Raw genomic sequence first — 288,358 nt, forward strand, 5'->3', positions numbered from 1 at the left:
AACTGTTCAGAGGAGACTGCGTGAATCAGGTCTTCATGGGCGATTTGCTGCAAAGAAAACACTACTGAAGGACACCAATAAGAACAAGAGACTTTCTTGGGTCAAGAAACATGAGCAATGGACATTACACTGGTGGAAATCTGTCCTTTCGTCTGATGAGTCCAAATTTGAGGTTTTTGGTTCCAACCGCCTTGTTTTTGTGAGACGCGGAGTAGGTGAGCGGATGATCTCTGCATGTGTGGTTCCCAACGTGAAGCATGGAGGAAGAGGTGTGAAGGTGTGTCTGTGCTTTGCTGGTGACACTGTCGTTGATTTATTTAGAATTCAAGGCACACTTAGCCAGCATGGCTACCACAGCATTCTGCAGCGATACGTCATCCCATCTGGTTTGCGCTTAGTGGGACTATTTTTTTGTTTTTCAACAGGACAATGACCTAACACACCCCCAGGCTGTGTAAGGGCAACAGTATTTGACCAAGAAGGAGAGTGATGGAGTGGTGCATCAGATGACCTGGCCTCCACAATCACCTGACCTCAACCCAATTGAGATGGTTTGGGATGAGTTGGACCGCAGAGTGAAGCAAAAGCAGCCGACAAGTGCTATGTGGGAACTCCTTCAAGACTGCTGGAAAAGAATTCCAGGTGAAGCTGGTTGAGAGAATACCAAGAGTCTGCAAAGCTTCCATCAAGGCACAGGGTGGCTACTTTGAAGAATTTATTTGTTTAACACTTTTTCGGTTACTACATAATTCCACATGTGTTAGTTCATAGTTTTGATGTCTTCACTATTATTCTACAATGTAGAAAATACTCCAAATAAAGAAAAACATTTGTAAGTCGCTCTGGATAAGAGCGTCTGCTAAATGACTTAAATGTAAATGAATGAGTAGGTGTGTCCAAACTTTTGACTGGTACTGTAAATAGAATAGAGAGACTATTATTACAGCTCAGTATTACAAATAGTGTTATTAATTCCACTGTAGGACTCCAATAAGGACAACAGGTAAGAATATTTTGTATAGGATAAAATATCAAATTTACTGTAATGGAACACTTTTGTTGTATGGAAAGTCTAACAAAATCGTAGTTGTTTTTTTTACATTGTATGTTTTTGTCCATCGACTATGGACAAAACCCCATGATAAAGATCGACCAGTATTCGTCAAAACACTATTCCATTTAGATTTCAAACCGCAGGGCCTCAAACCTGTACAAGCAGACAAAATAACTGTATTCATTTGACCCTGAGACCACAAAGAACATGTTCAAGTCGGTTTGCTATTCCTCTGTAATTGGTGTATTGACATCAAAAGCTATAGGTATTGGAACACATTAAACAGCATGTGAAAATAAATCTCCAAAGCACATCAAAACCGAATGACTTCTTGCGATAAGTGTGCTCAGGGTCATTCTGGTCAAGATGCGCACACCTCTCCAAAAGCGCACGCGTCTCCAAAGGCGCACATACTACTTTCTAAAGGAGAGACATTGTTAGAATATACACAAAAAGGTGTACATATGACCTCCGGGTTGTAATGAAATGTTTTTTTAAAGTTGTTTTTCTTTCTTAGGGATGTTTCTCTTTTTTCTCTATATGCAGCCCCTTTTCGTGTCTGAACAAGAGGGGACAAATTCAATTGGTTCGCCGCGAGTTTGTACCAAATGGATGGCAACAATCTGGTCAGCGAGTTTTTAGACTTTGATTGCCCTCTCCAAAGGTCCTTCAAACAAAAGCTTAAGACGAAAATAAAGCCCCACCTGGTACTTCTGTTTGCTAAAATAATAATAAATAGATTTCGTTGAATAAATAATTACAACAGATGTAAAGTGAAGTAGTCGAAGTGTTTAATCACGAGACTGGAGCAGGTATCACCTGCTCTCGAGCTAGCTTAGTTTATTGTTAAATATTGTTAAATCACTTTCGTACCAACTCTTTCCCGATATCTCCCATTTCCACAGCAACTGGGCTGTCTATGTTTGCCTATACTTTGCATAACAAGCAAGACACTACACAACACTGATAAAAAATCAAGGGGGAAGACTGACAGCTCACACCTGTCCATTGTATCCGAATATAGATTTGGCATCAATGATTATTTGTAAAGCGGTAATATTTAGTTTACTTTGGACTTTTTGTGCCTTTTATAACAGCAAGGCAACATCTCCTATCTACTTGGCATATTTGTCCATTTTATTGAAAGCATATGGTTATCAGAGTGCTCCCAAAATACATATTTAGATAGAAAGTTAAGGTTTGCTTTTGTGTTCACTTGTAGGCAATCTAAAATGATAGCCTATACTGTTTGTCTTACAGGGCTACCAAACGCTTTCTCTATATCATTCACAGAATGGGGAACATATATCTTGACAATGAAGATACAATTGAAGTATGTTTTAATTTTTAAATTAATTTTTATTTTATAAAAATAGAATGCGCTCTTGATTTTCAGGTGATACAGTTTTTTTGGCGATGTCAAAGCGCACAGAATCACTACCACGTTAAAGCATACACAAAGCTTTTATGGACAAGACAAAAGAGATAGAACCTTTGTCTTGTCACCACAGACCAAACGTTTCACTCCTTCAATAATTGTTTGTGACGTGAGCCTCCGCGTAATGTCGCGCAGCACAACACCTGTCCAAGCGCAATCTCCTTCAAAATGTAAATATTCGAAAGCACATTTGTAGATTAATTATTTGTGGGCACACATGTCGTATCATATAGATTATTGTGAATGTGCATTTTTTGTCATTTTTGTAAGCGCCAAATTGTTCGAAAAATAAACAATAACTGCTAGAGGAAAGCTGTTGTTTGTCACGGTTCAACTAAAGTGCCAAATTGTTTGGCGCACGGCCCCTACAGTGTCTCCAAGCAAACCCACTGATCAAATGTGAAGTTTTAATGATGTTCGAGATTTTTGGGGAATTATACAAGAAATTACAGTGAAAATTTGAGAACGGTTGTGCTGTATAGTAATCAAACAAATCATTATGAATAAAATCACCATATATAGGCCTATGTAGGCTACCCATCTGTGTCCAATTTATCCAAACTGAATAGCAATTCTGTTCTACACTCACAGATAAAATCACGAAAATGTGCTGAAACTCGAAATTAACGATGGCATAGCAGAGGGAATACTCTTATTTTGCTTTGGTCGTGTGCGTATTGGGAGGAATAACACACACCATCAGTTTGTATCCAAGTGGAGCAATTAAATATATCACTTTATTAGAACATAAATAATTTCAAATCAATCAAATTGTATTGGTCACATACACATATTTAGCAGATGTTATTGTGGGTGTAGCGAAATGCTCGTGTTCCTAGCTCCAACAGTGCAGTACTATCTAACAGTATTTACTGGTTTTAGATTAAGAACCACCCGAAAACGTTGCTAAATGGCTGCTTAAACTCATTTTTTAGATGTATCATTAGGGAAATGCTGTATACATCTCCAAGCAATGCAAATTAGTCTACTTGGCAAACTTGGCAATTTAGGGTACTTGGCAAATTATGCACTTGGCAGCTGCTGTTGATCCAGGCGCACTCTATAGAGACAGATAAGATAAAGGGGACATAAAATGGCAGAGTTGCGCATCAACTCTCCATTGTCCGCAGCACTTATATAGCCTACAGAAGGTACAGAAGAACCCTGAGATGAGAGAACGGACGCCTGTCACAAATTAATACAGCCAGGCAGTGCATCAACAAAGTGAAGCCAAAAGACACGCGACTCCTTCCCACTCAACCCAAGCTGTATCTGTCATAGGTAAGTGATGTTGTACATCAGGGCACATATACATTTTTCCTCCATGTATGTTTGTAAAGGGTATTTGGGATTTGGGATTTTGTTGATAAACACTTCAATTTATTTTAGTAATAATTTAATGTAGGCCTAATCTCATTATTTTCATGATCTCGTTTCAATGCCATATCATGATTTTATTTTGCAGAATGTCACCCAAATTGCTGTACGACTCTGTTAAGCGGTGCCTAACTAAAGAAGCAGTGACGGCTGACGTAAGTTCTCCAGAGGGCAAGCCAGAGGAAGAATTCACTGTGGTCAACATCAGTAATTACAGAAAAAAATTGACACATCATGGGGAAAAATACAAAAATCGAATGAAATCAAAAACGGGGTTAAAACTTCCCAGACAGAGGGTAAATCGTAGGACGAAAGCAAACAACAGGGAAAGGCATCGCATGCACCGTCTTAACTCCGCATTGGATGTTCTGAGAAGCATCCTTCCTGCTCTGCCGGACGATGCTCAACTGACCAAGATTGAAACGTTGCGTCTTGCGCATAACTACATTTGGGCACTGACTGAGACTTTGCGCATGGCTGATCACTTCGGTGAAATTCCTGACTACCTTCGCCACCACCATGAGGCGTACTTACCCGTATCACAGGTTTGCATGGAACATATGGGGAGTCCAACATGTGTGAGCTCACCTGAGTGCGATTCAACATCCACATCGTCCACTTGGCATGGGAATTCAGCGGACACGTGGGTGGATTTCAACCATCGAGAACATAATAAACAATATTGGGATGAGTCAAACGGTTTCTACAAGGAGGAATCCAGCGCTTTTCCTTTGGCATTTTAGCTCACAATTTTAGCTCACAATCAATGATCGATGAAAGGCAATGGCATCTAATCAAACCAAAGCTTGATTTCACCTTTAATTGATTAATTTAACATTTAAAGCTTCATTTAATTGTAATGATATATATTTGATTAGCACTTAAATTACCAATATTTTTGTACTTGTTATTGTTAGTCTCTCTTGCACTTAGCAGAGGTAAATTGGTTGTAGCCAAGAAATGAATCTGGACAGAAATACCTTATACTGCATGTAAGCCCCCCCTCCCCTCCCCTAACTGCACTTCCCAATTTACAGTAGCCATTACAGGGAAAGAATACCATGCTATTGTTTGAGGAGAGTGCACAATTATGAACTTGCAAATGTATTAATAAACCAATTAGGCACATTTGGGCAGTCTTGATACAGCATTTTGAACAGAAATGCAATGGTTCATTGGATCAGTCTAAAACTTTGTACATACACTGCTGCTATTTAGTGGCCAAAATCTAAATCGTGCCTGGGCTGGAATAATACATTATGGCCTTTCTCTTGCATTTCAAAGATTATGGTATAAAAAACAATACAAAGAAACACACATTCTTTTCTTTGTATTATCTTTTACCATAACTAATGTGTTATATTCTCCTAAATTAATTTCACATTTCCACAAACGAAAAAGTGTTTCCTTTCAAATGGTATCAAGAATATGCATATCCTTGCTTCTGGTCCTGAGCTACAGGCAGTTATATTTGGGTATGTTATTTTAGGCGAAAATGGTGGAAAAAAAGGACCGATTAAGGAACTTGTCTGTTGGCCCTGCATTAAAAAACAAAATTGGTTAAATAAAATTGTGATAAATAAAAAAAGTATACCAGTTTCATTTAAGGATGAAACATTTTACAGCTGTGCCATATAGAGTGCAAAATAGTTGGGAAGAGATTTTCGATGTACCGATTATATGGCACATGGTTTATGAACTGATACACAAAACAACACTGGATTGATAACTTAGAAATTTCAATTGAAATCATTACACAAAATTCTTGCAACCAATAGAATGTTATATACAGTATGGGGGGGGGGGTACAACCATTCCAGCTCTGCAGATTTTGCTGTGAAGAGCCGGAACCAGTAGGTCATTTGTTTTGGTACTGTCCATATGTAGCTTGTTTTTGGTCGCAGGTCCAGGAATGGTTTAAGAAGTGCAACATTTACCTGGAGCTAACTCTGCAGATAGCACTCCTGGGTGTTTTGAAAAGTCAATTGATCAATAATATAATAACACTTTTAGCAACAAAAAAATCTTTAATTTACAATCTGTAGAAACTATGAGAATAGAAAGAATCAGAACTTTTGTGAACATCACAGCACACAGTTGAACAAATAAATGGCAAATAGAAGATGGATGGTGTTACGAGATAGATGGGAGTGGTTGAGTTAGCTGAAGGATGGGATTAAAACCAACAAGATAATTCATGTAAAATATACTGTGACAGTAAAATGTATATAGGTTCAGAACATTTGTGAAAAGGCATAGTTAAAAATATTTGGAAAAATAGAAACTGGATGATCTTCAGAGATAGAAGGGAGGGGTTGATGGTAGCTGAAGGGTGCGATTAAAAACAAACCAAATATAACTATTGTAAAATACATTGTGTCCGTAAAATGTATATAGTATGTATAAGCTGGAAGTAGAAGCTTAAGTGTTGTTGTTTATTAGTTTACTCCAATTGGGGGAGGGGTGGTAGGGATAGGGGGAAATAATAAAGGAAATGTATTTAATAAAGATATGTATATATATTTAAATGTTGTACTTTTCTTAAATGTAGTTTTGTAACAAGATAATTGTGTTTTAAAAAGGTAAAGTTTTTGCTGTGAGCCAATGAGGTAACCTAAGTAACCACAGGTTGTTTTCCGCACAGGCAGGCATAATGTTCCATCTAATACTAATGTTCTATCTAATACGGACTGGAACTTGGGGCGAAGCATAAACAAAAGGCTCATCCTATTTTAAAGATTGGGTGGTGGAAATGTAGAATTTATATTTGATAAGACACATTTTATTTGACATTGTTTCAATGTTGAAAGTAAACTGGTATGTTTATATCAACATCATGCCATCTACCTAAATAAAAAGGTACATTTAAATCAAATGTGAAGCCACCACGTCCTACTGACATATGAGGGGTAATACACTTCAGTGCAAACAAGTTTACCATCCAGATGCCTACCTCTATGTACCCTGCTAAGCTTTGGAAACAAGCTATGTTTGTTTCAGATGAGCTGTCTTGTCAACACATGTAGATGGTGATTAGCTTCCATACTCATTTGTGTAGACAACCTAAATAACGTTAAACGGTTGAACGTAACTAACTTTTCTTACATAAGCTGTATGTAACAGTAAATTCAGAGTGAAGTTGGATTTATGTAGAGTACATTGACATCTGATTTGCCCAAAGGACACCATAATTTCAATGTGAAGCTAGGTATACTATCATTCATCCATGTTTGATTGGTTCCTTTGGAAGTAGTTACCATTAGACCGATAAATAGGATTCCTAATTCATGATATTGATAATAAACGTTTATCTTTGGATATTGTCTTGTATATATGTTTTTCATAATATACTACATATACACAGTGCATTTAGAAACTATTCAGACCACTTGACTTTTTCTACATTTTGTTACGTTACAGCCTTATTCTAAAATGGATTAAATCATGTTTCTTTCCTCAATCTACACACAACACCCCATAATGACAAAGCAAAAACAGGTTTTTAAAAATAAAAAACAGAAATAGCTTATTTACATAAGTATTCAGACCCTTTCCTATGAGACTCGAAATTGAGATCAGGTGCATCCTGTTTCCATTGTTAATCCTTGAGATGTTTCTACAACTTGATTGGAGTCCACCTGGGGTATATTCAATTGATTGGACATAACTTGGAAAGACACAAACCTGCCTATATAAGGTCCCACAGTCGACAGTGCATGTCAGAGCCATGAGGTCAAAGAGTTGTCGTAGAGCTCCGAGACAGGATTGTGTCAAGGCTCAGATCTGGGGAAAGGTACCAACACATTTCTGCAGCATTGAAGGTCCCCAAGAACACAGTGGCCTCCATCATTCTTATATGGAAGAAGTTTGGAACCACCAAGACTCTTCCTAGAGCTGGCCGCAGTCCAAACTGAGCAATCTTGGGAGAAGGGTCTTTTGGTCAGGGAGGTGACCACGAACCTGATGGTCACTTTGGAAAAGCTGGAGATGGTGGAACCTTCCCGAAGGACAACTATCCCTGCAGCACCCCACCAATCAGGACTTCATGGTAGAGTGGCCAGATGGAAGCCACTTCTCAGTAAAAGGCACAGCCCACTTGGAGTTTGCCAAAGGGCTCGCTCAGTTGGCGAAAAATTATTACCTCAGAATTTCTCAACAAGGACGGTGTTTCTGATGGTGACAACCTGCTGACTACATGCTGCTTCAGAGGACCAAAAAGACTGGAAAGAGAACAATTTATTTACCATGTATTTGTCTTTATATGAGTACATATTGTTAAATAGGAATAAATAATTGAAGCTGTTGTTACATTGATGTTGCTAGCTACTGTACTTAGTTATATAACACAGCCTGCCTAGTCAGCTAGCCAGCACAGTAGTTAGCCAGAGTTTTATTTAGCTAATGTTAGCTAGCAAGCAAGCTACAGTGACTGTTATTGCAGCTTCCTGTTTGTATGTAGCTTGCACTTCAATGGCATCCCTCTGAGATTTTCTTTTCAACCAGGCAAAGTACTATGAAGATGTAATGGAATTGTAATGTTTGTGCGTTTCTTTTAACTAATTTCTGTATTCTATTCATGTGCTGTTCTAATAACCAATGTATTTGTTCAAGTGGCTGACTGTACTGACTCACTTATCAGTAGCAGTACGCCCAGACCTTGTTTTGAGAACAAACTAAATATATCTCCGTTTCAAGGTCTCAGCTTAGAGAGAAAGAAGCCCTGTGAGGATTGTGAGGTATTGGTCTGTCACATGGATGAAACAAAATGATAATGATTAATTAATTATGCCAAATCATGCAAATATAACTTGTATGTGTATCTTCGTATATAAGACAACTGCTGGGACTGCCCAAAGAGAGCTCCTGATTGACATGTGTACTATGGTGCATTGAGTTGGTTAGAAACACTCCAGCGAGCTGACAATAAACATTGATTCATTTAAGATTGACTTCGAGTGTCCCTGTGTAAGAATTTCCACGACAAAGACATAACTGATCTCGACAAGAGGCGCAACATTCAGAGAAATTCACAATTCAGGGTAACATTAAGCAGTTAACTTCAATTAGGTAACTGGACAACCATTTTTCAACAATCATTTTCCAGCTAACGCTAGCTAGTTGCAAGCTGTCATATTGAGGTGTCTAGCTATAAGTTAAACCTGATTAATCAAATGGATAGGTGTAAGCAATTATGGAATTCAAAATGCCCTTAACGAGGTGTCTTCGCCAGACAGACACGGGGGAGGAGGAGGGGTATTGATGAAGAGGAGAAGGAGGCCGTGCTGACCGAGATGCATGCTGGCCATTTCGAAGCGCATGATTGCCAAAATCAACCTATGCTTATTCTGACGGGGAGATGTCAAGGAGGTGGACAGCTGGGCAAGTGAATTAACCTTTTGTTTATCAATCACATTCTATTATATCTGAAATGATTATGATTTCAATGAATGTCATATCAGAGAGCACACAATGTTTCAATTTGTCAGTTTTTGCTTAAAGGTCAGTACCCTGTCTAGCCTGCCAGAAGTTTGAGATGGCGAAGACTGTGAAGTCGGAGTTGAAGCCCATCAAAGTTGTTTCACTATGGAACATGATCAGTAAGTAAATTCAAATTATGCCCTGATAAGTTGTTTTGTAATGGTTTCTTTATTTGACCACAGCAGGGTTCAATATTATAGAATGTGTGTGTCAGTATCCTTACAATTATGAAAACCTGCATACTGTATGACACAGATACGGGTAAGAATAACACTAACACTTTAAAAGTTAGGGGTAGACCTCCTCGGACCCGTCACGAAATCCAGGAACGGCAACAGCTGGTGTCTGACGGCGACCGATCACTACCAAGTGGGTGGAAGCAATACCCATTAAGGTCAGTAAAGGAAGAGTACGTGCTTAACTTTCAATTCCCTTCTGAAACCCATTAAAAAGGGGGCTTGGAACCAAAAATAGATTTTAGTTTTGTATGATACCCATCAAGGACGAGACTAGAGGCCACCGCCAAGGCGATGGTAGACATCTTCAACACCCACAGTTCTCCTTGAGTGACCGACGTCATGAACACTGGAACAAGGTATGGATGTTATAGGTTATATTCTTCCACCAATGGTTTGTTTCATTTATTTTTTGTATATACAATTATTGCATATACTGTAGTCTTTTACATTTTTGATTGACTTAGTGTTGTTGTTTGTCTATTGCTATTTTTGTACAACGTACTTTCAGATCACTGAAACCCCACCTGATGTGGTGGAAGTTGTCGAACCAGATCAGAACGTCTTGGAGTACTACCTTCAGGCACGGACTGATAAGGATGTGGAGGTTTTTAAAAATGATTTTCTGCTGTTAATTTATTTTCTGGCCCGCCAATAGATATGTAAAAATGTGTTTGCAATATGAAATATAATTGCATGTATTCCTGTTATCAATCAAGGTGAGACTCAACATGGATAGGGAGCAGGAGACACAGAAGGAGAGCCACCAGAGCAGAATCAAGAAGGGGATCAAGTGCTACGGCATCTGGGAAATTTACTTGGTTTGGAAGAAGGACGAAAGGAAGGCGAGACCTGGGAAACCTCGCTGCTCTTTCGCTCTTAGCTGGGGTCACCATCTGTTAAAGTGAATTTCAAAAATCTCAGATAATAACTATTTGCATACAAAATAACTTGAAGCTAGTTTTAGTTTCCCTAACACTGATATCTTTCTCTTTGTCTTCCTAGGGTTACTTCGGTGGAAGCCAACAATCTTCTACAGTTGGAGCAGTCGGACAGTCGACCACTGGAAGCTCTGAGGCCCTACACATCAGTGAAGCCCAGTAGACAAAGTAAGTTAAGCTTTGGTTGACATTTGAGGAAGCAAGAAATGGGAGTTACGCTAAGGTTATAAAAATGTACCTCTTCAATTTTCCTCTCCAAATGACTTTTGGACCATCGACTGTCCGAGTCCCCCCAGGAGGTAACCCGTCCACCAGAACCAGTGAGTTCGGATCAGTCTGATTCTCTGTGCTTAGAGTCTGAGGGAGACCAGCTTGAGGTAGGCTATACCTTCCAAAAGGGTTGAAAAGTACATATCTCCCATTTATAACACTGCACTAATCCATCAAACTTTCTCACAGTAATGTGTGTTTACTTGTTTGCGTCTCTGTCTCCTACCCTGTTCCCTTTAACTCTGCTCCTGTTCTTCAGGACCTAGGGGTTCTGCCCAACATCCAGACGTGGATCCACCTGATGTCCTCCATCACCAATCACCCTCCAACTTTTCATGACATCATCTACAGCTACTGTTGTTGTCATTATCTGTTCAGAATGTTTTCTTGCTATATCATACCGGGCACATAATATGTGAGACACACAGATGAGCTAAAAAAAACTAGCACTGCAAACACTCAGAACAAAGAGAGCAGCAGTAACTGGACTTTGCAGTTTCCTCTTCAAGTCCCCCTTCTGAGACTGGCTGTCTGTCGAAAACAAGTGTCAGCCAGAACCTCCCACTCACACAGCAACCACCTCCTCTATATTCCACACACCATAATTCAGTATTTTAGTCTGATTGCCATGTGAGTGCACAAACAAATCTGTGAAAATAAATGAATGACACAACTGTACCAAAACCTATCAAAGTTTATGTATTAAAATCTTAAATATTGCCAGGTTGGTTTTCACAGCTGTTTCACAAGGTGTTCATTATTGTAAGTTGTAAGGTATCCCTTGATGCTATTTATTTGGTCTACATTATTCATTGTTGTATCCTACGACCTAGAATAGATCCATATATATTCACCCACAAGGGTGTACCAATGAGCTCTGCGAGATATAATAGTTTTTTTTATAATAGAGTACCACTGAAATTTCATTATTTCAGTGAGGAAAGGGCAGGTTAAAATTAAACATGACAGCCAGACAAGCCAGTGTATGAATCAAACGGATTTGCATATAAATGGAGTGGAAATTAGCTGACTTCCTGATTTGTAAGGTAAGTAGCTTTAATGTGTCAAGAAGATTACACATTTTCATTACCATTTCCCGAAACGTAGCTATGTTTAAGACATGGATTTCATGTTGTAATGTTAAAACTTCTTATGGCTGGGGGCAGTATTGAGTAGCTTGGATGAATAAGATGCCCAGAGGTGCCCAGAGTAAACTGCCTGTGCCTCAGTCCCAGTTGCTAATATATGCATATTATTAGTATATTTGGATAGAAAATACTCTGACGTTTTTAAAATTCTTTGAATGATGTCTGTGAGTATAACAGAACTCATATGGCAGACAAAAACCTGAGAAAAAAATCCAAACAGGAAGTGGGAAATCTGAGGCTTGTAGTTTTTCAACTCAGCCCCTATTGAAGATACAGTGCAATATTCGTCATGTTGCACTTCCTAAAGCTTCCACTAGATGTCAACAGTCTCTAGAACCTTGTTTGATGATTCTACTGTGAAGTGGGCCTAAATGAGAGGGGAATGAGTCAGAGGTCTGCCTGAGTCCCATGAGCTGAACATGCTACGTCACGTGAAAGTTAGTTTGCTTTCCATTGTATTTCTACAGACAATGGAATTCTCCGGTTGCAACATTATTAAAGATTTATGTTAAAAACATCCTAAAGATTGATTCTATACATCGTTTGACATGTTTTTACAGACTGTAACAGAACTTTTCGACTTTTCGTCTGCTTGCGCGTCATGAATTTGGATTACTGGACTGAACGCGCTAACAACAAGGAGGAATTTGGACATAAATGATGGACATTATCGAACAAAACAAACATTCATGAAGATCATCAAAGGTAAGTTCATATTTACAATGCTATTTCTGACTAATGTTGACTACCCAGCATGGAGGATATTTCTTTGGCTGTTTGGTCTCTGAGCGCCATACTCAGAGATTATTGAATGGTATGCTTTTTCCGTATAGTTTTTTGAAATCCTACACAGTGGTTGTATTAAGGAGAAGTTTATCTAAAGTTCCATGTATAATAGTTGTATCTTTCATCAATGTTTATTATGGGGGCTCTGGGTGTCTCCTCCACCACCCTGCCCTCATCCCTACAGGGCCAAACCGCTGGTACCCCTAGACACTTCTGACAATAGGTCTCTCACTTGGTCTCGATGGGCCCACAACTTCTCCTCAGTCAGCCTCTTCCTCCCATCCTTTTTGGCCGTCCAATCATCTTCTTGTCTCTATCTTGCATGGTCTTTATCTTTATGCTCTTTGGGCGCCTGAAGAGGGCACAGCAAGACATGTTTCTCCCTTGCTTTTAGAAACAACGGTGAGCACAATATCAAAACGGGGGTGTATTTGGGTTGTGCCACAGAGCATCATGTGTTGAGATGAACATGTTTCGATAAATGGTTGAACTAATTCCCATCTCATCATTATTGAAGTCTTATAAAGACGTGGTTATGAAACTCACAAGATATAACATAAGATTGGTGACTACTAAGTCTGAACCTACAGGAACTATTCTGTCTGGAGGAAGTCGGTTTTGACATGTTTAAAACTGTTATTTTCTGTGGTTTTAGTCTAGGCTAATGTTAGCACAGTGTATTGCTAGCAGAAGCAAGTGCATAGTCGAGCTAGCTAAGAGAGAGGGTTAGCCTCAGCAGAAAAGGTTTAGAGATGAACGCTGGAGCGGGAAAACAAAATGTTTGAAAAGGGAGGAATATACAGTGAGTAAAGGAAAGGACGTAATCAACTGTGAAGATGAACTGTGGAAATAAAAACTACTAAATGAGTGAACTTGAAGATAAAACATCAGTGAATTAAGTTCACATGACTGAGGAAAATATTGCCGTGGTTGAGGACTATATTAAAGTGAATGACAATCAGGAGCCTCTTGAGAAACAAAAAAAATTGCTGAAATATTTTGGAAACATTGAACAGTTGACAGTATTGAACAGTATTGAGCAGTGGAGCACATATACAGAATGGCTTGATTATTTTTGTTCTTGCAAATGACATTGATGAGGACAAAATTGTGCTTAAATGTTTTTGTGTTATGGGTCCAAAGACATATGATTTACTACACAATTTACTGGGGATATTGTGGAAATACTGAAAGGAACACAACCATTTCACCACAACCATTAGTTATTGCTAAAAGGTTCCACAGAAGAAATCAGGAAGAGGGAGAATCAGTGACAATGTTTGCTCCTGCGTTAAAGAAACTATCAGAGCACTGAGTTTAATAATGTTCTAAAGGACACCATTAGAGACACACTAGTACAGTTGAAGCCGGAAGTTTACATCCACCTTAGCCAAATACATTAAAATCAGTTTTTCACAATTCCTGACATTTAATCCTAATAAAAATTCCCTGTCTTAGGTCAGTTAGGATCACCACTTTATTTTAAGAATTTTAAATGTCAGAATAATAGTAGAGAGAATGATTTATTTAGCTTTTATTTCTTTCATTACATTCCCAGTGGGTCAGAAGTTCACATACACTCAATTGGTCTTTGGTAGCATTGCCTTTAAATTGTTTAACATGGTTCAAACGTTTTGGGTAGCCTTCCACAAGCTTCCCACAATAAGTTGGGTGAATTTTGTCCCATTCCTCCTGACAGAGCTGGTGTAACTGAGTCAGGTTTGTAAGGCCTCCTTGCTCGCACATGCTTTTTCAGTTCCGCCCACAAATTTTCTATGGGATAGAGGTCAGGGCTTTGTGATGGCCACTCCAATACCTTGACTTTGATGTCCTTAAGCCATTTTTCCACAACTTTGGAAGTATGCTTGGGATCATTGTCCATTTGGAAGACCCATTTGCGACCAAGCTTTAACTTCCTGACTGATGTCTTGAGATGTTGCTTCAATATATCTACATAATTTTCATTCCTCATGGTGCCATCTATTTTGTGAAGTGCACCAGTCCCTCCTGCAGCAAAGCACCCCCACAAAATTATGCTGCCACCCTGTGCTTCACGGTTGGGATGGTGTTCTTCGGCTTGCAAAACCCCCCTTTTCCCTCCAAACATAATGATGGTCATTATGGCCAAAGAGTTCTATTTTTGTTTCATCAGATCAGAGGACATTTCTCCAAAAAGTACGATCTTTGTCCCCATGTGCAGTGGCAAACCGTAGTCTGGCTTTTTTTATGACGGTTTTGGAGCAGTGGCTTCTTCCTTGCTGAGCGGCCTTTCAGGTTATGTTGATATAGGACTCGTTTTACTGTGGATATAGATACTTTTGTACCGGTTTCATCCAGCATCTTCACAAAGTCCTTTGCTGTTGTTCTGGGATTGATTTGAATTTTTCGCACCAAAGTACGATCATCTCTAGGAGACAGAAGGTGTCTCCTTCCTGAGTGGTATCATCGTGTTTATACTTGCATACTATTGTTTGTACAAATGAGCGTGGTACCTTCAGGCGTTTGGAAATTGCTCCCAAGGATGAACCAGACTTGTGGAGGTCTACAATTCTTTTTCTGAGGTCTTGGCTGATTTCATTTGATTTTCCCATGACGTCAAGCAAAGAGGCACTGAGATTGAAGATAGGCCTTGAAATACATCCACAGGTACACCTCCAATGGACTCAAATTATGTCAATTAGCCTATCAGAAGTTTCTAAAGCCATTACATCATTTTCTGCAATATTCCAAGCTGTTTAAAGGCACAGTTAACTTAGTGTATATATATTTCTGACCCACCGGAATTGTGATACAGGGAATTACAAGTTAAATAATCTGTCTGTAAACAATTGTTTGGAAAATTACTTGTGTCATGCACAAAGTAGATGTCCTAACCGACTTGCCAAAACTACAGTTTGTTAACAAGAAATTTTTGGAGTGGTTAAAAAACTAGTTTTAATGACTCCAACCTAAGTGTATGTAAACTTCCGACTTCAACTGTATGTGTGCTACGGAGTGAAGCTACACAAAAGAGACTATTGACAAAGTAATCTGACTTTGGCAAAAGCCATTGAAGTCAGTGTGTCCATGGCACTAGCTACTAAAGAGGCTCAGCAGTTGAGTTCATCAGGAAAACTGCACAGATTTGCAACTGAAAATCAGAGACAGGGAAATCAAGGCATATGCTTCTGCTATGGCAAAGCGGGACATCAGGGTAAGCTGGTGTAAGGACATAGCTTTCACTTTGAGGAAATTGAACAAAGCAGAAAGCAAATACGTACGAATAGAACGAGAAGCTCCAGGCATACTTTTTGGAGTATGTAAGTTTCACAAGTATCTGTATGGGAGTTCACCCTTCTTACATATCACCTTCTGCTCACTTTCTGCAAACAGAATGCAAAGGTCTGCCCTGTACCGACAGAATCAACCGTGAGTGGTCCAGAACTGTTGATGGGTGACACCCTGACCCAGCAGTCATCACCTAGGGGCTCACAGTCCCCTTCTCAGGACTGTTGTTCATAACGGGGACAATTTAAAGGAAGCCCCCCGAGGAAGTTGCCGCCACTATTTCTACGTAATTTCCTGTCCTAGAGATGAAATGTACGTTTAGGTTCCACCTCAGAAAAATATTGAAGGCTACATATACATATTCACAAATTGGGTGTAGACAAATAGGGCACTGACAGCTGTCAGTGTAGCTAGCTAGCTAGCATGCTAACCTTATCTAACTAGCTATCTTGCTAACCTTATCTAGCTAGCTAATGTTATCTGTTGTTGCCAGGTTATTTTTTTTTAACTACACCGTATTCAAAAGATTAGCCAGCTGGCTCTATGGCTGGTTCTGGAGATACATAGAGGACTCATCTTTGTAACTGTACCATGGGCAGCGCCATTAAGGCTATCTCCATTTTAAAGTAGTCCATTTTCTTTTTCATTTTTGGCTGATTGCTCCCAACTCATAGGAACCCCCACCCAGTTGGCTAGTTTAAAATGGTGGAAGCCCTTAATGGCAACTTCCATGCTAAAACAGGTTATATCCATGATGAGTCCTCTATCTATCTCTATGACAACTGGCACAACTCCAATATAAAGTTGCTTTTTTAAAGTTTCCAAAATGCCACGTGAGATCGCTTACAGTGAGCTCCAAAAGTATTGGGGCAATTACATTTTTTGTTGTTGTTTTGGCTTTGTACTCCAGCACTTTGGATTTTAAATTATACAATGACTATGAGGTTAAAGTTCAGACGGTCAGCTTTCATTTGAGGGTGTTTTCCATCCATTTCGGGTGAACTATCGGGTAAACTGTTTAGAAATTATAGAAATGTTTGTACATAGATCCATCTCCCCCATTTTATTGGACCAAATTTGCTTATGTGTATTAGAATAAGAAAAAGTTAAGTATTTGGTCCCATATTCATAGCACACAATGACTATATCAAGCTTTTGACACTACAAATTTGTTGGTTGCATTTGCTGTTTGTTTTGGTTGTGTTTCAGATTATTTTGTGCCCAAAGGAATGAATGGTAAATAATGTATTGTGTCATTCTGGAGTCACTTTTATTGTAAATAAGAATAAAATGTTTATAAACACTTCTACATTAATGTGGATACCTCCATGATTACAGATAATCCTGAATGAATCGTGAATAATGAGTGAGAAAATTAGAAATATCACACACCCCAAAAAATGCTAACCTCTACTGTTATTGTAGTGGTGAGAGGTTACCATGTCTTGGGGGTATAATATTTGTGCATTAATAAACAACAGCATGCTGAGGGGTGATAACATTCAAATAAAATCCAGCCCTGAAATGAAATCTGGGTTGAAAATGTATACATTCTTTAAAAATTACATGTCATATCATAGGAAAAGACACCACATTCACACGGATTTGCATGAAGTGGGCAGTTCAGATGGAACTTCAAGTCCAAATATAACATACTTCAACTAAAACAATGACTCGACTTAAAATCGTTGTGCAACATCATGGGTAACCTCTGGCCATAGTCTTTCAGCTCTAAAAAGTGGATATCTAATGGTGTGGGTGTTGAAGTAGGATGGGATATGTGGTGTATTGAGGTTATGCCGCAGAGCATCATGGGGGTTGTAGGTGTTGAGATGAGTGCGTTCAGATAAATGGTTGAACTAATTCCTGTATCCCATCCATCATTATTGTTTGTTATAAAACCCACAAGACAAAGGCACAAACCTGTTGTGACTATCACCATGCTTACATGATAGAATGAATGTCCTGTAACCTGATGTTATAAGTGACTTAACCAAATGGCCAATCTGTTACTGTTATCAATGCAATGTGTGTTTTCATAATTAAAGTCATCAAGTTTTAGTAAATGTAATAAAAACAGAAACAAGTAGTTCTAAATGTAGCTTTTTTGGGGGGGCTTTATAAATAAATTGTCCCCAAAATATTGTTGAAATTAAGATGAGCAGTGTACATATCAAATAAGCTAATATTTGACCTATAATGAAAAGTTAGCTCTAAAAACCCAACATTTAAGCACACTTGATGAACTAAACAAATGGTCATGTATTGAGAAAAAATATTTATTCAGTCATAATAACATTACATTGATAGGTGCAAAGTAATTTGGAAGACCAATGCAGCATTTCCGCTATGAAAAGATGGCGCTCAAAACATTAACAGTTTTGTTTATGATTCAGAAAATCCACCCAGAAGAACAGCTACCAGAAGCCTGGATCAAACCACTATGAATGAATCAAATCCAAGAACAGTCTGTAGCTACTGTATGTTCCTTGAAATATCCTTGGTCACAACCTGTTTGAGAAAATCTACTGTATTAACCCACTGATTAAATTGCAAATGTTTTGGATTCCTTGAATTCATACTAAACAACGTATGCCACACCAATTCATATTTTTGGTTACTAAATGTATAACATGTGCAAATTATTATTTGACAAATAGCAAACGTCATTAACATTGCATGGCTGGAAGTAAGTGTCCAGGCATAATAAAAAAACAGCATTTTACAATATAGCATTTTACAGTCTACGTGGTTTGAGCCATGAATGCTGATTGGCTGACAGCCGTGGTATATCAGACCGTATACCACGGATATGACAAAGATGTATTTTTACTGCTCTAATTACATTGGTAACCCGTTTATAATAGCAATAAGGCACGAAGGTATGTGGTATATGTCCAATATGGCCGTGTTGCGTCGTGCCCAAGACCAGCTCTTAGCCATGGTATATTGGCCATATACCACACCCCCTCGTGCCTTAATGCTTAAATGCGCCATCTTTAAAATGCTGGAATGTCTTGGGATGGTTTTCATGGCATCTTGGAGACACTAATAGGTCATGTGCAGTTTGAGGCAGTGTTCAATGAGCAGCTCTACTTGGGAAAGACAGTGACCACATCATAGCCTTCGGGTGGAGTCACTCGCTCACGTGCGTGTTTCTCACAGTAGATCTGGTCCTCCACGAAAAAATGTCCCTTCTGTTTCAGGTTGAGGTCGCAATCTGAGCAGGCGTAGCACTCGGGGTGACGGAACTTGTCCTGTAACTTGACTACCACCCCCCTGTGTATGGGAAAGAAGAGATCACATACTAAATGGTTAGGTTAAAAAAAAATCCAGAAAACTTATGAAAATCCTCTTCATAATGCATTATTTACACAGTTATAATGCTTCATGTGCATGTACTATAAAAGTATGACGTAGACGCTCCTAAATATCTAACTTTCATAAAGCATTATGAGAAGGCAGCATAATACCCCATGTAACAAAGTCTTATAATTCAGCAATAAGGCACGAGAGGGTGTGGTATATGGCCAATATACCACAGCTAAGGACAGTTCTCAGGCAAGACGCAACACGGAGTGCCTGGATACAGCCCTTAGTTGTGGTATATTGGCCATATAGCACGACCCCTGAGGTGCCTTATTGCTATTATAAACTGGTTACCAAGGTAATTAGAGCAGTAAAAAGCAATGTCATACCCGTGGTATATGGTCTGACATGTAAGATACCTGTAGCTCAGTTGGTAGAGCATGGCGCTTGTAACGCCAGGGTAGTGGGTTCGATCCCCGGGACCACCCATACGTAGAATGTATGCACACATGACTAAGTCGCTTTGGATAAAAGCGTCTGCTAAATGGCATATATATCATATATATAAAATGTAGCTGCTAACCTTGTGCAACAGCAAGCCTTTTCCTTTTTAGACAAAAATGAGTTATAAAAACGTTGTTTGGCAAATGTTGAACTTATAATATGGCTACTAATACTGAAAAGTCCAAGTATACAGATTTGACGATATTCTTGCAGAAAAACGTAATATGGATGCAAATGTCTCCTTCATGATTTGCCCAAATATACCTGGGTGACTTCACACTAAATGTCATGTAGTTCGCTCATACTTCAAGTTATCCGTCTGAAACTTTGCACATACACTGCTGCCATCTTGGGGACGAAAGCAGAACTACAACCAGAGAGATGGCTGGAAGTGGGACAGTTCTGTTGCATTTCAAAGATGGTGGTAGGAAAAAATGTTGTTTTTTTTCCTTTGTATTTTCTTCTAACAGATCTACTGTGTTATATTATCCTACATTCTACTTCCGGCGCCGACAGAGATGGCCTCCTCGCTTCGCGTTCCGAGGAAACTATGCGAAGCGGATCCTGTGTTCTGCCTTCCACCCAGGCCAAAGGAATGGATCCCAGCCTGCGACCAAAAACAACAACGTCGTAAAAGAGGCAAATGAAGCGGTCTTCTGGTCAGGCTCCGGAGACGGGCACATCGCGCACCACTCCCTAGCATACTACTCGCCAATGTCCAGTCTCTTGACAACAAGGTTGTTGAAATCCGAGCAAGGGTAGCATTCCAGAGGGACATCAGAGACTGTAACGTTCTTTGCTTCACGGAAACATGGCTCACTCAAGAGACTATAACGGAATCGGTGCAGCCAGCTGGTTTCTTCACGCATCACGATGACAGAAACAAACATCTTTCTGGTAAGAAGAGGGGCAGGGGCGTATGCCTTATGATTAACGAGGCGTGGTGTGATCACAACAACAAACAGGAACTCAAGTCCTTCTGTTCACCTAACTTAGAATTCCTCACAATCTCGACCACATTATCTACCAAGGGAATACTCTTCGATTATAATCACAGCCGTATATATTCCCCCCCAAGCAGACACATCGATGGCCCTGAACTAACTTTATTTGACTCTTTGCAAACTGGAAACCACATATCCTGATGCTGCATTCATTGCAGCTGGGGATTTTAACAAGGCTAATCTGAAAACAAGACTCCCTAAATTGTATCAGCATATCGATTGAGCAACCAGGGCTGGTAAAACCTTGGATCATTGCTATTCTAACTTTCCTAACCTCCTTTCGGAAAAGCTGACCACGACTCCATTTTGTTGCTCCCTGCCTACAGACAGAAACTAAAACAAGAAGCTCCCGCGCTCAGGTATGTTCAACACTGGTCCGACCAATCTGATTCTACGCTTCCAGACTGCTTCGATCACGTGGACTGGGATATGTTCCACATTGCTTCCAACAACAACCTTGATGAAGACGCTGATTCGGTGAGCAAGTTCATTAGAAAGTGCATCGACAATGTCGTTCCCATAGCAACGATTAAAACATTCCCAAACCAGACACCGTGGATTGATGGTAGCATTCACGTGAAACTGAAAGCGCAAACCACTGCTTTTAACCAGGGCAAGGTGACCGGAAACATGACCGAATACAAACAGTGTAGCTATTCCCTCCGCAAGGCAATCAAACAAGCTAAGCGTCAGTATAGAGACAAAGCAGTCACAATTCAACGGCTCAGACACAAGAGGTACGTGGCAGGGTCTTACAATCAATCACGGATTACAAAAAGAATTCCAGCCCCGTCACAAACCAGGATGTCTTGCTCCAAGACCGACTAAATAACTTTTTTGCCCGCTTTGAGGACAATACAGTGCCACTGACATGGCCCGCAACCAAAACCTGCGGACTCTCCTTCACTGCAGCCGACGTGAGTAAAACTTTTAAACGTGTAAACCCTCGCAAGGCTACAGGCCCAGACGGCATCCCCAGCCACATCCTCAGAGCATGCGCAGACCAGCTGGCTGGTGTGTATATGGACATATTCAATCAATCCTTATCCCAGTCTGCTGTTCCCACATGCTTCAAGAGGGCCACCTGTCCCTGTTCCCAAGAAAGCTAAGGTAACTGAGCTAAACAACTACCGCCCCGTCGCACTCACTTCCGTCATCATGAAGTGCTTTGAGAGCCTAGTCATATCACCTCCACCCTACCTGACACCCTAGACCCACTCCAATTTGCTTACCGCCCAAATAGGTCCACAGACAACGCTCTCCTGTACTCCCTGTTCACCCACGATTGCGTGGCCATGCACGCCTCCAACTCAATCATCAAGTTTGCGGACGACACTATAGTGGTAGGCTTGATTACCAACAACGAGACGGCCTACAGGGAGGAGGTGAGGGCCCCCGGAGTGTGGTGTCAGGAAAATAACCTCACACTCAACGTCAACAAAACTAAGGAGATGATTGTGGACTTCAGGAAACAGCAGAGGGAGCACCCCCCTATCCACATCGATGGGACAGTAGTGGAGAGGATAGTAAATTAAGTTCCTCGGCGTACACATCACGGACAAACTGAATTGCTCCACCCACACAGCGTCGTGAAGAAGGCACAGCAGCGCCTCTTCAACCTCAGGAGGCTGAAGAAATTTGGCTTGTCACCAAAAGCACACAAACTTCTACAGATGCACAATCGAGAGCATCCTGTCGGGCTGTATCACCGCCTGGTACGGCAACTGCTCCGCCCACAACCGTGAGGCTCTCCAGTGGGTAGTGAGGTCTGCACAACGCATCACCCGGGGCAAACTACCTGCCCTCTAGCACACCTGCCACAGGCCATAAAGATCATCAAGGACAACAACCACCCGAGCCACTGCCTGTTCACCCCTCTATCATCCAAAAGGCGAGGTCAATACAGGTGCATCAAAGCAAGGACAGAGAGACTGAAAAGCAGCTTCTATCTCAAGGCCATCAGACTGTTAAACAGCCACCACTAACATTGAGTGGCTGCTGCCAACACACTGACTCAACTCAAGCCACTTTAATAATGGGAACTGATGGAAATTGATGTAAAATATATCACTAGCCAGTTTACACAATGCTACTTAATATAATGTTTACAAACCCTACATTACTCATCTCATATGTATATACTGTACTCAATACCATTTACTGCATCTTCCCTACACCGTTCTGTACCATCACTCATTCATATATCTTTATGTACATATTCTTTATCCCCTTTACACTTGTGTGTATAAGGTAGTAGTTTTGGAATTGTTAGGTTAGATTACTCGTTGGTTATTACTGCATTGTCGGAACTAGAAGCACAAGCATTTTGCTACACCCGCATTAACATTTGCTAACCATGTGTATATGACAAATACATTTGATTTGATTACATTCAATTCACATTTCCACTTCAAAGTGTTTCCTTTCAAATGTCACCAAGAATATTTTTATTTTATTTATTTTACCTTTATTTAACCAGGCAAGTCAGTTAAGAACACATTCTTATTTTCAATGACGGCAGTGGGTTAACTGCCTGTTCAGGGGCAGAACGACAGATTTGTACCTTGTCAGCTCGGGGGTTTGAACTCGCAACCTTCCGGTTACTAGTCCAACGCTCTAACCACTAGGCTACGCTGCCGATATGCATATCCTTCCTTCAGGGTTTGAGCTACAGACAGTTATATTTGGGTATGTCATTTTAGGCAAAAATGGAAAAGGGGGGTATCCCTATTAACGGCAGGTCATGTGCAAAAAAGCCACTTCAGAGCAACAACAAAAAATCAGATCTGAGCATTCAGATTTAGGTCGCATATGAAACGTTGTAATCGCATCAGGTTTAAGAACCACATATGAATGTGGAATAAATCACAACTAAAAAGATCAGATTCCATGTGGTTTTTGCTGTTTACACGTTTGGGGGAAGAAAAAAAAAATCAAATATGCCAATAAATCGGAATTTGCTGCCTGTGTAAACGCAGCCTACGCGACAGGGAGCTCTATTTTAACAAACCTAACACAATGGTCAATCTAATCACTGTCAGTCTAAGTACTGGTGGTAGCGATATAGGTTCGGGGGTGTGTCAGAAATATTTTAGCTATTTTCACAGGCGGTATTGGAAGCGCAATAGCTGGCGCTAGAGTGAAAGTGCTGGGTTTTGATGAATAAACAAGTTGTAGATGTGACAAGGGCTTGGCCACTCACTGGCCTATCAAGGCACTGCATGGCTTAATACTGCATGTGTTCATCTCAAGTTCAGTAGGTTATTGACAGTCTTTGCACGGTCATCAACTCCAATTCTGCTGGGGGCATGGAATAGTCTTGTCCTAGTCCACTGCGGATGCTACTACAGTTTAATAAATAGCATAGGCTACATTAACGAGTGATCGCAACAGTAATAAAACAATTTTAAAAATCATCCAGTGTTTGCTTGGTGTTGACAGTCAACATTGAAATTGGCTTGAACTAGCCTTCATTAAAGTAGGGTAAGTGTACCTACAGGAAAATAACAAATGTATCTAAATTCGAGAGTCACCGAAGATGTCCACTCACTGTTTTGTTGCTGCCAAACTTGAGCTTTTAATGAAGCTTTGATGATTAAGATTTATTTCAAAGGGGTCTCACAAGCCAAACCCATTATCAACCGTCTTGGCGAATGCATTGGGCAACACCCCTTCTTGAGAAGAGAGGAGGCTTTGCTTGTTTTTTAATCCAATGAAATGGGGACTAAACAAGTCATGTTTCTAAATACGAGGTTTACGGGCACTAAATCTCTCGTTCCATGTGCATTATGCATCACTGCTGGATAGGCCATGCTTCCGCTGTCAACATCCATGCAATAACTAATTGCGTTACCGCTAAGCTCAGCTTTCAGTTGGTCTGAAATATCCCACCAGTGCATACTGAAATTGGCACTTTTGGGGCACGTTTTTAAGGACACACCTCAGATATGCCCACCACAGCGCAAGCAAGTATGTAACAGGTAAATGACCAATCCTGGCGCTAGCGTTTGAAGCTAGAAGAAATTGCAAAGGAGCCTGTGTTTGACAATTATGCGGGCTTCACGCCAGCCGAAAGTAGAGCCCAGGGCCTGTGTTCAACAAGCATCTTAGAGTAGGAGTGCTGATCTTTGAACTCCTCGTCAAATCACTGTTAGCAAAATGAAAAGTTTACAACATTATCATGAGATCACGATTGTTTGACTAATCATACGTTATACTTACACAATCCCTGATCCACATTTTTCACAGATTGGTAACTTGTCTGCATGTCTCACTGTTGAAACAATTTTTGTGGCAGGCGCTTTCACACTCTTAAAACCAGAGGTCTTATCAGGATCTGCAATCAAGAGAAGACACACGTTATCATGTTTTGTTAAGCCACAACACTGCCATTAAATATTTGGAAAACCCTGTAAAATATGACAAAGGCTCTTAAGAAAAAAGATTCTCTGGTCTGATGAAACCAAGATTGAACTCTTTGGCCTGAATACCAAGCGTCACATCTGGAGGAAACCAGGCACCGCTCATCACCTGGCCAATACTATGCCTACGGTGCAGCATGGTGGTGGCAGCATCATGCTATGGGGATGAACAGAGCAAAATAATAACGGATCCTTGAAAACCTGCTCCAAAGTGCACAGGACCTCAGATTGGGGCCAGGTTCACATTCCAACAGGACAACAACCCTAAGCACAGAGCCAATACAATGCAGGAGTGGCTTCAGGACAAGTCTCTGAATGTCCTTGAGTGGCCCAGCCAGAGCCTGGACTTGAACGAGATCAAACATCTCTGGAAAGACCTGAAAATAGCTTTGTAGCGGCGCTCCCCATCCAACCTGACAGAAATTGAGAGGATCTGCAGAGAAAATGGGAGATACTCTCCAAATACAGGTGTGACAAGCTTGTAGCGTCACACCCAAGAAGACTTGAGGCTGTATTCGCTGCCAAAGGTGCTTTACTGAGTAAAGGGTCTGAATACCGGTGCGAACCGGTGCGCCTGGCACTTACTACCATACCTTGTTTAAAAGGCAATTAAATAGTTTGTTTTGCCCCTTCACCCTCTCTGAATGGCACAAACTATCCAGTGTTTCAAGGCTTAAAAATCCTTATTTAACCTGTCTTCTCCCCTTCATCTACACTGATTGGTGGATTTAAGTGACATCAATAAGGGATCATAGCTTACAACTGGATTCACCTGGCCAGTCTGTCATGGAAAGAGCAGGTGTCCTTAATGTTTTGGACACTCAGTGTAAAATATCAGCAGCATGTGTGTGTGAATAAGTACCTGACTCCAGAATATCCTGCAGCACTTTGAATGAAGCTGACTGTCGAGGAGGCTCATCAGCCTCTTGGTTTTCCTTCAGCATTTTGTAGACCTCAGAGTCTGCCACTATTGGTGGTAGAATACCGGACGGATCTGAGCTGAAAAACAAATTACCACAATCAATACAATGAGTCCAATAGTACACAAGCACAGTCAAATCAAGGACAAACAAATGATGATGATGGCGATGGGGCCTCACACATGGCTATGTTTCCTTGAGCAACAGCTGAAGTTCAGTTTGACTTACTGTAACACATACCGTAAGCATTTAACACGTGAAAATGCAGTACATTCTGCGACAGTAAGACACGTCACTTGAAAACCAATAGCTCCCTGAAATATCAGCATTGACCCTTTTCGCACTAATCTCTTTTGACTCATCACATATGTTGCCGTTACGGTTTATTATCCATCCAGTTGCCTAGTCACTTTATCCCTACCTACATATCTACCTTGTATCCCTGCACATTGACTCTGTACTGGTACCCCGGGTATATAGCCAAGTTATCTTTACTCATTGTGTATTTATTGCTGGTGTTCTCTTTTTTTTCTCTCTCTACATTGTTGGAAAGAGCCCATACGTAAGCATTTCACTGTTAGTCTACACCAATTGTTTTACGAAGCATGCGACAAATGCAAAAGACGTTATCATAACCAGCTGGGATAGATCCTTACACGGTGCTGGGCTCATTAGCAGCAGTGCCGATGGTTTTCACGCCATCCACAGTCGCGTTGAAGTCCTTGATATTCTCTGAGGAGTACAGACCGGCAGGGTTGTTGTACTGATTGGTTACCACCTTGGGGCCGAACCCAGCGAATGGCAGGGCGCTCCTGTTGTGGGCGGAACCTATGTGTTTCACCTCCTGCAAGTTGTAGCCAGGGATACAGAAAGTAACGCGTACTGGGAAAAAAAATAGTATATTCTAAATATAACTCAACTTTCAATGCCATCGCTCACACGCATGCCTTGATAAAAATAGTATGACAGTTACTTGACTAATTTGTGGATATTAGAGGTAAAGAATAGCATTGTCAAAAGGTTATTTTGGGTAACCCCTTAATATCATAATAGTGGTAAACAAGGGGCCGCCAAAGACAAAATATGGTGACATGCAAGCACACCATTACCGTACGCAGTCAGTGAAAACAAAATACCTTAAAATCTAGCTCATGCTCCATGCATATTTTCACAAAGACATAACAATAGAAAAAAACTGGCAATTTGGCACACTGGCAGTGGCGCCACACAACAAATAAATGCATCACACTGCTTATCCAATGAAATTATTTAGAGGGGCGAGTTACCCGAAGGCTTTGTAAGCACACCAGTGCCATGTTTTGCTAATTCACTCACACACCGTTACTCTCACATCTCAGGGGTGTGTGGCTGGGTTGTCAATAAAGAGAGAAATAAAGTGGGCCATTACATGGGCCATTACATTCTGGAAGCTCACCCCATTTAAAACAGCTTGAATGCATAAAACATTTTTTTTATGTATTCTGTGATCAAAATGCACTAGGTTTGTGACATCCCTGAAAGCTGTGGAGGACTGACAAAGCACATGCTTCCTACATTAATTCACACTTGTCTCAATTTTCTTGCATCAGAACTTGGCTGATAAAACTCTGGTCTCCTAGGAAATAATCTGTTGAGAAGTAAACAATGACAGGGACATACCCATAAGTCAACTTAATGCCTAATTTCCTAATGCTATCTTTGAGTGAGGTAGGATGTAAGGCAGACGTACCTGCGGCTTAGATGCAAGATTCATCTTGTAAGAGTTGGTCTTTCCTTCCTCAGAAGAGAGCGGTGACCACATTTTAGATTCAGATCTAAAAAGACAGTCAAACACAGTATTCAGACTTGCAATAAACAATATTCAGACATACAACTAACAATACTCAGACTTGCAATGAATAGAGATATCCAAAATATAATAAAAATGAGTACAGATCAGTCCTCAAATGTGTTGATGGGACAACAACCATTTCTAAATAACTATTTTGAGAAAGCAGCACTTCACAACAGAGTTATGCCATGTTATAAAACTACGTTTGGTTGATAGCCGTTAGTTATTCACTAACTCCAAAATGCCATAATTACATTAAGAATTAACTCCAACTCCCCCAGAAAAAAAAGCATCTCGACATCATTTCCCCGTGTTTCTTGCCTAGTATTTTGTTTGGTACAGGCGGGGGGGGGGGGGGGGGTTAATATAATCCTCTCGCTGTGTGCCTATCCAACATGTTTCAAGTTTTATTTGCAATCTCCATGCATACGAATGTGACGAGACTGACAGCTTCTCTGATCCTGATCTCGGGATCATTATAATGGAAATGAAGGGAAGAAAAAAAAAGGAAACGCACATACTTTGCTATCATTTCAGCTGCTTAATGCGATTGTGTTTGCTTGATAACTAGCCAACTAAAGCTAAGGAGGAGAAGTAATGTTAGTTTAGCTATCCTCCATAAATATTTTATTGACAATCAGCTGGTTGTTTACCATTTATTAAATCTTTAATTAAGTTCTTGTCTGCCATCATTGAACCGCTACATGCCAATGATTTGTTTAGCATTGCAATGTGGAATTCATAGAATGAACAACTGGTGGAAGGATCAAATAAAACATATGTACTCATTCAAATAATGCTAATGAAAACGTTTTTTTATTATGTTGCCAACCATTTTATAAAAGGAATAGATGGGTTAGCTGACAAGTCACGATAACGATGTGTGCGTTTCCATAGGGCAGATGTCAGCATGTTTTTGTGATTCTGGATGGCCAGATTGCTAGCAAAAATGCCAAGAAACTGATTTGTGGGGAATCGTCAGTGGCTCACTTCAGAACTTTTCATCTTGTTCTTTATAGCATGTCTTGTTTTGAGGTGTTTTGACTGATTTCATGTCAATGCTAATATGACCAATTTTTAAAATTTTATTTGCTAGCTAGCTAACCAACGACTAATGATGTATTTGAGAGACGATGCTCATTGTGCAAATGTATGTTTTCAATAAACATTGGGAGACGAAATAACTAACATGTTGTCAACAATCTAAGCCAACCCAGTCTGATTTTCCCCATAGTAGCGCACGCATCAGATTTGTTGCTAAACAACCAACCCAAAGGCATGAGAACCTGGGAATTATCATGTGATGACTCCCTCCAGGAAGATAGCTCTAATGAAGATGGCAGCATCGCAACTAGCATCTAGGAATCTTTGCAGTATTTTCTTTTTTTATGTACTATTTTTTACATTATTAGCTCAGGAAATGTTGTGTCATTACATACAACCGGGAAGAACTATTGGATATTAGAGAAGCGATAACTCACCAGAACTACCAGCATAACTGCAAGGAATAAGACTTCCCTGGAGCAGATACTTTGTTCACTCTTCCCAGAGCAATTTCACTTATTCCAACCCACCCCCTCCCCCCCAAAAAAAGGCAGCGGAGGAGAGGCACTCGAGGTGGCCTGCTGGTTCGACTTAGGGGGCGCGCACACCACCTACCGCTTCAGAGTACATTATTCCCTAATGTTCAGTCTTTGGATAACAAAGTTGATGAGCTTAGAGCAGGAATTTCATTCCAGAGACACATCGGGGCCTGTAAGATACTTTGTTTCATGAAAACATGGCTCTCTCGGGATACTCTGTCGGAGTCAGTAAAGCCAGCAGGATTCTCTGTACATCTCGCAGACAGGAATAAATATCTCTCCGGGAAACAGAAGGGCGTGTTTCATGATTAACGACTCATGGTGCAATTCTAGGAACTCAAGTTATATTGTTCACCCAACCTAGAACACCTCACAATCAAATGCTGACCATATTATCGCCCAAGAGAATCCTCCTCAGTCATTGCCACAGCCGTTTTACACCCCCCCTCAAGCCGATACCACGACGGCCCTAAAAAGATCTTTACTGGACTTTATGCAAACTGGAAACCACATATCAGGAGGCTGCATTTATTGTAGCTGGGGATTTTAACTAAGCAAATTTGAGGACAAGGCTGCCAAAGTTCTATCAACAGATCGACTGTACTACTCATGCTGCTAAGACTCTTGTAAGCACTTCCCGAATGCTTACAAGGCCTTCCCACGCCCTCCTTTCGGCAAAATTCATCACGACTTCATCTTGCTCATCCCTTCCCATTAGGCAGAAACTCAAACAGGAAGTACCCGTGCTAAGAACTATTCAACGCTGGTCGGACCTATCGGAATCCACACTTCAGGATTGTTTTGATCACGTGGACTGGGATATGTTCCGGGGTAGCTTGCGAAAATAATCTAGACGCATACACGGATACAGTGACTGAGTTAATAAGGAAGTGTATAGGAGATGTAGTACCCACTGTGACAATTAAAACCTACCTTAACCAGAAACCATGGATAGGTGGTAGCATTCACGCCAAAACTGAAAGAGCGAAACACCGCATTTAACCATGGCAAGGTGACTGGGAATATGGCAGAATACAAACAATGTAGTTTAGTAGGCATATTCAATCTCTCCTTATCCCAGTCTGCTGTCCCCACATGCTTCAAGACGACCACTATTGTTCCTGTCCCCAAGAAGGCAGAGGTAACTGAATTTAATGACAATCGCCCCGTAGCACTCACCACTGTCATCATGAAGTGCTTTGAGACTAGTCAAGGATCATATCACCTCTACCTTACCTGCCACCCTAGACCCACTTCAATTTGCTTACCGCCCCAATATATCCACAGACGATGCAATCGCCATCAATCTGCACACTGCCCTATCCCATCTGGACAAGAGAAATACCTATGTAAGAATGCTGTTTATTGACTATAACTCCGCATTCAACACCTTAGTACCCTCCAAGCTCATGATTAAGCTCGAGGCCCTGGGTCTGAATCCCACCCTGAATAACTGGGCCCTGGACTTCCTGACGGGCCGCCACCAGGTGGTGAACGTAGGAAACATCACCTCCACTCTACTGACCCTCAACACTGGGGCCCCAACAAGGCTGCGTGCTCAGCCTCCTCCTGTACTCCCTGTTCACCCATGACTCCGTGGCCAAGCAAGCCTCCAACTCAATCATCAAGTTTACAGATGACAACAGTAGTAGAGTTGATTACCAACGATGATGAGACAGCCTACAGGGATGAGGCGAGGGCTCTGGGAGTGTGGTGCCTGGAAAACAACCTCTCACTCATCAACAAAACAAAAGGAGATAATTGTGGACTTCAGGTAACAGAGGGTGCGCACCCCCCCCCCCCACCCCCACCCCACCCTCCAGGACACTTACAGCACCCAATGTCACAGGAAGGCCAAAAAGATTATCAAGGACATCAACCACCCGAGCCACTGCCTGTTCACCCTGCTATCATCCAAAATGTGATGTCCGTACAGCTGCATCACAGCTGGGACCGAGAGACTGAAAAACAGCTTCTATCACAAGGCCATCAGACTGTTAAACAGCCATCACTAGCACATTAGAGGCTGCTGCCTATAGGCATAGACTAGAAATCACTGGCCACTTTAAGGATTGGAACACTAGTCACTTTAATAATGCTTACATATCTGGTATTACTCATCTCATATGCATATACTGTATTCCGCTCTGACATCGCTCATCCATATCTGTATCTCGTCTTAATTCATTCCTACTTAGATTTGTGTGTATTGGCTATATGTTGTGTAATTTGTTAGATTCATTACTTGTTAGATATTACTGCTGCACTGTCGGAGCTAGAAGCCCAAGCATTTCACTACACCAGAAATAACATCTGCTAATCATGTGTATGTGACCAATAAAATGTGATTTGATTTCCCAAAGGCTGTTTCCCACTTTTGCCTTAGGTTTAAGAACAGCCCTTAGGCATTAGAGATCACACGATAATCCCCGGGTTCTCATGCCTTATTGCTTAAAACACTTACATGAAGTTGGTACATCAATAGTTAAGCTCAGACCTAAACAAATCCAAGGTGGACCCTCCCTCCCCCTTTAACAATTTGAACCACACAAATCTGTATCCCTTACATATAACTACATCAGGTGTAAAATATTCTGTACTTTTGCTGAGTTGGACCATGACTCAGTGCTTTTTAAACCCATCTGAGTCTATGGAAAACTGCAACATGTCCATGCAACTCCCTACCTGTCAATAGAAAGGACTATTTCCTCTAAGCAGCCCTTGACCTTGTTCTGTGCCTGCAGGTGAGACATGTTCTCAGTGGGCTCTCCATCTATGGCCAGGATCTGATCCCCGATACACAGATTGGCCTGTGCAGCCCTACTGCCATTAGTGACCTGAAACATACAGTACATCATAATCATCAGCATCAACATACTTATCAAAATTGGAACGGAGTATTCTGGGATTAATCTATGACATTTCAGGAGGACAAGGATCCTTTGTCCCATGGCAGGTTGTTATGTGGTAAACATGGGTGCAGTTGTCAGAAATAATTTGTAACACATGATAAGTATCATGGTGACTAAGAATTCTAAAGGATGTCTTTGAGAAATGTAAGAAATAGCAAGAATCTGTTTCACAAACACACCCATGGTTGGGTAGGTTAGGTTATTTTCTAAATGTAATCCGTTACTAGTTTCCTGTCCAAAATACTAATCATAAAAGGTTACTTTAGTATTACCCAAAAGTTTGCATTACTTTTCCTATAAGAGGCATTTGAAGACGACAAAAATAATCCATCAAACGTGTTTGGTTTTGGCGTTTTTCGTCATGAATCTTGTTCTGGAGGCAGCTCTGCAGTGGTCACTAGCTGACACAGCCACAAATTCATAAAATCTGCTTTTAAACCTAACCCCACTGCTAACCCTAATGCCTAACCTTAGAATGATACAAAAAAGCTTTTTTTTATTTAGCCAATTTTGACTTTCCAACTGACCTATCTGGTGGAAATCGCCCAGTTCTGCCACAAGAACAAGACTCATCCCAATAAAAGTCAACCTGTGAGTCATCATAGTGGACTGATTTGTGGCCAGACTTGCTTGCTCAGGTAGAATTTGTTTTTACATTTGTGCTATTTTTTCAATACTGAATTGAATGTCATTGACAAAACAGGTGTCATAATGTATTTTTCTGCAAAATTCTTTCAGAATTCAAAAGTAATCCAATAAATAATCAAAAATGTTCAAAAGTATCAATAATCTGATTACAATAGGTTTTGTTGGTAAATGAACAATTAAATCATACTTTTTTTGTAATCAGATGACATGTAATCAGTTACTCCCCAAACTTGAACAAACCTAACCATATTGTTTGTGGTCAAAGATCAGAGTTTACATAGCTGTCATTCATTTGGTTGCATCTACAACACTTCAATGGGTTCATGTCCTTTATACTTAAGCCCTCAATATATTTTGCCAGTGTTTCCTCAATATGTACTTCTGAGACAACCATATGTGCCCAGCGTTGAGAACAAATATTGACATTTTAGTCATTTATCAGACAGAGTGATTTACAGTATCAATTAGGATTAAGTGCCTTGCTCAATGGCACAGTGGCAGATGTGTCACCTAGTCTGCCCAGGGATTCGAACCAGCAACCTTAACTGCTAGACTACCTGCCACCCAAATATTATTTACTTTGGGAATATACAGAGCAGTTCAGTGCTATGAAAATCTAGGAGAAACACTGCAGTCTCAAGGGATGTGATGTCTTGCTCTTCAGTTTTTCTGTGGGTGTCAGAGTAGACAATCCATAGGTTAAGGCTGTACATTGCAATATGAATGCCAATATGCACAATAGGCTGGACAGTGAGAATTTCCCACAGTCAAAGTAAGAGCTACAACGCTAATATTTGTTTAAACTCTTTAAAGTTATGTTCTGTGGGTGTCACGGGGTTACAAGTTCAAACCCCCGAGCTGACAAGGTACAAATCTGTCGTTCTGCCCCTGAACAGGCAGTTAACAAACTGTTCCTAGGCCGTCATTGAAAATAAGAATTTGTTCTTTAATTGACTTGCCTAGTTAAATAAAGGTCAAATAAATAAATGTAGGCTATTCGTGCGCTCTAACCAGCAGACAGCACTGTTGGCTAAAACGCACTTGGCAAAACACCCACTATATGATTCAATAACAAAAACATGTGAGAAAAAAACATCAGTAGAGTTAAATGTGATGGAAACACCTTAAAATTAGATTTTTTTTTCGGTACATGAGAATTTAACCGCAACATGTATGTATATGCGCCACCGGACAAGGTCAGATGCAGTTACATTGTAACAAAAGTGACAGATTCTCTGAAACACTTACCCGCGAGATAGTCAAGGGTTGTTCAAAATCTTTCCCACCAACTAGACGGAATCCCCAAGGTCCAGGACCTTGCACGACAACTTGTAGAGGCATAGCCTACTTCCAAACTGGCCGAAACCGACTTATAAAATAACAATTCTGTTACAGCCTGTCAGATATGATATGTGTTATCAAAATGAACACACTTCGAGGAGGCTACTTTGTAGGAAAGGAAAGGAAAGGAAAGGAAAGGGGCGGTTACTGTGGCAAAGCTGAGCGAATAGTTTTGGAAGTTTACACGCTGATAAGTGCAGATCTCCTAAATTTGTTCAAGGATGCACGATAACGTCGTCACACTATATGCAACTTTACCATTTATGGGTGAGCCATATCACAGGATGTGGGATGTGCCACTCCCATAATTTTAATTCCTGCCATTCACTCCACTTAGTAGGCTACTGCCGACAAACTGAAACATGTCCCCGTGAGTGTAGGCCTCATATGGATACTGTATTCTACTCTACTGTATTTTAGTCAATGCCACTCCGATATTACTCGTCCTAATATTTATATATTAAAATAAAATAAAATGTTATTTGTCATATGTGCCAAATACAACAGGTAAATGCTTACAGGTAAATGCTTACTTACAAACCCTTAATCAACAATGAAGTTTTAAGAAAAATACAAAACAATTAGAAATAAAGTAACAAATAATTAAAGAGCAGCAGGAAAATAACAATAGTGAGGCTATATACAGGGGTTACCGGTACAGAGTAGGAAAAGGCACCGGTTAGTCGAGGTGATTGAGGTAATATATGAGAATGGGGGCTCGTTCAGTCCTCCTTTTCCTGTAGTTCACAATCATCTCCTTTGTCTTGATCACATTGAGGGAGAGGTTGTTGTCCTGGCACCACACAGCCAGCATCTTCCCTATATGCTGTCTTGTCGTTGTTGGTGATCAGGCCTACAACTGTTGTGTCATCGGCAAACTTAATGATGGCATGGGAGTCGTGCCTGGCCGTGCATTCATGAGTGAAAGATTCCTTGATGCCCTTCCAGACTCCGTCTGCCTACCCAAGGACGCCAGAGGACAAAAATCAGTTAACCACCTAACTGAGGATCTCAATTTAATCTTGCGCAATACCCTAGATGCAGTTGCACCCCTAAAAACTAAAAACATTTATCATAAGAAACTAGCTCCCTGGTACACAGAAAATACCCGAGCTCTGAAGCAAGCTAACAGCAAATTGGAACGGAAATGGTGCCACACCAAACTGGAAGTCTTCCGACTAGCTTGGAAAGACGGTACCGTGCAGTACCGAAGAGCTGCAAACTTTCTACTATTAAACTCGGACAAAACAGAGATGCTTGTTCTAGGTCCCAAGAAACAAAGAGATCTTCTGTTGAATCTGATAATTAATATTAATGGTTGTACAGTCGTCTCAAATAAAACTGTGAAGGACCTCAGCGTTACTCTGGACCCTGATCTCTCTTTTGAAGAAAATATCAAGACCATTTTGAGGACAGCTTTTTTCCATCTACGTAATATTGCAAAAATCAGAAACTTTCTGTCCAAAAACGATGCAGAAAAATTAATCCATGCTTTTGTCACTTCTAGGTTAGACTACTGCAATGCTCTACTTTCCGGCTACCCGGATAAAGCACTAAATGAACTTCAGTTAGTGCTAAATACGGCTGCTAGAATCCTGACTAGAACCAAATAATTTGATCATATTACTCCAGTGCTAGCCTCTCTACACTGGCTTCCTGTCAAAGCAAGGGCTGATTTCAAGGGTTTACTGCTAACCTACAAAGCATTACATGGGCTTGCTCCTACCTATCTCTCTGATTTGGTCCTGCCGTACATACCTACACGTACGCTACGGTCACAAGACGCAGGCCTCCTAATTGTCCCTAGAATTTCTAAGCAAACAGCTGGAGGCAGGGCTTTCTCCTATAGAGCTCAATTTTTATGGAACGGTCTGCCTACCCATGTCAGAGACGCAAACTTGGTCTCAACCTTTAAGTCTTTACTGAAGACTCATCTCTTCAGCGGGTCTTATGATTGAGTGTAGTCTGGCCCAGGAGTGGGAAGGTGAACGGAAAGGCTCTGGAGCAACGAACCGCCCTTGCTGTCTCTGCCTGGCCGGTTCCCCTCTTTCCACTGGGATTCTCTGCCTCTAACCCTATTACAGGGGCTGAGTCACTGGCTTACTGGGGCTCTCTCATGCCGTCCCGGCAGGGGGTGCGTCACCTGAGTGTGTTGATTCACTGTCGTGGTCATCCTGTCTGGGTTGGCCCCCCTCCCCTTGGGTTGTGCCGTGGCGGAGATCTTTGTGGGCTATACTCAGCCTTGTCTCAGGATGGTAAGTTGGTGGTTGAAGATATCGCTCTAGTGGTGTGGGGGCTGTGCTTTGGCAAAGTGGGTGGGGTTATATCCTTCCTGTTTGGCCCTGTCTGGGGGTGTCATCAGATGGGGCCACAGTGTCTCCTGACCCCTCCTGTCTCAGCCTCCAGTATTTATGCTGCAGTAGTTTGTGTCGGGGGCTAGGGTCAGTTTGTTATATCTGGAGTACTTCTCCTGTCCTATTCGGTGTCCTGTGTGAATCTAAGTGTGCATTCTCTAATTCTCTCCTTCTTTCTTTCTCTCTCTCGGAGGACCTGAGCCCTAGGACCATGCCCCAGGACTACCTGACATGATGACTCCTTGCTGTCCCCAGTCCACCTGGCCATGCTGCTGCTCCAGTTTCATCTGACCTGAGCCCTAGGACCATGCCCCAGGACTACCTGACATGATGACTCCTTGCTGTCCCCAGTCCACCTGGCCATGCTGCTGCTCCAGTTTCAACTGTTCTGCCTTACTATTATTCAACCATGCTGGTCATTTATGAACATTTGAACATCTTGGCCATGTTCTGTTATAATCTCCACCCGGCACAGCCAGAAGAGGACTGGCCACCCCACATATGCTCTCTCTAATTCTCTCTTTCTTTCTCTCTCTCTGAGGACCTGAGCCCAAGGACCGTGCCCCAGGACGACCTGACATGATGACTCCTTGCTGTCCCCAGTCCACCTGACTGTGCTGCTGCTCCAGTTTCAACTGTTCTGCCTTGTTATTATTCGACCATGCTGGTTATTTATGAACATTTGAACATCTTGGCCATGTTCTGTTATCTCCACCCGGCACAGCCAGAAGAGGACTGGCCACCCCACATAGCCTGGTTCCTCTCTAGGTTTCTTCCTAAGTTTTGGCCTTTCTAGGGAGTTTTTCCTAGCCACCGTGCTTCTACACCTGCATTGCTTACTGTTTGGGGTTTTAGGCTGGGTTTCTGTACAGCACTTTGAGATATCAGCTGATGTACGAAGGGATATATAAATACATTTGATTTGATTTTGATTTGAATGGGGAGTACAGGAGGGGACTGAGCACACAACCCTGAGGGACCCCCGTGTTAAGGATCAGCGTGGCGGATGTGTTATTACCTACCCTTACCACCTGGGGCGGCCTGTCAGGAAGTCCAGGATCCAGTTGCAGAGGGAGATGTTTAGTCCCAGGGTCCTTAGCATAGTGATGAGCTTTGTGGGCACTATGGTGTTGAACGCTGAGCTGCAGTCAATGATTAGCTTTCTCACAAAAGTGTTCCTTTTGTCCAGGTGTGAAAGGGCAGTTTGGAGTGCATTTGGGATTGCATCATCTGTGGATCTGTTGGGGCACTTGCCAGTTGGTCAGCGCATGCTCGGACTACACATCCTGGTAATCTGTCTGGCCCTGCAGCATTGTAAATGTTGACCTGTTTAAAGGTCTTACTCACATTGGCTGTGGAGAGCATGATCACACAGTCGTCTGGAACAGTTGTTGCTGTCATGCATGTTTCAGTTTTACTTGCTTCGAAGCGAGCAAAGAAATAATTTAGCTCATCTGGTAGGCTCGTGTCACTGGGCATCTCTCGGCTTTGCTTCCCTTTGTAGTCTGTAATAGTTTGCAAGCCCTGCCACATCCAACAAGCATGGAAGCCGGTGTAGTATGATTAGATTTTAGTCCTGTATTGACGCTTTGCCTGTTTGATGGTTCATCGGAGGGCATAGTGGGATTTCTTATAAGCTTCCAGGTTAGAGTCCCGCTCCTTGAAAGCGGCAGCTCTACCCTTTAGCTCAGTGCAGATGTTGCCTGTAATCCATGGCTTCTGGTTGGGGTATGTACGTACAGTCACTGTGGGGACGACGTCATCGATGCACTTATTGATGAAGCCAGTGACTGATGTGGTGCACTCCTCAATGCCATCGGAAGAATCCGGAAATATATTCTAGATTGTGCTAGATAAAGAGTCCTGTAGCTTAGCATCTGCTTCATCTGACCACTTTCTTATTGATCACTGGTGCTTCCTGCCTCAGTTTTAGCTTGTAAGCAGTAATCAGGAGGATAGAATTATGGTCAGATTTGCCAAATGGAGTTCGAGAGAGAGCTTTGTATGCATCTATGTGTGTGAAGTAAAGGTGCACATTTAACATGCTGATAGAAATGAGGTAAAACGGATTTAAGTTACCCTGCATTAAAGTCCTCGGCCACTAGGAGCGCCGCTTCTGGATGAGCATTTCCCTGTTTGCTTATGGCGGTATACAGCTCATTGAGTGTGGTCTTAGTGCCAGCTTCGGTCTGTGGTGGTATGTAGACAGCCATGAAAAATACAGCTGAAAACTCTCTTGGTAAATAGTGTGGTCTACTGCTTATCATGAGATATTCTACCTCAGGCAAACAAAACCTCAAGACTTCCTTGCTGTTCTATCCTGCCGATGCAGTGTATAACCCGCCAGCTGTATGTTATTCATGTCGTCTTTCAACCACGGCTCTGTGAAACATAAGATATTACAGTTTTTTATGCCCCGTTGGTGTGATATACATGCTTTTAGCTCATCCAATTTATTTCCCAGCGATTGCACGTTGGCCAGTAGTACGGATGGCAAGGGCAGATTAACCACTCGTCGGTGGATCCTTACCAGGTACCCCGATGTCTTTCCGTGATATCTTTTCCATCTCTTCGGGGATGACGGGGATGAGGGCCTGTTTTGGTGTCCGGAGTAAATCCCTCTTGTCCGACTCATTAAAGACAAATTCTTCGTACAGTCTAAGTTGAGTAATTGCTGTTCTGATTTTCAGAAGTTCTTTTCGGTCATAATAGACAGTAGCAGCAACATTATGTACAAAATAAGATAGAAAAAATGCGAAAAAACTAACAAAATAGCACAGTTGGTTAAGAGCTCATGAAACGGCAGCCATCCTCTCCGGCGACATCTTCTTAATTCCATTATTTTCCTTTATGTTATTTCTTTCTTTTATTTATTTATTCCATTATTTTACTTTTAGATTTGTTGTGAATTGCACTGTTGGAGCTAGGAACACAAGCATTTCACTACACACACAATAACATCTGCTAAATATGTGTATGTGACCAATACAGTTTGATTTGATTTTATATGCCCTCCAAAGAAGGTCGGTGGACCAAGCTTAAAAGGTCAGTTTAAGAAGGCAGAGGTGGTGTTTGCTCGATTGCATTTAGAACATTGTACATTGAACTAGTCATTACATCTGGTTGGAAAGCATGTGAATGGTTGGTGTCTGGAGTGTATGGTCGATGAAACGGTGGAACGTGTGTTATATTGTTGTAAGTATGTTGAAGAGAAGGAAAGATTGAAGTGTAGGGTCATTGAGGTTGGGGGGGTTTGGAAGGGATTTATGGGGATGGGGGAGGGTCTATTAGAAGTTAGTAGGGGTATTTTATATTTTCTTAGAAGTACTGAGTTAGGTAAGAGGATTTAGAAATGTTGTAAACCGTGATTGACCATACACTCCAGCAAAGTAGGTGGTGGCATGCACCTTTAACATTGGTTTGCGGACTGCCATTATATCATAGAAGAAGAAGTGGTTTCCATAGCCAGAATCAACAACTTCTGCATATTAAAAACAGTTGCTTTTTCAGAAGGTGTAAAGTTCACAGTTAGCAATTGTTATGTACAGTAAATGCAAGATGAAAAGTACCAGTGGCCTACCTTTGGCACCAAGTGAGAGCAGGTCCGCCGGAGCCATGGCCTAGTGACACACGATTGCGAGCCTTTTGGATAAAACAGGGGTAAATCCTGTATGGTAATGCGCCACTGTACAGTTTGGGACCCTGAACATTTTCAGATATGGCGCTATCGCAAAAAATACCTCCTTGCGGCCATGGTGGCCATTTTCCATTCCGCCATATCAAATAATGTTTGTTGCATCATATCTCATGAACCGAACATGAAAACTCAGAAAATATGCATACCCCTATTTTTTGATGGCAAAAATGACAGTGATGCCATGCACAACATCAAAAACAACTCCAGGCTTCTGTGGTGGCCATTTTGCTAATCCGCCATAACCGGGCAATGTCATTTTCGGTTATATCTGTAGAACCAACCATGATAACACAGAAAAGGTGATGTCTACACCAATGTTTTGATGGTCAGTGATTACAACAGTGCCATGTAAAACATCATAAACAGTTTAGATTTTTATATAATGGTAAACCAATGTTTCTGACAACGCACACAATATATTATTTATGTAGCATAGTGAACTATACAGTTGTCTACTGCTGTCGTCTTGCCTCTGGTTGTGAATGTGGATACTGTGTGACACTGTGTAAATTAATTTAACACAGGAAGGCCTTTGAAATTGTTTGGGGCCAGGGAATTGGAGATTTCATGGGCACATACAGTGCTTTCAAAAGTGTTCACACCTCTTGACTTTTTCCACATTTTGTTGTGTTACAAAGTGGGATTATAATTGATTTAATTGTAATTTTGTGTCAATGATCTACACAAAATGTAATGTCAAAGTGAAAGAAAAAGTATATATTTTTTAATTAATGGGATATAAAACACAAATATATCTTGATTAGATAAATATTATACATGTTAGAATTACCTTTGGCAGAAATAAATTACAGCTGAGAGTCTTTCTACACACCTGAATTGTACACTATTTGCCCATTATTCTTTAAAACATTTGTCAAGCTGTGTCAAGTTCGCTGTTGATCATTACGAGATTCAAGTCTTGCTATAGATTGTCAAGCTGATTTAAGTCAAAACTGTAACTAGGCCACTCAGGAACATTCAATGTCGTCTTGGTTAACAACTCCAGTATATATTTGGCCTTGTGTTTTAGGTTATTGTCCTGCTGAAAGGTGAATTTGTCTCCCAGTGTCTGTTGGAAAGCAGACTGAACTAGGTTTGGGGAGTCAACAGGGTTTGGGGTGTCAACAGGGTTTGGGGAGTCAATGGGAGAAGTGAAAATGTCTTCCTTAAATAAGGATTAGTCCTTTTTTCCCCCCAATTTTCGCTTAAAATGAGATACCCTAATCTAACTGCCTGTGGCTCAGGCCCTGAAACCTTGGTACCATTTGAAAGAAAACACTTTGAAGTTTATGGAAATGTGAAAGGAATGTGGTAGAATATAACACAATAGATCTGGTAAAAGATAATACAAAGAAAAAACAACCGTTCTTTTGTATTTGTTTTGCGCCATCATATTTGAAATGCAAGAGAAAGGCCATAATGTATTATTCCAGCCCAGGTGCAATTTAGATTTTGGACACTAGATGGCATCAGTGTGTGCGTAAAGTTTTAGACTGATCCAATGAACCATTCCATTTTTGTTCAAAATGTTGTATCAAGACTGCCCAAATGTGCCTAATTTGTTTATTAATAACTTTTCATGTTCAAAATTGTGCACTCTCCTCAAACAATAGCATGGTAGTCTTTCACTGTAATAGCTACTGTAAATTGGACAGTGCAGTTAGATTAACAAGAACTTAAGCTTTCTGTCAATACCAGATGTGTCTATGTCCTGGGAAATGTTCTTGTTACTTACAACCTCATGCTAATCACATTAGTCTATGTTAGCTTAACCATCCCGTGGAAGGGACACTGATCCCGAATAAGTTTTAAGTGAAAAACTCAGCAAGCAAAGCGAGGCGGGTGGAAAGGACAGGACAGGCAGAGCAGTGACTGTATGCAAGCGCGATAAGTCCATATCTCCAATCGTCTTTGCGATGTTGTGTTTCAATAAATGGATGAATTGGTCTAATTTAACCCTTAGCTACCTCTTCCAATTCAAATGAGCTAAAGAAAACGTTTTATTGTTTTGTGTGACTACAGCACCATCAATAAAATGCATAAATAGAGACATGTTTTAATCGAGCGAGGCGTCAGTGGACAATCCGCCTGCCCGGCTTCGGTTGGGTCTGGGTCATTATATTTCAAAACAATGCATTCTAAAATAAATCACACACACTCCTCGCCTTTGGTGAGTTGGCCTTTGTTGAGTTTAGGCCATTAAAGGCACAACCTAGATTCAAGCCAATGTCGCAAGCAGCTAAACATGTCATTACTACAGCCTCGTGAAATTGACAAACTGACACTTTCATTTACATCAAAAACAACTTTATATCAAAGGAGTGCCTTTTATTTGACGGCCTGCACATGCGCAGTCCGGACGAACAGGACTGTTACGCATTTTGGTACACCATAAGTACATTAATTTCCAATTGAACGCTGCATTTGCCTTGCAGCAGTTGCAGGGCGTTCTGTGTGGTGCATACGTTGGATTTATCGAACGTATGTGCCAAACTGTATACATAGAGGGCTTGAAAGAAATGGTAGCAGAAGGTGAATATTGAACTTTGTTGCACACACATTGAGATGATGTTGCGTACTATTTTGCACAATGATGCTATGGGTGTGATCAAGGCATGAGACCCGATTGTGTGTTTATCGCCTACAAGCGAGATCAGGGATTTCTATTGGAGAAGCAGTTTCTGAACCTCTTCATGTATATTCTCTTTGGTAGCACACTCTCTAAGTGTGTCCTTGTTCAGTCTGCAGTGAGACACAGGTCACTTTCCTATCTTCTTCCTTATTACCATTGAATGGATCATGACCAAAACCACAAACCCAGTGGCACAGTGGCAAGAAAAAGTATGTGCACCCTTTGGAAATACCTGGATTTCTGCATAAATTGGTCATACAATTTGATCTGATCTTCATCTAGGTCACAACAATAGACAAACACAGTCGGCTTAAACGAATAACACACAAACAATTGTATGTTTTCATGTCTTTATTGAACACACCGTGTAAACATTCACAGTGCAGGGTTGGAAAAGTATGTGAACGCTTGTATTTAATAACTGGTTGACCCTCCCTTGGCAGCAATAACCTCAACCAAACATTTTCTGTAGTTGCGGATCAGACCTGCACAACGGTCAGGAGGAATTTTGGACCATTCCTATTTACAAAACTGTTTCAGTTCAGCAATATTATTGGGATGTCTGGTGTGAACTGGTCTCTGGAGGTCATGCCACAGCATCTCAATCAGGTTGAGGTCAGGACTCTGACTGGGCCACTCCAGAAGGTGTATTTTCTTCTGTTGAAGACATTCTGTTGTTGATTTACTTCTGTGTTTTGGGTCGTTGTCCTGTTGCATCACCCAACTTCTGTTGAGATTCAATTGGTGGACAGATAGCCTTACATTCTCCTGCAAAATGTCTTGATAAACTTGGGAATTCATTTTTCTGTCAATGATCGCAAGCTTTCCAGGGCCTGAGGCAGCAAAGCAGCCACAAACCATGATGCTCCCTCACCATACTTTACAGTTGGGATGAGGTTTTTATGTTGGTGTGCTGTGCTTTTTTTTCTCCAAACATAGTGTTGTGTGTTCCTTCCAAACAACTCAACCGTAGTTTCATCTGTCCACAGAATATTTTGCCAGTAGAGATGTGGAACATCCAGGTGCACTTTTTCAAACTTCAGACGTGCAGCACTGTTGTTTTTGGACAGCAGTGGCTTCTTCCATGGTGTCCTCCCATGAACACCATTCTTGTTTAGTGCTTTATATATAGTAGACTCGTCAACAGAGATGTTAGCATGTTCCAGAGATTTCTGTAAGTCTTTCGCTGACACTAGGATTCTTCTTAACCTCATTGAGCATTCTGCCCTGTGTTCTTGCAGTCATCTTTGCAGGACAGACACTCCTAGGGAGAGTAGCAACAGTGCTGAACTTTCACAATTTATAGACAATTTGTCTGACCGTGGACTGATGAACATCAAGGCTTTTAGAGATATTTTTGTAACCCTTACCAACTTTGTGCAAGTCAACAATTCTTAATCTTAGGTCTTCTGAGATCTCTTTTGTTCGAGGCATGGTTTACATCAGGCAATGCTTCTTGTGAACAGCAAACTCAAATTTTGTGAGTTTTTTATAGGGCAAGGCAGTACTAACCAACATCTCCAATCTCGTCCCATTGATTGGACTCCAGGTTAGCTGACTCCAAACTCCAATTAACTGTTGTAGAAGTACTTTTTGGAGAAGGGCCTAGGGGTTCACATACTTTTTCCAACCTACACTGTGAATGTTTAAAAATGTATTCAGTATAGACAGGAAAAATACAATGTGTGTGTTATTAGTTTAAGCACACTATGTTTGTCTATTGTTGCGACTTAGATCAGATCAAATTTGATGACCAATTTATGCAGAAATCCAGGTAATTCCAAAGGGTTCACATACTTTTTCTTGTCACTGTATTCTCCCCAGCTGTAAGAATATGTACATAAAGATATATGAATGAGTGATGGTACAGAGCGGCATAGGCAAGATACAGTAGATGGTATTGAGTGCAGTATATACATATGAGATGAGTATGTAAAAAAAGTGGCATAGTTTAAAGTAGCTAGTGATACATGTATTACATAAAGATGCAGTAGATGATATAGAGTACAGTATATACATATACATATGAGATGAATAATGTAGGGTATGTAAACATTATATTAGGTAGCATTGTTTAAAGTGACTAGTGATACATCATTTCCCATTAATTCCCATTATTAAAGTGGCTGGAGTTGAGTCGGTATGTTGGCAGCAGCCACTCAATGTTAGTGGTGGCTGTTTAACAGTCGGATGGCCTTGAGATAGAAGCTGTTTTTCAGTCTCTCGGTCCCAGCTTTGATGCACCTGTACTGACCTCGCCTTCTGGACGATAGCGGAGTGAACAGGCAGTGGCTCGGGTGGTTGTTGTCCTTGATGATCTTTATGGCCTTCCTGTGACATCGGGTGGTGTAGGTGTCCTGGAGGGCAGGTAGTTTGCCCCCGGTGATGCGTTGTGCAGACCTCACTACCCTCCTGCCCCCGGTGATGCGTTGTGCAGACCTCACTACCCTCTGGAGAGCCTTACGGTTGTGGACGGAGCAGTTGCCGTACCAGGCGGTGATACAGCCCGACAGGATGCTCTCGATTGTGCATCTGTAGAAGCTTGTGAGTGCTTTTGGTGACAAGCCAAATTTCTTCAGCCTCCTGAGGTTGAAGAGGCGCTGCTGCGCCTTCTTCACGATGCTGTCTGTGTGGGTGGACCAATTCAGTTTGTCTGTGATGTGTACACCGAGGAACTTAAAACTTACTACCCTCTCCACTACTTTTCCATCAATGTGGATAGGGGGGTGCTCCCTCTGCTGTTTCCTGAAGTCCACAATCATCTCCTTAGTTTTGTTGACGTTGAGTGTGAGGTTATTTTCCTGACACCACACACCAAGGGCCCTCACCTCCTCCCTGTAGGCCGTCTCGTCGTTGTTGGTAATCAAGCCTACCACTGTTGTGTCGTCCTACATGGCACCGTTGTAATCATTGACCATCAAAATGTAGACATGACATTTTCTATATTATAATGTTTGGTTCAGGAGATATGATGCAAAATACATTAGTTGGTAAAAGCAATATAAATCGTTTGAACTGTATTGATCACTTTCAAATCAGAGGTTGAATTGGGATGTTGTTGGTGGTGTCGGACTCACTGTAGCCAAAATGGTTTACTTTTCCATGATCATTTATGTGAAACATACGGCCCACAGATCGGATCCGGCCCACTAAGGGGTCCAATATATTCAATATTCTTTATTAGAATGACTCAAACTAAACTGTGTAGGAATGATAATGGACCTACATTTAAACAGTTTCTTGACTGTGTCCAGCTCGCTAATAATCATCCCCAAAAAATAAATATAGACAGTCGGGGAGTATTGAAAATTCCATAAACGATGGATAGAGCACTACAGTTTCCAAATTGTGACGGCGAGGAAATATAAAAAACATTTCAGTGCGGCCCTTCGGACCTTGTGGAAGACCGAATGCGGCCCCCGAGGCAAAATGAGTTTGTGCTGTCTCCTATCTAGCACTGATTATATAATCAGCGTTATCCATGACATCTCAGGTTCTCTGGAGTATACCTGCGTCTGTGAGTCTGTTGTGTACAGTATGGGCTTTTGAGAAAATGATCAGAATAAGCTTAGTCAAACAACATTAAATACAAATAACTGTAAAAAAAAAAAATTTAAACCCTTCAGTTGTTTCAAAGTTAGACCTATTTGTCACGCCTTGGTCTTAGTATTTTGTGTTTTCTATAATTATTTGTTCAGGCCAGGGTGTGACATGGGGTTATTGTATTGTCGTGTTGGGGTTTTTGTAGGCATTGGGATTGTGGTTGATTAGGGGTGTGTCTAGTATAGGCTTGGCTGCCTGAGGCAGTTCTCAATCAGAGTCAGGTGATTCTTGTTGTCTCTGATGGGGAACCGTATTTAGGTAGCCTGGGTTTCACTTTGTATTTCGTGGGTGATTGTTCCTGTCTCTGTGTAGTTCCACCAGATAGGCTGTAATTAGGTTTCACATTCCGTTTTGTTGTTTTGTATTTGTATCAGTTATTTCATGTACCGCGATTCATTCATTAAAGACATGAGTAACCACCACGCTGCATTTCGATCCGACTCTCTTTCTACAAACGAAGAACGCCGTTACACTACTAAATGACATTAGACACATGGTACTTCAGGATGCTTTATAGAGTTTATTAAATATTGCATAATACCGAAATCACAGCAGTAAATAGTGTTGTCTTCATTTTAATATTGACACTGAAACAGCACTGCAAAAAGAAAAGAAAAAAAGCTAACAAACAAAACCTGTTGCAGGTTGTGCATCTTGGCAAACTAAAGAAAACAAAATATATATAGTATTGTCACACACCGGATAGGTGCAGTGAAATGTGTTGTTTTACAGGGTCAACCATAGTAGTACGGCACCGCTGGAGCAAATGAGGGTTAAGTGCCTTGATCATTAATAATATCTTTGAAGCAGTGTCACTCTTTAGTCAAGGTACTGGTACAGTAGTGGTACCTAGTACATCTATTCTCCCATCAAGGACCAAATCTAATGGTATAAACAATAGTAATATCCTTAAATATGACATATGGATACATTTCTGTGATCATCAATAAAAGCAAATGAAAATTAGGCACAATTTGTATTTGAAATAAGGCATTACGATCCTCACAAAATGGCAGCGTAATGTTACTTCATATGCATCAAACTGTCTGTGCTAAATAACTCTTCACTCTGTGCTTTGCCCCCCCAAAAAATCATTCAGGTAAATAAGCTGGAACAACTGATAGAGCTTTATGTGACTTTTCCCATCACTTGGATTCCATACTTCTTTATTATACATATTTACAATCCTTATTGTGCCAGGCTGTTTAATGGTTTACATGTTAATTCAAGCTGAAAGCACGGATCCTTTTTACATAATGTGTGTATACAGTACTCCACAATCATACATTCATACATCCTGCGATGTTTCATGGAGCACATTATCACATCAACATTCTACACTGACTTGTAAAGGCTATCATACGATAGCACAAGAAGAGCGATTGCTTGTTGCCAAAGTCTATCATACAGCCAGTTTGACATGGAACAGACCTTTCCTTATTAAATTGTCCCTGGATCTTATAAGCTTTGTTTTGACTTCGGATGTCTGTGTTGGAGAAGGGTAATATCTATAGTGCAAGTGCTAGCATGGGGGCACCACGTAATTAAATAGAACACATTGTGTTATACTGTATCTCTATGTGGTAAACAGCTCACAGCGGAGTCATAATACAACCACCACTCAGGTTATCCTTCAGAAACATCAGTTATGGCAGTTATGTAGAGCAGACCAAGGGGAAATGTAAGACACTACTTACAAACACATGAATGGCCATACAGTCGGACCACATTAGGCTGCTGAGGGGATGACGGCTCATAATAATGGTTGGAATGGAGTAAATGGACTGGTATTAAACACATGAGAACCATGTTTGATGTGTTCGATACGACTCCATTGATTCCGTTCCAGCCATTACTACAGCCCATCCTTCCCAATGAAGTTACCGCCTGTGAGTAGAGCACCTCATCTATGCTTCACTGTTGCCGCAAAATACTTCTTGATAGTCATATGAATGATTTAGAGACAAACTCAAGCACAATGTAACTGGTTCGGTAAGAACAACTGTCACACAAGACTATTCTCATCAATGTTGGATGTTGGCTGTAAAAAAGCTAGGGATAAACGATGTTGGATGTTTGAGTGTTGTATCGTCTCACGTCAATGACAAACATTGTAACAGCTTGACAGAATGAAGCTTTCTATTCCTTTCAAGTACAACAGACAAATGAGTAAACAGGCAGAGCTGTACTTCACTGTAGAATAAATATCTCACAAGGTAACATGATAGGGGGTAGCCACTTAATAACTCCAGACCATGTCCCAATTTGGTCAATGCTAATCATCACTGCACTACTGTCGCTAACTTCATCAAGTGTAACTACATAAAGATATGTAACATATAAATAATCTTAATCAGTATCAATCCAGGAACTAGATTAGTATTACTACTGTAAAAAAAGGTAATAATACTAGTTAGATGTTGATAGTCTTACTGATATATAATTTCAATTATACTGCCTAGTGAACCTAGACTGTCACTCATGACATTTAGGATTCCACTGAAGAACACATAGCAGTTAGTCATAAAGAGGAAGAATTTGACATGACTAAGTTAAGAGAGAAGAAAGTAGAGCTGCCACAACATAAGGCATCCTTTTTTCAATCTACCAAGTTTTCAGAATATACAGTATTCTGACATGGTGCATGCCTTTTTACCAGTTTACAAATCTGATGAAGCTTTGAAATTGGGGACCTCTGTCCTCACAGGAAGACTGCTTCGATGCTTTGATATCCGATTTCAAAGCAATCTTCCTCAAGGGAGTAGTCCAGCTCAAAGATAATTAGTCATGTTTATCTTGTTGTGCCTAGACCTCAAAATAATGATGGCACTAACCTTTTTAATGCGAAGAAAATTACATGTCGGATAAAATAAAAACAAATTTGTCGCTAAACTTTCCAATGTTCTTTTGTTGTTGTTGTCAGTCAAATGAATTATGCAAGAAATGGCGGTGGAAATACCTTTAATAAGAAAATATTGATATAATATCATATTGAAGTTAACTTGGGAGTCATGTGATATGTTGTGTGGTCGTCCCACTACAACTCGGGAAAACATGCAGTTTATTAAGCTATAGATTGAATAAGTTATCATAAACTTCACAGGGTGGTGAAAGTGCAAGGAGATGAGCTTAAATGCTCCATTCCAATAAATATTCTAGTAACATGTTAATTGATGCTTGGCTGCTGTTGGCTGCTGTTTGACAATTCAAATAATCACATAATGTTGGCTCGCTTACCCGCACTCTATCTGTGAACTGTTGGCTAAAAGCGCACGTGCCAAGATCAGAGTGGACATATTCTCTATATAACACAACATTCTTGTGACAAAACCATCAGTAGTGTTGAAAATGCGATGGAAACACATTTCACTTTTTTGGGGCATGGGAATTTGACCGCAAAAAGCTATATTTATGTGCACTACATCATCACGCAGAGCCTTTTCTCCACAACAAGTCCATTTGATTCAACCACATCCCTTGGTGGGAAAATGTGCATATTGTTTTTATGCGGATTGTCGAATATTCACATTCAAATCTATCGCCAATTGGATGGAAACCTAGCTATTGATACAGTTAAGTGCTTAAAAAAAGTGGCATACCACGCCTGTCCTGTGGTTCCACTGGAGCCAGTCTAGTTTAGGCAGCTGTCTGCCACCAGCTACCTCACAGGAATCACAGAAGATCACGCACACTCACCCATTAGCTCATACACACACACACGAGCTATCTTCATTAGGTACATACATAGCACAGCCAGTCTTCCTGATTGCATTCATTACTTCATCTGACAGAAAGCTTAGCTAATATGTTTGATCATTGGGATTTCTATCATGCAGATGAACGTGCTCGAATTATAGTACAGACCTTGAATAGAAACCAGAGGCAATACTAAAATGGCATTGGAAGCTTTTGGACTACACCGAGGTAAGAGTGTTCTGCTATTTTTTATAAAGACTACAAGCCTAACATTGTCACAAACATAGGTTTCTAACTTTTAGTGCCTTCTGAGCTAACAAAATCAAGCCATTCCACGATGATACACAATATAGCAGGCCTATAAATTTGTTGCTTTAAGTTCGCTGTCAGGTCAATGGGTTTTTGAAATTGAAACCCAAAAGGAATATGGTCTGTTGGACACGGTCCAAGTATGTGCCATCACATACAGGCTGGTACCTTCATGGAATATCCAACCAAACACTACATGGGTTTTCCTAGAAAAAAAATTGGTATTCTAGACAGCTAAGCAAGTCATGTCAACCTTCAAATATATCTGCATTCAACATTAAATAAAACAACTTTTCCCAACATAGGTCCTGGAAGGTAGCTGATGAATAACAGCTCCTATTTCTCTAGAGCAGCAACTACACATTTGAGCCCTCCTGATCTATCATGGAGGTTGTAAGAACCGCTCTCTTGATCCATAAATTGCTCCGCTACTGCCCCCTCATATAGATAGACATTCATGTGCTTCAAAAATACTTTGTATAGTAGTTAACAAATCACAAGGACACACCGCAAGTACTATACCTACTGTATAAGAATATACCGTGTACAAAACATTAGGAAAACCTGCTCTTTCCATGACAGACTGACCAGGTGAATCCAGGTAAAACCTATGATCCCTTATATCACTTGTTGAATCCACTTTAAATCAGTGTAGAAGAAGGGGATGAGACAGGTTAAAGAAAGATTTTTAAGCCTTGAGACAGTTGAGACATGGATTGTGTATGTGTGCTATTCAGGGGGTGAATGGGCAAGACAAAAGATTTAAGTGCCTTTGAACGGGGTATGGTAGCAGGTGCCAGTCGCACCGGTTTGAGTGTGTCAAGAACTGCAACAATGGTGGGTTTTTCAAGCTCAACAGTTTCCTGTGTGTATCAAGCATAGTCCACCACCCAATAGACATCCAGCCAACTTGACACACTTGTGGGAAGCATTGGAGTCAACATGGGCCAGCAATTCCTGTGGAACGCTTTTGACACTTTTGAGGCTGTTTTGAGGGTAAAGGGGGGTGCAACTCAATATTAGGAAGTTGTTCCTAATGTTTTGTACACTCAGTGTATGCTGCAGTGTGTGACATTGAATTGTTTGACTAACAATTCCATTGTTAGAATATCATATGATAAATCCAGCCATGTACTGTGCAGGACGTGGTTAGGGTATGTGTACACCACACTGACGATTGGGCAGAGTGTCAACAGCTAGCTTTCTCCTATTGTCCCCTCATGCACCTTAACATACCTCAGACCAAACTGATCACTTACATTAGACAAACGTATTCACTTGACTAAATAACTGTCCTCATTTAAACAGTCAAGAGTAATAGTAATAACTTCCCAACACTCAACAGGCAACCAAGGGTTAGAGCTAGGTTCTCCTCACACTATAAATGTTTGTTGACGGGTTATAAGTTGACCTCTTTTACGTAATTTCCTGGAAACGTGCCAAACTGTTTTGTCCTCTTCGAGGTACCTGAGAACAAAACAACAACAACATTTGTTAGTCTTTGCAATCAAATGTGCCTCTACTTATGTGACATAATAGCAACCACTACTGTTGAGTACATAAACATAAACACATACGTTTTCAACTCTACGGGCTCTATTTTTTTTAGGCCAAACGCATGCTCATTGGCAATTCCCGAGTTGTTAAAGGTGGAAGGGGTGGAAGGGGGTTGCGCTGAGGTGGAAGGGGTGGAAATATTTGATGTGTGATTAAAAACGTGCCAATTTCAAGTAGCGCTACTGGTGATATTTAAGACTCACTAAAATCTGGTTTAGCAGTAATCCAATTGGTTATGGCATCGATTTTACCAGCGGAGGCACACAGTAGCCTAATCAGTAGCCTATAACCAATGTTTTATTAAAATATCTTCCAGCAGCAAAAGAGTCAACTGCCATTACCGTATTTCTTCATATTGGACATTATTTTTGGTCCATGCAGCTTCTGTGAAAAGTTAGGACTCAATAGGGCCTATGTGAGATACCCATTGAATGAAAGGTGCCAGTGACTATATGAAGTCTGTTTAGAAACATCATGTCATTACAATAGACTGTTTATTGTTTTTCCTTTATCATTTTGTTAAAAAAATAGTATCTTACACTTTCATCTCTTGGACCTAACTGTCCAATCGCTGTGCTTGGTGCAGAATCTGCTTGTAGCCTAGGCTATTTGCCTGTTCATTTATTTACCTTCCACGTGGCAAAGCCACTAACAGGCTATATCAACGGCAATGGTAGGCTAATCTTATTATAATGGTTGGGCAATATTCATTTGTCCATGGCTCGAACATGCAGTGCATTTTTGAAATGCAAATGCAATGTGTGTAGATAAATATTTGATAAATATATACTATTTAATAAACAATATTCAATGTATAGGACAAACATCCACGCCTTAGGGGAGGATGGCTCATAATAATGGCTCATAATAATGGCTCATAATAATGGCTCATAATAATGGCTGGAACTGAGCGAATTTAATGGCATCAAACACGTGGAAACATATCGGCTGCCTTCGATACTGTGAACCATCAGATCCTCCTCTCCACCCTCTCCGAGTTGGGCATCTCCGGCGCGGCCCACGCTTGGATTGCGTCCTACCTGACAGGTCGCTCCTACCAGGTGGCGTGGCGAGAATCTGTCTCCTCACCACGCGCTCTCACCACTGGTGTCCCCCAGGGCTCTGTTCTAGGCCCTCTCCTATTCTCGCTATACACCAAGTCACTTGGCTCTGTCATAACCTCACATGGTCTCTCCTATCATTGCTATGCAGACGACACACAATTAATCTTCTCCTTTCCCCCTTCTGATGACCAGGTGGCGAATCGCATCTCTGCATGTCTGGCAGACATATCAGTGTGGATGACGGATCACCACCTCAAGCTGAACTTCGGCAAGACGGAGCTGCTCTTCCTCCCGGGAAGGACTGCCCGTTCCATGATCTCGCCATCACGGTTGACAACTCCATTGTGTCCTCCTCCCAGAGCGCTAAGAACCTTGGCGTGATCCTGGACAACAAACTGTCGTTCTCAACTAACATCAAGGCGGTGGCCCGTTCCTGTAGGTTCATGCTCTACAACATCCGCAGAGTACGACCCTGCCTCACACAGGAAGCGGCGCAGGTCCTAATCCAGGCACTTGTCATCTCCCGTCTGGATTACTGCAACTCGCTGTTGGCTGGGCTCCCTGCCTGTGCCATTAAACCCCTACAACTCATCCAGAACGCCGCAGCCCGTCTAGTGTTCAACCTTCCCAAGTTCTCTCACGTCACCCCGCTCCTCCGCTCTCTCCACTGGCTTCCAGTTGAAGCTCGCATCCGCTACAAGACCATGGTGCTTGCCTACGGAGCTGTGAGGGGAACGGCACCTCAGTACCTCCAGGCTCTGATCAGGCCCTACACCCAAATAAGGGCACTGCGTTCATCCACCTCTGGCCTGCTCGCCTCCCTACCACTGAGGAAGTACAGTTCCCGCTCAGCTCAGTCAAAACTGTTCGCTGCTCTGGCTCCCCAATGGTGGAACAAACTCCCTCACGACGCCAGGACAGCGGAGTCAATCACCACCTTCCGGAGACACCTGAAACCCCACCTCTTTAAGGAATACCTAGGATAGGATAAAGTAATCCTTCTCACCCCCTCCCCCCTTAAAATATTTAGATGCACTATTGTAAAGTGGTTGTTCCACTGGATGTCATAAGGTGAATGCACCAATTTGTAAGTCGCTCTGGATAAGAGCGTCTGCTAAATGACTTAAATGTAAATGTAAATGTAAACATGTAATTAATGAATTTGACACCGTTCCACCTTTTCCGCTCCGGCCATTACCACGAGCCCGTCCTCCCCAATTCAGGTGCCACCAACCTCCTGTGGTTGGTTGGTTTGCTTTATGTTCATGGAACAAGAGATGCGATTTATGACATCATGCTTCTAATCCGATCCTATTTAGAAATATTGTTGTTGTAGAAAAAAACCCCAAACAGATTAATTGCTTTTCATTTCATTTGATTAAAAACCAAACTTATTATAAAGATTTAGCGACAATGGGTTTATGTTGAGAATGTACATGGCTATTTCTGGAGAAGTGCAAGTATGATCAGTAAGTTGGCTCCGTGACGTTTATAAAACATTACATTTGGGAGCAGATTAACAGTGAGAGTGGACATTCCCCCTTTCTCTTTATATTCAATCTTTGTCCAGCTCCTGTGAAAAGTTTGGATGTGCCTAAAACCCCCCATTGTCTAAGTTGCCTTGTCTGTATTATAAGCCCACGGGGAGTAATTTTGGTGCCTGTAACTATTTAGACAGCCCCATTTTTATTAGAATTATACACTGTCTTTTTAGGCCTCATCAATAGCCTAGTGAATTTAATCTTGCTTATTGATTACGTTTGGCATGTCCATGTCCAATTTACAGTAGGCCTATCCCCTACAGCCCCTACAAAACAATGTATTTCCATATTGAAGCAACGCAATTAGAACAATGTGGACTGCAAACATATTCAACGTATTTAGCAAATATGGGGGAGGCTATTTAACTAACTAGGAGTTGATGACAACGCAATACATAGAAGACCGTAAATACACAACTTAAAGTGACCACATATTTAGCCATTGAGCACGTTCTGATTGGCCAGTGAGGTGTCAAGTCGCTATGCACCCACAACTTCTTTATTCATCAAGACCCAGCTACCGCTTGCTACTGCGCCACTACTTTCGGTTGTGAAAATAGCTCAAATATTTTTGACACACTCCAAAACCTATAGCGCTACTGCCAGCGCTAAGATTGACCATTGTGTTAGGTTTGAGATAATAGAGCCCGATGTGTTTGAACCTCCTCTATATGCACATTTCTGAGAAACTACCCACATGGCAGTTTTACCCTCTGCTGTCACTCTGCTGTCACTCTGCTGTAACCCTATATGGATGAATGTGACTTTGACCATATCTTTGGGAATCCATTCTGAGCCCTCAGGCACATACCAACAAACCAGCCATCATCGCACTTCTCCATGACACTGACAAGATCTCCCTCCTGCAGCTCCAGCTCATCTTCATTCTGTGGCACATAACTGTACAAAGCCTGGAAACTGTAGGATAACATTACATGAAGTTAGAACTACAACCACAAAAGGACTTGAGAGACATAGTACCAAAAACGAAATATGAGACGTATTTACAAGACCAGGGTAGTGTTCAGTAGGCACCAAATGGTTTAAAACCAACTGAAACAGGGAGCGACTACTGGGACTCATTTTAGTTTTCTATTTGCAAAGCATTTTAAAATCTTTTCTGTGGCATGCCCTAATGAACATGACTCGGTTAAACTGGGGCCTTAAGTCAGAGTACAACAGTAAAACAGAAACCAGAGTATCCAGAGCTCAGACTAGACGTAGGGACAGACGTCAGACGGCCATACTCACATTCCACAGCTGAGACGGCTTGGCTCCGGGCTGCTGCTGTGGGACTGGGGTTGCTGGGAAATGATGAGAGATTGTTTACTGGGGTGAAGGGGGGGCAGGAGTCTGTGGAGGACAGAGTCATTGGGGTGGGGGGAGAGGGTGCTGCAGTACCTCACCGAGGTCTCGGCTATATTCATGATCTCATTACACACCGCCTCCTAGTGACAGTGGTCAGGTCAGAAGTCAGTCAGAGAGAGAATTCCCAGTCAGCCCAGAAGGAGTGATGAAGGAGTTGGGTAGAGGGGCAGGGCAGGGAGTTAGAGGGTGCACAGGAAGAAGGAAGGTAGGAGGTCCAGTGAGTAGCAAGGCAGAAAGGGAGGGATCCGTTAGAAACCAGGAAAAACCAGGAAAGTCGTGAAACACCAGAAGAGATGGTAGTGGAGTCCGGCCGAGGGATAAGCATGGAAGAGCAAGACACTAGAGTGAGTGGCATATAGAATGAACACAGTCACAATTAACTATTAGTTCACGTCTGATACTATTCAAAAGATGATACGCACAATTAGTGGGGAGGAAAAGATGACAGCAAAGGTCATGCAAGAATGCGGTCATATTCATCTTATTGACTTGTTCTTCACAGAAACTCAAAGTAACAGTCTAAAGCTGAGATGGGGTTTAGGATAAACGATTAGTTAAGGGACGAAGTTCAGTTAAATTTACAGTGACGAGTTAAAGCAAGCGATCATCATAGATCATGATAAATGAATCCCCACCACATATTTCTCATCCAGAAATACCAGACATATTCATTTTCAAACATTATCGTCGCCCCAAAAAAGGCAAATCAGCACCTTACCGTGAATGAGTTAGCATTCATGTTGTTGTCCTGGATGTCAAACAACATGACAGGGCTTCTGGAGGTTCTTCCATGGTAGTCACTATCATTCTTCAGCAGCTGTAAGAGGAACACACACATTAGACTCTATGGCTCACAAATAGGAGTTCCCCACTGGGCAAAGATGTCAATTCAACATCTATTCTACGTTGGTTCCATGTAATTTCATTGAAATTTCATTGAAATTACATGGAAACAACGTTGATTCAACCAGTGTGTACCCAGTGGGTGATTTCTGGAAGATGCAATTCATTTCCAACAGCGTGCTGTAAACACAATCGTAGTGGAAGTCAATTTACACTGTTAGAAAAATCAATAGACATACAGTATCTCTCAAACAAAAGTTATTTTCTATAAAAACATTCATACATTTGTTTCAGATTGTTCACAAACCAGTCTTAATCCTCAAATAGTAATTGGCTTCTCTATGACAATATTTTCCAATATGATGGTATAATTGTGGGGGTCAAGAATCTGCAACCCCTCTGAATCATTCAACACATAAAAAATTAGAAAATCATGCACGGTCACATGGTTTTCATTCCAAACACCTGAGATAAATATTCATATGAATATGAATTTAATACTCAAACATGTGCATGTTAGTAGCGCACACACAAACAAAAAAAACATGCAGACCAAAATATGACACATGAGTCGTGTAAGCTTTGCTGACTGCATTGGAGGAAGGTCAACTTTAGGTCAATATTACAGTTAGTTGTCATTCACTATCTATTGCACAATTATCTATCTAGAGGCAGCAACAACGGAAACATCCTATTATTGTGGCTCATGGAGGGAAGAACTCCAGTTCTAACCACAGTGAGCCCGAGATGCAACACTGCACACCATGCAGTTGATCAGATACCTCTGCAGGGCTATTTCGCCAGCTGCCCAGGGCTTCGCGGCCAATGCCCCTGTCTCCCTCTGCCCCCTCCCCCTCCATCAACTCCCTCTCCAGGATGCTCAAGGGGCTGGCCCCTGTCAACCAGCTCTCCAGGCCCGCCCCTCCACAGGGGCTCAGGCTGCGGGACAGACGAGGAGAGGGAGGGGAAAGCAGGAAGTCCTCCCCCTGGGGCGGGGTGAAGGTGAGGAAAGGGGTGGCCGAGCCAGGGCGGGGCGGGTAGGGCGGGGGCAGGGGGAGGCGGAGGGGAGGCCATGGGGGAGATGCAATAGGGGCTGCCGCAGATGGGGGCACGGGGCTGGCAGACTTGGAGGGGGCAGGTACTCGCCCCAGCGATAAGACACAGAGGGGAGCGGGGGTAGAGGAGGGGTGGGGGCAGTTGGGGGGCTGGCACCCCCTATGGTCAGGGAGATCCACTCAGAGGAGATGGCATGGACCTCGGGGGACACAGAGCGGCGGGGGGAGCGGGGGAGGGGCAGGGGGGATGTGGTGAGCCGGTTGTTACGGACACGGTTCAACTTATAGACCAAAATGACCATCCAGAGAGAGGGGAGGACGAGGGACAGAAACGGAAAGATTAAACATTACACATGAGTATGAATAAACAAAACACAAATAATAAAGTTAAAATAAATAGCAATACTAGGCCACAAAAGTAAACAAAAAAAACTGAGGCAAACTTGGAGTGTTGTATTCCTGGACAGACAGCTATACCAGAGAGTGTGTGTGTGTGTGGAGCGTGTCATTACCTGAGGGGAAGCATTGAGGCTGCGGTGAGGTGATTGGCCAACGGGGGGGTCTGGGTAATCCAATCCATTCTTTACTCTGGGTCGTTTGTGCACCTCTATGTAGGTGACTGGGAATATACCCTGGCGATTGGTGCCAGAGACTTTGCCCTCGTACCAGTTCTCATCGACCCTGCGAATCAGGATGATCCTCTCACCCTGTAGACATACATTGGCATCCCGTTAGCTCATACTATATAATCGCACATTTAGATGCATGATATAACAAACCATTATATAAGATAACATAGTAAAACATTAAAGCAAGCACAAACTAAATACCATCAGCTCACACAAGATTTCTGATAAGCATACTGTATTTCCTGTATCCTGAAACTATGATGGTACTATGTTGCAATACTTGTGATTTCCATCTGTATTACGTAAAAAGATGAACAAATGTTACAGCTGCTACGAACCTCAAAACCCTTAACACCTAGTTATTTTTACCTTTCTGAATGACATCTCCACCACCGTGTCCCCTGTAAAGTTGAAGCGTGCAATGGCCTCTCCATACTCCAGCACCTGCACTGGGGCACTCTTCTTTGGCTGGGCCTTCTCCGTAGGGGGAAGTAGCTGGAGAAAACATACACGCAAAGCCCAAAATACAAATCGGTCAATGTCAATGCTAGGATCTAGTGTCAAGTTCAGGAGGCAATCAGTCAAAGTCAATGATAGGTACTGTAACAGTGTCACATTCACGAGGGCACGCTGTAGTACAACATTTTGCAACAGGAAACACATATCTGTGCTTTTCCAATGGACAAGGTGGCACCTCCCTGTTTCAAAACAGTTTCTTCCTACTGAACACGACTCCAGTGAATACCAATACTGGGCCTCTTCCACTGTTGAACTTTTCAACTGACTGGTGTCATATAACCCTGAAGAATTGACTTGTGTCATAATAACACTGCAATGACTGGTCAATTTGGCACATCAGTCTGTACCGTACTGTAGTGAGTTCCATTTTGAAACAAAAAGGTCAGAGTTCATTTTCCGTTACAATATTGTAACGGTTTGTACCTCAACATAACTCCGCGGGAAGATGCCGACTCTGCCGTGATGCTCCCCTTCAAACCAATTATTATCCACCTGTCGAATGATGTACACAATGTCTCCCTTTTGAAATGGTAACTCCCTGAAAAAGAGAGCAACAACAAACATATATGTTAGCTATTGGATTCCACAATATGCCAAATTAAAAATAGAAGCATTATGTCAAAAGGCATATGAGCAATATGACAAAGGCAGAAACATGACCACATCTCGACCACATGAAACATTTCACTATGAGACTCAGAATGAGGTCTACCCACATGGAAATTGCCATGTGAGAGTGGAGATGAATATAAACCAGCCAGCCAGCCAGTCAGTCACACTAATGCCTATATGGTACAGTAACATGATGATTACAACACACCAAGGCTTATATTTTGCTGCAGCTTAACATATTTTGTGCATGTTCTTGAAGTCACTCATGAGATGTGCGTCAATGCGTTTTACCCACTTTAGAGTCTCCGCTCTGAAGTCAAACCGAGCCAGGGCTGGAGTTCTCTGTAAAACAAACAAAGCAGGGACTGTTAGAAAATAAGGATGGATAAAGCAGCCTGGACTCCCATGGCATGTTTAATTTTTTATTTCTTTAATTTTACTTTTATTTAACCAGGCAAGTCAGTTAAGAACATATTCTTATTTTCAATGACGGCCTGGGAACAGTGGCACTGCTCAGGGGCAGAACGACAGATTAGTACCTTGTCAGCTCGGGGGTTTGAGCTCGCAACCTTCTGGTTACTAGTCCAACGCTCTAACCACTAGGCTACGCTGCCGCCCCATGTACTGAACATTGGTTATTCAGTTCAGGCTGGCCTTGCATGCCAGGTTCACACAAAACTATCTTTTAATTTATGTGCACGTGAATTACTGCTGGTGGTTACAGTATATCTTTATACCCCGTAGTAAGACATTATTTATTCATAAAAGTCGAGGCACATGAAAGAAATCTCTTGTACATGTCAGGCTGCAATAAACATTTGTGTTCTTCTCTAAAGCATACAAAGCACTACAAACTAACAATAACATAATAACATAATATGATTCCCGAATGTATAAAAACATAAACATATAATCCAGAGTCCAGTAATTTGTACTGGTCGGTAATTAGTTCAGATGCTTAAATGTTTTTGAGTGCTAAATTTAACTTCTGAGCTCATCTGGTTGTTAGTTGTGCCCTTTCAGTGTCCCTGATCCACTGAGAATATTCTAGCAATGACAGGAATGAAACGACTCATGTGACTGTTTCTGTACGGTGGTGGTAAATACTGAGCTACTGTGGACTGCAGTCAAACAGATGCCAAAAGAGCAGGCAGACCGATCAAAATGCAGTAAATGTGTGTGTCAGGGAAAACAGAGTGAAAGGCTAGGATCATGATGACATACAGTATTTTGGGCAGATTTATTTAGCTGGTCCCTGAAAATAGAGTAGAGTAGAGAGCATACTCTTTGTTGTCCGGGTTTGGCCGGAGTAGGCCATCATTGTAAATAAGAATTTGTTCTCAACTGAATAAAAGGTTAAATAAAAGGTTTAAAAAAATCATAATTGGAAGTGTATGGTATTGTAAAAAGGTATGTTGAAACGATAAATCACAAACATAATGGGTGAAAAAAACTGTAGAACCTATATTGTGCTAACCTGTACAAAGCGTTATGTTGAACCTTGGAATGTGTTTATAGCTACAACTACTATCCCAATAGCTTCATTCATCCATATTTAGGCAAGCAATGTCAAATCATGATGTAAGTACATTTCAATCGTTGTAGTCAGAGGAGTCATGCTCATAGGGGGCACAGGGGCACATGCCCCTCAGATTTGTAAGGTTTAAAAAATTCCAACTACCCCAAAATATTTGGGGTTGTTGTTATTTCTCTGTAATACAGCTAGCCACCTAGCAATTTTAGGTAGTTGGCTTTAGCTCAGCCCAGATAGGTTCCCAATCTCCCAACCTCATAATTACAGTGCCTTCAGAAAGTATTCACACCCCTTGACTTTTTCCACATTTTGTTGTTACAGTGGGATTAAAATGGATTTGTCATTTTTTTTGTCAAAAACTGTAACTTGGCCACTCAGGAACATTCACTGTATTCTTGGTAAGCAACTCCTGTGTAGATTTGGCCTTGTGTTTTAGGTTATTGTTCTGCTGAAAGGTGAATTCACCTCACAGTGTCTGGTGGAAAGCAGACTCAAATCAAATGAGTCTGCAGTGCAGTCTACAGTGAAATGCTTACTTACGGGCCCTTCCCAACAATGCAGAAAGAAAATGACAAAAACAGAAAAAGTGGAATGAACCAGGTTTTCCTGTAGGATTTTGCCTGTGCTTAGCTCCATTCCGTTCCCAGTCCTTAACGATTACAAGCATTCCCATAACATGATGCAGCCACCACTATGGTTGAAAATACAGAGAGTGGTACTCAGTAATGTGTTGTATTGGATTTAACCCAAACATACACTTTGTATTCAGGACAAAAAGTGAATTGCTTCATCCATTTGGAATAATTTTATACTGTACCTGCTTCCTCCTTTTCACTCTGTCAATTAGGTTAGTATTGTGGAGTAACTACCATGTTGATCCATCCTCAGTTTTCTCCTAGCACAGCCATTAAACTCTCTTAAAGTCACCCATTGGCCTCGTGGTGAAATCCCTGAGCGATTTCCGATTTCCCTGAGCGATTTCCTTTCCAGCAACTGAGTTAGTTTTGGAAGGACGCCTGTATCTTTGTAGTGACCGGGTGTATTGATACAGAGCTCAAATGGATATGCCAATGTCTGCTCTTTCTATTTTTACCCATCTACCTGTAGGTGCCCTTCTTTGCGAAGCATTGGAAAACCTCCCTGGTCTTTGTGGTTGAATCTGTGTTTGCAATTCACTCCTCGACTGAGGGACCTTACAGATAATTGTGTGTGTGGAGTTGAGAGATTGAGGTAGTCATTCAAAAATGTTGTTAAGTACTATTATTGCAAAGAGTGAGTCCATGCAACTTATTATGCGACTTGTTAAGCACATTTTCACTCCTGAACTTATTTAGGCATGCCATTACAAATGGGTTGAATACTTATTGACTCAAGACATTTCAGCTTTTAATTTTTTATGAATGAGTTTATTAGTTATTGTTCAATTGAATCCATTTTAAAATCAGGCAGTAACACAACAAGATGTGGAAAAAGTCAAGGGTTGTGAATACTTTCTGAAGGCACTGTAGCTACCTACCAAGAAGCCATTTCAGGCTATCAATCAAGTTAAAGAAGCTATACTGAACAGAAATATAAATGCAACATGTAAAGTGTTGGTCCCATAGTTCACGAGCTGAAATAAAAGATCCCAGAAATCTTCCATACGCACAAAAAGCTTATTTCTCTCAAATGTTGTGCAGAAATAAGTTAATACGCTAATCCAGGCACCTAACAGGTGTGGCATATGAATAAACTGATTCAACAGCATGACACAGGTGCACCTTGTGCTGGGGACAATAGAAGGCCACTCTAAAATGAGCAATTTTGTCACACAACACAATGCTACAGATGTCTCAAGTTGAGGGAGGGAGTGTGCAATTTCGCCCTTTTGTGGGGAAAAACTTATTCTGATTAGCTAGGCCTGTCTCCTCAGTGGGTGGGCTTGGGCCCATGCCCTCCCAGGCACACCTATGGCTGGCACCTGCCTAGTCATGTGAAATCCATAGATTAGGGCCTTATTTATTTATTTCAAATGACTGGTTTCCTTATATGAACTAACTCAGTAAAATCGTTGAAATTGTTGTATGTTGCGTTTATATTTTTTGTTCAGTATAGCTTGTCTAATTATCTTAGCTGGCATGCCTGCTAGCAAGGCTGGTATACTTAAAAAAATGACCACGAGTTAGGATTATATAGACAGCTCATGATGTATGCTTAGATATGCAGAAAAATACTTGTTTTTTTTACATAGAATTAAGCATAACGATTATGGCTCTAGATTGCAGGAAAAAGCTGTTTCAGGTGTTTGAAAAATATTTTTGGGGTGCATGACACCCCTGGTTGTAGTCATCATGGGTGTTGACCCATGTTGAATGTAATAAGCAGTAAAAAGGCAGAACAATGATTCAAGCCAGAGTTACTAATGCCCTAATCACCGTAACATCTGACTCAAATGTACAACGATTGCTTCAACCCTTTGAAGTCTGGTCACAGCTGACAAAACCATCTGTGAAAGCAGGAACCTGACTGTCTCTCCTCCCCTCACACACAGTACAGTACACTCACACACAGTACAGTACACTCACACACAGTACAGTACACTCACACACAGTACAGTACACACAGTACAGTACACTCACACACAGTACAGTACACTCACACACAGTACTGTACAGTACAGTACACACACTGGTGGATTTAGGTATAGGTGACATGGGCAGCCTCCCAGGGCGGTATCTTGCCGGGGGCGGCACGGGGCGCCCGCACAAAATGAAAAAATCGGAATGGTTACATTTGCGAGATTGGTTTTCTATAGCTCATTTGCACATCATTTCAATGATATCATGTCACCATGTGGGACTGTGGGTCAATTAACCATGTCGGAGTGGGTGCCCTGATTCTAGTTTGTGAGCTAGGCAGGCTGCTGCCTGGGAAGGTCTCCCACTCAGAAGTACAAGATGGGAGGGGGGCTGGGGTAGGTAGACCTCAGGTCTCTCCACTGGAAGCCCGAGGTAGCGGGAGCGGGGGAGTCTATCAAATAGCGCACCTCTAACTTGGATTTTACTAATTGCATTAGTACTGTACGAAATGCTACCAAATAAACCACAATTCATTCATAATACTGTGGATATATTGTTTCACATACATATTGTTGCATTTCTTTCTGGTTTGTGCAAAGTCATTCAGAATAATATAAAACCAGTCTGCACACCACCAAGGTGAATTGGTTTAGTCTTGACTCTTGGTTGACAGTGTTGGGGGATGGGTAATGTAGTCTTGACTCTTGGTTGACAGTGTTGGGGGATGGGTAATGTAGTCTTGACTCTTGGTTGACAGTGTTGGGGGATCGGTAATGTATTGATGCTCGAGTGCCAAATCGACACATTTGTTTCTATTTGTCTTTGTTACTTCTTTTTGATATTTGAGTCTTGTTTTTTGTAAATGTTTTTAAATGTCATGATTATTTATTTGAGTTGTTCCAAATGTCTGAATAAAACAGTTAGTGCAGAATGTTTTTTGTGTGTTTTTTTGCGGTGGGGCTGAAGGTGGGGTTCGCCATACAAGCTAGATCCGCCACTGCACACACACACACCAAAATAGCTGTCACTTTTTACAATGAGAAGGATGGCACTGTATTGTACCTCTGATCCGGATTTCCTCTTGTCTGCGTCATTGATGTTGATGTTGAGCAGGTCTCCGAAACGTTCGTTAGTGATGAACTGATGGTGGGTGGGAACAATTCCCGTGTGTCGCCTCGATGCTGTGTCAGCCTCTTCCTGCTCCCTCTTCAGCCGCCGTTGCTCTTCCAAAATTTTCTGCCAGGAAACATACCATTATCTGTCATTTATTTAGTATTTGACTTGTTTTTGAATGCCACATTAATAGTTCTAAGGACCACGGACACTCCAAGATGGAGGATGGAAATGATAGGTAAAGCTATTTGAATATGGGGGAAAATATTTCACAGTTTTAGTATACGCTGAACAGTTTTTTGTAATATTTATCAGATTTTGTTGAGAGAGGACGACAAAAGAAATGTTGCAGAAACAATAAACAAACCATAAAACAAACAATAAAGAAACATTACCTCTTTATCTCCATGGCGTCTCCTGACCACCTCATCCAGGCCGTCACCAAGGTCTCCTTGGGTCAAGGACTCTGAATCTAATACAAAATAAATCAATCAATTATGTCCTGAAATTCTCCAAAGGCATTCAACATTTTCCCATAGCAGAGTTCATCAATAGTGCTGCTTTCAATATCTATAATATTGCAATAAACAAAAGAAGAAATGGCTCTAAACCCCATTGCAATACCACTATTACAATAAGAACTGTAAAACATATTTTGACAATGCAAGGGAACACTGTAAAATATAGAACTAGACATGCTCCGGAGAAAAGGGGTCTGTTGCAGTATGACAAAGGAAAGATACACACACTGAAGGGGAAAAAAAACATATTCCCACATGCACAAAAACAATAAACACAGTATGACACAGCTTTATTTAGCCTGTTTCTATGAAACAAATACTAGAGGTGGATGGCTATAGAGAAAACAAAATACTGTACAAAACATTCAGATCAACAAAAAATAAGTGACTTATGATATGGTTGATGTACAATGTAAATGCATATCACCCATCACCAATGAGTCATCTGATCTCCACACTGACATGTTTAATTACTTCATCCCAGTTATCCCTAACTGTATCCCTAAACTCATCTTGCTTCCCAGGCAGCCATTAGCAATAGACATTTCACCATTCCTCAAACCAAACACAATAAGAAAACCCCTATAATTACCAACCTCTGAGACATAAATCCATGTATTATTACACAGAATATATACAGAAAGTACCAATACCAGCTATAAGGAAATAAGAGGGAAGCACATAGTCTCTCTACTTGAAATTCCAGTCTTGTCAGAATGATAAAATGGAGGATGACAGACGAAAACAGACCCCTGACACAGCACATTTGCTTATGCCAAAGCTGACAAAAACCGAAAGCACATAGCCTTGTAAAAGATATGGTAACGCATTACTTGAGGGTGTATACTGTATGCCATATGCATTGCCATAACAATAGCCTGCACCAACATTACATGGCATTTTACATGAAGATCAATACATTTTTATCTAAATGAATCCCTTTTAGCCAATCTATTTTAACACAATTCAGAGAAGTGTCATGTAGGCCTCGGACGTGTTTATGTAGCTATGTATAACTCCTTAAGACCTGTCACTGAATAAATACATTACCAAAAGTTGTCAGAATGCACTAAAGTTACAAGTGTTTTGCGATGGGTTTATGGAAAGGAATGTTTGTCAGGCAAGACAATTTAACCAAACACCGCATTGTTACTGTGACACACCACACAGACAAAAAAAATATGGAAGGTGGTAGCATCACGTTGTGAAAAATACAGATAGAATGCAAAGAAGAAAAGCTTGGAGAAAAAACAAAAACACAATGAGTGGCCATAGAGATCGGCACGGGTGTGTGGGAGAAGGGACACTCAGGTGAAAATATGGAGAGGAGATAGCCACCTCTGCGGTGAGCTGCTAGCGGCTGCAGAAGATTCCCATTGGCGTCCGAGACTCCCCTATTAGTCAGGTTGTTGTCACTGTCGGACGGTGCACCTTCCCCGTTGCCCAGCTTCTCCAGCAACTCCAAGGAAGAGAGGCGCGGTGGAATGAGGGGCCTGGGATCATACACATGTGTCTGTGACGTTTGACCTGCCATCACCTTAGTGGCTGAGAGAGTCTTTTTGGCCTGGTGAGACCGGAGAGGCCTCTTCACCCTGAACGGTGCAGGGCCCATGAGGAAGAGGTTCGAGGGGAGAGAGGAGGAGTTCTTTATTTTCTCCTGGGTAGACAGTTTGTCCTGCTGGGCCGTAGCCTGCTGCTGCCTCTCGTGCCGCCGGATAGTGGTGAAGCGGGTATAGGAGGCAGGGCAGGAGCCTTTGCACTTGCTGCTGGGTTTATGGTGGTGGTGGTTGTGGAGGTGGTGGTTGTGTGGGGAAGCGGACGGGGTGACTGGTGCCGGGGGACTGTTTGAGGTTCTGGAGATAGTGACCTTTGGGGGTTTTTCTGTTGGTACTGGGGCTTTCTCTGTTGGTACTGGGGCTTTCTCTGTTGGTACTGGGGCTTTCTCTGTGGGGCCGTGCTGCTCTGTCTCTGACTCAGTCCCAGAGAGGGACTCGGCTCTCAGTGTGCCACTGTACTCAGAGGATCCCACCATCTCGCTGCCTGACAGAAACGCCTTGTCTCGGGCTGCCTTGCCGTCTGTGTCCTCGAGAGGGCAGCCCTCTGTCTGTCCAGTGTGCCCTGGGACAGTGACCAGCAGCGACTCAGCCGAGACAGCGGACGCCATGAAGAGGTCGGCGGGGCTGTGGTTGTGGGTGAGGCTCTGGCCTGTGGGTAGTGCTGGCATGGAGGAGGAGCGTGTGGGAGACGGGCTGGAGCGCTGGATGATCAGCTCAAACTCTGACACCCGCGACGACACAGCGTCCCGCCCGGGAATGTTCTCCCCTGCCTCATCCCCCTCCCCATCAGTTCCATTGACCCCCACCTTCTCGAACAGGGAGGTCAAGCTACGGACACTCCCGTGGGGGCTGGAGCCCACTGAGCAGGATGGCCTCTGGATGCTGTGCATGTTCCGGTACAGGGTGGAGAACTCAGATGTGCTCCTTCTAGTCGCAGGGCTGCCATTATTTAAACCAGCCTCAGAGTCAAGGGGGAGACCATTAAAGTTTTTGTGTGTGTTTGAGTTTAGTCCGCTCTCCTGGGCCTCTGCGCCTGTGGTCCCTGTGTATATATCCTCACAGCTGTGTGCCTTTGGGTGCCTGGCAGGCGCAGTCCTCCTGTCCTGGCTGTCAACACTAGGGGGTATCAGCTTAGGTTTGAACTTAGAGGGGAGGATTTGGGGTATGCAGGCTTTGGCAGCAGATAAGGGCTTCTTATTCTTACACTGGTAACCTAGGGCATTACTGGCAAGAACTGATCGACTATTTACAGAAGAGCATGGTGAAATTATATAGCCATTCCCACCTTGATAATCCACTGGCAAGCATGCAGGACAACAGAATAAACATCATATTAGGTTAATGGTCACAAATTCACACACACTGAAAATAACACAGGGTCAACACATTTCTAAAGTAAAGACAACGTCCATCAAAAGTTGATGAGGGAGAAAAGAACGTGATGCATTTCACATCAAGTAACAAATGACTTTGTTATACTATTAGTAATGCCACTTGTTAAATGCTTCGCTTTAAGTGGAGAAGTGAACATGTTGATTCTGAATAGTGCTAGAAATGCATGTTAACTGTCTTGTCATTTTCACTGGAGCTGATATGTTAATTCAATCACAATTATTCATAATTAAATGATTAGTGATCGTAAAGCAGTAACATAAAAGAAGTGAAACAACAGAAAGGGCAAAGAGCAGGGCAGTATGTCATGCATGAAATGCTATGTGATGTAATGTTGGTAAGCTTGCTGTTCGAACATCAAATTAAATAACAGATTACATTTTCAGATGACATTTTCACAGTAGCTTTGATATCAGTTTAAACTAAAATGATGCAATAAAAGAGCTCATAAGAGTTCATAAGAAACACAAACTACTCTATAAGCCACCGTTGCCCATCTACGCACTACTTATGAACTAGGCCTCAGCATTGAGGATTTGGAATGCCCTTAACTTTTTGCAGCTAACCCAGAAAGCCCTTCCAACACCAGGGTCCATCACAGCACAGTCTCAAATAGAACTGTCAAAACAGCAAGGTCATACACGCCCCTGTGAGCGACTACAACATAATATTCTGGAAGACACACCTGCTGGGATGAGTAGTCATGGTTGACTCTCACCTCTGACTAAGAGATGTGCTAGTAATGCCACGTACTGTATGTGCTAGTCCTACCACAGTAAAGAATGACACAACCCAGTAGGGAATGATGACACACAACCGCCACCAGCTGTTGTGATAGCAACTCTACAGGGATGTTGCCTACAGCAGTAAATGCTAATTTACATTATGCTAATGCGGCTGTATTATTTGGCTCAGTCACATCTACCATCAGTATCCTGTTTAAGCAACTCCTCACTGTATAAGTTGAAAACTAATGTTATGTCCATGAATATGTCATTATAGGGTGGCTTGCGAAAGTATTCACCCCCTTGGCATTTGTCCTATTTTGTTGCCTTACAAAATGGAAATAAAATAGATTTTTGGACCGGTTGTATCATTTGATTTACCCAACCTGCCTACCAATTTGACGATGCAAAATATATTTTTTATTGTGAAACAAACAAGAAATCAGACAAAAAAACAGAAACTTCAGCCTGCATAACTATCCCCCAAACCAAAGTCAATACTTTGTAGAGTCAACTTTTGCAGCAATTTCAGATGCAAGTCTCTTGGGGTATGTCTCTATAAGCTTGGCACATCTAGCCACTGGGATTTTTGCCATTCCTCAAGGCAAAACTGCTCCAGCTCCTTCAAGTTGGATGTGTTCCGCTGGTGTACAGCAATCTTTAAGTCATATCACAGATGCTCAATTGGATTGAGGTCTGGGCTTTGACTAGACCATTCCAAGACATTTAAATGTTTCCTCTTAAAAAACTTGAGTATTGCTTTAGCAGTATGCTTAGGGTCATTGTCCTGCTGGAAGTCCCAGTCTCAAATTTCTTGAAGACTGAAACATGTTTCCCTCAGGAATTTCCCTGTATTTAGCGCCATCCATCATTCCTTCAATTCCCACCAGTTTTCCAGTCCCTGTTAATGAAAAACATACCCACAGCATGATTCTGACACCACCATGCGTCACTGTGGGGATGGTGTTCTCGGGGTGACGAGAAGTGTTGAGTTTGCACCAGACATAGAGTTTTCCTTGATGGCCAAAAAGCTCAATTTTAGTTTAATCTAACCAGAGCACCTTCTTCCATATGTTTGGAAGAAGTCTCCCACATACCTTATTTTTTTCTTTCAGCAATGTCTTTTTTTCTGGCCACTCTTCTGTAAAGCCCAGCTCTGTGGAGTGTACGGCTTAAAGTAGTCGTATGGACAGTTACTCTAATCTCCACTGTGGAGCTTTGCAGCTCCTTCAGGGTTATCTTTGGTCTCTTTGTTGCCTATGATTAATGCCCTCCTTGCCTGGGCCGTGAGTTGTGGTGGGCGGCCCTCTCTTGGCAGGTTTGTTGTGGTGCCATATTCTTTCCATTTTTTAAATAATGGATTTAATGGTGCTCCGTGGGATGTTCAAAGTTTCTGGTATTTTTTATAATCCAGCCCTGATCTGTACTTCTCCACAACTTTGTCCCTGACCTGTTTGGAGAGCTCCTTGGTCTTCATGGTGCCGCTTGCTTGGTGGTGCCCCTTGCTTAGTGGTGTTGCAGTCTGGGGCCTTTCAGAACAGGTGTATATATACTGAGATCAGGTGACAGATCATGTGACACTTAGATTGCACACAGGTGGACTTTATTATGAACTAATTATGTGACTTATGAAGGTAATTGGTTGCACCAGATCTTATTTAGGTCCTTCATCGCACCACTTTCAATTTTTTCTTTAACAAGTTATTTTTACAATTTCACTTCACCAATTTGGACTATTTTGTGTATGTCCATTACATGAAATCCAAATAAAAATACATGTTAAAATATAGGTTGTAATGCAACAAAATAGGAAAAATGCCAAGGGAGGCGAATACTTTTGCAAGGCACTGTAAGGGGACGTTACAATTATAGCCACTAGAAAGGCCTGCAGGAAACAAAGTTCTGCGACAACAAAGTGTGCCATTATTGTTTTGGAGAGCATGAAGCAGGACCACATGATGAAGCTCTCTCTGCACTTTATCTTGCTCTGTTGTAATGTACTGTAACGGAGTGTCCACAGAGCTGAGGTGGTGTGTCTCTAGTAGACCATAATGAGAGAGCGTGCTAGTCAGTTGACTTTGGCTCAAGATGACTCTGGGCAGAATTCCCTTTATAGCAGTTTCCACATTTTATGGAAAAGGGACTTCAGTCAAGACTTTTATAGGATAGGGATTTGAACTTCAGTCAATCTGGTATCTTTGTTTCACGATACGCTACTGACAATCTAAAATAATTCTGTAGAGAACAAATATTTATTACTAATTGAGGAGCGCAGACAGCTTACATGAACTAATAATACCTCTACAAACAATACATTTGTGCATCTGGCAAAAACAAAAACAAACTCTAAACGGACTGGCGCAAAGGTTAATTCTCTTACTTTTAGACTTCAGGTCTAGGCCTTGCTTGGCCAGTTGGAATTCTGGTTATGTATTGGGGCAACATTGCCACACGGTGCCCGATCTGTCCCTTCCTTTCTCCTCCCCTACCCTCCTTTCCTCTCCCCTCCCTCGCATTTCTCTCCCCTGGTCATGTGCGCAGGAATTCCATCCTCTGACCTCCCTTTGACAGCTGACTTCCCCATGCCTAGCCACCCTGCTGTGTCCCTCTTGTTTATCTCACCCCTCTCTGGCCCAGCCTAGAAAACCAGGGCCCTGTTTATCCCCCCTTTCCTCCCCATTAGTCCCCTCGCCTGGACCTTTGCTCCCTGGCTTTAGAACACTCTGGAGCCCTGCCCCTAAGCATCTCCAACGAATGCCTGGTCTGCAGAGGCAGATAACTGTAGGGTGAGGGCACAACCCAAGGTTAGCTTGATAGTCTCCATTGATTTAGCAGGAAAACCTTCAGCAGCCTAACTCTCGATGGATTTCCAAGCGGATATGGACAGTTTGGTGAAACATCCATGATATCAATGATTTAAAGAATAAACGGCTGAGAAAAGATTTATGCTGAAAGATGATTGGCCTCTGGTGTGATAACCCGAAGCAGAAAACATGTGGATGTCAACACAAAGTCAAAAGGAAACACATGTATCCCTAACAGATACTTTTATAATCCAACATCCCAAAAAGTCATTTGGTTCCATCTGAGTGGTAAAAACCCCTTTCAGAGTCCCACTGTGAAGCCAGTTCAGTACCCCCTCTTCACTGGCTGCATGTGTGGAGTGGAATCCTACCTTTGGAGGAGGTGCTGGCATGGCGCTTGTTGATGGCCCGCAGACCTTGCAGGGGAATGTCGCCGCCCTCCAGGACGCTCTTGTAAACATGGCGGTCACATTCTGGAGCCGCTGGCTCGCCGCTGGATGATCCTTCGTCCTTCTCCACCTCGCTGTGTCCGGCCTTACACCCGGAGCTAGAGCAAAACATTGGAGAAAATATTCAACCTAAAAAGCAGCTTGACTCAGAAAGCCCGATTTAGGACAAGACGATATGTTCACACAGCCAGCTAGCTAGAAGAAAGCATGCTGTAATACATGCCAGTGTTGGTAATTAAGTGCAGTTTAATTGAGTAAAACAATTAAGAGTAACATGCATTTTATGAAAAGATTTTGTGAGTTGCCGTATGGTTAGACTTATCTTACACATCCTGCGGTTGATTACTTGTTGATTCAGCCGTTTTGTTCATTTTTATTAGGGGAACATGAGGAGTGTAACGACTCGGACCTAGACGTAAAATAAAACAGCACTCCACTGCCCTTAACTTTGTACTCCACGGAGGCCAATGGGAGAGATTTCAAATATTATTGTCTGAACGTTCCTACATGTTACTCTGCTATGCATCTGTACTTTTTTTTAGGGTTACTCTACTTCAAATGCCACTGTCTCAGGAGAGGGTTTGATGCCTCCCTGTCGTTATATTTATGCTGCCGTGCATGAGTGGAGGCCATTTAAACTAACAACAATTTCCAGTAACGTAGTAAATCATGTGGAATAAAATGTAACAAAGCCTGAAAACAAAGTTTTTGAGCAGAGTAAATTCAGCACAGTGAATTACTCCACCCACCCACAGTATCTCTACAGGGTAACACAAAAGTGGTCTATTTCCCATTGCAGAATATTCCACTTTCCTGTGCTGTAAATTAACAATAAAAAAAAACATTTGCAGACACAATAGACATCTTTAAGACCAGAAGTGAAGTACAGCGAGGTGTGAGGAGAGTAGCAGGTTTTCCCCAAATGAGTTTGGCCCTCTGACATAATGCCTTGTTTAAGTGTAGTTCCTGCAGTTGAACAACCAGAAGCACCCTCTAGTGGCCTAATGGGTGAAATGTTATGTTCATAATTAATCAACATTATTTTTAAAATGACAGAATCCAGTGTTTCTATATCAAATGGTTGTTATATTGGGATGCAAACTCAAAATTGAATACATTTCAGCTCTATACTGACATGGTACAGGTGTCTTATTTAAAAAAAAAACATTTACCCATAACCATGTTAAAACGACCATGTTTTAAGGCCAATAAACACTCTGTGTGACCCTGATTTAGCCCACTGCAGTAAAACATTAAGAGGAAGAGCCATGCCTCCTTTTTTTTGTTTATTTAACCCCCCTCAACAATAACCTTTTTCATAGTTCTCAGAATAACCAGCCATTTGGGCTACTGCATTCATACTCAATAAAAACCTGTACTTTATAGGGTACATGCAGGTATTCAAATAAGGTACCCCGTATAACGCCTTGGAACCATCTCTGATGGTTCCCTGGGAAGAGTCTATGTGAGGTCATAAGACATCCCATTGCCTGAGAGGGAGCCAATGGCCCCACAAGTAGGCTATGGAGCCTAGCTTCAGTTGCATAAGTTGCATTACTTCAGTTGTTATCTGAAGATGGTCTTACCCAATTGCATCTAACCAGCAGGCATCAATGTGATACAAACGTATTGGGGAAGAGAGATTGATCATTAACGATGGATAATATTGCAAGGCTAAGAATAGTTTGATAGTAGCTTACCATGTTTGTAAATGGCAATATTGGAAATATAACCCTACTCCTGATAGACTATTCACATTTGATTGAGATGCTAACAATTGAATACTGTCTGTACACATGTCTGTTGCTAGCCTATCTTGAACTCAGCCAAAAATATATATTTTGGTCCCCTGTTTATACACGTATGTATACAGTAAGCAATGTGGTATACAACAATGAGGTAAATGTGTACTAGAAAGTTCTTGAATGTAGACTAGGCGTTTAATTTCAAAGAAACCCCAGTAAACTCTCACCCCTAAACATGTGTCTCGTAACCCTTTGAGGAAAGCCTGTGGGACTTATGGCTTCATCTCAGGAGTTTACAATTTTAAACAAATTTCTTAAACAGATTATAGGATTTGTACACAAACTGCTGTGACGCAATACTTGCATCATAAACATTAATAAACATTATCAAATCAATACCAGTTTGGGCCAATGAATGAAGCAGTCTGATTATTTTGTAGAAAAAAACATTAAAGTAATGTGCAAATATGAATGGATGTTAACCAGAAACTGTTTTAGCATATTTTAAATGTCCATAACAACTTGGTGGCAGATGATACGACAAGTTACTAAACATATTTCTTAGACTTTTTTTTACAAATAAATGTACAAAAAGAAAAGGGAAAAAAGGCTTTAGACTGATTTAATGCTTTCAGAAATCCATCTAGACTATTGAAATAAGTTAAAAGATGCAGCATTCATAAACATTATGAGATAATATAATAAGTGCACAGACAGATGTATCTGTTAATGAACTCATTCCAATACAGTGCATGGCATTATCATTAACCCGTGTTACTTAATATCCAATGAGCTGGCGACAATTGAACGACGTCAAAGATCCTTGTAGAAAATCAACTATTCAAAAGAGTTAGGGAATATCATGCTATGAAATCCAAATAGAAGTTTCGGGAGAGATGGAAAGTTCCAAACAGAAATGGTGGGAGAACTTTCTTCTATTGGGACCACAAGAAATTCGCCATGGCTAGGGCTAGAATTCCTTAAATTTAATTCCTGAAACAAAATGAGTGCAAATAAATCTCTGCTGAGAAAAAAAAAACCAAAAAGATCAAAGTCGTAACACTGCTGGTTTGCTTATTGATCGAACACCCACTTTCATACCAAAGTTATTCTTGCTATAAGATACAGGATGGCTTCACACACCCACTCTGGGGAGATAACGGATAAAATTACGTAGCTGTAGGGTGGACTAGAGTGGAGTTCCCTGTCTCTCTCCACTCACAAATGTCATCCAGGTTTGACTCTGTGGCTGTTTGCTTTCAGCTTGAAATAAATCACCATATAGTAGCCATATCCCCACCACCACTACCTCCCCAAACCTCTCCAGACAGAGGACACACTGTACTGGTAGCTTTTACACTCGTTAATAGGAACCTCTCTCTTTCGCTGTCCCCCCCTCTCAGGAAGCAGCAGTAGTCTCCCCCTTCCCTAAAATGGGGAAATCTCCACAGGGTGTTAAAATGCTTAAAATCCCCTGCTGACAACACTCCTAAAAACGTGCCCTAAACACAGACAAACACACATTTATGGAATGGATAAGCACAAGACAGAAGCATAGAGGTAAGAGAAGCATGGACTTACTACTGCTGTAGTTCGGCGGGTGTTTCCAGGGGGCTAAAAGAGGGGGCACTCTGCAACAGACCAAACAAAGAAGTCATTGATAAATCCACAGGAAGGTCTCTTCCAACTAGAATAGAAGCAGGAGCATTAGCTGTGGTGACTGGCTCTCTTTTTCTCTTTCTCTTGTGTCTGTCTGAAGTGTCTCCAAAGCCTGGGATTGTTAGCTCTGCTGAACGAAGCTTTTACATGGAGGAGCAAGCGTGTGTTTTGGCACGCTTGCAAGTTGGAGAAAACAAGCGGCAGTGAGGAGGGGGGTGGGCGTGCATCGGTCAGCGGCGCCCATGCGGGGAGGGGGCTGTCACTAGGCTCAGCCAATGAGCTGGTGTCCCTCACAGAGGGCCTCTCTTTTGTCTGGTATTGAGTCACTATCATTACCACTGGACCAGACCAGGTGACAATTAACCAGCTGGTGGTGCAAGCAGGCCAAATTACACACACACACACAAATATCATCACAGTATGATGCTGATAACAACAATCCCAAAACACAATAAAAGCCTTGAGAAACACAGTCAGAGGCATTACAATATCACACAAATTAAGTAAAACTGACACAATGCCATGTAGTATAAACACAGGCCGACATACACAAACAAACAAGGAAAGGGTGAGTGAATACGTTTGTTTATAGTACTTTGCCGTACGAGCTGACAAAACACATAGTTATCTAATTTGATGTTATTCTGGGGCGGTTCCTAAAACACAGAAGAGCCATTCGCTGGTGGGGCAGCACCCGCTAGTGCTTTGAATGGTTTAGAGCGGGCTAATTTTAGACCACTGTTTCTGTTGCTTTTCTCCAAGCGGACATCACAGAGTGTAAAAATAACAGACATGACAGGCAGGCTATGAATAAAAGCATAAGTGTTGTTTGCAAATAAGATTACACAATCCCAAGCGCCAGCCTGGCCCTTCTAAAAGCACCTCTCCCCCAACCATACATGTCCACCCCTGCCCCATCCCAAACAGATGACCATACCAGACCAGTAGCATACCGCACAAGCTCATTTCCCACAACATGCCTTCCCTCTGGTTGCCAGGGGAGGAGGATCATTAATAACCTTTCAAAATGAATGCCTATCTTTATAAGATCAGAATTCAGCCTGGCAGGTATATAGACTAATCTATTTATAAAGCCAAATGTTCCACAGGCGCCTTACCCCTTCTTCGAGAACATGCCACCGCCACTGAATTATCTGTGCCTTTTCACTCTCTTGTCTTCCTATCCCTCTCTGTCTGACAGAACTGGGTTCAAAAACTTTTGGAAATAATTTCAAATACTTTAGCTGGGCTCGATTGAGCTTGCCTGGCGTAATGGAGCCAATATAATAGTTGCAAATCTGCAAACCCCACACATCTGGCACTACAAGAAGGCTAAAGTAAACACTAAAAGTATTTGAAAGACCATAAATAATATTTGAACCCAGGTCTGCTGACGGATCTCCCGGTCCTTCTCGACAGGGGATGAAATGGATGGTGTCCCTTGGTACTTGTGAGCAATTGAGCTGCCACTACACTGCTCTGATGGAAAACAATCATGAAATAGGAGTGAGAGACTTATCTGAACTAAAGGAAGGGGGATCCCATTCTGATTATTTACAAGAGATCTACAAGCCTGAGGATTCCCAGCGATCTTCATTACATGTATGGATATGTGTTTAGTGTATGTCAGGGGAAATAACAATTACAAGCTGAAAAGATGTCATGCAAAGGTTCACTCATATCTGGGGTGGAAAATATGATTTATCTTTCAATGTTAAACATTCCATATGAAGTGGGGTACAAAATAATATTACTAACGATGGAAAGTTCATATGCATGAACAATTGTCACTAGCATGCCAAGATCCCTGAAGTCAAACAAGGACTTTAGACAGATATTGCCGACATCTGATGTCTCTTTGTGTGCAATTGTGTGGTTTCACTGGAAATGAAGGGACACATGAAGGTGCTGTGAATTCCTTTCTCTTGACCCGTCAGTGGAACACTGCGTTAACAATGTTTGCACATTTTCCAAACAGGTGTCTGTGATGACTTTGCTGCAAGGTGATATATATAGGCCAACATTGCAGGTTGGGGATCTGGGTGCTTTGTTTATTCACATTCAAAAATAGGAATCATGAGTGTAAAGGGAGCCTTTCCCTTCCAAAAGTAAATGCTTATTTGTTTAGACAAGTTCTTATAAAAATGTAAAAAAATCAGCTCCCCTAGCATGTTGTTACTGTTATAGCTATATCTTTATCCCCTCAGCACGAGTACTTAGAGATAAAGGTTAAGTCTATAACTGAGGTTAAATATGAAAACAATGAGCTGAGGGGATTATGGGTTACTTCCGGTCGAACATTAAAGTCACGGAGAGGTTCATAATGGGTGTGTCCCAAATGGCACCCTAGTCCCTATATAGTGCACTACTTTTGACCAGGGCCGCCGTTTGGGATGCCCAGCCATTCAGTGTATGAATCCGTACAGAGACTGTGGTCAGAGTCCGACACTGTATTAATGACCCCACATGCAGCTGCCCTCTCAGTGACAGCTTACGCCAGACAGACTAGTCACTGACGCAGTCACTCAGTCGGGACACAGAAGGCCAAAACTTTCTTCCTAACCATAGATATGTATGGTATTTTGTTTCCGTTTCACCTTGTATGTCCATGGAGCTGTGATTGAATGTGACTGTAATCATATGAATTTCGAGGCCTTTGACTGTGAGCTCGTGCATAAGTCGTGACCTTTGTGAAGTATTAATATGGTTGAAGTGATTAAACAAGAATGTCAATGCATCGATCTGGTTATGACCATGATTTTGGAGCGACAAGGATTGTGGTCATAAGACAATGCACTACAAGTATAACAGGTCAGAAAACCGCTTTATCTATTGTTAGATCGATACGCTGTCAAAAAACCATTAAGCTCCTGGACATAGGCAAAATAATAATAACAAAACTAATATATATATATATATACACACACACAGAACCAATCAAAAGTTTGAACACACCTACTCATTCAAGGGTTTTTCTTTATTTGTACTACTTTCTACATTGTAGAATAAGACATCAAAACTATGACATAACACATATGGAATCATGTAGTAACCAAAAAAGTGTTAAACAAGTTAAAATACAGTGCCTTGCGAAAGTATTCGGCCCCCTTGAACTTTGCGACCTTTTGCCACATTTCAGGCTTCAAAAATAAAGATATAAAACTGTATTTTTTTGTGAAGAATCAACAACAAGTGGGACACAATCATGAAGTGGAACGACATTTATTGGATATTTCAAACTTTTTTAACAAATCAAAAACTGAAAAATTGGGCGCGCAAAATTATTCCAGGAGGTGTGACGGGTCATTGTCCTGTTGAAAAACAAAAGATAGCACATTTGGACTCATCGGACCAAAGCACCGATTTCTACCAGTCTAATGTCCATTGCTCGTGTTTCTTGGCCCAAGCAAGTCTCTTCTTATTATTGGTGTACTTTAGTAGTGGTTTCTTTTTGGCAATTTACCATGAAGACATCATTCACGCAGTCTCCTCTGAACAGTTGATGTTGAGATGTGTCTGTTACTTTTGGCTGCAATTTCTGAGGCTGGTAACTCTAATGAACATATCCTCTGCAGCAGAGGTAACTCTGGGTCTTCCTTTCCTGTGACGGTCCTCATGAGAGCCAGTTTGATCAGGCTTTTGCGACAGCACTTAAAAAAACTTTCAAAGTTCTTGGCATTTTCTGTATTGACTAACCTTCATGTTTTAAAGTAATGACGGACTGTCATTTCCCTCTTTGCTTATTTGAGCTGTTCTTGCCTAAATATGGACTTGGTCTTTTACCAAAAAGGGCTGTCTGCTGTATACCACCCCTACCTTGTAACAACACAACTGATTGGCTCAAACGCATTAAGAAGGAAATAAATTACACAGATTAACTTTTAATAAGTCACACTTGTTGAGATAATGCCAAGAGTGTGCAAAGCTGTTGTCAAGGCAAAAGGTGGCTACTTTGAAGAATCTCAAATATAAAATATATTTTGATTTGTTGAACACTTTTTTGGTTCCAACATGATTCTATATGTGTTATTTCATAGTTTTGATGTCTTCACTATTATTGTACAATGTATTAAAATAGTAAAAATGAAGAAAAACCTTTGAATGAGTAGGTGTGTACAAACTGTTTTACTGGTACTGTATATACTGTGAAAGAATACTCAGGTTTCCTCCTGAGGTTGATCATCATGTGTTACATGGACATACATGGAGTCTAGAGTCACTAGAAGTTCTCAGAAGGAGTCATCATCCCATGAGCACTAAGAAGTCATAGAGGTTACAAGCAGCCTGTAGAGTCACCATAACCAAGAAGAGATAAAGATATGCCAATCAAACCCCAATGTGCCGGGATGTCTAGCCCAACCCTTGAGGGTCAAATACTACACATACCAGGTGTAGCAGGAGCTTTGAGTTAGTCAGACATCAAATTGAGCTCATCTGGAAACCATCCTACTCGGAGGCCAAGTTTTCAGTACTACCCCCTCCTATTCCTAATATAACCAACCAGGAGTTGCAGGACAGGAGTTGCTGGAGTCTGAGTCAGACAATACTTTCCATGGATAACACTGACTTAAAGACAAAGTTGGGAAGATGAGAGATTCTTAAGCCTGCCCTGTGTTCGGCTGACGTGAGAATATGATCTCATGTAAGTCAGTGGTTCCGCATCATATGATCCAGGGTGTGGTTTCCAGGCAGACTCCGCTGTGGAGGTTGGCCCTGACTGACTTACAAAGCAGAAGGCAAGGAGACAGAACATCTGTTTGTGGGCAGCCAGTGAGTCTGAATACTTGTCTGTTGCCAACTGGAGCCCAGGGCACGTAGCCTAGCGGTATTTGTCAAGCTGCCTACTGTATATCAAACTTAGTATTCAACTTTGACAACATGCCCTCACTTGGAAAAGAAACTATAGTAAATACAGTGCATTCAGAAAGTTTTGAGACCCCTTGACCTTTTCCACATTTTGTTACGTTACAGCTTTATTCTAAAATGTATTAAATTAAATGTTTTCCTCATCAATCTACACACAATACCCCATAATAACAAAGCGAAAACAGGTTTTTAGACATTTTTGCAAATGTATTAAATATAAACACAGAAATACCTTATTTACATAAGTATTCAGACGCTTTGCTATGAGACACGAAATTGAGCTCAGGTGCATCCTGTTTACATTGATCGTCCTCGAGATGTTTCTACAACTTGATTGGAGTCCACCTGTGGTAAATTCAATTGATTGGACATGATTTGGAAAGGCACACACCTGTCTATATAAGGTCTCACAGAGCAAAAACCAAGCCATGAGGTCAAAGAAATTGTCCGTAGAGCTCCGAGACAGGTGTGGTAGGGTACCAAGAAGGGTACCAAAAAATGAATCAAAGAACACAGTGGCCTCCATCATTCTTAAATGGAAGAAGTTTGTAACCACCAAGACTCTTCCTAGAGCTGACCGCCCAGCCAAACTGAGCAATCGGGGAGAAGGGCCTTGGTCAGGGAGGTGACCAAGAACCCGCTATTTACTCTGACAGAGCTCCAGAGAAGCATGATGGTGGCAGCATCATGCTGTGGGGATGTTTTTCAGCGGCAGGGACTGGGAGACCAGTTAGGATTGAGGGAAAGATGAACGGTGCAAAGTACAGAGAGATCCTTGATGAAAACCTGCTCCAGAGCGCTCAGGACCACCTTCCAACAGGATAACGACCCTAAGCACACAGCCAACACAATGCAGGAGTGGCTTTGGGACAAGTCTCTGAATGTCCTCGAATAGCCAAGCCAGAGCCCAGACATGAACCCGATCGAACATTCCTGGAGAGACCTGAAAATAGCTGTGCAGCGACGCTCCCCATCCAACCTGACAGAGCTTGAGTGGATCTGCAGAGAAGAATGGGTGTGCCAAGCTTGTAGCGTCATACCCAAGAATACTTTTTTAGAATAAGGCTGTAACGTAACAAAATGGAGGAAAGGTCAAGAGGTCTGAATACTTTCCGAATGCACTGTAAATCAGACTAGACAGCACTCCTTGATTTCTATAAGGCCTGTCATGTAATGATTGTGTGGGCACTGTAATACTCTTTTCACACTACCGGGTTGAGCCAAGCAGAGCCAAGCTGTATTGTGCTGGCCTGGTTTTATCTACTATAGTTGTCAGAGACTCTACTGGAAATGACCACATGAAAGGAAAATATCTGAGCCAGCACAATACGGTTCGTGTCAGCATGAATGTGTGAAAAGGGTATAACAGTCTTGAACTAAAGTATTACCCACAGTTGAATCACCTTGCCCAGTCCCGCTGGGGTATGCTATGTGTCCTCATTTGCAGGGTGCCCATAAATGCTACAACAAAAAGAGTTCCACATGGGTGCTGAGTTAATGACATGGCACAAGCGGCATGGTGCCAGTGTTGGCATAGCCTTGAGGATCCTGTTGCAAGGGACAAAACGCAAAGATGGCCAACTGCACCGACAACAGCTGTAGCATTCATCAATTATTCTTTATCATCATAGACAGTAGCAGTAGGACACCTAACCCAAATTGGGTATATAATTAGCCTAACATATGGTCAATGTTCAAAAATGTAAATCATCCAATGACCGGACAGGAGACACTTCTACTGTGGTTCGCCATACAATGCTCAGCTGCCAGCATAGTTGATATAGCTAAGTTACAATCCAAACACAGCAAGCCTCACAGATGAAGAGCAGTCACCAAGATACACAGCATGGAAGGGGATTGAAAAAAAATATAAGACAGCACACTTCCAGGGGTTATTGAAGTGGAGAGATGGAGTTGGTATTCAATGAATAAAACGTGCCAAATTAAAATAACTAGCAATGATAGCATAACAAAACAATGAACTGCATTTCGTTGCACCAGACCCACTCCCGACTGATAGTAGAAAGAAAAACATAACAATGGGTTGTATATACAATGATAGAGCTATATCTAGAGTTGATTGACTACCTAGTGCTGGGAAAAGTAATAGCAGGCAATAACTCAAGGTAAGGCCCCATTACGCAAATTTTAGGAGGGGATAACGTTGTTCATGTTTTGCAAAAGTTGTTAGAGTAGTCCTTACGGACAGACATAGTTTGTCTAGGCATTTAAACATGGATGTTATTACCACATGCATTGTTTAAATACACCGTCACTTTAAGACTTTGACCACTTACCGCTTCATCAAAATCCATCTCTGAAAAGAATCTATACCAAGGCTCATTCTCTAAATGTACATCTTCTGGACTTATGTCCTGAGTCTACAGGGCCATGGCAACAAGGAAAAGAGGAGAAAGACAAAGAGAAGACAGTTCAGACAGCACATCGTTTACAGGCACAGGCAATGAGGCTATGACACATTCTTGAGGTGATCCAGACAACATTCCCGACGTAATGAATTTCTAAACAAGAGTTCACAATCAGAAATAATTCCTAAAGATTTGTCTTTATGTGCCCGGTGAATTATCCAAGGTGAAAAAAAGAAGGACATTTTGGAATTAGGATCATATACTTTAGGATCTTGTTCTCTCTAATTGGAATCTTGTTCTCGAATGTATAAAGACATAGAATGCACATAACATGTGACTTCAAAAAATAATATGAAGCAGTCACCTGAATCGTACTTAACTGTAGTGTGCAGTGTGTGCATACGTGTAAGAGAAGATAAGCAGGTGTAATACTACATATTTTGATGGGTCCCATCTGCTTTTGTATTCTTATTTGTGAAATATTCTAATTTTACTTATTCTAAATGTCAATATAAATAGTCTACTAGCATGTCAATTTGATTTTGACTTGTTTACATCAATCATTGAGCCACAATGGCAATGAGAAAGACAAGAATTGACACAACTACAGCTACAGTATAATAGGCTAAATGAAAGTAAGAGTCCGTGTAGCCTGCCGCTAATGCTGCCAGGAACCTGACACAGAACCACTGACCATGGTCTGTAATTACAGAGACTGTCACGTCACATGCAGTGTCTGTCTGACAACGATGGACAGCATAAACAAGGCCCTGTTCTCTACTGTTCAGTATATGGTGCCACTGGGATTGGTGCAGAACCGCATCATAACCCTTAATAGCTTACCATAAGAGACAAAACAATGATCGCATTATGATATAATCAAATAACTATTCTACTGTAGAGGAGATGCAACTCTATTCTATTCTGTATGAGCCACACAAAGAGGCTGCTAGCTAAACCAACTCTCAGCTTAAACAATATATGCAGCATTTATTTAAAGGCCTACTCCTTAATGAATCTCACGAGGCAATTCTAAGTGATACTCTTTAAGAATCAATGGTTGCATGCCATTGAAAATGACTGTAAATATCACAGTGGGCCTTTAATTCCTCTTTGATGGAGTTGATTCTATAATTTCAATTGATACCTGGTAGTGCACACTGTACTGGGACAATGATCTACCTACCGGTATTCATATTGTCAAAGGTAATGAAAAAAGAGACCCCACAAGGACATTGCCTGATGTCACAATATCCATTGCATTATTTATTTTTTACAGGCATTTGTCCGACTCCTTTCCCAACAAATTCAAGCCAATTCAAGGTTGAAACACTGCAAGACAATGGCCATGGCTTGAAAGTGATACCTCCACACCGCCAGATCGGTCATCTGTCATTGTAATAGGATCCCCCTTTAGGAATGTTGTACACATGGAAATTCAGTCTATACATGCGTTGCCTACTAGAGCTGCCCTAGTTAGTGAAGCAGCCACCCTAAGCTCTTAGAGGGAAACAGCTTACACAACATGCGTAGTATAGAGACTGCAGAGGCAAACACAGAAACACACACGTGGCACGGCTGTCGTACCTTTCTCTCCAGTTTCAGCACCGATGATTTTCCCGGCTCGTACTCGAAGATGCTTTTGGGCTCGGCACGGTACTTCCTAGTGTCTACCTTTTTGTCAGGGGGCTCCCACTCGTTCCTGCAGGAGGGAGGGGAGAGCAAATCCCTATCAAGTCAAGCAGTCTCCATGGGAACCGGCTGGGGCTAGCTTTTGGGGTGACAGCTCTATTATCAGCAGCGTTTTCCCATACAGTAAAGCTCATGCCCCTCCCACTCTCCATCTCTTTTTCCATGTCGTTCTCTCTCGTTCTCGCTCTCTCCATCAGAGCTGTCTTATTATTTTTTATATAAATAATCAAATATACAGTCATGTCAAGGCATGAATCAAGTCATGCTCGCTAAGTAGACTGAACCAAAGACCCGAGCTGCATTTCCTGAGAGAATACATCACAAGGTGTAGTCAATTTGATCTGCTTCAGGATATAGAATTCCACAATGGTTCCTTTGGTTCCACCTTGGTTCCACTATGATTCCACTGGGAATAAGCAGACTAAAACAATTGGGCCTAGTGTTGCATTTAATATTTTAAAGTTTGAAACACATGCTTTCTATTATACCCGTTAGTTACGGATCAAACAGCCTATTGTAGTGGGAAAATCCAGGTATTTCATCAAAAGTTATACTTGTAAAAACAAGTATAAAGAGCAGAGAGTAGTTACTCTCAAAGAGCAGAGAGTAATTCACAAGCGGTCAAAAAACTCAAATGCGGCCCTCAGAAGGTTCAGACGCTAGAGGTACAGCAACTAGAGGAAACATGTACACACCAAGGAAGGCGCTAGAGCCAACCAGGCACGCCATCCTCAGCTTCCGTGCGCAAACAGTTTATCCTCTATCACCTGTCTTCCTTCATGAATTAATCACTCATTCCTCCACACGCCTAGGAGAGTGGATGTTCTTTGTCAGGGCAAGGGGAGAGGTGAGGAGGCTGTTTAGTCACACCTAGTATGACAACAAGCACCTGAGGTAGTAGAGGTCAGAGAGGACCTAACTGGAGGTTACCACAGTTACCGCGATTCAATGTCAGAGGTGAGGAACAGATGTACTGCTCTGTACTTGTCTACTTCTAATTCCTAAAACAAACAAAAACAACATCTAATATAAACACAAAATTTGAATTCTTGAATCTTTGACAAGCATGTGTTCAGAAGTGTGTCGGTTACATGGTACGTGGTGTGTGTACACTGTACCTCGTTAAATATTCACTATCACACCAAACATGAATATAATCGTATACCTCTTACTGTATCTCATTACAGTCCCTCACGTAAAAGTGCTACCAAAAATGCATCCCCTTGTGAACTGCTCTGCAGAGGCAATGAATGTATTATGAAGAGTGAGTTCAATGGGTTAAAAGGTCTTCGCAGATACACTATACTACTATCCATGTTAAAGGGAAGCAGCAATAGAAAAGTACTTACCTTTTGGAAGGTTTGAGGGAAGAGGACCGGGTTGGCACAGGCATAGACAACCTATGGTCAACTTCAGCAGCACTTTTTGACCGTGGGACCCCTTTCACTGAAAATAAACACACAAGAACAACAGACACTGCTGTGAAAGCAGCCTGTAATGTTTATCGTAAACTTAAATAAACTGAAATCTCTTGTCAGTGATGAAAGTGTCTACTGTACAATTTGATTGTACAGTAAATGTAAAAATCCAAAGATCATGCTATTGAGATCACAATATAGATATCATATGAATTTCTCAATCTATGAGAATGACAATTGAAGAAACTCACCATCTTCCACAAAACCGTAGGGGGAGGGACCATCATCTGAAAGAGAGAGAAAAAAAACGTTATTATTTATCAACTATAAACATGTACTTATTAACATACACAAGGTCAATCCACTGGCAGTTCCACTTGTATAGGGTCTAAGCTATGCAATGTTAATCAAGGGTGACCCAATCTATTGTCTGTTAAATTAGCTTGTTATAGTGGTGCTACATATGTAGACACTCAGTATAACCAGTAGAGGTCACTTTGGTAGCAGCCGTGCCACACTATATTATTATAGGACCGAGATTGGGAAACCCTGCCCTAACGCACGTTCAAAGTTATATAGAACAGAAGTCTGATTAAGAATAAAAATAGTATAAAACATTGTTTTTTTTGGGGGGGGGGATTACAGACCGAAAAGGCACGTTATAGCAATAACATGCATCCACAACAATAGCTTTCCTGGAGGGGTCATATTTTTTATTATGAACATCTAATCACGATTAAAATGAATTCTCAAATTCAAATACATTATGCTGATATATACAGTATGTATTTCAGCTGTAACGCAGGGTATAGCCAGAACCTTATATCACATTTAAGGCTATAAGACCCGGTACGGCTCTTCAAAGGGCACAGTAAGTATCTCTTCCTCTTCTGTAATTCCCCAGTACAGTGTGTCCTTTATTCTATTAGTTCAGACATTATATTTCTTCAAATACACTGTAAATAGAGTCCTTTTCATAGGTTGTGTCAGTCAAAACCCTTTGGAAGAAGCATTACTTCTCTAAAAATGGATCCAATCGATTAACATCCTTATGAATAAGTAATGCTCTTCTTGGAAATCTCAGAATAGTCTACACATTTTGTACAAACCTTCTTCGAACTGTTTGATTTATTGCCCAATTGATTGATCGATTCAGTGAATAACTAGACATATCAGCTTGCCTGGAAGCAGACATGAGCAGAAACAAAGGGAAAGGAAGTACATCTATACACAGTACATACTGAACAGAACGGCATGCAAGGGCAGTTATGATTTAAAAACAACTGTCAACTGTTAGATAGATAGTACGAACAGACAACTGTTAAATAGTACAAACAGCTAAATAACTATTATTTCAGTGTGTCAATGCAGAATAACTGAATACACATACGCACACAAATAGAGCGTTTTTACACCGACTAGACCGATTTAAACTAGTCTAGTGTAAAAAGGCTAACAATGTACTGTAGATGGAACACAGGCCGTGTGGTCTACTACTGCCTGGACAGGACATACAAAGCCTCTCTGTCGAGCTTGTTTGTTGTAATCCATGCACTTGAGCACCATCTAGTGGCTCAAAACTAGCTACAGTACTGCATCTTTTGTTTAGGAAGAACTTGGGACTTGCCAGGAAATGTCTGTACATAAATATATACATTTTAAAACATGAGCAGAGCGTCCAATCCATTGTGTATGGATTAGTTCATGCAAAATGTTATGCTTTGCATTCGTGCTAAATATCAAACAGTTAAAGTGAATTCGCAGCGTCGTTTTCTATTAGTATCACTCATAGTTTCGCTAAGCAATCAAGTGCTCAATTTACTGACCCACTTTCAATTCTATCAAGGCAACGGTAAGTAACAAAAGGAGAGTCAATGCAGTAATAAGGTCATTATGAAGGAGTTATACATGATTAGTAAAGTCAGGAAGTGGAGCCATGATTGCAATTGGGTACCTGTGGTTTTCATCTGTCTAGGATCATAGAATTCAGGGAATATGTAGGTGGGGCGGTATGGGTTTTCCTCAACAGGTTCTGAGCGAGGCGACGGAGACACAAAACACACACAGCGTGACAGCAATGAACACACTCGCAGAACTCACAAAGACAACGGCTTGACAGAAACAACTGATATCAAGTCAAACACACACGGGAACGGTGAGTTTGATTTTCATGATGATCCCCTTACCTGGAATTCGGTGTATTTGTTTAAACATGTTCTTGTACCAGTCCTTGGACTTCTCTGTGTTCTGAAATTAACATAGTCATGGTTTTTGCCATATCTCAAAAATAAACAGGGGTTATGACAAATATATGGGTAAGAGTGGATTGGCGATTGGCGGTCAGGCATATTGATTTTCAACACTGTACTCCAATAGGTGTAGGAAGTACGGGTGCTGAAAAATCAGAATTTAAAAAATATATAAAAAAATATCACAAAAGTACTATACTGGGCCTTTATTACTCCTGTATGAGCGGACCAAAATAGCCATCAGCAGCACGGGTAGAACCCCCCCAGCCCTAAACATCTTCCTGTGGCCATGTGTACTCCTCAGCATCAAATTAAAAATGCCCTGTGAAGATTATTTTAAAAAGGCACAAAGTAGATTACAATGTTTTTGGGCCTGTACATAGGTTTGTGTTCTTACCCGTACTGGCAGGTTGGGCTGGTTCAGTGGGCCCAAGACAGGGGATTGTGAGAACCTCATCCTCTTGCCGTCCATATCTGGGTATTGGCTCTGTTCTCTCTCTGCCCCAACTACAGGTCCTGGATCAGACAATTTGTCCCTCTCTGGGGTGTGGTCTGAAAAAGCCAACATTGCTGTGTCAAAGGGAAGAGAAGCTGGGTACTACAAGTCAAAATTTGTTTCCCTTGATGAGTAGATGCACTGTACTATAGGTCTACGTAAATGGTGGCCAACCAGTTTACCCCATATAATCCACAAGCATACTATGCAAATGATATACAGTAATTTCAATGGACAAACATGATTATGAACAGATTACCTACAAAAGCCACAGCAATGAAAATACTTAGTTTGAGATACCAAATTATATATAAAAGTAATTTATCAATTAGATATCATTGAGTACTCTCCATCCGTGAGGTACAAAAAAAATCCAATATCTCAGAGCAGGGGCATAAAACGTTGGCGTATTGGGCAGACATGAGGCTGATGGCAAACATTAAGCATGCTGTGTCGACTGCAAAAAGCATCCCAGACACATGGATGCACAAAAAAACAATGCAGCAATGTCTGACGACTAAACAGATATTGATAACAAAACTGCTATTGGCACACAAAGTGAAGGACACTGAAGCATTGTTGTACCTGATTGATCTGATATTCCATACTTTTGAGTTATTTAAAAAAGCTTTCAGTGTCGGAACTTTCCATTTAAACAGATCAATGGAGTCCATACTTCATAGTGTGGTCAACTGTTGGCATGGCAATTTCACCCATAACCCACATACAGTATGACCCAGAATCAGAGGTGCTTACCTCTGTTGTGTTGTAGCAGACCTATGGTTGGGTTGACCGTTTTGGTGGTGGATGGGTAGGCAGAGGGAGCCTTTGTCGATGTAATATGGTTCTGAAAGTCAAAGGCAAGAAACTGCCGTTCTTCTGTGCTCACGGGAGAACTTCCCTGGTAATAAGCGAATAAAACACGTAAGTGATGCTGTTCGGCTTTATTAATGAAATTGTAAGTGATGCTGTTCCTCTCTTACAAAAGTTTTGAATAACAACAATAAACGAAGTAAACGGCCAAGAGGTTGCATATTAATATATTCTGGTTTCGCAAAGAAATAATAACTTCAATTGACAGCAAAAAAATACACCAAATATAGCTATTTCTATCACAATTAAATCTGGTTTTAATCACATTAAACAAGCATAGAATTATCCAATTTACAGTATTATCCCATAAATAGGGGAAATTAACAAAAGCTTATTCACTGATTAGATAATACATACCTGGGGTTGAGTTCTGTTGACTGTAGGTAAATCAGCTGTGATGTTGTGGAAGCATCCCTCAGCCAATCCTGTTAGAGAGCTGTCTCCATTGATCTGGCCGATCCAACTACCTGAAATGATCCCAAAACAATCTAATTTTGGCCAGCGAATAGCAGTGCAAGACGATCCTCTCAGAAACCTAACAATACTGAAAGATACACAAACTACTGTACTCTTGGCAATATTTGTCTTTTGGCGATGAACCTGTTTCAGAGATTAACACCAAACTACAAACAGGAAACAATTAATCCTCAATTAAATAAATCACTGGATAATCCTGCAGGGACAAAAAGCTTCCCATAGTGCTTTTCCCATACATAGATGCTAATATCCCCATGGATAAATAAAATAATGATTCTCCCACAATCTGTGAACTTTGTTATCAGAACAAGGCGCCTATTCAGTGGTCTGTAAAGGCCGTTTGTTCCAATGGCCTTTATATTCAGGCTCGCAAATAAAGCATCTCCCCGAAAGCCTTGGCCAGTCTCCAGCCCAGTTCTAACATGCTGAACGCAACAAACAAGTCCACATTCAAGGCCCTGGTTCCAAAGTGCAGTGTGGGTAGGTCCGAACAAAAGAGGTCTTTGACGAAACACATGGAAATATGAGCAATCATGGTCAATGATTCTGTGTTGTGCTGGGCAACCAAATATAAATACACTAAAATGTGTCAAGTTCTCACTTTTAATATCAAAACATACTGAAATATGTGTATAAGTGTGCCCAGGGGAACTTCATGAAGTATATAAAACATTTTAAGACTTCTATGAACAGAAAAGCTTGTGAATACAGTGCATTCTTCTCCATATCCATCAAGATCACTATGGAAAACAAATGACTAAATAGTCATTAAAGTTAGTGATTCATACTATGACATAATCAATATATTACAATATGCTATTTTGTTAACGGGAACATTTCCTTCCACTTTTAAATAGTTTGTCTCATCAGCTTTTACTCCAGCTAGACATCAGCTCTCTAACCTGACCACTTTCACAGAGCGATGCTAGCGTATCACTCGACTCTATATTAGAAAGAAAATTCAACATAATATCAGAGATATGAGATATAATGCACATATGATGGAATATCTAAGACTTGAGAGCAGCTGTAGCATTCTGTTGGACTTACTTGGTGCGGTTTCGACGTTGGATTCTTTACTGACGCAGTCCTCGTCGTCTATGTGTACCAGAGTGGCCCTCAGAGTCACGACCCCCTTCCCTTTACACACCCTTGTAGGGTCCAGCTCTATAGACAGATTAGACAGGTACACGCAAGGATGTTACCACTAGAGTGACTTACATTGGATGCCCATAGTCACTCATTCTTCAATGCCAAAATGTGTGAGGCAACCTCGCAATTCTACAGTCTGTTTGAATCTATTCTCAGTAAGCTTCAAATCACACAGCTCTATTGCCTCAGGTCCTGAGGGAATCCATGCTACCTCAATCCCCAAATGATAAAAAATAGGATGTAAATGTCAAATCCAGACCAACACTAATACTCCCCACATCCACATCATTAATTATATGCTAACACCATCAGTCTGTCATTATATCCAATTAGTACAACGGTGGCGCAGCGGTCTAAGGCACTGCATCTCAGTGCTAGTGGTGTCACTACAGACACCCTGGTTCGATTCCAGGCTGTATCGCAACCGGCCGTGATTGGGAGTCCCATAGGGCAATGCACAATTGGCCCAGCGGCGTCCGGGTTTGGCCGGTGTAGGCCGTCATTGTAAATAAGAATTTGTTCTTAACTGACTTGCCTAGTTAAATAAAAGTGAAAAAGAGACACTATATAGTAGCTTACAGTTGTTTAAAGTGAATGCACATCGTTAGCAAGTGAGTATCGAAAGGATCCTCCTCGGCATATCCAGTGTGTTAGAGGTGTCCTAGAGTACAGTCTGATGAAAGATAAATGAGACGGAGGATTGGAGGGGTGGAGGAGGAGTTAATGAGTGTGTTCACCTGCAGCCGGAATTAGGTCAGGAGAGCCTTTCATGCTTGTCAGAGGGGTGATTCTGACTGCAGACAAACAGCGAGGACCTGAGGAGACCGGAGGAACTACCAAAACAACAGACAGTGTACAGGTGGGGACAAATTGTGAAAAGTGAACAGGGGGAATAGTATACAGTTGCATTGACATGGAGGGGTGTTAAGTGTATTAAATATCAAGGTAGCCCTTTCCTGCAGTCAATGACCAAAAGTGCCCTCTTTGGCCTCATGGATGGAATGTTATTAATATTTTTCATAATTTCATCATAAAAAAATATTATTTAGAAAATCCGGTGTCTCTGTCTCAAACAGTTTTGTTATATTTCACTTCAATCTTTTGTGATGTATATAAAGTGTAATATTGGGAACTCAAAATATAATACACTTCAACTCGATATCTGCCATTGTACTGTACAGGTGTCTTCTTTTTTTAAAGCCCATAACCATATATACGTGAGGTGTATACTTTGTTTCAAAGTAGATTTGTTTAAGACTACCAATAATCACTCTGTGTGACCCTGATTTAGCCCACTGCAGTAAAAGGTTAACAAGAGAGATGCACTATGTATTTTTTGTTAAGAAGAGAGATACCATCCCCTCTCACACCCCCTCCATTCGATCCCTGGGTGTAAACAAATGTATTTACCTGAACCTCACCAAGTATGGGGTAAGCCAAATAGTAAACCCCTGTCTTTCTGTATTATACAACAGATTTGAGGGAATTTGGGGCCGATGAGCACTGCAATACTTAACATTGTAGACATGTATTACATACACATCATCATTCTCATGAAAGAAAATAACACCCATAATTTGAGACAAATAACATCGAGGTGAAGTGGAGCTGGAAGACAGATTGCAGAAAGGAGCTGAATAGTGGCAGATCGCTGTAACAATGACCTTTGGAAACATAAAGGACAGTGGACCACTGTACTTTTGACTACAGAGAACAGAGCTACAAGTGTACAGTAACAGATGTTACGGACAATAGTTGTTTGACTATATAAAATGGTGTGTAGGCTACATCACATACAGAATGGTGATGAAATCTTGCATCTTACCATGTAACTTTCCCTCAGATGAGTAGACAGCATTTGTGTGCCCCCTTCCCCTAAACTGTCAATGCCATAAATGCATGCCATCTCTAACTCCGCCCACTCTAACATATGTATGTTTGCCCTCCCTCATAAAATAGCACTTTTGTTGTTGTTCATTGCTTTTGCTTGTTTCTCAATGCTTAGTTGATTGACTAGAATGTATGGTTAGTGTTGTAACATACGATAAGCATATTTCTGGTGTGATTATGCTGCTTCAATTATCAAAATGAGCTTGATCATTACACTCAACCAAATGAACAGGCATTGTGATCAAAAGGTAGGATTGAAGACCGTAAACATCAATAAAGCCTTCTGGGACCACAGAACTGAGCTATACAGTATAATGAGAGATATGGGAAAAATAAGGGGATGAAACTTACTGTAGGATTGTTCAAATCTCACACTGCCCTCTGTTGGTCAGCCCTGGAACAAAAGAAAGTCAGAGGGAGAGTTATTGTAGAGGAAAGAAGGTTTGAGCAAAATACATTCATTTACAGCATAGTAGTCCGTTTTTTTATGGGCCATCATGGGAGACCAGGAAGTTTGAGCAGCAGTTTGTTTCTAGGCAGGAATAGGCTGGGATATAGTCGAAACTGGCAGTAATCAGGGACGGGGGAAAATACTTGTTTTGAGAGGGGATGTGGGACCTCTTATTTGCGCACGCACAATTTATTTATGATCATAATAGTAAAGGCATGTCATTTAGCTGTAAATGTATTACCTTTAAATATGGTATGAACACAGCCAGGCATGATGTTTTCATCTGATTGTCAAACGAATCACTTAAAAAAATAGGCTACCTGTGCACGTTTGAGCTACTCTATGGTCATGTTACCCTGCTCAGAAGTTGCATGCATCTGACAGATCGCTATAACATACTGTATGATGTGGTTAGCTGATACGTAAAAATACCTATCCAGGTGTTGTAAGTGTCTTGGCATGCGTCAAAGGGCAGAGGAAAGCGCATTATAATTGACGATCCAAACAGCGAAACAGCGCCCCTCTGTTTAGCTAAATGTAGCCCATGTATCTGATGCTGTCTGGAAAAAAAAGAGTATGACATGCCACTCTTTTTGGCCAGACAGCATTAGATACATGGGCTACACATACAACGCATTCGTAAAGTATTCATACCACTTCACTTTTTTCCACGTTATTTTGTTACGTTATAGCCTTACTCTAAAATGTATTAAATGAAAGGTTTTCCTCATCAATCTACACATAATACCCCATAATGACAAAGCAAAAACAGTTTTTTAGAAATGTGCAATATGTGCCATGTAAGAAACTAGCTAGCCATTTCACATCGGTTACACGAGCCTAATCTCGGGAGTTGATAGGCTTGAAGTCATAAACAGCTGCTGGCAAAATGCAGGAAAAGTGCTGTTTGAATGAATGCTTACGAGCCTGCTGGTGCCTACCATCGCTCAGTCAGACTGCTCTATCAAATCATAGACTTAGTTATAAAATAATAACACACAGAAATACGAGCCGTAGGTCATTAATATAGCCGAATCAGGAAATTATCATCTCGAAAACAAGACGTTTATTCTTTCAGTGAAATACGGAACCGTTCCGAGTGGCATCAATAAGTCTAAATATTCCTGTTACATTGCACAACCTTCAATGTTATGTCATAATTACGTAAAATTCGGGCAAATTAGGTGGCCCAAACTGTTCCATATACACTGACTCTGCGTGCAATGAACGCAAGAGAAGTGACACAATTTCACCTGGCTAATATTGCCTGCTAACCTGGAATTATTTTAGCTAAATATGCAGGTTTAAAAATATATACTTCTGTGTATTGATTTTAAGAAAGGCATTGATGTTTATGGTTAGGTACACATTGGAGCAACGATACGCACCGCATCGATTATATGCAACGCAGGACACGCTAGATAAACTAGTAATATCATCAACCATGTGTAGTTAACTAGTGATTGTGATTGATTGATTGTTTTTTATAAGATAAGTTTAATGCTAGCTAGCAATTTACCTTGGATTACTGCATTCGTGTAACAGGCAGTCTCCTCGTGGAGTGCAATATAATCAGGTGGTGAGAGCGTTGGACTAGTTAACTGTAAATTTGCAAGATTGAATCCCCCGAGCTGACAAGATAAAAAATCTGTCGTTCTGCCCCTGAATGAGGCAGTTAACCCACCGTTCCTAGGCAGTCATTGAAAATAAGAATGTGTTGCACATTGCACTCCACGAGAAGCCTGCCTGTTGCGCGAATGCAGTAAGAAGGAACCACCAGCTTTCATATGTTATCATGTTCTGAGCAAGGAACTTAAATGTTAGCTTTCTTACATGGCACATATTGCACTTTTACTTTCTTCTCCAACACTTTGTTTTTGCATTATTTAAACCAAATTGAACATGTTTCATTATTTATTTGAGGCTAAATGGATTTTTATTGATGTATTATATTAATTTAAAATAAGTGTTCATTCAGTATTGTTGTAATTGTCATTATTACAAGTAAATAAATAAATATCGGATATCGGCGTTGAAAAATCATAATCGGTCGACCTCTAACGCGAACCCACACGCACTGTACACAAACACACACCGCCACACACACACAGTTGGGGTTCGATGACATCCTCCTGAAATTAGGGTATGTCTTTTAAAACACTGAATCATAAATCTCACTTGCAGACAAAAGAGAAGATGTGAGAGCTAACAGTGTACACTACGCTAGGTAAACACATCAGTGCAGAGATCGTTTTAGTCCTTATTAGGAAGAGGGATGCCTCCGAACAGAGAACGTCAGTAGTCCGACCAGAGAGAGAGAGAGAGAGATTTGAGAGGGAGACACAGCAAGAGAGAGAGAGAGATTTGAGAGAGAGACACAGCAAGAGAGAGAGAGAGAGAGAGAGAGATTTGAGAGAGACACAGCAATAGAGAGAGAGAGAGAGACACACAGTGAGAGAGAGAGAGAGAAAGAATGATTTGAGAGAGAGACACAGCAAGAGAGAGAGAGAGAGAGAGATAGAGAGAGAGAAAGATTTGAGAGAGACACAGCAAGAGAGAGAGAGAGAGAGAAAGATTTGAGAGAGAGAGACACAGCAAGAGAGAGAGAGAGAGAGAAATATTTGATAGACAGCAAGAGAGAGAAAGATTTGAGAGAGAGGCACAGCAAGAGAGAGAGAGAGGGAAAGATTTGAGAGACACAGCAAGAGAGAGAGAGAGAGAGAGAGAGAGAGAGAAAGATTTGAGAGAGAGACAGCAAGAGAGAGAGAAAGATTTGAGAGAGAGACAGAGAGAGACACAGCAAGAGAGAGAGAGAGAGAGAGGCTCTGTTCACAAACACAAACACACCCTACAGAGCCCCAGGACATCAGCACAATTAGACCCAACCAAATCATGAGAAAACAAAAAGAGAATTACTTGACACATTGGAAAGAATTTACAAAAAAACAGAGCAAACTAGAATGCTATTTGGCCCTACACAGAGAGTACACAGCGGCAAAATACCTGACCACTGTGACTGACCCAAAAATAAGGAAAGCTTTGACTATGTACAGACTCAGTGAGCATAGCCTTGCTATTGAGAAAGGCCGCCGTAGGCAGACATGGCTCTCAAGAGAAGACAGGCTATGTGCTCACTGCCCACAAAATGAAGTGGAAACTGTGCTGCACTTCCCAGCCTCCTGCCCAATGTATGACCATATTAGAGAGACATATTTCCCTCAGATTACACAGATCCACAAAGAATTCGAAAACAAATCCAATTTTGATAAACTCCCATATCTACTGGGTGAAATTCCACAGTGTGCCATCACAGCAGCAAGATTTGTGACCTGTTGCCACGAGAAAAGGGCAACCAGTGAAGAACAAACACCATTGTAAATACAACAACATATTTTCCCTTGTATACCTTAACCATTTGTACATTGTTAAAACACTGTATATATAATATGACATTTGTAATGTCTTTATTGTTTTGAAACTTCTGTATGTGTAATGTTTACTGTTAATTTTTATTGTTTATTTCACTTTATATATTCACTTTATATATTATCTACCTCACTTGCTTTGGCAATGTTAACACATGTTTCCCATGCCAATAAAGCCCTTGAATTGAATTGAGAGATACAGATTTAAGAGAGAGACAGCAGGAGAGAGAGAGATTTAAGAAAGAGACAGAGAGAGAGAGACACAGCATGAGAGAGAGAGAGAAAGATTTTAGAGAGAGACAGAAAGAGAGAGAAATGGAGAAAGATTTGAGAGAGAGACAGAGAGAGAGTGAGGGAGATAAATAATGCCCCAATAAAGCCCCTTGAATTGAATTGAGAGAGAAATACAGAGACAGGTCTAAGCACATCTGTGCAGGGACAGCCAGCAGTACTCAGGCCAAGATCAACAGGAGACTGCGATAAGCTGTATTCAAGTAAACCTCCAGTACTGAGAATCTCTACCTAAATGCACATTCTCTAGATCTGGACAATTTGAAATTATTTTAGAGCCTATTTAACTTCAACAAATACAGGTCAATTTGCCTCAGTGACATGCACACTGAAATAGATATTGTACTAAATCGAGAAATTCAAAACCCAATTTTCAATCAAATTAATTTTGGCAGTCTGTTTAGATGATAAATGATAGTACTCTGCACTCAGATATCTAATGAGAAGTCTGATATAGGTCATTAGCTTAAAGAGGCCATGAGGTGACTTCCTGACAACTGTTTCCCGCCACACTGTGACATCAGTAAGACCTCTGGACATTGGTCATTCATTAGCTAAACAGGGGGAGGGGGTTGAGTTGGGAGAAAGGCTGAAACCTGACAACAGACGAATTGACAAGAATGAATGACAGTGACAGTGCATGGATATTTCTGCTGAAGATATGATGAATCCACTGCCATTCTATAATGAGGTAACTTTCATTGCGGTATATAATTCCCTGCACCAAAGGGACTTCATTACCAATTACTAAAAAAATATTTTTTTATTTTTATCCAACTCCTACCGCCTCTTGCAGGTAGCCTAGCGGGTAGGTGCGTTGGGCCAGTAACCAAAAGTTGCGAGATCGAATTCCCAAGCTGACAAGGTTAAAATATATTGTTCTGCCCCTGAGCAAGGCAGTTAACCCACTGTTCCCCAGACTAGGTCCCTCTTTCCCTTTCCTCTTGAGAGAGAATGAACATAGAGCTCTATTTATTTTTTAAAAACTATTTAGTAAGTCACTAAATATGGGCAAATTTTTTTGAAATACAAGTACCAGTCAAAAGTTTGGACATACCTACTCATTCAAGGGTTTTTCTTAATTTTTAATAGTGAAGTCATTACAATTATGAACTAACACATATGGAATCATGTAGTAACCAAAAAAAGTGTTCCATTTGAGATTCTTCAAAGTTGCCACCCTTTGCCTGATGACAGCTTTGCACACTCTTGGCATTCTCTCAACCAGCTTCACCTGGAATGCTTTTTCAACAGCCTTGAAGGGGTTCCCACATATGCTGAGCACTTGTTGGCTGCTTTTCCTTCACTCTGCGGTCCAACTCATCCCAAACCGTCTCAACTGGGTTGAGGTCGGGTGATTGTGCAGGCCAGATTATCTGATGCAACACAAACATCTGGGGCTGTATTCATAGACTCTCAATGGCAGTGCAGTCCATAGAATCTTAGTCATTATTATTATTATTATTCATCATTATGCACTCCTTCTCTGAAACGCTTTGCTTTATAACATGCATTATGACATCACATAATTCCATGGCAGCAGATTGACTTATTGCATTGTGGGTAATGTAGTCATTATACTGTTTCCAAATTGGCCTACAAGTGCATACATCATAGGCATTGTGACAGCACTGTTAACTGTAGCAACAGGCATTCTATGGTATTTTTGCCTAAAATGAAGGAAATCGAAACAAAATTGCAGGAGCAGACCCCGTCACAAGGTTGTGGCTTATTATAATTTAGCAGTGCTGTTAAGTACTGTAAAGTAGTTTTTGGGGTATCTGTACTTTACTTTACTATTTATATTTTGGACAACTTTTACTTTTACTCCATTACATTCCTGAAGAAAATTATGTACTTTTTACTCTATACATTTTCCCTGACACCCAAAATGACTCATTACATATTGAATGCTTAGCAGGACAGGAAAATGTTCCAATTCACGCAATAAACAAGAGAACATCCCTGGTCATCCCTACGGCCTCTAATCTGGCGGACTCACTAAAATGCTTTGTTTGTAAATTATGTCTGAGTGTTTGAGTGTGCCCCTGGCTATCCGTAACTTTAAAAAACAAGAATAATTTGTTGTCTGGTTTTTTTAATATAAGGAATTAGAAATAATTTATACTTTTGATATAAAATATATTAAAGTATATTTTTGCAATTACATTTACTTTTGATATTTAAAGTGGAATTGACAACATTTGATCTACTTTGCAAATATGAAACAAACAGACAATCATAATATCAGTAAGAAAATGTCAAATTCTCAGTTTATTCTACAAACCAACTTTGAGGTTTTAAAAAATAGGATATATATGACTTAAAATTCCACGATGTACAATAAGGCATTGTTGGCAGTTCAATGCATGATTAATATAATTCACAAATAGATTTCTTGGTAGTCCAAAAAATATTGCTACCAGGTTGTAAATCATAGCTGGCCTGGTACATTGTTTGCTGCCTTCACTATTTCAGTTTCAATGACTCAATATTTTGGACAAACGGATGAATGTAACTAAGACTGGGAATGTCAATACAATCAATCTAGCAAGGACAATTTAATTTTTTAAAATTTCAATTTGACCTTTATTTAACCAGGCAAGTCAGTTAAGAACAGATTCTTATTTTCAATGACGGCCTGGGAACAGTGGGTTAACTGCCTGTTCAGGGGCAGAACGACAGATTTGTACCTTGTCAGCTCGGGGGTTTGAACTTGCAACCTTCCGGTTACTAGTCCAACGCTCTAACCACTAGGCTATGCTGCCGCCACAATGATCAGTCATAACGTGGCTAATAGGCTAGCATGTCTATTTCTGTAGCTCTTATTTAGAAAGCTAAAAACACAGAGCCTACCATTAGCTAACTAGCTGCTGGGAGGATGTTATGTCATTAGAGGAGTGGGTGAGTGACCGACTTTTTCCCCTCATATCGTTTTTTTTTGTATGGCTACAGCTAGATGCAGGTGTCATTTGGTTACTAAGCAAAACAATGGAATCGGTTTGCAAGCTAGCTGAACGACTATTATCCAATTAGCATATCTCTTGCGTTTGTAAATTGACTCTGGCTATCTACTCTGATTTCAGAGCACTCTCATCTGAGTGTGCCAGAGCGCAGAATAACTGATGAATTTACTAACGTGTGCAACACCCACTGAATATGACCGGTGTCAAAGAAAAAAAAAAGTAACAGTTAGTCACGAAAGAGAACATGTAAACAGTTGCTACTGCCTGTAAACACACATTCTAGTTCAACGTGAATGATGGCAGGCCCATGTGGCAAATGGCTTATTTGCATGAAGGCCTACAGTAGCTCTGATTGGCTATGGCGCACCGGTCTGTCTAGACTGTACGAGAAAGATGTTCTTATTAGGCTTTATTTGCTGCAGTGTCTATTAATTGTCTGTACGCACGGCCGCTTTCCCACTCTATAGTGCTATAAAATGTTTACAAATGCCTTACGATACGTCATTGACAAACATCCTAAGAATTTATGAAAACGTGAAAATTACCATATATAAGTGCTCGCATGTCAGAAAATTTACAAAAAAGTGTCATATTCTTCCTCAAGTAGTATTTTACTGGGTGACTTTCACTTTTACTTGAGAATTTTCTGTTAAGGTATCTTTACTTTTACTCAAGTAAGACAATTGGGTACTTTTTCCACCACAATCATTTAGATTACATATTTACATTACATTACTTGTGTTAAACAATTTCAGTCCCTACAGGATTTTGCTGAAATTTGTTGTGATATTTGCGGCAATTCTGTCATTTTGCATGGCAATATGCAGATGATTTTGTCCAATTTGTCCCGAAAATGCGCTGATGTTTGTTAAAGTATGTCTTGATTGTGTCATGCCCTGATCTGTTTCACCTGTCCTTGTGCTTGTCTCCATCCCCTCCAGATGTCGCTCATCATCCCCGGTGTATTTATCCCTGTGTTTTCTGTCTCTCTGTGCCAGTTCATCTTGTTTGCCAAGTCAACCAGCGTTTATCTCCCAGCTTCTATTTTTCCCAATCTCTGTTTTTCCTAGTCCTCCTGGTTTTGACCCTTGCCTGTCCTGACACCGAACCCACCTGCCTGACCATTCTTCCTGCCCTGACCTCGAGCCTGCCTAACGCCTTGTACTGTTTGGACTCGGACCTGGTTTATGAACTCTCGCCTGTACCCGACCTGCCTTTTGCCTACACCTTGTGTTATAATAAATATCGGCGCTCAACCATCTGCCTCCTGTGTCTGCATATGGGTCTCGCATATGCAATCGCAGGATCCTGGAGGGACTGCAAATTGACATTTACAATCCATATGTTTATACAGTGGGGTCTGAAGTTATTTACACCCTTGATAAATATGTGGAAAAATGACTGTATAGAATAAATAATTTATGAGTATGTGGACACCCCTTCATATTAGTGGATTCGACTTTTCAGCCACACCCATTGCTGACAGGTGTATGACATCAAGCACACAGCCATGCAATCTCCATAGACAAAAATTGCCTGTAGAATGGCCCGTACTGAAGAGCTCGGTGACTTTCAACGTGGCACAGTCATAGGATGCCACCTTTCCAACAAGTCAGTTTGTCAAATTTCTGCCCTGCTAGAGCTGCCCGGGGCAACTGTAAGTGCTGTTATTGTGAAGTGGAAACATCTAGAAGCAACAACGGCTCAGCTGTGAAGTGGAAGGCCACACAAGCTGGCATGCCAGCAACAAATGCTGACACTACACATCCAAGTATAGTAAAAGGGGCACAAGAAATAAGAAAACCCATCAAAACAAAGGAGAAAACAACATTGCTTTTTGAAAAGATTTCTAAAGATTTTTTGAAAGATAACAAAGTTTTAAAAAAAAGATAGATTGTTCTCCATAAGGTGTGATTCAGGACTAACAGAGAAAGTCTTATTCATTGTACAGTAAATATTATCCGCAGAGGTTCCACAGCACAGAGAGCTACCCTTCAGCAGAACCTTTTTCAAAACCAAGAATCATCTCAAAGCCGGAGCAAGTTGTGTAGATAGATAAGATGCTTGGAAGATGTCATGTGACAAACTCATCCCTATTATAATATTTAAGGAGCCCAACACAACTGCTTGTGGTGAATTTCCCATTTAAGAAGGGAACATTGTTTGCCAAAGGAGTACATGCCACTGTGTATATATACTTATGGTTATAGAAAAGACGTACAGGAAAAACACATCTTCTGCATCACTTCAATTTTTCCATCACTAGATATGTTCTAGAGTGTTTTCAACACTCACTTTAAGTACACACACTTCCCTTAAAACCCTCTCCTAAAAATAGGCATTTCCAAAAGACACAAAACTCTGCAAATACATCACATTAAGATCACAGCTTACCAACAAGATTCTTTGCAAACCAGATCAACCAGCCTTGAGTAGGTAGCTCTCTCAGACAGTCACAACAGCCTACAAGACTCCAGACAGTCCCTCTTTAAGATCTCTCTCTCTCCTCAGTCTTCTGAGACTAACTGGGTGAGGTGATACGGACTGGCCCCTGCACCCTCTGCTTTAGGTGCCCAGTTCTGACCTTGAACCAGACCAACAAGGGGGTCTGGTTGCTTTCAGCACAAGGCGTACCCAGATGGACCCGTCATCGCATGCCACCTGGGAATGTGGCACCCACTCAACAGCTGCAACAGATAATTTCAAAACATTTGGCCCCACATCTAAATCTAGTCCATGCAACATAGACTGGACATTACAAGATGTTTGGAATTAGATACTGGACAACCCTTGGGCTTGACTCACAAGCTCCCTTACTGATACACTGGTCAGTCATACTGTGTCATTTCACTAAGTTCATTATCAACAACTATGGTCTCATTAAACTGTAAAACTGTATGGTGATTAACAGTCGAGAGGAATGTGATACTAGTACAGTATGTACTGTGGCAAGAAGAAGTATATGAAACCTTTGGAATTAGCTGGGTTTCTGCATAAATTGGTCATACAATTTGATCTGATCTTCATCTAGGTCACAACAATAGACAAACACAGTCTGTTTAAACTAATAACACACAAACAATTATACGTTTTAATGTCTTTATTGAACACACCCTGTAAACATTCACAGTGCAGGGTGGAGAAAGTATGTGAACCCTTGTATTTAATAACTGGTTGACCCTCCCTTGGCAGCAATAACCTCAATCAAACATTTTCTGTAGTTGCAGATCAGACCTGCACAACGGTCAGGAAGAATTTTGGACCATTCCTCTTTACAAAAATGTTTCAGTTCAGCAATATTATTGGGACCGCTCTCTTGAGGTCATGCCACAGCATGTCAATTGGGTTGAGGTCAGGACTCTGACTGGGCCACTCCAGAAGGCGTATTTTCTTCTGTTGAAGCCATTCTGTTGTTGATTTACTTCTGTGTTTTGGGTCATTGTCCTGTTGCATCACCCAACTTCTGTTAAGCTTCAATTGGCAGACAGCCTTACATTCTCCGGCAAAATGTCTTGATAAACTTGGCAATTTGTTTTTCCGTCAATGACAGCAAGCTGTCTAGGTCCTGAGGCAGCAAAGCAGCCCCAAACCATGATGCTCCCTCCACCATACTTTACAGTTTGGATAGGTTTTTCATGTTGGTCTGCTGTGCCCTTTTTTCTCCACACATAGTGTCGTGTGTTCCTTGCAAACAACTCAACTGTAGTTTCATCTGTCCACAGACTATTCTGCTAGTAGCACTGTGGAAAATCTAGGTGCACTTTTGCAAAAATGTTTTTTTTTTTTGGACAGCAGTGGCTTCTTCCGTGGGGCCCTCCCATGAACACCATTCTTGTTTAGTGTTTTATGTATAGTAGACATGTCAAAAGAAACTTAACATGTTCCAGAGATTTCTGTAAGTCTTTAGCTGACACTCTAGGATTCTTCTTAACCTCATTGAGCATTCTGTGCTGTGCTTTTGCAGTCATCTTTTCCTTACGGCCACTCCTAGGGAGAGTAGCTACAGTGCTGAACTTTCCCCATTTATAGACAATATGTCTGACCGTGGACTGACGAACATCAAGGCCTTTAGAGATATTTTTGTAACACTTTCCAACTTTATTCAAGTCAACAATTCTTAATCTGAGGTCTTCTGGTATCTCTTTTGTTCGAGGCATGGTTTACATCAGGCAATGCTTCTTGTGAACAGCAAACTCAAATTTTGTGAGTGTTTTTTATAGGGCAAGGCAGCTCCAACCAACATCTCCAATCTCGTCTCATTGATTGGGGTCCAGGATAGCTGACTCCTGACTCCAATTAGCTTTTGGAGAAGTCATTAGCCTTGGGGTTCACATACTTTTTCCAAACTACTCTGTGAATGTTTAAATTATCTACTCAATATAGACAAGAAAAATAATTTGTCTGTTATTAGTTTAGGCACACTGTGTTTGTCTGTTGTTGTGACTTAGATGAAGATCAGAAATCCAGGTAATTCCAAAAGGGTTCACATACTTTTTCTTGCCACTATATATTTTTGCAGTAAAATGATGTAATGAAATAACTTCTGTAAACTCAATGTCACTGCCAGTGACTGAGAACAGCTGTTGTGTGCTGTAGCAATCTCCACATGTTTGAGAACTGCTCTGTTTGCTTTTTAAAAAATAAACAAAAGGTCAACGCTACCAAGTTGAACTATGATACACCTCACACAGCCCTGGATCCCTACTATATTTCTGAGTTTTCCTTAAATGTGATTAGTGTTCATTTCCAAAAGCTCTCACCAAGAGATCTGGTGTACTACATAGAGAAAGACAGAGAGCTGTTACATAATATAGTTGACTTTTGCTTTGTCAACAAACGGCAGAGAGGAGAGAAGCTGTCCAGCGCTCAGTGTGGATCTCACCAAACAGCTCCAAACATGGATAGAAAGGCCCGCTCCAGAGCAGCTGCTTAGCCCTCTAATTGAAAGGTCCCCCTCTCTTCCATAAACAGCATCCACACAGGCAGTGAGCCGAGGCTTCTACACATTCCACACCTCAGCCATTGGATGTTCAAGGGCTAGTTTTAAACAACTGCAACCTAAAAGGAAATGTATGCAACTTGTACATATTCTAGTGTTTCTGGGTTTAGAGTAATTGAGTAATTACAGAGTAATTGTCGAGAGGGAAAATATGTCCAATACATACCTACTGGACTGGAGTAGTCTTTTAATCCTACATAATATATTACACGAGAAAATATGGACAAAGTTAAACACAATAGCAATGAAAATAACTGAAATCCACGTAAGCACTGAAGGAGAGTAAATCTCTATTTGAAAATAATAAGCACCCACTAAAATGTGTGTGATGAATAGGGAAAAATAGGGCAGCTTTACAGTATGTTTGAGCGGTGGGGCTAGGTGTCATCCTTTTCGGAGAGGATAAACACCCACCCAGTGAGTTGGTCTGGCCAGTGAAAGGTTATGGCTTCTGAGGTAGGAGGGTAGTTGTTGCTGGTGCTGCGGCATGCTAGCATGGCCGTGAAAAGGACTGACAGGGAAGGCACTGGCATACCACATGGACACAACGTCTCACATGGACATTTTTAGAGAGGACACAACCTGACAGCTCCGTTTTTAGAGCCAGTGTAATAAGAATGTCACTAAACTGACAGTTTACCAAGGACGATACGGTTGTTTCACAAGGACTCTAGACTTTCCTCCAAGATCACTTAGTAGAGAATACACAGAGAAGCACAGAGAGAAAGAGGATAAACAATGAGACAATGTGAGCCACCTGGCAAAATGTATAAAACAATACAAATATGAAAGTGGGATTTCTTTATCTCTCAAAAATGCATTATCAATCTTAAACATAGAAAACACTACAATGAACTACATGATAATACAGATTAGATACCATTTGACTGACACATAGAGTATTTCATTTGGTAATTATGTTACTGGAAGACCTCATCTACACTATCACTGCCAGAGGACAAGACTCACCTTAAGTGTAGGAGGTGGGTTTCTATTGGCTTAAACATTGGAGAACCTTAACATGTTTGTGGGACTGTTGATGACTGTTCAGGTTATTTCTTGAGAGAGTGTTGAAAATGTCACATTATTTCAGGGGGATGTTTTGACTTGGACATGGAATACAAGCTTACTCTTCAGTGTGTTGCATATTAACTCCCTGAGTGGCTGTGTGACCAGACTACTTGATAATTTTGTCATAGGATACAGTAGCTACACATACCTAAAAACAGCAATGTCATAATCCAGTAATTTCAAGTGCTTTGACAAGGTAGGCCCATATGAAAACAATATCTCTAAAAATGTATCAATATCTGCCTATTTTAAGGGTGCCACCCCTATGTCTGTCTATCCCTTTACCCTGACACAAGCACTAAAGGGCACTAATAGCCTATTAACTGGCAGCTCCAAGAATGATCACTTTATTTATTTTGATAAGCAGGCACTCAGCTTTATCACTACAGCACACTACACATGCTTGCCTTAACATTTTTGTTGGGTATTCTATCATGCCTGGATGAAGCTGAGTGGGGCACATAGCAAAACTGGATGTTTTTGTCAAAACGACAAGCAACAATGCAGGTAGCCTAGCGGATAGAGCGTTGGGCCAGTAATTGAAAAGTTGCTGGATCAAATCCCTTAGCTGACAGGGTCAAAAACTGTCGTTCTGAGCAAAGCAGTTAACCCACTATTCCCCGGGTGCCGAAGATGTGGATGTTGATTAAGGCACCCCTCTGATTCAGAGGGGTTGGGTTAAATGTGGTAGACACATTGTTGCCTAGGTATCCCCCTTTCCCAATGGTTTGTTTTCCTTGTTTTTCCATCACCACTTGCAGAGCCAGCGAGAGGGTGACTAGAAATCAATCCCCAAACAATAAATTGTCTATTCACTTTCTTGTTTACTCGCTTGCATTGGTGGGCTTCTCTTTGTGCACACCGACCTTGAAAAGCATAAAGCTTCAAGCAGCACGATCCACTTTGGCCAATGGGAGCAGATGGAGAAAAGGGGGAGGGAGAAGGTTGCTAAGCAACAAGCAGTCACGGGATGGAAACAGAAACCTTTCTGATGTCTCTGGCAGAAATCGGCTTGCCCAAAGACCCATCAGTTATTTAGAATAAACAGAATGTTGTGAACGTTTGCTTAGACCATGGTGTTAAACCACTGGTCTAAATAGGTTAGCTGCTAGCTTTTCTCATAGGCCAACCTGGCCAAATTAGCCATGATGCTGAGGATGGCCAGCTGAGCAGGTAATTATATCCGGTAACAAAATAATGAATCCCCTGTCAGAGACCTTAAACTGTAGAGCCATCATCCAATCACATTTGGTCAGCAGGTCAATTTGGCCACCAGAAGTAGATTGCCAAACCATCCATTCGCTGAATTTTTGTGCCAATATATTTTTGCATGATGCTTCCTTGACTAGGCTACTGATGTCATACAAAATTCCAAAGGGTTGTTACAACTTCTCGTTGTTCGGGCAGCGTTCGGCGGGCGACGTCACCGGTCTTCTAGCCATTGCCGATCCACCTTTCATTTACCATTTGTTTTGTCTTGTTTTCCCACACACCTGGTTTACATTTCCCTCATTACTTGTCGTGTATGTAACCCTCTGTTCCTCCTGTCTGTGTGTGAAATTGTTTGTTGTAAGTGCTTGTGCACATTTTGACTGGTGCACGACGGGTTTTGTACCCATATTTTGTTATTCTGGATGCCGTTGGTTTTGATAATTAAACTGCTCCGGTTATTACCCAGTTCTGCTTTCCTGCGTCTGACTTCCCTGCCACCAGTTACGCACCCCTTACAAGGGTTTTCGGTACATTAAAATCTGTAATATATGATGTTACACCAAGTCGTGGCTGAACGATGACATGATTAACATACAGCTGGATGGTTTTAAGCTTTTCGGCAGGATAGAACAGCGGCCTCTGATAAGACAAGGGGAGGCGGCCTATGCATATTTGTAAACAACAGCTGGTGCACAAAATCTAAGGAAGTCTTGAGGTTTTGCTTGCCTGAGGTAGAGTATATCATGATAAGCTGTAGACTACACTATTTACCAAGAGAGTTCACATCTATATTTTTCATAGCTGTCTATATACTACTGCAGACTGATGCTGGCATTAAGAAAGCACTCAATGAGCTATATACGGCCATAAGCAAACAGGAAAACGCTCATCCAGAGGCGGCGCTCCTAGAGGCCGGGGACTTTAATGCAGAAAACTCAAATCAGTTTTACCTAATCAGCATGTTAAATGTGAAACCAGAGGGAAACAACTCTAGACCACCTTTACTCCTCACACAGAGGCGCATACAAAACTCTCCCTCTCCTTCCATTTGGCAAATCTGACCATAATTGCATCCTCCCAATTCCTGTTTAAAAGCAAAAACTAAAGCAGGAAGTAGTGACTTGGTCAATAAGAAAGTGGTCAGATGAAGCAGATGCTAAGTTACAGGACTGTTTTGCTAACACAGACTGGAATATGTTCCGGGATTCTTCTGATGGCATTGAGGAGTACACCACAACAGTCACTGGCTTCATCAATAAGTGCATCGATGATGTCGTCCCCACAGTGACTGCACGTACATACCCCAACCAGAAGCCATGGATTACAGGCAACATCCTCACTGAGCTAAAGGGTAGAGCTGCCGCTCTCAAGAAGCAGGATTCCAACCCAGAAGCCTATAAGAAATCCAGCTATCCAGCTATAGCCTCTGACAAACTATCAAACAGGCAAAGCATCAATACAGGACTAAGATTGAATCGTACTACACCGGCACCGATGCTCGTCGGATGTGGCTGGGCTTTGAAACTACTACAGACTACAAAGGGAAGCACAGCCACGAGCTGCCCAGTGACACAAACCTACCAGACGAGCTAAATTATTTATATCCTCACTTCGCGACAAGTAACACTGAAACATGCATGAGAGCACCAGCCGTTCCAGATGACTGTGTGATCACGCTCTCGGTAGCTGATGTAAACAAAACCTTTAAACAGGCCAACATTCACAAAGCCGCTGAGCCAGACGGATTATCAGGGCATGTATTCAAAGCATGCGCGGACCAACTGTCAAGTGTCTTCACTGACATTTTCAATCTCTCCTTGATCGAGTCTGCAACACCTACATGTTTCAAACAGACCACCATAGTCCCTGTGCCCAAGGAAGTGAAGGTAACCTGCCTAAATTATTACCGCCCCATGGCACTTACGTCAGTAGCCATGAAGTGCTTTGAAAGGCTGGTCATGGCTCACATCAACAGCATCCTCCCAGACACCCTAGACCCACTCCAATTCGCATACTGCCCCCAACAGATCCACAGATGATGCAATCTCAATCGCACTCCCTTTCACACCTGGACAAAAGGAACACCTATGTGAGAATGTTGTTCATTGGCTACAGCTCAGCGTTCAACACCATAGTGCCCACAAAGCTCATCACTAAGCTAAGTACTCTGGGACTAAACACCTCCCTCTGCAACTGGATCCTGGATTTCCTGACGTGCCGCCCCTAGGTGGTAAAAGTAGGCAACAACATGTCTGCCACGAAGATCCTTATCACTGGGGCCCCTCAGGGGTGTGTACTTAGTCCCCTCCTGTAATACCTGTTCACCCACGACTGTGTGGCCATTCAAGACTCCAACAGCATCATTAAGTTTGCTGACGACACAACAGTGGTCACCGACAACGATGAGACGGCCTATAGGGAGGAGGTCTGAGAACTGGCAGTGTGGTGCCAGGACAACAACCTCTCCCTCAATGTGAGCAAGACAAAGGAGCTGATCGTGGACTACGGGAAAAGGTGGTCCGAACAGGCCCTCATTCACATCGACGGGGCTGTAGTTGAGCGGGTCGAGAGTTTCAAGTAGCTTGGTATCTACAACGGACTATCATGGTCCAAACATATCAAGACAGTTGTGAAGAGGGCATGACAAAGCCTTCTCTCCCTCAGGAGACTGAAAAGATTTGGCATGGGCCCCCAGATCCTCAAAAGGTTCTACAGCTGCACCATCGACAGCATCCTGACCGGTTGCGTCACTGCCTGACTGTAAGGCGCTACAGAGGGTAGTGCGAACAGCCCAGTACATCACTGGGGCCAAGCTTCCTGCCATCCAGGACCTATGTAATAGGCAGTAAGGAAAGCCCATACAATTGTCAATAAAACTCCAGTCACCCAAGTTATAGACTGTATTCTCTGCTATCGCACGGCAAGCGGTACCGGACTGCCAAGTCTAGGACCAAAAGGCTCGTCGACAGCTTCTACCCCCAAGCAATTAGACGGCTGACCAATTCATAAAAATCACCACCGGACAATTTACACTGACCCCCCCTCTCTTGTACACTGCTGCTACTCGCTGTTTGTTTGTTACCTATGCATAGTCACTTTGCCCCTACCTACATGTACAGATTACCTCAACTAGCCTGTACCCCTGCAAACTGTCTCGGGACCGGTGCCCCGTGTATATAGCCTCGTAATTGTTATTCTTATTGTATTACTTTGTATTATTACTTTTTATTTTAGCCTACTTGGTAAATATTTTCTTCTTCTTGAACTGCACTGTTGGTTAAGGGCTTGCAAGTAAGCATTTCACGGTAGTCTACACTTGTTGTATTCGGCGCATTTGGCAAATAAAGTTTGATTTGATTTAAGTGAGTCAGGCTGTTGCTGAGTGAGTGAGTTGTGGGGAGAGCTGGAGGGGTGTGTGTGTTCAGAGAGAAGCATGCAGCTCAGTCCACTATTGGCTGAGTCATGTGAGTGAGCAGAGACAGAGCAGCATGCGCACGCTGTGACAACTTTTTACCAGTTGTAAGTAGGCTATTTAACTTGTAATTATGCAGGAGTGGAAATTTAAAATGCAAGTTGTGTGCTTCTGTTATGGGGAAAATTCCTCAATGAAACTGACATTAAATGTGGAGAATGATACATTTGCATCTGTTGGCCATCAAATGTATATGCCATTGTAGGCTACAATAAATATGTTGAAATTACTATATCACTGGAGTCATTGAAAATACATTTGTGCCACTTGTGTAACCTACCTGTAGCTGGCAAACAGATTTAATAAATAGCCTATAACTTCAGTGTATTGTTGTTTTAGCCTTGTGTTATTCTGCCATTATTAATGGCCATGTTTAGTTATTTAAATTAGATTGACGGTAACAGACAGTCAGTCAGATTAGGCTACAGGTATTTATTTATTTTTATAAACACTGGCTGTTGTTGACAAGAATATTCAGTTCATATACATATTATTAATGTTTAATTCAGTGATTGAAATTGCGACCCCATCCTCGGTAGCCTATTCCAGCGGTATTTTTGAAAACACAAGCACTTCTTACCTCAAAATTGCTAAGCTAAGCTATTCATGTTGAAATCATTTGTAAGTATATTTGAACGAAGCAAGCTGCTAAATCGTTCAGTTTACATCTTGCCTATATCTTGCCTAGGCTACTGTAGCCTATGTTAAATAAGATTTAGGCCTATCAGGGGCTATAGGCTACCTGCATCTACAGTAAAACTGTTTTCCCTTTGTCTTTATGGGGTATTGTGTGTAGATTGATGAGGATTTTTATTTATTTAATAAATTTTAGAATAAGGCTGTAATGTAACAAAATGTGGAAAATGTCAAAGGGTTCTGAATACTTTCTGAATGCACTATCTCAGCAAGACATGTAATTCAAAGTTGAATTACAATCATAAACCCAGATTTTATTTTGTAGCCTATGCCTACTGAAATGACCATTAAATCTTACAAATGTTCTTAACATCTGGCACATAATAACAGCACAATTGCCAGAAAATAGCCTAGCATTCGGTTTTTTGTCCAAGTGTTTCTTGCGCAGAAATTTCAAGATCCTCTGTCCATCTTTCATCACTCAAACTCTCCTGGTGGATTTATCTATAGTTATGCACATGTTCTAAAGGGATTTATTTACAATTATGAACCGGGTTTGAGCCCTGAACGCTGATTGGCTGAAAGCAGTGGTATATCATACCGTATACCATGGGTATGACAAAATAAACTTTTTACTGTTCTAATTATGTTGGTAACCAGTTTATAATAGCAGTAAGGCACCCCAGGGTTTGTGGTATATTGCCAATATACCACGGCGAATTGCTGGATCCAGGCACTCTGCGTTGTGTAATGCTAAAAGACAGCCCTTAGACTATATACCATACCCCCTCATGTCTTATTGCTTAATCATAGTAGTCAGACGAGTTAAATCAACATCCATTGATAGAAAATGATCTGGCGAGTTTAATAAGGGCAAATTATATTTTCTCTTGCAACATATTCAAATGTGTTTACTACATCATGTCATAGTTCGCAATAATAATAATCTTGATGAAAACCAAACTGTGCTTCTAATGTCGTTAGTTTATTATATAAATTTGGCAACTCTTCTCTTGCTGTGGAAAAAAATGTGGGCAAATTGTCAGGCCAGGTTTTCAGTGGTCAATGTTATAGAAAGTTTAGCTAGACCTGGCAACCCTGTTTATGTGGAAGTGTTTTTTTGTAGTTTTTTAAACCTTTATTTAACAAGGCAAGTTAGTTAATAACAAATTCTTATTTACAGTGATGGCCTACCAAAAGGCAAAAGGCCTCATGCGGGGACGGGGGCTGGGATTGAAAATAAAATAGAAATATTGGACAAAACATACATGACAACAAGAGAGACAACACTACATAAAGAGAGACCTAAGACAACAACACATGACAACACAGCATGGTAGCAACACAACATGACAACAACATGGTAGCAACACAACATGGCAGCAGTACAACATGGTAGCAACACAAAACATGGTACAAACATTATTGGGCACAGACAACAGCACAAAGGGCAAGAAGGTAGAGACAACAGTACACCATGCAAAGCAGCCACAACTGTCAGTAAGAGTGTCCATGATAGTCTCTGAATGGAGAGATAAAACTGTCCATTTTGAGTGTTTATTGCAGCTCGTTCCAGTTGCTAGCTGCAGCGAACTGAAAAGACGAGCGACACAGGGATGTGTTTGCTTTGGGGACCTTTAACAGAATGCGACCGGCAGGACGGGTGTTGTATGTGGAGGATGAGGGCTGTAATAGATATCTCAAATAGAGGGGTGTCAGGCCTAAGAGGGTTTTAAGAGGTAAATAAGCATCAACCAGTGGGTGCTTCCAATTTGCTGAGTAGAGTGTCGAAGGCTATTTTGTAAATGACATCACCGAAGTCAAGGATCGGTAGGATAGTCAGTTTTACGAGGGTATGTTGGCAGCATGAGTGAAGGATGCTTTGTTGCGAAATAGGAAGCCGATTCTAGATTTAACTTTAGATTGGAGATGCTTAATGTGAGTCTGGAAGGAAAGTTTACAGTCTAGCCAGATACCTAGGTATTAATAGTTGTCCACATATTCTAAGTCAGAACCGTCCAGAGTAGTGATGCTAGTCGCGCGGGTGGGTGCGGGCAGTGATTGGGGGCAGTGATTGGTTGAAGAGCATGCATTTCGTTTCACTAGCATTTAAGAGCAGTTGAAAGGCCACGGAAGGAGTATTGTATGGCGTTGAATCTTGTTTGGAGGTTTGTTAACACAGTGTCCAAAGAAGGGCCAGATGTATACAGAACGTCTGCATAGAGGAGGATCAAAGAATCACCCGCAGCAAGAGCGACATCATTGATGTATACAGAGAAAAGAGTCGGCCCGAGAATTGAACCCTGTGGCACCCCCATAGAGACTGTCAGAGGTCCGGACAACAGGCTCTCCTATTTGACACACTGAACTCTGTCTGATAAGTAGTTAGTGAACCAGGCAAGGCAGTCATTAGAGACACCAAGGTCGTCGAGTCTGCCGATAAGAATGTTGTTTGACAGAGTCGAAAGCCTTGGCCAGGTCGATGAAGACGGTTGCACAGTACTGTCTTTTATTGATGGCGGTTATGATATTGTTTAGGACCGTGAGCGTGGCTGAATTGCACCTATGACCATCTCGGAAACCCGATTGCATAGCAGAAAAGGTACAGTGGGATTCGAAATGGTCGGTGATCTGTTTGTTCACTTGGCTTTCGAAGACTTGGTGGCGGATAATTTTAGGAAGAGAGGGTCCAGATTGTTTAGCCCAGCTGATTTGTAGGGATCCACATTTTGCAGCTCTTTCAGAACATCAGCTGTCTAGATTTGGGTGGGAGAAGTGGGGGGGGGGGGGGGGCTTGGGCCAGTTACTGCGTGGGGTGCAGAGCTGTTGGCCAGGGTTGGGGTAGTCAGATGGAAAGCATGGCCAGCCGTAGAGAAATGCTTATTGAAATTCTCAATAATCGTGGATTGTTGGCAAATCTGATGGCCGAATGGTAAAGAACATCTAGCCGCTCGAGAGCACCCTTACCTGCCAATCTATAAATTACATTCAGGTCACATGCACTTAATCAGGAAGCCAGCCCTGAGGCCGATTTGTCAAACAACTGTCTGAACATGGAGGTAACCATTCAGTGTGTCATAACTATTGTACATTCAGACCCTATGGGTCATTCAGTTGCTTTCATGTCTATACGTGACATGAGTGTTTGTGCAGACAATCATTAATAGCATAATCCATAGCATTTGTCCAGAGGTTGTCGTTCTCTGACCATGGTGGGTCTATTGTTTGTTTCTTATTTAGCTCATACAGTGAGTTGGTTATGCAGTAATCATATTTGCGTCCAACTGTAGAGCACAGTATGGAAGGTTGAGACAGCAGTATCTTATTCATTGTGTCATTTTTACACATACAGACTAATTACAGAGAACCGGGTTGGAATATAGTGTACAGAGGAATGCAATGTACTCGAATGGACATTGGGCATGCAAGAGATTATAATAAGAATGGGAATTTCAGAGCTCGGACTCATTTTTTCCTTCACTCACACAGCCTATTCACACTCACATTTTGAGATGAATGCTAGTTTGTAATTAGACAACCATCCATCCACCCACATGTCATTATACTGTACGGTACCTTTTGTACAGTAGCCACAAATCAAGTTAAATGGGGTTACCTATCAGTGCCGCATAATATGCATTACATTATGCTCATACATACCACTGATGTTATTCATGTATTTACCTACATACTATGTTGCCATATGTTGTTTCTACTATAATGAAAACCGCTACAATATTCTGAACCATTTAAGAGGAAACTAAGAAAGAGTTCAAGTGATGCTGTTCAATGTGCAGTAGGCCAATAGTAGACTATTGTCTTTTTGTAACCAGATAAAACATGCAAAGAGCGTTCCATGACAATAATAAACATTACGTTATTTCGTTCCGTGATTTGGAATACTTAATTTTACAAAACTATAGACTAGTGTCTAGTCTAGTGCGACACAAGGATGAGCAGCGGTCGTGTGTATGGTTGCAGATATCAAATGGATGTGTCTTTACTGCAGTATAGCTTCAACACAACGACTGTACTGCCGTCTGAAGACAAAGTCCCAGGCGATTTTGGTCCCACTTGGAATCCAATAAAAGCCCACCAATGTAGGTAATAGGCTAATATTAGAATTACAATCACACACTCGAGACATTACCGCAAGTCCCTCGTGCCACAGAATCAAACACACATTTGTCAGGGCATTTGTTGCCAAGGGGGCGAAATTATCCAACATGGGCATGATGCAAATTGGCTTTTGTAGGCTATTTACAGTATCTGACGTGCAAATAAAGCAAGAGACAATAAAATGGCAAACGTTTACCTTTGTTGCAATCCAGTGTTGTTTATCAAATATCGCTCCCACACACGGCAAAGAGATATGTGCTACAATGTACAGTCAGGACAGTGAGCTACACAGCACCCACCAATCACCCCGACAACGCACTGTACCTCACTCCTTGCTCATAGGCTACATGCGTATTTCCCTCCTCGAGGACAGGCAAAGGGAGGGAGGTGGCTTCAGGACTCATTGTCATATAATGGCATATCTTCAAAACTCTTACATTACAGGCTTCTTACACATGTATGATCCTTAGAATGTTGATGGATCATTTAATTAAATACATTATTGTCAAATAGGAAATTAATGCATATGAGGTGGTTGTACGTTTGGTGAAGTTCAATTATATTTCTGACCACTGTGCATAGTGACTCAGCAACAGGTGCAAATATCAGAAATTAATCAACCATAAGAGTAGCCTATTGGGTCTGTCTTGGGCTTGTCAGTAAAGCTACATATGGTACTTGCTGTATGAAATACACTCAAATGTAAGCGAACAATAATGTGTTGTGCTGTGCAGGTTGACAACGACCCTAAACAAAGCAACAGACAATAAACACATGACATTTCATAGTGTATATATGATAAAATATAGAAGTAATTACATTTTTTGAAATATAGCCAAGCATGCCAAACATCACCAAACAAAACAGTGTATCTCATGAACAGAGTGCCACCAAGTGGCTGATATTGTACCATACAGTATGTACAGTGTGCAGTGTAAAATGCTTGTCTAGGAAATGAATGTTCATATCCATGGCAGTACACACCAAACATTAACGCAACCAGTAGCGACCCGTCATACTGGGTAGGTGGGGTTCTGTTTTGAGCCCCACCTTTCTAGATGAAAATAATAATGATAATAAAGCCCAAAAACAAACATGGTCTCTTTTTTGCTTTCTTGAGTAAGGAAGCTCCAAAATGCAGGTGTTACAGCCTAGCTCAGTGCTTTCTGTGGTGGTGGGGCAGCCATCGGAAAATACTGAGCATAGGGGTTGGTAATGTTCTCTAGTTCCGTCGTGATTGGCTTAGTGTTCTTTCACTCATGGGGACACTACGTCACCGCCAAATCTAAGGGTAGAGCTTGCACATTCAAGGCCCTTGGATGCTGCCATAGAGTTATATTAGAAGTGCCTATCCAAGAAGGCTCAAGGTCTTTGGCCACAGATTTTTTTAAAGGAAGTCAAATTAAGTTATATCTACAGCAACATTGATTGGACTCATCATGTCAACGTCATACTTTCAAAATCATCATGAATCACATTGACAATCTACTGGCAAATCATTTTTAATCCTTGTCATATGAAGATAAATAATAAAGAGAAATTATAGATAAAACGTACCGGTGCTCTTCGGCCATTGGACATAAACATTACGCAACAAGATGGAAATCGCAAATTCAACAATGAGTGGTTTGGAAGGAATCATTGGCTAACTGCAAGCATTGCAAAGCAATCACTAGCCTGCTATTCAGTGGAGTGGGTGTGTGTGGTCCCAAGTCTGGGTTTAATGGTCTCTTTTCCAAGCTTAACAGGGTAAACATTCAACATTGGCCATGGTGTCAATCCAGCATGACTTCTGCCGAGCTCAAAACAACTGGAAACTCAGAATTGGTAATCTGATTACAGTGAGTTCAAGACAACTGGGAACACTGAAAAAAAACGAGCTCCGACTTGGAAAATATGTTTTGAACGGTCATCCAAATAGGAATTGCAAGTTTGGAACTCGGGCCTCTTTCTAGCTCCAACCTGAAGATGCCTGAGGTCATCATGATTCAACCTTGTTTTTTTCCCCGAGTTCCCAGTTAGCTTGAAAACACCATAAATGCAGAGAATGCCAGACTTTAATGACCAAGTCTGATGACCAAATTTTCCCACGAAGGACCGCAGCACCACCTTCCTGTTCAAGTGAGCACAGGACAACAAGGTGAGTCCAAACATGTATTGTATGCTGCTGCATAAATGATGTAATATGCCAGGGAGATATGTATACTGTAGCTAAGAAAGTAATATTAAACGTATGTTGTGTAGTAAGCTGTTAGTAACCCATGTTACTAATTTTGCCTGCTGTTCTGACTTGATGGTACACATGTAGCCTATAGCCTGTTTAAGAGAAATGTAATCATTGAATATTGTTAGAACTTTCGTATGCCTATTTTATTGAACAGATAGTTACATTGACTACGTCCTTCCTACCTCGCTCATTAATGTCTTAATCAAAATGACGGATTGCCTCTTATCCAGTCGTCGTTCCCTTATGCCATAGTTTGTAAATCTCAATTGTCAGTAGAAACCACATTTGTTTAAGCAAGTCAGCCATACCAGCTATGTTTTTTTTAAAGTCAGTAAATGAGGCTGAAGGAACTGTTTCGCTGCCAGACAAGGCTCTGCAGATAGCCAGGAGTAGCAGTGGTAAGGTGTTGGGACAGCTTTATGTAGACCCTAACAGTTTGTGGGCACCGTTTGTCAGCGTTATAGTGCAAATAATGAATTGTTTAGTGTTGGGTTGTGGGTTTGCTGGCATGCATTTTACACGCTAAAATCACCACTGAACTCAACACATTTATTTTAAAACAGATTACATGAATGTTTAAAATTAGCATTTGTAAAATCAAACTTCATCGTGTGATCGGTTGTTTAATACAGTAGTACGCATGCACAAGCTTGATAAACAAACACAATCTTTATTTGATCACTTTGTTGAAAACCCTTTACAATTCTAACGCATACAGTTATTACAAGATCCATGTACAGTATCAATGGGTCTATGGTAGGGTTGGGGTCAGTTAGAATTCAAGTCAGTCAATTCGGAAAATGATTGAAATCGAAAATTCTAAACAATGAAAAACTTTTGAAATGAATAGCTTCTTTTTATTATATTAAGAAGTCATTAAAAATGTTTTCCCTTTTTAAAATTACATTTCTACAGGCCCATCTCTCAGCGGTTCATCTAAAAAGTGTGCATTGTTGATGTTTGAATCCAAGATTGGCCATTTAAATTGGAATTTCAGTTTACTTCCTTAATTGACTGACTTGATGATCATGTTCTATGTGCTTCTGTTCTACACACTCAAACGTTTATGTATGCCAACGTTCATGTAAATCAGCGACCATCAACTAGATTTATTCAGCAGGGGCCGGAACGTAGTTACACATCATTTATAGTCTGCAAATTGACCACAAGAAGCCCAAACAGATATAATAATTGACTAAAACATAATCATTTTTTAACCCTGCTGACATGTGTACACGATCACATACGGTATATCTCTCTATTATGCATGGGAATACTTTGGAACAGATTTCAGCAGAGATGTGCGTCACCGTGTTCTCCGGGGTATGGGAGGGGGAAAGGTGGTCCTCTGAGTTGGTGTTTTAGGAAGTGCTCGAGAGGGGCATGATGTGTAACGCTCCAGCAACAAACTCTCTGAGGCCCTAAAATGTACAACAGATAACATGGTTGTTACACTTGGCATGACAAATTAAACACAGAGACTAAGCAATGCAGAGTGTATTCGTGAGAGTCACACAGTATTTTCAGTCATAAATGAGTGTGTCTCTCAGGGGAATTATTAAAATAGTCAAGGTGTTGAAGAGGTGTCAGTCTGTAGAGCCCCTTATAGCTGATTGTCTGTTTCACAGTTAGTCCAGTAAGTCTCAGCTCAAAAATCATTTTTAAAAACAGTCATAATGTCAGCTGCAGTAACTGGACATGTTTTTTATTTTTTTAACATTTCAACATATAGGCTATGACACAGTTAAACTTACATCTAGGTCATTAAAGACCCACGAGAGCAGTTATTTGGCAATTATTAGGGTCGGGTTGGTTTTGTGGTTGGCAGTTTAAAATGCACATCAACTCGGATTACCCAAATAATTTAGTTTGAGATGCAAAATTCACAGAACTATCAACAGAAATATACCCAGACCAGTTTCATTACAAGTAAGGAGAATAAATGGTAACACTGCATATGAATACCCTCTTCATAATGCATATTTAACTCCTTATGAGAAATGCATTAAAATGGAGAAATTGGGCACTAATAACTGCTCATAGACATTCAAACTGCATTATGACCAAGGCCATTGTCTTACGTCAGATAGCGCGTCAATTCCGCCTGCACGGATCTGTCTCGTATCTTGCAAAGGGTAATGGGATAGCTCGAAAGTAGTTCTGCTACTCCGAGTCAATATTCAGGTGATAATAAGCAAACAAGAAAACGCTCACCCAGGGGCGGCACTCCTAGTAGGCGGGGACTTTAATACAGGGAAACTTAAATCAGTTAAAACTAATTTCTATCAGCATGTTAAATGTGCAACCAGAGGTAAAAGAACTCCCACCTATACGCCACACACAGAGATGTATACAAAGCTCTCCCTCTAATAATAATAAATGCCATTTAGCAGACGCTTTTATCCAAAGCGACTTTGTATGTGTGCATACATTCTACGTATGGGTGGTCCCGGGAATCGAACCCACTACCCTGGCGTTACAAGCGCCATGCTCTACCAACTGAGCTACCTCTCCCTCCATTTGGAAAATTTGACCATAAATCCATTCCCCTAATTCTTGTTTACAAGCAAAAACTAAAGCAGGAAGCACCAGTGTCTAGATCAATAAAAAGTGGTCAGATTAAGCAGATACTAAGATACAGGACTGTTTTGCTAGCATAGACGGGAATATGTTCCGCGATTCCTCCAATGGCATTGAGGAGTACATCACATCTGTATTGATGACTTCGTCCCCACAGTGACCATACGTACATACCCCAACCAGAAGTCATGGATTACAGGCAACATACGCACTGAGCTAAAGGGTAGAGCTGCCACTTTCAAGGAGTGGGACTCTAACCCGGAAGATTATAAAAAATCCCGCTATGCACTCCGAAAAACCATCAAACAGGCAAAGCTTCAATACAGGGCTAAGATCGAGTCATACAACACACCGGCTCTGATGCTCGTCATATGTGGCAGGGCCTGCAAACCATTACAAACTACAAAGGGAAGCACAGCCGCGAGCTGCTTAGTGACACGAGCCTACAGAATGAGCTAAACTACTTCTACACTAAAGGAACACCTATGTCAGAATGCTATTCATTGACTACAGCTCAGCATCAACACCATAGTGCCCTCAAATCTCATCAATAAGCTAAGGACCCTGGGACTAAACACCTCCCTCTGCAACTGGATCCTGGACTTCCTGACAGGCCTCCCTCAGGTGGTAAGGGTAGGTAACAACACACCCGCCACGCTGATCCTCAACACAGTGGCCACTCGGGGGTGCGTGCTCAGCCCCCTCCTGTACTCCCTGTTCACTCATGACTGCACGGCCAGGCACGACTCCAACACCATCAGTAAATTTGCAGATGACACAGCCGACAACAACTGATCACCGACAACAACGAGACAGCCTATAGGGAGGAAGTCAGAGACCGGGCTGTGTGGTGCCAGGACAACAACCTCTCCCTCAATGTGATCAAGACAAAGGAGATGATTGTGGACTAAGAGAAAAAGAGGACCAAGCATGCCCCCATTCTCATCGAAGGGACTGTAGTGGAGCAGTTTGAGAGCTTCAGGTTCCTTGGTGTCCACATCACCAACAAACTAACATGGTCCAAGCACACCAAGACAGTCGTGAAGCGGGCATGACAAAACCTATTCCCCCTCAGGAGACTGAAAAGATTTCACATGAGTCTTCAGGTCCTCAAAAAGGTTCTATAGCTGCAGCAGCTGCATGGCACAGTACATCACTGGGGCCAAGCTTCCACCCATCCAGGACCTCTATACCAGGCAGTGTCAGAGGAAGGCCCTAGTCTCCAGCCACCCTAGTCATAGACTCCAGCCACCCTAGTCATAGACAGTTCTCTCTGCTACAGAACAGCGAACAGTACCGGCGTGTCAAGTCTTATAAAGAAATAAAACAAAATGTGTCAGAAAGCTGCTGTGTCGTTCAATGTACATGTGGATCGCAATGCTCCCACGTAGGGACATAGAGCCTGTGAGAACAGCCTTGTACCTTCAAGCTATTCAACATTGGAAATGTGGGACCCAGTTGTGTCAAAGTAGGAAGGCTACACGTAGCTAGTGTCACGAATATTACCGAAGGTGACTCCCCTTCTTGTTCGGGTGGCGCTCGGCGGTCGTCGTCGCCGGTCTACTAGCTATCGCCGATCCGTTGTTCTGTGTTCGTTTAGTTTTGTCTAATTGGTAGCACCTGTTTCTAGTTTGGTTGTTAGGATAGGGTTATATATAGTCTGTTCAGCCCGCTTCTGTTTCGTGCGGGCTTGTTCGTCTGTTTTGTTGTTTGAGTGTATTTTTGTTGGCATTTGGGTTTCACGCTGTCCGTTTATATTTCTGTTCATTTGTGTTTCCACTTTTGTACATGTTATGTTTCCGGGACATTAAAGCGTGTTGTTTTTCCCACATCTTTTGCTCTCTGCGCCTGACTCCACACCTCTTCACTCATTTACCGTAACAGAAGCCCGCACCACGATATGGAGTCAGCAGGAGCAGCGACCACTCCTCTTCCCACTATGGAGGAGAGAGTCCATCATCACACATCCATCCTCCATCGCCTAGGATCAGCGATGGATCAGATGATGGAGAGGATGGATCATTGGGAGAGGAATGGTTTCCCTACTACCCCACCGACCCTCCCACCAGTAACTCTACCATCTCCCCCATCTGGATCCGGTTCCAGCGCTCTGCACATGACGCCTCCGAGGAAATACGATGGAGCAGCGACAGGGTGCCAGGGATTCCTGCTGCAATTAGACCTCTACCTGGCCACCGTTCGGTCGGCGCCCTCGGAGGAGGAGAGAGTAGGGGTCCTCATCACCTGCCTGACCGGTAGAGCCCTGGAGTGGGCTAATGCGGTCTGGAACGGGCCCGACTCGGCGAAGGACAACTGCCCGGAGTTCATCCGCCGTTTCAGGGCCGTGTTCGATCACCCTCCAGAGGGTCGAGCGGCGGGTGAGAGATTGTTCCATCTTAGACAGGGGACGAGGAGCGCGCAGGACTTCGCGCTGGAGTTCCGGACCTTGGCTGCGGGAGCAGGGTGGAACGACAGGGCCCTGATAGACCATTACAGGTGTAGCCTGAGAGAGGACGTCCGTAGGGAGCTGGCCTGTCGGGATACTACACTTGGCCTGGATGGACTGATAGACCTGTCGATCCGGTTGGACCATCTGCTAGCTGCTCGTGGACGTTCTGAAAGGGTCCTGTCAGTTCTACCTCCTGATCCTCCTGCCCCTATCCCGATGAAGCTAGGAGGTACCGCGTCAAGGGAGATCAGAGGAGGAAGCTCCTCCTGTACCAGTTGTGGCCGGAGAGGGCACACGTCTGGTCGGTGCTGGAGGAATTAATCTGGGAATCATGAGGGCAGGCAGAACACTCATCGGTCACCCCAGGTGAGTAAGCACCACACTCTCCCAGAGTTTCCTGTTGGTCACATGTTCCTATTAATTTGTTTCCTTAATTATTCTCCTTCTCTCCAGCATAAGGCTCTGGTAGATTCAGGTGCAGCTGGAAACTTTATAGATCGCGGACTCGCTCAGAGGTTGAGGATTCCGTTAGTAAAAGTAGACCCCCCTTTTACCGTGCACTCTTTAGATAGTCGACCATTAGGGTCAGGGCTGGTGAAGAGAGCCACAATTTTGTTGGAGATGATTACGCAGGGGAATCACAAGGAGCGAATTAGTTTGTTCCTTATCGATTCACCTGCGTTTCCAGTTGTTATGGGGATTCCCTGGCTAGCTATTCATAATCCTACGATTTCGTGGAAACAGGGAACTCTACAGGGGTGGTCTGATGAGTGTTCAGGCAGGTGTGTAGGGGTTTCCATCGGTGCTACAACGGTGGAGAGTCCAGACCAGGTTTCCACCGTGCGCATTCCAGCTGAGTATGACGATTTGGCTATCGTTTTTAGTAAAAAGAAAGCGACCCAATTACCACCCCATAGGCAGGGGGATTGCGTGATAAATCTCCAGGTTAACGCTGCACTCCCCAGGAGTCATGTGTATCCTTTGTCCCAGGAGGAGAAGGTGGCTATGGAAACTTATATCACCGAGGCTCTGGGACAGGGGTACATTCAGCCCTCCATGTAAAAATAAAATATAAAATAATATGCCATTTAGCAGACGCTTTTATCCAAAGCGACTTACAGTCATGTGTGCATACATTCTACATATGGGTGGTCCCGGGAATCGAACCCACTACCCTGGCGTTACAAGCGCCATGCTCTACCAGCTGAGCTACAGAACCACAACCACAACCATGTCACCTGTCTCTTCGAGTTTCTTTTTTGTGAAGAAAAAAAGATGGTGGTTTGCGTCCGTGTATTGATTATAGAGGTCTAAATTCCATCACAGTGGGTTTTAGTTACCCACTACCTCTCATTGCTACGGTAGTGGAATCATTTCACGGAGTGGAGTTCTTCACTAAACTGGATCTCAGGAGTGCTTATAATTTGGTGAGTATTCGGGAGGGAGATGAGTGGAAAACTGCATTTAGCACTAAGTCGGGCCATTATGAGTACCTCGTCATGCCATACGGTTTAAAGAATGCTCCAGCTATATTTCAATCCTTCGTGGATGAAATACTCAGAGACCTGCACGGACAGGGTGTAGTGGTGTATATTGACGATATTTTGATCTACTCCGCTACACGCACTGCGCATGTATCTCTTGTGCGCAAGGTTCTTAGAGGACTGCTGGAGCATGACCTGTATGTGAAGGCGGAGAAATGTGAGTTTTCCAAACAATCAGTTTCCTTCCTGGGTTATCGCATTTCCAGCTCTGGTTTGGTAATGGAGGGTGACCGCGTTAAGGCCGTGCGTAATTGGCCGACTCCGACCACGGTAAAGGAGGTGCAGCGGTTCTTGGGATTTGCCAATTACTACCGGAGGTTTATCCGGGGTTTTGGCCAGGTAGCTGCCCCTATTACCTCACTGCTGAAGGGGGGGCCGGTGCGTTTACAGTGGTCAGCAGAGGCGAACGGAGCTTTTCATAAGTTGAAGGCGATGTTTACTAAGGCGCCGGTGTTGGCACATCCGGACCCTTCTTTGGCGTTTATAGTAGAGGTGGACGCATCCGAGGCTGGGGTTGGAGCGGTGCGCTCACAGCGTTCGGGTGTGCCACCGAAGCTCCGCCCCTGTGCCTTTTTTTCTAAGAAACTCGGGCCAGCGGAGCGGAATTATGATGTGGGGGATAGGGAGTTGTTGGCTACGGTTAAGGCCCTGCAGGTGTGGAGACACTGGCTTGAGGGGGCTAAGCACCCTTTCCTTATCTGGACTGACCATCGTAACCTGGAGTATATCCGATCAGCTAGGAGACTGAATCCTCGTCAGGCAAGGTGGGCCATGTTTTTCACCAGATTTCGTTTCACTATCTCGTATAGACCAGGTTCCCTCAACACTAAGGCTGATGCGCTGTCAAGACTCTATGACACTGAGGACAGGTCCATCGATCCTACTCCCATCATTCCGGCAGCTAAGCTGGTGGCACAGGTAGTATGGGATGTGGACACGGACATCGAGTGGGCGCTAAGGGGGGAACCTGCGCCTCCACAGTGTCCGGAGGGTCGTAGGTACGTGCCGCTGGCTGTCCGTGATCAATTGATTCGATGGGCTCATTGTCTACCCTCGTCGGGTCACCCAGGTATTTATAGGACAGTGAGAGGTCTTGAGAGGAAGTACTGGTGGCCCACTTTGAGGAGGGATGTGTGATTCTATGTTTCCTCCTGTTCGGTGTGCGCCCAGAGTAAGGCTCCTAGACACCTGCCAAGAGGTAAATTACAACCTCTTCCCGTTCCACAACGGCCGTGGACCCATCTTTCGGTGGATTTTCTTACTGACCTCCCCCCCTCTCAGGGTAACACTACTATCCTGGTCGTTGTGGATCGGTTCTCTCAGTCCTGCCATCTTATCCCATTGCCCGGTCTCCCTACGGCCCTACAGACTGCGGAAGCTCTTTTCACCCATGTCTTCCGGCACTACGGGGTGCCCGAGGATATAGTTTCTGATCGGGGCCCCCAATTTATCTCCCGTGTTTGGAGGGCATTTATGGAACGTCTGGGGGTCTCGGTCAGCCTTACCTCAGGGTATCACCCGGAGAGTAATGGTCAGGTGGAGAGAGTTAACCAGGAGGTGGGTAGGTTTCTGCGGTCGTATTGCCAGGACCGGCCAGGGGAGTGGGCGAGATATATTCCCTGGGCAGAAATAGCCCAGAATTCACTAAGCCACTCCTCTACCAACATGTCACCATTTGAGTGCGTGTTGGGGTACCAGCCGGTCCTGGCACCGTGGCATCCGAGCTAGACTGAGGCTCCTGCGGTGGAGGAGTGGGTACAGCGCACTAAGGAGACCTGGAGGGCAGTCCAAGAGTCATTACGCCAAGCGAGTATAAGGCAGAAGAAGAGCGCTGACCGTCACCGCAGTGAGGCCCCCGTGTTTGCACCTGGGGACAGGGTCTGGCTCTCGACCCGAAACCTGCCTCTCCGCTTGCCCTGCCGGAAGCTGGGTCCGCAGTGTATAGGGCCATTTAAAGTCCTGAGGAGAATAAATTAGGTTTGTTATCGATTATTACTTCCTTCGTATTATCGTATTAACCCCTCATTTCATGTGTCTCTTCTCAGGCCGGTGGTAGCTGGTCCCATGCAGGAAAATGAGGTACCGGAGGTTCCTCCGCCCCCCTCTGGACATCGAGGGGTCCCCGGCGTACAAGATACGAGCTATTCTGGACTCGAGACGCCGGGTGAGAGGCTTGCAGTACCTCGTTGACTGGGAGGGGTACGGTCCAGAGGAGAGGTGCTGGGTTCCGGATATTCTAGACCCATCTATGTTGAGTGAATTCCATCGCCTCCGTCTGGATCGCCCAGCGCCTCGGCCTCCGGGTCGTCCCCGAGGCCGGCGTCGGCGCGCTGCGGGAGCTGCGCGTCAGGAGGGGGGTACTGTCACGAATATTACCGAAGGTGACTCCCCTTCTTGTTCGGGTGGCGCTCGGCGGTCGTCGTCGCCGGTCTACTAGCTATCGCCGATCCGTTGTTCTGTGTTCGTTTAGTTTTGTCTAATTGGTAGCACCTGTTTCTAGTTTGGTTGTTAGGATAGGGTTATATATAGTCTGTTCAGCCCGCTTCTGTTTCGTGCGGGCTTGTTCGTCTGTTTTGTTGTTTGAGTGTATTTTTGTTGGCATTTGGGTTTCACGCTGTCCGTTTATATTTCTGTTCATTTGTGTTTCCACTTTTGTACATGTTATGTTTCCGGGACATTAAAGCGTGTTGTTTTTCCCACATCTTTTGCTCTCTGCACCTGACTCCACACCTCTTCACTCATTTACCGTAACAGCTAGTTATGTGTGTGGAAAACATAGAATCACAGGTAAGACATTTCACTTGTTTTGTATAGTTTGTTTGTAACTCCACTAACTACAGTCAGAAGTTTGGACACAACTACTCATTCAAGGGGTTTTCTTAATTTGTACTATTTTCTACATTGTAGAATAATAGTGAAGACATCAAAACTATGAAATAACACATATGGAATCATGTAGTAATCAAAAAAGTGTTAAACAAATGAAAATACATTTTATATTTGAAATTCTTCAAAGTAGCCACCCTTTGCCTTGATGACATTTTTGCACACTCTTGGCATTATCTCAACAAGTCTCAACCTCCACAAGTCTGGTTCATCCTTGGGAGCAGTTTCAAAATGCCTGAAGGTACTACTTTCATCTGTACAAACAATAGTACGCAAGTATAAACACCATGGGACCATGCAGCTGTCATACTGCTCAGGAAGGAGACACGTTCTGTCTCTTAGAGGTTAAAGTACTTTGATGTGAAAAGTGCAAAACGATCCCAGAACAACAGCAAAGGACCTTGTGAAGATGCTGCAGGAAACAGGTACAAAGTATCTATATCCACAGTAAAACGCGTCCTATATCGACATAACCTGAAAGGCCGCTCAGCAAGGAAGAAGCCACTGCTCCAAAACCGCCATAAAAAAGCCAGACTATGGTTTACATCTGCACATGGGGACAAAGATCGTACTTTTTGGAGCAATGTCCTCTGGTCTGATGAAACAAAAAGAGAACTGTTTGGCCATAATGACCATCGTTAAATTTGGAGGAAAAAGGGGGAGACTTGCAGCACGGGGGTGGCAGCATCATGTTGTGGGAGTGCTTTGTTGCAGGAGGTACTGGTGCACTTCGCAAAATAGATGGCGTCATAAGGTAGGAAAATTATGTGTATATATTGAAGCAACATCTCAAGACGTCAGTCAGGAAGTTAAAAGCCTGGTCGCAAATGGGTCTTCCAAATGGAGAATGACCCCAAGCATACTTCCAAAGTTGTGGCAAAATGGCTTAAGGACAACAAGGTCAAGGTATTGGAGTGGCCGTCACAAAGCCCTGATCTCAATCCCATAGAAAATTTGTGGGCAGAACCCGAAAAAGCGTGTGCAAGGAAGGAGGCCTACAAACCTGACTGTTCACCAGCTCTGTGAGGAAGAATGGGCCAAAATTCAACCAACTTCTTGTGGGAAGCTTGTGGAATGCTACCCGAAATGTTTGACCCAAGTTAAACAATTTAAAGGCAATGCTACCAAATACTAATTGAGTGTCTGTAAACTTCTGACCCACTGGGAATGTGATGAATGAACTAAGAGCTGAATTAAATCATTCTCTCTACTATTATTCTGACATTTCACATTCTTAAAATAAAGTGGTGATCCTAACTGACCTAAGACAGGGAATTTTTATTAGGATTAAATGTCAGGAATTGTGAAAAACTGAGTTGAAATGTATTTGGTTAAGGTGTATGTAAACTTCCGACTTCAACTGTATATATTTTCCAAAGCTTGAGGAGCTATTGAGCTATTACAATGTTGGGTGCACAATGGTGGAAGTACGTGTTTGGGGATGCTCAATATTGCCATCATAAATGCATTGTGTGGTGGACCCTGCAATGGCCCCTTGCCAGAAACCGCAGGCGCTGGTCCATGAAGGCATTAAAATGGCAGCTTGGGCATTCACTTTGGGATATGGCTACAGTGGTAGGAAGAGGGGAGCCAAGAGTGTGGCACCAGGGCAAGTGGACTGAGTTGTAACTAATTTGAAAGCAGGTGAAGTTTGAAGGTCGCAAGAGAGGTTGTGTGGTGTGCATCCCAAATGGATGCAGGGCAAAGAGTGGGTATAGAAACCTCCTTCGGGTGCACTACGTGTTCTGTGCCACTTTTCAGGATGGGGCCATGCTTTCAGAAGTTCCATGACATGTTGTGGGATAAAGGCAAACACTAAAGTGACAGTGTGAAATATGAATTTAATATTTTATTACCTTCTAACAGTTGTGTTTTGTATCTTCTCTCTTTATCGGTATCTATCTAATACTTGTTGCATCCACTGAATTGTTGTCAAAGTAAGCTAACTCTTTCTACATTTTGTGTCAGACCTGCTGTGTACTAAATCTTATTGAGAGTTTACCTACATTTTGAAATAGTCTCTGAATAGTTGTTTACATTTTTACATTGTTACAGAAGTAAGAATTGTTGTCAATCAAATATTCTACTTTGTGTGGGTTTTGAAATACTTTCTGAATATTGTCCTCTGGTCACATTTTGGATAATTATTTTATTTATATGTAAATAATATTTATAAGTATAGCATATTATACTTAGTACATTTTCAGTGAGTAATTTAGTCAAATTTACTTCAATTGAAATACTCTAGTTTTTTTGTTGTTGTGTTGAGTGTTAATTGTTTTTTGATTGCGTCTTTACACAATGGAAGACAAAATTAGTGTTATTTCCATTGACATGAAGGGTATCCTGTTAAAGAAGAGGCTGTGCTCTTTAATACCAAGTTAAATTGTCATTTATCTTTGTTTTTAAGCTTTGTCTGTTTGAAATGTTTGAGAAAATTAGCTTTAGCTTGAAAATACCCAGTAATCTACAGCAGCATTCTGGAATTCTATTTGGTTCTAAAGAGGTAAACAGGCTAAGCAAGCTTTTTGTGTTCGTAAAGAAAGAGATAACAAATTAGCTAACTATGTCAGTAAGCTAGCTAGCTACAACAGTTAGCTACACAGCCAACATCCAAGCACAGAATTTGTGCAGGAGATGGCCACCGGTTTGTTTTTATTTTCTCACATTTGTAAACTACTAAATCACTGTCACAACGTTTGTAACAATTTAGCTAGCTAGTTATTATGCCTATTTCTTGGAGAGTCATTTGAGGGCGCAGTGATATTGTTACATTTTGTACTGTACTTTCATCTTTTGAATGTCGGTTTGAGTTTGAGCTCCATGTCCTACAAGACAGATCGGCTGAGGGACAAGCTTTACGGAGGAGTGTCGGAATCTGACATGAGACCATGGACCAAGGCCTTATGAAGCAAATGTTCCTATGAATACAGTGAACATAAAACTAGACAATAAAAGCTTTATATGAGTAGCCTAATATACAGTATGTTGTGGTAAAAGCATTTTGATGTTAAACTCAAACTCAACATACGAAACAACTTCTGTAGCTCAGTTGGTAGAGCATGGCGCTTGTAACGCCAGGGTAGTGGGTTTGATCCCCGGGACCACCCATACGTAGAATGTATGCACACATGACTAAGTCGCTTTGGATAAAAGCGTCTGCTAAATGGCATATATTATTATTATTATTATCTGCTCTTTCCATTATATAGACTGACCAGGTAAATACAGGTGAATGTTATGATCCCTTATTGATGTCTCTTATTAAATCCACTTCAAATCAATGTAGATGAAGTGGATGAGACAGGTTAAACAAGGATTTTTAAGCCTTGAGACGATTGAGACATGGATTGTGTACGTGTGCCATTCAGAGGGTGAATGGGCAAGCCAAAAAATATAAGTGCCTTTGAACGAGCTATGGTAGTAGGTGCCAGGCCCAGCGGTTTAGGTCAACAACTGCAATGCTGCTGGATTTTTCACGCTCAACAGTTTCCTGTGTGTATCAAGAATGGTCCACCACCCAAAGGATGTGGAACGTAATATTAGGAAGGTATTCCTCATGTTTGGTATACTCAGTGTATATCCATCTCTCTACCTTGTGACAAGTTTTCATTTGAGATAATAAAGAAAAAGTTGACATGAATATAGCCTATCTTCAAACTTCAGGTTTCCTCTCTGACAGTGCAGTCATCAATCAGTCAGCATATATTTCCTCTTTATCATTTCCGTCATCTCACTTTCACCACTGTGTATAATGCGCACTGATGTGTTTCTCAAGTTGGCTTGCCTTTTCAATATGCAATATTCTCAAATAAACCACTGGTTTTCATATTTGTTGAGCTGCTTTCTAGACTACAGCATTAATAGATCCCATTGTAATATTGTAACATTGGTTGTTATACTGCAATATTAGACCATTTGTGATTCTATACCGCCATAATACTCATATTGATGTAGTACTATGATGGTGAATTTCTGTCTACCCCAGTGTTTTATTCAGGCTCAGGCTTCTTGTTGTCTCACTGGGCCATGGCTCTGGCGGAACTGCTCTAACTTGGAGCCAAGGCTAGGCCTTGGGTACTTTTCAGCTCTCATTCACATGACAATGGCTAGCTGAACTTTAACACCTTCTCACAAAGAATAGAATGTCACACTCCAGGAAGTCACTCTGCTGTTTGTGATGACGGGGTGGCAGGTAGCCTAGTGGTTAGAGGTTTGGGCCAGTAACCGAAAGGTTGCTAGATCGAATCCCTGAGCTGACAAGGTGAAAATCTGTTGTTCTGCTCCCGAACAAAGCAGTTAACCCACTGTTCCTAGACTGTCATTGTAAATTTACAATTTTTTCTTAATTGACTTGTCTAGTTAAATAAAGGTATAATATTACTACTTCTACTTTTAACTCCTGCAATATTGCCTTTCTGTAATTCCATGTTGCATAACAATGCAATTACATTCTGTAATCAAGTTGCATGAAGTTTCTGTGATCCTGACACAGGAACGTATGAAAGGGCCTCTCTTCTCCAGAGAGTGGGCTTACCGGTCTGGGAGTCGTGGTGGGATTCTGGGGGGAGGAAGTAGAGGTGCGGACTCAACGATCCTTGAAGGTCGTGGAGGAAGAGGGATGAAGTCAACTGTGTCCTTTCCATGGATCAAATCAATATACAGCATAATTAATAATCAGGTTATCGACAAAAGAGACATTGACAGAGAACATTGTAAATACATAGACAAGAGTACATTGTCATGGCCAAAAGTTTTGAGAATGACACAAGTATTAATTTTCACAAAGTTTGCTGCTTCAGTGTCTTTATATATTTTTTGTCAGATGTTACTATGGAATACTGAAGTATAATTACAAGCATTTCATAAGTGTCAAAGGCTTTTATTGACAATCACATAAAGTTGATGCAAAGAGTCAATATTTGCAGTGTTGACCCTTCTTTTTCAAGACCTCTGCAAACCGCCCTGGCTGCTGTCAATTAACTTCTGGGCCACATCCTGACTGATGGCAGCCCATTCTTGCATAATCAATGCTTGGAGTTTGTCAGAATTTGCGGATTTTTGTTTGTCCACCCACATCTTGAGGATTGAACACAAGTTCTCAATGGGATAAAGGTCTGGGGAGTTTCCTGGCCATGGACCCAAAATATCTATGATTTCTTCCCCAAGCCACTTAGTTATCACTTTTGCCTTATGGCAAGGTGCTCCATCATGCTGGAAAAGGTATTGTTCGTCACCAAACTGTTCCTGGATTGTTGGGAGAAGTTGCTCTCAGAGGATGTGTTGGTACCATTCTTTATTCATGGCTGTGTTCTTAGGAAAAATTGTGAATGAGCCCACTCTCTTGGCTGAGAAGCAACCCCACACATGAATGGTCTCAGGATGCTTTACTGTTGGCATGACACAGGACTGATGGTAGAGCTCATTTTGTCTTCTCCGGACAAGCTTTTTTCCGGATGCCCCAAACAACCGGAAAGGGGATTCATCAGAGAAAATGACTTTACCCCAGGCCTCAGCAGTCCAATCACTGTACCTTTTGCAGAATATCAGTCTGTCCCTGAGTTTTGTCCTGGAGAGAAGTGGCTTCTTTGCTGCCCTTCTTGACACCAGGCCATCCTGCAAAAGTCTTCGCCTGTCTGTGCGTGCAGATGCACTCACACCTGCCTGCTGCCATTCCTGAGTAAGCTCTGTACTGATGGTTCCCCCGATCCCGTAGCTGAATCAACTTTAGGAGACGGTCCTGGTGCTAGCTGGACTTTCTTGGGACCCTAAAGCCTTCTTCACAACAATTGAACCACACTCCTTGAAGTTCTTGATGATCCGATAAATGGTTGATTTAGGTGCAATCTTACTGGCAGCAATATCCTTGCCTGTGAAGCCCTTTTTGTGCAAATCACAAAAAGGGCACATGTTCCCTTGCAGGTAACCATGGTTGACAGAGGAAGAACAATGATTCCAAGCACCACCCTCCTTTTGAAGCTTCCAGTCTGTTATTCGAACTCAATCAGCATGACAGAGTGCTCTCCAGCCTTGTCCTGTTATGCAGGTGAATGAGGACCCAAAAGCGACTTAGCGAAAACAGAGTCTTTATTCCAGTAACTGGCAAAAGTATACTCCTGGACAATATAAGAAGAAAACAAAACATGAAAAAACTAAAATCCACTCGTAGTGACGAGGACAGACTGGAGACTCGATCATTGACTGCAGGTTGCCTCGGGAAGGCACCGACCGTAGCAGACTTAGACACCTGCTCACACGCAGCATCTGAAGGAGACAAGACACGACAGGGCGAGACAATGACACAGCACAGCGAACATCATATAAGGATCCGACAAGGACAGAAGCGGAAAACAAGGGGAGAAATAGGGACTCTAATCAGACGACAAAATAGGGGACAGGTGTGAAAAGACTAAATGAGTGAGTTAGGAGAATGAGGAACAGCTGGGAGCAGGAACGGAACGATAGAGAGAGGAGAGAGAGGGAGGGGGAGAGAGAGGGATAGAAAAAGGGAACGAACCTAATAAGACCAGCAGGGGGAAACGAACAGAAGGGAAAGCATAATGACAAGACAATATAAGACAAAACATGACATGTCCTCGTCAACATTCACACCTGTGTTAACGAGATAATCACTGACATGATGTCAGCTGGTCCTTTTGTAGCAGGGCTGAAATGCAGTGGAAATGTTTTTTGGGGGATTCAGTTCATTTGCATGGCAAAGAGGGACTTTGCGATTAATTGCAATTCATCTGATCACTCTTCATAACATTCTGGAGTATATGCAAATTGCCATCATACAAACTGAGGTAGCAGAGTTTGTGAAAATACATTTTTTGTATCATTCTCAAAACTTTTGGCCACACTGTACATGGTGCCTTCCTAAGTATGATTTTTAAATATCAAGATGCTTTAGATCAATTACAAAGGTTTTTATAATGTAACACTTTTTGCGGTGATTTTACTCAATTGGATTTAATGTCTCTCAGCAACTACATGTAGGAATAAGGATAAGATATTTAGCTTTGTTGACTAAATATATCAGAAGCGTGTTGGGTGAACTGGGCTTTGAAGAACAATTTGGACTTACCTCAAACTCAGGCTCAGTTCCACTGCTGTAGCTCATGTTACTATGTGTGCTGAGTCTGTTACTGCCACTACCTGAGAAAGTAAAAGTCAAAACTGTACGCTCAGGAAAGAAACACGACAAGTACATGTGAAACAATTTCTTGAAGAGTTAAGAGTCTGCAGTAGGACGTGATGACCCCCCTTCAGCCAGTAGGCTTAAGCGCACATTAATAGCTACAGATGAAGGCGACTCAGAGAGAGTAGCTGAGTAAAGCAACAATAATGGGGAGAGAACTGCAGCTACCGGTCTAATCTTTTAGACATAATGACCATAGATGATATGGAAATAATCAGAGTTGATCAGCACAACAAATGACCGCGTGTTGCAGATTTCATCACCTCTGCGAAGAAAAGTAAGTTCTTATAAAATAATCTTTCTACTAAAACAGATTATTGATCAAGGCAATCCACGCTAACATCATCTTGCAATATATCCAACATCAAAACTACATCAGCTGTCATTTTTGACTGCCATCCTGACGTAAGGATCATAGTGACATGAAAATGACAGATAAGACTCACTGGATGTGCTGGAGGTACTGCCAGTCTTCCAAGTGCTTCTCTGGATTGGCCGGGCCACAGGAGGGGTTTCAGTCATGACCTGTGGGGCAGGTTCATACACAGAACACTCCACAGCCATGTTCGAGCCCCAGTTAAGGTTCCTCTGCAAAGGGGCGCTTATCTCCAGACCTCACAGGGAAGAGGACAGATCAACAATAAGCATCAATCATCAACAATAAGCTACATGTCATATACACCGTACATACAGTATATGTTCCAAAGTATTTCCATTTAAATGTTTTACTGTAACATTATCATGATTTTATACTGGACAAAAATATAAACGCAACATGTAAAGTGTTGATCCCATGTTTCATGAGCTGAAATCAAACAATCAATCAAATTTGATCTGTCACATACACATGGTCAGCAGATGTCAATGTGAGTGTAGAGAAATGCTTGTGCTTCTAGTTCCGACATTGCAGTAATAACCAACGAGTAATCTAACCTAACAATTTCACAACAACTACCTTATACACACAAGTGTAAAGGAATGAAGAATATGTAAATACAAATATATAGGAATGAGAATGGTACAGAACGGCATAGGCAAGATGCAGTAGATGGTGTCGAGTACAGTATATACATATGAGATGATTAGTGTAGGGTATGTAAATATTATATGAAGAGGAATTGTTTAAAGTGGCTAGTGATACATTTTTTTCATACAATTTTACATTATTAAAGTGACTGGAGTTGAGTCAGTATGTTGGCAGCAGCCACTCAATGTTAGTGGTGGCTGTTTAACAGTCTGATAGCCTTGAGATAGAAGCTGTTTTTCAGTCTCTCGGTCCCTGCTTTGATGTACCTGTACTGGTCTCGCCTTCTGGATGATAGCGGGGTGAACAGGCAGTGGCTCGGGTGGTTGTTGTCCTTGATCTTTATGGCCTTCCTGTGACATTGGTTGGTGTAGGTGTCCTGGAGGGAAGGTAGTTTGTCCCCGGTGATGCGTTGTGCAGACCTCACTACCCTCTGGAGAGCCTTACGGTTGTGGGCGGAGCAGTTGCTGTAACAGGCGGTGATACAGCCCGACAGGATGCTCTCAATTGTGCATCTGTAGAAGTTTGTGAGTGCTTTTGGTGACAAGTCAAATTTCTTCAGCCTCCTGAGGTTGAAGTGGCACTGCTGCGCCTTCTTCACAATGCTGTCTGTGTGGGTGGACCAATTCAGTTTGTCCGTGATGTGGAACTTGAAACTTACTACCCTCTCCACTACTGTCCTGTCGATGTGCATAGGGGGGTGCGCCCCCTGCTGTTTCCTGAAGTCCAAAATCATCTCAATTGTTTTGTTGACGTTGAGTGTGAGGTTATTTTCCTGACATCACACTCCGAGGGCCCTCACCTCCTCCCTGTGGGCCCTCTCGTCATTGTTGGTAATCAAGTCTACCATTGTAGTGTCGTCCGCAAACTTGATGATTGAGTTGGAGGCGTGCATGGCCACGCAGTCGTGGGTGAACAGGGAGTACAGGAGAAGGCTCAGAACGCACCCTTGTGGGGCCCCAGTGTTGAGGATCAGCGGGGTGGAGATGTTGTTACCTACCCTCACCACCTGGGGGCGGCCCGTCAGGAATTCCAGTACCCAGTTGCACAGGGTGGGGTCGAGACCCGGGGTCTCAAGCTTGATGATGAGTTTGGTGGGTACTATGGTGTTAAATTCTGAGCTGTAGTCGATGAACAGCATTCTCACATAGGTATTCCTCTTGTCCAGGTGGGTTAGAACAGTGTGCAGTGTGGTTGCGATTGCAGGTTTTGGTAGCGGACCGTGTCAGTGGCACTGTATTGTCCTCAAAGCGAGCAAAAAAGTTATTTCGTCTATCTGGGAGCAAGACATCTTGGTCCGCGACGGGGCTGGTTTTCTTTTTGTAATCCGTGATTGACTATAGACCCTGCCACATACCTCTTGTGTCTGAGCCGTTGAATTGCGACTCTACTTTGTCTCTATACTGATACTTGTTTGATTGTCTTGCGGAGGGAATAGCTACACTGTTTGTATTGGGTCATGTTTCCGGTCACCTTGCCCTGGTTAAAAGCAGTGGTTCGCGCTTTCAGTTTCTCGCAAATGCTGCCATCAATCAATGGTTTCGGGTTTGGGAAATAAAAGATATCATATGCATAAAATATTTCCATAGGCACGAATAGCTTATTTCTCAAAAAAATGTTGCACAAATTAGTTTACATCCCTGTTAGTGAGCAATTTGAATTTGCCAAGATAATCCATCCACCTGATGGGTGTGGAATATCAAGAAGCTGATTAAACAGCATGATCATTACACAGGAGCACATTGTGCTGGGGACAACAAAAGGCTACTTTAACTTCTTTGTATTTTTTTGTACCATCATCTTTGAAATGCAAGAGAAAGGCCATAATGTATAACTCCAGCCCAGATGCAATTTAGATTTTGGCCAATAGATGGATTCAGTGTATATGCACAGTTTTAGACTGATCCAATGAACCATTGCATTTATGTTCAATCAAGACTGCCCAAATATGCCTAATTTGTTTATTAATTACTTTTCATGTTCAAAATTGTGCACTTTTGACTGGTACTGTAATTGCTGTTGAAGTAGCCTATAAAATACAGTATGCTCTTGTCACATGTAGAGGCAAAGTATAGAAGAGTCTCCAAATATGCCTACCAATCTCCTTCCCAATCTTCTCCCTCTCTTTATGGCGTCTGGAAATGCTGTCTCGTAATCTTTTCAGATTTTCCTGTGACAAAAAAACGTTTTCTGAATTCGTGGAGGTAGTATTTCAGATAATCATTGTCCACCCAAAAGTTAGACCCGGGCCACAGAAAATATTGGTTTCTTGTGTTCTGCCAAGAGATATGAGTATTAACTATAATCTACTACTGTACCTGTTGATAGCGCAGAGACTGAGATCTCCTATCCTGGTCCAACTGCCAGGTCTTGAATTCCTGCACAGCATCATCCACACTCAGGACCCCCACCTTCACTTTCTCCTGCAAGGCTATGAGCTGCCTCTGGCCTGGGGTCTTCATTCCAACATAGGGGTCGTGGGAAGAGGAGGTGGCCCCTCCGTCACTCACAGGCCTCACTGGAGGTTTGGAGTCACATACATTGTTAACTAATTAGTGGAGAAGCTGTGATTCAGGGCAATGTGCAATGCATAGAAAATAAAATCTCAAGTGATGTTCAATTTGATATGTACCTGTGTTTGATGGGACTTCTCTGAGGTTCCTCTGTGGATTTGATTCTTCATTTCCCGAAAACACTGTGAAAAGCATAGTCATTCACCTGGACCTTAAATACACCGCTGGTTTGGCGACTTATGCACTAGCTAATAGCTTTGGAGAACACTTGTGCTGTTCAGTCATGTACCTCTTGAGATGTAGGTCTTGGACTCCTCAGGCTCTGAAAACGTTACAGGTCTCGGAATTGGAGCTGGTGGACGGTTTAAAATGTCTGGGATATAGGTCGCATTCTCGTCCACCGTGTCATAGATTTGATCTTGAGCACACATGTTGTAAGGGTCTTCCTCCTCAAACCCCTCTGGTTCTTCCACCTCTTCATTAGCTGTATGCTCCCCAACTTGGGCCACACCTGCATCAGGTTTCCCTTAAAAAAGCCACACAATTTGTTGAAAAAAAGAGTATGTCCACAAGTCCAATTACAGTAAAATGCAGTACAGTATTTTGTAGTGAAGTTTAGACAACTGTTAATTGCCCCTTGAGCCAGATGTGAATGCTCTGGGGACATCAACTTACCCAACCAGTTTAAAGACAATGAGAACCCCATCAAACATTGAGGGCCCATAAGCAGACAATTATAGTGCATTCAGATAATATTCAGACACTATCATCAATCTACACTCAATACCCGTAATGACAAACACAAACAGGTTTTAGAGATTTTTGCAAAGTTAATAAAAATCTAAAACGGATATATCACATTTACATTTAAGTATTCAGACCCTTAACACAGTACTTTGCACACAGCCAAGACAACGCAGAACTGGCTTCGGGAAAAGTCTTTGAATGTCCTTGAGTGGCCTAGCCAGAGCCCGGACTTGAACCCGATTTGATACAGGTGTGCAAAGCTTGGAGAGTCATACCCAAGAAGACTCAATGTTGTAATCTCTGTCAAACGTGCTTCAACAAGTACAGAGCAAATCTGAATAACTACGTAAATGTGATATTTCTGTTTTTATATTTGCAAAAATGTCTAAAAACCTATTTTTACTTTGTCATTATAGGGCATTGTGTATAGATTGATGAGAAGAAAAAAAACATTTCATCCATTTTAGAATAAGGCAAAATGTGGAAAAAGTCAAGGATTCTGAATACTTTTCAAATGCACTGTTTATCGATATCAAATGATATCAATATCATATTGAATAATCGATATTGGTTTCAACCATTAGTATTTTGTCAATTTACCTTGAAAGAATTTTCTAAGTATGATTTCTTCTGGGTTATGCGACTCTCCTAATGCCTTCTCCATGTCCTCATCTGAGGGAAATAAATATTCAAAGATAATAGTAATCCATCATCATCGTCATTATCATTAAAGAGAAATGGTACTTCATGTAATTAATCATACAAAGGTCTTCCATGTAGTCTGGGTTTAACCCCATCATGGACTCATAGATGTCTTCTTGGCACCCGGGGTTTAGGGAATATTTCATGATGATATCTCGAGAGGAGTTGGAAGTGGACTCGTACACATCCTCATCTTCTTCAGCCGAAATGGACTCTTTGATATGAGACTTCAGCATGTCAGCCGTCTCCTACATACAAGATATCGTGCACATAGTCTTAGTCTTCACTAAAGATATGATTTCACAAAGTTACCACAATAAGATTTACCGGTGGCTGTTATTCGAAATCATTGTTGTGCAATCCAGAGCATTTCCCAAAATTGAGATCACACTAGATACAAGATAAACACATCACTGAATGAATATACTAACAATGGACTTACCACAAAGTCGTCCATGAACTGTCTCAGGTCAGAGAAGCCGCTCCTCTCTGCCAGTGTATTTGGGTAGTCTCCATTCTTATTCATCACGCTGTAGGACTGCAAGGCACCTGGACACTGTAGCAGGACTGTGGTAAGCTTCTTCAGCCCATACTTTGCAGCAAAATGAAGCAGGGTGGGAAGCTCCTGCTTTCGCTGATCTGAGTGACAAAAACAGTCAAATGTGATCTATTCCACTTGTTATGAACGTTCTTGAAGACTCAAAACCTTCAGGATATAAGTTGAACTTGATAAAAAAGAAATGTTCCCAATTCACCTAGGACACAGAATGTATTGACCTTTTGGACCTTGGATCATATCCCTGGATGTCAACGTAACTCAATGGGGATAAGATTCTTGGACTCTTAGATAAAAAATAAATAATTTGATGGCATTTCTGAATGTCCAGATAACATTTTTGGATGTGCCAGATAGGTTACAGCAGGTGAATGGTAGTTCATCAGTCATATGAAAAAAATCACATTTTTGCAACTTATTTTTCTTGAAGTGTCCCATTTATCCAATTTCATAACCATAACTGCCTGCTTTAGGATGGATTTATATCCAGTGGGGAGAACACGGTTTTCCTACTTACAAAGCATGTAGAGGTCTGACATTTTTATCATAGGTACACTTCAACTGTGAGAGACAGAATCTAAAACAAAAATCCAGAAAATCACATTGTATGATTTTTAAGTCATTCATTTGCATTTAATTGCATGACAGACACAAGTATTTGATCACCTACCAACCAGTAAGAATTCCGGCTCTCACAGACCTGTTAGTTTTTCTTTAAGAAGCCCTCCTGTTCTCCACTCATTACCTGTATTAACTGCACCTGTTTGAACTCGTTACCTGTATAAAAGACACCTGTCCACATACTCAATCAAACAGACTCCAACCTCTCCACAATGGCCAAAATCAGAGAGCTGTGTAAGGACATCAGGGATAAAATTGTAGACCTGCACAAGGCTGGGATGGGCTACAGGACAATAGGCAAGCAGCTTGGTGAGAAGGCAAGAACTGTTGGCACAATTATTAGAAAATGGAAGAAGTTCAAGATGACGGTCAATCACCCTCGGTCTGAGGCTCCATGCAAGATCTCACCTCGTGGGGCATCAATGATCATGAGGAAGGTGAGGGATCAGCCCAGAACTACACGGCAGGACCTGGTCAATGACCTGAAGAGAGCTGGGACCACAGTCTCAAAGAAAACCATTAGTAACACACTACGCCGTCATGGATTAAAATCCTGCAGCGCACGCAGGGTCCCCCTGCTCAAGCCAGCGCATGTCCAGGCCCATCTAAAGTTTGCCAATGACCATCTGGATGATCCAGAGGAGGAATGGTAGAAGGTCATGTGGTCTGATGAGACAAAAAATAGAGCTTCTTGGTCTAAACTCCACTCGCCGTGTTTGGAGGAAGAAGAAGGATGAGTACAACCCCAAGAACACCATCCCAACCATGAACTGGAGGTGGAAACATCATTCTTTAGGGATGCTTTTCTGCAAAGGGGACACGATGACTGCACCGTATTGAGGGGAGGATGGATGGGGACCTTGTATCGCAAGATCTTGACCAACAACCTCCTTCCCTCAGTAAGAGCATTGAAGGTGGGTCGTGGCTGAGTCTTCCAGCAGACCCGAAACACACAGCCAGGGCAACTAAGGAGTGGCTCCATAAGAAGCATATCAAGGTCCTGGAGTGGCCTAGCCAGTCTCCAGACCTGAACCCAATAGAAGATCTTTGGAGGGAGCTGAAAGTCTGTATTGCCCAGCGACAGCCCCGAAACCTGAAGGATCTGGAGAAAGGCTGTATGGAGGAGTGGGCCAAAATCCCTGCTGCAGTGTGTGCAAGCCTGGTCAAGAACTATAGGAAACATATGATCTCTGTAATTGCAAACAAAGGTTTCTGTACCAAATATTAAGTTCTGCTTTTCTGATGTATCAAATACTTATGTCATGCAATAAAATGCAAATTAATTGCTTAAAAATAATACAATGTGATTTTCTCTCACAGTTGAAGTGTACCTATGATAAAACATTACAGACCTCTACATGCTTTGTAAGTAGGAAAACCTGCAAAGTCGGCAGTGTGTCAAATACTTATTCTCCCCACTGTACATCCGACTATGAACTAAGATGACTGTCAGAGTAAATTTAATGTCACAATCTGTAATTAATATAAGGCATAATCTGTAAAAGTTAATGTCATTAAATGGTAATGCCAAAGAAATAAGAAAATAACTTATACATGGCTTTTGGGCTTGCTTACTACAAATGTATTAAACTGTTATAACCCAAATTGAACGTTTGTTTTTCTTAATTCTTTATGTTTTAGTGTCTTTTGATTCCCAATATATAGGGAATTTCAATCAACCCCCTATTTTTAAATGGAATTGACACCAACTCTGCTTAGAGCCACTGTCTGCATTTTTTTCCCCATTAAAAAAAAGCAAAAACAGTTGCGCTTTTCTGAAATTATTCCCTATTTCTTCTAAAATAAATTGAAATTAAAATTATAAAATGTCTCCACTCATTGTTTTGGATTTCAACATTGCAGAGCAAATTACATTGTTGTTAACTTAAGTTATTAAAACAAATAGCATGAACAAAATGACTAGCCAAGATAACTGCCAACAAATGCTTCTTGTGAGCTTGATGCATCTTTCTACTGGAAATTTGGGCCACTCTCCAGCAGCAAACATATCTAATCATTCAATGTTTGAGGGGTGCCCTCCACCAACTGTTTTTTCAGCTCTCGCCAAAGGTCATGTATGTGATTCAGATCTAGATGTCACGCCTTGGTCATTGTATTTTGTGTTTTCGGTATATATTTGGTCAGGCCAGGGTGTGACATGGGTTTATGTTATTGTATTTTCGTATTGGGGTTTGTAGTATTTGGGATCGCGGCTGATTAGGGGTGTTGTATAGGCTTGGCTGCCTGAGGCGGTTCTCAATCAGAGTCAGGTGATTCTCGTTGTCTCTGATTGGGAACCGTATTTAGGTAGCCTGGTTTCGCTTTGTATTTCGTGGGTGATTGTTCCTGTCTCTGTGTAGTTTCACCAGATAGGCTGTAATAGGTTTCACGTTCCGTTTGTTGTTTTTCTATATGTAATAGTTATTTCATGTATCGCGATCTCTTCATTAAAGACATGAGTAACCACTACGCTGCATTTCGGTCCGACTCTCTTTCGACAAACGAAGAACGACGTTACACTAGACTCTTGCTGACCACTCCAGAACAGTCCAGCATTTCTTTTTTTAACAATTCCAACATGCTTTTGATGTGTTTTTGGGGTTGTTATCCTGCTGGAAGACCCACAATCTTCAACAGAGACAGTTTGCAGACATGGGTTGAACATTGCACTCCGAAACAACTTTTTACACTGCTGCTACTCTCTGTTTATCATATATACATAATCACTTTAACTATACATTAATGTACATACTACCTCAATTGGCCCGACCAACCAGTGCTCCCGCACATTGACCACCCGCCAACCCCTCTTACGCTACTGCTACTCTCTGTTCATCATATATGCATTGTCACTTTAACCATATCTACATGTACATACTACCTCAATCAGCCTGACTAACCGGTGTCTGTATGTAGCCTCTCTACTTTTATAGCCTCGCCACTTGTATAGCCTATCTTTATACTGTTGATTTATTTCTTTACTTACCTATTGTTCACCTTATACTTTTTTGCACTATTGGTTAGAGCCTGTAAGTAAGCATTTCATTTGCATGCAAGATCTACTACACCTGTTGTATTCAGCGCACGTGACAAGTACACTTTGATTTGATAATCTGATGATTTCATGATGTCTTGCACACATTCAAGGCTTCCAGTACCAGAGGCAGCAAAGCAACGCCACAGCATTATCGAACCTCCCCCATGTTTGATTGTAGGGTAGATGTTCTTTTCTTTGAATGCTTAATTTTGTTGTTGGTAAACAAATCATAGAAAGACTCCACTGCTGAAGGAGACAGAAGAAAGCCTGATTGAACTCAAAACCCCACCTAAAACAAGCCTAAATCCTGGGGAACATGTTCTGTGGACCAATGAAATGAAATTAGAGCTCTTTGGCAATACAGATCAGTGCTGTGTTTACTGACAGACAAATGAATCATTCAAAGAAAATAACAACCTCCTTACAGTCAAATATGGCGAGGTTTGATAATGCTGTGGGGTTGCTTTGCTGCCTCTGGTACTGGGAGCCTTGAATGCGTGCAAGACATCATGAAATCAGCAGATTATCAGGTGTTTTGGAGTCCAATGTTCAACCCCGGTGTCCAAAAACTGGGTCCCCATTGAAGGTTATGGGTTTTCCAGCAGGAAAACGACCCCAAACGCACATCAGAAAGCACCCAGGAATGATTCAGTAAGAGATGCTGGACTGTTTTGGAGTGTCCATCGAATCACATCCAAAACTTATGGCGAGATCTCAAAACAGCAGTTGGAGGGTATCCATTAATCATTGAAGAATTAGAGCAGTTTGTTGCTAAAAAAGTGGGCCAAATTGCCAGTAGAAAGCTGCAGTTAACAAGACGCATTTGTCTGTATTTATCTTGGCCAAAGGCTGTGCAACCAATTACTAGGTCCTGGGTGGCAATAATATTGCAATGCCATTTATCTTTATTTCCTCAATTAAAATAGTAAACTTAAGTTTAAAAAAATGTAATGTGGAAAATCCAATTACAAGGTCTGATGGCCAAATGTTTAAATGTCAACTTATTTTATAAGAAATAGGGGAATGTGCAATGGTGCCAATATATTTGGCCGCAACTATCACTTGACTTGAAATAATATGATTAAAACAATGCCTAACTGAGATTAGTTGAATTGTTTGCGGAACTCCCTTTACTCTCTTGTGAAAAATCTACAATAATGTAGTGTAAGTATTCACTAGAAACTAGCTAGCACATGGTTTTTCCTTACAACGAAAACCCGCAATAGCAGTTTCAATAGAACTGTTAAGTGTGTAGACAAGCAAATGTATCATTCCATTATATTTTCTGGTCAAAATGTAAAGCACTTACATGCAGCCATATTGTCTTTCTCAATCTGTCTGATTCCAAACACATGAATTCCACTTGCAGGAATCCTGCCTTTTAACGAGTCTGTCAGCATATTGTCAAGTGACTCTGTGGCATTGGATGTGATATTGAATGCCTAGAAACATAGAAATGAACAACACACTACTGAAGGAAATAGAATATGTTCTAAAGAATTGAAATATAAATGTTTTGTAGGTTTCCTTGAAGCTTTAGCCTGTGTGAAATGCAGTGCAGCCTCCAAAGAAATATTTAGACATTTGACATAACTGCAGGCAACAGGAGATGGCCTCTTAAGCCCTTTTAATTACAGCGTATTCGCCATATGTTAGCTTTCAGTCAAACTGCACAAAAACGAAACCGAAACTTAAGTTTAGGCAGTAATTCCAACTGGTTAAGGTTAAGGTTTGGGATACGGTTAAAACACAAAATGTGTGCTTATCACTGGGATGGAACCCCCGATGCTTGGGGCCGTAGCTTTCATTTTAAGCCCATCCCCAGCACCTTAGCTTGTTGCAAGCCTAGTAAATGGTAACAGGGACTCGCATTTGTGGCACAAATCCCATTCAAGTCATGGAACCGATATTAGCGTTTTTCATACATCATGTTCAAATCATGTAAAAGTGATTTTGTTGAGCTTCACAATGATTTTGAGATACTTTCGGATGATTTGGATAAAATTCTAATATCGGCACCAGGACTTGGATTTGGCACAAATGATAAAATGTTAGAATTTGGAAACAGTGCCATAGAAACTTAAACATAGCATGGATTGCTGTCAAACCTTGTCCATACACTGCTTACAGGGTTAAGAAACCAATATGTCATTTTGTATTTTGGGTGAACTATCCCTTTCAAAATCAATTATTTAGAGGTGTTGAAAACAGAGTTTGTCAGTCTTCAGTATTCTGTTTCCACTCTATACTGAGCACTCTCACCTGACACATAAAGTCCATGGGAGCAGCTGCAAGTTCAAGGTAACGACTGACTTCTCCCATGGCTGTGTAGTATGTTACAGGCCTCAAACAGACTGGTGAGTCATTGCCATGCAGAGTGAGTGACACCTCTCCTGCTGGCATATCTGGTAAAGATAACATTTATCTGGGTTAGCATTCTTTATCTACTGTACAGAATAGTGGCTGGCAAATCACTTCAAGTTATTCATATTGGTCAAAGAAGTGTCCACAATAAGAATGTAATAGTGAAATAGAATAATAAGTGAAAGTGAAACAGAAGACTGGTCGGTCTAAATTTTTCTCTATAGCTTCAAGATCGAAAGTCTCTAAAGGTTAGCCTACTTACCAGGCGCATTAACACTGATGGTGTATTCATTCTCCAAAATCCCTAAAACCCATTTTGCAGCTGAATCTTTAGAGGAAAACTCCACCTCCATTTTCAATTGGTTGTCCAGTTTATTTGAAAAGATTATGAAAATAGTTGCATGGTCCTGTAAAACATGTACAGTCATCATGGAGACATCAGATACTGGAAGCAATTGTATTCTAGGCTTAATAGGAGTTGGCCCCAAAAAAACCTGCACTTGCAAATAAAGTTGTCCTGGGCTGATTATAATTTGAGTGTAATTTAAGGGTGCGCCTCGATATGAATTAAGAAATAATCAGACAAATTCACACACCAAAAATGATAGTAACAAAGAGGCATGATTGTCCAACACCATACACTCCAACAACTGTTACACTTATGACAGTATCATGTACATTGCCTTCAGAAAGTATTCTACCCCCTTGACTTACCTTGTTGCGTTGCAGCCGGAATTAAAAATGTATAAAAAAAATAAAAAATCTCACCCATCTACACACAATACCCAATAATGACAAAGTGAAAACATGTTTTAGAAATGTTTTCAAATGTATTGAAAATGAAATACAGAAATATCATAAGTATTCACAACCTTGAGACCTTTTAGAATCACATTTGGCAGTGATTACAGCTGTGAGTCTTTCTAGGTAAGCCTCTAAGAGCTTTGCACACCTGGATTGTACAATATTCCTACACAAATTCTTCAAGCTCTGTCAAGTTGCTTGTTGATCGTTGCTAGACAGACATTTTCAAGTCTTGCCATAGATTCTTATATTTAGCCTTGTGTTTTAGGTTATTGTCCTGCGGAAAGGTGAATTTAAACTCCCAGTGTCTGTTGGAAAACAGACTGAACCAGGTTTTCCTCTAGGATTTTGCCTGTGCTTAGTTCTATTCAGTTTCTTTTTATCCTAAAAACTCCCTAGTCCTTGCCGATGACAAACATATCCATAACATGATGCAGCCACCACAATGCTTGAAAATATGAAGAGTGGTACTCAATGATGTGTTGGTTTTGCCCCAAACATAACGCTTTGTATTTAGGACATAGCCAATTTCTTTGACACATTTTTTGCAGTTTTACTTTAGTGCGTAATTGCAAACAGGATGCATGTGTTGGGGATAAAAATGTTTCTGTACAGGCTTCCTTCTTTTCACTCTGTCATTTAGGTTAGTATTGTGGACAGTGGCAAACCATCCTTCGGGGCAGGTGGGGCTGTAAGGCTCTGCCCCACCTGTTTATGAAATAAATAAATAAACAAATGTTTTATTAAATACAGTCCCAGTCAAAGGTTTTTACACACCTAGTCATTCCAGGGTTTTTCTCTATTTTTTAAAACTATTTTCTACATTGTAGAATATTAGTGAAGACATCAAAACTATGAAACAACACATATGGAATCATGTAGTAACCAAAAAAGTGTTAAACAAATCAAAATATATGTTATATTTGAGATTCTTCCGTAGCCACCCGTTGCCTTGATAACATTGAATGAGTAGGTGTGTACTTTTGGTACTGTATATATATTGTTGTTGCCTGTTTTGCATGTTATTTTGGCATCAATTTGTTTCACATATCAGTTTGCAAACAATGTAGTTAATAGTTAATAAAGCCGCAAACAAACATGGTCTCTTTCTTGAGTAAGGACACTCCAAAATGCAGGTGTTTCAGCCTAGATCAGTACTTTCTGTGGTGGAGGGGCTGCCAGCGAAAGTACAGAGCATAGGCGTTGGAAATCTTCTCTAGTTGCGCAATGATTGGCTCAGTGTTCTGCCACTCATGGGGACATTACGTCACCCCCGAATCCACAGGAAGAGCTAAGCAGTTCAGGCCCATTGGGTGGTGTCATATACACTGCTCAAAAAAATAAAGGGAACACTTAAACAACACAATGTAACTCCAAGTCAATCACACTTCTGTGAAATCAAACTGTCCACTTAGGAAGCAACACTGATTGACAATACATTTCACATACTGTTGTGCAAATGGAATAGACAAGAGGTGGAAATTATAGGCAATTAGCAAGACACCCCCAATAAATGAGTGGTTCTGCAGGTGGTGACCAGACCACTTCTCAGTTCCTATGCTTCCTGGCTGATGTTTTGGTCACTTTTTAATGCTGGTGGTGCTTTCACTCTAGTGGTAGCATGAGACGGAGTCTACAACCCACACAAGTGGCTCAGGTAGTGCAGCTCATCCAGGATGGACCATCAATGCGAGCTGTGGCAAGAAGGTTTGCTGGGTCTGTCAGCGTAGTGTCCAGAGCATAGAGGCGCTACCAGGAGACAGGCCAGTACATCAGGAGATGTGGAGGAGGCCCTAGGAGGGTAACAACCCAGCAGCAGGACCACTACCTCCGCCTTTGTGCAAGGAGGAGCAGGAGGAGCACTGCCAGAGCCCTGCAAAATGACCTCCAACAGGCCACAAATGTGCATGTGTCTGCTCAAACAGTCAGTAACAGACTCCATGAGGGTGGTATGAGGGCCCGACGTCCACAGGTGGGGGTTGTGCTTACAGCCCAACACCGTGCAGGACGTTTGGCATTTTCCAGAGAACACTAAGATTGGCAAATCCGCCACTGGTGCCCTGTGCTCTTCACTGATGAAAGCAGGTTCACACTGAGCACATGTGACAGACGTGACAGTCTGGAGATGCCATGGAGAACGTTCTGCTGCCTGCAACATCCTCCCGCATGACCGGTTTGGGGGTGGATCAGTCATGGTGTGGGGTGGCATTTCTTTGGGGGGCCGTACAGCCCTCCATGTGCTCGCCAGAGGTAGCCTGACTGCCATTAGGTTTAATAAGAATATTTAATTCATTCAGATCTAGGATGTGTTAGTTTAGTGTTCCCTTTATTTTTTTGAGCAGTGTATTTACATTAGAAGTGTCCATCCAAGAAGTCTCAAGGTCATGAGCCACAAATAAAATGACGTCAAATCAAGTTATATTTATTGTAGCTTTGATTAGACTGATGTCAAAATCATACTTTCACAATATTAGCTAGCAAGCTAGACAAGCAGTCGGGGTCTGGGTTTCAGGATTTATAAGATCACTGATGTCATGATTCAACCTAGTTTTTTTCACAGTTCCCTGTTGTCTTGAAAGCACCATAAATCCAGAGAATGTAGTAAGCTGTTTGTTGACCATCACACTAAGAATTTGGTCTCTCTCCCCCACAGAAGTTAGCCTAATGTTCTGACTTGGTGGTGCACATGTAGTCTATAGCCTGTTTTAGAGAAATGTCATAATCAAATATTGTAAGCCCTTTCATTGTCTGCTTATATGCCCCTGTTATTTATCCTACAGCTCTGACTTACATCTGAACATCACACCTGTGGGACAGGTACAGGATGGCAACAACAACTGCCCGAGTTACACCGGGAATGCACAATCGCTCCATCAGTGCTCAGACTGTCCGCAATAGGCTGAGAGAGGCTGGACTGAGGGCTTGTAGGCCTAAGGTAAGGCAGGTCCTCACCAGACATCAGACAACAACGTCACCTATGGGCACAAACCCACCGTCGCTGGACCAGACAGGACTGGCAAAAAGTGCTCTTCACTGACGAGTAGCGGTTTTGTATCACCAGAGGTGATGGTCGGATTCGCGTTTATCATCGAAGGAATGAGAGTTACACTGAGGCCTGTACCCTGGAGCGGGATTGATTTGGAGGTGGAGGGTCCGTCATGGTCTGGGGCGGTGTGTCACAGCATCGGACTGAGCTTGTTTTCATTGCAGACAATCTCAATGCTGTGCGTTACAGGGAAGACAGCCTCCTCCCTTCCTGCAGGCTCATCCTGACATGACCCTCCAGCATGACAATGCCACCAGCCATACTGCTCGTTCTGTGTGTGATTTCTTGCAAGACAGGAATGTCAGTGTTCTGCCATGACCAGCAAATAGTCCGGATCTCAATCCTATTGAGCACGTCTGGGACCTGTTGGATCGGAGGGTGAGAGCTAGGGCCATTCCCCCCAGAAATGTCTGGGAACTTGCAGGTGCCTTGGTGGAAGAGTGGGGTAACATCTCACAGCAAGAACTGGCAAATCTGGTGCAGTCCATGAGGATGAGATGCACTGCAGTACTTAACTTTATGCAGCTGGTGGCCACACCAGATACTGACTGTTACTTTTGATTTTGACCTCCCCCTTTGTTCAGGGACACTATATTCCATTTCTGTTAGTCACATGTCTGTGGAATTTCAGTTCAGTTTATGTCTCAGTTGTTGGATCTTGTTATGTTCATACAAATATTTACACATGTTAAGTTTGCTGAAAATAAATGCAGTTGACAGTGAGAGGACGTTTCTTTTTTCGCTGAGTTCGTGGTTTATGTTCAGACTGTTGTTGTACATGTTTGCTGTGTACTATGTAATAGATTATTTTCCTTTTCTTGGCACTTTGCCCAGTCATATTTAAGGTTAGAACTACCTTTCTAGGCATTCTGATGCTTCTAGCTTGGAGTAAACAATGTTGATAAGATACAGTGCAGGTGCATTTATACAGAGACTTGATTACACACAGGTGGATTGTATTTATCATCATTAGTCATTTAGGTCAACATTGGATCATTCAGAAATCCTCACTGAACTTCTGGAGAGAGTTTGCTGCACTGAATGAAAGTAAAGGGGCTGAATAATTTTGCACGCCCAATTTTTCAGTTTTTGATTTGTTAAAAAAGTTTGAAATATCCAATAAATGTCGTTCCACTTCATGATTGTGTCCCACTTGTTGTTGATTCTTCACACAATAATACAGTTTTATATATTTATGTTTGAAGCCTGAAATGTGGCAAAAGGTCGCAAAGTTCAATGGGGCCGAATACTTTCGCAAGGCATTGTATCTACAGTATTTCACTTTTTAATGTGTATAGTATTGCTTACTAGGTGTTGTCCAATCAATGTTGTAACCACACCCTCTTCTAATTAGGACTGATTGGAAAAAGCTGTTTAAAAGAGGACATTGTATTATCATTTCTTTGTACTCCCTGATGAAGGCCATAAAGCCGAAACGCGGATTTTTAAAACTTTGTTTCTATTGAACACGCCATACAAATAAAGTCATTTTAATTCTTTCTTTTTGATAACCAATTTACCCCTTTTACCAAAGAGCACCTTCTGTCTACCAAAATCTACTATTGTGTACCTTAGCAGTGCTTCCCTTCCTCCTCTTTTTCATCCATTTAAAATTCAGTCTGCACCTTCTAAAGGCACTGTACCGGTTATGTCCCATTAATCTTTCCTTATGCTGTGCTGTCCAGAAGAAATCTTTGGAACTTTGTTCAGTGCCATTACAGCCTTGTCTGTATAGTATGTTAAGCAATTCTTACCCCACATAGAACTCTGTTTGGTTGTACAGTGAGGCAGGCGGGATGTGTGGGGCTCGTTGCCTGGTTTGAGTGGACCTCTGTTCTCACATTGTCACTTTCATCCTGGACACACTCTGGTTCTGTCACTGACTCATCCTCTGTCTCCTCAGCTTTGGGGTTCCGGACCACAGGGATTTTTGCTTCTGTTGTTGCCATAGCTTCCAAATCATGTCCAGTCTCTTCTGTGTTACCTTTTGAATACAAAGTCAAAATAAAAACCTATCGGTAGGTCTCAGTTGAAAATTGTGAAATGGGTGAGTTAATGAACTGAAAGTTTAGCCTGTAAGTTCTAGATGGTATGTAATTCTCTGAGTATAATTCAATAATGTAATGGTTACATGCACTTTAAACAGAGAAACAAAAATCCAAATGTAAACCTATGTCTGAATGTTATGAGAATCTGGCTGTATCTGGCTCCTGAGTGGCGTAGCGATCTAACGCTCTGCAGCTCAGTGCTAGAGGTGTCACTGCGGACACCCTAGTTCACAACCGGCTGTGATTGGGAGTCCCATAGGGCAGTGCACAATTGGCCCAGCGTTGTCTGGGTTTGGCCGTGTAAGCCGTCATTATAAATAAGAATTTGCCCTCAACTCACTTGCCTTGTTAAATAAAGGTAATATACTTTCCCCAAACGTTATAAGGGTATTATAGTGAACATACTGTCAGCAATGGATTGTAGAATGGTGGAGATGTAGAGAGCAGGTTCATCTTCAGGATAAAGTTTTCTCCAGCTCTGCCAGTCCTCAAACCATTCAGTCAATATGTCATCCTCTGATATTCCACACAACAGCACCACCACTCTGTGTGGAGGGTGTAGGAGTCTCTGAAAAGTGCCCAGGACTTCAGGGTCATCTAGAATGTCTAGGAATGCGGCTGTCAGTAGCAGCACAATGCATTTACTATTGTGGGAAATGTTGAGGTCACATCCATGTAGCTGATCAGCACAGTCAACTGCATACAATACGATAGACCTCTTGGGAAACTTCCGTGAAGTCTTCAAGATTTTTTGCAGATACATTGCCCATTCCTGAGCCTCGCTAGAATGGACAATCAACAGCTCGCACGTGGAGTGGAATCCAGACATTGCTGGAAGACAAATTATGGGATCTATTTTATCAATTAAGTATTAAAAGATCTATAACTTTTATAAACATAACTGTACTTAATATGCCTACATTTATATCAAATTGTCTTTATAGTTATTTTGTTCTCTTGAGAAAGAGAAAAGTCAGGGTACTAAAGCTGGGGTTATGCTAAACGTTGCACTAAAACTGTACACAACGGCCAAGTGTCCAAAGCAGCCTGAGCTATGAGATTTCAAGGTTGATGTGGTTAGAAGAATCAATAGACGTGCTGTTTGAGATGTCAACACAGAGTACAGTCAATAGGGAGCTGAACAAACATTGACCAGAGTAATTTGTTGCAACTCATGACCGTACTTCATCAAGCCAAGTTCATCCCTGTAAACCTAAGAGTTAAAGAAACAGCGTAAGTATGGCTTCTTTATTGTCAGAAACCACTACATTCATACTATTAAGAAACACGTGTCATTTGTTTGAACCAACATTATTATCCGCAATCATAAATGTGCTTCAATCATAATGTACAGAAATGGTTTTGCAAAACGTTTGCTGAGATGACATGCAGAAACATGTCACCAATGCTAACTAACTACAGGAAGAGTAAAACACTAACTTCCTTATTTTCAAAGCAGATCTGTAAATGGTTTTACATTCAGTCCAACTACAAAAAAGCAATTTTAACAGATTCTTGAAACGTTTTTAGGTATATGTCATATTTAAGTTTCTCAAAGAAAGCATTCATTAAAACCAAACCCTTCTTTCTTCCCCGCTAAATTGTTGATTGACCAACAATAGGTTCTACAGTGCGCAGTGAGTGCTTATAGTATTGGTTTGTACAATTAGAAACATTTGTATGTTGTAGTCAGGCTAACATCGGACAAAAAAAGAAAGAGATTTAAGACGTCAACAAGTTCACTTCTTACCCGTTTCTGAAGACGAGACAACTCTATCCATTGTGAAGTTTGAGAACAGTTGCATCAACTCACCCCACAGCACAAAACATCTGTCCTTGTCAATGGCTGTCCTCACTTTTTGGAGTTAAGCCCTTCTTTCTTTCCTGCTGAATTTAGGCTCTTCGCATGAACAGCTTTCACGAACTAACCCACTATTAATAGAAACAGTTTCCTGATGTTGAGTGGCACGGTGTCACTTCCTAAAACAGTTACAGCAGTGAGACATTCCCCTGAGAGGAGTGTGAAAGAAATGCAGACTGTATCCTGTAGTAATTTGTGTAGATATGAACTAGTGCTTGCGACATGAGTCATCTCTTCTCACAAAGTTTGTACCAACAAAACCTAAAACAAACCTCAAGTCAAAATAATAATGATAGAGCAAACATACGAAGACCACAAAACCGTCATTATATTTGACACCACCAATAACACACACACACACACACACACACACACACACACACACACACACACACACACACACACACACACACACACACACACACACACACACACACACACACACACACACACACACACACACACACACACACACACACACACACACACACACACACACACACACACATATGCACACCTGATAGTTGTCACATGTTCCTTTTTTCACTTCCTCACAGATTAAAATTAGTGCTTTTCAAAGTTAACCTGAAAATACAACAAAAAGCATGTCAGAGACTGAGGGCTCATGCAAGTTGACGGTATAGATGTCTTGTGGTTCCCCATCACTTACATATTAGACCAAAAGATGGCCTCATCAAACAGCCTATTCAGTAAGCATTTAGAAAAAATGAAAAAAGTTTGTATTTCTATAGTTATGTGACTATATCGTCATGCATAAAGTATTCAGGGCAAAACCACATTATAACACTCATAAGCACGTCTAAGAAGAACCTCTCACTCAATGTGATCAAGACCAAGGAGATTGTGGACTAAAGGAAAAGGAAGACCGAGCACGCCCCCATTCTTATCGATGGGACTGTAGTGGAGCAGGTTGAGAGCTTCAAGTTCCTTGGCGTCCACATCACCAACAAACTATCATGGTCCAAACACACCAAGACAGTCGTGAAGAGGCCACTACAAAACCTATCCCCCCTCGGGAGACTGAAAAGATTTGGCATGGGTCTTCGGATCCTCAAGGGTTCTACAGTTGCACCATTGAGGAGCATATTGACTGGTTGCATCACTGCCTGGTATGGCAACTGCTCGGCCTCTGACCGCAAGGCACTACAGATTGTAGTACGTACTGCCCAGTACATCACTGGGTCCAAGCTTCCTGCCATCCAGGACCTTTATACCAGGCGGTGTCAGAGAAAGGCCCTACAAATTGTCAGACTCCGATCACCCTAGTCATAGACTGTTATCTCTGCTACCCCACAGCAAGCGGTATCGGAGTGCCACGTCTAGGTCCAAGAGTCTTCTAAACAGCTTTAACCCCCAAGCCATAAGACTCCTGATCATCTAACCAAATAAAATTGGATTTGATTTTGATTTGATTTCCATAACATTATAGTGTATACATTGACACATGCCCAGAATAGGGCTAGTGATGCCACCAGAGGGCAGCACATCGTTACTGAATACAAACACTAACTCCAGCTCCAACTCCACACACTTATTGATCAAAGTTATATGAGACTGATACTTCCACTAGTTTTTAAACTTATCTAAAAATGAAATCAGTTGGTGCTCCAGCCATGAAATCATACTGCACTTCTCTTTTCCATTTAATAACAGATTGTGTGTGTGTGTGTGTGTGTGTGTGTGTGTGTGTGTGTGTGTGTGTGTGTGTGTGTGTGTGTGTGTGTGTGTGTGTGTGTGTGTGTGTGTGTGTGTGTGTGTGTGTGTGTGTGTGTGTGTGTGTGTGTGTGTATGTGTGTGTGTGTGTGTGTGTGTGTGTGTGTGTGTGTGTGTACACAGTACCAGTCAAAAGTTTTGGACGCACCTACTCATTCAATGGTTTTTCTTTATTTTTACTATTTTCAACATTGCAGAATTATAGTGGAGACATCAAACCTATGAAATAACACATATGGTTAAACAAGTCAAAATATATTTTACATTTGAGATTCTTCAAAGTAGCCACCTTTGTACATTCTTGGCATTTTCAACCAGCTTCAGGAGGAATGCTTTGGCTGAATGCTGAAGGAGTTCCCACATATACTGAGCAGTTGTTGGCTGCTTTTTCTTCATTCTGCGGTCCAACTTATCCCAAGCCATCTCAATTGGGTTGAGGTCTGGTGATTGTGGAGGACAGGTGATCTGATGCAGCACTCCATCACTTCATCATAGTTGTGATCTCTTCTCTATTATTCTACAATGTAGAAAATGGTACAAATAAAGAAAAAACACTTGAAGGAGTAGGTGTGTCCAAACTTTTGACTGGGGCTGTATATATCATGTTTTTTTAATCTCCTTTCCTCGAAAAGTATGTTGACTTTTGAATAGTTCTAATAAACGCTCACTTCTGAACCTGCCTCTGAAGAGTCTGGTGATCCATGACCTGTCTCTAAGTACAATTTCCTGTGGAAAAAGTCCCCTAATTTCTTTTAACTAGCTACCATAAGCATGACCGTACCTTTACCTTTTGTTTGGATTCCCTCAAAACCACTGTCTATTAAGTGGCTCACATCAATTCCCAGCAGCCTAAGTTTAATAAGAGCATATTTTGCTCCTATATTTTAACCTTGTTATCCAATATCCTGTCTTTTATTCCTCAGTGAGTGTTCAGCACATGGGTTTGACCTTACCAGAGAGCCAGACTCCGTTCAGAGCAGGAGGCTGGGCCTACACTGCAGTATGTCAAAACAAAAGTCCATTGTTTTTTTAAATCTACACTTTTTTAAAGTATACTTCTGGACAATTGTTCTGTCAAGAAAACGGAAAAAAACGACCAAAATTCAATATCTCTACAGATGCATTTCAACAAGCTCAGAATTCGTGCATTCTCTGATTTGAACCCAATTGTCAAGTGCATGATGAATCTGTGTGAAGTGTCAGTAAATAGTATCCTTGACTTTGTACACCTCTGCATGTACTGTGTAACAGTCAATGAAACAATACCAGCCATTGTCAATACTTCCCATTTGTCTTTTCCCTTCCACACTGTTAGCTTCCACTGTAATGACCTCAACCCTGTAGTACATGCTGTCCAGTAAGTTGACCTTGCAGTGTCACATTTCTATTGAGAGAATAAATCATTTAAAGGTTGAATATTTGAGAGTTGGGAATCATGCCTAGTCTACTATAGGCAAATATGTTATTCAGCTCAGTTGAATGCTTGGATATTGGATATCATTTATAATTTGACAAAATGATAGAAAAGGTGTGACCCATATAATTATAACCCTGGCCACTGTCATTCTCAACAAAAGTTATACTTGTTCCATATGTGCATGTTCATTAACAGTGCAAATATTCAACCGCCATGAATATAGGGCAGCTTCCCTATCTGAAAATCTTAGCATAATTTCCCTGGGATATGTTTAACCTCTCATCTCAAAGATATGATTGGGATTTGAAGTGATATCTTGAAATATTCTTAAATTAATTAACTTTATCAGAAATGGAACATAATGTGTTTCAGTTAGAAAAACACTTCTTAGAGTAGAGTGAGATATCATTTCAAAAAGGTGGAGTATGATTTTGCCTATTAATTTAACTCACACCAGGACAAAAGAGAACTATATTGTTCGGAGCCACAAGAGCACAATGGGCCTGTCACGTTCTGACCTTAGTTCCTTTTTTATGTCTTTGTGTTAGGTTGTTCAGGGCGTGAGTTGGGGTGGGTAGTCTATGTTCTTTTTTCTAGGTTGTTATATTTCTATGTGTTTGGCCTAGTATGGTTCTCAATCAGAGGCAGGTGTTGTTTGTTGTCTCTGATTGAGAATCATACTTAGGTAGCCTGTTTTCCCCCATTTGGGTTGTTGGTGTTTAATTTATTTTTAGTGTCTGTTCACCTGGCAGAACTGTTTTCTTTTATCTTTGTTATTATTTTGTGTAGTGTTCAGTTTGTTCTATTAAAACATGACCGAACACTTACCACGCTGCAATTTGGTCCTCCTCTCCTTCCACCAAGGAGAAGTGTTACAGGGCCAGACCAGAACTGTACTGTGTACATCTCACATTACAGGAAGACGCTCATGTAACCTGCTCACTTACTGTACTTCCCCATCCTAGGAGACATATCTGGATCCACCCACATATCTGCATTAGTAATGGTTTCGGGAGAAACCAGAAACAAGTTGCACTTACAGCCTAAGGATGTGGAGTGAAATCTTGAAATGGAAAACTGAAATAGGGGGTGGTAGCTGAAATGTTATTTGGATGATAGCCTGCATAAAAAAGGGACTATGAGTCAGCAGCAGGGCTCATTGTGATAAGGAAATACGTCTAATGTTACCTGATCTGGTATAATGTGGACCAATTACCACTCCATTGCACTTCATTACAGGACTGTAATAGGGCCGGGTTCAGCTCTCCAGTTGGAGTGGCCGAGGCGAAATTGAGTCATCATTGATAATATGATAAAAAGTGATAGTGAGAGGCCCCTCCAACAAATTATTGAAATGTATAGTTGGTAGGGGAAACACTATAACCTCATTTGGTAAAGAGCTGGCCAGCAGTTGTGGAAAGCTGTCCCTCAGACAGAATGAGATGCTTATGGAAGGAAATCTAAAACAATCTGAGAATAGTTGTAGACCCTGCACATGGAGTCTTGTACCTAATGAAAATATATTCAGGTGATTTTATTTCCACACTCACATTAGGCCACACAAATACATCTTCGGAAATGTACTTCTGTGCTTGAGCTCTGTTTTGCCCTCAGAGGTTACTATACAAAACATGAGAACATATTTGCAATTATTTTAATTGGTACTTAAATTTGGATCATCACACTGCATGTTTTTGTGCCTATTAATAATAAACTCTTTAACAAGTTTTTTAAGTTTGAGCATCAGTACTGCACTTTTTTTTTTTACCCAATCAGTGTCAACGAGTGGGACTGAGGATTTACCAATATGGTCTCATTAGAACATTTCAAAGTAGTGACATTTTATCATTGTAACCTACATGTATATGTCACCAAAACTGACACATTAGTCATATGTCATTTGCAGCGACACATTACTTATATACTGTATTTTCTGGATTTCCAGAAATCATTCGATACAACACAGTGGCACAAATGACAAAACAAGTATAAGTACTGTATGTCATTCAGTGTTTTCATACTTTGAGGTAGAATATATCGTATGTTGTGCCTGAGTACCTGAGCAATGTTTGTTTCCCTTGATAAAACTGCTCCATTTGTAGCTCAGAAATAAATCAAATAAACCAATGTCAGACATACATTTTCCAATCCATCAAGGTAATCAGATTTCTGCTTACCTGAATTGGAACTATTCTAAAATGTTATTAACAACTTAAATGGAGTTCAGGTCGAGAAAACCCACACAAGGGAAATGATGAGCAAAGAGCAGGATAAGATTCCAATTATTATTTAAACAAGCATTGCATTGACTAGCAAGAAGGAAAATAGCATTGACATTTCTCTCAACAAGGACGTTCTATGCAGGCTTACTCAGAAGAGACAACAACAAGTCCTATTCATGGGTTTTTAGACATTAGGTCGAGGTAGTCATTGGCAGAACAATACAAAGATAAGTGTGCCATTGAAGGGTCCTATTTCAATTGGCCATTGTCAAAGTATATGGGGGTGGTTCCTAAACTGCTATTGTTTGACTGTTGTTGTAATCTTACGTTTTAGACAAGCCACTTCGCAATGTTATAATGATCTATATTTTGTGTCATAAAGGGATAGTTCACGCTTTAGCTTATCCGTGCATTACCTAGTCTGTTGAAAACCAGTTTGTATGAAATGACAACACCCCTATGAAAATAAACTAAAACCTAAAGAAAAAGTGAACCATCCCTTTAAGTAGTCCTTCTAAAAACGACCTGTTTTACTAGAAAGAATGAGTGGTGTTTGCCGTTGACAGTAAGTAATCTTGTCCGATCCAGAACAGCCCAGGAGCCTGTCTCCTGTTTCTGTAGAGTGAGACAGTTTGATATACAAGTACACCCACTGAACAGGATACTAGTTTATCACAGAGAGGCATCGGGTCCCTTTTTAGTCTTTGGTATGACTTGACTGGGGATTGAACCCCCAACCTTCAAATCTGAGGGCGGACACTAACAAGGGCACTGAGATGGTCTGTTAATGCCAGTAGCCAAACTTATGACAAATTGTTACTTCTTATATTGTATATTTTAGTTTTATAAATAGCAGGAAAATTATGAAAACCAATATGTTTACATTCTTTAAAAAAAAGTGTTGCTTTCTTTTGGAGTTTCCTCCTCTTTCTACATGCTTGAGCTGCTACAAGCTGAAGTCAGTAACATTGATAATACAATGACGTTTTAAAGAGATTATCGCTGAGGAAATATACTGAACAAAAACATAAACGCAACATGTAATCATGTCAAATATTTTACTGAGTTCCAGTTCATATAAGGAAATCAGTCAACTGAAAAAAAAATCATTAGGCCCTAATCTATGGATTTCACATGACTGGGAATAAAGATATGCATCTGTGGGTCACACTCACAGATACCTTTTAAAAAAAAGGTGGCGACGTGGATCAGAAAACCAGTCAGTATCTGGTGGGAACACCATTTTCGTAATGCAGCCCAACACATCTCTTTCGCATAGAGTTGATCAGGCTGTTGATTGTGGTCTAGGGAATGTTGTCCCACTCCTCTTCAATGGCTGTGCAAAGTTGCTGAATAGTGGCGAGAACTGGAACACGCTGTCATACACGTAGATCCAGAGCATCCCAAAACATGCTCAATAGGTGACATGTCTGGTGAGAATGCAGGACATGGAAGAACTGGGACATTTTCAGCTTCCAGGAATTGTGTACAGATCCTTGCAATATGGGGCTGTGCATTATCATGCTGAAACATGAGGTGATGGCAGTGGAAGAATGGTATGACGATGGGCCTCAGGATCTAATCATGATATCTCTATGCATTCAAATTGCCATTGATACAATGCTATTGTGTTTTTTTTCCATAGCTTATGCCTGCCCATACCATAACCCCACCGCCACCATGGGTCACTCTGTTCACAATGTCGGCATCAGCAAACTACTCGCCCACACGACACCATACACATTGTGAGGCCAGTTGGACGTACTGCCAAATTCTCTAATACGACATTGGTAGAGAAATTAACATTACATTCTCTGGAAATAAATTCCTGCAGTTAGCATGGACATTCCTTCAGTTAGCATGCCAATTGCATGCTCCCTCAAAACTTGAGATATTTGTTGCATTGTGTTGTGTGGCAAAACTGCTGGGGGCCTCCAGCACAAGGTGCACCTGTGCAATGATCATGCTGTTTAATCACCTTCTTTATATGTCATGCCTGTCAGGTGGATGGATTATCTTGCCAAAGGAGAAATGCTCACTAATAAGGATTTTTTTTAAGTTGAGAAAGATGCTTTTTTGTGCGTATGGAAAATTTCTGGGATCTTTTATTTCAGCTCGTGAAATATGGGACCAACACATATTTTTGTTCAGTGTATAATTTATGAAACATTTAAAGGACCAGTTAGCCTAATCTGGATTATCTAAATAGGCAATATTGATCACCATCGTAAAATACTATTTAAAGATAATTTTTCTGTCACCTACCATTTCTGCTCTGCTGGAATCACTTGGACATGATAAGACATTCCGTTTGGATGTCAGCTCTGGCCTACAGTAATCATGCTGTCCAGCAGATCATTCTTGCTTCATTTACTCATATTGGGCCGGGTGCATGTCTAGTTAGAGATGTCTCAATGTTTTATTTTGAATTGAACATTTGCAGAGTGGCCTCATTGTCAATGTAAGAGCTTTTATATTGTTCTTAGAGCATATCTAAATATAGAACGATGTCAGTATACTATGTACAGATCCCCAAAAGGTACTAAGTTCACGGCAACACAAATTAGTGCTATATTCCGTATACATACTGGCATTTTGTGCAATCCTTGACAATGTGGTATATCGGAGGTACAGTATATTTTTATTAATAGGGTAAATAGTGAAGAGGTTTAGCAAGGTGCCACCCGTGGCAGGAGTATGGTTCAATGTATTACTCGGCTCATTCTTAAAGAGTTTGTACTCGTGGCCATGAAGCTGAACTATACTTGGCCTTATTTTTTGCTTAATCCAGTGTCTAATTCAATGATGTCAAGGAGTAATAGATTGACAAGTGACTATGTATAAACTAGCCAACTGCACCACAGAGGTGAGATATCAAAACCGGCTACTGCATGCAGTATACTTTTCAATCATTGATTATCCCCATACAGAATATACTGTAGTCGTCTGCAACATGTAATGGTTTTTTGAATAATAGTATTGTGTGTAGTCCTACTATAGAGCTCTCGTGAAACCGAATCTCAGCTCTCAATGCTGGATTATAAGTAGAAATATGACCAAACAGCATACTGCATACTGTCCAATTGCACAGAATATTACGTCCAACAGGGACTTCAATGTTTTACATGGGTAGTGGGTTTGCATTCACAGAAACTCTATATACAGAAACTCTATATACAGAAAAATGTGCCTAGATTTAGATGATTTTGAGTGGCAAACATGATTCATAATTTGTTTTGCGTTTCTCGATTAAGTAGCACTAGTGCACTACCTGGATGGTTCACAAGAGGTCAGAGCTCCACTGCAAATACATTTGCAGTTGCTCTGAATCTCATCTATGCAAGACGTATGTGTATACCGTCTGCAGCTCCCTGCGTATCAAGGCCAATGACTATTGAAAAAGGTTAGCATAAAACGTCATTACAAATCCAAGTCATGATGTGATTAATCGAGATGAGCCGTGTGACAATACTGTAGGTTTCGTTTTTAACATTTTTTTTGAATAATATCCTTATGACTGACACAGGTTACCAGGTAACAGTCTGCCTTGATATTAAAGTGATGTCTAAATGGAGACATTTTAATTGATAACCACCTCCGAAAGCTTAATTGCAAGCCGTTAATTGCAAGTGCACAAATGATTTGAACGCCTAGGTTTGGAAATGATCAAATAATGACTAAATAAGAAAAACAGCATTATTTGTCTTTACATATTAAACTGTTATGAAAGGTATATAGTAGTAAGACTAATACTCTGGCCTGTATGGTATAACACGTGTGTGTCTGTTTGTACGTAACGTGCCCCTTTCCTGCATGGCGAAGTACAGGGACAGTAGTTCCTTTTAGTTGATATTCTATGCAGCATATGACTTTTGCAATTGGGCTCGTGTATGGTAAATAGCACACCTGAGGTGAGAAGAGAAGAACAAATAAAATATAAATGCTGCTTCCAAGCCTGGGTCATGGTTTGAATCCCCCAAGAGTCAGTGTGTCATTCAAACCAAGTAAGTGAAAAAAAAAAGTTGACTTCATTTTAAGTCGTCATTTTCTGTTGACTAATCTGTTGGATTTGATCAGTCAGCCCATTGATTCCTTCACTCCCACATCATTGACAAAATTGAGATACAGAGGATTAAGAGGTAAATCAATAAACACAAGCTCTGTAAGGGTAGGTATATCAGTCAGCTGATACCTACACTCTGGACTCTCTGATACATGCACACAGGGGCCTCTCTAAAGCTGTGTTGTGGTTGCAGCTCAATACTCTTGGTAGGACTGATAGGGGCTCTCTCTATGCAGTCTATATTCCTAGTGAAACATATGGATCATTACCAACTAGACCATGGGAGGTCGCCTCTTTGTATGATAACATCTGTTAATCTAGGACCAACCATTATGGTGTGTTGTAGCTCAGACTGTAAGTGACTGATTTAGACCAATACACTCTAACAGTAGGTTGCTAACTAAATGCAAAACAAATGGAGAATAGTGCCTGATCATGTGTCCATTGTCTTTCCTCTTTCCCCATAACTTGTCCCTGTACTCTGCGTGGCATCATTTAGATCCACATAAGACAAAAGATAATGATATTATGTTAGAAATGAATGTTTTAGATACTCAGATATTACCCCACTTACCCTTTAGTACAAATACTTTATGTTTCCGTTTTGGTCAGAAAGTAGAACTAACTTTCCGAAAAGGACAACGAACAAGAGGAGGTGAGACTGCACAGCAGACAGACGAAGAGCGTTCCAGTCTCGAGCTCTTAACAAGCATAATAATACATCAGTCAAAAGCAATAATTTTGCAATTAATGAAATTCCAATTTGCCTTCAGTGCATTTTACGTTGACATTTTCCACATGGAAACAGTGCTTTGATAAAGTTTTTAAAATGCAAAAACGCATCTAAGAGGCTAAAGACCAGCCTGGGTGTCAACGTGCCTGGCAGAGGACTATGGTACTTAATTTTTATCGCCATGTGCCCGGGGTAATGGAAGCCTGAATGTTAACATTGGCTCCATTTTCATTATCACCATATGATTATGGATTTTACTGCATTTAGCTGATAATACAACTAGAAGCTCACCTTAAAATAAGTTGCTGGAAGGTTTCATTTCTGCCCAAATGAAATTTTTATTTGACAAACAAGTCTAATTACGCTGTACTTCTTGTACAGCGTCAGTCTGTTTCCTGATTGAACTTAGACCAATTTGCTGCCACTAAATGAGTTTGAATCATTTCCATTCGGAATGTCTCGAGGACATTAGCTTAGGGAGAGCTAAGTGGCAGCATGCTTTTTGAAGTTGCCCATTATTTGATGCCATCCTCTCTCTACCTTATATGCATTTTTCTTTAGCTACTTCAAAGTTAACTAGAAAAAAAACGACATACCTGGGAGTACAATGGAAACTTAAAAGTGTTTTGGCCAATTCTGGGAGGCAGAGAGAAAATGACTTTAATATGTGTGTAATGCACTTCGTTAGCTTCAATGCTCTTTGCTTTTCCCCTTTATTTCTTCCATGCCACCAGTTTTATTGTATTGAATGAGCGGATTTGTTTCTGTTGAAACTGTACACCTAAAAACTATTAAAACAGTATCAGTTTCAATTAAGAAGTAATACCTGCTAATTACAAATGAATAAGTTGTGAACCCGTGCATCACAAGAACTGCCCGCAAATTCAGAGCCTTCTATTTAGAAAGTATTGCTTGTAAATGATAATAATTCCGCCATGGCAAATAAATAACCCAGAAAAAAATGGTAACACTTTGAACGGTAGGCTAGGCTACATAAGGGCTTCATAATACATCCATAACACATTCATAAGCAGCAGCTCATAATTGTAGCTAGTTGATAAGGGCCATTACTGTGACATAACCAATATATTAGTGGTTGAGATAAGAATGATCCACTGCTTGGGAATGTGTTATGAATGAGTTATGAAGTCTTAATGTAGGCACCCCTCATCATATTCCGGGTGCAGGGAGACAATTTCTAGAATCCAATCCTAAACTAAGGACATTTTCACAAAAATGTCTATCCCTTAATCTGCTTATTTAAAATGTCAAATATGAATAAATCCATAAATACCCCATTCTGCCCTATTGACCTCATCTGTTATTGATCTATGGTCAACCATTTTCAAGAACACATGCGATTAGGTCATAGTATCACATGCTTTCTACATTTACTCATTAGGTATCCATAATTAGCATAAGATAATAGCCTCTCCTCCCAAGAAAAAGTTGTAGCTTTGTTATAAGTTAATTAAAGCATTATAGCATGCGTTTGATGAAAAGGTCGAGACACATTATAGTGAAGTCACAAAACTAAGCCTTTTACTAGAATCCAGAATGTGAAGAATTGCATCCCAGTATGTTTCCACCATGACCCATTGCTTCCTCTTGCTTCCCCTTGCTTCCCCTCCCCTTCTGTTTGTTGTCAGTCCTGTAGGTAATCATTAAACAACACTCCAGCTCTCACTCACATAGGGTGCTTATTTTAGTCTAATACAATAATGTAAATATATTAGGGAAGAAATAGTGTTACAGATTACCTCCTAACAATGAGGGCACTAAGCTCTTGGCTCAGCTCCACATGATGAGGAACTGTTGAAAAACAGGTCACTGTGGATGGGAGAGAAAAGTGGGGTTATTTGTATGTTTTTTCTAAATGGATTTGCTGTTGACCTCAAATCATAGTTACAGCTATTTCAGTAAGAGTAATCCATTCATTCCCTCAGAATGTAAACACCAACGCGAGGGAAACCGAGAGAGTGAACAAGGGAGAGAGAGGAGGGATCACAAATACAGCAGCAGGGTGTGGGTTGGATGAAAGGCACAGAGGATTTTACAATGTGATTACTAAGTAATGGGCTCAAAATTCTACTGAAGCATACTGGTACTGTAGAATAACAGTAATTCAATGTAGTAAATGTACTCAGAAAAGGTCAACTAGACCCACTTTAAACAAACAACTTATAAGGCTTAGACTTCACATAACAATCGTGTCGTAAGTACATTTTCCCTCAACAAAGTATTTTTCAGAAAAGGTAGTGCTAGTAGTTATTTATTTAAAATGTTTGGTGGTGGGGGGTGGGGCAGAGTTATTTAAGATACTGTAACCTACCTCTTTGAACAGTTTTGGACGTTTTGAAAAATGGGCAGGGAGTGACTCCGCTCTCCAGGCTTTAGGGGGAAACTTGTTCAACCATTTGGGTGCCAGGACAGAGAAGAGCTTTGACTGGGCTGAGTGGGAGCTGCTCTCCCGTAGGGGTAGGAGGGCCAAAAGACCAGAGATGGCGGAAAGGAGCGCTCGGGTTGGGATGTCGGGTTTGAACATAGCCTGAAGCTAAGGAAGGGCAGTCCCCTTTGCTGCTCCATAGGCAAGCTTGAAGATGATGCGAGCTCCGACTGGAAGCCAGTGGACATGTGCGGAGGAGCGGGGTTCCACGGGAAACATAGGAAGGTTGCACTCCAGGACGTCTGCAGCATTCTGGATCAATTGCAGGGGTTAGATGGAACAAGCGGGGAGCCCAGCCAAAAGAGAGTTGCAGTAGTCTAGACGGGAGCTGACAAGTGCCTGGATTAGGACCTGCGCCGCTTCCTGTGTGAGGAAAAGTCGTACTCTACAGCTGTTTTAGAGCATGAACCTGCAGGATCGAGTCACTGCTTTGATGTTTGCAGAAAGACAGGGAGGTGACCAGGATCACGTCAACGTTCTTTACACTCTGGAGGGGGACACCGTGTGTAGTGATTATGATGTCTGCCAGGCACACAACGAGACATAAACACCATGTATCACATTTCATTCTAAGAAAATGAATGGCAATATTTATTTGTATTGTAGCCTACTTTTGTCATGGGTGCATTCAAGGTTATCCTTATAAAATATGCCTAGGGTACAAACTGGTAAGAAATAAACACCAATTTATTTACAAAGTTGCCTTTTCTCTGTTCAATAAAGGTATAAGCTGGGAAGCGCTAAAAAACAATAGACAATTCACAAACGCACCTGTTTGTTCCCTAGGACTTCAAGGCCACGAGGGACAAAATGAACTTTGGAAGCAATAGAAGGACCTTATGCTGGGAAATTAACAGCTCATGGGGATGGATATATAAACAAACAATTCTACCCAGCGGGACATTCAGTTGGGCTATAACAGCTCTTTTAGTCTGAGTTCAAAGCAAGAGATGTTGCAAAGTTCCAAACAGTGAAAAATATATACTAGGGCGATTTGCTGCTAGGACCATTGTTTATGACTTATGGAATGTCTGAAACGACAATGAATGAATGGCAGATCACATTTAAGTCATTTAGCAGACGCTCTTATCCAGAGCGACTTACAAATTGGTGCATTCACCTTATGACATCCAGTGGAACAGTCACTTTACAATAGTGCATCTAAATCATTTTAAGGGGGGTGAGAAGGATTACTTTATCCTATCCTAGGTATTCCTTAAAGAGGTGGGGTTTCAGGTGTCTCCGGAAGGTGGTGATTGACTCCGCTGTCCTGGCGTCGTGAGGGAGTTTGTTCCACCATTGGGGGGCCAGAGCAGCGAACAGTTTTGACTGGGCTGAGCGGGAACTGTACTTCCTCAGTGGTAGGGAGGCGAGCAGGCCAGAGGTGGATGAACGCAGTGCCCTTGTTTGGGTGTAGGGCCTGATCAGAGCCTGGAGGTACTGAGGTGCCGTTCCCCTCACAGCTCCGTAGGCAAGCACCATGGTCTTGTAGCGGATGCGAGCTTCAACTGGAAGCCAGTGGAGAGAGCGGAGGAGCGGGGTGACGTGAGAAAACTTGGGAAGGTTGAACACCAGACGGGCTGCGGCGTTCTGGATGAGTTGTAGGGGTTTAATGGCACAGGCAGGGAGCCCAGCCAACAGTGATTTGCAGTAATCCAGACGGGAGATGACAAGTGCCTGGATTAGGACCTGCGCCGCTTCCTGTGTGAGGCAGGGTCATACTCTGCGGATGTTGTAGAGCATGAACCTACAGGAACGGGCCACCGCCTTGATGTTAGTTGAGAACGACAGGGTGTTGTCCAGGATCACGCCAAGGTTCTTAGAGCTCTGGGAGGAGGACACAATGGAGTTGTCAACCGTGATGGCGAGATCATGGAACGGGCAGTCCTTCCCCGGGAGGAAGAGCAGCTCCGTGGTGATCCGTCATCCACACTGATATGTCTGCCAGACATGCAGAGATGCGATTCGCCACCTGGTCATCAGAAGGGGGAAAGGAGAAGATTAATTGTGTGTCGTCTGCATAGCAATGATAGGAGAGACCATGTGAGGTTATGACAGAGCCAAGTGACTTGGTGTATAGCGAGAATAGGAGAGGGCCTAGAACAGATCACAATTGTCAGTCCAGTCCACACAGGTTTCAAAACAAATTAATGCACGTTAGATATCCTTGGTAGGCTCCCTTGGTAGGGATATCAAAAGATAAAATATCTGCTAAGCCATTCAACAAACAAAAGCTGAGTAATAAATCCAAAATCTGATTTTGGGTATCTACAGTCCACAGTGTATGCATCCCCATCCAAAACAGAGTTGCTTTGTGCAGGCAGCGACCACACAATGCAAGGTCCCAACCCAATACAGGGTCCAACCCAATGCAGGGTCCAACCCCCTGGAGTTGATGTCCGCACCCACGTGGAATTAGCATAATCAATCACTGTTCTATTCATCCAAATCCGTCAGTTAAACCTAGAGACTTCCGATGTTTAAATTGGCTGCGTCTCAATCCACTGCATCCGCCGGTGTCGGCTATTCGGCTGTGCGGTGGAATGCGGCAGAGGGACAATGCTGTTTGGGAGACCAGGGCACATCCCGGAAACAGTTGTTCTCATATGAACATGTATGTAATGTCCAAACTGCTAGAAACGATTTGGACCCCGTTCTAAAAAGCTGAGACTCTCACGAACGCGTCGTCCGCCCTGCTCTAAGACGCCCACAATTTTCACTGGACTAGTCTGATATTGGTTCCCTCGTCGTGTGACCTTTTTTGTTGTTGCAATAAACTTCTGTACAGTCTGAATGGTTTGAGCAAGCTTCACAAAACTCCTCAGAAGTTAACCTGGTACCGGGCGGTAAAAATGTATGAAAGTTAATAGGCTTTTCTGGAACCTAGTTTACACATTTAACCTTTCTCTTTGTCCTCGATGCTTTCCTAGATCTCTTAGACGCATTTCAGACAACTCAAACCATACTCCTCAATTCCACCATTAGTAAAATTAAGTCGGCACTAAACGATCAAAAATACAATTTGACCATTTAAAGAGAGATCATAATAACCACTTTTGTTGCTGAAAGACATGGGAATGAAGCTTTATAATGATCACACCAGAAATATACCACAACTAAAATATCTATAGGTCAACCAATGATATCTTATAGTTCAACCCCTCCTTGCACCCGTGTCCGTATGCTAGTAAGTGATTGACAGGTGCCACACACCAAGGCACCTTTCTGCTTAGAGAGAGTGTTTGTTGATATCACTATGTTTTCGTTCTTTGAGCAACTTATCTGTAAGGTACACATAAAGGCCCTCCTTCAGCATCATACACAGAACACTTCTATTGGAGTACATAAAAAATGTCCCCCCTGCAACATTAAACAGCACGGAGGGGGAAGAGGGGGAATTTGGGAGAGTGGGGATGGGGGACAAGGGGGGGGGGGGGGACTCAAACAAACACTGGAGAGTGGCAAGTTTGCATCGCCCATACCAACAAGCTCCTATCTCATTAACAAACCGCTGAAATAAAAGAGTGCTTTTTTGGCTCACAGCTATAAAAAAATTATCATAGTGATGATGTTCCTCAGCCGTCAACAGAGCTGCGATAACGTTGTTTGATGATGACTTTCCCATGAATGTTAAGCAGCCGCCGCCGCGGCAGAGGAAAAGAGCTTATCAGTGCCTAATGCCCATCTCTAATTCCTGCCCTTCTTGAACCAGCCATTTTCTAACAGCGTTAACTGTCAAATTTACATCCCGTCTTAATGCCACTAAAGAGTACAGGGGGATGAAGAGTAAATGACAGCAGTGTAATGAGGAAGGAAAGGCATTCCTCTCCCTCTCTCGCTCTTAATCTAAAGGCAGGAGATTTTCCACAATCTGGGGGGGGGGGGGTTCTCTCTCCCTGAGCTATGGTGTAGCTTACCTGAGCACTTTGCTGTAGATGAGCAAAATTAACAGAGGGAACAGTTCAACAAAAATAAAATGAAAAATCCTTCAAAAGAATCAAAAGCAAACCTCAGGCTCAAGAAAAATAAACACCTAATTAGAAAATGATGATGCTGGTTCTGAGGTTCTGTCTCCATTCAAACGACAACAAGGGATCTAACTAACAGCTACTATATGAATCCCTAGTTGAGAAAGAATGAATGTTATGCTGAACAAAAGACGTTGCTAACAATGCTGGGGATCCCTGAAAGATAAAGATTTACAGTACATTGTATCCACATTATCAAAAAATGCAATGTCATGATTTTGAATCAACATGGAAACTGATTGGATTTGCAAAAGTCATCAATGTAAAGGAATTTGGGGAATTTGTTTTTTTTTCCACCCAACTTAAAACCTAAACCAATGACATTGCTGAAATGTTTGTGAATTTCACATTCAATTCATGTAAATTGACGACTCAATAACAACTGAAACCAAACTAGATGTTGACCTGACGTCTTTGGCGAGTGGGACAATACTTTTGGGCTGCAATACACTGTAGCAGGTTTTGTCATTTCAAGATGGACGCCTGAGTGACATTCCTGTTGCTACCCCGTTACAGTGATTTCCTAGTTGAATGAATGTTCAGAAACATTGTTGCCATAGGTGTTTTTTCTATCAATAACGCATTTGAATGACATCAACATTTTCAATGACCGAAATGAAAGAGATGATATCAGTCAGTTGAACATGTTTTATTTCCACTTTAAATTGACATTCCCTCAATATAGCCAATTAAAATGACTGTAGAGAGTCATTTCCTAACAGAATGTAATCTCTGACGTAAAAAATGTAATGAGAATAGAGCAAGTTGTTGCGCTAATAATTTTATTGGGAAAATAAATGAGGTTTTAATGAATAAGGTGAAGCCTTTGATGTATTATTTTGCATAAACTTTGCAGGGGTTATTTCCCTACAACACTAATGCTATTTAGTAGAACACTGTAAATGTGTTAACTGAAAACAAGGAAGTGATTAGTAATTTATTGCAGGAATACAAATTTAGTGCAGTGTGCTTTACATTGGGATTTGGTGACCTAGTATGACAATCCCTATCAAGACTGGTACCAACTTGTACTCTCTTCACACAATCAAGCCTAGCCAAATGGTTTGACTCGATTGTGTGAAAAGAGTCTAGCCATACTAGCCACATTATATTTTGTTATTATTACCTTAGAGCCCAATTTATCTTGCGTATACAGTATGTCTTGAAACACTGTCCAAACATAATAACGCAACTCTTTTTTTACACTGATATGCTTTCATGAAGTCTATTACTTTTTTAAAGGTGATTTGTTGCACATACTGTATAAACCACTTTTGAAAGGAGTATTTTCACCTGCCAAAGCTCACACAGCAAAATAGGTGACAAACAGAACAATTTATGATGATTGTTACACAATGATGCACTCCTTGTGTTACAGTATGTGGACCAGTGCCACAGCTGGGTGCTAATGAGCAGTCGCTTAATTGTTGGCAGTACATTTAAGTATGACCAAACAATAGAAAGGGATAGAGTCTGTCATGGAGGAAAAAAGATTGTGGATAATGTTTTCTGCTCACTAATTATGTGATTTATAATTTAGTCAAATGATTTCATCAATTAGCCTTCTCCGGGATTGTGCCGGCCTCTCTGAGAAGCAAGGCTACACTCAGTGCTCCTCTTATGCAAATGAGACAAGTTGAAAGTTTCCCAATGCCTGCATGTAATTTAAGATGGCATTTAAGCTACTTACCCCAGATGCTATCACGTAAATTAATTCATCAGGTAATATTTCCCATTATTCAAAGGCATTATTTTTTTGTCAGGCAAGGTAATGGAATGATTACAAGGCCATGCACACAAATTAGCAGCAAAACGCAACGTTCTCTCCGCTGTAAAATGACACATTAAGCAGCTGGAAATGAATGAATAGGACTGTTTTATGCATTAACACATCTGAGAAGAGTAAAATCACTGAAGATCAGATGCTTTGTTCATATCCAGCCCAGCATCATATTTCTCCTCCATGTGAGATGGGTTCTCCTCCCATTTGTTCTCATACTTCCAGACTCAATCAATGAGGGCCAATATCAATCTTAATTTTCACAGGAAATAGAAAAATGTATACATTTCTCCGCTGTTATAATCAACCATGTAAGTGAACCTATGAATATGTAGTCCATTTCATCAGAGGGGACTCATTCCGGTAGGGCAGGCAGCTGATGATTAAATCTCAGCTCATCTGATTGGAGCATGTAAAGATTCATACTGAGCTTAATTTCATGGTGATCTGGCAACATCCAGTGAAGCTATCCAAAAGGCAAAGGCTATAATGATTTGGAAAGAAATGAGACAACAGATAAATGGTGAAATAAAGTTAAAGGCCCCCCCTTAATGTACCTCAGAGGATAAATATTTCAATTTAAATGTATCATTTTATCAGGGTATGATATACTGGTCCAGCTGTGCAGCTTAGAGATTAAACTAATTAAAGATGAACTGTATGAAAGTTTTTACAAATCGACATGTGTTTTACTGTAAATGGCTTGCATTTTTGAGCCAGTTGAGGGTGGAGGAGGATGTAACGAACTGTAATCTGCAAGCGGCAGCAGTTTGAATCCAATTGGGTTTTCGTTTTGACGTGGTTTAACCTTGAAACCTAACCCTTACCTCTCTCTTACATACCTAAACGTAACCTTAACCTTAACCCTAACCACTTGCTAGTATGCATGCCTCACCTATCGCAATTGGATGTCAAGTGTAGGTAATGTATTTGGTACAGTGCATTCAGAAAGTATTCAGACCCCTTCTGTCATGTTTTGTCATTTATTATCTTGTCTTGTCCCTGTGCTTCCCATTCTATTCGTTTCCCTCTGCTGGTCTTATTAGGTTCTTTCCCTCTTTCTATCCCTCTCTCTCCCCCTCCCTCTCTCACTCTCTCGCTCTCTCTTCTCTCTATCGTTCCGTTCCTGCTCCCAGCTGTTCCTATTCCCCTAATCAATCATTTAGTCTTCCCACACCTGTTCCCGATCCTTTCCCCTGATTAGAGTCCCTATTTTCTCCTTTGTGTTCCGTTCCTGTCCTGTCGGTTCCTTGTCTAGAATTCACCGTGCTGTGTTTGTGTATCGCCCTGTCGTGTCGTGTTTTCCTCAGATGCTGCGTGGTGAGCAGGTGTCTGAGTCTGTCTGGTTCAAGTGCCTTCCCGAGGCAACCTGCTGTTCACCTGCTGTTCAAGATCGAGTCTCCAGTTTGTCCTCGTCATTTCGAGTGAAAGTTGTGTTTTTTGTTTGTATTTACTTTACTGGATTAAAGACTCTGTTTTCGCCAAGTCGCTTTTGGGTCCTCTTTCACCTGCATGACAGAAGGAACCGACCAAGGAATGGACCCAGCGACTTCAGACGCTCGTTACACTGCCGTCGAGATCCAAGGAGCCATGCTCGGCAGACACGAGCAGGAATTGTCTGCTGCTCGCCATGCCGTGGAGAACCTGGCCGCTCAGGTTTCCGACCTCTCTGGACAGTTCCAGAGTCTACGTCTCGTGCCACCTGTTACTTCCTGGCCTGCCGAGCCTCCAGAACCTAGGGTTAATAACCCACCTTGCTACTCCGGGCAGCCCACTGAGTGCCGCTCCTTTCTCACGCAGTGTGAGATTGTGTTCTCTCTCCAACCCAACACATACTCTAGAGAGAGAGCTCGGGTTGCTTACGTCATTTCACTCCTTACTGGCCGGGCTCGAGAATGGGGCACAGCTATCTGGGAGGCAAGGGCTGATTGCTCTAACAAGTTCCAGAACTTTAAAGAGGAGATGATTCGGGTTTTTGACCGTTCAGTTTTTGGTAGGGAGGCTTCTAGGGCCCTGGCTTCCTTATGCCAAGGTGAACGGTCCATAACGGATTATTCTATTGAGTTTCGCACTCTTGCTGCCTCTAGTGAGTGGAACGAGCCGGCGCTGCTCGCTCGTTTTCTGGAGGGACTCCACGCAGTGGTTAAGGATGAGATTCTCTCCCGGGAGGTTCCTTCAGATGTGGACTCTTTGATTGCTCTCGCCATCCGCATAGAACGACGGGTAGATCTTCGTCACCGGGCTCGTGGAAGAGAGCTCGCATCAACGGTGTTTCCCTGCTCCGCATCGCAACCATCTCCCTCCTCTGGCTCAGAGTCTGAGCCCATGCAGCTGGGAGGGATTCGCATCTCGACTAAGGAGAGGGAACGGAGGATCACCAACCGCCTGTGCCTCTATTGCGGAGTTGCTGGACATTTTGTTAATTCATGACCAGTAAAAGCCAGAGCTCATCTGTAAGCGGAGGGCTACAGGTGAGCGCAACTACTCAAGTCTCTCCATCAAAATCCTGTACTACTTTGTCGGTCCATCTACGCTGGACCGGTTCGGGTGCTACATGTAGTGCCTTGATAGACTCTGGGGCTGAGGGTTGTTTCATGGACGAAGCATGGGTTCGGAAACATGACATTCCTTTCAGAGAGTTAGAGAAGCCTACGCCCATGTTCGCCTTAGATGGTAGTCATCTTCCCAGTATCAGATTTGAGACACTACCTTTAACCCTCACAGTATCTGGTAACCACAGTGAGACTATTTCTTTTTTGATTTTTCGTTCACCGTTTACACCTGTTGTTTTGGGTCATCCCTGGCTAGTATGTCATAATCCTTCTATTAATTGGTCTAGTAATTCTATCCTATCCTGGAACGTTTCTTGTCATGTGAAGTGTTTAATGTCTGCCATCCCTCCCGTTTCTTCTGTCCCTACTTCTCAGGAGGAACCTGGCGATTTGACAGGAGTGCCGGAGGAATATCATGATCTGCGCACGGTCTTCAGTCGGTCCCGAGCCAACTCCCTTCCTCCTCACCGGTCGTATGATTGTAGTATTGATCTCCTTCCGGGGACCACTCCTCCTCGGGGTAGACTATACTCTCTGTCGGCTCCCGAACGTAAGGCTCTCGAGGATTATTTGTCTGTGTCTCTTGACGCCGGTACCATAGTGCCTTCTTCCTCTCCGGCCGGGGCGGGGTTCTTTTTGTTAAGAAGAAGGACGGTACTCTGCGCCCCTGCGTGGATTATCGAGGGCTGAATGACATAACGGTTAAGAATCGTTATCCGCTTCCCCTTATGTCATCAGCCTTCGAGATTCTGCAGGGAGCCAGGTGCTTTACTAAGTTGGACCTTCGTAACGCTTACCATCTCGTGCGCATCAGAGAGGGGGACGAGTGGAAAACGGCGTTTAACACTCCGTTAGGGCATTTTGAGTACCGGGTTCTGCCGTTTGGTCTCGCCAATGCGCCAGCTGTTTTTCAGGCATTAGTTAATGATGTTCTGAGAGACATGCTGAACATCTTTGTTTTTGTCTATCTTGACGATATCCTGATTTTTTCTCCGTCACTCGAGATTCATGTTCAGCACGTTCGACGTGTTCTACAGCGCCTTTTAGAGAATTGTCTCTACGTAAAGTCTGAGAAGTGCTCTTTTCATGTCTCCTCCGTTACTTTTCTCGGTTCCGTTATTTCCGCTGAAGGCATTCAGATGGATTCCGCTAAGGTCCAAGCTGTCAGTGATTGGCCCGTTCCAAGGTCACGTGTCGAGTTGCAGCGCTTTTTAGGTTTCGCTAATTTCTATCGGCGTTTCATTCGTAATTTCGGTCAAGTTGCTGCCCCTCTCACAGCTCTTACTTCTGTCAAGACGTGTTTTAAGTGGTCCGGTTCCGCCCAGGGAGCTTTTGATCTTCTAAAAGAACGTTTTACGTCCGCTCCTATCCTCGTTACTCCTGACGTCACTAGACAATTCATTGTCGAGGTTGACGCTTCAGAGGTAGGCGTGGGAGCCATTCTATCCCAGCGCTTCCAGTCTGACGATAAGGTTCATCCTTGCGCCTATTTTTCTCATCGCCTGTCGCCATCTGAGCGCAACTATGATGTGGGTAACCGTGAACTGCTCGCCATCCGCTTAGCCCTAGGCGAATGGCGACAGTGGTTGGAGGGGCGACCGTTCCTTTTGTCGTTTGGACAGACCATAAGAACCTTGAGTACATCCGTTCTGCCAAACGACTTAATGCCCGTCAAGCTCGTTGGGCGTTGTTTTTCGCTCGTTTCGAGTTTGTGATTTCTTACCGTCCGGGTAGCAAGAACACCAAGCCTGATGCCTTATCCCGTCTGTTTAGTTCTTCTGTGGCTTCTACTGATCCCGAGGGGATTCTTCCTTATGGGCGTGTTGTCGGGTTAACAGTCTGGGGAATTGAAAGACAGGTTAAGCAAGCACTCACGCACACTGCGTCGCCGCGCGCTTGTCCTAGTAACCTCCTTTTCGTTCCTGTTTCCACTCATCTGGCTGTTCTTCAGTGGGCTCACTCTGCCAAGTTAGCTGGTCATCCCGGTGTTCGAGGCACTCTTGCGTCTATTCGCCAGCGCTTTTGGTGGCCGACTCAGGAGCGTGACACGCGCCGTTTCGTGGCTGCTTGTTCGGACTGCGCGCAGACTAAGTCGGGTAACTCTCCTCCTGCCGGTCGTCTCAGACCGCTCCCCATTCCTTCTCGACCATGGTCTCACATCGCCCTAGACTTCATTACCGGTCTGCCTTTGTCTGCGGGGAAGACTGTGATTCTTACGGTTGTCGATAGGTTCTCTAAGGCGGCACATTTCATTCCCCTCGCTAAACTTCCTTCCGCTAAGGAGACGGCACAAATCATTATCGAGAATGTATTCAGAATTCATGGCCTCCCGTTAGACGCCGTTTCAGACAGAGGCCCGCAATTCACGTCACAGTTTTGGAGGGAGTTCTGTCGTTTGATTGGTGCGTCCGTCAGTCTCTCTTCCGGGTTTCATCCCCAGTCTAACGGTCAAGCAGAGAGGGCCAATCAGACGATTGGTCGCATACTACGCAGCCTTTCTTTCAGAAACCCTGCGTCTTGGGCAGAACAGCTCCCCTGGGCAGAATACGCTCACAATTCGCTTCCTTCGTCTGCTACCGGGTTATCTCCGTTTCAGAGTAGTCTGGGTTACCAGCCTCCTCTGTTCTCATCCCAGCTTGCCGAGTCCAGCGTTCCCTCCGCTCAAGCGTTTGTCCAACGTTGTGAGCGCACCTGGAGGAGGGTGAGGTCTGCACTTTGCCGTTACAGGGCACAGACTGTGAGAGCCGCCAATAAACGCAGGATTAAGAGTCCAAGGTATTGTTGCGGCCAGAGAGTGTGGCTTTCCACTCGCAACCTTCCTCTTACGACAGCTTCTCGTAAGTTGACTCCGCGGTTCATTGGTCCGTTCCGTGTCTCCCAGGTCGTCAATCCTGTCGCTGTGCGACTGCTTCTTCCGCGACATCTTCGTCGCGTCCATCCTGTCTTCCATGTCTCCTGTGTCAAGCCCTTTCTTCGCACCCCCGTTCGTCTTCCCTCCCCCTCCCGTCCTTGTCGAGAGCGCACCTATTTACAAGGTACATAAGATCATGGACATGCGTTCTCGGGGACGGGGTCACCAATACTTAGTGGATTGGGAGGGTTACGGTCCTGAGGAGAGGAGTTGGGTTCCGTCTCGGGACGTGCTGGACCGTTCACTCATTGATGATTTCCTCCGTTGCCGCCAGGATTCCTCCTCGAGTGCGCCAGGAGGCGCTCGGTGAGTGGGGGGGTACTGTCATGTTTTGTCATTTATTATCTTGTCTTGTCCCTGTGCTTCCCATTCTATTCGTTTCCCTCTGCTGGTCTTATTAGGTTCTTTCCCTCTTTCTATCCCTCTCTCTCCCCCTCCCTCTCTCACTCTCTCGCTCTCTCTTCTCTCTATCGTTCCGTTCCTGCTCCCAGCTGTTCCTATTCCCCTAATCAATCATTTAGTCTTCCCACACCTGTTCCCGATCCTTTCCCCTGATTAGAGTCCCTATTTTCTCCTTTGTGTTCCGTTCCTGTCCTGTCGGTTCCTTGTCTAGAATTCACCGTGCTGTGTTTGTGTATCGCCCTGTCGTGTCGTGTTTTCCTCAGATGCTGCGTGGTGAGCAGGTGTCTGAGTCTGTCTGGTTCAAGTGCCTTCCCGAGGCAACCTGCTGTTCACCTGCTGTTCAAGATCGAGTCTCCAGTTTGTCCTCGTCATTTCGAGTGAAAGTTGTGTTTTTTGTTTGTATTTACTTTACTGGATTAAAGACTCTGTTTTCGCCAAGTCGCTTTTGGGTCCTCTTTCACCTGCATGACACCTTCACCTTTTCCACATTTTGTTACGCTACAGCCTTATTCTAAAATGCATTAAATCATTTTCCCCCTCAGAAATCTACATACATACAATACCCCATAATCACAAAGCAAAAATGTATAACAAATTAAAAACTGAAATATCACATTTACATAAGTATTCAGACCCTTTATTATTCAGTACTATGTTGAAGCACCTTTGGCAATGATTACAGCCTCCAGTCTTGGGTATGACCCTACAAGCTTGGCACACTTGTATTTGGGGAGTTTCTCCCATCATTCTCTGCAAATCCTCTCAAGCTCTGTCAGGTTGGATGGGGAGCGTCACTGCAGAGCTATTTTCAGGTCTCTCCACGGATGTTCGATTGGGTTCAAGTGCGGGCTATGGCTGGGCCACTCAAAGACATTCAGAGACTTGTCCCGAAGCCACGACCGTGTTGTCTTGGCTGTGTGCTTAGGGTCGTTATCCTGTTGGAAGGTGAACCTTCACCCCTGTCTGAGGTCCTGAGCACTCTGGAACAGGTTTTCATCAACGATCTCCCTGTACTTTGCTCTGTTTATCTGTCCCTCGATCCTGTCTTCCAGTCACTGCCACTGAAAAACATCCCCACATCATGAAGCTGCCACCACCATGCTTCAATTGTAGGGATGGTGCCAGGTTTCCTCAAAGGTGACGCTTGGCATTCAGGCCAAAGAGTTCAATATTGGTTTCATCAGATCAGAGACTCTTGTTTCTCATGGTCAGAGAGTCCTTTAGGTGCCTTTTGGCAAACTCCAAGTGGGCTGTCATGTGCCTTTTACTGAGGAGTGGCTTCTGTCTGGCCACTCTACCATAAAGGCCTGATTGGTGGAGTGCTGCAGAGATGCTTTCTTTCTGGAGGTTTCTCCCATCTCCACAGAGGAACTCTGGAACTCTGTCAGAGTGACAATCGGGTTCTTGGTCACCTTCCTGACCAAAGCCCTTCTCCCCCGATTGCTCAGTTTGGCTGGGCAGCCAGCTCTAGGAAGAGTTTCCAAACTTCTTCCATTTAACCTCTTTGGGCTAGGGGGCAGTATTTTCACGTCCGGATGAAACGTGTGCCCAGAGTAAACTGCCTGAAGCTAGGATATGCATATTATTAGTAGATTTGGATAGAAAACACTCTGAAGTTCCTAAAACTGTTTGAATTATGTCTATGAGTATAACAGAACTCATATGGCAGGCGAAAACCTGAAAAAATTCCAACCAGGAAGTGGGAAATCTGAGGTTTGTAGTTTTTCAAGTGAATGCCTATCCAATATACAGTGTAAATGGGGTCTGATTGCACTTCCTAAGGCTTCCACTAGATGGAACAACAGCCTTTAGAACATTGTTTCAGGCTTCTATTGTGAAAGGGGAGAGAATAAGACCACTCTCATTAGGTGGCTCAGCTGAAAGCTATGAGTTGTTTATCGCGCGGCCGTGAGCGCGAGCTCCGTTCCCTTTCCTTTCTAATGACAACGAAATTGTCCGGTTGGAATATTATTGAAGATTTATGATAACAACATCCTAAAGATTGATTATATAAATCGTTTGACATGTGTCTATGAACTGTAATGGAACTTTTTAAAACTTTTCATCTGGACTTTGTGCTCGCGCTTTGTGCATTTGGATTACTGGACTAAACACGCAAACAAAAAGGAGGTATTTGGACATAAAGATTAACTCGAACAAAACAAACATTTATTGTCTAACATGGAGACCTGGGAGTGCCATCAGATGAAGATCGTCAAAGGTAAGTGATTAATTTTAACGCTAATTCTAACTTTTGTGACACCTCTCCTTGGTTGGAAAATGGCTGTATTGTTTTCTGTGGTTAGGCGCTGACCTAACATAATCGCATGGTGTGCTTTCGCCGTAAAGCCTTTTGAAATCGGACACAGTGGCTGGATTAACAAGAAGTGTATCTTTAATCGTATGTATAACACTTGTATCTTTCATAAATTTTTATGTTGAGTATTTCTGTAATTTGATGTGGCTCTCTGCATTTTCACCGGATGTTTTGTTTGAGACAATGCATTTCTGAACATAAAGCACCAATTTCAAATTAGGTTTTTGGACATAAAGATTAACTTTATCGAACAAAACACACATTTATTGTCTAACATGGAGTCCTGGGAGTGCCATCCAGTGAAGATCATCAAAGGTTAGTGATTAATTTTAACGCTATTTCTGACTTTTGTGATGCATTTCTTTCTTTGGAAAATGGCTGTATGGCTTTTGTGGCTAGGCGCTGACCTAACATAATCGCATGGTGTGCTTTCGCCGTAAAGCCTTTTTGAAATCGGACACTGTGTGTGGCTGGATTAACAAGACGTTTATCATTAAAATGGTGTGTAATACTTGCATGTTGTATGAGGAATTTTTATTATGAGATTTCTGTTGTTTGAATTTGGCGCCCTGCAATTTCACTGGCTGTTGGCGAGTTGGGAAGCTACCGTCCCACACATCCCAGAGAAGTTAAGAATGATGGAGGTCACTGTGTTCTTGGGGACCTTCAATGCTGCAGAAATGTTTTAGTACCCATCCCTAGATCTGTGCTTCGACACAATCCTGTCTCAGAGCTCTTCGGTCAACTCCTTCGATCTCATGGCTTGGTTTTTGCTCTGACATGCACTGTCAACTGTGGGACCGTATATAGACAGGTGTGTGCCTTTCCAAATCATGTCCAATCAATTGAATTTACCACAGGTGGACTCCAATTAAGTTGTAGAAACATCTCAAGGACGATCAATGGAAACAGGATGCACCTGAGTTCAATTTAGATTCTCATAGAAAAGGGTCTGAATACTTATGTAAATAAGATATCTGCTTTTTATTTTGAATAAATGTGCAATTCAGGAACATTTTTTATTTAAACCATTTTAGAAAACGCTGTAGCATAACAAAATGTGGAAAAAGTCAAAGGGTCTGAATACTTTCCAAATGAACTGTAAATAAAGTTACTGCATAAACATCACTATTCCTAGTTTCGTTTGAATTGGAACCAGCCCTTGTCTTAGACTAAGTATTAAGATCTGCTTTGTAATTTAACCAGACTTTAGTCTCAGCAGGTAATATTCCTGTGAAGGAATGTCTAGACTAGCTTATGATGTCTTTATTCAGAAAGGCTGTCAATTGAAGACCAAATATCTATGATTTCAGTTCCTCCACCTTGCCTTCTGCAGAATTGATGGTGACTTGCCTGTGTGTTGAGGAGAGCCCTGTATGTGCAGTTGGCTGAGATTTGCCTGTGTGCATTATGGATTTGACACTAGAGTGTTGATGAATCTCATCTGTTTAATGTGTATATGCTGGCTAAGCCCTCAAAGCTTATTGCTGTTCAATGGAGTGCTGCAAAGTTACCTCATCTCCCCGTTGTCCTCTCTCACTCCTCTCCTTCTCTTGGCAAGACAAGTTCCCTGCTTAAACAGACATTAACTGCAACCTGTGGGGAGAAAACACAGATTGATTGGTTAAGTCTGAATGACTTTTGTACATAACAGAATAAACTTTGACTGACAGACATACGGACAGACAGACACTGACAGACATACAGTACCAGTCAAAAGTTTGGACACACCTAATCAATTGAATTTTCCACAGGTGGACTCCAATCAAGTTGTAGAAGCATCTTAAGGATGATCAATGGAAACAGGATGCACCTGAGCTCAATTTCGAGATTGAATACTTAGGGTCTGAATACTTATGTAAATAAGGTATTAAAATAAATATACAGATACCAGTCAAAAGCTTGGACACACCTACTCATTCAAGGGTTTTTCATTATTTTTACTATTTCCTACATTGTAGAATAATAGTGAAGACATCACAACTATGAAATAAAACATATGGGATCATGTAGTAACCAAAAAAGTGTTAAACAAATCCAAATGTATTTATTTTATTTTAGATTCTTCAAAGTAGCCACCCTTTGCCTCGATGACAGCTTTGCACACTCTTGGCAAACGTTTGATTAGTGCTGTATTTTGCTATTTTTACACCTTAAATACAGTTCATCATTGGTTCTTTCCCATCCGCGTAATCCCCTTTTACTAGGTTTTCACACGAAGTGCTTTATTCTTATTTCCTTTGCTCCCCTCATCTCCCTCAAGTGCAAACCAAAGGCATTGCCTGCGATAGCTAACACCCAGTATTACTTAAAATGTCATGCCTCCAAATCAATATTCTAAAACAGTTCAAACGCAACTCAACTTAACTCCTGTGATAAGTGCTTTTGGGTGACAGGCGAGTTAAAAGAAAGAAGTACAGGATAATGGCATGATGGAATTATCCAGAGAGTACATGTTTTATGACCCCCTATGTGTTACTTCATCTCTCACAATTGCAAATTATTCACACTGCCATGTACTCTGCTGTGCTCAACTGACATATCCGTAACAGGCCAGGGAGCTAGGAGCAAGAAACGTTTAGCTTCACTTATTTAACTGCTGTCTGTGTGTAACATTGACTAGACACTCATTTGGAAAGGTGGCTGTCGGAGCGGAATAGATCAGAGTCCTTAAAATTGGATTTAACCATTTAGTCATGTGTGTTTATATATGTATTATTTGTGTCAGCGCAAAGGCCAGAGTAGTACACCGTCTTCTCCTGGGTTTTATAACATTAGACATTTTAACCTCTAAACCACGAGAATAATAAACACAGCACCAATAGTTCCCATGTGCCAAGGTCAACCCTCACCATGTCAGTGTTTCTCCTGTCCTTCCGCCTCTTGCTCAAGGAAATGCACCACCCTTTTGTATGAAACAGGTGGAGGTCATTGAGATAGCTAGAGGATTCAACTTTAATATAACCCGTTTTGGCATGGACATTGTCGACTGAGTAAAGTTGGCAAATGGGTAGGGATTCCTATTGGGAGCAATCAGCCGCTGACCAGAGCATTGTCTTCTTCAAATTGGGTGCTATGGTTTGTAAATGGCTTAAAGCTATATCACCGCCATCTAGTGGCCACAATAAATTAATGGCACACAAGATTTGGTTCAGGACTCCAGCACTGCAGGTGGCAGTAAATCTCTAATATTAGCTTCACGCTTTTGTAAAATACAAAATATGAAAATGGACTACATTAACATGGAGATAGCCTTAATCAATCAATCAATCAAATATATTTATAAAACCCTTTTTACAACCGAGCCTAAAACCCAAGCACGCAATGCAGATGTAGAAGCACGTGGCTAGGAAAAACACCCTAGAATAGCAGGAACCTAGGAAGAAACCTAGATAGGAACGAGGCTCTGAGGGGTGGCCAGTCCTCTTCTGACTGTGTCGGGTGGAGATTATAAGAGTACATTGCCATTAAGGCAGGGTTTTCTAGTAAATCAGGGTCAAATAGCCAGAGGTCGTCAGGCCAGGTAGAGAGAGCATACCTAAAACCACACAGGAGAATTACACAAGATTTGACAGACTGACCTTAGCTTCTCGGCACATAGACTATTGCAGCATAAATGCTGGAGACTGAGACAGGGGGTTTGGGAGACATTGTGGCCTGTCCAACTTTGCCCCCAGACAGGGCCAACCGGGCAGGATATAACCCCAACTACTTTGCCAAAGCTCAGCCCCCACACCACTAAATGGATATCAATAGACCACTAACTTACTACCCTGAGACAAGGCTCAGCCCCCACACCACTAAAGGGATATCAATAGACCACTAACTAACTTGAGACAAGGCTCAGGGTAGTGAATAGTGAAAATAAAGAAAAACCCTTGAATGAGTAGGAGTGTCTAAACTTTTGACCGGTAGTGGATGTTCGACTATATTCTTGTTAATGATAATCAGGGGAGTTTGCTAATCTGAGACCAGGCTACAGTAACAGAAAACCATAACAAAGGTATTTTCTGTGGATGACGTTAGATTGCGCTTAGATTTTATCAACAGATTTTCCAAAACGTGATCTATTTACGTGTTTATATATTTTAACAATTCCAAAGACAGAAACCTAATAAGATTAATTCACCACTTTGCAAGAGTTTTCTTGACTCATAAAAACAAAATTGTTCTAAACCTATGCTTGGGATATGGATAGAATGTGACAAATTCCGTCAGAGTAAATATGGTTTAATAAATGAATTAGCTTCATAAATAATGGCTGTAATGACATTTTAGGGGACAATAAGCCTGAGCGTTGTCAGGAAATAGTTGAGTTTCATGCCTCAGCAGTTCCTCAAAATGAATAGGCTTGGGAAGATAGCTGGGGCCTGCAACCAGCCTATTTCCTAGAATTATCTACTTGTTGTCAATTTGCACAGTGGAATTACACATGCAAATTGAACTGCCTGCACAAACACCACTTGGAGATGATAAAAACAAATTAACAAAGGCTATAGAAGGAGGATTTATTTCACTGGCTAACCCAGGTCAAGCAATACATGTATTTGACGATTGTGTGTACCCAATTTTGGTGTAATTATATCAGCAAATTATTCTTTGTCATAATATTATTTTGCCCCAACCTTCTCCTTACACATATAATTAGCTTCCTCTGTATCCTTGCGGAAAACAAATCTTCTTGCTACCCTGTCGGGTAACACTGCATAATCTGATTTGGACTTCATATTTTACCCTCCCTTGCAGTCTTTTTTTAGATGCAACCCAAAGTGGCTGACTGCTATGGATGGAGGGTCAATGGTTCGCTGATAAAGTATAACTGACTGGCTAACAGCACACACATCCATATAGTTAAAATATATATAATCGCCTGTTAACGTCATCCCTCATCTTCGGCAGGAAATGAAGAATCCCTGGACCTCCACGTTTGCTATTAGATATCTAATTTACTTTGTACACACAGTGCTAATCTGCACTAATGAATTCTGCCACCCCAAGCTAGATCGAGATGACTTAAAATTATTACCACTTCCACAGATATGCCTTTCCTCATTTGAGGCTCAATTTGGCGAGCTCGCAAAAACAGTCTGTCACACTAAGATACTAATAATTAGGGGTTTAAGATGATTAGTTTATCTCTCTGCACTTACAGTACTGCTGCCTCTTATCCACCATGGCCAAAACTTAATAAGAGGCTCCAAGTTTTAAACAGCCAACTCCAAATTACCAAGAAATTACAGAAATAATGGGCTGGAGCACATGCCAAGGAGAGAGAGAGAGAGCTCAGAGAGACAATAATTCAACTGTGAAATAGAACACAAAGTCTGGTAATCAATAAAAAAAAATATGCAAGCTTCTAATGCCAAAATACTGTTAAATACGTATTCACCCTGACATTGTGGGTCACTCATTTACCTTCAAAGTTCACCCTGCTTTTTTCCCATCAAGTTGTCACATAAGTAATTAAATTGGGAATAATTCTGAGTGATAGCAGCTAATGGTAGCATATTCCAGGGGATAAGATAGAGATTTCACATTTTTGGGAATGACATATTAATATACAAGTCTAGCATAAGCCCCGTCACCCAGGTTTAATATGCATATTACATTTCTCATTAAAGTAGAGAACATTTCCAACAAAGGGCGCAGAGAGGTCAAGAAGAGTACTGGGTCATTCACGTTTGTTTTGATTGAGAGTCACCTTTAAGGAAGATCTGGGTCATTAGTTGTGACTTTCACCTCCGTGCATATTTTGGACCTTGGTAAATAATCATATTTGCTGTCTTCCAATGAGTATAGTCCAGAGAGAACATGCACACATGTACCGTTGTCGGTCACATCCTGTCATACAGAAGTCAATAGGAATATAGCCAGTATATACCCGTATAGACATAATTCATGTAGATTATTGGTCTGGCAATCAAATGCAACTAAAAAAGACTGATTTACTGAATGAGCAATTTAAGGGGAGAGGTTCCTTTGCCAATGCCAAGGGCTATACAAGATTTGCATGCTAATTATTCTAATGATAATGTAATGCCCTCGGCTATTTGAATAAATGGTGAACCATTGGTCACAAAATAGAATGCTTATCTTCCTGAGAACACGGCATAAATAACATTGACAGATATTTTTCATCATTGACTTGCCACTTCTCTACAATTACTAACATTAGTTTTGCCTGAATTTCTAGATCGGGAAAGCCAAATAGTTATTAGGGATAGTTTGAAATGGACTTCTCAGAATCAACTCAAAATAATGTTTACGACCACATATAACAATAACTGTAGTGACCCTGTGTTTATAAACGTGGATATTGACTTTGTCACTTCAGCATGCTTTTGTGGCACCGTTGATTCCACACAGGGCAACGGGCCAGAAGGTTGAGGATTCGCTGACCACCATTGACAAGCTAACACTCTCTGCCTGTTTCATTACACTACAGCTTCAGATAATGATCAACTAGGTAGAAATAAGATTTTCATATTTATATTTATTCATTTATAAAATATATGCAACACATTTTCGATCAACAGGTTTATGTGACAATATAACACACAATCAATAAGCAAGGCATACAGACTTTGGGCGTTTCAACAACATGGTTTGGGTTTGATAGACCACAATCAAATAGACTATGTCAATCTCAACAAACAGAAAATAGGCCCACTCCACTGGGCACAGATGTCAGTTCAATGTCTGGTTTGAATTTACATTTGGAGGAGTTGTCAGCTAATGTGAAATCAACAAAAAAAATCACCATATCATTGGATTTAGGTTTAAAGTTGGATGAAAAGAAAATACAAAATGCCCTTATGTTGATGACTTTTTGCAAATTCAATCACTTTTCCACATTGATTCCACATCATAACATATTTCTTGGGTTGAAATGACGTTGAAACAACATTGATTCAACTGGATTTTGCCCAGTGGGACATCCCTCCCTACCTTGTAGGCCTACTCAGTATCGAAGGCTTGGCAATCTCCAAATATCATTACACTTTTTGTTTCTTTGTAATAGATGTCTTTTCCCATTCATTTAATGGCCTCTGCACAGTTTATATTTTGGATGAACATGCTCAGGTAGCCTACATGAGACTTTTGAAGCAACAAAATCTACTCAAACAATGTGACTGATTCTGTGAGTGCCACACATAAACACAACCAGTCAAGAGGAATAGAAGAAGGCACACCATGTCATTTATATGGAAATTTGGTTAATATTTGGTTGAGATGTTGATCAATGAGATTTCAACCTTTATTCACCCACTCAAAAAGACAGCCAGAATTTTGTTGAATTCCTAATGTGTAATCACTAAAAGCACAACCAAACTACAATGGAAAAACAATGTCTGATTATTGGTTTACTTGTCATCTAAATGTGTTAACATTGCGCTTTCAATCATTTAAAAGCACAACAAAGTTCAAATGGGAATGCAATGTCAGATATTTAGTATTTATACAACAGCTTAATGTGTTATCACAGTGCTTCATCTACACTGAACTAAAATGTAAACGCAACATGTAAAGTTTCATGAGCTGAAATAAAAGATCGCAGGCATTTTCTATACGCACAAAAAGCTTACTTCTCTCAAATGTTGTGTACAAATATGTTAACATCCCTGTTAGTGAGCATTTCTGTCTGTAATAAAGCCCTTTTGTGGGGAACAACTCATTCTGATTGGCTGGGCCTGGCTCCCCAGTGGGTGGGCCTATGCCATCCCAGGCCCACCCATGGCTGCGCCCATAGATTACGGCCTAATGAATTTATTTCAATTGGCTGATTTCCTCATAATGAACTCTAACTCAGCACATTCTTTGAAATTGTTGCATGTTGCGTTTATATTTTTGTTCAGTATAATAGCACAACCAAAAGACCTGGATTGAAGTTGTGATTACATTGAAAGTACATAGTGATTATGTGATTAGTGATTACAGATTATAATAGCAATTGTGAAGATCTTCACACTGCCCTAGCAAGCAACAGAGCAGTAACTGCTCATAGAGTGAAACTGAAAAAAGTGTTTTATTGTCCAGCCAAATGAATTGTAGGCAGATAACTGGAAATGTGGTTATCTGTTGTTGTCAGAGTTGTGTGTGTGTATAGGTGGCAGGGAAGTCAGGCACAGGAGAATCAAACTGAGTGTAATAGAGTTATTTAATAATGATAAACGAAACATATTCCAAACACTAAATGTAAACAAATAACAAAGTGGGTACAAGGACCCGTCGCGCACCAATACAAAAACCACCACAACACTGAATAACAAGCAATCTCTGACAAAGACATGAGGGAAATAGAGGGTTAAATACACAACAGGTAATGAATGGGATTGAAACCAGGTGTGTAGGAGGAAGACAAGACAAACCCAATGGAAAATAAAAAATGGATCAATGATGGCTAGAAGACCGGTGACGTCGACCGCCGAGCACTGCCCGAACAAGGAGAGGCTTCGACTTCCGAAGTCGTGACAGTCGTATTACTATGAGGTTATTTTTTATTCATATTGACCCTGATCTCTGACCTTTGACCCTAGACGGCAGTTTCTGCCTTCTTCCTTGTAACACCCACTGGAATGTTTCCATGATGATTTTATTTGAATACAATCTTGTGTTAGTATATCTATTGGCATGTGGCTGCCAGTGTCATATAGTTTGATACTTGTATCAGCAAAGAACAATAAATAATACCAAGGTTTACCGTAGACACTGCAGCCCAAAGATCAGTGAAACCAAGGCATCACGGCAGTTACTGCCTTTTTCCTTGCATTCACTTTAACTTTTTTCAGTTACTGCAAATATGATCCCCAATTTTCTCCATAATACAACACAATTGAGGTAGGATATGTGTCCACATAACAAAGCATGTATTTAATGTATAACAAATGTGAATAACATATTTTTGACCAAATATGCAGTTACTGCTCTTTTGCTTGGTAGGGCAGCACAGACCTGCGACCTGCATGCTGTCTTGAACATGCACACATTCTATGCTTACTTAACAATGGTCCTATGTGGCTCAGTTGGTAGAGCATGGTGCTTCCAATGCTAGGGTTATGAGTTTGTTTCCCACTTGGGACCAGTATGAAAATGTATGCACAGTATATCCCCCCCAAGCAGACACCACGACGGCCCTGAAAGAACTTCATTGGATTCTATGTAAACTGGAAACCACATATCCTGAGGATGCCTTTATTGTAGTTGGGGATTTTAACAAGGCTAATCTGAAAACAGGGCTCACAAAATTTTATCAGCATATCGAATGCGTGACCCGGGCTGGCAAAATTCTGGATCATTGCTTCTCTAACTTACGCGACGCATACAAAGCCCTCGCTCTCCCTCCTTTCGGCAAATGACCACGACTCTATTTTGTTGCTCCCAGCCTATAGACAGAAACTAAAACATGAAACGCCCGTGCTCAAGTCTGTTCAATGTTGGTCCGACCAATCTGATTCCACGCTTCAAGATTGCTTCGATCACGTGGACTGGGATATGTTCCGGATAGCATCGGACAACAACATTGATGTATACGCTGTGATGTTGTGATGTTGTACGCAATTCAATGGCTCAGACACAAGACGTATGTGGCAGGGTCTACAGACAATCACGGATTACAAAAAGAAAACCAGCCCCATTGCAGACATCGATGTCTTGCTCCCAGACAAACTAAACAACTTTCTCACTTCCGTCATCATGAAGTACTTTGAGAGACTAGTCAAGGATCATATCACCTCCACCCTACCTGAAACCCTAAACCCCGTCTAATTTGCTTACCGCCCCAATAGGTCCACATACGACGGATACGCAATCACACTGCACACTGCCCTAACTCATCTGGTGGACAAGAGGAATACATTTGTAAGAATGCTGTTCATCGATTACAGCTCAGCATTTAACACCATAGTACCCTACAAACTCGTCATTAAGACCCTGGGTCTCAACCCCACCCTGGGCATCTGGGTCCTGGACTTTCTGACGGGCCACCCCCAGGTGGTGAGGGTAGAAAACAACATCTCCACCCCACTGATCCTCAAAACTGGGGCCCCACAAGGGTGCGTTCTCAGCTCACTCCTGTACTCTCTGTTCACCCATGACTGCATGGCCATGCACACCTCCAACTTAATCATCAAGTTTGCAACACTACAGTGGTAGGCTTGATTACCAACAACGAAGAGATGGCCTACAGGGAGGAGGTGAGGGCCCTCGGAAAATAAGCTCACACTCAACATCAACAAAACAAAGGAGACTTCAGGAAACAGCAGAGGAAGCACCCCCTATCCAAATCGACGGGACAGTAGTGGAGAAGGTGGAAAGTTTTAAGTTCCTTGGCGTACACATAATAATAATAATAATAATAATATATGCCATTTAGCAGACGCTTTTATCCAAAGCGACTTACAATCATGTGTGCATACATTCTACATCACGGACAAACTGAAATGGTCCACCCACGCAGACAGTGTGGTGAAGAAGGCCTCAGGATGCTGAAGAAATTTGGCTTGTCACCAAAAACACTCACAAACTTTTACAGATGCACAATCGAGAGCATGCTGTCTAGCTGTATCACCGCCTGGTACGGCAACTGCTCCACCCACAACCATAAGGCTCTCCAGAGGGTAGTGAGGTCTGCACAACGCATCGCCGGGGGCAAACTACCCGCCCTCCAGGACACCTACAACACCCGATGTCACAGGAAGGCCATAAAGATCATCAAGGACAACAACCACCCAAGCCACTGCCTGTTCACCCCGCTATCATCCAGAAGGCGAGGTCAGTACAGGTGCATCAAAGCTGGGACCGAGTGACTGAAAAACAGTTTCTATCTCAAGGCCATCAAACTGTTAAACAGCTATCACTAACATTGAGTGGCTGCTGCCAACATACTGACTCAAATCTCTAGCCACATTAATCATTCAAAATTGGATGTAATACATGTATCACTAGTCACTTTAGACAATGCCACTTTATATAATGTTTACATACACTACATTACTCATCTCATATGTATATACTGTACTCTTATACCATCTACTGCATCTTGCCTATGCTGTTCGGCCATCGCTCATCCATATATTTATATGTACATATTCTTAATCATTCCTTTACACTTGTGTGTATAAGATAGTTGTTGGGAAATTGTTAGATTAGATTAGATATTACTGCACGGTCGGAACTAGAAGCACAAGCATTTCACTACACTCGCATTAACATCTGCTAACCATGTGTATGTGACCAATAAAATTTGATTTGATTTGAAATTTGATTTGACTCAAATGTAAAGACAAGAAGATATTCATACAGTTGAAGTCGGAAGTTTACATACACCTCAGCCAAATACATTTCAACTCAGTTTTCACAATTCCTGACATTTAATTATACTAAAAAATACCCTGTCTTAGGTCAGTTAGGATCACCACTTTATTTTAAGAATGTGAAATGTCAGAATAATAGTAGAGAGTGATTTATTTCAGCTTTTATTTCTTTCATCATATTCCCAGTGGGTCAGAAGTTTACCTACACTCAATTCGTATTTGGTAGCATTGCCTTTTAATTGTTTTACTTGGGTCAAACATTTCAGGTAGCCTTCCACAAGCTTCCCACAAGAAGTTGGGTGAATTTTGGCCCATTCCTGCTGAAAGAACTGGTCTAACTGAGTCAGGTTTGTAGGCCTCTTTGCTCACGCACACTTTTTCAGTTCTGCCAACAAAGTTTCTATAGGATTGAGGTCAGGGCTTTGTGATGGCCACTCCAATACCTTCACTTTGTTGTTTCTTAAGCCATTTTGTCACAATTTTGGAAGTATGCTTGGGGTCATTATCCATTTGGTAGACCCATTCGTAACCAAGCTTTAACTTCCTGACTGATGTCTTGAGATGTTGCTTTAATATATCCACATAATTTTCCTGCATCATGATTTTGGAACAGTGGCTTCTTCCTTGCTGAGTGACCTTTCAGGTTACATTGATATAAGACTAGTTTTACTGTGGATATAGATACATTTGTTCCTGTTTCCTCCAGCATCTTCATAAGTTCCTTTGCTGTTATTGTCATGTTTTGTCATTTATTATCTTGTCTTGTCCCTGTGCTTCCCATTCTATTCGTTTCCCTCTGCTGGTCTTATTAGGTTCTTTCCCTCTTTCTATCCCTCTCTCTCCCCCTCCCTCTCTCACTCTCTCGCTCTCTCTTCTCTCTATCGTTCCGTTCCTGCTCCCAGCTGTTCCTATTCCCCTAATCAATCATTTAGTCTTCCCACACCTGTTCCCGATCCTTTCCCCTGATTAGAGTCCCTATTTCTTCCTTTGTGTTCCGTTCCTGTCCTGTCGGTTCCTTGTCTAGAATTCACCGTGCTGTGTTTGTGTATCGCCCTGTCGTGTCGTGTTTTCCTCAGATGCTGCGTGGTGAGCAGGTGTCTGAGTCTGTCTGGTTCAAGTGCCTTCCCGAGGCAACCTGCTGTTCACCTGCTGTTCAAGATCGAGTCTCCAGTTTGTCCTCGTCATTTCGAGTGAAAGTTGTGTTTTTTGTTTGTATTTACTTTACTGGATTAAAGACTCTGTTTTCGCCAAGTCGCTTTTGGGTCCTCTTTCACCTGCATGACAGAAGGAACCGACCAAGGAATGGACCCAGCGACTTCAGACGCTCGTTACACTGCCGTCAAGATCCAAGGAGCCATGCTCGGCAGACACGAGCAGGAATTGTCTGCTGCTCGCCATGCCGTGGAGAACCTGGCCGCTCAGGTTTCCGACCTCTCTGGACAGTTCCAGAGTCTACGTCTCGTGCCACCTGTTACTTCCTGGCCTGCCGAGCCTCCAGAACCTAGGGTTAATAACCCACCTTGCTACTCCGGGCAGCCCACTGAGTGCCGCTCCTTTCTCACGCAGTGTGAGATTGTGTTCTCTCTCCAACCCAACACATACTCTAGAGAGAGAGCTCGGGTTGCTTACGTCATTTCACTCCTTACTGGCCGGGCTCGAGAATGGGGCACAGCTATCTGGGAGGCAAGGGCTGATTGCTCTAACAAGTTCCAGAACTTTAAAGAGGAGATGATTCGGGTTTTTGACCGTTCAGTTTTTGGTAGGAGGCTTCTAGGGCCCTGGCTTCCTTATGCCAAGGTGAACGGTCCATAACGGATTATTCTATTGAGTTTCGCACTCTTGCTGCCTCTAGTGAGTGGAACGAGCCGGCGCTGCTCGCTCGTTTTCTGGAGGGACTCCACGCAGTGGTTAAGGATGAGATTCTCTCCCGGGAGGTTCCTTCAGATGTGGACTCTTTGATTGCTCTCGCCATCCGCATAGAACGACGGGTAGATCTTCGTCACCGGGCTCGTGGAAGAGAGCTCGCATCAACGGTGTTTCCCTGCTCCGCATCGCAACCATCTCCCTCCTCTGGCTCAGAGTCTGAGCCCATGCAGCTGGGAGGGATTCGCATCTCGACTAAGGAGAGGGAACGGAGGATCACCAACCGCCTGTGCCTCTATTGCGGAGTTGCTGGACATTTTGTTAATTCATGTCCAGTAAAAGCCAGAGCTCATCTGTAAGCGGAGGGCTACAGGTGAGCGCAACTACTCAAGTCTCTCCATCAAGATCCTGTACTACTTTGTCGGTCCATCTACGCTGGACCGGTTCGGGTGCTACATGTAGTGCCTTGATAGACTCTGGGGCTGAGGGTTGTTTCATGGACGAAGCATGGGTTCGGAAACATGACATTCCTTTCAGAGAGTTAGAGAAGCCTACGCCCATGTTCGCCTTAGATGGTAGTCATCTTCCCAGTATCAGATTTGAGACACTACCTTTAACCCTCACAGTATCTGGTAACCACAGTGAGACTATTTCTTTTTTGATTTTTCGTTCACCGTTTACACCTGTTGTTTTGGGTCATCCCTGGCTAGTATGTCATAATCCTTCTATTAATTGGTCTAGTAATTCTATCCTATCCTGGAACGTTTCTTGTCATGTGAAGTGTTTAATGTCTGCCATCCCTCCCGTTTCTTCTGTCCCTACTTCTCAGGAGGAACCTGGCGATTTGACAGGAGTGCCGGAGGAATATCATGATCTGCGCACGGTCTTCAGTCGGTCCCGAGCCAACTCCCTTCCTCCTCACCGGTCGTATGATTGTAGTATTGATCTCCTTCCGGGGACCACTCCTCCTCGGGGTAGACTATACTCTCTGTCGGCTCCCGAACGTAAGGCTCTCGAGGATTATTTGTCTGTGTCTCTTGACGCCGGTACCATAGTGCCTTCTTCCTCTCCGGCCGGGGCGGGGTTCTTTTTGTTAAGAAGAAGGACGGTACTCTGCGCCCCTGCGTGGATTATCGAGGGCTGAATGACATAACGGTTAAGAATCGTTATCCGCTTCCCCTTATGTCATCAGCCTTCGAGATTCTGCAGGGAGCCAGGTGCTTTACTAAGTTGGACCTTCGTAACGCTTACCATCTCGTGCGCATCAGAGAGGGGGACGAGTGGAAGACGGCGTTTAACACTCCGTTAGGGCATTTTGAGTACCGGGTTCTGCCGTTTGGTCTCGCCAATGCGCCAGCTGTTTTTCAGGCATTAGTTAATGATGTTCTGAGAGACATGCTGAACATCTTTGTTTTTGTCTATCTTGACGATATCCTGATTTTTTCTCCGTCACTCGAGATTCATGTTCAGCACGTTCGACGTGTTCTACAGCGCCTTTTAGAGAATTGTCTCTACGTAAAGTCTGAGAAGTGCTCTTTTCATGTCTCCTCCGTTACTTTTCTCGGTTCCGTTATTTCCGCTGAAGGCATTCAGATGGATTCCGCTAAGGTCCAAGCTGTCAGTGATTGGCCCGTTCCAAGGTCACGTGTCGAGTTGCAGCGCTTTTTAGGTTTCGCTAATTTCTATCGGCGTTTCATTCGTAATTTCGGTCAAGTTGCTGCCCCTCTCACAGCTCTTACTTCTGTCAAGACGTGTTTTAAGTGGTCCGGTTCCGCCCAGGGAGCTTTTGATCTTCTAAAAGAACGTTTTACGTCCGCTCCTATCCTCGTTACTCCTGACGTCACTAGACAATTCATTGTCGAGGTTGACGCTTCAGAGGTAGGCGTGGGAGCCATTCTATCCCAGCTCTTCCAGTCTGACGATAAGGTTCATCCTTGCGCTTATTTTTCTCATCGCCTGTCGCCATCTGAGCGCAACTATGATGTGGGTAACCGTGAACTGCTCGCCATCCGCTTAGCCCTAGGCGAATGGCGACAGTGGTTGGAGGGGCGACCGTTCCTTTTGTCGTTTGGACAGACCATAAGAACCTTGAGTACATCCGTTCTGCCAAACGACTTAATGCCCGTCAAGCTCGTTGGGCGTTGTTTTTCGCTCGTTTCGAGTTTGTGATTTCTTACCGTCCGGGTAGCAAGAACACCAAGCCTGATGCCTTATCCCGTCTGTTTAGTTCTTCTGTGGCTTCTACTGATCCCGAGGGGATTCTTCCTTATGGGCGTGTTGTCGGGTTAACAGTCTGGGGAATTGAAAGACAGGTTAAGCAAGCACTCACGCACACTGCGTCGCCGCGCGCTTGTCCTAGTAACCTCCTTTTCGTTCCTGTTTCCACTCGTCTGGCTGTTCTTCAGTGGGCTCACTCTGCCAAGTTAGCTGGTCATCCCGGTGTTCGAGGCACTCTTGCGTCTATTCGCCAGCGCTTTTGGTGGCCGACTCAGGAGCGTGACACGCGCCGTTTCGTGGCTGCTTGTTCGGACTGCGCGCAGACTAAGTCGGGTAACTCTCCTCCTGCCGGTCGTCTCAGACCGCTCCCATTCCTTCTCGACCATGGTCTCACATCGCCCTAGACTTCATTACCGGTCTGCCTTTGTCTGCGGGGAAGACTGTGATTCTTACGGTTGTCGATAGGTTCTCTAAGGCGGCACATTTCATTCCCCTCGCTAAACTTCCTTCCGCTAAGGAGACGGCACAAATCATTATCGAGAATGTATTCAGAATTCATGGCCTCCCGTTAGACGCCGTTTCAGACAGAGGCCCGCAATTCACGTCACAGTTTTGGAGGGAGTTCTGTCGTTTGATTGGTGCGTCCGTCAGTCTCTCTTCCGGGTTTCATCCCCAGTCTAACGGTCAAGCAGAGAGGGCCAATCAGACGATTGGTCGCATACTACGCAGCCTTTCTTTCAGAAACCCTGCGTCTTGGGCAGAACAGCTCCCTGGGCAGAATACGCTCACAATTCGCTTCCTTCGTCTGCTACCGGGTTATCTCCGTTTCAGAGTAGTCTGGGTTACCAGCCTCCTCTGTTCTCATCCCAGCTTGCCGAGTCCAGCGTTCCCTCCGCTCAAGCGTTTGTCCAACGTTGTGAGCGCACCTGGAGGAGGGTGAGGTCTGCACTTTGCCGTTACAGGGCACAGACTGTGAGAGCCGCCAATAAACGCAGGATTAAGAGTCCAAGGTATTGTTGCGGCCAGAGAGTGTGGCTTTCCACTCGCAACCTTCCTCTTACGACAGCTTCTCGTAAGTTGACTCCGCGGTTCATTGGTCCGTTCCGTGTCTCCCAGGTCGTCAATCCTGTCGCTGTGCGACTGCTTCTTCCGCGACATCTTCGTCGCGTCCATCCTGTCTTCCATGTCTCCTGTGTCAAGCCCTTTCTTCGCACCCCCGTTCGTCTTCCCTCCCCCCTCCCGTCCTTGTCGAGAGCGCACCTATTTACAAGGTACATAAGATCATGGACATGCGTTCTCGGGGACGGGGTCACCAATACTTAGTGGATTGGGAGGGTTACGGTCCTGAGGAGAGGAGTTGGGTTCCGTCTCGGGACGTGCTGGACCGTTCACTCATTGATGATTTCCTCCGTTGCCGCCAGGATTCCTCCTCGAGTGCGCCAGGAGGCGCTCGGTGAGTGGGGGGTACTGTCATGTTTTGTCATTTATTATCTTGTCTTGTCCCTGTGCTTCCCATTCTATTCGTTTCCCTCTGCTGGTCTTATTAGGTTCTTTCCCTCTTTCTATCCCTCTCTCTCCCCCTCCCTCTCTCACTCTCTCGCTCTCTCTTCTCTCTATCGTTCCGTTCCTGCTCCCAGCTGTTCCTATTCCCCTAATCAATCATTTAGTCTTCCCACACCTGTTCCCGATCCTTTCCCCTGATTAGAGTCCCTATTTCTTCCTTTGTGTTCCGTTCCTGTCCTGTCGGTTCCTTGTCTAGAATTCACCGTGCTGTGTTTGTGTATCGCCCTGTCGTGTCGTGTTTTCCTCAGATGCTGCGTGGTGAGCAGGTGTCTGAGTCTGTCTGGTTCAAGTGCCTTCCCGAGGCAACCTGCTGTTCACCTGCTGTTCAAGATCGAGTCTCCAGTTTGTCCTCGTCATTTCGAGTGAAAGTTGTGTTTTTTGTTTGTATTTACTTTACTGGATTAAAGACTCTGTTTTCGCCAAGTCGCTTTTGGGTCCTCTTTCACCTGCATGACAGTTATTCTGGGATTTATTCGCACCTTTCGCACCAAAGTATGTTAATCTCTTGGAGAACAGAACGTGTCTCCTTCCTGAGCGGTATGACGGCTGCGTGGTCCCATGGTGTTTATACTTGCGTACTATTGTTTGTACAGATGAACATGGTACCTTCAGGCGTTTGGAAATTGATCCTAAGGATGAACCAGACTTGTGGAGTTAAACAAATATTTTTCTGAGGTCTTGGCTGATTTCTTTTGAGTTTCCAATGATGTCAAGCAAAGAGGCACTGAGTTTGAAGGTAGGCCTTGAAATACATCAAATCAAATCAAATCTGGGTCTCTGGACCCACTCACTGTCACAGTCATACGCTGGACCTAGTTTTGTCCCATGGAATAAATGTTGTGGATCTTAATGTTTTTCCTCATAATCCTGGACTATCGGACCACCATTTTATTACGTTTGCAATTGCAACAGATAATCTGCTCAGACCCCAACCAAGGAGCATCAAAAGTCGTGCTATAAATTCACAGACAACACAAAGATTCCTTTATGCCCTTCCAGACTCCCTCTGCCTACCCAAGGAGGCCAGAGGACAAAAATCAGTTAACCACCTAACTGAGGATCTCAATTTAACCTTGCGCAATACCCTAGATGCAGTTGCACCCCTAAAAACTAAAAACATTTCTCATAAGAAACTAGCTCCCTGGTACACAGAAAATACCCGAGCTCTGAAGCAAGCTTCCAGAAAATTGGAACGGAAATGGCGCCACACCAAACTGGAAGTCTTCCGACTAGCTTGGAAAGACGGTACCGTGCAGTACCGAAGAGCCCTTACTGCTGCTCGATCATCCTATTTTTCTAACTTAATTGAGGAAAATAAGAACAATCCGAAATTCCTTTTTGATACTGTCGCAAAACTAACTAAAAAGCAGCATTCCCCAAGAGAGGATGACTTTCACTTTAGCAGTGATAAATTAATGAACTTCTTTGAGGAAAAGATTATGATTATTAGAAAGCAAATTACGGACTCCCCTTTAAACCTGCGTATTCCTCCAAACCTCAGTTGTCCTGAGTCTGCACAACTCTGCCAGGACCTAGGATCAAGAGAGACGCTCAAGTGTCTTAGTACTATATCTCTTGACACAATGATGAAAATAATCATGGCCTCTAAACCTTCAAGCTGCATACTGGACCCTATTCCAACTAAACTACTGAAAGAGCTGCTTCCTGTGCTTGGCCCTCCTATGTTGAACATAATAAACGGCTCTCTATCCACTGGATATGTACCAAACTCACTAAAAATGGCAGTAATAAAGCCTCTCTTGAAAAAGCCAAACCTTGACCCAGAAAATATAAAAAACTATCGGCCTATATCGAATCTTCCATTCCTCTCAAAAATTTTAGAGAAGGCTGTTGCGCAGCAACTCACTGCCTTCCTGAAGACAAACAATGTATACGAAATGCTTCAGTCTGGTTTTAGACCCCATCATAGCAATGAGACGGCACTTGTGAAGGTGGTAAATTACATTTTAATGGCATCGGACCGAGGCTCTGCATCTGTCCTCGTGCTCCTAGACCTTAGTGCTGCTTTTGATACCATCGATCACCACATTCTTTTGGAGAGATTGGAAACCCAAATTGGTCTACACTGACATGTTCTGGCCTGGTTTAGATCTTATCTGTCGGAAAGATATCAGTTTGTCTCTGTGGGTCATATGATTGAGTGTAGTCTGGCCCAGGAGTGGGAAGGTGAACGGAAAGGCTCTGGAGCAACGAACCGCCCTTGCTGTCTCTGCCTGGCCGGTTCCCCTCTTTCCACTGGGATTCTCTGCCTCTAATCCTATCACAGGGGCTGAGTCACTGGCTTACTGGGGCTCTCTCATGCCGTCCCTGGAGGGGTGCGTCACCTGAGTGGGTTGATTCACTGCTGTGGTCATCCTGTCTGGGTTGGCGCCCCCCCCCCCCCTTGGGTTGTGCCGTGGCGGAGATCTTTGTGGGCTATACTCAGCCTTGTCTCAGGATGGTAAGTTGGTGGTTGAATATATCCCTCTAGTGGTGTGGGGGCTGTGCTTTGGCAAAGTGGGTGGGGTTATATCCTTCCTGTTTGGCCCTGTCCGGGGTTGTCCTCAGATGGGGCCACAGTGTCTCCTGACCCCTCCAGCCTCCAGTATTTATGCTGCAGTAGTTTGTGTCGGGGGCTAGGGTCAGTTTGTTATATCTGGAGTACTTCTCCTGTCCTATTCGGTGTCCTGTGTGAATCTAAGTGTGCGTTCTCTAATTCTCTCCTTCTTTCTTTCTCTCTCTCGGAGGACCTGAGCCCTAGGACCATGCCCCAGCACTACCTGACATGATGACTCCTTGCTGTCCCCAGTCCACCTGGCCATGCTGCTGCTCCAGTTTCAACTGACCTGAGCCCTAGGACCATGCCCCAGGACTACCTGACATGATGACTCCTTGCTGTCCCCAGTCCACCTGGCCATTCTGCTGCTCCAGTTTCAACTGTTCTGCCTTACTATTATTCGACCATGCTGGTCATTTATGAACATTTGAACATCTTGGCCATTTTCTGTTATAATCTCCACCCGGCACAGCCAGAAGAGGACTGGCCACCCCACATATGCTCTCTCTAATTATCTCTTTCTTTCTCTCTCTCGGAGGACCTGAGCCCTAGGACCGTGCCCCAGGACTACCTGACATGATGACTCCTTGCTGTCCCCAGTCCACCTGACTGTGCTGCTTCTCCAGTTTCAACTGTTCTGCCTTATTATTATTCGAGCATGCTGGTCATTTATGAACATTTGAACATCTTGGCCATGTTCTGTTATAATCTCCACCCGGCACAGCTAGAAGAGGACTGGCCACCCCACATAGCCTGGTTCCTCTCTAGGTTTCTTCCTAGGTTTTGGCCTTTCTAGGGAGTTTTTCCTAGCCACCGTGCTTCTACACCTGCATTGGTTGCTGTTTGGGGTTTTAGGCTGGGTTTCTGTACAGCACTTTGAAATATCAGCTGATGTACGAAGGGCTATTTAAATCCATTTGATTTGATTTGAAATACATCCACAGGTAAACCTCCAATTGACTCAAATTATGTCAATTAGCCTTTCAGAAGCCTCTAAAGCCATGACATAATTTTCTGGAATTTTCCAAGCTGTTTACATGCACAGTCAACTTTGTGTATGTAAACTTCTGAGTCACTGGAATTGTGATACAGTGAATTATAAGTGAAAAAATCTGTCTGTAAAAAATTGTTACTTGTGTCATGCACAAAGTAGATGTCCTAACCGACTTGCCAAAACTATAGTTTGTTAACAAGAATTTTGTGCAGTCGTTTAAAAACGAGTTTTAATGACTCCAACCTAAGTGTAAGTAAACTTCCGACTTCAACTGTAGTTACAGTAACCTCAAAATGTGGCCATGGATGTGTTACACATTTTAAGGTTGAATAAAAATATCATATTAGTTTGTAAGATATTGATAAGATAAGATGACCCCTTACAGTAAATACGGCTATTTACTGTATTGCAAAAGTTTTATCATCGACTCTTGTCACGCCCTGAGTGTCATGTATTGTCATGTCTTGTCCCTGTGCTTTCTCTTCTCTTCGTTTCCCCTGCTGGTTTTAGGTTACTTTCTCTCTCTCTATCTATCTCTCTCTCTCTATCGTTCCGTTCCTGCCCCCAGCTGTTCCTCATTCTCCTAACGACCTCGTTTACTCTCTCACACCTGTTCCCTCTTTTGCCCTCTGATTAAGTCTCTATTTCTCTCTCTGTTTCTGCTTCTGTCCTTGTCGGATTCTTGTTTGCTTTGCCCTTGTTCCGTCCTGTTGTATTCTGCCTCTTCATCAGATACTGCGTGTGAGCAGGTGTCTCTATCCTCTACGGCCCGCGCCTACCCGAAGGGACCTGCAGTCTGTTGCCGCTAGCCCTGCAATTCTCCTCGACTACTAGAAGGGGGACTCTCCTGTTAAGCTAGAGGATTTATGTTTTCCCTGTTTGGACATCTCCTGTAAAGATTGAGGATTTATGTTTTCCCTGTTTGGACATTAAAGACTCTGTTTCTGTTATATCGCTTTTGGGTCCTCACTCACCTGCATAACACTGAGAGAGCCTTTTTATGTCTCTATTTTGGTTTGGTCAGGGTGTGATTTGGGTGGGTATTCTATGTTTTGTTTTCTATGTTTCTTTATTTCTATGTTTTGGCAGGGTATGGTTCTCAATCAGGGACAGCTGTCTATCTTTGTCTTTGATTGGGAATCATACTTAGGTAGCCCTTTTCCCCTCCTTTCAGTGTAGGTAGTTGACTTGTGTTAGTGGAACTTTGCCCTCGTAAGCTTCACGATTGTGGTTTGTTTCGTTGACGACATTTTGTATAAATAAAAGGAAAATGTACTCTCACCACGCTGCACTTTGGTCTACTTCTTTCGACGGCTGTGACAACTCAACTAAATATCAACATTTGGAGGTGATGCATCTTTTGTGTCACTTAATTAGTCTGTCTTTAATTCCAATTTGCCTACAAATTTATAATGAATATGTTGGATTCACATCTCCATCTGAACCAAAAATCTAAGTTACAGAATAGGACTAAATTAAATCAAACTTTAAATGGTGCATTTAAGGTTGTTGATTTAGTCCTATTGTTTCACTTAGATTTTTGGTTGAGATGGAGACGTGAATCCAACATATCAATGATTAATTTGCAGACAAACTGGAATTAAAGACGATTTAAGTCAGTGGCACCGATGGAACTATCCAAGCAAAAGATAAATCTCCTTCAAATGTTGACATTCGGTTGCGTTGACAATCAAACACAATTCAATATTCAGTTTGTCTACAAATTAATAATCAATATGTTGTATTCACGTCTCCATCTCAACCAAACATTTAAGTTGAATATGGAATTGAATCAAATCAAACTTGAAATGTATATTCCAGCTAGTTATTTTGAACTATATTACTGTAGCCTTGGTAAACTACACTTCTTCCTAAATGTAATCTGTCACTGGCTTCCTCAGTCATACCTGTACAAGTGGGAGAGAGAGACAGAACACAAAGCAGCAGGAGATACAGTGCAGCTTCAGATTCAGACAGGAAGGTGAGTTTGAAACAGGCTGCTGTCTCAGGACATGTAAAGTGCAGCTTCATAAGACAAAGGCACACTTGATGATAGCAGCATGGCTCTGGAACTGGCACGAAAGATATACTGTATACTACCCCACCTAAAAGCCTGCATCAATGACTACTGTTCTGTCACAGGCCCACTACGGTACAGCTCATATCTGTGTCTGCTATGTTAGGCAATAAGAGAGTCAGAGTAGAGTGAGGAGGATGAAAGAGGCCAATGATCGGATTGTCTCATGGGAGATCAACCACCTGCCACATTTTCTAAATCTGTGGGCGGCAACTCAATACAAATGTATCATTTTTAACCAAAAAATGATTGGTTAGTGTTTATGGCTTTGAGTCTGAAATTTAATAGGTAAACATTGTATTTACTATATTGAGAGATTGGAAACCCAAATTGGTCTACACTGACATGTTCTGGCCTGGTTTAGATCTTATCTGTCGGAAAGATATCAGTTTGTCTCTGTGAATGGTTTGTCCTCTGACAAATCAACTGTAAATTTCGGTGTTCCTCAAGGTTCCGTTTTAGGACCACTATTGTTTTCACTATATATTTTACCTCTTGGGGATGTTATTCGAAAACATAATGTTAACTTTCACTGCTATGCGGATGACACACAGCTGTACATTTCAATGAAACATGGTGAAGCCCCAAAATTTCCCTCGCTAGAAGCATGTGTTTCAGACATAAGGAAGTGGATGGCTGCAAACTTTCTACTATTAAACTCGGACAAAACAGAGATGCTTGTTCTAGGTCCCAAGAAACAAAGAGATCTTCTGTTGAATCTGATAATTAATATTAATGGTTGTACAGTCGTCTCAAATAAAACTGTGAAGGACCTCAACGTTACTCTGGACCCTGATCTCTCTTTTAAATAACATATCAAGACCATTTAGAGGACTGCTTTTTTCCATCTACGTAATATTGCAAAAAATCAGAAACTTTCTGTCCAAAAATGATGCAGAAAAATTAATCCATGCTTTTGTCACTTCTAGGTTAGACTACTGCAATGCTCTTCTTTCCGGCTACCCGGATAAAGCACTAAATAAACTTCAGTTAGTGCTAAATACGGCTGCTAGAATCCTGACTAGAACCAAAAAATTTGATCATATTACTCCAGTGCTAGCCTCTCTACACTGGCTTCCTGTCAAAGCAAAGGCTGATTTCAAGGTTTTACTGCTAACCTACTAAGAATTACATGGGCTTGCTCCTACCTATCTCTCTGATTTGGTCCTGCCGTACATACCTACACGTACGCTACGGTCACAAGACGCAGGCTTTCTAATTGTCCCTATAATTTCTAAGCAAACAGCTGGAGGCAGGGCTTTCTCCTATAGACCTCTTTTTTATGGAACGGTCTGCCTACCCATGTCAGAGACGCAAACTCGGTCTCAACCTTTAAGTCTTTACTAAAGACTCATCTCTTCAGTGGGTCATATGATTGAGTGTAGTCTGGCCCAGGAGTGGGAAGGTGAACGGAAAGGCTCTGGAGCAACGAACCGCCCTTGCTGTCTCTGCCTGGCCGGTTCCCCTCTTTCCACTGGGATTCTCTGCCTCTAATCCTATCACAGGGGCTGAGTCACTGGCTTACTGGGGCTCTCTCATGCCGTCCCTGGAGGGGTGCGTCACCTGAGTGGGTTGATTCACTGCTGTGGTCATCCTGTCTGGGTTGGCGCCCCCCCCCTTGGGTTGTGCCGTGGCGGAGATCTTTGTGGGCTATACTCAGCCTTGTCTCAGGATGGTAAGTTGGTGGTTGAATATATCCCTCTAGTGGTGTGGGGGCTGTGCTTTGGCAAAGTGGGTGGGGTTATATCCTTCCTGTTTGGCCCTGTCCGGGGTTGTCCTCAGATGGGGCCACAGTGTCTCCTGACCCCTCCAGCCTCCAGTATTTATGCTGCAGTAGTTTGTGTCGGGGGCTAGGGTCAGTTTGTTATATCTGGAGTACTTCTCCTGTCCTATTCGGTGTCCTGTGTGAATCTAAGTGTGCGTTCTCTAATTCTCTCCTTCTTTCTTTCTCTCTCTCGGAGGACCTGAGCCCTAGGACCATGCCCCAGCACTACCTGACATGATGACTCCTTGCTGTCCCCAGTCCACCTGGCCATGCTGCTGCTCCAGTTTCAACTGACCTGAGCCCTAGGACCATGCCCCAGGACTACCTGACATGATGACTCCTTGCTGTCCCCAGTCCACCTGGCCATTCTGCTGCTCCAGTTTCAACTGTTCTGCCTTACTATTATTCGACCATGCTGGTCATTTATGAACATTTGAACATCTTGGCCATTTTCTGTTATAATCTCCACCCGGCACAGCCAGAAGAGGACTGGCCACCCCACATATGCTCTCTCTAATTATCTCTTTCTTTCTCTCTCTCGGAGGACCTGAGCCCTAGGACCGTGCCCCAGGACTACCTGACATGATGACTCCTTGCTGTCCCCAGTCCACCTGACTGTGCTGCTTCTCCAGTTTCAACTGTTCTGCCTTATTATTATTCGAGCATGCTGGTCATTTATGAACATTTGAACATCTTGGCCATGTTCTGTTATAATCTCCACCCGGCACAGCTAGAAGAGGACTGGCCACCCCACATAGCCTGGTTCCTCTCTAGGTTTCTTCCTAGGTTTTGGCCTTTCTAGGGAGTTTTTCCTAGCCACCGTGCTTCTACACCTGCATTGGTTGCTGTTTGGGGTTTTAGGCTGGGTTTCTGTACAGCACTTTGAAATATCAGCTGATGTACGAAGGGCTATTTAAATCCATTTGATTTGATTTGAAATACATCCACAGGTAAACCTCCAATTGACTCAAATTATGTCAATTAGCCTTTCAGAAGCCTCTAAAGCCATGACATAATTTTCTGGAATTTTCCAAGCTGTTTACATGCACAGTCAACTTTGTGTATGTAAACTTCTGAGTCACTGGAATTGTGATACAGTGAATTATAAGTGAAAAAATCTGTCTGTAAAAAATTGTTACTTGTGTCATGCACAAAGTAGATGTCCTAACCGACTTGCCAAAACTATAGTTTGTTAACAAGAATTTTGTGCAGTCGTTTAAAAACGAGTTTTAATGACTCCAACCTAAGTGTAAGTAAACTTCCGACTTCAACTGTAGTTACAGTAACCTCAAAATGTGGCCATGGATGTGTTACACATTTTAAGGTTGAATAAAAATATCATATTAGTTTGTAAGATATTGATAAGATAAGATGACCCCTTACAGTAAATACGGCTATTTACTGTATTGCAAAAGTTTTATCATCGACTCTTGTCACGCCCTGAGTGTCATGTATTGTCATGTCTTGTCCCTGTGCTTTCTCTTCTCTTCGTTTCCCCCTGCTGGTTTTAGGTTACTTTCTCTCTCTCTATCTATCTCTCTCTCTCTATCGTTCCGTTCCTGCCCCCAGCTGTTCCTCATTCTCCTAACGACCTCGTTTACTCTCTCACACCTGTTCCCTCTTTTGCCCTCTGATTAAGTCTCTATTTCTCTCTCTGTTTCTGCTTCTGTCCTTGTCGGATTCTTGTTTGCTTTGCCCTTGTTCCGTCCTGTTGTATTCTGCCTCTTCATCAGATACTGCGTGTGAGCAGGTGTCTCTATCCTCTACGGCCCGCGCCTACCCGAAGGGACCTGCAGTCTGTTGCCGCTAGCCCTGCAATTCTCCTCGACTACTAGAAGGGGGACTCTCCTGTTAAGCTAGAGGATTTATGTTTTCCCTGTTTGGACATCTCCTGTAAAGATTGAGGATTTATGTTTTCCCTGTTTGGACATTAAAGACTCTGTTTCTGTTATATCGCTTTTGGGTCCTCACTCACCTGCATAACACTGAGAGAGCCTTTTTATGTCTCTATTTTGGTTTGGTCAGGGTGTGATTTGGGTGGGTATTCTATGTTTTGTTTTCTATGTTTCTTTATTTCTATGTTTTGGCAGGGTATGGTTCTCAATCAGGGACAGCTGTCTATCTTTGTCTTTGATTGGGAATCATACTTAGGTAGCCCTTTTCCCCTCCTTTCAGTGTAGGTAGTTGACTTGTGTTAGTGGAACTTTGCCCTCGTAAGCTTCACGATTGTGGTTTGTTTCGTTGACGACATTTTGTATAAATAAAAGGAAAATGTACTCTCACCACGCTGCACTTTGGTCTACTTCTTTCGACGGCTGTGACAACTCAACTAAATATCAACATTTGGAGGTGATGCATCTTTTGTGTCACTTAATTAGTCTGTCTTTAATTCCAATTTGCCTACAAATTTATAATGAATATGTTGGATTCACATCTCCATCTGAACCAAAAATCTAAGTTACAGAATAGGACTAAATTAAATCAAACTTTAAATGGTGCATTTAAGGTTGTTGATTTAGTCCTATTGTTTCACTTAGATTTTTGGTTGAGATGGAGACGTGAATCCAACATATCAATGATTAATTTGCAGACAAACTGGAATTAAAGACGATTTAAGTCAGTGGCACCGATGGAACTATCCAAGCAAAAGATAAATCTCCTTCAAATGTTGACATTCGGTTGCGTTGACAATCAAACACAATTCAATATTCAGTTTGTCTACAAATTAATAATCGATATGTTGTATTCACGTCTCCATCTCAACCAAACATTTAAGTTGAATATGGAATTGAATCAAATCAAACTTGAAATGTATATTCCAGCTAGTTATTTTGAACTATATTACTGTAGCCTTGGTAAACTACACTTCTTCCTAAATGTAATCTGTCACTGGCTTCCTCAGTCATACCTGTACAAGTGGGAGAGAGAGACAGAACACAAAGCAGCAGGAGATACAGTGCAGCTTCAGATTCAGACAGGAAGGTGAGTTTGAAACAGGCTGCTGTCTCAGGACATGTAAAGTGCAGCTTCATAAGACAAAGGCACACTTGATGATAGCAGCATGGCTCTGGAACTGGCACGAAAGATATACTGTATACTACCCCACCTAAAAGCCTGCATCAATGACTACTGTTCTGTCACAGGCCCACTACGGTACAGCTCATATCTGTGTCTGCTATGTTAGGCAATAAGAGAGTCAGAGTAGAGTGAGGAGGATGAAAGAGGCCAATGATCGGATTGTCTCATGGGAGATCAACCACCTGCCACATTTTCTAAATCTGTGGGCGGCAACTCAATACAAATGTATCATTTTTAACCAAAAAATGATTGGTTAGTGTTTATGGCTTTGAGTCTGAAATTTAATAGATAAACATTGTATTTACTATATTGCCCTAAAAACACCACTCAAATGTATCATTCCTCTCTTACTATGTTTTCTACAAACCTTCCAGAAGCCATGAGTAATGTTATACCTTGTTGAAGGCCAAGTGCCGTAAATGTCCTGTGTTTTGTATCATATCGTACAACAGCTGATGAAGTGTGAAAAAAATGTGATCAGTGTTATTTCCTGCTAATTTGTGGCTAAACATACCATCTACACACAGTAGTGGTGTGTGGGTAAAATCACTGGGGAATGATGTGGCTGTCCTTGGTTCTGATTTCTGTGTGTGTGCGTTCGTGTTCGTGCAAGTAGAAAAACATGTTGACTCACTACTTGTAGAGGAATGCCAATGCCATCCTCTAATGTTGATGCAACGGTCTATCACTTTGTCATACAGTACACACTTTTATTTTTGTTGTTGTCCTACGCTACCTGGCTAAAATGCTTGATCACTAGCCTAACTTCCATTCATGGGCAACATTAGCTAGTTAACATTAGCATTATACATCTAGCTACATATTGAACATCCATCCTCTCAGGCCAGGGGCACAACAATGTATGAATTAATGGTTGGATCAGAATCACTGTTATAATCATTGGCCAGTATGAAGAATTAAGTAAAACCACAAGTCCAAATCCCTATCTCCATCCATGGCTAATTTAGGAAAGGGACATTTTTAGCTTGCTGGCTAGCTAGCCACCGAAGGTCAACAACACAACAAGATGCAACAATTCAAGTTTTTCTGTCAATTACATAATGCTTTCATTTGGATTGGATAGGAGTGACACCAAATCCAAGCTGGCATCCCTTGAAACCTTTTTTTGGTGCGCCAGGACCATTCACAGTTGAGCTCGCTCAGTTTAGCTCAAAACTGATTGGCTTATTTTGTATACTTTGTCAAGGGCGACTAGATACTCACTGGCTTCCCTTGCCTTCAATGCTATGGGCGTCAACAATGTCATACTCGTTTAGACAGACGGCATCTCTACACGTAGAGAGACAGATGGATGCTGTTTCGCTCGCTTGGATGCTTTCTCCTGTGAGTTACATTCAGCCTCTTCCGAATTTAAGGAAAATTATGAAAAACAGGGAGACAAAATATACATTTTTCAAAAATTATTTTTTACCATTTTTTTGGGGGGGGGGGGGGGGGCCTGGCTTCTCTTTGTATCCATGAATACATGTCACTGTCTACACAGAAACTTCTAAACAGCAGGTTTGCATGAGTCGTGTTTTGGCTTGCCTGGTGACATCACCAGGTGATATAAGTTAATAGACCAATAACAAATAGAGTTCCACCTCTCTGACAATAATAGCTCGTTTTCAGGCTACATATTTCTCCTATTATAGGCCTCTCCGCTCGAGTGGATTGATACACACCAGAAAGTAACAGAAGAGAGAGGGATAAATGGGCCCAAAACCTGTCTTCTCCAGCAGGTGGCGATTTGGATTTTTTTTGTTCACCAAGCGAGGAGTTTTTGTTAGGTCATTGAGAGTGTCGAATTTGGCAAACAAAAAATGTGATGGCGTATTTGCTACATATGGCTGATTTGATCGAATATAAGTTTCGTAATGATTAAGTTGTTACGAGTGTACTGATATAAGTAGGACACGTGACATACCGGCAACTTTGAGAGAAAAAACACTTTATATCAGACTTGCGCCTGGTCGTTACTCGTTACCACAGCCACAAAGTCATAAAACCCGCCTACAATTTATCTTCTAAATATGTGATTTTAAACCTTGCTTGAGAAATGTATTTTTTTTTAAGTTTTTTTTTTTTTTTTACAATTTTAGTGGAAAACAATTACAGTAAGGTACTTAAGTGTTACCAAGAGAATTTGGTATTGTGAACTTTTTTTAACACACACAAATACAGCTCCATATGTTCTGTAAAATGTAGGAAAATACGGCTAAGCCTGTAGACAGTTAAACTGGCAGACTGTATTGTCTTGTGGTATAGTTAGCGCTCGGGAAAACGTAGTACAACATAAGGACAGTACCAAAACAGCTTGATTTAAATTGCATTCGGAAATTATTCAGACCCCTTGACTTCGACATTTTGCTACGTTACAGCCTTATTCTAAAATTGATAACATTGCTTTTTGAATGCCAAGAGTGTGCAAATATGTTTCAAGGAAAGGGTGGCTACTTCGAAGAATCTCAAATATAAAATATATGTTGACGCTTTTTTGGTTTCTACATCATTTCATATGTGCTATTTCACAGTTTTGATATCTTCACTTTTATTCTACAATGTGAAAACATAACATAAAGAAAAACCCTTGAATGAGTAGGTGTGTCCAAACTTTTGCCTGGCACTCTAACTGTATACATATCTGCCAACATTTCTAGAAACCTGTTTTCGCTTTGTCGTTATGGAATATTGTGTGTAGATTGATGAGGACATGTTTTTATTTAATCAATTTTAGAATAAAGCTGTAACGGAGAAAAATGTAGAAGTCAAGGGGTCTGAATACTTTCCGAATGCAATTTAAATCAAGCTGTTTTGGTACTGTCCTTATGTTGTACTACGTTTTCCCGAGCGCTAACTATACCACAAGACAATACAGTCCGTAATAAAATTTGGGTCTGAATACTTTCCGAATGCACTGTAGGGAAGGGGCATGCAAGCAGATGAGGAAATGTGGCTAGAATGGAAGAAATTATAGTGAACACCTAGTGAACACCTGCATAAGGGCGAAGGTAAACCAAGGAGAAGACTCACTATCCTCCCTGTGCCTAATGAAAAAACACAACCCTCCCCAAAGCATTGTTTGGGTTGTGACAATTCTACTCTTTTTTGGCAAGTTATCTCTCTACAATTCTGTTAATTCTACCAGGGACAAGTGTTCAACATCTCTGTAATAATCTGAGATGCGCATTGCAATTGTAGCCTAATAAAGACGACCTGGAACGCAACCATGGGGTTTGGCGCATCGATAGAAGAACAGTTCTCATTGGTAGAAGTGACATTGTTTTACCCAATCAGAGCGGTTGTTTTGCAAGAGTCATAGTGTCCACCAGGAAGTGAAAAGGTTTACAATCTTTGATTTTGTAAAAAAAAAAATAGGTATACCAGTTTGTTTTGGATTATGACTAACACGTCATAACCCGAGCATACATCGTTGTTGATTTGCCCTTCTCAACATGTATAGCGGACTTTTACCGAAAGGTCTGACCGATGCAGAAATTAGTTCAGATGATGAAGACGACCAAGGTGTTGCAAATCAAGAAATAGCCGCAGCTAACGTTCCAGGTCCTGCAGTTGGACTTTCGCGTGGTCTTAAGCAAAATTGTGTTACACTTGGAGACACAAGTTATTCTTGTATCCAGCCCTTCATAGAAAATGACCTGTGTTTGGATTTCCGATGAGAATTGGCAAGAATGTGAAGTGTTGCACCACCTTTCAAAAGCAAGTAAAATGTGGATAGGCTACTCATTTGAAAAGCGACATTGTATGTTTTAAAGTGACTAAAGACACTAACGTGATATACACATCACGCAAAAATAATTTATTAACTGTTAAAAATGAGGGTTTTCATGATGTGGGTTAAATGCTTTTGTTATTGCTAATTGTGAACGGTTGCACTTCATGTTCTTTAGAAATTTAAAGAGCAACAGAAGAAAAAATGTGAGATCAACACAATGAAGCTCCCCCAAAAAAGACAGCAGAGAAAAGGACGATATAAGAAAGGTGAATTGCACTTTTTAACACATACCCACAATAGCCACTGAAGATAAAGATCAATGAGATCTTTGCTCTGGTCAGATGTAAGCCTAACCTACTTGACCTATCTATCACATAAATAAGGGAAAACCAGAGCAGAGGGGTCATCCTGTGTCCAAGTGTCTCATGATCCTTGTTTTTTAAAGTGCCTATTCACTGACTTTCATTTGTCCTTGTTCAATTCTGATTCTGATTATAATTTAGTTAATAGTCTTCTAGCTATAAAGGTTGAACTGGAATGGATCCACGGGAAACATAATTAAATTATATACAATTACATCAAAAGTCACTGAAAAAAAATAGTCCACCAGTCTAACCCTTTTCATTGTTTTTGAAGGGATATAACCACAGTGCCGTTTTATATTTCTGAGGTCATGAGTCATGACACAATACAACAAAGGGTGATTTTTCAAACAATGAAAGGTAATGTAGGCTATATCTATTTTTGAAAATGTAATTGTATTACATACAGTTGAAGTCGTAAGTTTACATACACTTAGGTTGGAGTCATTAAAGCTAATTTTTCAACCACTCCACAAATGCCTTGTTAACAAACTATAGTTTTGGCAAGTCGGTTAGGACATCTACTTTGTGCATGACACAAGTAATTTTTCCAACAATTGTTTACAGACATATTATTTCACTTAATTCACTGTATCACAATTCCAGTGGGAAGTTTACATACACTAAATTGACTGTGCCTTTAAGCAGCTTGGAAAATTCTAGAAAATAATGTCATGGCTTAGAAGCTTCTGATAGGCTAATTGACATCATTTGAGGTGAACCTATGGATGTATTTCAAGGCCTACCTTCAAACTCAGTGCCTCTTTGCTTGACATCATGGGGAAATCATAAGAAATCAGTGAAGACCACAGTTGTGATCCTAACTGACCTAAGACAGGGAATTTTTACTAGGATTAAATGTCAGGAATTGTTCAACTGAGTTTAAATGTATTTGGCTCAGGTGTTTGTAAACTTCTGACTTCAACTGTAGCTCTACAATAAACTCTTCAATGCTGAGTCCCAGTACTTCACCCACTACAGCTCGCATACTTTCTTCCATGGATTTTAGAATCGTGGAAACTCTCTCTAGTCCATGCTTAGGCTACACCAATCCTATGCTTTTTAATCCATGACGGAAGGTGTTCAAGTGCAGACTTCTGAAAAATGGTGGTGAATCGGGACATAGCCTTGTTGGTGTAGGCCTACCTAATAGCCTATTTTACTAGGGCTTTCTAAAAATTGGATGGGTACTTATCACCCATGTATATTCTAAACATATGCTGTAGTCTTGTACTGAACCGATAATGAACATGAACACAAATTTTTTTTTCTCAGCAGAGAACCTCAAGCGGAGCATGAAAGGCATTGGGATGGGCTTACGCAGTACTTTGGCATCAATGATAGATTTCAACCCCCTGCCTGTAGCAAGCCTGCTCCCAAGGTAACAAAGATGTCTGCCACATTACTCGCCTGCCTGTCTGTGTTTAATGCCGTCAAGTTATGGTAAAAGCATCGAATGTGTTCTGTCTTTCCATATCCATGCATGTGTAACTTCTCATTGTTTTATCAAATATGACAGGTGGATTAAGAGGTTTTTAGACTCAAATCTGACATTGAGTAAAATATAAAAGATAGTGTTAAATGTAATGATGAGATTACCTTAATCTTGGCATTGGGATGATTCTCCACTGTCCTTTTAGGTTGAGATTAATGTAAGATGTAGATTTGCTCTAGAGAGAAGTGTATGTACTGAATGTCTGTACAAAGATGTGACAGCTCCTGCACACCTTGTTACTGTTTGTGGAAAGCTCCGTATACAACAATAACATAGCCTTTCACACTTTGAGTAGCCTAATTGTCAGACCCATGAATCTAGCCTACAGGGGCATGGATCTAGCCTGCAGAGCACTAGCTTAGGCTATATTTTTGGGAAATGATGTATGGAAAATGGAATCACAGACAGTCACCTGCTTTTGTTTTTGTGTGTCTCAGCCCTGCATCTATGTGCAGGAAAGTGCTGGCGAATAGCTGTAGTGTGTGTGTCATAAGATAAGCAACTCTTGGAAAAATGAGTTTATTTCTAAATGGATTCAAGTAAGAAATTAAGTTATGTACTTGATAAGTCTGATGTAATAGAACAAGAAAGAGACATTTTTAGATGTAAATTGCCATGTAAGCAAAGTGGTTGCAAATATAATAATGGTGTATAAGATGGGGAATTTGTCCTAATTCAATTGGAAGTTCTAGTAATGCTGATTTGGAGTGTTATTTGAATGCACGATCTCAAAGTACCATAAAATTGAATTTTTGCTGCATTTTTTTCTCATTCTCAAAAGAGGAGGCCTACTTTGAATGGATAAGATATAATTAACAAGAAGCTGAATTAAACAGAACTTGTCAAGTCAACATAACGAGAAGGTCTTGCTCCTCCATGTTCAAACATTCTCATTAGTGATCAATGTCATTTAGATATTCATATTACATTAACAAATGTTAAGTCAATTACACACTAGGCACAAAATATTTTCTTTGAGACATGCACATTCAGTCTATAATTCAGTTCACATTGCCAGAAAAAAGGCTACTGTAAAGTTGTGGTGGTAGTAGAAGTTTGTATATATGTAGTTATTACTACCATCTTTCATTTCATTATTAGGTTTTTCCAAATTCATTTGAGGGATGAGTGTGCGTCCATAAACAACTTGAGTCTTTATATATTGCCATTTAGCAGACACTTTTATCCTCAGCAACTTGCAGTCATGCGTGCATACATTTTATATATATGTGGGCCCAGGAATCAAACCCACAATCCTGGCGTTGCAATCGCCATGCTTTACCAACTGAACCACACAGGGCCATGAGTCCTTGAATCATTTTTATGAAGATGCTTCAGAGCAGGCTCCGCTAATATAGAAGTAGAACATCTTGCCTGTCATGTGCCCTGTGAAAGATTTTTGGAGAAATGCTCTTTACTGTACTACTTCGGATAGTCTCCTTTTTTAGGGAACCACCCTGCCATCAGTGACCAGGGGCATCTTTGCCCTCTCCCCTGCCCCAGTCTGTAATGGAAATGTATAATTAAAGTCACATTTATGTTTGGTGGTAACCCCCCCCCCCCCCCAAAAAAAAAGAAGATTTCCCTTCTAATATCCAATCAAAAAGGTTTTCATTTGTGAAGGAAAATCTACATATTTGTATTAATAGCAATCGTATAAAAAATAAGGCCCGGGGGAAGTTACTCTTAGATTCCCCCCCCCCCTTTCTATTTCTAAAATCACAAAATGTTCCCCTTCTCTCCAGTCCAGCCTAGAAAAGAGCATAGAGAGCGCCATCGCTGAAGGGGACTTTGGGAAGGCGGAGGAGATGAGCGACAGACTCGCCACTCGAGAGGTACGTTGCACTGATAAGAGATCTTTGGGGCGCTCCCGCTGTGACAAATCAAACTAATGGGTCCGTGGCCATTTCTTCCTGCAAAGACATAGGGGAACAAAAACACACACAGGCACACTTGATTGAGAAGTCCTGCAGCCCTTTTCCATTGAGTTAATGGAAATCCCTCCCCCTTAGTTTTGAAGTGTGGCAGTGTCTAAAGGACTTTTGGCTCTGCTTTTAATGAAGGGGTACATTGCCTTCAAGCCAACTTTTAAAACATTTTCAAGGTGCAAGTTTCATACCTTTGAAGTGCACACGTCCCTAAATGCAATGCCTGCAGTTTTGAAACCACTCGTCTCGGCAGGCATCATGGATCAAGCGGTTTGAAGCTAATTTAGTAGAGAATGTAGCCCACGCACCCATAATTGCAGTTAAAAAGACACAGCTACTACTTTTCATAGTTGGGGATTACAGTATGTTCAATTGTCACAACTAGAGGTGAGAGATGTGATGCTTTTATAGAAGCAGTGATATTCATGCATCTGTACAGCATACACACTTAAGTCTGTCAGCCATGTACCTAAACCTTAATTCAGATAAACACTTAAATTTCAACAAAGGTTAGGCAATGCACGCAAAATCGTCATACTCTATCAAACATTAAAACCTAGTTCTCTATTAAAAATGTTGATGAGGGACACGCAGGGTAAGTGATTTGATTTTACATGCCAGCAGACTGATGTTGAAGGCTGATTCTTGTACCCAGCATAAAACAGACGATAAAACACAATAATGCAAATGGACAAAAAAAAGGTTAGAGAAATTAAAATTAAAAACTTGCTTTGTGGCTGACAAAGTGGCACCTGTAGTTCCAGAAAGCCTCTTAGAGTACTAGTGAATTTGGGCAGACTTAGCTGAGGTTCTTTGCCTCTCTGTCACCTCCCTTGTAGCTTGCCAGGAACATGAAGGATGGGCTTGACAGCATTCTGGCAGCCATAGCTCAGTATGTATCTGTGTTTACCTCATGCTCAGAACAGTGAATTGACTGAAGTTTTCAAGAAATTCTCACATACAACAAAATTGGTGAGTAAGAAACTGCATTCATTGTTCTGTAATGCCTGGTAACATTTAGCCCAATATCAGCCTGTCTGTAAAATTGTCTAAATGACAATGAGAGCTAATGACAAGTGACCTACAAATTACACCGAGTTCTTGTAAATAGATAGGAAAATACAGCAGCATACAGTACCATGAATGAGTAGGAAATAGACATTTCACCATTTATTCTACTGTAGTATGTTGACCATGTTGCACAGAAGGGGATACTGATCTGTTACTGCTGCAATATCCCTTTTCAAATATGTTTTCCTCCGTCTCTTTAGTGGATGTTGTACCAAATATACTGTATCTACGGTAGAGGGTAAACTTGAGAGAAGTGTAGTTTGCTACAGATGGCTCAAGTGGTGGATGCTGGCAGCGTCAAGGTTGCGGCTTCATTTCCTAGATAAATAATAGCATGTGGCATATTAAACATGCTCTGGGGAAATGTGCGTAGAAGTGGAGCGTTTCATACCCACGTCTAATTCTTCCTGAGTTCAACCTCATTGCACTTTGCAAATGATGATTGAGACACTAGTGTTGACTCTGGACAGTCCTATGGTGACAAACATTTAGTGGATCAATATTCCCAACTGTGGTCAGAATACATTTCAAGGTTATTATTGAAGCGTCTCATTTGATACGGTATGTAATGGCTTATTTGTTTAATTTGTTTACAGTCATAACACTTGAGACATTATTATGGCAGGCTTTTTAGTGGAGGAATAGTACCATGTTTTCGTAATGGAAAGAAAGGAAAGGGATTTAGACAGCTGTGAATTACTAAAGAGGGCTGTGTCTGTCCCCCAGGGCATTGATTGTAAAGAAACACAGTTCACAGTGTACCAGGTTGTCACAGTATTTGAATTCTCAATCTACCAGCATTGCTTTTCGAACCAAAGTGAAATGTCTGACGATGTTCCTCCAATAAAGGAATTGTTTGTTTCTGCTGTGTTTTTGAGCTCGCGACAATCAATTCATTATTTTTTTGTTGACTTTGAATCTGAATATTAAAACAATTTGGTAAAACCCTTTTTTTAAGGCTTCTTAGAAATTCTCTGATACATGTGCTTTCATCTGTTCGAGTTCTAAAATACACTGCTAGAATATTACAGGTTGCTTTGAGATTGTCTCCATTAAACTATATATTTAAATATTCTCCAAAGTCTGAAATTCTTTGTTTCAAATACTTTTGAAAGCTCGGTTCTTCTTAAAAGTTCAAGTTAAGTATTAAGTCCACCAAAATATGACACAAAGCAATCACATTTCTTCTTAGGTATCTGTTCATATTATTAACTGGTACCTTACTGAGGCAGTGTTGTTTCGAAGGAAGCTCTTTCGTTTTCATCCCTAATACCTTTACATTTTAGAAAACCATTGTTTGCAGATAGGTTTGGCAATGTTTCTTCTTTTCTCACATGCAGTTTGGTTTGTTGATCTTTTGCAGAGCCGTACTTTTCTTGTTGTTTCTCAAAGGCTGGCTTAGACGTCCCAAAATACTAGGAATAGCTTCTGGCCCCTAAAGTACTTCTTAATATTAGTTCAGTAGATTGAGTGGTGCAAGTCTTCCAATTAGGGCACTTGCGACGCCATCCTTTGATTATTGAACATTATTTTACACAGCTGTAAGTTGCATATGGAGTAATTAATTTCCTTAATTAGCATAATATTAAGTGCTATATATAACTCGCTCACCCTCTGTCAGGAGAGTTGATAGGATCCGGCAGCTCATACTTAAAAGATGGATTCCAGAAAGCATTCCTGAAAAATGAAACAAAGACTGTAGTCAGTTAAAACTTATATCCAATAATACAGAAACTGTTATAAGCATTCATAACAGCTCATAGCTTCTTATAACTGCCTACACAAATGCATAAATGCCCATTATTCATTCATAATACACTATGAATGAGTTTAACAGCTAGCCTTATGTAAAATAGCTAAGCACAACTTAATCCAATGGTGATTGTAATTCACTCTCTTCAGCGGACTTCCATCCTGCAACAATTGAGCACATCCCTCTCCTCTACAAACCGAGCAATAAGCTCCCTTTTTTAAATATTTTGTTTTTTACTCTGAGGCAGTACTTTTTATATAATAAGTGAAAATAATACAAGACAAAAGACTGTCACACCGTGTTAGTGCTTCCAGTTTCCCCTTAGCAGTGATCACAGCTATTAGCGTACATTACCACTTCAAAACAGAAACTCTATATTCTGACACAATAGGGGGGTGTCATGTCCTTTTCATGAGTTCCAGAAGCGAAAGAATATGGAAATGATGGAAAGAAACACCTGCATGGTTCATCAAACACTTGGCTAACCACTGGTAGTCTAAAGTACAGAACCCAGAGAAATTACACTCTTCAACACACCATAGAGAGATGGTTAGGAGTGACATTTCTGAACACAGAAAGACAAGCCAAATTATCCACAGGTGCTGCTCGTGGCAATAACTAGCAAATTAAGTCACCTGACGTTAGATAATTTTATGACTGAGAGATAGGCCTAGAGACATGCAAATGGTGGTTGCTTGAAGGCCCAGATATATTGTGTCCACAGGCTAACTTGCATCTTTACTTCTCATACCACTCAAAATGGTATGATATTATTATGAACCTAATTTATTCTACCATTTCAATGAAGCCAGAGATACAGTACCAGTCAAGTTTTTTATTTCTTTTAATAATAATAATATAATAATAATATATGCCATTTAGCAGACGCTTTTATCCAAAGCGACTTACAGTCATGTGTGCATAATTTTAATTTGGACTATTTACTAGATTGTAGAATAATAGTGAATATATCAAAACTCTGAAATAACACATGGAATCATGTAGTAACCAAAATAGTGTTAAACAAATCAAAATATATTTTAGATTTTAAATTCTTCAAAGTAGCCACCTGCCTTGATGACAGCTTGGCACACTCTTCGCATTCTCTCAACCAGCTTCATGAGGATTGCTTTTCCAGCCGTCTTGAAGTAGTTCCCACATATGCTAAGCACTTTGTTGGCTGCTTTTCCTTCACTCTGCGGTCCAATTCATCCCAAACCATCTCAATTGGAGGCCAGGTCATCTGATGCAGCACTCCATCATTCTCCTTGGTCAAATAGCCCTTACACAGCCTGGAGGTGTGTTTTGGGTCATTGTCCTGTTGAAAAGCAAATAATAGTCCCACTAAGTGCAAACGAGATGGAATGGTGTATCGCTGCTGAATGCTGTGGTAGCTATGCTGGTTAAGTGTGCCTTGAATTCTAAATAAATCACACAGTGTCACCATCAAAGCACTATCACACCACCACCTCCGTGTTTCACGGTGGGAAGCACACATGTGGAGATCTGTTCACCTACTCTGTGTTCACAAAGACACAACGGTTGAAACCAAAAGTCTCCAATTTGGAAAAAATCCATAAAATCACAAGATTTTTAATGAATTTATTTGCAAATTATGGTGGAAAATAAGTATTTGGTCACCTACAAACAAGCACGATTTCTGGCTCTCACAGACCAGGCTCCTCTGTCCTCCACTCGTTACCTGTATTAATGGCACCTGTTTGAACTTGTTATCAGTATAAAATACACCTGTCCACAACCTCAAACAGTCACACTCCAAACTCCACTATGGCCAAGACCAAAGAGCTTTCAAAGGACACCAGAAACAAAATTGTGGTCCTGCACCAGGCTGGGAAGACTGAATCTGCTTTAGAGGAGTTCTGCATGGAGGAATGGACCAAAATATCAGCAACCGTGTGTGAAAACCTTGTGAAGACTTACAGAAAACATTTGACCTCTGTCATTGCCAACATAGGGTATATAACAAAGTATTGAGAAACTTTTGTTATTGACCAAATACTTATTTTCCACCATAATTTGCAAATAAATTCATTAAAAATCCTACAAAGTGATTTTTCTGGATTTTTTTCTTCTCATTTTGTCTGTCATCGTTGAAGTGTACCTATGATTAAAATTACAGGCCTCTCATCTTTAAGTGGGAGAACTTGCACAATTGGTGGCTGACTAAATACTTTTTTGCCCCACTAACTCTGGGTCTTCCTCTCCAGTTTCATCATAGCGCTTGATGGTTTTTGCGACTGCACTTGAAGAAAGTTCTTGTTTCTTACACTTTCTTGAAATGTTTGATATTGACTGACCTTCATGTCTTAAGGTAATGATGGACTATCGTTTCTCATTGCTTATTTGAGCGCTTGCCATAATATGGACTTGGTGTTTTACCAAATAGGGCTGTCTTCTGTATACCACCCCTACCTTGTTGCAACACAACTGATTGGCTCAAACGCATTAAGAAGGAAAGAAATCCCAAAAATGAACTTTTAATGAGGCACTCCTGTTAATTGGAGTGCATTCCAGGTGACTACCTCATGATGCTGGTTGAGAAAATGCCAAGAGTGTGCCAAGCTGTCATCAAGGCTACTTTGAAGAATCTCAAATATACACTTCTACAATGTAGAAAATATATTTTTTAAATAATGAAAAACCCTGGAATGAGTAGGTTTGTCAACTTTTTACTGGTACTGTATATTAAGAAAGAAACCCATACCACCATGGCATGCATTGCTTTGGTAACCACTGTTTAAGTACTGTAAAGCAAAGGTTGCACAACGTGGCTATTTAGGTGAGAAGAGGAGCTGAACTAAGACTATTTCATGTTATTTTGATGTTTTCTCTTTTCAGTACCTTTCCCTGTAATGCCACATTTTTTAATGAGCATTGCTTTTGTGCAAAACACTCGTTATCAGATTTAAGCTGTGCCCGCCCCACATCAGAAAATGAGGCTCTCTTCCTCTCTCCTGCAAGGCCCCCGGGCGACTGAGAAACAGTTAAGGAAAGTCTCTTCTTCGTTCCTTTTTCCTTCAGCATAAGCAATTCATCACAGAATGAACTCTTATTGTATGTATCTCTGGATGACTCACATGCAATTTCTGCTCATTAATTTTGAAATGGATTTTGTGAAATGGGTACTAAGCTTTTATCAAATGCTTGGGAATCTCATTTAGATTATTGTATTTCATTAATTACTTGATAGGCAAAGCATACTTTTCAATGTAGATTTTTTTTGTGCTGTTTAATTAATTAGCATGTTTTCTCTTTTAATTAAAGCAATTTTTTTATTAAAGCCCACAGCAAAACACATATATAATTTGTTTGTAATTAGGCCTTAATTGGTGGTAGTGGAAGCTTAGCACCCTTAGTTTCTTTTTTCATGATTGCCATTTTATTGCCAGTCAGTCATTAATTAAACTGTTTTTCTAATTAGCTTATAAAACTGTTGATGGCACATTATTGTAAGTATGAGTTCAAAGCTTGCTAATAAGCCTTCCCTACTCAGAAGAGGCAAGATAATGGAATATGCACAAAGCGGGCAAACTTTCAGACTCTTTTTCAGTCCCTAAAGATGACAGTATCTAGCATCAGATTATTAGGGAACAGAAAAATAGAGACATGCATTATACCACTGGTAGTTCGGCAATATATTCCCAGGAGTGGCTCTCTTTTTGCATGTCATGTAATGCTGTTTGTCAAATTGGCAGCAAGATGACATAAACCTCTTACACGACTGCCCCCTGAATGACAATAATGCTCATCTTTATTGAGAGAATATGGCAATGCATCCTGAATATAAAAAAATGATAAGGGGAGGATATACAGCTCATGGCTTTGATTAGATAAGCAGTCAAATGGTCTCACCAGACAACCAATGCCAGTAATGCTTTGATGTACTTAGATGTTTTTTAACAGCTACAGAATAAGGACTATTCGTCATCACAAAAAAAATAGGACTGAAATTCCGTATTGACCAAGGTTCGCCCACGTCCCAGGAACCGGTTCCAGCGACTGCCAACACAACACCTTAGCTGTTACACCAAGAGATCTAAAACCTCTTGATGAGGTTGCTATGTGTTGGATTAAAGTCGTGTCACTACCCCTCTTCTTCCCCATCTCAAGTTCCTAATGCCTGGGCACACCTTCGATGGCCTCACGGTAGCGCCATCACACTTCTGGCACCAATTCGCAAATTAGGTGGTAGCCCTGACCGTGACTCAAACTTGGGTCATTGGCTTGTCAATCCAACTCCTCGTAGCCTTTATGCCAAGATAAACTCAGGACCTCTTGATGAGGTAGCTACTCACTACAATATATTGCATACAGTGTTTTCAACTTACATATTGAACAATTTAACATACTTGATTACATTGTATGTTTATTCATACTGTAATTATTGTTTAACATGTTCTCACCTGAGATTTTGACTCACCACCTCTTGGTTCACGGCAGTCCAATCACCTGCTACGTGTTATAAACGTCCCTGGGACAAACCGGGAACCAGACAACTGCCAGGGTCGATGACACAATGTCCAAATAACGTTCAGGGGACCATTGGACAAACCGGGAACTATTAAAAACATCCCGGAGAGAACGTTCCCTTGGGACCATCACACAACATCCTAAGGAGTAGTAAAATTAAAGTCCTGCAAATGTCCTGACATGGTCCTCTGTGACGTCCTGGGAACTTACAGGGAACTAGACCAAGGTCCCCTCAGAGAACATTCCTTTGGGACCATCACGCAATGTTAGAATGTTTTTAGAAAGTCCAGTGGGATAATAATCGCTTCGTAACCATTGAGGGACCTAATGGAAACATTGCCGCATGTCTCCAGGACGTCCCCAGTTTGCTGGGCTTCACTCAAATCATTGTCGAGACTTGTTCTTATCAACATAGTCATTTCTTTGTTTAACTTGCACCGATAGGACAACCAATAATTGGAAATAGATTAAATGGCATCAAAGCAATTTAGTGGACAGACTGCCTTATGCTTCATTGTCGCAGTAATGCTTTTACATGGCATAAACAAGGTCAAGTTGAAGTATAGCAATCTGACTTTTCAGACTAGAAACCCATTTTCCTTTTTTCCCTCCCTACCTCGATTCTTCGAAATTAGACTGAAATTACATATGAGCTGCCTAATCTGATATTTATTCCATTCTTATATAGCCCTGCTTTCCAAAGTTGACTAAGGCCACATTATTTAGGCATTAAGGTAGTGTGATAAGGGAATTAGGCTGGTCATTAATCGTTTACACGTCAAATGCAGCGGAGCAGCTCGGGGTGGTGATTTAGCGAGGCAAAGCCACATAGCCCCTGTTAATCCACCTCTCACATGTTTTAATTGGAAGAGGCTTCCCAGGATAGGACATTTTATGAATGGGTTTAAGGCCATTTCTTCCTTAAAGCCATCATTTATTTCATATTGTTAATACCAGCCTGAACACTTTATTAATATAGAGAAGCATTTACGTTAAGTTGAATCTTCTCTCCCTACCATTGTCTTTTGAAGCTGCTGTTGTTTTTGTAATGTGTATCTTGGAATATCCAAGGATTCTGAGAAATGCACAGAGTTATCAGTAAATCATTGTGATGACAATGAACTCATGTTGGTAAACTGGTTGAAATACCTGCAGGATCCCCAATGTCTTGAATACATTGGAAGGGATTCCATTTGTCACTGACAGAAGCCACATCCCTGCTGTCTATGCATTAGGCTGTGCCGCAGCATAGAAGTCAACTCAAAGGGGACTGTGATCGATAACTTTCATTGTGTCAATACAATGGACATGCCTTATCACGGCCTTATCTTTAACATGGCCTGTGCTGAAGTGATATATAGTATAGCGAGGCCACATATTTCGGATTCCACTTGAATCTCTATGACAACCCAAACATGAGTGACAACAGAAAGTGGTACTATTGATTTAACTTTCCTAGTGGTTCTAAGCTACTGCAGCAGCGGCAGTATAATGCAGCAAATAATTTGCCGCCTGCAAACCTTCCAAAGGTCACAGTATTAATCCTTTGAATAAACCTTGTGTTAAACAGAGGCTATGCTCACGACAGAATTGAAAGAAAAGAAAATGGTTTTGGGAAAAAAAATAGAAGGTATCGGACACTAAATCTTCATTTTAACATTGGTCTTACGGAAACATGGAATAGGCTTGTATGACTGCCTTAAACAAAGAACGGATGAGGTTTTTGTGTCGAATAGGCCCATTTCTTTTCTAGCTTTGTATTTTTATTCTGGCAGCAAATGTTTTCATTTCTGCTGGCTTGTGATTTGAAAGGATTTGGCACTAAGACACACACAAGGGGAGGGGGAGAAAAAATCCTGAAAAGTGGATCAAAAAAGTAAATGAAAAATAATGTCATATTACAGAAAATATGAGAGGCTAATTTGTACCGACTTTTTGCTAATTTTGTTCTCGCCACAGAAAGAGGAGCCGTCACCTGCTCGGCGCCACAGCGCTGACAGTGCCAGTGATCCATGAAATAAGCTGCCGCTGGCTTTGTTCAGATAAGAATGAACAAATCTGCACAATGTACTGCTCTCGGAATCTCATTTTCATACTTGCATGCAGGCTAAAAGAAATAAGCTGTTTGCAGGCTTGATTAATCAGACATTTGAGGGCTTTTTTTGTCTCTTTGATCTGTTCTGTCGCCTAGGTAACTTGGTTGACATTAATGTTGAGCCCCAGTAAAGACAATCAGGGATGTAGACTGCATTGCTAAAAAAAAAAAAATGTAAAGACCTTTACCTCTTTAACTGCTCAGCGGCTGAAAGAGAAGAGGGGGGAGGGGGTTTTAATTATGTCAAAGTGTCAATGTGTCAGTGTCTTTTGGGGGGGGGGGGGTTTAGGAAGGTGTGGTTTCTAGACATTTTGAATTTCAAATGCTCCCCACAGGAGAGCAGGTTAATGTGGGTAATCCTTGTGTTACAAAAAATATACATATCTGGTTGTAAAGCTCAAGGAGCCATTTAGCATCTTCCAATTTCATTATATTTTCTCTCAAAACAGATGCCTTTTACCCAACGACTTTATTTTTGGCAAATGTGTGAACGCAGGAGAATTGTCAACAATTGAATAAACCTTCAGATTTATGATCCCAGCCTGTGCCACATCCAAGCAAAAGCATTTAGCACCTACACCACTTAAACATGGTGCTCAAAACGCCCTGGTATTATCTGCTGGCAAATCTACTCTCAACATGAGAATGATCACCCATTGTAACTTTCCCTTTCTCCAGAGTTCTGTCTAGAAAACATGATTTTATAGGCCTTTAAAACCTATAAAAAATTGCAAGGAATTAGAAAACTGTCATAGTATGTTAGCTTCAGGTTATGCAGACGCTTTTACAAATCTTCCAAGTGACTGTATAGATGAATGCCTCGAGGGCCCAGCCGGAGCCCAGTACTTGCAGCCAGCTGAAACCCTTATCTTAAATCCAAGCAAAGTACCATTAATCTTTTTGAAAGACCTTTATGGCTTTTAATGTATCCCAAATTAGAACATTTTACACCCTTGGTTCCTGAAATATGGTGATAAAAAGCCTTTAGAGTTAAATGTTTCCTGGCTACTTGCACTGTCCTGCTTAATCCCAACATTTAGTCTTTCTAATAAAGTTTATCCCACTTAATTATAATTATTTTTTAAATTGACTAGCATGTTTTTGTTGTTGAGAAATTGTGGCACATTTCTTCACTACCTTTTAAAAAAAAAACTTTTTTCCAGATTGTACTCTATGAATGTTAGAAATAATTACCTAAAGGTTTGGAGATTTGTTCCAAGTGTAGAGTGACTGGATGTAGCTTTTTGTTTCCTGTGCTTCTGTGTGACTGGGGTTATTGGGATTATTCTGCTCAACAATACATGCACTTCCTCACTGATATTTGAACAAAATGTTTTTGCCACTTGCAGTCATGGTCATTCCTTTAACTTCTGATTTAAAGATCTGCACGTTTCAAATAAAATCTTGCCTTTTACTGTACATTCAAACGATGAAATATTACGGTAGTCATGGTAAATGGTTGACTGTCTTATTTTGATTACTGTTAAGCAGTTGAATGTGTGTTTTACTATGTTTTTTTTCTTCACCAACCCACAATCTAGGTGCCGTCATTGCATCATGGTCAGGGTGAGACAAAACGGGAACCGGACGCACTCATGAGAAGCCACCCTGACATATCAGTTGGAAGAGCTCTGCTTGCCAGAGAGACTGATTTACATCATCTAATGGGTCTTCTCTTTCAATAGTTGGCTGTGAAAATTGCGCAAGCCACCGATTGCCGTGACTTTGTGCAAAGCAAACAGGAAGTGGAGGCTTCGCGGGCAGCCCAGAAAAGGAAGAAACAAATCGCTTGGGGGTTTGTCTTTTTACTCTCTTCCCCACAATTATCTCCCTAATTTACACTAAATCGCAGTTTGTTAGCGACATTTGTTATGCGTATTTGGCTAGCTTGCCAGATTCTTTCTTACTTATTTCATGCACAGGTATAAATACATGCTAGGGTTTGACTATACAGAGAAAGTGTGTACTGTAGCCATCACTTAACATTAGACGGGCACTTTTGAACTGTCACAGTGGATGTCATGGTAAGAATATGTGTATAATGTGTTATGCTAATGTCTATGAACAAGCTCTCAAGAACATGGAAATATGTTTAATTCAGATTCATTTTTGTTGTTATAATTTATAAGTTTTGCTAAATCAGTATTTTAACATCGATTCAGGTTTGAAGCCAAGCAAAGATGGGAAACCAAAATGCAACATGGGCTATATGTGACTTTGTCTTCACTGAAGAGAAAGAAAATGAAGATTTGTGTATTTTCTCAGTTAATTTAATGACGTTTGTGTTAACATTTTTCTTTTGCATATTATGTTTTCTTCACGTTTGTACCATCATGTTTGTGAAATTGTCAAGATACTGTACACAACTAACAATAAAACATCTGTAAAAAAAAAAAAATGAATTTATGGAATGTTCAAATAAATTCTGAGCACTCCATGGTGGCAGCTTTATGTGCTGTTTTCCATTACATATCTCTGATTATTTTCTTTTAGCATTTCGGGGATTTTTTCCCCTTCAAATTAAATCTGGTGTACATTACTGGATGATGCGTTTATTCATTGCTGTAAAGTGGGTTAATCATGAAGGTGCTCCTTTCTTCTGAGGAGGTAGAGAAAGAAAAGATTAGGTTCCTAATGCAATCTACAGGATAATGTGCGATAGGATTTGCCAGTGCAAAATGAAATTTGGCTGCTGTAAACTGTTGTGAGCAGTCGTAAACTGTGTGAACAGAGGGACATGAAACAGAGGCTTTGCTGTTGGCCTTCACCCATGCTGAGAGAGATGTCATTGTTCCTCCGCTTAAACAAGAAGCACAGGATATTTCTAAGGAGCCTACTCTATAGCTGTAAAGAGTATGAGCGGTGATTACGTTGTTGTTTATTCCGAAGATTTGATGCTCCTCTTTACAGTTTCTTTGCACTATGATCTTCTATTGCTTTGCAACGACCTGCTCTCCAACTGGTCCGTCCCAAATGCTTCCCCCAATGCAGATTGCGATTAATTATTGTAATTTCAAATTGCATGCGGAAAAAGTGCACGACTGGTAATTGCCATTATTCATAAACCTATATTATTTTGTTAACAATGCAAAATGATTGCTTTGCTCCAAGGCAATCTGGATTAATCCACCTCAGTTGTTTGCTCTTCACACATTTTTGCACCTACTCCTATTCTCATAGTCTTGCTGTGTATGCTGAATCACTCTAGCACTGCAAGAAAAATAGGCAGAACATCAGCATAAAAAGTTTACTTGACCGAAGTGGCTTTAAACTGTGAATATCTGAAAAGGGCTGAGAACTACAATGAATTCCACAGAAAAAGATAACCTGGTTCTGCTTGTCAAGGTGTTAAGAGTATAACTTACTGTCACTGGCAATAGTTTTCAGAATTGTACATGATACTATTTATTTGTGGGTGCACATTTTGTGAGAAAAAACTGCCAGAATAATGGAAACATTTGAGTAAAAAACAGATACAGAGTATATTGAAAGCCGGTGCTTCCACACAGGTGTGGTTCCTGAGTTAATTAAGCAAATAACATCCCGTCATGTATAAAAAATGTTGGGCAAGCCGTTATTTTGACATTAATTTGGCTACCATGGCTATATTCCATAAGATGGCAATGCCCCCATCCACAGGGCACGAGTGGTCACAATGTTTTGATGAGCATGAAAATGTTAACCATTACCATCTCAGTCACCAGATCTTAAACCAATTGAACACTGATGGGAGATTCTGGAATGGTGCCTGAGACAGCATTTTCAACCACCATCAACAAAATCTATTGTTGAAAAATGGTGTCCCTTGTAGCTCATTTGGTAGTAGTGCCCTCCAAGCTCATTACTAAGCTCTGGACCCTGGGACTGAACTCTTCCGTTGCATTTGGATCATGGAATTCGTAACGAGCCACCCCCAGGTGGTGAGTGTAGGCAACAACATATCCGCCATGCTGATCATCAGCCCAGGGGCCCCTTGGGTCCATTCTTAGTCCCCTCCTGTACTCCCTGTTCACCCACGACTGCGTGGCTACGCACAACTCCAACATCATTAAGTTTGCTGATGACACGACAGTGGTTGGCCTGATCACCGATGATGATGAGACAGCCTATAGGGTAGATGTTAGTGACCTGGCAATGTCGTCTCCCTCAATGTCAGCAAGAAAAAGGAGCTGATCGCGGACCTTAGGAAACGGAGGACTGATCACGCCCCCATCCACATTGACAGGGCTGTTGTGGAGTGGGTCGAGAACTTCAAGTTCCTTGGTGTCCACATCACTAAGGAATTACCATGGTCCACCAACACAGTCATGAAGAACGCACGACAAGCCTCTTCTCCTTCAGGAGGCTGAAAAGATTTGGCATGGGCCCTCAAATCCTCTAAATGTTCTAAAGCTGTACCATTGAGAGCATCTTGACTGACTGCATCACCACTTGGTATGGCAACTATTTGGCATCCAACTGCAAAGTGTAACAGAAGGTAATGTGTATGGCCCAGTACATTATTGGGGCTGAGCTCCCTGTAATTCAGGACCTCTATACCAGGTGGTGTTAGAGGAAGGCCCTAAACATTGTCAGTCTAAAGCCACCCTAGTCATAGACTGTTCTCTCTTCTAGCACACGGCAAGTGGTACTGATCCACTAAGTCTGGAACCAACGGGATACTGAACAGCTTCCACCCCCAATCCATAAGACTGCTAAATAATTAGATAAATAGTTAACCGATAGCTACCCGGAATATCTGCATTGACCCTTTTTTCACTAACTTTTTTGACTCATCACCTACACTGCTGCTACTGTATATTTTATATACTGTTGCCTCGTAACTTTATCCCTATATGTGTAAGGACTGACGCTGGAGATGAGAAGCAAGTACAGGGAGTGAACATTTAATGGAAAATGGACATCAAACAGAACAAAAACCGCATCTGGGCGGGGGACCAAAACGACAAGACGACAATAATGCTGACACAGGAAACAAAACTGAGGAACAGACAGAGGGGGCAATCAACAATGTGACGAAGTCCAGATGAGTCAAATGAGCGCAGATGCACTTAATGATGGTGACAGGTGTGCGTAATGAAGGGCAAGCCTGGTGCCCTAAAACACCAGAGAGGGAGAGCGGGCGCTGGACAAGCTGGCTGAAGCGTAGAAGCCCGACGAGCCGGCTGAGGCGTGGGAGCCTGACAGTCCCGCTGAGGCGTGGGAGCCTGCTGAGGCGTGGGAGTCCAGGTGAGTCCAATGAGTGCAGATGCGGGTAATGATGGTGACAGGTGTGCGTAATGAAGGGCGCCCTTGAGCGCTAGAGAGGGAGAGCGGGAGTAGGCATGCAGTTGAAGTCGGAAATGTACATACACCTTAGCCAAATACATTTAAACTCAGTTTTTCACAATTCTTGACATTTAATCCTAGTAAAAATTCCCTGTCTTAGGTCAGTTAGGATCACCACTTTATTTTAAGAATGTGAAATGTCAGAATAATAGTAGAGAAAATTATTTATTTCAGCTTTTATTTCATTCATCACATTCCCAGTGGGTCAAAAGTTTACATACATACACTCAATAAGTATTCGGTAGCATTGCCTTTAAAATGTTTAACTTGGGTCAAAAGTTTTGGGTAGCCTTCTACAAGCTTCCCACAATAACTTGGGTGAATTTTGGCCCATTCCTCCTGACAGAGCTGGTGTAACTGAGTCAGGTTTCTAGACCTCCTTGCTCGCACACGGTTTTTCAGTTCTGCCCACAAATTTTCTATAGGATTGAGGTCAGGGCTTTGTGATGGCCACTCCAATACCTTGACTTTGATGTCCTTAAGCCACACAACTTTGGAAGTATGCTTGGAGTCATTGTTCATTTGGAAGACCCATTTGCAACAAGGCTTTAACTTCCTGACTGATGTCTTGGGATGTTGCTTCAATATATCCACATCATCTTCCTTCCTCATGGTGCCATCCATTTTGTGAAGTGCACCAGTCCCTCCTGCAGCAAAGCACCCCCACATCATGATGCTGCCATGCTGCCACCCCCATGCTTCACGGTTGGGATGAAGTCATTCGGCTTGCAAGCATCCCCCTTTTCCTCCAAACATAGAAATGGTTCTATTTTTGTTTCATCAGACATTTCTCCAAAAAGTATGACCTTTGTCCCCATGTGTAGTTGCAAATCGTAGTCTGGCATTTTTTATGGCGGTTTTGGATCAGTGCCTTCTTCCTTGCTGAGTGGCCTTTCAGGTTATGTCGATATAGGATGTGTTTTACTGTGAATATAGATACGTTTGTACCTGTCTCCTCCAGCATCTTCACAAGGTCCTTTGCTGTTGTTCTGGGATTGATTTGCACTTTTCGCACCAAACTACATTCATCTCTAGGAGACAGAACGCATCTCCTTCTTGAGCGGTATGACAGCTGCGTGGTCCCATGGTTTTTACACTTGCGTACTATTATTTGTACAGATGAACGTGGTACCTACAGGCATGTGGAAATTGCTTCCAAGGATGAACCAGACTTATGGAAGTCTACATTTTTTTCTGAGGTCTTGGCTGATTTCTTTTGATTTTCCCATGATATCAAGCAAAGAGGCACTGAGTTTGAAGGTAGGCCTTGAAAAACATCCACAGGTACACCTCCAACTGACTCAAATTATGCCAATTAGCTTATCAGAAGCTTCTAAAGCCATGACATCATTTTCTGTAATTTTCCAAGTTGTTTAAAGGCACAGTCAACTTGGTGTATGTAAACTTCTGACCCACTGGAATTGTGATACAGTGAATTATAAGTGAAATAATCTTGTCTGTAAAACAATTGTTGGATAAATGACTTGTGTCATGCACAAAGTAGATGTCCTAAACGACTTGCCAAAACTATAGTTTGTTAACATGAAATTTGTGGAGTGGTTGAAAAGCTAGTTTTAATGACTCCAACCTAAGTGTATGTAAACTTCCGACTTCAACTGTATCTACCTGTTTACTTTGTACCCATGCACATCGACTTGGTACTGGTACCGTGTGTATATCGCTAAGATATTTTTGCTCATTGTGTATTTATTCCTTATTATTTTTCTCTTTTTTCTTTCGGCATTGTTGAGAACGGCCCGTAAAGTAAGCATTTCACTGTTTCTTCACACATGTTGTTTACAAAGCACGTGACACATATATTTTGTTTTAAACTGATATTTTAAAAGGAACAGTTATTCAATAAAGAATAATTGACAGGCAGCTAAACACTGTCTGGATGATCATAACTCAAAAAAACATACTGTAATTTAACTGGTGTCACCATGGTAAATCTCTATGGGTGTCACAGGAACTTGCGCTGCTGGCGCTGTGTGGTTATTGTAGTTTATTTCATAAACATTGCATAAGCCCCCAACTCTCAGAGAAAATAACTGCTTTACACAGGGGTGATATTCCATTTGACCCGTTCTCAGATTATGTTTACCTTCTCTTGGAAAGGCCCTTTTATATGTATGTCATCTCATTCTGTGTCCTTGGCATAATTCTGTTGCACCAATTGACTCAGAACAATGGCCAGAAGCAATACGCATCTGTGAATATGATTTTGATATATGTAAAAAAGAAGAAAAAAAGAAAAGGAAAAAAGGGGGGGGGGGAGAAGAAGTGATAGAGCCATTTAAATGTTAGCAAGATGAGGGTTTTCATTGAACATGGCCAGCATACAGCCAAGAGCGGTGCAGCCACCGTATCAATAGCATCTCAGTTTATTAATCTCTTTGAACACTGCATAATGCCTTGAGCAAAGAAGAGCTTGCTTTTTAAGCAGCAGTAAAATCCTGTTTCCTTCTCTCCATGTTAAAGGAGCTGTTTTCAATGGGTTTTTACTGCAAGCCAGGCTTGGCCCCTGACCTATGTTGATTTGTTGTGAAATGCATAGACAAACTCCTTGGGCACATGTTGAAACACTTTATGGGGGGGGGGGGTTGTTCTCAGCAGTGGAATGAAAACAACAACAATCCTATTAAATGGTTGGGGGAAAAAGTTGTTGCGCATTGTTGTGTAGGTTCTACCATGAAAAGGGACCCATGTACCTTGTCATAACATATCAATAGGATCCCGAGCTGGTATCACTAGATTAAAAGCAAACAAATATAAAAACAGCCATAACTCCAGGACATGACCCCAGGAAAATAGCTCAATGTCTCAACTGAGATGCCACAGATAAGGGAAATATTCTAAATAGCTGACACACCATAGACTGGTTTCTTAGAAGAGGGATCTCTCATAGGCTCGCGCACATCTATGGATAGCTGGATATAACAGTGCATTTGTTATAGAATTGTATTATTTCAAATTGTAGTCAAATTGTTAAAAAAATGAATTACAAAAAAACAATTGTTGCATTTTGTGCCACTGCTGATGCTTCCTTATTGAAGGAGTTCAGTTGTGTTTCATATTCATTCTCCTGATGAATGTAAACTAGCCTCAGAGCGACAGGCGGTGTGGATGTTGACATTTTCCTCGGCTGATTTAATGACCTGTTTAATTCTGGCACATCCACAGCCCTCACAGATGTTATGCAGTTTTAATTAGCGTAATCATCACTCTTGAAAAAGGCCACAGGGTTATTTAGTGGGTCTTGTTTGTCAAGATGTGCAGAATTATAACACTAAATACATGCCATTTATTCTAATGCAACAATCATTAAATGATTATGGTTCTGTCACAATTAATCACAGCAAAATAGATTAATCTCCAAGCCAAATTAACCCCATGTCCTTTGAAAATATTTATTTGACAGTGTTTGGGTGTTCCTCATTTTTCAGTCCATGGAGTGGTCTTTCTTAAAGACTGTAGGTATAAATCTTTATAATTTATTACAGTATAAGCATGTATGAGCCTTTTTTCTATGTTATAATAAGACTTTATTATATTTCATTATATGTCTCTTTCACTGCATGGGAATAGTAATCTCAGAACTGTGTTGAACGTCAATGTGCAGCAATCAATAGCTTAATTTCAAAGAATCAAGAGAATTCTCAAAGAATTGAAAACCATTGTAGGTTGTATCAGAGAGAGTGAAAGACAATGGACTTAAGTGTAAAAATGGTCTATAACATGTTTATATCGACCATATTATCACTTACTGGGTCTATTGTCTATTATCAGGGTCGTCAAACATATGGCCCACGGGCTGGGACGCGGGTGGTTTGATAACAAAAAAATACCTCCCCCAGGGAAAAATGAGTTTGACGCCACTGGTCTATATAATAGGGATGTGGAAGGAAAATGAAGTAGTTAATGAGGACCTGAGATTCATATGACTGTTTTCATATAAAATCCAGGACAAGAACAGAGGACCTCTTGGGTGACCACAAAGCTTCACATCAAATTATGAATGTATGTTATTTCAAATTTCTTTCACTAATTGAAGTTTGGAACTCCATGATAAATTCCAAGACCCAAGCTGCCAAATACCAAGCAAGAAATATTCCCACTGTATCATACTTCGATTCGCTGTAATATAATGCTCTCCTAATTTTTCTAAAACTACAACTTGTTTGAAGCTATGGGAGTGAGGTCAAGTAGACATAACATTTATAAAATCTGATAAAGGATTGTTTAAATACAATCCCACAATAATAAAACAGTGTATGTGGATTACTTATATTACATTACATGAGCTGCAAATTGCAAAATCATTTTAAATAATGTATTCAAATTTGCCATATCTTAAAAGAAGACTAAATGAAAATGAGCTTTTAATTGAAAAATAATTACTATCTGGAAATAGAATAAAATGTTCCCAAGAACAAATATGCTGAGCATGCAGTCATTAGGCATTCATCTTCACTAAGCAAACTGCATATTGCATTTTAACTGTATGAATTATTATTAACGAACTAAATTAATATTACATTTTTCTTTTAAATAACTATTTAACAATTCCCACAAAGGTAAAGACATATTAAGCAACATCAGAGCAACACCTGGTTAAGGAGACATGATATATATATATTTATCTACCTGCTTGCTTTGTTTTACAGTCAGTAGTATACAGTGCAATGTTTTACTAATTTGTTCTGTTCAGTACCTTAACTGAAAACATGTTCTTAAATATGCCACTTTTCGAAAAACTGTAGTCCAAGAACAATGTAACAGGGCTTTTATTGTGAAAAGTTGTAACTAGAAATGGGAGAGTAGAGGGCATTGCTGAATGAATGTTATGTATGTATTGCCTTTCATTGTTTCATAAAAAAGAAATCTAACATTGGATGAAGCCCATTGTCGCCAATAAGGATTTAAAAAATTCCCACCTGAAAGTTGATCAAATCTAATTGTATTTGCCGCATGCTGTGTAAACAAAGGGTGTAGACTAATAGCGAAGTGCTTACCTACGGGTCCTTTTCTAACAATGCAGAGTGAAAGATAAACAATGAATCGTGAATAATAATAAGTGAGAAAGTTACAGACGCACAAATATCATACCCCCCCCCAAAAAAAATGCTAACCTCTCCTGTTATTGTAATGGTTAAATGTTAGCGGGTCTTGGGGGGTATGATATTTGTGCGTCTGAAACTTTCTCACTCATCATTATTCATGATTCATTCATGATTATCCGTAATCATGGTAGCATCCGCATGAATGTAGATGTGTTTAGAAACATTCTATTGTTATTTAAAATAAAAATGACTCCAAAATGACACATGACATTATTTAGCGTTCATTTCTATTGGGATTTTTATTTCTGAAACAGAACCAAAACAAACAACAAATGCATCCAACAAATGTATAGAGTCACACGCTTGTTGTAGTCACTGCATGCTATGAATATGGGACCAAATACTTCACTTTCTACTACTTTAATACACATATAAAAGTGAATTTGTCCCAATACTTTTCATCCCCCCTAAAATGGGGGGACTATGTACAAAAAGTGAAAATACCCTCAAATTAAAGCTGACAGTCTTCACTTTATCCTCATAGTCAATGTATAATTTCAAATCCAAAGTGCTGGAGTACATTTGCTTTTGGAGCTCGAAGGCAGCAGTGCATTTGGTGAGGGGGGGTACATACAGTCAGTAATAAAAAGGGTCAATGCAGGTAGTCTGGGTAGCCATTTGATTAGCTGTAGCAGTCTTATGGCTTGGGGGGGGGGGGGGTCCTGTTGGTTGATGTAATGTACACACGAGTAAATGTTTATATTATGGTAGTTTTCAACTGATTGGAGAAAATACATTTGTATAAAATGTAGTGCTTCTTTGAACCATTTATCAGTCTCGTCTGCAGCTTTGTGACTCTCCTCTCCTTGCTGTTATAGCCGTGGCAGAAGGTTGTGGTTAAAGGCTCTCTGACTGTTAGTGAAGGCCTGATGAGCATGGAACAAATTTATCTTCAAAGCCCAAGTAACTTCTCGAAACGCTCCAAAAGTATTCCCTAAATTCTGACTTCCTAAAACCTTGTGTCGACACAAACAATAGCAAAGCTTTGTAAAAGCCATTCTAAAACCTCTGCCAAGCATAATTTATCATTTGAATGACAATAAGCCACTTAACACTGCTTAAATCATTTAAATAATCAGCTACTTGACTGGCTTTGTGTTGTAACAACGGACTATCATTAACTGCATGGGTTATGTGGCCGTCCCTTATCAGCGCCTGAGTCCTGTGAGTTTGGTTTGGAAACAACTGCTGTACCATGACAGAATGCAATTTTTTTCACAAAAAAACCCGCAGTACTAAAAGTAATATCTTTAACTTTTTGTTCGATTTTCTTGGATGTTTTTATGCAAAACATTCAATGGAAGAAAAAAAAGGACCACGTGGGATGTTACATGATTTATGTTTATGTCAAGTGCCATTGGCATAGTACACTTGGTAGGGTTAATGTACAGTACCGAGAAGTTGTCAATGAAGACAATAACCCACATTAGATGATAAAATAGTTGAAGTTATGTTGAGTAGATATATTTATGGTGCCTGGTATGTCCTTCATTAACAAGATTGATCTGAATGTCATTCATTTTGAAGAAGTTGTGTTTAAGCCATTTGAATCACATTTATAGAAATGTTTTATTTTGTTCCTTAAATGGTGTAGAGCCCTGCATCCCATCTTTCTTGCTATTGGGACATTTCAGGGTTTGCTGCTTGAAGATGCAGTGCAGAACCAAAGAGAGAGAGGGAGGAGATGAATCATCTTCAAAAGGATGAGACAATGCTGTCCTGGGTTGTCTTAGAGTTTCTGAACATGTTTGATGCTCACATCACACCCATCTATGATGATGAGTGCAGATACTAACACATGCATTAGCTAAAGGAAGTATTTTGGAAAACAGCAAGAATTCCAGCTAACTTATTGGTAAGGGTACAAGCGAGCGCTTCAATGAAAATGGGAAATGTGTTTGTTTGCATGGATTGATATTGACTGACAGCTGAGATACACTGTTCTGTTTAACTTATGGGAAGTGTGACGTTAGTGTAATGAGCCGTCCTAGTATGTCCTATCAACTGTAATGCAATGCTTACGGCAGTGTAAGGCTTTGTGGCAGATCATCGAAGTCATGTTGTCCACAATGTTCAGCTGGCAAAACTCTTCTAATAAGATTTGCCATTCAGAATGAGTGAAAAAGACTGATCCTTTCTAGTGTTTGGATTGTTAGAGGACTGAACTGAATACTAAGAAGCTGACATTAGCTTTAAAGGCATTATACCTCCTTTGTAGGACCAGTGACCAGAGGTGTCTTCACCCTATACCTATTTCAAAAGGCTGCAATTTTAATTAGTTCTCATATGTTGAAAAATTCATGAATTTATCCCAGATTCCCCCCCCCCTTTTCCTTGTTCGGAAGTGACTTAAAGCAGTGGTGTGAGGCTTTCAGGCAGTTTTGGCAAAATAGGCCCTGACAAAAAAGAAACAACTCTTTATGTAAATAGAGACCGTGTGTTTACTCTGTGGAAGAAAGAGCGGGCCTTGAACGCAGCGCTAAGCTGAGCCAGGCCCCGCCAAAGGGGACCTCTCACCATCAACTTCAGACTTATTAAACTGATTACCAACTCCAGCTAATTAATCAGAGACAGTTCCCTTTCTTGTCATGCAGGGAGGGAGCTGTGTGTGTCTCACAGAGTTTCCCTCTCTCAGCAACACCCCACTCCCATCTGCTTTCTCCTGTTCCCCTTTCTCCCTTTTTCTTTTCTCCGCTTTGATTGAAGTAGGGGAACGGTAATTTTCATGCATCATCTGGTCCGGGCAGGATGGGAGGACAAGTAGTAATTACCTTAAACAAACAAGGCCAAGATTGCTTGAAAAGCTACCTCTTTATTTAAGCTGGTGAAAAAATGAAATGGAGCGAGAACATAATGATTTCAAAACAAACTAAATAGTCTTTGTTTTTAGCTTTGTTCCTTACAATTTTTTATTTTGAAAAGGAACTAAAAGATTCATCAACAGACATCACTAAGCCATCTAGAGTTTGAAGCTTGGCCAGGTGGTGGGAGAAAGCATCCCCAAAGATAGTTTAGTATGAAGATATCTTCAAACTGCTTTTCCAATCGAAATCCCTGATCACGCTTGTAGCCGATGTCATGGCGATGTTAGCAAGCTAAGGTCATGCACAGAAACATGTCATCGAGTCTAACTGTCGTGTCACACCGAACTCTGCATGTGCATGTCATCAAATCATAATATAATAATAATAATAATATATGCCATTTAGCAGACGCTTTTATCCAAAGCGACTTACAGTCATGTGTGCATACATTCTACGTATGGGTGGTCCCGGGGATCGAACCCACTACCCTGGCGTTACAAGCGCCAGGCACTCCTTACATATAAAGTTGTTTCTTTACGAGGTTGGAGCAATAACATGCTCAGCTACTTAAAGGGATAGCTCACCCACATTAGAAAATGACCCCATTGGTTTCCTTTCCCTGTAAGCAAGCAGTCTGTGGACAAGACATGACAGCAATCTATGCTTTGGTTTAGTTTCCCTGGCACTGTTTCCACATGCTAACCTTTTAACCTGTGGCACAAATCCCATTCAAGTCATGGAAACAGTGTCAGAGAAATTAAACCAAGGCATGCCCATATGACCATAGACTGCTTACAGGGTAAAGAAACCAATGTCATTTAGTAATTTGGTTGAACTGTCCCTTTAAGACATTGGCTCGAATCTAGGTTGTGCCTTTAGAAATCGAGAAAATTGAATAATTTTTTCACTTCTCTCATTGATTTCTCAAAGAATTGAACCTGCGATGCTCAGAGCTGTAGTTCACAGTTTATGCCCATCCTCAACCACATCCCCAACACACTGAATGGTAACAGGCACTTGCATTGCCCCTAGTGGACGGTTGAAAATTGGCATGTAAAAAATGTTGAAGCCATCCCATACCTTTTCCATTTTAATAAGGTCTAGACAGCGCATAATCCACTGGAGTCTGGGCTCATTATTTTTTAATAGAACAGTGTTCTAGGCTGTGCCAGTGTGGGTTTCCAGTGTGGCTCTGCATTAAGGAAATATCAGCATTGTGTGGGACTTTCATGAGCCCAGATCCTCTTTTCCCCAACCCTCACTTCCTGCTGTTCTGTTTGATTGTGGAGCCTTTGTTTTAGCCTGATGTGTTTGCCTCTTCCTCTGGAGAGGCTAATGGAGGGGTTTTTCTCCCCCAATCTTCCAAAATGCCAAGTGTAACTGGTGCCCCTATTGCTCCTAATTAATGTGTGATTAAAGAGTGAAATAAGGGATTCTACCCGAGATTTGTTTTTCAAGGAGTGAGAAATTAATCCCCTTTGGATCTTGCAGAATCATTTAAGGATTCTTCTTGTTCTGTTTATCAAATAAACCAAGTAATTAGAGACTTTAGATAAGTAGGCTAAATTGATGCCCACCCTATGTCTTCCTAGGCTGTTCCCTGATAGACTGCAGTGTTGCTCTGGTAATATCTGGCATTATACTTGTCCAATAACAATGCCTTTGTGTTTGGGGTATTAGTAATCACGCTTGGGAGCTTCCTTGACCTTGGTAAGCACTGTCTACAGTATCGTATTCCTGGTTCAATGTACTGTATTATATTGTTAATGCAAGGAGTTATCACCAGGGAGTTTACTGGATCTAACCAGTGAGGAAGTCCAATGTAATTCCTGTAAGTGGCAGCATAACTAACAATGCCATTGGTAACAAAGTATTGCCAAAGCATTTGATACCATTGGTTATAATATTCTATTGCAAAAGCTTAGAACTATAAGTGTGAGTGATCAGTCCTTGCTGTGGTTCTCCAGCAATTTAAAAGGAAGAATGCAATCTGTCACTTTCAAAGGAGTAAACTTCCGCCGCTCTTGAGATCAAATGTGGCGTTCCACAGGGATTGCTTCTTGGACCTCTATTATTTCGAGTTTATATTAAAGGGATAGTGCAGTGTCGGAGTCGAGGACAGTTGCTATCCATTGGAGCACTGTAATTGGTTTTCCAAAATTTGGGGGGAGGTGCATTGCGAAGGGCCAATTGCTCAGAGAAAGAGATTTTTTGGGCAACCAATCGCAGCGCTCCAATGGATAGCAACTGTTGTCGAGTCCGACACCTCGGACAAGCTCACGTTTGAAATACAGTGAATTCGGAAAGTATTTAGACCCACATTGTGTTACGTTACAGCCTTATTCTACAATTGATTAAACCTAAAAACAGGTTTTTAGAAATATTTGTGAATTTATTCAAATACATTTTTAAAAATATGATTACAGTAAGTATTCAGACCCTTGACTGAGTACTTTGTTGAAGCACCTTTGGCAGCGATTACAGCCTCGAATCTTCTTGGGTATGACGCTACAAGCTTGGCATTTGGGGAGTTTCTCGCATTCTTCACTGCAGATCCACTCAATTTCTGTCAGGTTGGATGGGGAGCATCGTTGCACAGCTATTTTCAGGTCTCTCCAGAGATGTTTGATCGGGTTCAAGTCTGGGCTCTAGCTGGGCCACTCAATGATATTCAGAGACTTGTTCCGAAGCCGCTCCTGCGTTGTTGTTGTCTTATTTGGAGGTGAACCTTCGCCCCAGTCTGAGGTCCTGAGCACTCTGGAGCAGGTTTTCATCAAGGATCTCTCTGTACTTTGCTCCGTTCATCTTTTCCTTGATCCTGACTAGTCTCCCAGTCCCCTGCTGCTGAAAAACATCCCCACAGCATGGTGCTGCCACCAACATGCTTCATCGTAGGGATGGTGCCAGGTTTCATCCAGACGCGACACTTGGCATTCAGGCCAAAAAGTTCAATCTTGGTTTCATCAGAGCAGAGAATCTTGTTTCTCATGGTCTGAGAGTCTTTACGTGCCTTTTGGCAAACTCCAAGTGAACTGTCATGTGACTTTTACTGAGGAGTGGCTTCCGTTTGGCCACTCTACTATAAAGGCCTGATTGGTCGAGTGCAGCAGAGATTGGTTGTCCTTCTGGAAGGTTCTCCCATGTACACAGAGGAGCTCTGTCAGATTTACCATCGGGTTCGTGGTCACCTCCCTGACCAAGGCCCTTCTCCCCCGATTTCTTAGTTTGGCCAGGCAGCCAGCTCTAGGAAGAGTCTTGGTGGTTCCAAACTTTCTCCATTTAAGAATGATGGCCACTGTGTTCTTACCCTTTCCCAGATCTGTGCCTCAACACAATCCTGTCTTGGAGCTCTATGGACAATTCCTTCAACCTCATAGCTTGGTTTTTGCGTTGACATGCATTGCCAACTGTGGGACCTTGTATAGACAGGTGTGTGCCTTTCCAAATCATGTCCAATCAATTGTATTTACCACAGGTGGAAACATCTCAAGGATGATCCGTGGAAACAGGATGCACCTGAGCTCAATTTCGTGTCTCATAGCACATATCTGAATATTAATATAAACAAAGTATTTAAAATTTAAAAGAATATACATTTGCAAAAATGTCTAAAAACCTGTTTCCGCTTCGTCGTTATGGAATATTGTGTATAGATTGATGAGGGGGAAAATTATTTCAATTTTAGAGTTGGGCTATAACACAATAAAGTTGAGATAAAGTCAAGGGTTCTGAATACTTTCTGAATGCACTGTACATGAAAGGCAGTGAAGACACCCCTGTTTTCAATATCTTTCAATACCTCACCTTGTGAGGATAACGGCACTGACCCTTTTTCTAAATTAATGTGTTATGAGTTGGAGAACACATTGAACCCCTGCTGTAGAATACTATATTATACTACACACTCTTGTGTCCCACTAACTTGTGTAGTACTTACTATAGAATGTTGTAGTATACTGTAGAATACTATTAGTAAATACTACAGCAATGTCCTCAAAAACAATACAGTTCGCAAATACACTACACTTTTTTTAACCACAGTATTTCATTTGCATATACCCTGCCCATAAGTGAGAATCCTACATGCTCGGTATAGACCATATATTGTATCCCTACAGGTTATAGAAAAGAGCAGAAGCTCTGAACTATCTGTTCAGACCCCAGTCATGCCTACCTACAGGTTATGGAACATTTGATCTAGTATTCCTCCGGTAGGTTTCCTCAAGGAGAAATCCTCAACTTCTATGTCAAAGATCCTAAAACAAAAGCACTATATAGAGTAAATACTACATTAACATCCGCAAAAACACACTACAGTAAATACTACGGTATACTACAGTCTACAATAATACTACAGTAAATACTGAGGAATACCACAGTCCACAAAAACACTACAGTAAATACTACAATCAACAAAAGACTGCATTAATTACTGTAGCCATTTTCCTCACAAGGTGAGTTTTTGAGAAAGGTACAGTATTTCTTGAGATTTGTTTTGTATTACTTAACAAAATATTTTTCTCTGTATTAGTATAAAATACTATAATGTCCCAAATTTTTGCATACAATGTAGCTCAGTATTTAAATTCTTTATTTTATACAGTCATTTCTGCTCATCTTTATCAATCATTTTTGACCCCACTGATGAATTGTGTATAAGGTTGGCCAAGCTATAATGACTCAATGGGCTGTTAACTTTATAATCTAACCTCTTCTTCATCAGACCACACATTTTGGCTATAAAATACCTCTCTATATAGAAATGTACTAAACCTCATCCTATGCTGCATTAACTCTGGACATTCCAACATAGCAAGTGCCCCTGTCTGATCTTTTTTAGTAGACAAGCACTTTGAAGCCAAGAAAGTCTGAAAGGATGAAAGAGCTATGGATCGCTTCTTAGACCTTCCATTTGCCTCTTCTATTATATGTACTGTATGTACCTTATTCAAATAAGAACATCTATGAAGGTGAGCCACAGTGGAATTATAAATCAAAATGCATTATTATTATTTAGATTGTGTATTCTTTGCTAAAGAAATCCAATGTAAAACTCTAAATGCAAGAACGTTGCACTGCTTATTGATTTATTCAGTCATTTCATTTTCCATTGTTTTGTTGTTGCATCGTTGGGGAGGCATGTTTGTTCCTATTTTGCCCTTGTTCAGATGGTTTTCAACCCTAAATAGATTAAAGACTCTCAATCGAGTCAATTGAATGAATTTAAACGGATATAAATCGAAAGGATCAAGACATATTGTCATGCAGGTGAAAGAGGACCCAAAAGCGACTTAACAGAAACAGAGTTTATTTAAATCCAAACAGGGAATAACAAAAATCCTCTAGTCTGTAGAGGGGAATAACTAGAGAAGCGGCCACAGACTGCAGGTCGCCTCGGGAAGGCGCAGGCCGTAGTTGATAGAGCCACCTGCTCACACGCAGCATCTGATGAAGGCAAAAACACGACAGGACAGGGCGAAACACAATCACAGCATGGTGAATACAAAACAAGGAACCGACAGGGACAGGAACGGAAAACAAAGGAATAAATAGGGACTCTAATCAGGGGAAAGATAGGGAACAGGTGTGGGAAGACTAAATGATTGATTAGGGGAATAGGAACAGCTGGGAGCAGGAACGGAACGATAGAGAGAAGAGAGAGCGAGAGGAGGAAGAGAGAAAAGAAGGAGGGAAAGAACCAAATAAGACCAGCAGGGGAAACGAACAGCATGGGAAAAGCAAAATGACAAGACAAAATAAGACAAACATGACAGTACCCCCCACTCACCGAGCGCCTCCTGGCGCACTCGAGGAGGAATCCTGGCGGCAACGGAGGAAATCATCGATGAGTGAACGGTCCAGCACGTCCCGAGACGGAACCCAACTCCTCTCCTCAGGACCGTAACCCTCCCAATCCACTAGGTATTGGTGACCCCGTCCCCGAGAACGCATGTCCATGATCTTATGTACCTTGTAAATAGGTGCGCTCTCGACAAGGACGGGAGGGGGGAGGGAAGACGAACGGGGGTGCGAAGAAAGGGCTTAACACAGGAGACATGGAAGACAGGATGGACGCGACGAAGATGTCGCGGAAGAAGCAGTCGCACAGCGACAGGATTGACGACCTGGGAGACACGGAACGGACCAATGAACCGCGGAGTCAACTTACGAGAAGCTGTCGTAAGAGGAAGGTTGCGAGTGGAAAGCCACACTCTCTGGCCGCAACAATACCTTGGACTCTTAATCCTACGTTTATTGGCGGCTCTCACCGTCTGTGCCCTGTAACGGCAAAGTGCAGACCTCACCCTCCTCCAGGTGCGCTCACAACGTTGGACAAACGCTTGAGCGGAGGGAACGCTGGACTCGGCAAGCTGGGATGAGAACAGAGGAGGCTGGTAACCCAGACTACTCTGAAACGGAGATAACCCGGTAGCAGACGAAGGAAGCGAGTTGTGAGCAGGGAGCTGTTCTGCAAGACGCAGGGTTTCTGAAAGAAAGGCTGCGTAGTATGCGACCAATCGTCTGATTGGCCCTCTCTGCTTGACCGTTAGACTGGGGATGAAACCCGGAAGAGAGACTGACGGACGCACCAATCAAACGACAGAACTCCCTCCAAAACTGTGACGTGAATTGCGGGCCTCTGTCTGAAACGGCGTCTAACGGGAGGCCATGAATTCTGAATACATTCTCAATAATGATTTGTGCCGTCTCCTTAGCGGAAGGAAGTTTAGCGAGGGGAATGAAATGTGCCGCCTTAGAGAACCTATCGACAACCGTCAGAATCACAGTCTTCCCCGCAGACAAAGGCAGACCGGTAATGAAGTCTAGGGCGATGTGAGACCATGGTCGAGAAGGAATGGGGAGCGGTCTGAGACAGGAGGCAGGAGGAGAGTTACCTGACTTAGTCTGCGCGCAATCCGAACAAGCAGCCACGAAACGGCGCGTGTCACGCTCCTGAGTCGGCCACCAAAAGCGCTGGCGAATAGACGCAAGAGTGCCTCGAACACCGGGATGACCAGCTAACTTGGTAGAGTGAGCCCACTGAAGAACAGCCAGACGAGTGGAAACAGGAACGAAAAGGAGGTTACTAGGACAAGCGCGCGGCGACGCAGTGTGCGTGAGTGCTTGCTTAACCTGTCTTTCAATTCCCCAGACTGTCAACCCGACAACACGCCCATAAGGAAGAATCCCCTCGGGATCAGTAGAAGCCACAGAAGAACTAAACAGACGGGATAAGGCATCAGGCTTGGTGTTTTTGCTACCCGGACGGTAAGAAATCACAAACTCGAAACGAGCGAAAAACAACGCCCAACGAGCTTGACGGGCATTAAGTCGTTTGGCAGAACGGATGTACTCAAGGTTCTTATGGTCTGTCCAAACGACAAAAGGAACGGTCGCCCCCTCCAACCACTGTCGCCATTCGCCTAGGGCTAAGCGGATGGCGAGCAGTTCACGGTTACCCACATCATAGTTGCGTTCAGATGGCGACAGGCGATGAGAAAAATAAGCGCAAGGATGAACCTTATCGTCAGACTGGAAGCGCTGGGATAGAATGGCTCCCACGCCTACCTCTGAAGCGTCAACCTCGACAATGAATTGTCTAGTGACGTCAGGAGTAACGAGGATAGGAGCGGACGTAAACGTTCTTTTAGAAGATCAAAAGCTCCCTGGGTGGAACCGGACCACTTAAAACACGTCTTGACAGAAGTAAGAGCTGTGAGAGGGGCAGCAACTTGACCGAAATTACGAATGAAACGCCGATAGAAATTAGCGAAACCTAGAAAGCGCTGCAACTCGACACGTGACCTTGGAACGGGCCAATCACTGACAGCTTGGACCTTAGCGGAATCCATCTGAATGCCTTCAGCGGAAATAACGGAACCGAGAAAAGTAACGGAGGAGACATGAAAAGAGCACTTCTCAGCCTTCACGTAGAGACAATTCTCTAAAAGGCGCTGTAGAACACGTCGAACGTGCTGAACATGAATCTCGAGTGACGGAGAAAAAATCAGGATATCGTCAAGATAGACAAAAACAAAGATGTTCAGCATGTCTCTCAGAACATCATTAACTAATGCCTGAAAAACAGCTGGCGCATTGGCGAGACCAAACGGCAGAACCCGGTACTCAAAATGCCCTAACGGAGTGTTAAACGCCGTCTTCCACTCGTCCCCCTCTCTGATGCGCACGAGATGGTAAGCGTTACGAAGGTCCAACTTAGTAAAGCACCTGGCTCCCTGCAGAATCTCGAAGGCTGATGACATAAGGGAAGCGGATAACGATTCTTAACCGTTATGTCATTCAGCCCTCGATAATCCACGCAGGGGCGCAGAGTACCGTCCTTCTTCTTAACAAAAAAAACCCCGCCCCGGCCGGAGAAGAAGAAGGCACTATGGTACCGGCGTCAAGAGACACAGACAAATAATCCTCGAGAGCCTTACGTTCGGGAGCCGACAGAGAGTATAGTCTACCTCGAGGAGGAGTGGTCCCCGGAAGGAGATCAATACTACAATCATACGACCGGTGAGGAGGAAGGGAGTTGGCTCGGGACCGACTGAAGACCGTGCGCAGATCATGATATTCCTCCGGCACTCCTGTCAAATCGCCAGGTTCCTCCTGAGAAGTAGGGACAGAAGAAACGGGAGGGATGGCAGACATTAAACACTTCACATGACAAGAAACGTTCCAGGATAGGATAGAATTACTAGACCAATTAATAGAAGGATTATGACATACTAGCCAGGGATGACCCAAAACAACAGGTGTAAAAGGTGAACGGAAAATCAAAAAAGAAATAGTCTCACTGTGGTTACCAGATACTGTGAGGGTTAAAGGTAGTGTCTCAAATCTGATACTGGGAAGATGACTACCATCTAAGGCGAACATGGGCGTAGGCTTTTCTAACTCTCTGAAAGGAATGTCATGTTTCCGAACCCATGCTTCGTCCATGAAACAACCCTCAGCCCCAGAGTCTATCAAGGCACTGCATGTAGCACCGAACCGGTCCAGCGTAGATGGACCGACAAAGTAGTACAGGATTTAGATGGAGAGACTTGAGTAGTTGCGCTCACCTGTAGCCCTCCGCTTACAGATGAGCTCTGGCTTTTACTGGACATGAATTAACAAAATGTCCAGCAACTCCGCAATAGAGGCACAGGCGGTTGGTGATCCTCCGTTCCCTCTCCTTAGTCGAGATGCGAATCCCTCCCAGCTGCATGGGCTCAGTCTCAAAGCCAGAGGAGGGAGATGGTTGCGATGCGGAGCAGGGAAACACCGTTGATGCGAGCTCTCTTCCACGAGCCTGGTGACGAAGATCTACCCGTCGTTCTATGCGGATGGCGAGAGCAATCAAAGAGTCCACATCTGAAGGAACCTCCCGGGAGAGAATCTCATCTTTAACCACTGCGTGGAGTCCCTCCAGAAAACGAGCGAGCAGCGCCGGCTCGTTCCACTCACTAGAGGCAGCAAGAGTGCGAAACTCAATGGAATAATCCGTTATGGATCGATCACCTTGGCATAAGGAAGCCAGGGCCCTAGAAGCCTCCCTACCAAAAACTGAACGGTCAAAAACCCGAATCATCTCCTCTTTAAAGTTCTGGTATTTGTTAGAGCAATCAGCCCTTGCCTCCCAGATAGCTGTGCCCCACTCTCGAGCCCGGCCAGTAAGGAGTGAAATGACGTAAGCAACCCGAGCTCTCTCTCTAGAGTATGTGTTGGGTTGGAGAGAGAACACAATATCACACTGGGTGAGAAAGGAGCGGCACTCAGTGGGCTGCCCGGAGTAGCAAGGTGGGTTATTAACCCTAGGTTCTGGAGGCTCGGCAGGCCAGGAAGTAACAGGTGGCACGAGACGAAGACTCTGGAACTGTCCAGAGAGGTCGGAAACCTGAGCGGCCAGGTTCTCCACGGCATGGCGAGCAGCAGACAATTCCTGCTCGTGTCTGCCGAGCATGGCTCCTTGGATCTCGGCGGCAGTGTTACGAGCGTCTGTAGTCGCTGGGTCCATTCCTTGGTCGGATCCTTCTGTTATGCAGGTGAATGAGGACCCAAAAGCGACTTAACAGAAACAGAGTCTTTAATCCAAAAGTAAAATACAATCAAAAACACAACTTCCAGTCTGTAAGACGAGAATAACTAGAGACTCGATCTTGAACAGCAGGTTGCCTCGGGAAGGCACGCAGAACTTAGCAGACTCAGACACCTGCTCACCACGCAGCATCTGATGAAGGAAAAACACGACAGGGCGAAACACAAACACAGCACGGTGAACAAAAACAAGGATCCGACAGGGCAGAACGGAAAACAAGGGGAGAAATAGGGACTCTAATCAGGGGAAAGATAGGGAACAGGTGTGGGAAGACTAAATGATTGATTAGGGGAATAGGAACAGCTGGGAGCAGGAACGGAGCGATAGAGAGAGAGAGAGAGAGAGAGAGAGGGAGGAGAGAGAGAAAAGGAGGGAAAGAACCTAAAAGACCAGCAGGGTGAAAACGAACAGAGGAAAAGCAAAATGACAAGACAAAATAAGACAAAACATGACACTAAACCTCATCCTATGCTGCATTAACTCTGGACATTCCAACATAGCAAGTGCCCCTGGATCTTTTTAGTAGACAAGCAGAAGGAAAGTCTGAAAGGATGAAAGAGCTATGGATCGCTTCTTAGACCTTCCATTTGCCTCTTCTATTAATGTACTGTATGTACCTTATTCAAATAAGAACATCTATGAAGGTGAGCCACAGTGGAATTATAAATCAAAATGCATTATTATTATTTAGATTGTGTATTCTTTGCTAAAGAAATCCAATGTAAAACTCTAAATGCAAGAACGTTGCACTGCTTATTGATTTATTCAGTCATTTCATTTTCCATTGTTTTGTTGTTGCATCGTTGGGGAGGCATGTTTGTTCCTATTTTGCCCTTGTTCAGATGGTTTTCAACCCTAAATAGATTAAAGACTCTCAATCGAGTCAATTGAATGAATTTAAACGGATATAAATCGAAAGGATCAAGACATATGGTGTTGTCGATATAATGGGCTCTGCTCCTGAGTGGTGCAACGGTCTAAGGCACTGCATCGCAGCGCTAGAGGTGTCACCACAGACCCTGGTTCGATCCCGGGCTGTATCACAACCGACCGTGATCGAGAGTGTCATTAGGGTGGCGCACAATTGGCCCAGCATCGTCCGGGCTAGGGAAGGGTTTGGCCGGGGCTAGGCCGTCATTGTAAATAAGAATTTATTGAACTTTTATATAACTTTTATATAACTGGCTTGCCTAGTTAAATGAAGGTTAAATAAATAAATACAACATGTTGATGATGTAAACATCTCAAATAACAAATTAGTTCTTCTTTATGAAATAGCCATAGGTTACAGGACTCAAGAGCTAAGTAGGTCAAAATTTGATTATGCCCTGGTGAAGTGATTTATGATTATTCAATAGTCCCGTTTTGCCAGATGCTCTTTATTCCATCAGCACTGTCTTTTAATTACTGCATGTTAATTATTGGTTTGACAGGCCTCCAATCTTGCATCTATTGCGTCATTGTAAGCGAGGGGTAATAAAAAATGCTTGGTGAATATGCACTGTTGTGTTGTTTGTCTATTTCCTTTGCCTTCCATAACGTTTGTGCTGTCTACTAAAATCTTGTAAAACCTACTTGTACAGTACATAATAAGCTCCATAGCAGTAGATGGTACAGGGAATTTGGTATCAAGAGACTACATGGTGGCACGACAGAGGCTGATTGAAAACAGGTGTCATGCCCACCAGCTGTCCAGTGGAAGTTGCAGTTAGATGAGATTAATCATGATAATCTCTCATGGTAAAAATGATCGGTCGACGTAGCAGCCGCTGAGCTTGTCCCCAGCGATGGTTCGCAACGCCTTGACGCATCCATGTCTTCCTCAACCGCAACCCCATCTCCTCTTTCCAGTCTTTCCCTCCTCCTCTCTCACAATCCATCCTCCTCCCGTGTTTTTGCGGCAGCCTAGCTAGTGCAAAGCCTCCCTCTAATTAGATAAGGAATTACGGTGTGGATTAGGTGATGGAGGGGGATGCCAGTTCTTCTGACCATGGTAGCTATTTCAAGTCACCATTTCAAAGTTGTACGCTCGTAGCTTTTTTCTCTCTCCGCTCCTTGTTTTGCATTATAATACAGCTGCAGGGAGAATGACAAACACTGTTAATCTCCTTGCTCGCTGGCAATACATTACAAAGTGGGTAAAGCAGGATTTTTCACCAGGACTGTAAACACTCAAAATTCAGCATTGTCCATTACCTCTTAAACACAGCTGATAACAAGCATCATTAATTAAACTGTGGGAGTAAGTGGGGTTACATAAATTGAAATTAATAATCGTCTGCATACATACATTGAATGCACATTTCTGCACATTTTTGCTCCGCCCCCCCCCCCCCCCCTCCTCCCCCAATGTAGATTAATAGGTTTGGCTTCCATGTACTGTAAATGCGATGTTTCAACCCTATCCTAGGATAGGTTTAGTCATGGAGTGCTCTTTTAATTTGTTTGCCACGTTCTCATATTTTCCCTGAAAAAAATGATTAAGTAGGCATTTAATTGCTTTCAGAAAATAAATCACTTCCCATAGTTATTGCATTGATGCCAAGTCTATTGCACATGAGCTGCAAAAGAACATGACATATTTTGACACTTGTATTTGGAATACCCGCTGTTGAAGGAACAACATAGACAATGCTTTGACTTACTGATCAAATGATTACTTCATAGAGTATATTTAGTCAAACCCCTTTTCTTCTTTCTAACCTCTTGCTCCACTTCCTGTTACCTCCGTTTAATCTGTCGGATGTTTCCGTATGACTCTACGACGATTATCTCCTACATTACAAGAATTGTAATGATCTGATCCATGATTTAAATCATGTATAGCATGTTTTGGCTAGAATGTTGACATTACATGAGACACTCCTGAATTCTCTAAAGGCTTTAGCATGCCTGAGTGACTATAACGAGCTACACGAGCTGTGTTGTCAGGGAGAATCAAGTTTGGACATGCCCACCATCATCTGGCAAGGAGGAGAGATATATTCTACTTTTTAAAAGCTTTGTAATTGAATTAACTCTTTCCTCTGGAAATGACCCATTTAGAGGATGGTGAAGATGATGTAAATATGGAAGATGCTTGTGTTACTTTGTAAGTCCATGTGTGCGCTGCAGCCTATAACTGTTCAGGTTTTGCCTTCAGGTCTTGATGAATGTATATATATACATATTTTTGGGGGGGGGCAGGGACTTCCAGGTGAATCTCTCGAGCAAAAGTCACAGAGGTGACATGCTATTATTGTCTGACTATTACCATTGATAAAAACCTATACATACAAGTGGCCTTAGAGGAACAAGACTTGCAAACTGCTTCTGAGATACAACATCCACAGTAGTGCATTATTTGATCATTTGCAAGATATATAGTCAGCCAACACTAATTGTGACCTACTGTATGTAATTGCATGGAACTGAACCTCAAGTGAATATTATTGTCTATGTTTATCTCAGTGGGATAACCAGCATAGACACATTGTAAATGAATAACATTTAACCACAAGCATTTCATGCTGGTTAAAGACTGACTCAACAGAGAGAGGGTAGTAATAGCTTTTACATTCCCATTGTCACTTCAAAATCCCTCTGAAATACAGACAAATACATAAGGGCTTTGACATACATCTGCCATAAGTCACAGGTTACATCCATAGATGATTCGGAGATAATTGGTCTGCACACATGAAGACATGAGGATGGATACATAACTGCCTCATTGCCTATGTGGGTGGGCAAAGGTTGCTCAAGGTTGGTGAGGTCCTTTTTCAAGTCATTTCACATGGGTATCCATACGCCTACGCCTGGGGAGTTTTCTTATTGGTCTGGGAGATGGGATTTCTCACTGTACTTCCTGTATATGGAACGTTAAATGTCTCAGTACTATTGATGACTTCTGCTCTGTTCATACTTCCTAATAATTAAAATACATAGTAGCATTTGACGGCAATGGACAAATGAGTGTCTTTGTTTTGTCATTTACACAAATCTTGACATGACCGTGATAATATCATAGGTTGAAATCAGATCCCTGGTTAGCTGGTGGTTTATGCTGATGCCACAGTGCTAGAAAACCATAGTGTTTTCCCCAGGTCTTCCATTCATTTGTGGTCCCTGATTTATTAGGACAGCAGGTCTCAGTGGAAACTCTTCTGGGTCCCCTCAGCAACAGACTGAGGCTGTAACTCACAGCAGTCATAGTCATCTGCCAATATTAGACTTCAGCATCGCTAGGACACTGCAACCTAAACAAGAGGGCTAAAACAATGACTTGAATGGCATAATTTATGTGGTCTTTTTACAACTCTCTTCACTCAGTTACTAATGAGATAGCCGACAACACATTGTCATACCACCTTGCTCATATACTGCCACGGGAATTTCCATTAAAGGCGTTTGAGTTGGAATCAGCGAATAAATAAATGATGTCCTCGTGGGAAATCAATGTAACAAGCAGATACATGTTAAAACTCTGGAGAGACTTCCCGTGGAAGCTGAAGTGGGCTTCACAAAATGCAGATGTGATGGAACCACAGACGGTGCTCAACGGGGCTCAGGCCTTAAAATAAGTAATGAAGCAATTAGTCAGACAATTATGAACACCTGTGATGCTGATTGGCACAATGCTGCTCCGTCTGTTTTCCTGACTCTAAAGATGTCTTAATGTTGCTAAGTTAACCTCTAACAAGGTTTGTAATGATGAGGAGGGCCAAACACACACACACACACACACACACACACACACACACACACACACACACACACACACACACACACACACACACACACACACACACACACACACACACACACACACACACACACACACACACACACACACACACAGGAGGTTCACATTAGGAAGAGGAGTTCATCCCAAAGAGCAGGTTGCGTCATGTATTATTGAAGCCAGCTCTTGTATAAACACCAATAAATTGGGGTCTCAATTTTTCCGATTCATTAAGGTTAATGCAGTTTTAATTAGTACTTGATTTGAAGCCTATTAGATGTAATTTCTAAGTCTTTTCTAAGACCTGCAAACTGCATTGCATGGGATTAAAAAGATAAAAGGCACAACTTGGAATTAGTCACTGTTGGTTCATGCGTGGACGCAGGGATTCCTTTCTATCCAATGTAACTGACTGTTTATTTGCACAAGTGCTTTCAGTCATATTAAAACAATCTAATGAATGGAGGGCTTTGGACTGCAGGGATTGCATCACCAGTCAGATGAACAAATGGAATGGAGGTTCTGGGCTGATTAAAATAAATCTTTTGAAAAAAAGGCTTTAAGTACTGAGTTCTCTTTTTCTCTGCTATACAATGAGGTGTCTTGTGACACCTTTTTATTTCACACTGAGAGAAGGGTTTCACTCTCTCCTTGTTGTCCTGTTTGATTCCCAGGCATGGCTATTGATTATAACTGTTAGAGCAAAACCATAATGTAAAATTGAATTATAGACCAATATGTCACCTTCTGTAGATATAAAATGTGAATATGTTTGTGTTCAAATGATATTGTTGGAAGAGAGTGCATCCTCTGTAGTTGTTCTATGTAAGAGCTTTAATGTAGTGTTATCAGAGTGGTTTCTGTTCTCCTATAAAATTATTTCTGTTCTACAAAAGTACGTCCATAAACTCTATAAAGTTGCTGTTACAAACACCATAGATTCTCCCCTCCCTGGTTTGACTTAAATCATTGTGCACACGTTTTTGAAAGCATACCATAACAGCGAAGATGGGTGGAAATTACAGGGCGAGAGCACAGAGCTGAGCCGTTGACAGCAGGAGTCACAATCCATTAGGAGATCCAACAAGTGGGGGCTCTTTTACCATGACATGCTTACTGTACAGGGAGGAATCGTCAAACATACCCTGTTTGACATTGTCACACCAAGACATTTTCTTCCAGAGAAGTGAAGTCAGACAAAATGGTGCTCCAGCTTCAACAAGGTTATGAAACAGGTGGAACACTTCTGGCTCACAGGTTCTCTCTGCAAAAGAGATCCGTTTTTCAGTGTGTAAATTGCCACCAGTGGTGAATAAAATGGTCCCATCTGTAACTCAAACTCCTCAGCCTCCACTTTCGAGACCCGAGATCAATTCTGTGCATTTCTTCTTTGAGAGAGGCACACAATGGGAGTTAACTAAGGATCCGTTTTCAATTGGATAATCGGCTTGTGAAATGAGGGGATGGCGAGGGCACTGCTTTCACACATTCTCATGGCTTCATATCTCTGTAACGTGAACCACATTCTGCTCAAATCTCAATACCTCTCGCTGTATCCTTTTTAGAGATCACGTTCAATTCACACATCATGTTTCAAAGCAACCTAGACTGGACAACCCGAGTCTCATATCTCAACACCTCTAAAGTGATACAGATAACATTAAACTGACATGTTTATACCATTCCCCTTGAACCTGTAGGCAACGTTCTGCGTACACCATTATACTATACCGAGTCCTTATATTAATCTCCTCAACTAATACTTTATCTCAATCACCTTTACTCCTTTCAACTCATGGTGACCTATAATTGTGTTAAACCCATGTGGAGATTAGCATCATAGTGATTAGGCTGAGGGTTAGCAGAGTTATGCTCACTGAGTGCCTATATGTACCTCTATAGCAACAAATGATGCCTTTCATGTCTGTATTTTAGTCCTGTATGAATTCAGTATGATCTCATCAGCCGTATGGCATGTGAACATTTGACCAACTACTTTCAGTAAAACAGACCATGTATTTGCACGGCACATGTATTTTACCACATATGTTTACTTACAGGTAAAAGGTCACGTAAGACTTTGCCAAATAGAATATATAATTTTCAATTGTTTATGTGATGAACTGTTATTTTCTCCTAATTGTGAACAACTACTATTATAACGCATACAAATATTTCCCAAACAATTGTTTTCTACTCCAACCATCACATCAATATCATCTGCCATTTTTCTTAGCTGTCACTTGACTAACATAGAACTAGAACACAGAACATAATACTGCAAGTGGCTGTAATGTTGAGCTTCAGCAGTGCATCCTCACCAGCCCCGCTCATTCCTTTTCCATGAATGGAAGCTCCTCTCCACAACTGCCACTTTACGGCAGAGAGTTGCTGGCCAAGGTGGCCTGCTGCATCTCCTTTAACCCGCTGTAGCCACTAGATGGTGTATGATAACCACAGAGAGACTCATCCCACTGGGGCTGACGCCAACTCTGGTTGGGTGGGGTGCCGCTGGCTCGAGGAGAGACCACGGGATGAGAGACAGGAGTGGAGAACAGTCTGGAGATTTTATGATAAATTCCAATCTGCCTTCTCACAGGTTCCGTACATGATTTGTCAATATTTCTTTAGCAAATGAAAACTTTGCAATTGCAGTACACTGTTATCATTTTTATGGTTGTCTTTATAAATGGGAAATGTAATCGTTAGGGGACATACCAATAAAAGCCAGTTGTAAATTGCTTTAACAATATGATGGCTGGTGTACATTTCTGTCCCTCACACCTGATTTGTCAGAGTGGCTTATTGATTTTCAAATGACTCGTACTGTATTCACGGAGTAGCAGAGGGACTTGACACACCTTTTCATTTGGGCTCTTTTCATTTTGGCTCACAACTGTTGCCTTAATGTCTGAGCTCTTTCATCACACGTGTGACACATTTGGTTTCCCCTATACTGGATTCTTATATAGGCCACTTTGTCTCATATGTTGTACAGCATATTACCCTCTAATGTCCTGTAACTTTTAGTTAGACTGAATGTGCAAGCTTTGATGTTAAAATTGTATTATTAATATTATTATTATTCATAATAATATATGTATCATTAACCTGTTACAAACTGCAAAATATAATACAAAATCACATGGGCTAAAATGCATAGTACTTTGGGGAAGAGGGGTTAACACACACTACCAAGTGCATCTCATTTGTAGTGCTGAGAGTCACTGTCCCATGTGTCATTTTACAGCGTATGTTCACTGGGAGAGTGCTGTCTTTTATTGTTGTGTTTGATAGGGATGACCTGTCAAGCGATTTTGAATAACATGCAGATTAAGTAACGATGGATATTATATAATAGCATGATCAATGTTGAATAAATAATAGGATGTATACATAAAGGAAGATGGTGTTTTTCAATAGGTACAATATACGGGGGAAGTGGGCATGTGTGCTTGCACATGCATTCATAAGTTTGCATTTCTATCCTATATATAGTACCATCATTGACACCAGCCTAGTAATTTCCACACATTTTTCAGACATTCATATCTTTAGTCAAAACAAATTAAGACAGTAAATTCTGCAGCTTTTTTCAACACGTACATAAAAGTAAATGTCCATATATATGTACTGACAATAGCTATACTATTTTCACACTGATTTGTGGTACACTAATATATCTATGGCCAGGTACTAGAGTACATTTAGGTGGGGAAATGTATAGTCCATCATCTGCATTAGTGCTTTCTTTGGGTTCAGTCAAGGGTCACTCATACCAATAGCTAAACCAGATTTATTTTCCTGGGGGCACCTCTGTCAACAATAGTTACAGGAATCACTCTGGAAAAAGATCCCATTATAATACGTCAAATATTTTTATGCCTTTGGTAAATGGCAGGACTGTTTTGGGGGACAACAATGAGAAGTCAATTCCAACATTTTTGACCAGAGATATTCCCTGTACTGGTCACCTTTAGACCAGCAATGTTATGCTTGAACTCAATGAATTTGAAATAAGTCAAACATTTGCTTCATGCTCTTCCTCAGTTTAAACAATATCTTTTGGATGAAACGTGTGGATTAATTGTAAGTAAGAGATAAGAGGGAAAACCTAATCCCCCATCCAATTGTAAAGCCCTCCTCCACTCTATATTACCCCATCCCATCCCTACCAATCACTTATTTGACCTTTTATCAAGTTTTTCCCCAAATAATACATGTTTTCAGACTATATCAGAGGAAAATGTACGCGTGATCCACAGTACTGTAATGTCATATCACAAAAGCACACATTCAGCATGCGGGGCCCGAGAGCAAACAGAGAGTAAGGCCCTAGCCCACTGAGAACAGTGGTGAACAGAGCCCTCTGGATGTCAGTGTAATAGACTGGCCTATGATGTGTAAATAACACACCACATAATGGCACTCTCAGGTCTGACAATTCCCTTCTAGCACGCTGAGATAGCGTTTGAATCACAGGGGGGATGGAGAAGGAAAGGGAGGTAGAGGAACACAGTTCTTTGGGGCAGTGTCTGTCTTCTACCGTGGTCCTGACTCCAGAGCCTCCCCTCGTCTACACCATTACTCCTGTTGACGTAAACAGACAGAAGGAAATCAGATGTAATATTATTTGCCTTTCAAATACAGACTGTTTATCAATGAATTTGTGAAGAAAGGACAGAAATGGTTCTTTATCTTATCTTGAAATCTTGAAGAGGATCTTCTTATGAAATCTAAAATGGGCATGACAATCTTTACATTTCAAATGGATTGTTCCTTTGAAATATGTACAAAAGTGATTCCCCCCCCCTTTTTTAAAACAATACCTTTCAATGACTTTGCGCACCAGCTCATCATAGCTATGTTCTGATCAGGCACTGTAGCACACAGTTAGATAAATACACTCCAGTGCATATTTAGCCAATAGAGAGACAACCTATTTACACTTTGTAATTGTATTTTTTTTTCTTTGAAATACAGATATATATGTACAATGCATATATATATAAATGGGCTATGGACAGTCAAAGCTATATGATAAATGTTTTGTAAAGACCCTAGAATGATTATTTGCTATATCAATTTAATCAATGTGATAACCTAAAGTAATTGCAACATATGCTTTTAGAGACACCCTGCACAAAACCGACGCTATTTAAAAAAAAAAATTAAGTTATATACCTTCAATACTCATCATTATTCAAAAGACCAATATTAAAATCATATAAATCACAAAAGTTCAAACTTACTACAAGGTAAGAAACATGTGCAAAGCATAAACTTGACCAGATTAAGCAATATTGCATACTGAACAAAACATGTTCATTTAGCAAATACAGTATATACATATACACATCTGTACATTTTCAGTACTTAATAATATTTCTTGAATACACGTTAGTCAATACAGATTTACAGGAAGTTGTGGTTGGTTGGTGATGGTTCTTTAAATCAAGAAGAACCAAAGACAATCTTATCCAAACTTATGGCTAACTATTTTAAAATGGCTTTATGTCAGCATAAACTGCTTCCTGTGACTATATTTATCACTTGTCATGGTCGTTATTTATAATTGTCTTCAATTGCGAATACTGACGATTGTAATACGATGCAATCCATTTTCAGATGCATTTAATAAAGTTTCTGCACATTTTGAATGACAGATATATGACTGATAAACACCGGTAATATGATGGGTGTACGGGTGTTAAAACAACTGGATTTGAGAAAATGGCATTTCATTCATCCACCATTTCAGACGCTCTGTTTTCATATTTTAAGTTGTATGAGTATTTATATTCTTACTTACGTAATTGTTAGTGTGACTATTGTAAGAGATATTTCAGTTGTGCAGAAATGTAAGCGCTGAGTTACAGTAAGTAAGTGATAAGAATGTCTTATGAGAAAATATGTCTCATCTTGTTGTTTATCAACCTGACACCTGACATTATCAACCTTGAACAAATCATTAGCAATTTGCACTTTTGGGATTCCTACTAGTGTGCAATTACCTTCATAGTTTTTCAATATAAAAAAAGTGTCTTTCTTAAGCTTCAAACACTGGATAGAATTGATGACCAATCTAAGCTATTGCATTGTAGTCAAGCATTGCATCGTAAATGCCTCAACTTTTAAAGATTCAAAATGGTGAGAAAGGTGAACATTTTAACATTACTGTAATAATTTCGCTGAAACAATTGTGGAAACAACAGTAGCTACTTGCCCAGTAAATACTTTGATAACCCAGTCATTTACACAGCATAATAAAGCAGAGGTTATCATATACATTATCTGTCAATGTGGATGCTAGCTTCTGTATTGTATATGTCATACTTTCTGCCTGCAGTAATACATGAGCTCCTTTGAAATATCAGTCATGAGCTGCCTTTGATTTGGACACTGTTTCCGTCAGGCTCGGGACAGACATCAGTTCCTACATCAACTGACCTTGGCATCGCTTTAGAACTCGCTCCAAACCTCATTTGCTGGTGCTGAAGTTTGCGTTGCATTTGTCTGTTGTTTCGTTACGTTACCGAACTTCCACCCCTATGCCCCACAAGAGCCCCTCTTAAGAAATTACACGAGTCTAAGTTCTAGGTTGAGGTGGCATGGGAGTTACAGGTTAAGGTGGGTCAGTTAGGGTGATCAAAAACAAAGCAGAAGGATACTAAATATAATTTTACCTCCCCCATAATCCTAGGCTTCCAAGAATGACCTTTGATCTTGCAGCATGTGTGGTATGCCGAGCCGCCTGCTCTTGGCGTTCGCTGCTCTGATCCTGGGAAGCAATCACGGCGAGGACTGCTATCAGAAAGGCTGTTGGGAAACACTCTAAGCCTGACTCCGGAGGTGAGTGCCAAAGCAAAAAGCAAATGTGTGGGGATGGAACAAAATAGCAAAGTGCAGCCAACCACATAGAGAGCCTGATGGGCCCCAGCATATAGAATGATAAAAAAGTACTGAGGAAATCGACAACACTTTTTGAGGCCCGGTGTGAGTCAATACTACTAAACGCACAACAACATCTTTAGACATCTTCTCTGGTGTTATGTAAGCAGAGGGAGATCAACATTCAACTGACCACTTTCCTAAGGTAGGAATCATTTTAGTGCACTGTCTTTGAACTTGATGTCACTGCACCCTTTTCTAACTGCATTATGACCATAACAGCGTTTTCACAGCCTTTATAGGATTTCTGTGAAATGGCAACTGAATGCTGAGTAGCCCATTACATTGGGTGACACGTAGTGAATTCTTGAACTATACTTAATCTGTTTTAGCCTGACTGTTGATGTTTCATACGCCTAGTGAACACGACAACTCTATATTTGTTTAGCAAACGAACGGCAATACTAAGCTTACTAATGACTATTCTGTCAAAATATATTTTGTATACGATGTCCAAAATGGCCTTAAGATTTTAGAAAATTCCCCCATAATTTGTCATGTGTCGTTCCTCTGGTCGAAACCCTAAGAAAATCAGCGAGTGTGCCCACACAAACTCTCTCTCAGGCCTTGGGCATAGCGAATTTCGTGTATGTGCGTTTATTTGATTGTTTAAGAGCGATTTCCGGAAACTAGGTTTTTGAGGGCCAGGAGCTGCCTTGTAACAATTAGGGGGTTAAATGGCAGCTGGCCACACAGGATGGCACAGGCTCACTGGTTTGCTGGCAGCCCCTTCCTGCTCCTCAGAGATCAGAGGTCAGGGGACTTTTCAGGAAAAGTTAATTTCTCAAGCAGCCTGAAACAGGTGGAGGCCTGGACACCACTATTTACCCAAACTAAATGAGGAAAGTGGAAGCACTGCTGAAGAAATATAGTGTTTCACAATAAGAAAGTGGGAGTTTGGGTGGGTACACAAACTCCTGTACAGAAGTGTACACAAAAAACAATGACATTTCGCTGACCTCTTGTGTGAAAGAGTGAGTGCAGCACTTACAAGTAAAATATGCAAGACGTGAAAATAGTGACTGTTACTTTGCATGGTTAGAAAAGTAAAGCATACATTTAAATGCATACATGACAACACCCAAGGCATCTGATATTTCCAGGAATGTGTGGCCCAATGTTCGTTTGTATGATGTGTGTATTCATTCATAATGTATGTTTGCATGTTTAAACAAACATAGGCTGTCCCAGTCCGTTAGATGGAATCTAAGAGCATGTACTATACAGTATGTTTACATTATGTACCTGTATACACACACACACACACACACACACACACACACACACACACACACACACACACACACACACACACACACACACACACACACACACACACACACACACACACACACACACACACACACACACACACACACACACACACACACGCGCGCGCACGCACACGCAAACACACGTGCTTGTGAGAACACACACACATACTTGTGCTATAACAATAACTCTAGAGATCTAGAGATTATTCCCCAGAAGAATTAAGTTATGACAGCAAATAATAATACAAAAAGGTTAAAGGTAGGTAGAATTTCTTTGGATTGGTTAAACAGCAGGACCTTGAGTTGAACCCATCAGGAAGGGCTTAAATGTTTGGGATTAGGGATCTAAAAGGCATTTGGAGGCCCTGAATCAGTTTGAGAATTGGGTTAGATGCTTAGCCCTAAGAAGCCCTAAGCATTGGGCCTGCGAGGTAATCAAACAGAGGGGAGGTAGAGGGCCCTAGCACACCTGAAGGAAGGGCCGACAGAGTAGACAAGAGAACGCCCATGCAAGTGAGACAAACTGGTCAGTTTTCCCCCTGCCACAGATCGACAGCAGCTGGGCATGTTGGTGTTGCCCAAGGGCAAGGTCGACCAGGGGGAACAGCGGGTGGGTTGTTTTCTCTTCAGTAGTGAAAACACCGGCCATGGAGTTTCTGTATCTGCCAGCTGTGGCCGAGGGTTTTTAGTCCACAGCCTGACCCCATATTAACACTATAAAGGGAAGCCGGATTGCTAATGACCACTGGCCTCTGGCCCAACCTGAGCAAAACACCCCTTCCATACAACACACATGCCTCTGGACGCTGGTTTCTCATATTGGAGACAGGTTGGTGATAACTTTGGGAAAGAGCAACAGAGAAAGTCTAAACCAGTTTTAAGTTAAAACTAGACTTAGTGATGTACAGTGGTTGCACATAATTAATTTTAGACCGTACAGTTTTCAAAGTGTGATATCCCTTCCTTGACAGCTTTTTATTTCTTTACACCTGCTTACAGTGGAGGTTAATTTGACCATTTATGAGCTATCCCATTGTAGACATGATCCTTTGCATAAACGTAGCAACACAAAATTCTATAAAGAAAGTTACTGTTAACAACTTTTAGAAATCACCTATTCTCAACAACAACAAAAAACCTTCTACATATATATATATATATATATATATATATATATATATATATATATATATATATATATATATATATATATTTATAGACATTTGATTTAATTTCAGCCAAGTCTCAGCAGATTGGTTGGTTTTCCAGTGAAGAATAGCACAGTGAAAGCTCATGCTGCAACCTGAAACCGTGAAACCATCAGAAATCACTGATGTCCTCAGGCCTAATTGGTCTGGACAGTTAACATCAGAGGAGCTGGGCTTTATATGTAATCTGTTCATGCCTTTACCGCATTCTCATAGAGACCATTTTCTTTTTTATATTCAAACATTGTAATGAAGGTCATTCTCCATTAATTCACTTTGATGTAAATGCACTAAGTTTAGCATTTTAATAAGAATCCTTTACTGTACAACCCCCCCCCACACACACACAGAAAATATGAATTTGTGGCTATGTCGAATTACTGCTACTGTAAGCAATTGGGACCATTAGAAGAACACCATAACGCATAAGAAACAAAGAATTTGACATTCATTGAAGTTACTGTATACATTTACTCAGGACATATTTAAATGATACACAATCACATTTTGCTTGCTACCACAAGGGTGTATAACATGTTTGTGAATGTACCATAGACTGTTATGTGTTGTGTTGTAGAAATTCATTTGTTATCCCAGAAAACTAAAATCTAAAAATATATTATACTTAAAAATCAGATGCTGATTTATTTTAAGGGTTGCAACATGCATGCATTAATATTGTTATCAATGGATGTGGTACAAATGTACAGTTTTCCATTATCAAGAAGTATACACACAGAAGGATATTTGCTAGCTGCACAAACGATTGTTGTCTGTAACGACCCATAAACCCATAAAGACTTGTAATCATAAGGGGAATTTTCTCTCTTATACCACATTGTTGTCACAATATGTGGGTATCAAGGCATTAGGGTGGCACTTGACTGTGGTGACCTTTGTAAATACTCTGAGGTAGCACTAAAGTTAGTCATTTGCCTCGAAATTAGAAACCATTCATCTGTACAATAGTGTCATAACCCATGTGGAAATCCCGACATAGCCGATTAATTATTGTCATTTTGCCACAGTAATCACGGAGGCGTGTGAAAAGACTGTCAATTTGTACCACAATCTTACCGTAGGATGTTGAAAACAACTGAGTTTTACAGGAGTCTCGAAAATGACAATAGCTGCACACGTGTGTTCATGAAGTGTGCTCTTATAGCAGTTTTGAGTATTTGCAGACAGTGGAAGTTCAAATGGTAGTCATTAATTGTTTGCAAATGAAAGGTTAAGGAAAAATATGATACTCATAACTTTATATGGAAAATACAAAAAATACAGTGGGGCCCGAAATGATTGACACCCTTGATCAAGATGAGCAATAATGACTGTATAAAGTAAATCATTCAAATATTGAGCTTATATTGTATGATCAAAATGTTGGGAAATTACATTATTTTACACTAAAACAATTGCTTAGCGAAATAGATTTTGTTAAATAAGTATGATTTTCTCAAAACTACTAGAGTCAAAATTATTGACACGACTAAATATTTAGTTTAGCATTTGGTCCCATATTCCTAGCACGCAATGACTACATTAAGCTTGTGACTACACACTTGTTGGATGCATTTGCAGTTCACTTTGGTTGCGTTTAAGATTATTTTGTGTACAATAGAAATGGATGGGAAATAATGTACTGCCACTTTTATTGTAAATAACAATGGAATGTTTCTAAACACTACTAAATGAATGTGGATGCTACCATGATTAATGGATAATCCTGAATGAATAGTGAATAATGATGAGTGAGAAAGTTACAGAATGTAATTTATCATACCCCAAAGACATGCTAACCTCCCCTGTTATTGGTAATGGTGAGAGGTGAGAGAAACTAACTGCAAATGCATCCAACAAGTTTGTAGAGTCATTGTGTGCTAGGAATATGGGACCAAGTACTAAACTTTTGACTACTACTTCATAAGAATGTTTAGGGGTGTCAATAATTTTGACCCTAAACTTTTTAAGAAAAAACAACATTATTTGTTAAACAAAATCTCTTTCACTGAGCAATTGTATTAATATAAAATAATATAATCTCCTAATTGGTCTGCATATAATATAACAGTATTTGAAATATTTAACGTCAGTTATTATTACTCATCTTTATCAAGGGTGTCAATCATTTCGGACCCCACCGTATGGGGCGGCAGGTAGCCCAGTGGTTAGAGAGTTGGGCCAGGAACTGAAAGGTTGCTTGCTCGAATCCCCGAGCTGACAAGGTACAAGACAGTTAACCCACTGTTCCTAGGGCCGTCATTGTAAATACGACTTTGTTCTTAACTTACTTGCTTAGTTAGATGAATGTTAAAATAATGAAATGTGAACATCTAATAGAGAGAGATGACTAGCTAACTCAGAAGGTTTCAGACATGTATTTCTGTAGCCATCGTCCTCAGATCAAGCACTGAAATGCTTTAATGAGTCATGAGCACTAATACTTGAGGATCTGATGCATTGGATGAGACAGTTTGATCCAGTTATTAGGGCAATGTAATGGAGTCTCCTAATCCAAACTCACCAAACCCTACCACCATAGGGGGCACAATAGTCAGGCAACACGTTCTTCCGACACAAAGCAGACTTTTCCACCAATATTACAGAACACTGGAAGGCTTGGGGCCTGTTCAAACAAGTCCTTCACAGTATCCCCCTTAAAATGATTTACAGTACCCCCTTCTCTCTCTCTCACCCCTTCCTTTCTCTCTCTCCAACAAATGCTGTGCTGGCAGGGCATATTCTACGCTAATTAAAGCCCAAATCTTTTATTTTAAATGAGAAATAGCATAGGGAGAGTGTTGACAATCTCTGTTGTGCCGAAGAGAAGAGGGGGAAGAGAAGAGGAGCAGAAATGAAACAGTATAAAAAATATAGAACATTATATTAAAACCATTCGCCACAATTGGTGCTAATTGGCAGATAATCCAGGGTCTCTCGGATGCCTAATGCGAGGATAACGAGGAGTGAGCCGGGTCCTTGTCCTCCAGTTCTCCAGGCTCCACCAGCCTCTGAGTCCTCCAAGCGGCAGGACCCGAGTCAGACCGTGTTGGAGGGGGAGGGATTATCCATGGCATTATTGGTGCTTTCTGTCAGAACATGACCTTGACAAGAGTTTTGACTCACCCCCTTCCCAATTTCTATCACCATGAACTTTATGAGGAACATAATTAAAAGCTTTGGAGACACATGATATGAAACACACCAAATAAAACCCAGAACTGATCGTCCAGTGGGATGGTGTTTCTACCAAAAAAATCTATCCACGCTGGATTCCCTTTAAAAATGGGAAATACTGGTTACAAAATGAATATTCAGAAAAACAGCCATACTATTACACAATATAAATTCAACCTGATGATCTAATTGTATGCTGTGGGAAACTATTTCAAAGCAGTTTGTCCTAAATGCCATCCTGAATATTGAATCCTTTAATTGGGAGTCAATGTGGTCTTCTGAGCACACAAAGGCAACGATTGTAAAGAACTTTGGACCTAAAATAAGTTCTTAGAAGGAACCCCTTCTACACCTGTAGCCTAAGTTGAGGCAATTTTTCAGTTGTCTGGGTACACTTTTGAGGCAAGTCCTTGGTTGTGAAATTTCCCATGTTAAGAGCACGTCCTATTATGGCACGGGAGAAAGAGATGTTTTTTTCGGCACTGTGTTTGATGGAATTCTATTTGCATGAAAAAAAAAGGTCTGAGCAAAACTGTAACTTGTGAACTGATCAAAAGGCTAAGGACGAATGGCTTCCCCTTTTGACACGAGAGGGACTCTCTTGAGGAGCCCTCGCAGCGGTAGCCTTGGAGGTTAGAAAAACGTAGCCCCTCAGACTGCTCTCTGGACAACAGTTGAGCCGGCTCTCCAGCAGAGTGGTCTCACTCTCACTGCGTATCGGTGTCCTCAACAACCTTCATTGAAATTCTATAAGACGGCTTTGTGTGTGTGTGTGTGTGTGTGTGTGTGTGTGTGTGTGTGTGTGTGTGTGTGTGTGTGTGTGTGTGTGTGTGTGTGTGTGTGTGTGTGTGTGTGTGTGTGTGTGTGTGTGTGTGTGTGTGTGTGTGTGTGTGTGTGTGTGTGTGTGTGTGTGTGTGTGTGTGTGTTGTGTTTTTGAAAGACAATGTGAGCTAAAGCAAATACAGAAACAAATATAATTGTATTCAAAGTTTATTTTGTATGATCTGTCTAGTAGTGCATCAGTCAAACAGACCTTTCCAGAGTAAAATGGAAATTGTAAACACCCTACTGTGACTTTTCATAATTCATGTTTATTTTAAAGGCCCTATGCAGCTGTTTTATATCAATATCAAATCATTTCTGGGTAACAATTAAGTGCCTTGCTGTAATAGATTTCCATAAAAATGGCCAAATGTAGCTTTTAGGAAAATATATATTTCTCATGCAAAACTGTTGCTAGGACTTGCCTGGGCGTGATCTGAGTGGCTAGGGGGAACTGAAAACAAGCTGTTATTGGTTGAGAGGTTTGGAACACTCTTTGTTATTGGTCTATTAACCAATTTACCGCATGGTGATGTCATAAACCTCTGCCCATGTAAACCTGCTGGTTAGAATGTCCTGTGAGGATTGTATTGTCAACCACCAACTTAGAAGGATATAACATTGATCACATTTTCCAAAAATTGTACAGTGTTAATTTCATCAGCTGTTGTACAACTTGTTATAAAACACAAAAATGAACATTTAGACTACACTGGGCCTTTAACATGTATTATTATACCTTTTTTTCAACTTTTTTTAATGACCATTTATTATTTTGAAAAGACATCAGTATTTTATAACAAAACTTAACGCAAGTGTTCTACCAAATCATATTGTTGATACAAATGCAAAACAATCCAAAAGTTTGACATCCTAAACACGTTCATCTCCTAAACGGTAACACGTCATTGATTTTTCCTTTTCATCGACAATTACAAGCGGAGGATGACAATTAGAAACATTTCAAAATTACTTATTTTCCTTGTGGGTTAAGTCAAAAGACCATTTTAATGAACATCGCACGGCACAGCAGTAATTTAATGCTTTGTAACACAAGGAAGTATATACCTGGAAATGAAAATAAATAACCTAATGTGGGTCCTGCAGGTCATGCACACATCTCTGGTTAAATGTATATTTCCCAAATCCTCTCCTGCAAACATCTTCAAAGTGGAAAGTGTGCGATAAGAAACTGAGGCATATGTTATTCTTTCCAGACTGTGTTTTGACTACACTTGTTTTGGTGGCCGAGAGGGTTGTGAAGCTCTTTAGCTTTTAGGGGGTTGGAATAGGGTCTAGGTCTACAGACTTTGTGGACACAGCACAGCGGTCCACTGTGAAGCTAAGTGCACAGAACTCCAGATTGTTGGGTGGGGGTGGGATAGCCCGAGCTATTCACACACGGTCGATAGGGCAGAGGCCCTCTCTCTCTCTCTCTGGCTCAGCTGGTTTCACTTAGAGAACACGGAGAGAGGGGGGTCATTGGGTCACACCATGGCCTCATCAAATTAGCCTCAACCGAGTGAGGTGTTTAGCACAAGTTAAAACAAGTAATCTGAAGGGTATTAAATGCAAATGCGACGACCATATGCCCACTTCAAACACGGACAGCTCCCATCCTCCCCAACACCTCCCCATTCTTCTTTCCCTCGCAGATTTTCACAGCAGAACCGTTCTCGTTTCACAAAGTGGGGGCTGTTAAGATGACAATGGGTTTCTGTCATGATGGGTTTCTGTCATGCTGACCAGGTGTGAGACATTTCGACCACTGGTGAAGTCAAAAGCTGTTTGATATCTGTTAAAAGAACATTTTACTATGAAATGTGCTGAACCTAAATCATTCTTGGTCTCTGAGAATAGATATCTCTTACATGTTCTGAACATACATATCTCTTTTCAAACGGACCTTCAACTCGAACCGGTTGAGTATGGAAATAGAGGTGGGATGCGGAGAAAGGTTGTCCTGTAACTAAAAAAAAAGAATGTTTGAGCTATATTTTTGCTGAACTAACATATATGCTACACCATGTGGCCCTGTTAGTGGGAGTAAGGCCTGATTAGGTTCTGAAGATTATGGGCAAAGACTGTTTGTGCTCCCTCAGGCTGTGGCCCAGCTAGGAACATATGGCAGCTCCTATGTGCTAATAAGCACCTGTGGAGATGGAGCAGAGAAAACCCCACTGGGTTCTGCAGCTATGCCACCTGCACAGACCTCTGCAGTGGCTCTGACTTACATTCACTCAGCCTGGGTTCAGCACAGAGCTGGAGACTGTCTGAGAACACCAATACATGGTTAAATGTCTCCTGGAAACATGTACATCAACACAAAGATAAATGCAAATATCTCTTTTTGGATTTTTTTTGTTGTTGCCCTTTTTCTCCCCAATTTTGTGGTATCCAATTGGTAGTTACAGTCTTGTCCCATATCTGCAACTCCCGTACGGACTCGGGAAAGGCGAAGGTCAAGAGCCGTACGTCCCCCAAAACACAACCCAACCAAGCCGCACTGCTTTTTGACACAATGCCCACTTTACCCGGAAGCCATCCGCACCAATTTGTCAAAGGAAACACCGTAAACCTGGCAACCGTGTCAGCGTACACTGCGCCCGGCCCACCCCAGGAGTCGTAGTACGCGATGGGACAAGGACATCCCTGCCGGCCAAACTTTCCCCTAACCCGGACGAGACGCTGGGCCAATTGTGCGAAGCCCCATGGATCTCCCAGTCATGGCCGGCTGCGACAGGGCCTGGACTCGAACCCAGAATCTCTAGCCACTAGACCACTGCGCCACTCAGGAGGCCACCTGTAAATATTTTCCTCTCAATTGGAGTACTCCTTTAATTGTTGTAGGAAATTGTAAAGCCCTTTGAGAAAATATTGCACACCCACAAAACAATTAATGCAGTATAAGTAATACTTGCATCACAAATACAAGGCACAACCAGTGTGCATTCAACTGAACTGCACAGTCACAGATGAATAAATGGTTCATAGTTAATAGTTCAGTTAGTACGTGAGCTGTACCGGTTTTTAGTCTCTTCAACTCCATACAAAACAGCACACAGCTGCTGAGAAGGAATGTGAGAGCAAAAATATATTGTGGGAGACCTCGCTCCTGTCAATCAAAAGATTCTTATTAAATGTGTTTAAGCTGTGAAAGCATTTTGAAGAAAGGTAACTATGTCCTTTATGTGTTCTTCTTGCCCACATATATCCCCCCTGACAGGTCTTTAAATCAGACAAATTTATGTTGACATCAATACTGAATAGAGTATTGGATTTTGTTTGCGTATTTTTGAAAGGGAACATCTGACTTCATATGATGAACGTATTCTGAATATACCCGAATAGATGCACTCTTTCCAAGTCTAAGCACAACATTGAAATATATTTATAAGAAAAGTGCTCCATCATGCTAAAATGGCGAACGCAAACCATACTTCCTCAGATGGCCTGCATGTCACCATGACAGTGGTGTCGTTTGGGAACATATGTGAGCATGCATGAGAGACATACAAATACCTAAATGTCTACTGAAAGAATGGAACAACGGTCTCCCCAGCTTATTAGGCCTGCTCCGTGGAGTTCTCTGTTCAAAACCACATCACATGTCCTTTTCAATTGAGAAATTAAGAATGATAAATCAACCGTCAATAAAGTATGGGATTTCATTTCTTTGGACATCTCGTTTCCATTTATGAATCTCATTTTAAGATGCTGCGTTACTGGACTGTCCACATACATTATTGACCATCTTTACTGTATCACTGCAAGGTGTGCTGCAGAGTCAAGCATGTGGATGACAATTGAATATGTCAGGGGTAATAGGGTGGTGAATCAGAAAGTTTGATGTAGTTTTATGTAGTTGAAGATACTGGGCAGTATATTCAACACATTTAAGGATAAGTTATTCACACTTGTCTGTTGAGTTCACATGCTTTCTTTCATTTAAGTTGTTTTATGCGTTGCAATATGGGATCATGTCTGGTACTCTAATCAAGAGGTTATTTTCTCACTCACTAGCAGGTTGAGGTTCCACTGGAGAAGCAACAACTTAGCACCAGTTGACATGTTTTTAATTGTGAAGTATTTGTAAATACCTACAATGGCACGGCATACGTGCTTAATAATATACATTTTATGTGATAATTATGCTGATGCTGTATAAAACACTTTCCATGGACTCATTACAATTTTCTTTTATTACGAATTCAGTCACTGAAACCTTCAAACATGCATTTCAAACATAAATTATTCCTGATATTTACAGTTAGTTCAAATTAATATAATTTCAATTGGACTTTTAATCTCTTCATGTAATAGAACACTCGAAGAAGGATGTTGATATGAGCTTGCTCCATAAATGAAAAGTTATTTTTATATATCTCGAGCTAGTTCTAGAATTGTGCCTATGTCAGCATCAGGATAATGAAGTTGACACCCTACTTTATGCATTAGCCTATATGTTTTTTTCTTTTGATAAAAGAGCTGTACTCAAACCAGACAAATATTAATTCGATTCAATTACGATTTTACGTCATTACCGAGGTGGACTCACATCATCTGCAAATTACACATTTCTCCTTTGAATGTAGTCGCCTTCATTTTTGTAAAAAATTAAGTTCCATAAATGCCATAGTTAATCTCCTGACACTTTACAGATCTTGTTTCCTCACATCCTCTTTTTTCCCGGGTCAAAGCAGATAGCTGGCATTGTAAGAAGATGTGTCATTTGAATTTGAGTTACTGTACAAGATCATTGATGTATGTGTGCAGGTGTAGGTTTCCTCACAGTTTTCCTATCATCCTGATGTTCTCCTCTAAGATTTTACAAACATAGATCTTAATCAATAGCAACAGATGACACCCAAGGGCGTACTGTCATGCAGGTGAAAGAGGACCCAAAAGCGACTTAACAGAAACAGAGTTTATTTAAGTCCAAACAGGGAATAACAGAAATCCTCTAGTCTGTAGAGGGGAATAACTGGAGAAGCGGCCACAGACTGCAGGTCGCTTCGGGTAGGCGCAGGCCGTAGTGGACCGAGACACCTGCTCACACGCAGCATCTGATGAAGGCAAAAAACACGACAGGACAGGGCGAAACACAATCACAGCATGGTGAATACAAAACAAGGAACCGACGGGACAGGAACGGAACACAAAGGAATAAATAGGGACTCTAATCAGGGGAAAGGATCGGGAACAGGTGTGGGAAGACTAAATGATGATTAGGGAATAGGAACAGCTGGGAGCAGGAACGGAACGATAGAGAGAAGAGAGAGCGAGAGAGTGAGAGAGGGAGGGGGAGAGAGAGGGATAGAAGGAGGGAAAGAACCAAATAAGACCAGCAGAGGGAAACGAATAGCATGGGGAGCACAGGGACAAGACATGATAATAAATGACAAACATGACAGTACCCCCACTCACCGAGCGCCTCCTGGCGCACTCGAGGAGGAATCCTGGCGGCAACGGAGGAAATCATCGATGAGTGAACGGTCCAGCACGTCCCGAGACGGAACCCAACTCCTCTCCTCAGGACCGTAACCCTCCCAATCCACTAGGTATTGGTGACCCCGTCCCCGAGAACGCATGTCCATGATCTTATGTACCTTGTAAATAGGTGCGCTCTCGACAAGGACGGGAGGGGGAGGGAAGACGAACGGGGGTGCGAAGAAAGGGCTTAACACAGGAGACATGGAAGACAGGATGGACGCGACGAAGATGTCGCGGAAGAAGCAGTCGCACAGCGACAGGATTGACGACCTGGGAGACACGGAACGGACCAATGAACCGCGGAGTCAACTTACGAGAAGCTGTCGTAAGAGGAAGGTTGCGAGTGGAAAGCCACACTCTCTGGCCGCAACAATACCTTGGACTCTTAATCCTGCGTTTATTGGCGGCTCTCACCGTCTGTGCCCTGTAACGGCAAAGTGCAGACCTCACCCTCCTCCAGGTGCGCTCACAACATTGGACAAACGCTTGAGCGGAGGGAACGCTGGACTCGGCAAGCTGGGATGAGAACAGAGGAGGCTGGTAACCCAGACTACTCTGAAACGGAGATAACCCGGTAGCAGACGAAGGAAGCGAATTGTGAGCGTATTCTGCCCAGGGGAGCTGTTCTGCCCAAGACGCAGGGTTTCTGAAAGAAAGGCTGCGTAGTATGCGACCAATCGTCTGATTGGCCCTCTCTGCTTGACCGTTAGACTGGGGATGAAACCCGGAAGAGAGACTGACGGACGCACCAATCAAACGACAGAACTCCCTCCAAAACTGTGACGTGAATTGCGGGCCTCTGTCTGAAACGGCGTCTAACGGGAGGCCATGAATTCTGAATACATTCTCAATAATGATTTGTGCCGTCTCCTTAGCGGAAGGAAGTTTAGCGAGGGGAATGAAATGTGCCGCCTTAGAGAATCTATCGACAACCGTCAGAATCACAGTCTTCCCCGCAGACAAAGGCAGACCGGTAATGAAGTCTAAGGCAATGTGAGACCATGGTCGAGAAGGAATGGGGAGCGGTCTGAGACGACCGGCAGGAGGAGAGTTACCCGACTTAGTCTGCGCGCAGTCCGAACAAGCAGCCACGAAACGGCGCGTGTCACGCTCCTGAGTCGGCCACCAAAAGCGCTGGCGAATAGACGCAAGAGTGCCTCGAACACCGGGATGACCAGCTAACTTGGCAGAGTGAGCCCACTGAAGAACAGCCAGACGAGTGGAAACAGGAACGAAAAGGAGGTTACTAGGACAAGCGCGCGGCGACGCAGTGTGCGTGAGTGCTTGCTTAACCTGTCTTTCAATTCCCCAGACTGTTAACCCGACAACATGCCCATAAGGAAGAATCCCCTCGGGATCAGTAGAAGCCACAGAAGAACTAAACAGACGGGATAAGGCATCAGGCTTGGTGTTCTTGCTACCCGGACGGTAAGAAATCACAAACTCGAAACGAGCGAAAAACAACGCCCAACGAGCTTGACGGGCATTAAGTCGTTTGGCAGAACGGATGTACTCAAGGTTCTTATGGTCTGTCCAAACGACAAAAGGAACGGTCGCCCCCTCCAACCACTGTCGCCATTCGCCTAGGGCTAAGCGGATGGCGAGCAGTTCACGGTTACCCACATCATAGTTGCGCTCAGATGGCGACAGGCGATGAGAAAAATAAGCGCAAGGATGAACCTTATCGTCAGACTGGAAGCGCTGGGATAGAATGGCTCCCACGCCTACCTCTGAAGCGTCAACCTCGACAATGAATTGTCTAGTGACGTCAGGAGTAACGAGGATAGGAGCGGACGTAAAACGTTCTTTTAGAAGATCAAAAGCTCCCTGGGCGGAACCGGACCACTTAAAACACGTCTTGACAGAAGTAAGAGCTGTGAGAGGGGCAGCAACTTGACCGAAATTACGAATGAAACGCCGATAGAAATTAGCGAAACCTAAAAAGCGCTGCAACTCGACACGTGACCTTGGAACGGGCCAATCACTGACAGCTTGGACCTTAGCGGAATCCATCTGAATGCCTTCAGCGGAAATAACGGAACCGAGAAAAGTAACGGAGGAGACATGAAAAGAGCACTTCTCAGCCTTTACGTAGAGACAATTCTCTAAAAGGCGCTGTAGAACACGTCGAACGTGCTGAACATGAATCTCGAGTGACGGAGAAAAAATCAGGATATCGTCAAGATAGACAAAAACAAAAATGTTCAGCATGTCTCTCAGAACATCATTAACTAATGCCTGAAAAACAGCTGGCGCATTGGCAAGACCGAACGGCAGAACCCGGTACTCAAAATGCCCTAACGGAGTGTTAAACGCCGTTTTCCACTCGTCCCCCTCTCTGATGCGCACGAGATGGTAAGCGTTACGAAGGTCCAACTTAGTAAAGCACCTGGCTCCCTGCAGAATCTCGAAGGCTGATGACATAAGGGGAAGCGGATAACGATTCTTAACCGTTATGTCATTCAGCCCTCGATAATCCACGCAGGGGCGCAGAGTACCGTCCTTCTTCTTAACAAAAAAGAACCCCGCCCCGGCCGGAGAAGAAGAAGGCACTATGGTACCGGCGTCAAGAGACACAGACAAATAATCCTCGAGAGCCTTACGTTCGGGAGCCGACAGAGAGTATAGTCTACCTCGAGGAGGAGTGGTCCCCGGAAGGAGATCAATACTACAATCATACGACCGGTGAGGAGGAAGGGAGTTGGCTCGGGACCGACTGAAGACCGTGCGCAGATCATGATATTCCTCCGGCACTCCTGTCAAATCGCCAGGTTCCTCCTGAGAAGTAGGGACAGAAGAAACGGGAGGGATGGCAGACATTAAACACTTCACATGACAAGAAACGTTCCAGGATAGGATAGAATTACTAGACCAATTAATAGAAGGATTATGACATACTAGCCAGGGATGACCCAAAACAACAGGTGTAAACGGTGAACGGAAAATCAAAAAGAAATAGTCTCACTGTGGTTACCAGATACTGTGAGAGTTAAAGGTAGTGTCTCAAATTTGATACTGGGAAGATGACTACCATCTAAGGCAAACATGGGCGTAGGCCTGTCTTACGGTCTGAAAGGAATGTTATGTTTCCGAACCCATGCTTCGTCCATGAAACAACCCTCAGCCCCAGAGTCAATCAAGGCACTGCATGTAGCACCCGAACCGGTCCAGCGTAGATGGACCGACATAGTAGTACAAGATCTAGATGAAGGGACCTGAGTAGTAGCGCTCACCAGTAGCCCTCCGCTTACTGATGGGCTCTGGCCTCTTACTGGACATGAATTAACAAAATGTCCAGCAACTCCGCAATAGAGGCACAGGCGGTTGGTGATCCTCCGTTCCCTCTCCTTAGTCGAGATGCGAATCCCTCCCAGCTGCATGGGCTCAGTCTCAAAGCCAGAGGAGGGAGATGGTTGCGATGCGGAGCAGGGAAACACCGTTGATGCGAGCTCTCTTCCACGAGCCCGGTGACGAAGATCTACCCGTCGTTCTATGCGGATGGCGAGAGCAATCAAAGAGTCCACATCTGATGGAACCTCCCGGGAGAGAATCTCATCCTTAACCACTGCGTGGAGTCCCTCCAGAAAACGAGCGAGCAGCGCCGGCTCGTTCCACTCACTAGAGGCAGCAAGAGTGTGAAACTCAATAGAATAATCCGTTATGGACCGTTCACCTTGGCATAAGGAAGCCAGGGCCCTAGAAGCCTCCCTACCAAAAACTGAACGGTCAAAAACCCGAATCATCTCCTCTTTAAAGTTCTGGAACTTGTTAGAGCAATCAGCCCTTGCCTCCCAGATAGCTGTGCCCCATTCTCGAGCCCGGCCAGTAAGGAGTGAAATGACGTAAGCAACCCGAGCTCTCTCTCTAGAGTATGTGTTGGGTTGGAGAGAGAACACAATCTCACACTGCGTGAGAAAGGAGCGGCACTCAGTGGGCTGCCCGGAGTAGCAAGGTGGATTATTAACCCTAGGTTCTGGAGGCTCGGCAGACCAGGAAGTAACAGGTGGCACGAGACGTAGACTCTGGAACTGTCCAGAGAGGTCGGAAACCTGAGCGGCCAGGTTCTCCACGGCATGGCGAGCAGCAGACAATTCCTGCTCGTGTCTGCCGAGCATGGCTCCTTGGATCTCGACGGCAGTGTAACGAGCGTCTGAAGTCGCTGGGTCCATTCCTTGGTCGGTTCCTTCTGTCATGCAGGTGAAAGAGGACCCAAAAGCGACTTAACAGAAACAGAGTTTATTTAAGTCCAAACAGGGAATAACAGAAATCCTCTAGTCTGTAGAGGGGAATAACTGGAGAAGCGGCCACAGACTGCAGGTCGCCGGGTAGGCGCAGGCCGTAGTGGACCGAGACACCTGCTCACACGCAGCATCTGATGAAGGCAAAAAACACGACAGGACAGGGCGAAACACAATCACAGCATGGTGAATACAAAACAAGGAACCGACGGGACAGGAACGGAACACAAAGGAATAAATAGGGACTCTAATCAGGGGAAAGGATCGGGAACAGGTGTGGGAAGACTAAATGATGATTAGGGGAATAGGAACAGCTGGGAGCAGGAACGGAACGATAGAGAGAAGAGAGAGCGAGAGAGTGAGAGAGGGAGGGGGAGAGAGAGGGATAGAAGGAGGGAAAGAACCAAATAAGACCAGCAGAGGGAAACGAATAGCATGGGGAGCACAGGGACAAGACATGATAATAAATGACAAACATGACACGTACATCTTACTATCGATAACTTTACATCTTTTTATTCATTACAAGACCATACTGTACGGAACATCACAATGTTTTATGGTAAACGTCAGAAAAGAGTATGCTGCATTTCTGTCTTTGAACACCAATATCTTCTTGAGGAATCTATTGCATCTGATACTATTGCCACTATTAGGCTAAGTTAAGACCTTTGTCAATTCCAATACAACTTGGTATAGGTATAGACACCAATTTCATTAGCGAATTAGGGCATAAAGGAGGGAAATTGATCCAGAGCTTAAATACTGATGTTTTTATGTGCAACCGAACAGTGGTGTCATTAGGGCTTCTGTGGCTTCAGCCACGGATGTTTCTGGTCCAGCCCCGGACATTTTGATGATCCAAATGTATTTTTATTTTCTACAACCATATGCATCACTTGTGCTATGCAGTGTGTATATATATATATATATATATATAGTAGCAAAGTGTCATTTCTTCAGAGTTGTCACATGAAAAGAGAGACTCAAATATTTACAAAAATGTGAGGGGTGTACTCACTTTTGTGATATACTAATATATATATATATATATATATATTATATATATATATATATATATATTAGTATATCACAAAAGTGAGTACACCCCTCACATTTTTGTAAATATTATATATATACACACATACATACATATATACATATATACACACAGCCACATTTTTACTGACACGATTTTATGACAAAAATAAACAGTACAATATACCGCACTGATTGGACGAGGTGCCTGCTATGGGTCGAGATTTCAAAACGCAGTGGACAGCTCACATCCCTTAACCCCTCCCCCACATCGCCAATTAGATGTCAGCATAGCTCAGAGCAAATATGGGTGTTCTGAACTTCTACCGTAAGACAGACAAAAAAAGTGAGCAGGTTGAGGAAGCAGTGAATGGGGTGGAGAAGGCAGAACAGACAGAAAGTCAAAGTTCAGCAGCAGACTTATCCACAGGTTGGTGCATGGTTGGTCGTAGCTCGCGTCGTTCTGTCTCCTCACCACGCGCTCTCACCACTGGTGTCCCCCAGGGCTCTGTTCTAGGCCCTCTCCTATTCTCGCTATACACCAAGTCACTTGGCTCTGTCATAACCTCACATGGTCTCTCCTATCATTGCTACGCAGATGACACACAACTAATCTTCTCCTTTCCCCCTTCTGATGACCAGGTGGCGAATCGCATCTCTGCATGTCTGGCAGACATATCAGTGTGGATGACGGATCACCACCTCAAGCTGAACCTCGGCAAGACGGAGCTGCTCTTCCTCCCGGGGAAGGACTGCCCGCTCCATGATCTCGCCATCACGGTTGACAACTCCATTGTGTCCTCCTCCCAGAGCGCTAAGAACCTTGGCGTGATCCTGGACAACACCCTGTCGTTCTCAACCAACATCAAGGCAGTGGCCCGTTCCTGTAGGTTCATGCTCTACAACATCCGCAGAGTACGACCCTGCCTCACACAGGAAGCGGCGCAGGTCCTAATCCAGGCACTTGTCATCTCCCGTCTGGATTACTGCAACTCGCTGTTGGCTGAGCTCCCTGCCTGTGCCATTAAACCCCTTCAACTCATCCAGAACGCCGCAGCCCGTCTGGTGTTCAACCTTCCCAAGTTCTCTCACGTCACCCCGCTCCTCCGTTCTCTCCACTGGCTTCCAGTTGAAGCTCGCATCCGCTACAAGACCATGGTGCTTGCCTACGGAGCTGTGAGGGGAACGGCACCTCAGTACCTCCAGGCTCTGATCAGGCCCTACACCCAAACAAGGGCACTGCGTTCATCCACCTCTGGCCTGCTCGCCTCCCTACCACTGAGGAAGTACAGTTCCCGCTCAGCCCAGTCAAAACTGTTCGCTGCTCTGGCCCCCCAATGGTGGAACAAACTCCCTCACGACGCCAGGACAGCGGAGTCAATCACCACCTTCCGGAGACACCTGAAACCCCACCTCTTTAAGGAATACCTAGGATAGGATAAGTAATCCCTCTCACCCGCCCCCCTTTAAGATTTAGATGCACTATTGTAAAGTGACTGTTCCACTGGATGTCATAAGGTGAATGCACCAATTTGTAAGTCGCTCTGGATAAGAGCGTCTGCTAAATGACTTAAATGTAAATGTAAATGTAGCTAATGAGCTAGTCTTCCTCAACATAAGGGTTGGCTAATGCTAATAAGCTAGCATTAGCGCTTAGCATTCTTAAGCTATTGGGTGTCAGTCAGAGTTATGTAACAGTATATTTAGTGAATGGGCAATGCCAAGGAGCCAGAACCGGCTGATACCCCAATACACATTGAAAGGGTTAAGAGGTGGAGGAGTGGCGGAGCGAGTTCTGGGCCATCTCTGCCCAGGGCACGAACGCTGCCCACTCTCCCTGCCTGTCCTGGCAATAGGACCTCAGAAACCTACCCACATCCTGGTTCACACTCTCCACCTGCCCGTTACTCTCGATTTGAAAACCTGAGGTAAGGCTGACCGAGACCCCCAGACATTCCATGAATGCCTTCCAGATCCTTGAAGTGAACTGGGGACCTCGATCAGACACTATATCCTCAGGCACCCCGTAGTGCCGGAAGACGTGTGTATACAAGGCCTCTGCAGTCTGTAGGGCCGTAGGGAGACCGGGCAGAGGGAGGAGACGGCAGGACTTAGAGAAACGATCCACAACGACCAGGATCGTGGTGTTTCACTGTGATGGGGTAAGATTGGTCAGGAAATCGATCGACAGGTGTGACCATGGCCGCTGTGGAACTGGTAAGGCGTGTAACTTACCTCTCAGCAGGTGCCTAGGACCCTTACACTGGACGCACATCGAACACGAGAAAACATAAACCCTCATGTCTTTAGCCAAAGTGGGCCAACAGTATTTCCCGCTCAGACTGCGCACCGTCCGACCAGTGCCTGGATGACCAGAGGAGGGTGACGTGTGAGCCCAATAGATCAGCCGGTCATGGACAGCAGATGGGACGTACAGACGCCCAACGGGACACTGGAGGGGAGCGGGTTCTGTACGCAACGCCCACTCAATGTCCGCATCCAGCTCCCACACTACCGGCACCACCAGGCAGGAGGCCGGGAGTATGGGAGTGGGATCCATGGGCCACTCCTCTGTGTCATACAGCCGGGACAGTGCGTCTGCCTTCACGTTCTGGGAAACTGGTCTGTAAGAAAGGGTGAAAACAAAACGGGTGAAAAACAAGGCCCACCTTGCCTGGCGAGGGTTCAGTCTCCTCGCCGCACAGATGTACTCCAGATTGCGGTGGTCAGTCCAGATGAGAAAAGGGTGTTTAGCCCCCTCAAGCCAATGTCTCCACGCCTTCAAAGCCTTGATGACAGCCAACAACTTCCGGTCCCCCACGTCAGAGTTTCCTCAAGATGAAAGCACAGGGGCGGAGCTTCGGTGGCGTACCCGAGCACTGAGAGAGCACAGCTCCTATCTCAGCCTTGGATGCGTCCACCTCCACTTTGAACGCCAAAGAGGGATCCGGATGAGCCAGCACGGGAGCCGATGTAAACAGATCCCTCAGGTGACTAAAAGCCCTGTCCGCCTCAGCTGTCCACTGCAAGCGCACCGGGCCCCCCTTCAGCAGTGAGGTAATGGGAGCCGCTACCTCAACAAAACCTCAGATAAACCTCCGGTAGTAGCTGGCAAACCCTAAGAACTGCTGCACATCCTTTACCGTGGTGGGATTCGGCCAATTACGCACGGCTGCAATGCGGTCACTCTCCATCTCCACCCCTGAGGTGGAATACCCTAGGAAGGAGACAGACTGTTGAAAGAACAGGCATTTCTTGGCTTACAGGTCATGCTCCAACAGTCGACCAAGCATCCTGCGCACCAAGGACACATGCGCGGCGCATGTAATGGAGTATATCAGAATGTCATCAATATACACCACTACACCCTGCCCATGCAGGTCCCTGAAAATCTTGTCTACAAAGGCTTGGAAGACTGATGGAGCATTCATCAACCCATAGGGCATGACGACGTACTCATAGTGCCCAGAGGTGGTACTGAAAGCCATCTTCCACTCATCTCCCTCCCGGATACGTACCAGGTTACAAGCACTCCTGAGATCTAGTTTGGTGAAGAAGCGCGCCCCGTGCATTGACTCTATCGCTGTGGCTTTGAGCGGTAGCGGGTAACTATACCTCACAGTGATATTATTATCTGATTCAGACCCCGATAGTCAATACACGGGTGCAGACCTCCCTCTTTCTTCTTCACAAAAAATAAACTCGAGGAGGCGGGTGAAGTGGAGGACCAAATGTACCCCTGATGCAGGGATTCGGAGACATATGTTTCCATAGCCTCCATCTCCGCCTGTGAGAGGGGATACACGTGTCTCCTGGGAAGTGCAGCACCTACCAGAAGATCTATCGCACAATCGCCCAGTCGATGAAGTGGTAGTTGAGTCGCCTTCTTTTTAGAGAAGGCGAGAGACAAATCTGCATATTCAGGGGGAATTGACCTCGCCTGAATTCTCCACCATAGTGGCACAAACGGAAACCCCTAAACACTTACCTGAGCACTCTCGCAACCACCCTGTGAGAGCCCTCTGTGGCCAAGAAACAGTGGGGTTATGACAAGTTAGGGTAGGCCCAGCACCACGGGAAACACAGAAGAGTCAATATTAAAGAGACTAATTCTCTCCGTATGACCCCCCTGCGTCACCATGCCCAAATGAGCGGTAACCTCCCTAATCAACCCTGACCCTAATGGTTGACTATCGAAGGCGAGAACGGGGAAGGGTACATCCACGGGAACGATGGGGATCCCTAAACTATGGGCAAATGATCTATCAATGAAATTCCCAGCCGCGCCTGAATCAATGAGTGCCTTAAGCTGGGAAATCGGGGAAAACTCAGGAAAAGTAACAAACAAAAACATGTGTGCAACAGAGGGCTCTGGGTGAGAATGGTGCCTTCTCATCTGGGGTGACACCAGAGTGCCCTGCCTGCTGCCTCGAACCCTAGAGGAGCCAACACGGCACCGACCAGCAGTGTGACCTCTGCGGCCACAGATGGTACACGTGAAAGCCCCTCCTCCAGTCTCTCTGTGCGCAGCACCTCCCAGCTCCATAGGCACCGGAGCGGTGGTGCTGGGAAATGGAATCGACAGAGCCCTCTCTGGACGTCTGCGGGTGACCAACAGGTCATCCAGCCGAATGGACATGTCCACCAGCTGGTCAAAAGTAAGAGTGGTATCCCTGCAGGCCAACTCCCGACGGACATCCTCGCGCAGGCTGCAACGGTAGTGGTCGATGAGGGCCCTGTCGCTCCATCCCGTTTCGGCGGCCAAGGTCCGAAATTCCAGTGCGAACTCCTGGGTGCTCCTCGTCTCCTGCCTCAGGTGGAACAGACGTTCACTCGCCTCTCTACCCTTGGACGGGTGGTTGAAGACCGCCCAGAAGCAGCAGGTGAATTCCGTGAAATCATCCAACGCCGCATCTCCTTCTTCCGAGCACCGCCCGAACAAGGAGAGGCATCGACTTCAGCAGAGGTCATGACAAAAATGTTGCACATTTATGAAGAAAAACCCCCTGGAAATATCAGTTTACATAAGTATTCAGACCCTTCACTCAGTACTTTGTTGAAGCACCTTTGGCAGCGATTACAGCCTTGAGTCTTCTTGGGTATGATGGGAAGTGTTGCTGCACAGCTATTTTCAGGTCTCTCCAGAGATGTTCGATTGGGTTCAAGTCCTGACTCTGGCTGGGGCACTCAAGGACATTCAGAGACTTGTCCCGAAGCCACTCCTGCGTTGTCTTTGCTGTGTGCTTAGTGTTGTTGTCCTGTTGTTATTTGAACCTTCGCCCCAGTCTGAGGTCCTGAGGGCTCTGGAGCAGATTTTCATCAACGATTTCTCTGTACTTTGCTCCGTACATCTTTGCCTCGATCCTGACTAGTCTCACAGTCCCTTCTGCTGAAAAATATCCCCACAGAATGATGCTGCCACCACCATACTTCACTGTAGGGATGGTGCCAGGTTTCCTCCAGACGTGACGTTTGGCATTCAGGTCAAGGAGTTCAATTTTCATTTCATCAGACCAGAGAATCTTGTTTCTCTTTAGGTGACTTCTGGCAAACTCCAAGAGGGCTGTCATGTGCTGTTTACTGAGGAGTGGCTTCCATCTGGCCACTCTACCATAAAGGCCTGATTGATGGAACGCTGCAGCAATGGTTATCCTTCTGGAAGGTTCTCCAATCTCCACAGAGGAACTCTAGAGATCTGTCAGAGGGTTCTTGGTCACCTCTCTGACCAAAGCCCTTCTCCCCTGATTGCTCAGTTTGGCCAGGTGGCCATCTCTAGGAAGAGTCTTGGTGGTTCCAATCCAAACTTCAATGCTGCAGAAATGTTTTACTACCCTTCCCCAGATCTCTGCCTCCACACAATCCTGTCTCGGTGCCATACGGACAATTCCTTCGACCACATGGCTTGGTTTTTGCTCTGACATGTACAGTCAACTGTGGGACCTTATATAGAGAGGTGTGTGCCTTTCCAAATCATGTCCAATCAATTGAATTTACTACAGGTGGACTCCAATCAAGTTGTAGAAACACCTCAAGGATGATCAGTGAAACAGGATGCGCCTGAGCTCAATTTCGAGTCTCATATACTTATGTAAATAATGTTGTTTTTTTCTCCCACATTTTATACATTTGAAAAAATTGCTAGAGACCTGTTTTCGCTTCATCATTATGAGGTATTGTTTGTAGATTACTGAGTTTTTAAAAACGTATTTAATCCATTTTAAAATAACACTAACGTAACAATTTGTGGAAAAAGTGAAGTGGTCTGAATACTTTCTGAATATGTCCTCAAATGTTATGTAATATAAAAAACGCATTATCTGGTAGAAATGAAAATTAAGTATATAGGTCTTACAACTTACTCCATTCTACAAGTACTTTCTTTTATAGACATATTGCCTAGGGGTTATGCATGTTTCGAGTTGTGTGGCTCTGTTATTCAGACACTTGCATTTTTCTTTACAATTGCCCTGGTCATGTCATTAGTTAGTTTTAAAGTTACTGTATACTGACATATTGCACCTCTAACTTGTTATCTTGCTACCTAGCAGATGAGTCAAGGAGGAGGACAGATGAGAACAACAAGCCAGTGGAGCACTTACAGCAGCAACAGCCAGGGTCAACTGATAGGGAAAATGGTAATTTAGGTGACCCAGACACAGGCCCAAAACAATTTGAGTTACCCTAGTATCCCCTTGACCATTTTGGATTGCAAAACTAAAGAGACACACCAGACAAGACACAGAGACAGCAACAGAAGAGTAGGATTTGGAAGGAAAATGGAGAGTCTAAATATGTCTGGACCAGTGTAGGCTCCTAGGAGGATGAAGGGGAGAACCATCTTCCTCTGTGTATTTTTATAAAAAATAAAGTTGTAAAACATTGAAAAAGTTATCCTTTTTGATAAACCTGTGCTAAATATATTCACGTCACCAAAAAAATGTATCAAAACACACTGTTTTGCAATGAAGGTCTACAGTAGCCACAACAGCACTCTGTAGGGTAGCACCATGGTGTAGCCAGAGGATAGCTAGCTTCTGTCCTCCTCTTGGTTCATTAACTTCAATACCAAACCTAGGAGGCTCTTGGTTAGACTTAGACTTACACAGTAATCATGACAACCTCCGGAGGACATCCTCCAATCTATCTGAGCTCTTTCAGGATGAACTGACATGTTGTCCACCCAATAAAAGGATCAGCCAATTAATTTAGTACTGAAAGAGTAAACTACAGCTAGTTAGCACTGCAGTGCATAAAATGTGTTGAGTAGTTGATTCAAAGAGAGAGAAAGACAATAGTTGAACAGTTTTCAACAAATTAATTTCTTCAAATATGAAGGAGAAGCAAGAGAGAGAGATTAAATTTTATTTAGCTTCCAGTTTCACTTAGTTTGCAAATGGGGAAAGGGGGATACCTATTCAGTTGTACAACTGAATGCATTCAACTGAAACGCTCTAACCACTAGGCTACCTACCAGATGGCTAGTTTAGTTACTCAAACACCCGGCTCAAACAGAGGGATGCTATGTTAGCTAGCTGGCTATGACTATCCAACACAACACTGGAACTCTTCCAAGTTAAGGTAAGCTTTTGGTTTTATTGATTTATTGCCACCGGGGACCGCTGGTGTAACTGCTTACTGACTATACACTGTAAAGTTACTGCACGATTGTAGTGGGTTTACAAACGCATTAGTTCTATTAGCTATTTTGACTAGGACGTTACTTTAGATAATACAGGGACAACTATGTAGGCTGTGTGTAGCGGTTATGACAATGTTTTGCTTGGAAAGGTTTTTTCCTCTGGTCACATAAAGTTGATGTGCTGTTCATTGAAGTCCACAAATGAAGGGAAAAGGTGAGAGGGAATGCAACATGGCTGCTATGAAAGTGAACTGTGTTTATGCGTGATCAGGGGTGTATTCATTCCGCCGATTCTGTTAAAAACTTTTGTTAAATGGAAGCAAACGAAACGGGATAAAAGTACCTATATTTGTCCAATATAAACTCTCGTTTGCAACTGTTGGGCTAATGATTACACCCTAGATAAGCTAGATGCAGGCAAGAGTGTGTAAGGCGGTATTGAATGAATGTGTCTGTTATCTCATATTTTTCAGTTGACCTGTGTGCACCTACGTTGTAAACTTTCATTCATAGGCTAGGTTGTAGCAACCTCATGTGAAAAGTGAACATTTGAGTATCATGTAGCAGCCTAAACCTATTTATGTTACATTGAACTGGGTGAATGGAATATGAATGACAGTTATCCAACATGCTGTAATAGAAATAAGGCCATGCTCATGAAAAAACATTGTCCTCCCTCATCATAAATGGCACTGACCACCATTGGTCTGGACAGCACTTAATCCACTGGGCTATTTATTTATTCATGTGCATGTTTTTATGTGCATGACGTATAAAGATTCTTGTGACAAAAGTTTGTGAGCATATTCGATATATTTCTGAGAGAGCTGCTGAGTAGTTATTAGTGTGCCATGTCTGAATTGGGGTCTCAAGTGAAAGGTAGATCTTATGCAGATCTTCAATACCCCTCCTAAGACGTGGATTTTTTGCCCTCTTCAAGGAGCAGGAGTCTTTGGAGTCTTTGATACTGAGTACATGTTTTAGAGGAGTGTGCCCCCCTTCCCCACCCTCAATAAATAGCTTCAAATGTAAAGCATCCGGATCAGCTCTTGGGAGTGAAGAAAGCATTGCAAGAGCATGAGATCAGCCCAATTTTACGCTGACCCTGTGTTGAAAGGAAATAACTTCCTCTCCAGCTCTTGCCCTCACGTACAATACCGATTGGCTACGACAAGGAACACCATTCGGATTAAGTAGTGGCCCTTTCACATGTGTGCAACAAGTGACAAAAGAGGAGATTGGGCAACTAACCTACTGTTTAGATAAATAAAGCTACTCTATCAGCTCACATAATTGCTAACCCCCTCTACCCTTGCCCCATTGTCCACTGGCAAGTGCTGCTTGGCCCCCTCAGATCCTTCTAATTGCTGACAGATTTGATTTCTCAGTGACGGCAGGTGCTCTGTTCGTGGCCTTTACATCAAGTAATTGCTTTCTCCCCCTAACTTCACCTCCCCCCCACCCCTTTCCTCATTCCTCAACATCGTCTTCTGCTCCTAAATCGGAATTTCCCTCTCCCCGCTTTATTGGTTTCCTTCTATGTTAATACATCTTTACCATTTAAATCACATTTAGAGATGTTTTGAATAACTGATTTTAATTATACAGTGCCCAGGCTCTGAGTGGTTGGTCTACAGGCAGGGCAGGCCAGCTCTGGCCAAAACTTTTGGGATCGAGCTTGGGGGAGACATGGGGGTGGGGTGTGTGAAAAACATGAGAAAAACTCTGCAGACCTTTGGCGGTATCCACCTAGGCTCATGGGAACTAATAATATAGTGGTGATCTAAATGGCAAATGTGCAAAGTACTTTTCAAACACGTGAATCATTTTAAGAAGGCTACAAGTGTCTATTTTTTATTTGTTTATGAATGGTCATATAATGACATCTAAATGACACGGACTCTATCAACAGATAATTTCCATTGATGATGGGTAGACTTTATAGAAAATGTATCTAAATACTATACAACTAGTAGCTACAATCAATGAACATACCCTGAGTTTGTGTTAGCTCACATTATTCACTTTGGGAGCATGAACCATAGTATGCACCTTCAAAACATTTTGATGATAAAATCAGAATATAATTTATGAATTTGAATCAACACATTTTCTCAAAACAATACCTCCATAATATTGACTATAATGCTTAACGATGTCACCCCATGGGAGAGCTGAGGGATCACTCCTAAAGCACTAGAGCCAAGTGCGCCTTCACAATCACTCTTGCGACATTTAAAAATGCTCATTATCCCAAGAACAAAAGTGCACTTTATTTTCACTTAACACAATTAGTCGTAAACTGCATGTGAGTTCTAAATCTAACCGGGCTGCCATTCTCAGACAATTATTCAGTGTCATAATCATATCATATTCAGAGTTTCAAAGCAAACATATCTCCAGTGCTGCTGTCTGTTTCAATCACCCCACCCACATGTCATGGATTAGACATTCCCATTGCATGCAATATGAACCCCAATGTAGCTCTGCCAACTGTGTTTATCATTCACAGTAATATTTATATTTCATACTTTGTCAGGTTTAGGTACAGTAATATTAAAAGAAAAATAACTAATCTATGTTGTCTAATCCACTCAACATGTGGGTGAAATAATTAAGCATTTCATAAATAATTAGCAAAATGCTAATTTTGTTGCATTGACTTTCTTTGAACTGCTCGAGGTATCATACCACAAGGGCAAATGATCAGCATCAAATGGGCCTTTCTAATGTATGACAAAGGGATTCTTTTGGGGTGACTTCTCAGTGTCAGGCTGGGATTTAAAGATTTTATAATTGAAAATGTTTCTAGCACTGACTAAAATGTGTTCCAATAGAAAATATTGAATTATAATCCTATTTAAGTTATTTACAAGCATACTGACATCAAAGCTTAGAGGTCATAGCCCTATAGCTGGATCAAAGATGGAATTAAAAAACAATAGACTAAATTAAAGGAATAGTGGGTCGGTAAAACCATTGAATGCTGTGGGCTGGGCTTTTTATGTTACTGGGATGGTCTGCACAATAACTAAATATTGTAGACACATGTATGTCCACAACGTCATTGTTTTTGTCCAAGGGCATAACATTTTTCCTATGAAAAAACATCTGCAATAAATTATTAAGTAAATTCTTTGTTCTTCTTTAGTTC

General features: G+C 42.0%; 4 protein-coding genes across 11 annotated transcripts; 1 reads left to right on the top strand and 3 right to left on the bottom strand.

Moving 5' to 3' along the window:
• Positions 1-18,260: 18,260 nt before the first annotated feature.
• LOC124038114 (PDZ and LIM domain protein 1-like) lies at positions 18,261-34,686 on the bottom strand. Its single transcript, XM_046353585.1, has 7 exons — positions 34,376-34,686; positions 32,253-32,404; positions 27,883-27,967; positions 26,810-26,997; positions 26,096-26,232; positions 25,034-25,148; positions 18,261-19,274 (listed from the first exon to the last, which is right to left on the bottom strand). The coding sequence occupies exons 1-7, from the start codon at positions 34,466-34,468 to the stop codon at positions 19,088-19,090; spliced, it is 957 nt and encodes a 318-aa protein (XP_046209541.1). The 5' UTR covers positions 34,469-34,686; the 3' UTR covers positions 18,261-19,087.
• A 17,006-nt stretch (positions 34,687-51,692) lies between these two features.
• Positions 51,693-116,452, bottom strand: LOC124038115 (sorbin and SH3 domain-containing protein 1-like). 5 transcript variants are annotated; one of them, XM_046353589.1, is made up of 25 exons: positions 103,013-103,199; positions 93,837-93,879; positions 92,333-92,428; positions 91,494-91,610; positions 90,324-90,433; positions 89,850-89,994; positions 88,995-89,149; positions 88,535-88,595; positions 88,303-88,380; positions 86,600-86,635; positions 86,280-86,376; positions 84,826-84,940; positions 83,167-83,250; positions 75,926-75,975; positions 72,522-72,697; positions 65,548-65,624; positions 65,102-65,275; positions 60,243-60,289; positions 59,759-59,873; positions 59,186-59,311; positions 58,700-58,894; positions 57,008-57,106; positions 56,173-56,225; positions 55,733-55,839; positions 51,693-52,226 (listed from the first exon to the last, which is right to left on the bottom strand). In XM_046353589.1, exons 3-25 carry the CDS (start codon positions 92,364-92,366, stop codon positions 52,159-52,161), a joined length of 2,319 nt encoding a protein of 772 aa, XP_046209545.1. In that variant the 5' UTR covers positions 92,367-92,428; positions 93,837-93,879; positions 103,013-103,199; the 3' UTR covers positions 51,693-52,158. The 5 variants fall into 5 exon arrangements, with proteins under 5 accessions (XP_046209545.1, XP_046209544.1, XP_046209543.1 ...); XM_046353588.1 differs by lacking the exons at positions 51,693-52,226; positions 55,733-55,839; positions 56,173-56,225; positions 57,008-57,106; positions 103,013-103,199 and adding exons at positions 57,929-58,468; positions 116,324-116,452; XM_046353587.1 differs by lacking the exons at positions 51,693-52,226; positions 55,733-55,839; positions 56,173-56,225; positions 57,008-57,106 and adding an exon at positions 57,929-58,468 and having other exon boundaries at positions 103,013-103,201.
• Positions 116,453-119,004: 2,552 nt separating this feature from the next.
• Positions 119,005-154,497, bottom strand: pik3ap1 (phosphoinositide-3-kinase adaptor protein 1). 4 transcript variants are annotated; one of them, XM_046353593.1, is made up of 18 exons: positions 154,227-154,496; positions 153,661-153,689; positions 152,882-153,307; positions 152,183-152,412; positions 146,841-146,985; positions 146,477-146,619; positions 145,524-145,656; positions 140,443-140,639; positions 140,062-140,248; positions 139,899-139,970; positions 138,841-139,077; positions 138,671-138,733; positions 138,357-138,556; positions 138,136-138,208; positions 135,461-135,628; positions 134,901-134,971; positions 132,351-132,451; positions 119,005-119,775 (listed from the first exon to the last, which is right to left on the bottom strand). In XM_046353593.1, the coding sequence occupies exons 3-18, from the start codon at positions 153,303-153,305 to the stop codon at positions 119,661-119,663; spliced, it is 2,559 nt and encodes an 852-aa protein (XP_046209549.1). In that variant the 5' UTR covers positions 153,306-153,307; positions 153,661-153,689; positions 154,227-154,496; the 3' UTR covers positions 119,005-119,660. The 4 variants fall into 4 exon arrangements, with proteins under 4 accessions (XP_046209549.1, XP_046209548.1, XP_046209551.1 ...); XM_046353592.1 differs by lacking the exon at positions 153,661-153,689 and having other exon boundaries at positions 154,227-154,497; XM_046353595.1 differs by lacking the exon at positions 153,661-153,689 and having other exon boundaries at positions 154,290-154,496.
• A 58,319-nt stretch (positions 154,498-212,816) lies between these two features.
• On the top strand, positions 212,817-227,819 carry LOC124038117 (protein FAM204A-like). The gene is made up of 5 exons (XM_046353597.1): positions 212,817-212,826; positions 213,745-213,847; positions 215,707-215,796; positions 226,985-227,094; positions 227,462-227,819. Exons 3-5 carry the CDS (start codon positions 215,770-215,772, stop codon positions 227,571-227,573), a joined length of 249 nt encoding a protein of 82 aa, XP_046209553.1. The 5' UTR covers positions 212,817-212,826; positions 213,745-213,847; positions 215,707-215,769; the 3' UTR covers positions 227,574-227,819.
• Positions 227,820-288,358: the final 60,539 nt, after the last annotated feature.

This window comes from Oncorhynchus gorbuscha, linkage group LG06, assembly GCF_021184085.1.
Source record: "Oncorhynchus gorbuscha isolate QuinsamMale2020 ecotype Even-year linkage group LG06, OgorEven_v1.0, whole genome shotgun sequence".
Lineage (NCBI taxonomy): Eukaryota > Metazoa > Chordata > Actinopteri > Salmoniformes > Salmonidae > Oncorhynchus > Oncorhynchus gorbuscha.

Excerpts from the sequence above, each read along its gene's own strand:
- LOC124038114 (XM_046353585.1), bottom strand. The coding sequence starts at position 34,468 with ATGCCTCTACAAGTTGTCGTGCAAGGTCCTGGACCTTGGGGATTCCGT. Across the intron at positions 27,968-32,252 it reads ATAGTCCTTTCTATTGACAG|ATCTGAATCTAAAATGTGGT; the intron begins GTAGGGAGTTGC and ends CTGTCTTTTTAG. Across the intron at positions 25,149-26,095 it reads GCAGGATATTCTGGAGTCAG|ATCCTGATAAGACCTCTGGT; the intron begins GTACTTATTCAC and ends TCTTGATTGCAG.
- LOC124038115 (XM_046353588.1), bottom strand. The coding sequence starts at position 92,366 with ATGAAAGGCTCTCCTGACCTAATTCCGGCTGCAG. Across the intron at positions 88,381-88,534 it reads ACAAATACACCGAATTCCAG|AACCTGTTGAGGAAAACCCA; the intron begins GTAAGGGGATCA and ends CGCCTCGCTCAG. Across the intron at positions 58,469-58,699 it reads GCCTCAATGCTTCCCCTCAG|TTGAACCGTGTCCGTAACAA; the intron begins GTAATGACACGC and ends TTGGTCTATAAG.
- pik3ap1 (XM_046353592.1), bottom strand. The coding sequence starts at position 154,281 with ATGCAACTGTTCTCAAACTTCACAATGGATAGAGTTGTCTCGTCTTCA. Across the intron at positions 152,413-152,881 it reads TCTACAATCCATTGCTGACA|GTAACACAGAAGAGACTGGA; the intron begins GTATGTTCACTA and ends TGTATTCAAAAG. Across the intron at positions 139,971-140,061 it reads AGACTACATGGAAGACCTTT|ATGAGGACATGGAGAAGGCA; the intron begins GTATGATTAATT and ends TATTTCCCTCAG.
- LOC124038117 (XM_046353597.1), top strand. The coding sequence starts at position 215,770 with ATGAGCGACAGACTCGCCACTCGAGAG. Across the intron at positions 215,797-226,984 it reads ACAGACTCGCCACTCGAGAG|TTGGCTGTGAAAATTGCGCA; the intron begins GTACGTTGCACT and ends CTCTTTCAATAG. Across the intron at positions 227,095-227,461 it reads AAGAAACAAATCGCTTGGGG|GTTTGAAGCCAAGCAAAGAT; the intron begins GTTTGTCTTTTT and ends ACATCGATTCAG.